Below are 259,468 nucleotides of genomic sequence, written 5' to 3' on the forward strand. Positions count from 1 at the left end.
AAACTAACTTCACTCCAACAGAAACTAACTTCTCTCCAACGATCAAGACGACACACACCGAGCGTAACTATATATATATTGATTGCAATTGTTCCCGAATGAGTGAACGTTCATGTGTAAGGATTAGCATGTCAATTGTTATAATTATGGACTCTGTAGTGAATTCTTAGTCGAACGCAATTTTCCCTTTGTCTAACAAGCCGATATGCCGGTTCAGCCCACTAGGGCATATTTCTCCCATCATTTCATGTAACTATTTTTAGGTTTATGTTTATTTGTTTATGCATTTCTGTGAATTAATTAGTTAGTAATAAATAAATGATTTAAGACAATTGATGTATGGATGACTCATAGTGAAGACTGGGTTCGTGCAGATAATCAACAATTTACGACGTTTGGAATGAGACTAACGTGAGGTAAAGTAAATAAATCATTAATCAGAAGACTATTGATCAGATATGAAAATATCTGAAAGGTTATATTGGGAAATTATAACTTTGTAATCTAATAACTTTCCCTGATGCCCTCGAATTCATAGTTAATTAGTTACGTTATTACTCAAGTGATCGCGTAATCCCTAATTACAGGGATCTTTGATAAAAACTATAAGTCTTCAATTTAACGATAGCAAAGACACGACATATATGGTGCCCCGTGTGAGGAATCTAAGATAGAATTAGACTCTGCTGTGTAATTCTATATACCAATTGTGAAAACAGAAATTGTACAAACAGACTACTTTCTATAAAAATTGGTTGCGTGTGTGTATTCCTATTTGAAGAGGCTACATATCGCCTCCGGTAGCGGTCTTTTAGCGTCAGAGCAGTGAGTGATACATTCCAGATTTAGTCCGTTAGGCCAAACGGTACTATTTCTGTCGGTCAATATTAACTTCTAGAGCCAATAAGGTTAGAAATTAGAAGATATTCGTTCGGTGACCGAGCCGGAGTAATTTGTCGGCCTACCACACTAAACCAGTGTGGACTGACTACAGGCATAGTTGTATTTATGTACCGTGTCGCTCCGGTCAACATAACGCTAGCAAAGTATGCCGAAGGGTTTAATGTGAGACGTCACTAGTAAACCTACTCTCTCCATGGTGAGAGGAACCCTTTTGTGCGTGATATTTCTGAACAACATAGGAGAAGCTAGCACGAGGTGGGAAATTCACGAGATGCAAGCTAACATAGAGGGATTTTTTTTTTCACTTTCTGTGTGCTGTTTAAATTCCTCCACCTCGCGCGACGGAAGTCCCGCCCTTTGTACTTCCGTTTGATTTCAGCATTTCGCATCCTGGTGGTAAAGAACGGCAAGTACATCCCTTAAAAGAGGTGGCGAAATCCAAACGTGGATCACGTTTAAATAATCCAGCAATCTCAATTGCCGGACACACCTTTCTAGGTTCTTCCAATTAAATGAGACAACTTTAAGCTTTGCAATAATAAACTAGATGAACCAACTTCCCAGGTAAATTTAAAGTTTAATTCCCAGATAGCCTATACAGGTTTGAATATTCATTAAATTTGATAAATCCGTAAAATTTGCTTCTGCAAAGAATAATCAATCAGTCCCGCCTCCAGCGGGAATCCCATATGGCTATGGCCTGAGGGGAAAGTGTACCATAGTTGTAAATGTACCTAACATTACCTTTATGATAATCCAGCAATCTCAATTGCTTGGGTATTATTGTCTCATTCAATTTATTTATTTAAATTGTCAGACATACCTTTCTAGGTTCTTCCAATTAAATGAGACATCTTAAACTTTGCAATTGTAACCTAGATGAACCAACTTCCCAGGTTAATTTAAGGTTTAATTCCCGGATAGCCTATCCAGGTATGATTAATCATGATCATTGATTAATTCAATTTGCTTTTGCAAATTCATTCACGTCCAACTTCCACAGTACTGTCCAGTACTGATAGATCATTAACGTCTATAAATAGATAAAAATCGTCTTTGCAGCTCCCAATATATTCCAAAACCAAATTTAGGAAAATTAGGAAAAACATTTTTCCTTTCAAAATGTTCTAATAATGTGCAAGCAATCAGAGGGGGTAATCCCCACCCGCCCGCTAATTAGTGAACCTCCACCCGCAAATGGATTGATCTCTGACCTCAGCAGAGATACCAACACTAATTATGCCCTTAGTGGAAAAGCAGACAACAACACTTTCCAAAATCAACCATCAGGCGCAGGCCTCGTAAAGGTTCTCTCCAGTCTAGCCCTGATGTCTTGCCACCCGAGATTGGCATCTGTCCAATACCGCAGTGCACAGCTGAAGCACGAGCAGGTGATGGTAGACATGGAGGGACAGGTGGAGAGAACCGGGAAACTAATGACAAATGCAGAAAATTGAAAAATTCTGCTAGCTATGGAGCTGCGCTTGAAAACTGAACAATTAAATAAAATTGCAAAAACGTATGACGATGAACAAGCACAAGCTCTTCAACAAAATCGTTTTCTACAGGAACAAAATCAAATGCTACTGGAACAACTCGATTTATACAAAACTAAATACGATGATGTCCACACCAAACTAGATAAATCTGAAGAGTTATCTACAAACAGGAGCGCTCAACTTGATAACATGCATGCAGTTATGTTGAACGTTACTCAAAATAACACGGTTCTACTCAAAACGCTGCAGACCAAAGACGATCAGTTAATGAACATAATGACAAAGTTGGATGACAAATCAGCAGAACTCATTGAAGTCGCTGACAAAATGAATGATGAGAGAACTCAGGTGATGAAGATGGAAATATTGATTTCTAAGCAAGCAGCGGAAATCTCATCCCTGAATCTCTCGCTCCGTACTCGAGACCTCTATTTGCAAACCATGACAGATAAGTTTGAGACCGAAAGGAGCAAGTGTGACACTCACGTGTCCAAAATCAGTACTCTAAGCGCTCAAGTGGACTCTGCAATGCAGTAGAATACCACCCTTAGGTACCATCTGGATGAAGTCCAGAATGGTCACGCTCTACAGCGCGACTACCAATCCAAGCAACCGGAGCCCTGTACTCACAGGAGTAAAGACGATAGGTTTCAGACCTTGCCTCCCTCATGTGTCCCTCAGTCTTCTCCTCTTGGCCATTCGGCACTGAGTAATATTGCACCTCTTGGCCAACAACAACAAGGCTTGGCTTCTTCTCTTGGCCTTTCGGCCCCAATCTCTCCACAGGATGAAGCCAACCCTCTCCGCCCGCTTGGCGCGGAATACCTTGACAAACTCGTCAAGTATTTCCCCACCTTTGACCCCGTTCCAGGTCAGCCAAACGATACTGAGACATTCCTAACTGACATAGAGGACGCGTTGGATGGCTACCCGAACGCTACAGGTTCTGACAGGGTTTACCTGTTGAAGCGAACGTCAAATAGACACGTGACAAGGTTCATTCGTCTACAACAGCAACACGTGCTAAATGACTACGCTAAACTTGCCACAGCTTTGAAAGTAGAATTCAGTGGTTCTGCGACTCGCAAACACAATAGCTCACTGGCTAACACCGTCAAACAAGCTCGGAACGAACACCCACAAGCTTACTATCATAGGCTTCGTTCAGCTTACTTTGGCCTACTCACTGAAACAGGCATGGAAGACCTGTTACCTTTTAAACAAATGTTCCTGTCGAACATGTATCCTACCTTCATTACCTACTTGGGCCCTGCCGCCCACGTTGGCTTGCCTATCTTACAACTCAGAGAGCTTGCAAGCACAGCTTTTGAGGCATCAAAAGTTCACAACGCTATGAGCCCTGACCACTCGGTTTTGAAGTTTGACCAGGAGCACTCACTCCAGCTAGAGGGTGCATTATCAGGTATTGGAGCGTTGAGAGATGACGCACAACAACAGTTTCTACCACGAAACCATGATTCCAATAACCTCCGCGGTCGAAATAACTGTAAAGTACGTCGCAATCAACATGACTACCGCTACAATCGACCTGTTCGCTACGTTCCTGCACCCAACCCACAAAAAGTGTCAGAGCACAAGGGTAACAAAGAGTTAAAGGACAATCAAAACGTAGACCAATGTTCTCCAGAAGTTCCACTACGGGAAGAACTAAAGCGAGAACAATTTGAGAAAAGGGTAAAAGATAAGTCACAAGGACTAGACGGGGAATTACCGGACACCAGGTCCGCAGGAATTAACACCCATAGCAAGGACGTTAAAGTTCAAATTTCTCCCGCTCTCATTCAAGACCCTATCCAGGGCCCGCTTGATCAAGAAACAAGCCCCCGGGCTTTGTCTATAGACTCTGATACAAAGGTTGCGAAGAAAAAGGTCAAACGCTTCGTTAAAGCCAAGCCCACTCAAAATCTGAAAAGTCGATCTGCTTCCACCTTGAACAGAATTGACACTTCACGTTGTTGCGAACAATCACTCCACTTTGTGGGGAATATGTCCACTAACCACGAATCTAAACGCCCGTACCTGGAAACAGTCCTGGAGGACTGCTTAACTTGTCATGCCCTAATTGATTCGGGTGAGACAATATCACTCATCTCTCAAACATTGTTTGATGATCTAAAAAGGGCTTTGAAGCCAACTAAACGTTGGTTAAAAGTGGAACGATGCAACACTACACTTCGAGGGGTCACTCAGACTACCTCGGCTCTCACATTGAGAGTCATGCTGAAACTACACTTCAAGGACGTATCGCTCATTCACCCTGTGTATGGTACCAGCCTCGAAACTGTACCCCTGCTACTTGGAGCAGACTTGATGGATCGGTTACTCCCATTGATGGATTGGAAAACAAACCAGGTATGGTCACAGGCCACAGTGCCTTCTCCACTGACCACACTGTCTTCCCCTAACGCTAGCTGCAACGCAGTCAGTCATGAGGGATATCTGTCAAAAGCACCCCTTGGGAAAAAGAGGTTTAAAAACCTCTTGGGGCAGAATCCGATCCAAGGAGATATTACGATACCTCGACACATTCCATCAGCCAACCTGATTGACCATTCTTTTCATGATTTCGAGCCAGCTGTCTCTGTTAATAAGCAACTTCCCTCCTCTGTGCAGTCGTGCAATACGGTAGTTGAGATGAACTCCTCTTGCCCTTCAGACATTTCCGCAAGCACTGCGGCCGTCTCAGCAAGAAAAACATTGATGCGCAGAGTATACTCTGCTTCCGATGATACACCATCCGCTTTGTTGGGGACTGTCAACCCTTACAATGACACTAATGGCGTCAGTCCAGCAACTGACCCGATGATTCCCACTGGTGAAACACTTTGCGATACCACAGACCGATATCCTCGTCTCAGTTCGCAGGTACTGAAGAGGTTGCCACACGCGGACGCGGTGGTGACTGACATGCCTCGACAGCCACTGAGTGTTTTGAAGCACAAACACCAGGAGATTTGGTTGAAAGGTTACAGCCATTCTCATAACGCGGCCGCTGACAACTCGTACATAGGGTCCGATCTTTTCATTTGCGCCCACTGGTGGGGGGGTCCCGAGACACAAAGGGGGGGAATAGTAGCCCAGACCCATGATGAGCCTCATCGAGGCCGGTGGGGGGGTCAAGACTACGGACAACACCGTACGAGGCCGCCAGAGCATAAATCAAATCTAGTTGTAAACTCCCCTATGAGAACATTGAGAAGCAGACAGGCCCCTAGACGGGGATTATCTTAGAACACATCTAAAATAGTACTAAGGTGTACCACATTGGTCGTAAAGGAAGTCCAGTGGACTTGTCCACCTCCAAAACAAATGGCAACAATAATCATTCCTTGCCATGTGTAGGTTCAACTACAATACAACTAGTAAAATGCTCCAATCATGTGTTCCGGTAGTATAATATTTCAGAATAAATCGGTAGGATAACTGGTCCCTTTGAGCACCAGCACCAATACCAGCAACAGTCAGTCTAGCTACAATCAGTAAGAAGGTTAGAGACCTAACCAATCAAATTACCCTTGACAATAGCGACATAGGAGTCACTCAGAGTGCAACACAGGGAAGGGAATCTCCAGTGCACTCTTCCAATGGTTAACACACATGCCACTAATAAATAGAATCCTTCATTCAGGAGGAAAATTATTAGAATCATTAACCATGATCACACCACGTACGACTGGTCCAATACTTATAGTACTTCAGTCGTGAGGTTAGCTCCTCCGTGGACAACATAGCTATGAAGTAGACTTCATACCTATCACCACTACAATAGTGGAAGACACAGTGACTTAGAAAAAACTACTACAGACTCCCTCGACAACAATTCTGACTGACCTCCAGGCATTGACCTGAAAATTACCTGACTACGTCAGACTCATTCTGAACAAGTTGTAATCTGCCAGGATACTTGGTTTTCTTCCCTTGACATGCACACTTGTTTAAGCATAAACGCACATGCACAACGGAACATCCAATTAGGATTTATGCTAGGATCACTTAAGGGTCCAAGCAAAATACCAGCCTTAGTAAAGTTGAACATTTACTTCTAGGCCTTTGTCTCTACAGCACTCACCAGTTTTCTTCCCAGAAATCCATAGGTCATCCCTGTAGACTGCCCAAAACTAGTGCCTTACAGCTGTAAAGTTATCATATAGTTATCAACTTAGGATAGTGCCTAAGCAACACACCAAGTAGGAAAACCCTAGATATGGCATTAGAGACAATGCCAGGATAGTCATTTTGCCAGAACATTGGACGTATATAGAATACAGTCCAATTAGATGATTTTTGTGTGAGAACTATATTTTGTATCTTTTTTTGTTTATGCTTTCATTCCTTTTCGGTTCAGTTCCTTTGAGATTTAGGAAGTGATAGAGCCATAAACAACTTCCCCATACAACATTCACTTAGTGCCACAACGCCGCTCATTGGGGAATGAATGTAATTATATATATATTTCATGAGTGTGTGTGCGTTGTTAACATCTGCCTAAGTTACTGCTCAGATCTTCCAGTCTGGACGACAACCAGACGACGGGTCCGGAACGGCGACCCCAAATCCGGACACCCACGGCCCATCCTTGTGGCGGCATGCCCGCTGTCAGAGAGCCTACCAAGGTAAACCACCAAGGGGGGGACCGCAACTGCGATCACCAACCAGGACATCCCCTGGCCCTCCCTGGGGTACTTTGCAGCTTCCAGGGAACCTACCAAGGTACATCAAAAGAAGGGACCGCAACGGCGATCACCAACCGGACATCAACTGCCAACCTTGTGGTGGACTGCTCCGCTTTCAGAGAAGCCTACCAAGTTCAACCACCAGAGGGGACTGCAACGATGATCTACAAACAGGACACCACGTGTTCATGATTTTATGTTGATTTTTAACTTGCAGGACAAACAAGATCCAAACCACCAGGGGGGGTATGTCATGACGTCGCCTGCTTGGGTATTGCAAACCCCATCCCCCTCTCCCTGCCTTTCCCTTTCCTTCTTCAACCCATGCTGTGATCACAGAGAGACGTCGTAAATTCCTGAGAATCTCCTCATGGCCAAACAGTATTAAGAGAGAGGGTAAACTTTCAGGACAAAGGAATTTTCTCCCACCTCACAGAACTTGAGGTACGAACATATTTCATGTTCCTGCAAAAGTATAAAAGATCGGTGGAGAGTCCAGCTATTAACATGCCCATTGGCCACTACGTGGGAAACTCATGAGAGACTGTGGGACTACATTACCATACCGCTGTTTATATAATAACCTCAGATATGAGGTTTACATCTGTTTGTTGTATAAAATGAATGAGTGAGTATGATACTGTTTGTATAATTGTGTAATATGATTTTGGACTGTTTAATTAAGAAAAATACAAATCCCTTTTTGATTTGAACTAAACCTCGAGGACCCGCTCCTGAGCCAGTTGGGTCAGACATCCAAGGACAGCCCCTTCCTGCTATCTGAATAAAAGCCAACTATGAGAAATTACCATTAGACCATGTTTTCTCTCCATGGGGAGAACGAAGGTTAAGGTAACATTGCTGAATCTTTAACCATACCACGTGGTTAAACTCTTATACGAATAAGAACAAGTTTTGATATTGACTACTAGTCTGCAGCTAGGAATTCGGTATCATTGAACGCGAAGAAAGACAACCGCCGAAACATCCATTCTATAACGAATGTCACTCTGAACTATCCACAATAACCGAGACAGAAGGAACTCCAACAGAAACTAACTTCACTCCAACAGAAACTAACTTCTCTCCAACGATCAAGACGACACACACCGAGCGTAACTATATATATATTGATTGCAATTGTTCCCGAATGAGTGAGCGTTCATGTGTAAGGATTAGCATGTCAATTGTTATAATTATGGACTCTGTAGTGAATTCTTAGTCGAACGCAATTTTCCCTTTGTCTAACAAGCCGATATGCCGGTTCAGCCCACTAGGGCATATTTCTCCCATCATTTCATGTAACTATTTTTAGGTTTATGTTTATTTGTTTATGCATTTCTGTGAATTAATTAGTTAGTAATAAATAAATGATTTAAGACAATTGATGTATGGATGACTCATAGTGAAGACTGGGTTCGTGCAGATAATCAACAATTTACGACGTTTGGAATGAGACTAACGTGAGGTAAAGTAAATAAATCATTAATCAGAAGACTATTGATCAGATATGAAAATATCTGAAAGATTATATTGGGAAATTATAACTTTGTAATCTAATAACTTTCCCTGGTGCGCTCAAATTCATAGTTAATTAGTTACGTTATTACTCAAGTGATCGCGTAATCCCTAATTACAGGGATCTTTGATAAAAACTATAAGTCTTCAATTTAATGATAGCAAAGACACGACACCAGTCCACCTGGCCGTGCTGCTGCTCCAGTTTCAACTGTTCTGCCTGCGGCTATGGAACCCTGACCTGTTCACCGGACGTGCTACCTGTCCCAGACCTGCTGTTTTCAACTGTCTAGAGACAGCAGGAGCGGTAGAGATACTCTCAATGATCGGCTATGAAAAGCCAACTGACATTTACTCCTGAGGTGCTGACTTGTTGCCTCATGACACTCACCTGGACTCCATCATCTCCTTGATTTTCTTCCCTATATCTGTCACTCCCCGTCGTTCTTTCCTCAGGAGTTATTGACTCTGTTTTCATGTTGGTGCGTTGTTTGTGTTTCGTGTTCATTGTTTCTTTTATTTATTAAAACTCTCACTCCCTGAACTTGCTTCCCGACTCTCAGCCCACTCGTTACACTCATTACAAAATCATGGGCATTAATATCTTCCAATCTTCTGGGAAGGCTTTCTACTAGATGTTGGAACATTGATGCGGGGACTTGCTTCCATTCAGCCACAAGAGCATTAGTGAGGTCGGGCACTGATGTTGGGTGATTAGGCCTGGCTCGCAGTCGGCATTCCAATTCATTCCAAAGGTATTCTATGGGGTTGAGGTCAGGGCTCTGTGCAGGCGAGTCTAGTTCTTCCACCCCGATCTTGACAAACCATTTCTGTATGGACCTCACTTTGTGCACAGGGGCATTGTCATGCTGAAACAGGAAAGGGCCTTCCCCAAACTGTTGCCACAAAGTTGGAAGCACAGAATTGTCTAGAATGTGGACCAAGCACACTCCCATTCTCATCGACAGGGCTGCAGTGGAGCAGGTTGAGAGCTTCAAGTTACTTGGTGTCCACATCACCAACAAACTAACATGGTCCAAGCACACCAAGACAGTTGTGAAGAGGGCACGACAAAACCTATTCCCCCTCAGGAGACTGAAAAGATTTGGCATGGGTCCTCAGATCCTCAAAATATTCTACAGCTGCACCATCGAGAGCATCCTGACTGGTTGCGTCACTGCCTGTATGGCAACTGCTCGGCCTCCGACCGCAAGGCACTACAGAGGGTAGTGCAAACGGGGCCAAGCTTCCTGCCATCCAGGACCTCTATACCAGGCGGTGTCAGAGGAAGACCCTAAAAATTGTCAAAGACACCAGACCATTATACCTCCTCCACCAGATGGTGAAGCGTAATTCATCTCTCCAGAGAACGGGTTTCTGCTGCTCCAGAGTCCAATGGCGACGAGCTTCACACCACTCCAGCCGATGGCTTGGCATTGCACATGGTGATCTTAGGCTTGTGTGCGGCTTCTCGTCCATGGAAACCCATTTCATGAAGCTGCTTCCAGAGGCAGATTGGAACTCCGTAGTGAGTGTTGCAACTGAGAACAGACAAGTTTTACGCGCCATGTGCTTCAGCTCTCTGTCGGTCCCGTTTTGTGAGATTGTGAGGCCTACCACTTTGCGGCTGAGCCTTTGTTGCTCCTAGACTTTTCCACTTCATAATAACAGCACTTACAGTTGACCGGGCAGCTCTAGTGGGGCAGCTCTAGCAGGGCAAAAATTTGACGAACTGACTTGTTGGCAAGGTGGCATCCTATGATGGTGCCACGTTGAAAGTCACTGAGCTGTTCAGTGCAGGCCATTCTACTGCCAATGTTTGTCTATGGAGGTTGAATGGCTGTGTGCATGATTTTATACAACTGTCAGCAACGGGTGTGGCTGAAATAGTCTAATCCACTCATTTGAACGGTTGCCCACATACTTTTAGCCATGTAGTATAGTTCAGCTCTCAGTTCAAATGGAAAAAGGTTAAATAAAGCCTTTTGTTCCTGGATATTTATGCTCTTGAGTGACATGTTTCTGAATTGGTCATCTTTGGTAAAATCATTCTAGGAAAAAAGAATACAGCCCATGCAGTGATATGTTTACTTGCCTTTTATGGTGCATACTATAATTCTAGTATCAACACATGGCACAGACATATAAAAGAGGTATAACCATGTTAGGATATATTGCTAATTAGTATTTATAGTAATTGATTGAAATTACTTTTCATTAGATAACAAGTTGTATGTTTTAATGGAGGTAATTGATTTTGTGTCACGTATTTAATGTTTTGTCTTAATACACTTAGCAAATTAAAGGTGTCATTTTGACCTACAGTTTGGGGCTGCGTGTTAATTGTTTAGAAAATAGTGAATTCCGTTTGAACAAATGTGCTCAAGCAATCGAGAAAAACTGTAAATAACACACAACAAGGTAACAGCACATCGAGATGCTTGTGGCATAAGCTAGCAGAGCTAGCTTGAAGTATCAGGCAGAGAGATCTAGCTGGTGGCATTGGCTACTACCATTAGGTCATCCTTTATGCTCGTAAACATTAGCTTTAGTGTGTTGGAGGCATGGCCACTGTATTGCAAGAGGCTTGGATGCAACCCACATATGAACTCGGCAAAAAAGGAAACGTACTCTCACTGTCAACTGCGTTTATTTTCAGCAAACTTAGCATGTGTAAATATTTGTATGAACATAACAAGATTCAACAAACTGAGACATAAACTGAACAAGTTCCACAGACATGTGACTAACAGAAATTGAATAATGTGTCCCTGAACAAAGGGGGGGGGTCAAAATCAAAAGTAACAGTCAGTATCTGGTGTGGCCACCAGCTGCATTAAGTACTGCAGTGCATCTCCTCCTCATGGACAGCACCAGATTTGCCAGTTCTTGCTGTGAGATGTTACCCCACTCTTCCACCAAGGCACCCGCAAGTTCCCGGGCATTTCTGGGGGGAATGGCCCTAGCCCTCACCCTCTGATCCAACAGGTCCCAGATGTGCTCAATGGGATTGAGATCCAGGCTCTTCCCTGGCCATGGCAGAACACTGACATTCCTGTTTTGCAGGAAATCACGCACAGAATGAGCAGTATGGCTGGAGGGTCATGTCAGGATGAGCCTGCAGGAAGAGCACCACATGAGGGAGGAGGTTGTCTTCCTTGTAACGCACAGCTTTGAGATTGCCTGCAATGACAATAAGCTCAGTCCGATGATGCTGTGACACACCACCCCAGACCATGACGGACCCTCCACCTCCAAATCGATCCCGCTCCAGAGTACAGGCCTCGGTGTAACGTTCATTCCTTCGTCCATGACAAGGCCCCTGCTCACCCCCGGTGAGACAAAACCGCGACTCGTCAGTGAAGAGCACCTTTTGCCAGTCCTGTCTGGTCCAGCGACGGTGGGTTTGTGCCCATAGGCGACGTTGTTGCCGGTGATGCCTGGTGAGGACCTGCCTTACAACAATCCTACAATCCCTCAGTCCAGCCTCTCTCAGCCTATTGCGGACAGTCTGAGCACTGATGGAGGGATTGTGCGTTCCTGGTGTAACTCGGGCAGTTGTTGTTGCCATCCTGTACCTGTCCCGCAGGTGTGATGTTCGGATTTACCAATCCTGTGCAAGTGTTGTTACACGTGGTCTGCTATTGCAAGGACGATCAGCTGTCTGTCCTGTCTCCCTGTAGCGCTGTCTCAGGCGTCTCACAATACGGCACATGCAATTTATTGCCTTGGCCACATCTGCAGTCCTCATGCCTCCTTGCAGCATGCCTAAGGCACGTTCACGCAGATGAGCAGGGACCCTAGGAATCTTTCTTTTGGTGTTTTTCAGAGTCAGTATAAAGGCCTCTTTAGTGTTCTAAGTGTTCATAACTGTGACCTTAATTGCCTACCATCTGTAAGCTGTTAGTGTCTTAACGACCGTTCCACAGGTGCATGTTCATGAATTGTTTATGGTTCATTGAACAAGCATGGGAAACAGTGTTTAAACCCTTTACAATGAAGATCTGTGAAGTTACTTGGATTTTTACAAATTATCTTTGAAAGACAGGGTCCTGAAAAAGGGGCGTTTCTTTTTCTGCTGAGTTTAGGTAGTTACATGGCTCCCAGTTCGGGTCTCCACATTGCTACGCTTAAGTGTAATGGCCCTGACCTTCAGCCGTACAGATACCAGTGAGCATCGGACAGAAACATAGCACCGTAACGTCGGCCCAAATCGTAACCAGTACAATATACAGGCGTGTGCATGTAGCATATACCCCTACTATATACCGTAGTCTAGGCCCGTAAAACATACCACTGCAGATGTCATCACTGTCATCGTCATACAAACCCTTCTGTTTGTGCCCCCTGAGGGTCGAGCTCGTGGGTGAATACGTGTAATATCTGAGACCTCTTAATACCATTTTGTGGAACGCCTCAGAGCAGCCAGATCCACCCAAAGCCAAGCAACAGAAAATACATACTTGAGCATAACCACCACACAGAGACGAGATTGCCACTCCCCCATTCTTAACAGAACAGTCTCACACCCACTGTTACAATGCATCTGAGCAGAGGAAGGTGGGGGGATGGAGAGGATTATGGCCAGATGACGCTGCCTGGCAGGCAGGTGAGCTCAGCGTGATTCGGTGGACGGCAGGAGGGGACCAGGCCAGGCCAACCACAGGGAAGGGTGCCCTCCTCGACCCCCGGCTCCGCCAGAGGGCCCACTGTGAGCGGCCGGAGGCGTCACCTCTTCCCACTGCCCTGTGGATCGCTGCCCAGAGCCCGCTGTCCTTGCCAATTCTACCTAGCAGACATGAGAGGCATTCAGAGCAGCAACAAAGAAGTCCCAGGTTCAGGGGCCCTGGCATCTGATTCACAGGGGGGGGGGGGGGGGACCAGCGTGGGGTGAGAGAGGGAGGCAGCAGTGGAAGAGCAGATGCTGAGAGCACATCTGGAGAAGTGATCTGTCTGTCCCCCACCTACCAGACCACCACAGACAACATTAAAACACACAGACACACACAATATGGTGGATCAAAGCCTCAGATGAGGACCCCATATCCATTATCAAGCTTGAAATCCATTCCAACCAAAATGTTATCATATATAGCCTATTAGTTTACATTTAGTCTAGCTGTTATGCTGTACATAACTGTCAATGTGTCATAGGCCTAAAGAAAGAGACAGAGATTCTGATAGAACGGCTCGAGTCAGTTTGTTCAAATTGTACTGCCTCAGGGCTGGAGGACTACTGTGGCGGTAAGTCTAGTCTACACATCACAGTGACAGTCTCATTTCATGTCCAGCCCTTGAACACGGACATGAAGGAACGGGACCGGGAATTTTATAAAGGGACATTTACTCCTGAAAAGAACACAGGGTTTGAGCGGGTTTGAGCACAAAAGGGCTGAAGAGCAAGTGCCCTGCAATAAAATAAAGTAAGGTCAGCAGACTTCCCATGTGACAGCACACTGCCTTGGATTAGGTGGTGTAAGCCTATTAATGTGGTTTGGACTAGGTGGACCACCCTGTCTCCCCACCCTGCCTGGCCAGCCAAAGATTAGCCTGTTAAACGCACTTCCCGCCTGCATAAAATGCAAACTCTACTCCTCATCCAATAGCAACAATTCAGATAGGAACCTGTCTGCCCACCCGTAACTTGTTACCTTCTCTACCATTCAAATACACATGGGATTTGTTTCCCTTCAAAAGAGCAGTTCTCTCTTATCATCCATATTGTATTCATTTGTTTTTTTATCTTTATTAGGGCAATGCCATGAGTAAAGGAGAATGTCAAACTTCTCAGCCAGGCATGTGGCAATGTTTTACACTCCAATTACAATCAAAGCACTTTTGAGAGAAAGGTGGACATGTTTTATTGTGGACATTGGTGAATCATGCAAGGAATTTTAGTAGGCCTAGCTACACAATTTAAAATAGTCCTGTCATTCCTGAAATATTAATAATTTGGCTCGGATAACTGGTTAGGCCGCTGAGCAGAGCAGGTAGCCTAATGAAATTCAGTCAGCGACCTTTATCATTATGCAATTTCCTTGCATAGCATTCTGGCAGTGGAACAAATGAAAGAGTAAGGTTTGACACCGTGCCATTTCACCGACAAAACACAATCTACCACTAAGTTTTTTTTCTACAGAGACTGGGGATTAACATTTCTGAGCTCGGGCCACAGATTAGGTGCGCGGGGGTCTAGAATTTCATCATCTTTCAGAGGCACAATGGCTCATTCTTACCGTTTCCTCATCTATTCTCCGACGGTGGGGGTCATTGGTGCGTGCCTCTGCTCCTGTATTTGTTTTACGTTTTCAGTATACCCTTGGTTTTTTAAACATATTTAAGAAGCACAGAGCAAAACAAACTTAGTATTTACCCAGTCGAAAACGAAGCTTTTCAGAGACACTTCCTAGCACGCGCTGCCACCTTGTGGGAAAAGCACAACATCGCGTAATAGCGCTGTGACATCGGTATTTTTATTTAAGGTCCGTTTTCTGTGGCCTTTTCCCCTCAAGTAAATCCATTGTATTTTGAGGCATAATGCCAAAACAGCAGATATGCCTGCATATAAAACAAAGAAGCCTACTTTGTTATAGAAATTGTACTTTCCCATTTCAATATTTAAAAAAATCTTTTTTTTAATATATATTCAATGTAGAGCCAAGTTAACATTTATTTAATTGAAGTTACTCTGTTAAATATACTATATACAATGATCCAAAGAATATATCAAGTAGCACATCAAAACTACACACAAAGACAATGTAATACAAAAAGTAATAACAGTCAAGATATTTCATCAAAATAGAGAAAAGGCAAAGATAAACAGAAAAATAATGAACTTAGGAAACAGTGAAGTCAACCTGCCCAGAACGGGGTCTCAATGCTCTCATTGCACATTCAGGACAACCACAGAGCAATCTTCTCTTCAAAGCTTGACACCCTCCCCTGGCTCCATGTACCCATCAAGAGGCAGCAGGGGGCTGAAGCGCAGCAGGGGCAGGTCCACCGAGGGGCAGCAGTCCTTGGGGTGAGCCCAGCCTTCCTTAGGGCGAGCCCAGCCCTCCTTAGGGCGCCGTATGGGTGGGAGCGGAGGGGGCAGCTCCGAGTTGGTGCGGATGGAAGTGTTGTCGTTGCCGTCGTTTTTGTAGTCAGGAGGGGGGATGGGGGGGACGCTCCCGTGGCTGCTGCTCCGACAGTGGACCAGGAAGGCCCCCCGGTGGTGGCGGTGATACAGCACGCCCACGGTACCGAGGAGCAGCAGGATGAGGAAGCTGAGCAGGAAGCACACCACGTAGATGCCTTTGACCATCCCGCTGGACCACACTGAAGTACAGCCTAAGGTCAAAGGTTAGGCAAGGATTAGATGTACACAATTTACCTAGTCCAGTCACCTTCATAACCATGCACCTTTGTCTAACATTCTGTTAGGGTTACACATTCTGTTACCTAACGAACCCATTTTCAGGGGTTAAATCGGGAATATTAGGGTGGTGGTCTAACTTATCAACTTCAGTGCCACTGATTTTTAACTAACCAATGTCATACTGTATGTTTTCCTTGTACTTCAGAGAACAATAATTCTACCAAAATCTATGGAGTACCAGTGTTACGCTGCTGCTGCTCAGGACTATGCTGATCCACCGTAATCGTCGACTCGTTGTGCCGGTCCGTATCAGCGGCCTTGGTGTCCACGCAAATGGTTCCACCTGAGCCCAGCCTAGACATATCCTTGAACCCGGAGTGGCATCGGCATGAGTAGGAACCAAAGCGGTTCACACACTCAGCGTTGATGTCACACAGCACCAGCTGAGTCACACACTCATTCACATCTGAGAGACAAAGGGTGCATAAGTAACGTTGATTAATGGAGTTATTAAATATGAAAACAAATCACTTCAAATCAAATGATTTAAAGTCAAACAAATACATTTCTCACCTCATTGAGCCCCAAGACACCTAGTTGCAAGCTATACTATATCTATACAACACAATATCTTAAACATCTGCAGTAACCTTTAGTGCCATTTGTAAAGATCAGAGTACAGTGCAAAATAAGCTACAGATTTATATTTGTTTGTAGGAAACTTTGAGACCTACCAGCGGTGGATACAGAGACGATGACACCCTGTGTTGAGCTGTCCCTGGGGCTAACCACCATCTCCAACAGCTCCTGCAGGGCCGGGTGCAGGGTCCTGTGAATCTTCACCCCTTCTGGCCCACCCCCAATATGCAGCCAGAGGATATAAAGCACTCCTGCACTCAACCTGTTGATACAACAAAGCAAAAAAACTGTTAAAAAAGGCATTCAATCCATCAGTTGTATTTCAGCAAAATTCAGCAAAAGTTTTTCGTATTTTTATCAATCAACTGCCAACAACCCATTTTTATGCAGTAAAAATACAAGTATTTGTTTGCAGTCAAGAAAGGCATTTGGAGCTCTTGGTTACAAAATGTAGTAAACCAACCTTTTTATTCTTTTGGAGGATAGGGTTTTGGGTTTGTGGACAATTTCCAACTGCTCATTAACCTGAAAAACAAATTAATAATTGCACCAGTCCAGTCACAGTAAATATTGACCAAAAGCCATATACAGTCTTTACACATTTTGATTTGTTAAAGCCTTAGCTTAAAATGGATTCAATTTAGACTTTTTTGTCATCACTGGCCTACACACAATAACCCATAATGTCAAAGTGGAATGGGTTTGTTTTTCACAAAGAACAGCACCTACAAATAAAATAAAAAGTAATATCCCTTTGAGCATGGAGAAGTGACTAAATTACACTTTGGATGGTGTAACAATACAGTCACTAGAAAGACACAGGAGTCCTTCCTAACTCAGTGGCCGGAGAGGAAGTTAACCATTCAGGGATTTCACCATGAGGCCAATGTGACGTTAAAACCGTTAGACTTTAATGGCTGTAATAGGAGAAAACAGGATGGATCAACATTGTATACTGACCAAAAAATATAAAAACGCAACAATTTCAAAGATTTTACTGAGTTAATTCATATGGAAATCAGTCAGATGAAATAAATTCATTAGGCCCTTCTACATGGACTGGGAATACAGATATGCATCTGTTGGTCACAGATACCTTAAAAAGGTAGGGGAGTGGATTAGAAAACCAGTCAGTATCTGGTGTGACCATTTGCCTCGTGCAGCGAGACATCTCATTCGCGTAGAGTTGATCAGGCTGTTGATTGTGACCTGTGGAATGTGTCCCGCTCTTCCAATGGCTGTGCAAAGTCGCTAGGGGAACTGGAACACGCTGTCGTACACGTCGATCCAGAGCATCCCAAACATGCTCAACGGGTGACACGTCTGGTGAGTATGCAGGCCATGGAAGACCTGGGCAATTTTCAGCTTCCAGGAATTCTGTACAGATACTTGTGACATGGGGCTGTGCATTATGCTGAAACGTGATGGCCGCAGATGAATGGCACGACAATGGGCATCAAGATCTCGTCACGGTATCTCTGCGCATTCAAATTGTCATCGATAAAAAGCAGTTGCGTTTGTTGTCCGTAGCAAACCACTCCCCGACACCATACACTCTCTGCCATCTGCCCAGTACAGTTCAAAACTGGGATTCACCTGTGAAGAGCACACTTCTTCAGCATGTCAATGGACATTGAAGGTGAGCATTTACCTACTGAAGCCACTTATGACGCCAAATTGCAGTCAGGTCAAGACTCTGGTGAGGAAACGAGCATGCTGCTGAGCTTCCCCCACAACAAATATTGGTTGTGCAAACCCAGTTTCATTCACTGTCCAGATGACTGGTCTCAGAAAATCCCGCAGGTGAAGAAGCCGGATGTGGAGGTCCTGGACTGGAATGGTTACACGTGGTCTGCGGTTGTGAGGCCTGTTGGGGTTACTGCCAAATTCTCTAAAATGACATTGTATGGTAAAAGAAATTAACATTCAATTCTCAGGCAACAGCTCTGGTGGACACTCTCCTTCAAAACTTGAGACCTCTGTGGTATTGTGTGACAACTGCACATTTTAGAGTGGCCTTTTATTGTCCCCAGCACAAGGTGCAACTGTGTAATGATCATGCTGTTTAAATCAGCTTCTTGATAATCCATCCACCTGACAGGTGTGGTGTATCTTGGCAAAGGAAAAATGCTCACCAACAGGGATGTAAACAAATTTGTGCACAACATTTGAGAGAAATAAGCTTTTTGTGCATATGGAACTCTTCAGCTTTATTTCAGCTCATGAAACCAACACTTTACATGTTGCGTTTATATTTTTGTTCAGTATAGTTACTACACAATACTAACAGAGTGAAAAGGAAGCCTGCACAGAATAAAACAATACTTCCTATTTGCAACAAGGCACTAAAGTAATAGTGCAAAAAAGCATTCAACTTTTTGTCCTGAATTCAAAGTTGTGTGTTTGGGGCAAATTCCATACAACACAGTACCACTCCATATTTTCAAGCATAGTGGTGGCTGCATAATGTTATAGGAATTATTGTGATCGTTAAGGGGAGTTTTTCCAGGATAAAAATCCTAGTTCAGTCTTTCCCACCAGACACTGGGAGAAGAATTCACCTTCCAGCAGGACAATAACCCAAAAAGGGCAAATCTACATGAGTTGTTTACCAAAAAGACAGTGAATGTTCCTGAGTGGCTGCATTAGTTGACTAAAATTTGAACTTTCCTACTTGAAAATCTATGGCAAGACCTGAAAATAATGTTGTGTTTTTAAATGGTGTGGAAAGCTCTTAGAGACTTACCCAGAAAGACTGAGCTGTAATTGCAGCCAAAGGTGCTTCTACAAAGTCTCCAGTCATGTGTGGGAATACTCATGTACAGTTAAAGTTGGAAGTTTACATACACTTAGGTTGGAGTCATTCAAACTAGTTTTTCAACCACTTCACAAATTTCTTGTTAACAAACTAGTTTTGGCAAGTCGGTTAGGACATCTACTTTGTGCATGACGCAAGTACATTTTCTAACAATTGTTTACAGACAGATTATTTCACTGTATCACAATTCCAGTTGGTCAGAAGTTTACATACACTAGGTTGACTGTGCCTTTAAACAGCTTGGAAAATTCCAGAAAATTATGTCATGCTGTAGAAGCTTCTGATAGGCTAATTGACATAATTTGAGTCAATTGGAGGTGTACCTGTGGATGTATTTCAAGGCCTACCTTCAAACTCAGTGCCTCTTTGCTTGACATCATGGGAAAATCTAAAGAAAATGCAAGTATAAACACCATGGAACCACACAGCCGTCATACCGCTCAGGAAGGAGAAGCATTCTGTCTCCTAGAGATGAACGTACCTTGGTGCGAAATGTGAAAATCAATCCCAGAACAGCAAAGGACCTTGTGAAAATGCTGGAGGAAACAGGTACAAAAGTATCTCTAACCACAGTAAAACGAGTCCTATATCGACAACCTGAAAGGCCTCTCAGCAAGGAAGAAGCCACTGCTATAAAACCACCACAAAAATGCCAGACTACGGTTTGCAACTGCACACTGGGACAAAGATCGTACTTTTTGGAGAAATATCCTCTGGTCTGACGAAACAAAAATATAACTGTTTGGCAATAATGACCATCGTTATGTTTGGAGTAAAAAGGGGGAGGCTTGCATGCCGAAGAACACCATCCCAACCATGAAGCACGGGGGTGGCAGCATCATGTTGTGGGGGTGCTTTGCTGCAGGAGGGACTGGTGCACTTCACAAAATAGATGGCATCATGAGGTAGGAAAATTGTGTGGATATATTGAAGCAACATCTCAAGACATCAGTCAGGAAGTTAAAGCTTGGTTGCAAATGGGTTTTCCAAATGGACAATGACCACAAGCATACTTCCAAAGTCAAAGTATTGGAGTGGCCATCACAAAGCCCTGACCTCAATCCTATAGAAAATGTGTGGGCAGAACTGAAAAAGCGTGTGCGAGCAAGGCGGCCTACAAACCTGACTCAGTTACACCAGCTCTGTCAGGAGGAATGTGCCAAAATTCAGAAGCTTGTGGAAGGCTACCCGAAACATTTGACCCAAGTTAAACAATTTAAAGGCAATGCTACCAAATACTAATTGAGTATATGTAAACTTCTGACCCACTGGGAACATGATGAAAAGAATAAAACATTCTATTATTCAGACTTTTCCGATTCTTAAAATAAAGTGGTGATCCTAACTGACCTAAGACATGGAATTGTTAACTAGGATTAAATGTCAGGATTGTGAAAAACTGAGTTTAAATGTATTTAGCTAAGGTGTATGTAAACTTATGACTTCAACTGTAAATTAGATATTTTCACTTTGTCATTACGGGGTAGTGTGTAGATGGGTGAGGGAAAAATGTATATTTAATCAATTTTGAATTCAGGCTGTAACAAAATGGTGAAAAGGTCAAGGGGTATGAATACCTTCTGAACGCACTGTAAGATGACATTCATTTATGAAGAAAGTTAGAGAACCACAGCCGGTCATAAATCCCATAAAGCCTAGAGGTCAAACAGGGAAATGTTTCCAAATGTTTCCCCATCATTAATTTCCCCCACAGGGGCCTTTAGGCTTACCCTGGCGTGGCGTTTTGATAACCGTGTAAATCTCTCTAGGACAAGGTGACTTAGGACAGTGCCTTTGGAAAGTATTCAGACCCCTTGACATTTTGTTACAATCCAGCCTTATTCTAAAATTGAATAAATAAAAATTCTCAGCAATCTACACAATAACAAAGAGAACAGATTTATGAACATTTGCAAATTTCTAAAAAAAATAACAAATACCTTATTTACATAAGTATTCAGACCCTTTGCTATGAGACTCGAAATTAAGCACAGGTGCATCCTGTTTTACATTGATCATCCTTGAGTTGTTTTTACAACTTAAATTGGAGTCCACCTGTGGTAAATTCAATTGATTGGACATGATTTGGAAAAGCACACACACACACCTGACTATATAAGGTCCTACAGTTTACAGTGCATGTCAGAGCAAAAAAACAAGCCATGAGGTCTAAGGAATTGTCCGTAGAGCTCTGAGACAGGATAGTGTCGAGGCACTGATCTGGGGAAGGGTACCAAAACATGTCTGCAGCAATGAAGGTCCCCAAGAACACACTGGACTCCATCATTCTAAAATGGAAGAAGTTTGGAACCACCAAGACCCTTTCTAGAGCTAGCCGCCCGGCCAAACTGAGCAATCGGGGGGGCCTTGGTCAGGGAGGTGACCAAGAACCTGATGGTCACTCAGAAAGCTCCTCTGTGGCAATGGAAAAACCATCCAGAAGGACAACCATAATCTGCAGCCCTCCACCAAGCAGGCCTAAATGATAGAGTGGCCAGACAGAAGCCACTCCTCATTAAAAGGCACATCACAGCCCGCTTGGAGCTTGCCAAAAGGCACCTAAAGGACTCTCAAACCATGAGAAACAAGATTCTCTGGTCTGATGAAACCAAGATTCAACCTTGTGGCCTGAATGCCAAGCATCACGTCTGGAGGAAACCTGGCACCATCCCTACAGTGAAGCATGGTGGTGGCAGCATCATGCTGTGGGGGTGTTTTTCAGCGGCAGTGACTAGGAGACTAGTCAGGATCGAGGCAAAGATGAACGGTGCAAAGTACAGAGAGATCCTTGATGAAAACCTGCTCCAGAACGCTCAGGACCTGACTGGGGGGAAGGTTCACCTTCCAACAGGACATTAACCCTAAGCACATAGCCAAGGCAACGCAGGAGTGGCTTCGGGATAAGTCTTCATGTCCTTGAGTGGCCCAGCCAGAGCCCGGACTTGAACCAGATCAAACATCTCTGGAGAGACCTGGAAAGAGCTGAGCAGCAACACTCCCCATACAACCTGACAAAGCTTGAGAGCATGGGAGAAACTCCCCAAATACAGGTGTGCCAAGCTTGTAGCGTCATACCCAAGAAGACTCAAGGCTGTAATTGCTGCCAAAGGTGCTTCAACAAAGTACTGAGTAAAGGGTCTGAATACTTATGTAAATGTGATGTTTAACAAATTACAAAATAGCAAACATTTCTAAAAACATGTTTTTTCTTTGTCATTATGGGGTAGTGTGTAGATTGATGAGAATTTTAGAATAAGGCTGTAACCTAACATGTGGAAAAAGTCAAGGGGTCTGAACACTTTCCAAAGGCACTGTATTCGCCTGTATTTACCCCCCAAAAAAACTGAAATACTAATTGGCTACTAATGTGGCCATCATAAAGAACAAATGCCATGATCTGGATGAGACTGTCGAATCGAGGCAAAGGTAAGAATCTCTGTATTACCTCTCATGTTGGCTACATTTCTTTAAAATAGACAGTTTTGGGAACCGTCTTGTGCAAGTTTTAAATTGATACAATACCTGTTAGCAAAGGTGTCAGCTAGAGATGACGTGCAGGAGCTTACAGGGATTTGTAGTTTTGCATGATGTCTACTTTGATGCTTATTAGAATTTTTTAATCTGAGTGTAAATAGAGCCGAATATCTCACCTTGTCTAAGAGAGATTTACATGGATATCAAAATGTCACGCCAAGGTAAGACAAAACGACAGTCCTTATTTTAAGTGTTTCTAAAATCTCCTATGGGAAAAATTCATGGTGGAAAAACAATTGGACCCATTTCCTTGTTTGACTGCTAGGTTTTATGGGTATTATGACACCTCCACTGTCGGGCTCTATTGTACATGAGATAACTCACCAGAGACTTCACAGAGATCAACAGTGATCTCACAAGATGGTCCCAATTCTCCTCTGGCGTCACAAGGAAGTTGACTTCAACAGCCACTTCAAATAGGTAGTCTGAGAAATACAAAAAGGTAGGCATCTACTTTAATACTCATACACAGCTCTATAACTATTGTACAAAGGCTAGTGACTTAACTTTTGTTATAGCCTTGGAATTATATTAAAAATACCTTTTTGAAAAGAAAAAAGAAATCACCTTCTGGTAAGTGTGATACTTCGGTGTGATTTCTGGCTTTCTCTGCAAAGTAAACATGCAAGACAGTTTTCATAAACCAGACAACAAAGTATGCAAATTAAATTGCTGACTACCTACCATAATCTCTGCTGTCGAAAAACGGTTCAACCATGTTTGGGAGATGGTTGAAGGGATCCTGGGTATCAGTGGGTGTATGAGTGTCACTGGATGCTGTAGACCCACCCAGAGTCATTTTCAGCAATTCCTCATTGCCAGACTCCTCACCTTGGTCATCCACCTCTGTTGTGTGTGACACAATGTTAAACTCTGTAGGAGGAATGGAATCTGTAGTTTGAGCATCCACGTTCCTTCGCATAGCAGACGGAGTGCGTGGCGAGGATTTGGGATTCAAAACAAGGGGCTGGTGTGTGGAGGCGTCACTTCCAAGGTGTGCTGTGTGGGTCTGAGTGGCATCCCTCCCTGACGTCCCATGACGAGTGACCACCATGTGGGGAGTGGGAGTCAAGGGCAGATGGGACTCACGGTCCACCACATCTCCACTCAAGTTACCCACTTTCCAGTCTTCCTTTGTCAGGTGGCTCTCGTCTGCTTTAGTCCCCTCTGAGATTCCTCTGTTCCAATCTTCCTCCTCTCTCTGAACAGGAGAAGACTTGAAGAGCCCCTCTCTGACCATTTGCTCCTCTGCATCCCATGGTGGAAGCTCATTGGACACAGAAGAGGAAGTGAGTTGGTCAAAATAGTCAAACACCACCTCCGGGTTGGTCTGAGCTGGCGGGGTGGGGCTCTCCAGTAAAATGGCCTCCATAGGTTCACCCCTCTTCATGGGAAGAAACTTGGTGAAACTTCCCAGAGAGGGAAAGGGTTCCAGTTCTATCAGTTTTGGTTCAGTCATCAGCTTCCAGTCTTCTTCGGTGGTATCACCATAAGCATTGTACGTGACTGGCGGTACGAACGCCTCGTATCGCCCATAGAAGCCCCTGTGGGGTGGACTGGGTTTTCCTCTGATCAGCTGAACCACGTGGAGGATGTTGGAGAGGGATGTGTACTTGGCCTCACGCCAACACTTCTCCAGGATCCTGTGACCCCCCGCGACCCCCAGGGGCTCGTCCAGGTGGATCTGGTCCAGCTTCCCGCTGCATGCGTCTGACTGGGTGAAGTCCTCTAGGTGGAGGAGCACACGTTTACCAGGGTCTACCTGGATGGTCCAGTTGCACCAGAGAGGTGGGTTGGAGCACAGGTAGTCTGGGGAGAAGAACTCGCCGCTCTTGCCGCGCATCACCTGGTGGCAGCTTCGCAGCGCGAAGAAGGCGTTGCCCACATTACCATGACTGTCATCTGAGAAGTTGTGGACAGAGAGTGTAGAGGACAATCCAGTAATGTCCAAATGTCAGTCATAGGCATAACACCCCCAACACACACACACTTGAGAATTAAACAAAGACCATAGTACAGGGCCCAAAGGCTACATAATAAATATTTGTCTTACCGGGAGGGTTGTAAGCGTCATTCCTAAAGTTATTTATCTAAGGACGTAATAAAAACGTTGAGGTAGCATTAAACCAAGAATGTTAGTCAACAACTTGAAATCTACCTACAATCTCCAGCGAAATGTAGGGAAAATGCTTATAGAAGTCAGTCATCTACTTACCCAGGACAGGTCGCAGTTTGCGGTAAATAAACCATTGGCAAGTAGTAGTGAACGTACAAATATGAACTTTGAATGATTTCGTGACATTTTTGTGTCACGTTGTGTTTACTTTTTCCACTATTTAGCAAGCAGGTCGGCTTCCTACACTGTCCCAGCTATTGTCAATTATTTCCTGCGATGTTTCTTTTCGTTTCCGCTAAAAGTGGACGTAAACAGGTGAAATATATTGCCATTTAGCTAATTAGCACGCCTTGATATTCGGATGCTTCTGGTCTATATGGGGTGTATCCACTAGGTGTCACTGCTACACTGTTGTAGGTAAGATAACTTGACTTCTGCAGCTGTACATCTCAGAAGCAACAAGTATTATGTTGTACTTTTATCTTACCAAGTACTTTATAAATACAAATCTATTTTACAAGAACGACAATTCCATCAATTATTAATGATCTAATGGTAAAGATGTTTATTCTAAACGTTTGATGTTTTGTATACAGTAGTGAACAGATACTTATTTTGGGACACTTTAAGTAGCCTAATGCTGCTGATTGATGATAAAGGTAGAGCAATAGTTTAGCAAAGCTTATCAAGGTATGGCATCTTTAGTGAGTGCTTTATGATTCAGATCAACTTTGAAGCACAAGAGTGATTCCAAGGTTTGATGTTTGAATAGTTTTTTTAATTCACTGTCATAAAAAATGAAAATACTCCAGGTATCCATCACATAAGACACTTTCTGAAAACATAAAAACAAAACAAACATAGGGCAGAAAATGGAGTTGGAAGTACAGACTCAGTTAATTCCATTATAGGCTTGTGGGTCACAGGAGGTTGGTGGCACCTTAATTGGGGAGGACGGGCTCCTGGTAATGGCTGGAGTGGAATCAGTGGAATGGTATCAAACACATGGTTTGATGCCACCCCATTTGCTCCATTCCAGCAATTATTATTGAGCTGTCCTCCCCTCAGCAGCCTCCTCTGTTGTGAGTATACAGAAAGAGCATGAATTTAAAGCTGAGATCTACACAAAGGTGCCACTGGTCGCCCCAGGCACATTTGTTATAGTTTTTGTTTTGTTTATGAAATGGAGAAGAGGAGCTCAATAAGTGTGGTAAAACATTTTTACATACGCCGAGTGTACAAAACATTAAGGATGCATACTCTTTCCATGACACAGACTGACCAGGAGAAAGCTATGATCCCGTTAAATCCACTTCAATCAGTATAGATGGGGAGGGGACGAGACAGGTTAATGAAGGATTTTTAAGCCTTGAGACATGGATTGTTTGTGTCCCATTCAGAGGGCGAATGGGCAAAACAAAAGATTGAAGTGCCTTTGAACTGGGTATGGTAGTAAGTGCCAGGCACACCCGTTTGTGTCTAGAACTGCAACGCTGCTGGGTTTTTCACGCTCAACAGTTTCCTATGTGTATCAAGAATGTTCCACCACCCAAAGGACATCCAGCCAACTTGACACAACTGTGGGAAGCATTGGCGTCAACATGGGCCAGCATCCCTGTGGAACACTTTAAACACCTCGTAGAGTCCATCCCCCGGCGAATTGAAGCTGTTCTGAGGGCAAAAGGTGGTCCAACTCAATATTAGGAAGGTGTCCTTAATGTTTTGTACACTCAGTATACTCTGCTGTCCTATCGTGTGTGTAATGATGTTCAATGATGTTCAAAAAAACAATGTTTGTTGTTTTAAGTAAATTCTTTGTTGTTATAATATCGCACAAACGGGCGTGGTAGATTCACCGCTACGGTTTCCAGCTTTTAAGAGTTATAATAAACCAGCAATCTTTCAAATAACATAAATAGTTTGTTTCTAGAATCAAGTGCAAAGGAACGTCAGATCCATTGATGGTGTAACCATCTGGAAAAACAGGTTAAGCAGTAGAGAACTTTCTTGTGATATGGACCCCCCCCCCCCCCCCCAAATCGTAGGTGATTTTCACATGACTGTTATTGTGACAAATTATATTTCTTGCAAATGAAGGACCTCGCATGCAATAGTGCCTGTATAGTACATACAGTAGTAGTACATTTATATTAATGATACTACATTTGCCGAACACTGTCTTGGAAAGTGTACATGAATGGTTGTTCATGTAAAAAATACTTTGGAATGCTTGGGATATATCAGCTGATTCTATTGAAGCTGGAACACACTGACTTGTGACGTGCTTGTCGGAACTAGGAAACTCAAAAATGTTCGACTTGTTAACTGGTTGAACGCGGCATGTGTATAACTACAACTAGTTAGCAAGTCAGACTAGCACGTGAACGCAACATTGCTACCGAACCTCGAGGATTTCCCTTAGAACACATCAAACAAATTTCTCAAAGACCCATTGGATGCATGCCAAATGGCACCCCTATTCCCTATATAGTACACTACTTTAGACCAGGGTGCATAGGTCTCTGGTCAAAAATAGTGCCCTGTGTAGGGAATAGGGTGGAATATGGGATGATGTAGATGTCTCACTGACAGTCCAATTCCGGATCGCTGAGCCAGGCCCAGATTTTGATCATCTCCTGCGGTGTCCTGCTGTGCACGAGCATTAAGCTCTTATACGCGCACGGGTTGCCCCTGTATTTCTCGTCAATGTCAAACGTCCTGAAGCCCTTGTGCTTCTCCGGGACCAAGCCCAGCTTCTGGAGACACATTCCTGTGTAGACATCATCAATAGGATACAGTGCCACCTGCTGGGAGATGTTGTGCAACTGCAGTGCCAGTTCCCCAGAGTACAGGAACCCTCCTCCCCCGGCGTAAGGCGGGTATGGCCCCATAAATACACTCTCTGGGATGAAGTACTTGAGCTTCTTGTCCCGGTGCGGGCCGGCGTTGGTGATTACGTCCCCTATGAACAGATCCCTGGCCCTGATCTCTGGAAGATTGTGGAGGAAGTCTAAGATCCTCCAGGTGTTGACGAAGACGTCGTCATCCCCCTTGAAGACAAAGCGGGCGTCGGGGCAACGCTGGCTGAACCAGTCCAGGAATAGCACCTCTTTGAGGGTGAGGTTGAAGAAGGAGTCTCGGTAGTCCCACTGGAGGAGGTCCCCGTAAAGTCTGGCCTCATGACTGAGCATCCCAAACAGGTTGGGGAAGTGGTCGACTGCCGAGGCATTGCCAAGGAGGAAGACCGTGGCTACAGTCCGATTGGCCAGAACGCCCACCCGCCCCCACGACTCCCGGATGGCCTGCCGCCGGTCGAAGTGAGGCGCCAGGGACTTGACAGCCAACAGGAGGTAGGGTTTGCTCTCGCACACGCGTGGTTGGTCCATGATCATCGGATACGAGCGGCAGCGCATGTGCAGCAGGAAGTCCTGGAAGCGGGGTGGCAGGGAGTTGTAGTCCTTCACCTGGGTGGTGACGCTGTAGTCCGGTTTGCAGGGGTCCGGGGACCTGGTGTCGTTGAGCCAATCAGGTAGCTCCAGGAGGGAGTCATTGGTCAAACCCGGCATGAGGATGGGGTTGTAGATGTAGTCCAGCCTCTGCTGCTCCTTATTCCAAAAGATCTCGCTGGTCATCTGCTTCCTCCAGAACCTCTTGGAGGGAATGCGCAGCTTCCGCTGGTCCCCCTTGTCCTGGCCCAGGTTCCGAGACACGCCCACGAGGATGAAGACGAAGACGTTGAGCATCATCATCACACACAGCACCCTGGTTTTCTTCCGGCAGCCGTGCATCTTGGCTCTCTGCAGTCTCCGGACCTGGACAGGAAGTGATAGAGACAAACAGGAAGTAAGAGACCAAACCCAGAAGTTACAGACTTACAACGTACAGAGTATGAAGCGACCATAACGAGATCGGCAGACTTACAACAAACCTAGACGGCATGGGCCCATTCAGAAACATAGTGAAAGGTAGTTGTGGGCCACAGCTGGTGGCCTACGGTTTTGAGGCAGTAGACTTAAGGAGAAATGTTTGAAGGTAAAGCAGGTTAGAGGGCCTTCTTGTTCAGTGTGTTGTTTGTGTCCGAGCCGGACCCAGCAGCAGCCGCATACCAGCCCGCTTTTCATCCCCTAATCCTCGAGGAATGAGTTGTGCACACTTTTCTTTATCCCTTCTTTATTTCCTTCTCTTCCTCCCTCTCTTTTTACAATGCCCAGACTAGCATCATCATGCTCAACTCTCCTCATGACACCAATTACAGGTGTCAGTGTGTCAGTGTAATCTCAGGCTAAACTGGCCTCCCCACACAAAAGGGCACTGGCATGTAAGGAATCTCTATGGTTGTGCAATGTTAACCGAGTGTAAAATTTGCTACATGGGGTCAAACTGTTCTAAGAAAACAAACAGAGCCTCGGATAGAAGCAGCAAATGCTGTGATTAATCATAAAAAATCTCTACAACATTCGCAGAGTACGACCCTGCCTCACGCAGGAAGCGGCGCAGGTCCTAATCCAGGCACTTGTCATCTCCCGTCTGGATTACTGCAACTCGCTGTTGGCTGGGCTCCCTGCCTGTGCCATTAAACCCCTACAACTCATCCAGAATGCCGCAGCCCGTCTGGTGTTCAACTTTCCCAAGTTCTCTCACGTCACCCCGCTCCTCCGCTCTCTCCACTGGCTTCCAGTTGAAGCTCGCATCCGTTACAAGACCATGGTGCTTGCCTACGGAGCTGTGAGGGGAACGGCACCTCCGTACCTTCAGGCTCTGATCAGGCCCTACACCCAAACAAGGGCACTGCGTTCATCCACCTCTGGCCTGCTCGCCTCCCTACCTCTGAGGAAGTACAGTTCCCGCTCAGCCCAGTCAAAACTGTTCGCTGCTCTGGCACCCCAATGGTGGAACAAACTCCCTCACGACGCCAGGTCAGCGGAGTCAATCACCACCTTCCGGAGACACCTGAAACCCCACCTCTTTAAGGAATACCTAGGATAGGATAAAGTAATCCTTCTAACCCCCCCCCCCTTAAAAGAGTTAGATGCACTATTGTAAAGTGGTTGTTCCACTGGATATCATAAGGTGAATGCACCAATTTGTAAGTCGCTCTGGATAAGAGCGTCTGCTAAATGACTTAAATGTAAATGTAAATAAAAAGTACAACAATGGTAATTACTTCATTTAACACGTCTCCTTATATATTTCCAATTTGAAAGTGAGAGTGAACATACAGCTTTGTGTTTCAAGCATCATGATCCAACCCACTGAGACATTGTAACCACTGTTAGTTCCTCCCGCTGTATCACATGATATCTAGCATATTACCTGTGAGTAGCAGGAAATTACTGGTCAGGCTGTTCCTGTGGTCCCGACCCAGACCTTCTTAGCCCATGTGGGTCTCCTGCATGGGAGAAGGGCCCAGAAAGGGGAACTGGAACAGGACTGGTGTTCCTGCAGCAGCCACCTGGATACAAACAACAAAAAACACACAAGCCCACAACATGTCAACAACACTGCTGTTTTTCCTCAGGAAAGGCAGGCTTTTTCTCAAGGGGTTATTATAGGGCAGTAGACATGCTTATACACTCCCTACTTTAGCTAAGCCCTACACACAAGTAACTACAAATCCCAACAAAGAACCTGGTTACAACCAAGGTGGTGTTGTAGTTCCTAGAGGTATTGTTGTCGTCAACAACTATCTGGGTGTCACTATTTCTGTTTGCTGTCGATCGTCTACTCGAACCGTCACTGTAGATCATCTACTGAAAGCAATGGAATCCTGTACCTTTGACCTCAAGAGGTTCTTACTTGTGAAAGTAGACGGAGGAATCTTTAGCCTTTTAGGAAATGACGGTTTGCTGATCGGCATGGCACCTCTTTAACAAAACTAGACAGAGAGGTAGGCTACGGTAATTCAAAACATTGCTCTGCTGTGTGCGTGTGTGTGTGTCTGCGTGTGTGTTCGGCAGCAGCATGATACTCACAAGCTGTCAAATCTAAGCAGAGAAGTTGAGCCTTGAATGCCGAGCCACGAACATGACTCCCCCACTCACTTGCAGTAGCAGACTAGTGTGCGTCCCAAACGCCAGCCTATTCCATATATAATGTACTACTTTGACCAGAGCTCTATGGGGCCTGGTCAAAAGTTGTGGACCATATAGGGAACAGGGTGCCATTTGGAATGCAGCTTAGCAGTACAGAGTGCGGCAAGTTCCACTTTTCCTCTGCGCAATCCAACTACGCAAACACTCACATCGGTAGTATATGCAAGCCATGGATAGAGTTTGTCACTGTTGAACACGGTTGGTGAGAGTAGCAGGCCTATACTGTAGATGTGGGAACACTGACATTTCATTCACTGACTGACTGCAGCCATTTTATATTTGATATATATATATATATTTTATATGTGTAACTGTCATTAAGTAGTGATATTGGACTCAATGAAGTAAACTGATGAAGTCAATCCTATTTAACATAAAATAATAAACGATCCCATCATAGTCTACTAAATAGTTACATAGTCTATCATTAGTTTACTTCATATGGTCAGTCATTAAGCTTTAAGTAATAGTTGAGGGAGACACATGCCGGAGAGGCCACACAGACAGACACATAAAGTTCTGTATTTGAGTGGGGGCCCATAATTAAACATCAGACAAACGTGTTTGCTGAAGCACAGGTGCCTCAACAGTGTGGTATCAATAGGACTTAAGAGGCCACTGAGAAGAAAGTGAGAAGTGATAACTTGAAGGACATTAGGGTAGAAATACATACACCCCCTAAGTATTTATTTGGACAGTGAAGTAAAACATTTTCTTGGGATCTATACTGTAGCATTTTGGAATTGAGATATTTTAAATGAGGCAACATTACAGGATGTCACCTTTTGTTTGAGGATATATTTTATACATACAGTGGGGAGAACAAGTATTTGATACACTGCCGATTTTGCAGGTTTTCCTACTTACAAAGCATGTAGAGGTCTGTAATTTTTATCATAGGTACACTTCAACTGTGAGAGACGGAATCTAAAACAAAAATCCAGAAAATCACATTGTATGATTTTTAAGTAATTCATTTGCATTTTATTGCATGACATAAGTATTTGATACATCAGAAAAGCAGAACTTAATATTTGGTACAGAAACCTTTGTTTGCAATTACAGAGATCATACGTTTCCTGTAGTTCTTGACCAGGTTTGCATACACTGCAGCAGGGATTTTGGCCCACTCCTCCATACAGACCTTCTCCAGATCCTTCAGGTTTCGGGGGTGTCGCTGGGCAATACGGACTTTCAGCTCCCTCCAAAAATGTTCTATTGGGTTCAGGTCTGGAGACTGGCTAGGCCACTCCAGGACCTTGAGATGCTTCTTACGGAGCCACTCCTTAGTTGCCTTGGCTGTGTGTTTCGGTCGTTGTACAGACCTCTACATGCTTTGTAAGTAGGAAAACCTGCAAAATCGGCAGTGTATCAAATACTTGTTCTCCCCACTGTATCTGTTAAACCGTTTAGAAATGAATGCACTTTATGTATCTAGTCCACACATTTTAAGGTGTCAAGTATTTGGACAAATTCACTTATAGTGTATAACATTTAGTCAAAAGGTTAGTATTTTGGACCAATATTCCTAAGAGTTGAGGAAAGACTGACTACGTCACTTGTTGTTTTTATAAGAAACATGAATGTGTTGGAAATTGGAAATTCCAAATTGTTTGCACAGTCAACTTACACACAGCACTGACACACACGTACCCCACCACACATGCCACCAGGGGTCTTTTCACAGTCCCCAGGTCCAGAACAAATTCAAGGAAACGTACAGTATTTCAGAGTCAGAGTGCATGGAACTCCCTTCCATCTTATACTGCGCAAGTGAACAACAAACCTGTTTCAAAAAACAAATAAAGCAACACCTCACGGCACAACGACTCTCCACCATGTGACCTACTTGTTGTGTGTATGTACTGACATTTATGTGTAACTGATAGATGCACACACACACACGACATGTTAATGTTTTTAAATGTACAGTGTACAGTGGTGTCCTTTGACAGCTCTTTGGTCTTGGCCATAGTGGAGTTTGGAGTGTGACTGTTTGAGGTTGTGGACAGGTGTCTTTTATACTGATAACAAGTTCAAACAGGTGCCATTAATACAGGTAATGAGTGGAGGACAGAGGGGCCTCTTAAAGAAGAAGTTACAGGTCTGTGAGAGCCAGAGATCTTGCTTGTTTGTAGGTGACCAAATACTTATTTTCCACCATAATTTGCAAATAAATTCATTAAAAATCCTACAATGTGATTTTCTGGATTTTTTCTTCTCATTTTGTCTGTCATAGTTGAAGTGTACCTATGAGGAAAATTACAGGCCTCTCTCATCTTTTTAAGTGGGAGAACTTGCACAATTGGTGGCTGACTAAATACTTTTTTGCCCCACTGTATGTAAATTGTAAAGTCTTTTGTCTGTAATGTCTTTTGTGTTATATGTTGGACCCCAGTAAGACTAGCTGTCGCCATTGGTGTCGGCTAGTGGGAATCCTAATAAATCAAATCAAAATCCTACCACACTACATCAAGCTTGTGACTCTACAAACGTGTTGGATATATTTTCCAGGTTTTTTGTGTGTTTCAGATGATGTTGTGACCAATAGAAATAAATGGTAAATAATGTATTGTGTCATTTTGGAGTCACTTTAATTCTAAATAAGAATAGAATATGTTTCTGAACACTTCTACATTAATGTAGATGCTACCATGATGACGGATTATCGCGTATCGTGAATAATGATGAGAGAGAAAGTTACAGAAGCACAAAGGTCATGCCCCCAAAACATGCTAACCTCTTACCATCAACAAGTTTGTAGAGTCACATGCTTGATGTAGTGTGGTAGTAGTATTTATGTAGTTATTTCCTGCTATGAATAGGGGAGCAAATACTAAACATTTGACTAAATCCAATACACTATAAGTGAATTTGTCCAAATACTTCTGATACATTCCCAATGGGGGGCCTGATACATAAAGTGCTTTAATTTCTAAACGGTAAAACAGATAAAAGGTGATGTTCTGTACTGTCGCCTCATTTAGAACATTTGATTTCAAATCCAAAATGCTGGAGTATAGAGCCACATTTTAAGTTCAGCACTTTAAGTTTAGCTTCACTGTCCAAATAAATACGTTGGGGGAGTTTACATGTGAATTATATACATTTCAAAGGTTACTATGTACCTCTAGTGATGTAAGCCAATGATGTAAAAGTGACAACAAGTGAATGGGGAAAGGGGCATGCTAACTGTTAACTCGAGGGACATTAGGCATGACAGGGGAGAAATATACATAGCAACCAAAGAAATATACATGTGTTTTCATGGTTATTATGGAGCGCTAGCCTGGTTGAAGACACCCACAAGGAGTCTCTTTTGTGGGCTCTGGGGTGTTATAAATGGAGATAATGGAGAATAGAGTGCCTCTCAATGTTCCCTCAGTGAATACAAAGGAAAACATTGATTTACTAATAGGCATAGGCCTACATATGGAGCAACAGGTTTGAGATGGATGGAGTGTACAGTTGGAGTGTACAGTGTGTGTGTGTGGCCTCCTCAGCACATGTCCACACGTCTCCCTCTGAACCATTACTTACCCTGTCAGTGAAGAATACGCAACAGACAAAGGATTTTGACAGTATCCCTTCATAACCATTTGGTTGCTATGGTGAATTTCCCCCTGGGATCCATTAGGCCCCAAAACCTGTTTAAGTCAGTGGTTCTGCCTAGTGTTCCATATCTCCAGAAATGACTGCCTCTCTCTCCCCGTCCTCCTAATGCTATTAGATGAGCAACCGCTAGGAATCAGGTACTCAATGAAAACACAGACTGAGACCCTATTATGTAGACTATACTGGTCACACACTGAGTGTACAAAACATTAGGAACACCTTCCTAATATTGAGTTGCACCCCCTTTTGCCCTCAGAACAGCTCGACAAGGTGTTGAAAGCATTCCACAGGGACGCTTGCCCATGTTGACTCCAATGCTTCCCACAGTTGTGTCAAGTTGGCTAGATGTCCTTAGGTGGTGGACCATTCTTGATACACACAGGAAACTGTTGAGTGTGAAACCCCCAGGAGTGTTCCAGTTCTCGACACAAACGGGTGCGCCTGACACCCACTACCATACCCTCTTCAAAGGCACTTAAATCTTTTGTCTTGCCCATTCACCCCCTGAATGGTACACATACACAATCCATGTCTCAATTGTCTCTAGGCTTAAAAATCCTTCTTTAACCTGTTTTTCCCCTTCATCTCCAGTGCATTTGATACATTACAGCCTTGTTCTAAAATTGATTACATTTTTTTTTGCAATCTACACACAATACCCCATAATGACAAAGAAAAAACAGGTTTTTATACGTTTTTGCAAATTCATTCAAAATAAAAAACGGAAATAACACATTTACATAAGTATTCAGACCCTTTACTCAGTACTTTGTTGAAGCACCTTTGGCGGCGATTACAGCCTTGAGTCTTCTTGGGTATGACGCTACAAGCTGGGCACACCTGTATTTGGGAAGTTTCTCCCATTCTTCTCTGCACATCCTCTTAAGCTCTATCAGGTCGAATGGGGAGCATCGCTGCACAGCTATTTTCAGGTCTCTCCAGAGATATTTTATCTGGTTCAAGTCTGGGCTCTGGCTGGGCCACTCAAGGACATTCAGAGACTTATCCCGAAGCCACTGCTGCATTGTCTGGGCTGTGTGCTTAGGGTCGTCGTCCTGTTGGAAGGTGAAACTTCGCCCCACTCTTAACCTGCTCCAGAGTGCTCAGGACTTTTCATCAAGGATCTCTCTGTACTTTGCTCCATTCAGCTTCCCTCGATCCCGACTAGTCTCCCAGTCCCTGCCGCTGAAAAACATCCCCACAAGATGATCCTGCCACCACCATGCTTCACCCTAGGGATGGTGCGAGGTTTCCTCCAGACGTGACGCTTGGCATTCAGGCCAAAGAGTTCAATCTTGGTTTCATCACACCAGATAATCTTCTTTCTCATGGTCTGAGAGTCTTTAGGTGCCTTTTGGTCAACTCCAAGCGGGTTGTTTTGTGCCTTTTACTGAGGAGTGGCTCCCGTCTGGCCACTCTACCATAAAGGCCTGATTGCAAAGATGGTTGTTCTTCTGGAAGGTTCTCCCATCTCCACAGAGGAACTTTGGAGCTCTGTCTGAGTGACCAGTCACCTCCCTGACCAAGGCCCTTCTCCCCCGATTGCTCAGTTTGGCCGGCTGGCTAGCTCTAGGAAGGGTCTTGGTGGTTCCAAACGTATTCCATTTTAGAATGATGGAGTCCAGTGTGTTCTTGGGGACCTTCAATTTTTCAGTACCCCTCCCCAGATCTGTGCCTCGACACAATCCTGTCTCGGAGCTCTACGGACAATTCCTTCAACCTCATGGCTTGGTTTTTGCTCTGCACTGTCAACTGTGGGACGTTATACACAGGTATGTGCCTTTCCAAATCATGTCCAATCAATTGAATTTACCACAGGTGGACTCCAATCAAGTTGTATGCACCTGAGCTCAATTTCGAGCCTCATAGCAAAGGGTCTGAATACATATGTAAATAAGTCATTTCTGTTTTTTATTTTCGCTTTGTCATTATGGGGTATTGTTTGTAGATTGATGAGGAAACATTTTTATTGAATCAATTTTCAAATAAGGCTGTAACGTAACAAAACGTGGGAAAAGTACTTTATAGATACTTTCCGAATGCACTGTACACTGACTGAAGTGGATTTAAAAAGTGACATCAATAAGTGACCATATCTTTCTTCCACCTGGATTCACCTGGTCAGTCTACGTCATGGAAAGAGCAGGTGTTCGCAATGTTATGTACACTTTAAAGGCTTAGATGTCTTAATTGAAATGTATATGTACTGTACGTGCCTCATGTTATTGTTTTAACAGCTCTCTAATTGGCTTTTACAGTTTCAATAGCGTATGTGGTTAGATTTGGGTCGTACCACCACAAAAAGGAAGTGGATTTCGACACCATCCAGGGGAATAGTCAAAAGCCACCCTCGGACCCCCACACCCCACACCAATCCCACCGCAACAACGACTATATAGTATCTGTTCTATGTGTCTGACAATTATTATGGTGATGTTTCTTTCCCTGTACTGATAAATTAGTCATTGAAGTTGTTTATGTCCCATCCTACATCCTGATATTACCAGGTTCTGACCACTAGATGGTGCTGTTCTTGCTATTAGGTGAACAAAGTTTGAAGAACCCCCCCCCCCGCAATGTTAAAGGGATAATTCGCACTGAGCTAAAGGCTAGAGCTGCCACTTTCAAGGAGCGGGACTCTAACCCGGAAGCTTATAAGAAATCCCGCTTTGCCCTCCGACGAACCATCAAAAAGGCTAAGCGTCAATACAAGACTAAGATCGAATCGTACTACACCAGCTCCGACACTCGTCGGATGTGGCAGCACTTGCAAACCATTACAGACTACAAAGGGAAGCACAGCCGAGAGCTTCCCAGTGACACGAGCCCCCCAGACGAGCTAAACTACTTCTATGCTTGCTTCGAGGAAAATAACACTGAAACATGCATAAGAGCACCAGCTGTTCCAGAAGACTGTGTGATCACGCTCTCCATAGCCGATGTAAGTAAGACCTTTAAATAGGTCAACATTCACAAGGCCGCAGGGCCAGACGGATTACCAGGACGTGTACTGCAAGCATGCGCTGACCAACTGGCAAGTGTCTTCACTGATATTTTCAACCTCTCCGAGTCTGTAATACCAACATGTTTCAAGCAGACCACCATAGTGCCTGTGCTCAAGAACACTAAGGTAACCTGCCTAAATGACTACCGACCCGTAGCACTCACGTCTATAGCCATGAAGTGCTTTGAAAGGCTGGTCATGGCTCACATCAACACCATTATCCCAGAAACCCTAGACCCACTCCAATTTGCATACTGCACCAACAGATCCACAGATGATGCAATCTCTATTGCACTCCACACTGCCCTTTCCCACCTGGACAAAAGGAACACCTATGTGAGAATGCTATTCATTGACTACAGCTCAGCATTCAACACCATAGTGCCCTCAAAGCTCATCAATAATCTAAGGACCGTGGGACTAAACACCTCCCACTGCAACTGGATCCTGGACTTCCTGACAGGCCACCCCCAGGTGGTAAGGGTAGGTAACAACACATCCGCCACACTGATCCTCAACACAGGGGCCCCTCAGGGGTGCATTCTCAGTCCTCTCCTGTACTCCCTGTTCACTCATGACTGCACGGCCAGGCACGACTCCAACACCATCATTAAGTTTGCAGATGACACAACAGTGGTAGGCCTGATCACCGACAACAACGAGACAGCCTATAGGGGCGGCAGGTAGCCTAGTGGTTAGAGCGTTGGGCCAGTAACCGAAAGGTTGCTAGATCGAATCCCGAGCTGACAATGTTAAAAATATGTAATTCTGCCCCTGAACAAGGCAGTTAACCTACTTTTCCTAGGCCGTCATTGTAAATAATAATTTGTTCTTGCCCCCGCAAGTCTTATCTGACTTGCCTAGTTAAATAAAGGTTAGATAAAATAAAAAATAGGGAGGAGTGTGGTGCCAGGACAACAACCTCTCCCTCAACGTGATCAAGACAATGTAGATGATTGTGGACTACAGGAAAAAGAGGACCGAGCACGCCCCCATTCTCATCGACAGGGCTGCAGTGGAGCAGGTTGAGAGCTTCAAGTTCCTTGGTGTCCACATCACCAACAAACTAACATTGTCCAAGCACACCAAGACAGTCGTGAAGAGGGCACGACAAAACCTATTCCCCCTCAGGAGACTGAAAAGATTTGGCATGGGTCCTCAGATCCTCAACATGTTCTACAGCTGCACCATCGAGAGCATCCTGACTGGTTGCATCACTGCCTGGTATGGCAACTGCTCAGCCTCTGACGGCAAGGCACTACAGAGGGTAGTGCGAATGGTCCAGTACATCACTGGGGCCAAGCTTCCTGCCATCCAGGACCTCTATACCAGGCGGTGTCAGAGGAAGGCCCTAAAAATTGTCAAAGACTCCAGCCACCCTAGTACGCAGTACACGTCCTGTTCTCTCTGCTACCGCACGGCAAGGTTCAAGAGGCTTCTAAACAGCTTCTACCCCCAAGCCATAAGACTCCTGAACACCTAATCAAATGGCTACCCAGACTATTTGCATTTCCCCCCCTCTTTTACATCGCTGCTACTCTCTGTTGTTATCATCTATGCATAGTCACTTTAATAACTCTACCTACATGTACATATACGTACATATACCTACATGTACCTCAACTAACCAGTGCCCCTGCACATTGACTCTGTACCGGTACTCCCCTGTATATAGTCTCGCTATTGTTTTTTCACTGCTGCTCTTTAATTACTTGTTACTTTTATTTCTTATTCTTATCCATATTTTTTTTAACTGCATTGTTGGTTAGGGGCTCGTAAGTAAGCATTTCACTGTAAGGTCTACACCTGTTGTATTCGGCGCATGTGACTAATAAAACTTGGTTTGGAATTTACCCAATTTACAAAAGGACATTGATTTCCTTACCCAGTAAACAGTCTGTTGACAAGGTATGACAGCAACCAATGCTTTGTTTTTGTTGACCACTGTTTCAAATACTAACTGTTTTCAAATGTAAGCTATTATAATTTCGAATATTATATGAATCCCATGAATTAAAAGGGCCCATTTGGGTTCAATTAATTAGCTTAATTTCTCAGAGATCAAACTATATTTCAAGAAAATAATGTTGCAGGAATCTTATCTGTTTCTAACTACAGAAACAATTTGAGATAGTGGATGTCATGGCTTGATGAAATGACATGGAACGACCCATTATGAAGTTATTATCAACAGTTACTATGTTCATTACAGGTGATTAACTAAGTCACTGTCATATTTTCCTCTAGAAACAGTGTTTTATTCATGGTTAAAGTAATGATGATTCATTATTATATAATCTAACATTGATCAAATACTAGTATTTATTGGAGCAAAAGTGATGGAAGCAAAATTAATAACATTCATATGTTTTTCTATCTGGCATACGTAGCTATGGTGGCGTTGCAATGTTAGAATATAATATAATTTCTGCTATAGCCCCAGGACTCAAACGCAATGAATGGTCTTCTAAGTTATAATGTGCTAACCAAAATGGTAAACAGCATGTATTCTCTAAACCTGGTTGCTATACTTTACCTGAATAGCAAAGTTTCCATTCAAAGGAGTCCACCACATCTTGGCGCAAAGCCTATAGTGTAGCCTACAAAACGAGTCTATATGAATATGATCCTTTTTCCGCAAATAGTTACAAGAAGCGTAACTTTAGAGTGAGGCGCCTATGCTCACTATAAGCAATCCATGTTAGTTTAATAATATTTCATAGATCATAGTAGAAGTCCTGTGCAAGGTGAAAGTCAATGCCTTGCCAAAAAGAGAGAGAAAGAATACGCCTTAGTAACGCTCTGTGTCTGTGTTCCTCTCTGATCTTGACTTCTACTCACACCTTCCGCATTTTCAGGAAGAGGAACATTTCAGCCGGCGTTCAGATCATTGGGAGAAAAAATAATATTCGTATTTTTTTCTGGGTAACGTTTGAGGGGCACGACTCCTCCTTGAATTATGTGATGTAGGCCTTTGATATTAACTTAGGGGATATACTTTACTGAATATTTTGGGAGACCATGTGATTAGACATCTCATATTATAAAACCAAGGTAGAGAACTTTCATTTTCCTCCCTATACAAGTGTACAGAGACAGAATTAAATGAGCGAATTCAGCTGAATGCATAGGATACCTGGCTTCACATATGTTTTCACTTAATGTTGTTTGTAATTGAGGTTTACTGACAATGACATCTTCATATCACCCTCCCCCAGTCAACTCAGTTATTACAGTGTTTCTGTCGAAGGTTGGCATTTATTGTCACGAATCTTGCCCTGGGGGCAGCTCTGCAGAGTGGTTACTATAGCTGTCACAGCCACAAAATCATACAATTGGATTTTTAACCTAACCTTAACCACACCGATAACCCTAATGCAGTGTTATTCAAACTTTTTCAGCGAGGACACCATTTTTTCCACCAGAATTTCTAGGGATTACATTTTTTACAATAATTTCTCTTGACCCCACCCCAATTTTCACATCAACAAATAACCTTCAATTCATTAAATTTTCAACACTTATCAAAATGAAAAGAAACCAATAAATACATTTCCTCAACATTTTATTTTTCTAATTATCTTTCTCAAAAACGTGTGTATGTTGTGCCATACAATAATCTGCACTCTTAATTTTTTTCTCCATTTAAAAAAAAGATATTGCAAAAAATATTAATTGGCGAACCCACTTATCCAATTTGTACTTTGCAGCTGGTAGAATTCGTTCAGTTCTGCCTCCAGAGCAAGATTCATGACAATAAACGTCAACCTTCGTTTCTGTCTTGCCTTTACAGAACCAAAAGCTCTACTGTGATTACCATCTATTTTATGAGCTTGCGGTCCCAAGTTCATATGTGGACTCCATAATTATGTGTGTTGTTTGTATCTTGATATGGGTAGATAGAGAGTATATACAGTGTACAAAACATTAAGAACACATTAAGAAGGTATCGAAAGTGTTCCAGAGGGATGCTGGCCCATGTTGACTCCAATGCTTCCCACAGTTGTGTAAAGCTGGCTGGATATCCTTTGGGTGTTGGATCATTCTTGATACATATAGGAAACTTGAGCATGAAAACCCCAGCAGCATTGCAGTTCTTGACACACTCAAACCGGTGTGCCTGGTACCTACTACCATAACCTGTTCAAAGGCACATAAATATTTTGTTTTGCCCAGTCACCCTATGAGTGGCACACATACAAATCAATCAAATCAAATTTATTTATATAGCCCTTCTTACATCAGCTGATATCTCAAAGTGCTGTACAGAAACCCAGCCTAAAACCCCAAACAGCAAGCAATGCAGGTGTAGAAGCACGGTGGCTAGGAAAAACTCCCTAGAAAGGCCAAAATCTAGGAAGAAACCTAGAGAGGAACCAGGCTATGAGGGGTGGCCAGTCCTCTTCTGGCTGTGCCGGGTGGAGATTATAACAGAACATGGCCAAGATGTTCAAATGTTCATAAATGACCAGCATGGTCAAATAATAATAATCACAGTAGTTGTCGAGGGTGCAGCAAGTCAGCACCTCAGGAGTAAATGTCAGTTGGCTTTTCATAGCCGATCATTAAGAGTATCTCTACCGCTCCTGCTGTCTCTAGAGAGTTGAAAACAGCAGGTCTGGGACAGGTAGCACGTCCGGTGAACAGGTCAGGGTTCCATAGCCGCAAGCAGAACAGTTGAAACTGGAGCAGATACACAATCCATGTCTCAAGGCTTAAACATCCTTCTTTAAATCCGTCTCCTCCCCGTCATCTTCACCGATTGAAGTGACATCAATAAAGGATCATAGCTTTAACCTGGATTCACCTGGTCAGTCGGTCATGGAAAGAGCAGGTGTTCTTAATGTTTTGTATACTGTAAGCGATAGGCTTTCATATACACAATTCAATGCTCTATACAGTAAGACATAGTTTTCAAATGAATGACTAAACAAAACTGGCTGCAGACTTCAATGAAGTATAGTAGGATGTAATATTGGATGAAATGTTTTAGAAAGTAAATCCTCTTATGTATAGGTTTTGGCCGGTGATTCAGGACTACAGGTGTTTCCGGTACACTATCTCTGCCTCACACATCTGAACTTTGTCTTTACAGTAATCTTATAGTAAGTCCTCTTAACATAACTTTTTCAGCAGTGTCCCTCTGGCAGTTTCACCCTTCAGGGAAGAGGGAAGTTGAGGTGGTGTGAGCTTTTTCTTTACTTGAGAATGGCAAAAGCCCTGTGTTCTCCAATGAACCTAACACCATTTAGACTCTCTGAAAGGAAGTGACACCGCAATTAAATTCATTTCAAGCCTCTCACAGTTCCTGATTTCCCAGTTCAATAGTCAACTCCGGTTTCTGTACACACACACACACACACACACACACACACACACACACACACACAGTCTTGCTCATTTACATATTAACTAGATTAAACTTTGAGTGTCACCGCCCCACCTGTATTTGGCAGGACTGTAGTACAGTTGTCATGCTCGTTCATAACTGGTATTGTGTGGTATTAAGCACTCAAATGAAGAGTGACAACCGTATTTAGCAATAGTACAGGGCCTTGTGTATTCGTGCAAAATTATCTCTATCAGGAGATCATGTCAAATTGAAAAAGCATCCTCATCTTGTCCACTCCTGGGCCTGTCCAAGGAAATCATTAGTGCTTAGGTGCCAGCTGCATCGAGATGTTTGGGTTATCCATGTTGTTCAGGTGCCAAAAAGATGCATAAGATTTAACGCTGTCACATTTTGCATACTAATCGGAGTTGGACAGACCGGAAGCCGTATGAGATTGGTGAGCTCTGAGTAACCACAACAACCACCGTTACCATGGTGTCCTCCACTATCTGCTAATGCAGTGGACCCCATCTAACATACACTAACACGATGAAAAGACGAGGAACGCGCATGGGAGGTAGAACCCTTGCTGCTTGCCTCTAAATACAAGGCAGACTCAAAACACAAAAGAATGACTACAGGCTGGTAAAATTGGGTTAGCTGGAAAGTCAATTTCTTTAAATCGCCTGTCGTAAACATGGACCGATGCCATAATTACTAGAACTCAGTCTGACTTATTTATAACTGCTAATTGAATGTGTTTGAGTCCCAAATGGCACCCTATTCCCTACACAGTGCACTACGTTTGACCAGAGCCCTATGGGCCTAGTCAAATGTAGTGCACTATATTTTAAATAGGATGTCATTTGGGAGGCACCCAGGGATTTAAGCGGGGAGTCTGAAGTCATGGTTTCGTCAGCAAGCACTTTCAAGCCTAAACCATCACACGCCCCTGCACTAGTCCTTAGTCAAAGCCCACTCATTATTAAAGTGTTACAAAACAAATCCATTTTGAACTCTGGTGAACGTCCAAATAAAACCAACGTTGAGTTCTAGATTGTTACAGTATGACCTGTAGCTGTCTGTTGTCTAATCCACATCCAGTTTAATGCAATTGTCAAATGGAACCTCCAGGTCACATGTAAGGCTGACACCTCCAGACTGAGGCGTTTGGCTAGGGTGCTGGGTTTCTCTTCGGGTTACGGAGTTGACGATGACTGGATTTCAAATCCGACTTTGGTTACTTAGTTGACGACGAGAGGGTGTGAATGTACACCAGAAGACTAGTGGGTTATAGGGACTACAGATCAGCTCAGCTCACGGCAGATGAGTAAACCACAAAATCTTCCCGACCTGTTGGTCTCATCACCGTCCCTTGTGACCACAATCATCATGTCAACACAACCGCATTAAAGTTGCTCCAAGATAAGGCCTGAAATCGTCCTATCACTTTACAAGGAGGGTGTGTCCTTATGTACGTGGGTGTATCTGTCCTCTCAGACCCAGTCAGCTCCCTGTCAATGGTGCTGTCACGCAAAGGGTGTGTATGAATCAACTTCCCCCACTTCATCAAAGCCTCGAGTGTCATTCTCTTCCCTGCCAGGAAGCCAGCCACCCCTCCTCACTTCAGAGGCAAAAGTGCCAGTCCGTGCAAGTCGACTTGGTTGTCAAACAGTAATGCTATAGCTACCGTACAGATTTTGAACAGGAAGAATCGAGGAGGAAAAGATACTGAGGAGACCTATGGTTCTTGGAATGCGGACGACACAGAAAGAAGTGTGGGGGTCCTTTAACTTTGGTTTATTCATTACAAAGACAACATGAAAAGCAGGCTTTGATACATTTTGTTACAGTTTAATGAAACATTTTAACACCTGATCCAAAGTGTGGGTTGATATCCCATTCTGCAAATGGGGGTAACAAGATGACATGGACCTTTCATTAGAGCTGGGCGATATGGACAAATCACGATAAATTGACTGAATTATCACGATAATGACAAACTGAACAATGAATTGATAACATGAATGTGCACCAGTTACTTATTTTGTATTACCCTTAAAAACTACTACTTTGAATGTTGTAGCTATCAATTATCCAGTTAGAAATAGCGTATATTAGCAGACTTACTGATTTTTTTAAACTACGCATTCCTCTAGTAAAGGCTACTTATCGTTATTATCAATATCAGTAAAATGTTGGAGATAAATATCGTTTCGGTCAGTATCAACCATTTTTAGTTTATCGTCCCAGATCTAACCTTTATTGTACAAATTCATCTTTATGACATCACTATGGATGAATAAATGTTCGTTTTCTCTTTTATGATCACTGACAGTTCAAAGGACCAGATACTCTCCATCATTTTGCTTTTCAACAATCAAAAGTCTTTCCAATCAATACAAAATAAGTGAGACAAGAAAATAAGGATATTTAAGACATTGGGCCAATTGAGACAGCATGTGGGCCTGTCCAGGAGGGTGCAACCATACAACATAATCAGATCATTATTTTGCATGTACAACAGATAGGCTTGTCTATCATGTAGAATAGCAAATCTTGTCAGTTCTATTTCTACTTGCAATATTGTGAATGTCTCACCTCACTGAACAGCCTACACCCCTGGTCTGTGCCCAGTACAGAAAGTTCAGGCCAGGTCAGGCAGCCGGAATGTTGAGGGGCTAGAAATAGTGTGGAAAGAAGCAGCTCCTTTGGGAACAACGATATCGTACAAGTTGTCTGCCCAACATTAAGCAAGGGGATGTTAGGTTTACTAGCCTTAAACTGAAAATATCAATGTGTCACTGTCTGGAATGGCAACAGGTATGTACAAAATGGACATTGGACTAATTGTAAATCAAGCATAACAGTACTGTATGTTCTGTACGTGAAAATAAGTCTTCCAGCCACAAAACAGCAAGTTTTCTCTAGCAGTGATAGAACAATATCCCCTTTGTTAGACTCAACAGATAGGACTTACTGTAAGAAATGAGCTAGCCAGTGTGTACAGTAAATAAGGTATAAAGATACATCTATAATGCATAGTTTTCCTGTCTGCTACATGGCAGGCTAATGTTTTCTGTCCAAGTTAAAGAATGAAAAGAAATTACAGGAAACCACTTATTGTTTTTACAGAACAGGGACGTTTCTCTCCTATTTCACACAGAAATTTAGACCCTAGCTGCGGTGTACGATGGCGTCGACGCTCTCCTGGATGTCTGCCATCTTCTTCAACACCTGGTTCACCTTCGCCTCGTCAAACTCCAGACACACAAAGTCTGAGTCCTGGAAGGAAAATGAGAACGGAGAAGAGGGAAAGGAAGGAGGGAAATAAGGCAAAGGGAAAATAGGGAGAGTATATTAAGACCAAGACAACAGGCAGTAGAGCCTACTTCATGGATGATGGGTTGAGGGATGTAGCTCAACTGACGTGACATCAGAAACATTGTGATAACAGGAACCTTTACCCACATCAAGTCCTATTTTAAGGTCCAAGCTCTCAGCCACATAAAGCGGGAGCAAAGGTCAGATTAGGAAACTCCTATAAAACATCCACTGTATGACATCATAGAGCTGTAAGAACGAGACTTTGTTATGCAGTGGTGCTAAAGATGGGACCTGAGATCTAAGCCAGTTTGACATCCGTCGAGCCTTTTAAAAGCATATTTCAACACTGTGCTACAGGAAGAGGTGTGTTTGAAAATGGGTTCAGAAAGTTAACAGAAAAGAGGAGCCTAGAACCAGGATGTGGTCCAGACACATTCAGTTAGGACCAAACACTTGTTCTTTCGCTTTCCAACAGACAACAAACTAAAAAGGACTAATGGAAATAAAAACTGTTAATTATTATTTATTTTTTTATAAAGGTTTATAAAGGATGCTTATTCAAGAAAGTAATTTTTTATGTGTTACCAAGAAACTAATACAGTGGACAACAATTTCAGAAGACTGTTGTAAGTGGTGCGTGCGGTAGATGACCTAGAGGTACAGCTAGTATTAATTACTGACACAAATAAAAAGGCAACAGTTGGCCTAAATATAGCGACACTTTGCCTGTAGCACAGTCATTTGAGTTTTCCCCATTTATAGCAGGGTCCCTAGAAACTCACTTTCATTCTCTCATGCCTCTGAGGCATTTCAAAAATAGCCTCCAATATCACTAGTGAGAATGTGACCTTTAACCAGCATGCCATCAAAAGAGAGATGACGACGGGAACAGGGGATGAAGGACAAATGAGGGAAAAGGAGGAGAAGACCTCAAAAAAAAAAAAAAAACAGCTGACTGTCCAAGGACATCCATACCCCTTGAAGAGCTACTTTTGAGTCCTAACATGTTTTGTGGCATCATGTTTAACTCATAATGGTCACAGATATGATTAGAATATGGAAGCTGATCCCAGAACAGTGAAGGAAAGCCAGGAGAGCAACTATAGCACCTGCCTTTAAAGGAAAAATCCACCCCAAAAACTACATTTTGGTATGTTTCACTAGCCCATGGTTGATATAGTCCCAAAATGGGTTGTATTTCAGCAATCAAGTTATAAAATTATAACATGCATCATAACGGCTGTATTTCAGTATTTTGAAAGTTAAACATCTTGAAAAGCTGATTGCTGGCATGCAAAACATTTTTGGCATACTTGAGTCGGAGTATATTTTCAAATGAGTCGCAGCCTACACAGACCATGTGCAGATCGTGTCATTGGCCGATCTACTCAATTTCTATGATATGTAGCGTCTTCATTACATGCCACTGAAAAATGAATGAATGTCCCTGGGTAGCCACAATAGGACACAAGACCTTCCATCTGTCCATGTCTTTGTTAGTCCGTTTGTTCCCGAGAGTGGACATCACTACACAAGGGCCCCATCACCTCTCAAAGAATGGTTGCCTGGTTACCGCTGCCTTATTTCTTTCCGCCGTCATTTGTTTGTTTGAAGCACAGGGTTTGAAGCGTGTCTGTTGCCCGGGACGATTCAGTGTTCATTTCGGTTGGCGAGAGAGAGGACCCTCTTGAAGCTGTCCGTCCACCTCGTATAACTCAGCTTAATGGAATGCCACACGCATTGTTCAACTGTCACTCAACTCTATAAAACAAACATTGTTGCTTAGTGAGTAGTACTTGATAGATCAAGTTAAGATAGATACAGTTACTCTGTGTAATCTCCTTGCATAGACAAAGGACACAAAGCCCTGAACACCTATAATCATTTACTTTTATTAGGCTGCAAAACAGTTACTGTATAAGTGCTCCTCATTAGCCTTAATACAGACTCCCGAGTGGTGCAGTGGTCTAAGGCACTGCATCTCAGTGCTAGAGGCATCACTACAGTCCCTGGTTTGAATCCAGGCTGAATCACCCCATGGGGTGGCGCACAATTGTCCCAGCATCGTCCGGGTTTGGCCTGGGTAGGCCGTCATTGTAAATAAGAATTTGTTCTTAACTGACTTGCCTAGTTAAATAAAAGGTTGAATAAAATAAATAAAAATATGGTCATTAATTGACTGTTTAGCCAACTTGTTTAGCCTACTAAATTGTCAACTAAGTACCATATGAGGCACACCTCAATCCTAATTTTCCTCTGCTGACACTGAGGGGCAGTGTTTTTACAGCTAATGCCGGTTTGCCTGAGGCTGATGCCGTGCAGGTGTTCGTACACATGCATATACACACACTCATTCAAATAAACACATTCAAGAACACACACACATACATGGAATAGTGCCAGGCATGCACACAAACATATACAGTTGGCATTACTGTTATGATTTTAGTTGTCCTTGATGTCCTTTGTTTTTTTTTGTTTTTTTGCATTGTTGTTTGCTGTTTTCTTCTGTCTTTTTCCTCTTTAGTTCATTTTCTTGGTTGTTGGTGCATTGGGGGTTCTTGGGGGTGGGGAATGAAATGAATTGGGGGGGGTCTCGAATGGTTCAGGGACAGCTGTTGGTGAACTGTGGGGGGGATCTTGGAGGGTTCGCGTTCATGTTTTTTTTGGCCTGGTGTGAGATCGGTCAACGTGCCCTTGAGCAGGGCATTGACCCTGGATGTGTGTGTCACTGAATGGGAGTCTGGTGGATGACTGGTGTGGTGTAGTTGTTGAGCGGCTTCACTGCAAGTATATTGTATGTTTCGGGATATTCAATAAAAAAAATAAAACCTTACTCTACTTTCAGGTGAAAAAAGGTAGTAATTTCACCATAGTGACAGCAACTTAAATGATTAATAACTCCTTTCATACAACAGCACTGTAGAGACCTCAACTAAGTGGTGTCTTGTCTTCAAGGGCGTGCTGCTCTGCTAGCCTCATTCTCAGTACCAGGGGAGTGGCAGACTAAGAGATCTGAGGGAAATGGGAGCCCCAGCAGCAGGGGCGCCGTATGGGGAGGATGGGGGGGGATAGTGGCGCCTGTGACTGAAAATTAGAACATAGGTTAATCTTTTTTTTTAACATATCATTAATATAATATTTTTTTTACAATGTACTAATAAAACGGTTTATTTTTCTTTTCGGCGAAAAGTAAACATCCAGAGAGCCTCCGTATTGCACAACCCCCCCCCCCCCCCCCCCCCCATATATTTACATCTAATGGTTCGGTCCTGCCCCCAAACCAGGCGCGAACGTTACTTGCTCGAGTGAGGAGTGCCGGTGGAGCATCAGGTCTCAGTTTCCTAAAGAAAAATCAGGCTTCCAAAAACGAAAGGAAAGAAAGGGCGACAGTATGTCACCCAACTTTTCACAAAGGAAGGTGGGTGTAGTCCGTGAGTGGTGGGAATTAACCTGCTAGCTTAGTCCATAGCCTACCTTTTGCTCCCCTAACATTAGTTACTTAATATCTAAACAGAAAATTCAGAGTGTTTACATTTCGCTCCTCTTTCAGTCGACATTTAATCAATGCAGGCAAACTTTTAGCAAGCTATTCATACTAAATCAGTTGTCCCAGCCCCTGCCTGGTGCCAGGCTCAACAGATGCAGCATCATGCTCAACAGGCCTGTCAAACCCATCCCCCCCAAACCAGCCCTACTCCCAACTGAAGAAGGAGGTGAGCAGCATTGTGTTGAATGACAATGTCAGTTGGCATAATTGCAGGTAATGCTAGGCATTGAGGACAGGAATGTGATTCTCCAGTCAGGAAAAATCTCACTTGACATAGAGGCAGCCAAAATCAGAGCCTTAAAAAGGAAGAGATCCAGGCTCTAACATATATATTTATATATTTTATTTAACTAGGCAAGTCAGTTAAGAACAAATTCTTATTTACAAGTCAGTTAAGAACACATTTTTATTTACAATGAGGGCAGAACGACAGATTTTTACCTTGTCAGCTCAGGGATTCGATCTAGCAACCTTTCGGTTACTGGCCCAACGCTCTAGGCTACCTGCCGTCCCTAAAGACGATGGGAGTTTCTCCTGTCTAAGGCAACAGTGATTGCTACGCAAATGGATGTTGCACCTCAATTTAGCAAGAAACACAGCCGCCAGAGGAAAAGGAAGAGATTCCATGATGAGACCTCTCAAGAAGAGACAGCTCAGGACAGTGCAGCAATGGTGTTTCAGAACACATCGTTTTTTTACTGCCATGGACGTCATCATAAGTGACTTAGACACTGGGTTCCACACCACTGCAAAAATTGTAGAATAATTTTCTGCTGTTCTGAAGGTTGGGCAGATTAGTGAGGATAAAGTCCCTTCTGTGTGCCAACCACTGATCATGAAGTATTCTAGAGATCTTACACCTGAGTTTCAAAATGAAGTAAGACACCTGAACGCTGTATATGCTGCCACTTTCCCCCCTAACTTGTCCCGTCTTGGTCTCTTGAATGCAATTTGTAAGATGCAGCTGCAAAGCATTTTTGGAGAAGTGTGCATTGCTTTATGTATATTTTGCACACTGCCTGTGACTGTTGCTGGTGGCAAGAGAGCTTTCAGTAAGCTAAAACTGATTTTTATTTGAACTATTTGAGGTCCACTATGTCCCAGGACAGGCTTTGCAGTCTTGCCATGCTGTCCATTGAAAGTCTGTTAGCTAGAAAGCTGGACTTCAAAGACTTGATCAGTGACTTTGCTAGCAAGAAGGCTCGGCGCTGGGCTCTTGGTGAGTAAGGCTGAGCAAGGGCCAGTGATAACTGTTAAATGGCATGGCTATGGATATTGGATCACTACACACATAATGCCCACAGGCTGAGAACAAGATATCTCAAAGTAATGGCTGGATTGCCATAAAATTTGTCGTGCACAATCAAGACCCCAAGTGGAAGAAACCTATTGATTTGGTGACCATGACCTTTCCTCTAGCACCACCATCAGGCCTTTTCATTTCCATTTTGTTTTCCATTTCCACTTTTACAGCTGCTTATTTTCTAGTTGGTATGTATACTCAAAAATCTGCTGCTGATTTTATTATTTTGTTTGTTATATCATTCTATAGATAATGTTAATTTAATTGAAGAGGTTAATGTATATTTAAGTTATATTTATTTTAAGTCATTCATTAATGTTAAAATAATTTTCCATTCAATAATCGTACCATTAAAATTACATTTAGACTGTAAAAGATGGCCTTCAGCACATTTCTTATAGAGGGTATCAGTCTTGCATCAAATAGTGAATTCCACTGTATGCAGAATGTTGCATGCATGTCTGCACAGTGTTATATTTTCACAGCTCACTGTCGGTAAATATTGGACTACAAGAGAGTTGCAAGGCTGCAAAGGTAGAATTATTTAAATCTTTGAGTGGGTTGATTGGGTTCTGGAGGTGTGTGGTTACAGCAGGGTTGGTGTGGCCTGTGGTGGTGGGGCCCAATGTGATATATTTTCATGGGGCCCAAAAGCCCTGCCCAGCAGTGCCATTGGCAATGAAGCAGGCCAGCCCCAACTGCCTCAGACACCGGAACGACTGCTGACACCAGTTGCACCGGCAACCGATCACCTGTACACGTTCTCAATGGGCTTGACCCCACAGTGACCCACATCCACACAGTGCCACATGCCCGTTCGGGCTGGACATGACAAAACACAGGTAACCAGGGGTGTATATTCATTAGTGCACAACGTAGCAAACGTTTTGCAACAAAAACAAGCATTTCTTATTGGAAAAATTCAGGTAGGTCCTGTTTGGTAACTAGTGAAGATATTACTCATACTGTATGTTGAATGATAAGTGTTTATCCTGTTTGGTTAAGTAAACTACCGTTCAAAAGTTTGGGGTCACTTAGAAATGTTCTTGTTTATGAAAGAAAAGCAACAAAAAAAAGTCCATTAAAATAACATTACATTTACATTTAAGTCATTTAGCAGACGCTCTTATCCAGAGCGACTTACAAATTGGAAAGTTCATACATATTCATCCTGGTCCCCCCGTGGGGAATGAACCCACAACCCTGGCGTTGCAAGCGCCATGCTCTACCAACTGAGCCACACGGGACCACATTGTAATTATTTTGCCTCTATTTATTTCCTTACCCCCTACTACATTTGCAACTCTCTTGTAGTCCAACATCAAATTGATCAGAAATACAGTGTAGACATTTATTGTTGTAAATGACTATTGTAGCTGGAAATGGCAGATTTTTTAAATGGAATATCTACATAGGCATACAGAGGCCCATTATCAGCAACCATCACTCCTGTGTTCCAATGGCACGTTGTGTTAGCTAATCCAAGTTTATAATTTTAAAAAGGCTAATTGATCATTAGAAAACCCTTTTGCAATTATGTTAGCACAGCTGAAAATGGTTGTGCTGATTAAAGAAACAAAACTGTCCTTTAGACTAGTTGAGTATCTGGAGCATCAGCATTTGTGGGTTCGATTACAGGCTCAAAATGGCTAGAAACAAGAACTTTCTTCTGAAACTTGTCAGTCTATTCTTGTTCTGAGAAATAAAGGCTAGTCCATGCGAGGCCCCGGTGCACAACTGAGCAAGAGGACAAGTACATTAGAGTGTCTAGTTTGAAAAACAGACACATGACAAGTCCTCACCTGGCAGCTTCATTAAATAGTACCCGCAAAACACCAGTCTCAACGTCAACCGTGAAGAGGCGACTCCGGGATGCTGGCCTTCTAGGTAGAGTTCCTCTGTCCAGTGTCTGTTATTTTGCCCATCTTAATCTTTTCTTTTTATTGGCCAGTCAGATATGGCTTTTTCTTTGCAACTCCGCCTAGAAGGCCAGCATCCCGGAGTCGCATCTTCACGTTTTTTTAATTTCACCTTTATTTAACCAGGTAGGCAGTTGAGAACAAGTTCTCATTTACAACTGCGACCTGGCCAAGATAAAGCAAAGCAGTGCGACAAAAACAGATTTACAAACAAACGTACAGTCAATAACACAATAGAAAAATATATGTACAGTGTGTGCAAATGTAGAATAGTAGGGGGTAAGGAAATAAATAGAGGCAAAATAATTACAATTTAGCATTAACACTGGAGTGATAGATGTGCAGATGATGTGCAAGTAGAGATACTGGGGTGCAAAAAAGCAAGAGGATACATAACAATATGGGGATGAGGTAGTTGGGTGTGCTATTTACAGATTGGCTGTGTACAGGTACAGTGATCGGTAAGCTGCTCTGACAGCTGATGCTTGAAGTTAGTGAGGGAGATATAAGACTCCAGCTCTAGTGATTTTTGCAATTCATTCCAGTCATTGGCAGCAGAGAACTGGAAGGAAAGGCAGCCAAAGTAAGTGTTGGCTTTGGGGATGACCAGTGAAATATACCTGCTGGAGCGCATGCTAAGGGTGGGTGTTGCTATGGTGACCAGTGAGCTGAGATAAGGCGGGGCTTTACATATCAAAGACTTATAGATGACCTGGAGCCAGTGGGTTTGGTGACGAATATGTAGTGAGGGCCAGCCAACGAGAGCATACAGATCGCAGTGGTGGGTAGTATATGGGGTTTTGGTGACAAAACGGATGGCACTGTGATAGACTACATCCAGTTTGCTGAGTAAAGTGTTGGGGGCTATTTTGTAAAATGACGTCGCCGAAGTCAAGGATCAGTAGGATAGTCAGTTTTACGAGCGTATGTTTGGCAGCATGAGTGAAGGATGCTTTGTTGCGAAATAGGAGGCCGATTCGATTTTGGATTGGAGATGCTTAATGTGAGTCTGGAAGGAGAGTTTACAGTCTAACCAGACACCTAGGTATTTGTAGTTGTCCACATATTCTAAGTCAGAACTGTCCAGAGTAGTGATGCTAGTCGTGCGGGCGGGTGCGGGAAACAAATCGGTTGAAGAGCACGCATTTAGTTTTACTAGCATTTAAAAGCAGTTGGAGGCCACAGAAGGAGTGTTGTAAGGCATTGAAGCGTGTTTGGAGGTTTGTTAACACAGTGTCCAAAGAAGGGCCAGATGTATACAGAATGGTGTCGTCTGCGTAGAGGTGGATCAGAGAATCACCAGCAGCAAGAGCAACATCATTGATATATACAGAGAAAAGAGTCGGCCCGAGAATTGAACCCTGTGGCACCCCCATAGAGACTGCCAGAGGTCTGGACAACAGGGCCTTCGATTTGAGACACTGAACTCTGAGAAGTAGTTGGTCAACCAGGCGAGGCAGTCATTTGAGAAACCAAGGCTATTGAGTCTGCCGATAAGAATGCGTGATTGACAGAGTCGAAAGCCTTGGCCAGGTCGATGAAGACGGCTGCACAGTACGGTCTTTTATCAATGGCAGTTATGATATCGTTTAGGACCTTGATCGTGGCTGAGGTGTGCCCATGACCAGCTCGGAAACCAGATTGCATAGTGGAGAAGGTACGGTGGGATTCGAAATGGTCGGTGATCTGTTTGTTAACTTGGCTTTTGAATATTTAAGAAAGGCAGGGCAGGATGGATAAAGGTCTATAACAGTTTGGGTCTAGAGTGTCTCCCCCTTTGAAGAGGGGGATGACCACGACAGCTTTCCAATCTTTGGGGATCTCAGACGATACGAAAGAGAGGTTGAACAGGCTAGTAATAGGGGTTCCAACAATTTCGGTGGATAATTTTAGAAAGAGAGGGTCCAGATTGTCTAGCCCAGCTGATTTGTAGGGATCCAGATTTTGCACCTCTTTCAGAATATCAGCTGTCTGGATTTGGATGAAGGAGAAGCAGGGGGGGCTTGGGCAAGTTGCTGCAGGGGGTTGTGAGCTGTTGGCCGGGGTAGGTTCTTATTGAAATGATCGATTATCATAGATTATCGGTGGTGACAGTGTTTCCTAGCCTCAGTGCAGTGGGCAGCTGGGAGGAGGTGCTCTTATTCTCCATGGACTTTACAGTGTCCCAAAACTTTTTGGAATTAGTGGTACAGGATGCAAATTTCTGTTTGAAAAAGCTAGCCTTAGCTTTCCTAACTGACTGAGTATATTGGTTCCTGACAAGTTGCATATTGCGGGGGCTATTCGATGCTAATGCAGAACGCCACAGGATGTTTTTGTGCTGGTCAAGGGCAGTCAAGTCTGGGGTGAACCAAGGGCTGTATCTGTTCTTAGTTCTACTTAGTTCTGAGGTCAATATCCTTCCAGGATACCCAGGCCAGGTCGATTAGAAAGTACTGCTCACTGAAGTGTTTTAGGGAGCGTGTGACAGTTATGAGGGGTGGTCATTTGACCGCGGAAATGGTTGAAGACAGCAGAGGTGCATTTAGAGGGCAAGTTGGTCAGGATGATGTCTAAGAGGGTGCCCATGGTTACAGATTTAGGGTTGTACCTGGTAGGTTCCTTAATAATTTGTGTGAGATTGAGGGCATCTAGCTTAGATCCCAGTTTAGGTCATGTAACAGTACGAACTGAAGATATGTGAATTGATTTCTGGGCGCGGAAGAATAGTTTCAACGCATAATGTACAGACAAGGGTATGATAGGATGTGAGTACAGTGGAGGTAAACCTAGGCATTGAGTGACGATGAGAGGTTTTGTCTCTAGAGGCACCAGTTAAGCCAGGTGAAGTCACTGCATGTGTGGGGGGGTTGAACAAAAGGGCTATCTAAGGCATATTGGGCAGGGCTAGGGGCTCTACAGTGAAATAAGACAATCACTAACCAAAACAGCAATAGACAAGGCATATTGACATTAGGGAGTGGTATGTGTAGCCAAGTGATCATAGGGTCCAATGAGTAGCACTAGATGAGTCAGGGAGCCAATTCCGTAGTCGCTGCTACGCTAGGCGAGCTGGAGACACGGGGCTAGCAGATGGGCTTCCTGCAAAGTCGCAACGGAAAAGCCTTTTGAAACCACCTCGGACGGTTACGTCGGCAGACCAGCCGTGATGGATCGGCGGGGCTCCGTGACGGCAGTTAAGGGTCCAAGCTAATTGGCAAAAGCGGTATTGTAGCCCAAGAATTGGCTGGTGGACCTCTTTGGCTAGCCAGGAGATGGGCCTAGCTCGAGGCTAGCTCCAGGCTAACTCGTGCTTGCTTCGGGACAGAGACGTTAGCCAGGAGTAGCCAGTCATTTACAACATGAACAATGTCTACACTGTATTTCTGATCAATTGGATGTTATTTCAATGGACAAAAATGTGCTCATCTTGCAAAAACAAGGACATTTCTAAGTAACTCCAAACTTTTGAACGATAGTGTATGTGCTGTTATGCTAGCCATGTGCGGAGGGAAAATGCATTGAGAATGAACTACGTTGCAGACCATCGATGCACTCAGTGTTTTTAATTTCTCTTTGAGGGAGCATTAACAGTATGCATGTGTTTATGTTTTGCCTACACACTGTTAACAGCACAAACTGAATGATATGCTTTATAGGCCTACACAGCATACCTGGCACAATTAACCGAGACAATGGTTTGCTAAACACTGACAGGCAACCGTAAAATCTGTAATACAAAAGGACTCATAGAAGACACTGAATACAAACTGTAATTTTAGACACACTACAGGTCAACCGGCAGACAACTGTAGTCCTATCCAATCTATCTTCCATCCCCATTGTGTGCATAACCAATAACCACCAACCACTCCTTAGGTCTGAATACAGTAGTTTCACAAGTTGGGCTGCGTCTCAAGGTCATGGCAATCTATTCTCTATATAGTGCACTATTTTTGAGGGCCATAGGCTCTGATCAAAAGTAGTGCACTATTTAGGGAATATAGGGCCATTTGGGATGCACACAGAGTTAGAATGCTGACTCACTGTTGCTACACCCATTCCTCTCTTCAGTATTGGAGACACCTATGAGTCTACCGGATCCGTCATCATATATTAGAGAACTTATTTAATACACTCAAAGGGCCACGCTCAGGATCGTGCGGCACGCTAATGCATTTGTTTACTGGAAGAAATATAAAGATATGAGATAATAAGAGTGCTAGCCAAAACAGAGTGAGATATGATACCCCAACCTGGTCTCAGAGCATTTCTTATTATTCTGTATGTAAATCTGAGACACTCCATTTGGTATGATATGTTACGTATTCATTTGTGCGTGTCCATTACCCATTTCGTATGATATGTTACAAATTACAATTCGTATTGTTACAAATTTGCAAAACATATGACATGTTACGAATTCTAGAAAGGTGGCTAACATTAGCTAGCTGGCTCACGTTAGCTAGGCTAGGGTTAAGTTTAGGAGTTGGGTTAAAGGGTAGGGTAAGGGTTAATGTTAGGTTTAGGGGAAGGGTTAGCTAACATGCTAAGTAGTTGCAAAGTATCAAGTAGTTGAAAAGTTGCTAATTAGCTAAAATTGTCCACGATGAGATTCGAACTTACAACCTTTGACTTGCTAGACGTTCACATTCTACGCCCATCCTACTTTCGTTTTTGCCTTCAGGAACCTTCGGTCTTATGTATCCATACTAATTTGAGTGGGACGGATTTACATTTACTATGTTACGTCTAGTCTATGAGACCAGGCTGGATACCCTGGGAATACAAGTGTGCTCCCGTTACTGTTATTGAGACAACAACATGGAAGAATGATGGGAAAGAAAACAAGCGGCAATGTTTTTATTTAAGATTTCACTGTGCAGTCCTCTGAGAAATCACCTGTGTGGAGAGAATAATTGGTCATGCCTTCTATGTTCGCCAATGATTGACATGTAGGTAAACACATTGACATGTAGGAACAGTTATAAGCCAGCATCCTGAGAAAATAGGACAGGGAGACGATGTGTAATAAGCAATCATCCTCCTCTACTTTCCATGTCTTGACTCTCCACCCTCCAATTAAAAGACACCTAATGTTACATGCCAGCTCTCATCTATAGTCAGGAATTGGTATGCCTCATACCTATCATATTTCTTCACTTGGCACACACCTTCCCTTTTGACAAAAACAATTTGGGTCATAGGGATTCAGTCAACATTCTTTCTGCCTGACGGCTGATATTGTTAGTGCATTATGTCTTTGACTTCACAAGGTAATGGAGGTTGGGTTCAGTCGCTGCTGGTAAAAGCTTGTCTTGTAAATCAAACATCAACTGGGAGCTCCTCTCTCGATTCCACGGATCACTGGTGCAAAACACAGTCTGTCAAATGTAATGCACTTACAGTAGGAGAACTAAGGCTTAGGCTGTCATCCGGATGAAAAGTCAAGACCAACACCTGGATGAGCTTAGTTAATGGTGTTCAGTAGGACAAAACGTTTTACAACGGGAGAAACAAATGTGTGTTCTTATTGGACAAGATCCTGTAGCACCTCCATTTTGAAATGTTTCATAACGTTTCGTGCCTACAGAACAGGAACATGTGCTATAAGAAATGTAAAGATGTGGAAACTACACCCTCATAAAGCACAAAGAGACGGTTTAGTACTGGAGCTCTGAGAATTCAATAGAATGTACAGCATGTACTGTGGTCATCCTCAAAGGGGAGAGCACAGCCATCAGTGGTGCTATTTACTTAGCTTCCCTCAGCTAAGTAAATAGATCCATTGAACAACTACTTTAGGGGATTTCCCCCAAAATCAACAGAATTAGCTTACTATTTCACAGCACCTGATAAACTGTCAGTTGCAGAGAATAGTATGTGTAGGTAGGATATAGGCTTTTTTTTTTACCACAATTACTGGGCAAATGATAAAGGGAAAGGGGGATACCTAGTCAGTTGTACAACAATGCGTCTTCCGCATTTAACCCAACCCCTCTGAATCAGAGATGTCCGGAGGGCTGCCTATCGACATCCATGTCTTCGGCACCCGGGGAACAGTGGGTTGACTGCTTTGCTCAAGGGCAGGATGACAGATTTTTACCCTGTCAGCTCAGGGATTCGACCCAGCAATCTTTTGGTTACTGACCCAATTACAAACTGTTACAGAACCAAATTGGCCTCCTTATCAGAAAACCTATACTGCATAATTCAGACTCGTGCTACTGTTAGTTTTATAGGTGAGGGGCGACTAACCTGTAGAAAAATTGCATGTGACCTTGTTAATCTTACTCTACACAGACTACCAATGGTCTGTCGGCCTCTAGTTTGCATGCTGTAAATGTTACAACTGTGCTACTAGGTTACAAAGTGAAATTATTGATTTATCACGTTATTGTAAGAAGTACACGCACTGGAATTCTTGGTTAAAGTTCTCGCGAATGAAAAAGAGTCTCCCTCTGCCAAATCAAAATCTCAACAGACCACTTCTGTTCACCCTAGTAAGAATTGTTTTCATCGGCTTTGAATCTGCTTTAGTATCCATGAAAAGGCTCAATGGTTGTGGTTACAGCAAGGAAGTGATTGGGTCAGATTGGAACATGTTTTTGATCCCAGATAAAAGCTGAAGCTCCATTGGGAACGGAGCAGACTCCACCCAGCCCATTATTAGGCTATTCCAAGTTTATTTAAATAAGTGGGAGCGGATGCTATGCTCCATTTTAGCTCAAGTCTACAGGGAGCTACCGTTTCAGAGTAAATAGGCCTGTGTGTTGAATGAAAGTGGGCCACTCCGGTCTATTAGAAGATGAGACATGCAAAAGAAACAGGAAGCCATTTGAAATGTTGTCTTGATTGTATTCTGTATGGTTCATATACATTTTCCTGTTAAATTAGGTCATTTCTGTGCAATATTTCTGGGGGATCCCTTTTGGCTCTAGAGCACCCTCAGAAGCAAAAGTTCTGTATAGCCATTTCAAGCAGTTGACTCTGGAGCAGGGGTGGGCAATTCCAGTCCCTGAGGGCCTGATTAGTGACACAGTTTTGCCCCAGCTAACACACCTGACTCCAATAATCACCTAATCAGGATATTCAGTTTAAAATGCAATTTGATTAATCAGCTGTGTTTGCTAGGGATGGAGAAAAAGTGACAGCAATCAGGCACTCGAGGACTGGAGTTGCCCACCCCGCTCTAGAGAATCAAGGCTATAGAAGCATTAGTGGGACAAACTAGCCCACCAATCAACCAACCATAGAATGGATGTAGCTCAGTCATGTAGATAAGATGTCGTCCTATAGCTGGAATAGACTGTTTGGTGCTTTGGCAGTTGGTGATTAAGATGAGGAAAGGGGCGGGGCAAGCTGATCCCAGACCTGTAACCTCCGTGGTGGTTGCTTTAGCTGGGGTCTGTCAGTTGACTTGGAGTGTGTCCCAAATGGCACCCTATTCCCTTTGGTCAAAAGTAATGCCCTATAGGGAAAAGGATGCCATTTGGGCCGCCCACCTCAAAATACTTTCCCCCTCTCAGACACTCTACGGAATATCTACGTGGACATCTGGGCCGCGGCGTCCATAGCGACTTTACAAACCAAACAAGGGAAAATATTTTTCCATCTGATCTATGACCAAACCAAAGCCAATCAACATTTAGCATCATTCTATATATAGCTTATAGATACATAGGTTATAGATGGGATAAAGAAATAGGCCTAAGTCATTTAAACCCTTCAAGTCATAGAGATTAAATTAAATGAAAGCCCACAGCATCCTAACCTGAAGCATTTAGAATGATCTTGATATGGGAGTATGAGCCTATTGGCCAGTTACATTTACTGGCTAGAAAAGGACGTTTATTGGTAGGGATGATGCAGATTATCATACTTGTTTATAATGCACTGTGTTGTAATCAATCATGGATATAATAATAATAATCAACTAAATATAGCTAGTGTGGTGGTTGGAAAACAAATCTGTAGTAGGAGCAGAAAAAGCTCTAAAAACCTATTGTACTTTTCTTTTACGAATTGATACAATAATCATATTCCCTGGGACTGATGTGCCTACACTGCAATGTAGTCTCACTTACTATAGTACTAGGCCCCCTCGTTTTCACATTCTAACGGTGTTTACCTTACATTGGGGCAATTCCACTGTAACAGAGTGATGCTGAGACTCATTTTTCACACACAAACTGTCATTCTTTATGGTTTGTTTAACTTTGCAATCATTGGTTTTTGTTTGACATACATTTTAAAGTGAAAAATCAGATTCTCAGCATCACTGTTACCAGGGAATTGCCCATTGTCTTCTGGCAGGGGACCTCACTCCTACACAACGCTCGTCTGTCAACCGAACAGCAAGCAATATTGTTGCATTGTCCATCTGGCGTAAGACAATGCTTTTGGCACCTATAAGTGTGAAACTTTTTGTTTCCTGGAACTCTCCCTGCTACTAATACCAAGACGAGAAGATACTAGTGTCATCAGCTAATTCCAGACTAAAAGGATTGAAGCTAGAGCTCTCCACAACAATACTGGCCAATAACATGATAGAGGCAGGGGAAAAACTTTTTAAAAAGGCACACACAGGGCCAGGCTTTTGGGATGACCAAAATGAACACCACTTTTGCAACAAAAAAAATATAGCGTGCCATTAAAAAGTCATACCAGCATTCTTAGATGTATTGGGAGATATGGGGTTACAGTGATACTATCGAAATTCCAGTATAGTCCCAACCCTCAACTATAGATGCATCCCAAATGGCACTCCATTTCCTATATAGTGCACTACTTTCGACCAGGGCTCATAGGGCCAAAAGTAGTGTGCTAAATAGGGAATAGGGTGTCATTTGGGACACACCAATATGTTAGGTTGAGGACTAACAGGTGAGAGGCAGACTAGTACTGTATATGTAGCGCTGGTATATCAGACACAACAATTTGGAACTATGACCATGTAATAAATATACTGCTAAAGCAGGAAAGAGGAAGGTGAGTACAAAGTCACTGATGTGTTCTGAATGACATGTGCTCTTCAGCTTCCTCAGTTTGCATATTCCTACATTATATTGACATTACATTTCTTAGAGGTTCAACTATGCATGACCCGGTGGCCCGGGCGGGTGGCAATTTCACTTTAAGACTAATTAGATGGTTTAAAATCAAAATGTGCAAACTCCGCCCACCTGGGGCACATTATGGAACAAGTCCAGATGAGAAAGCCTGTTGATTTCCATAATGTACTATGTCTGAAAGCACAACATAACATTGGTCTAATTGTAGGCAGCCATGTAATGTGTTTGGACAGTCAGTGTGACTGGTATTTTAAAGAGTGGGTTTCTTGCGCCCCGCTCCCTCCCTCTTCCCACTCCCCTTTCCCCTCTCACCTCTCCAGTCCTGCCCAGTTCCAGCTCCACCAGGGCCACGGGAATGTTAGCGGCCCCCCCTCTGCTGTCTGAGGTCTGGAGGTCCACCCTCCAGGTGAGGCCCTTCAGGCCAGGCTCCCAGCGGCTCTGGCCCAGCAGGCTCTCCCTCACCCGGGCCCGGTGGCTCTTCCAGAACCGGGAGAGGGCGGCCGCCTGCTCGGCGCTCACACCCCCCGTGCCCTGCTTCCTGGTCTGGGCAGTCAGGAAGGCTTCCAGCTGGGCCTGATCCATGTTAGCAGTGGCGATAGACTGAGAGGGGGAGAAGAAAATAAGCAAAGATTTGTTAGTCTAACAAAGAGGTTGACGTTTTTGTAGTTGTATTATCTTGGCCTGGACAAGATAGAAATGTAGACAACGTCATCTCCACATCAAGGACATTGAAGGGAAACTTGACATGTGTTTACACAGGTGTTCTAGTGCTGCCATCTAGTGACAGGTAAATCTCAGCCTGTAGGGCAGACAAACTGATCTATCATTGAAAACCACTGTTGTCAACATGAATGAATCCACACACCCTATCCTAGCAACTTATTTACAAGGCCATTTGTACAGTATAGTACAAAATGAATTAACTGATTGAGCTGAAAGCTTTGTTTTGGTAAGATTGTACAGACAGCTAAAGAAAGACAATAGAGAAACTGGTTTCAAGCATATGGGCTGCCGGACGAGGTTGAGCATTTGAAACATGTATCTATTTGCTACCTATAGCCTATCCCGATAATAATGTCGCTTGTCAATCAACACGCGAGGAATCAGGTGAGAATGGTCTCAAAATGCAGAAGTTGACAGTACCTTTAAAAGACCTTTCATCTTTTCATGCATCGCGCGAAACTCCTCCTCCGTTAAGTCTGGATAAAGTTCATTTTTCAAAAGTTCCTCTGTTATTTCAGCATTATTATAATACACTATTTGTGCTATTCCATTCAGTAAACCGTTCAAAGATTTCGACGTTTCAACATCCGCCATGTTGCAGCCCCACATGTCACGTGACTCCTGTTGTGTGTATGCACGCTCATTAGTTGTTTTTCTTACCATACTCACGCACATCAATCGCTGATTAGCCTACATATCCAAGAAAACGCATACACACACACCAATCATCGTTGAAAGCTACTTGAGGTTGATAAAATGTAGTCCTATATAATGAAAATTCAAAATATAGTATGGCCTTTGTAAACCTTTGACAAACTAAGTAGAACATGAAAAGTATGTTAATTTTTGTACAGTTTCTAAATCAGTCTTTAATGTTGACATGCAAAAAATGTGGTACTTTCGGTTTCATTTCCTAAATTCCAGCCTCCCAGCCCAAGCCCTACCCGGATAATACCTGTAAAACACTCACTAGGACACAGCATACGCACAGAAAGAAAGCAGCAAGAACAGATCTACTTCATAAATAACCAGCAAGAAAGCCGCAAGAACAGATCTACTTCATAAATAAGGTACAGGGCAAGTGTGTGTGTGTGAGTGTGAGAGATAGAGAGCGCACGGTACGTGCCCGTGCGCGTGTGTGTGTGTTCATGGCAACATAGTAAAGGGTATCCCAGGTTGTTTTCTCCATTTGGCATCGTATCTGTAACATCAAACACCTATTATTGTATAGTTTGTAAATTACAGTATCAGCCAGTACTAATAATATTTTTTTTAATTGACAAAATATTTTTGAGTGTTTAAATATTAACAAGGTTCACAAGTTACTGACCTCAACTTCCTCAACTCAGATCATATACTATGAAGTTTGAGAGCAGCATTACATGCAGAATGAGGTTAGAATAGGTTGAGGTTAGAATAGGTTGAGCTTTGTGGCTCAGAGAATGAGGATGGTAGAGTTAGGTTGTGGCAGGATCAGGAAACAAAGGTATTTGGCTTCAGTCCACTCAATCCAGTAGGGCACAACGTTGTGGAACTCTCACATAGAAATACATACAAAAGTATAGGACACCCCTTCAAATTAGTCGATTTGCCTATTTCAGCCAAACCCGCTGCTGACAAGTGTATACAATCGAGCACACCGCCATGCATTCTCCATAGACAAACATTGGCAGTAGAATGGCCTTACTGAAGAGCTCAGTGACGTTCAACGTGGCACCGTCATATGATGCCACCTTTCCAACAAGTCAGTTCGTCAACTTTCTTCCCTGCTAGAGCTGCCCCGGTCAACTGTAAGTGCTGTTATTGTGAAGTGGAAACTTCTAGGACCAAAAATGGCTCAGCTGAGAAGTGGTAGGCCACACAAGCTCACAGATCGGGACCACCGAGTGCTGAAGCGCGTAAAAATCATCTGTCCTCGGTTGCAACACTCACTACCGAGTTCCAAACTGCATCTGGAAATAACATCAGTACAATAAGGGTGGGACCTACTCCATATTTAATACCCATGAAATTGGAATGAGATGTTCGACGAGCAGGTGTCCACATACTTTTTGTCATGTAGTGTAGCTATATTGTGTATGACAGGCATGTCATGTAGTTGTAGGGTAAACATTTTGTTTTCCTCTCTCCTCTCTCTCTTTCCTCCAATCTCTTCAGGTGTAACGATGGCTAACATTAAAACATTAAATGAAATTGGACACCTCAACTCGTCTGGCTTTGGTAGGCCTTGGCCCAGGCATGGGCTTTACCTGCTCCACTGGTTCTCCCATAACTACGTCATATTCGACAACAATGGTGACCTGCTGGCGCTGTACAACCCCAAAAGGAAGGAGTTCGGCTTCCATCACTTCGATAACCGACTCGAGTGTGACGGTAACTGTTATCAACTGCTCCCCAACCAGAACTTTCCGTACTATGAGGTGGGCAACCTGAATACCCCAGGGGCAGGTGACCTGCCACCGTACGTTAGGCAGAACTACAAAGGACACCATGATGACAGCAATATGGACCGTATCATCATCAGTCTTCACCCCAGATTGGTGTTGGAAAAAGTCTATGTGACCCAACACGAGGATGTGAGTACCTTTGATCGCCAGAACACCTATCGGATCAGTAGGGGTTTGGTCAGGCTCATCCGTAATCTGGAACTGGAGGAGCTGCTAAAGCAAGCTGGGTACCCCATAACCATTATGTTAGTCAAATCAGTCAAGCGGCAAGAGACTCCAGCTCGAAGCCACACCACCGTTTGTCAACCAGCTGTCAGCCAACCTGACTGGGTCAACATCAAGAGGCCCTCTGCTGTGAGTCCCAGGCCAACACCATCAAGGGAGTCTGTGATTGACATGCCACATGATTTAATGCTTCGTGAGAGCAAAATAAATAATGTGTCTCGGCGGGAGAGGCGATGCTGTGTCATTCTGTAGACTGGGCCAAAGAGAGTCAAAAGGGTTCATCTTACAGGACGAATGGGGGGAAAAACGTGGACAAAATGTATTACAGTGCTCCTGTAAGTAGGTCTACAGTGCAACACTATTATAATTACTCAGTCACTTTTAACCCTAAGTCACTTTTTAAACAATTATTTAGAATAAAGTCATTTTTTAATTAAAAATAATTTATTTCAACATACAATCACTTCTTAATATGTGTAGATTTCTTATAGATTATAATCAACCTCTATACTTCTAGAGAAAACTACAATACAGCCCAATGGCAGCCCAGTTACCTGGTTTGGAACAGAATACAGAACCTGTTCCAGGTTTGGAACAGAATACAGAACCTGTTCCAGGTTTGGAACAGAATACAGAACCTGTTCCAGGTTTGGAACAGAATACAGAACCTGGTCCAGGTTTGGAACAGAATACAGAACTGCAGATTGCCCTTTAATAATCGTAATTCTCTTTCACTAATGCAACTGTACATAATGGATTTTCTGTAAAAACCAAGGCCAATAGTTTATCATTTCACAGTGTTGTAACAGCTCTGTTCTAATTGGTTAAACAGCTTCTTGTTTAGATTCAACTGACTACGGGCTCTATTCAATTCGTATTGTGGATGTTCAGCGTTACAGCGTGATAGAAATATTCCGGCAAATTTCAGTGGCGACTGTGCAGTCACGGTAAACGCTGCATATGTCGTCTCAATGGGAAATTACCTTTACATTTCTGTCTCGCAATCTGTAACGCTTCAGCGACACAGTTTGAATAAAGCCCTACAGTAAATTGTTTCCGATAAAAAGTGGGAAAAAGTACGACCATCTTTAACCACAAACCGATACCACACCTTATAGTTAAAACGTTTGTGAAATTAGAAAGAGATGAGTAAAGTGGTTTTACAAGCGGGTAACTGGTATAAACTGGTATAAACTGTCAAAGTAGACTCATTATGAAGCGTTCATTCAGAATGTGAATTTGTTATAAATCATAAACTGTTGATAAAAGGGAATAAGTCAACATTTGTGCATTAGCGATCAAAGAAAGCATACATTAAATCAACCCATCTATTTCCCACTCTTTATTCTCTATTTGCTTTAAGATTGCACTGAGATTGACCAATCAGAATATACTGTAGTTCATTGATTATGCTTGTGTTATAGTTCCCAGGTGTGGGACGCTATTGGCAGATATGTACCCCTAGAACAGGATTAATGAAGAGAAAGAGAGAATTAGCTTCTTTAACTTGGTTTCTGTTCCAATGTATTTATTAAAGTTTCTCATATTCAAAATGTATGTTTTATTCAAAATCATCTCATTACAATGTATATTGTAGAAAATGACCCGTTCACATTCATTTAAATAGATTCACACATTTATTCTCATATCAATTGAAATCCCTTTTTCTCAAGCAGTAGTTTATAACTACTGTGTATCTTTGTGTGTGTCACACCAGCTGTGATTTAGGTCAAAGTTCACTGATTACAGTCAAAGATGGTCTATTTATAGACGGTTTACACTATACACTCTGTTACAGTGTCATAAAGGTGGTCAGTCTCGATTTCTCAAATCACATTGTTTCATAATAACCTCATCTCCCACTCAGTTTTTATTGAATATATAGTTTAATGTCACCACAAACGGGACTAGAAACGTGTACAGTAACAGCCAACTGGCCATTTCATCTGAGGTGAGGGTATTAAAGCATTATTTCCCTGCAGCATACATATGTTTTTATTGAATTGAAATGCACTAGATATTTTACGAGACAGACATACAGTTCAACCTCAGCTCAAATCCTAGGTATGGGTCTGACCATTATCTCAATATCGGTAAGCTTAGTGATAAGGCTGAGGTGTGTTTGACAGGCAATGTACCAGTTACAGGAAGTCTTCATTGGCACACCATGTTACCATGGAGCTGTCAAGCTTGGGAGTCCATTCTGGATAAACTTTCATCCAGATCAATTTATATGATTTTTGGCATTGATATGTTGGTGGCGGGAAGGCTGAAACCACACTCATTGAACCTCTTAAGGATCCGCCCCTTTTTTTCAATTTTCGCCTAAAATGACATGACCAAATCGAACTGCCTGTAGCTCAGGTCCTGAAGCAAGGATATGCATATTCTTGGTACCATTTGAAAGGAAACACTGAAGTTTGGGGAAATGTGAAAGGAATGTAGGAGAATAACACAATAGATCTGGTAAAAAATACAAAGAAAAAAACAACCGTTCTTTTGTATTTTTTTTGTACCATCATCTTTGAAATTCAAGAGAAAGGTCATAATGTATTATTCCAGCCCAGGCGCAATTTAGATTTTGGCCACAAGATGGCAGCAGCGTATGTGCAACGTTTTAGACTGATCAAATGAACCATTGAATATGTTTAACATATTGTATCAAGACTGCCCAAATGTGCCTAATTTGTTTATTAATCATTTTTCATGTTCAAAATTGTGCACTCTCATCAAACAATAGCATGGTATTCTTTCACTGTAATAGCTAAGCTTTCTGCCAATATCAGATATGTTTATGTCCTGGGAAATGTTATTGTTACTTACAACCTCATGCTAATCGCATTAGCCTACGTTAGCTCAACCGTCCTGTGGACGGGACACCGATCCCGAAGAAGTTTAAAACTATAAAGCACTCCCTTTCCTCTTACAAGGAAATGAAACTTAGACTTCATACTATAACGTAGTGCCCTACCGATGTAGGATCTTAATTTGATCACTCTTTTGTTGCTGATAATTATCCTGCACAGCAGGGAATGCAAACTTGAAGTGTCTTTGGCTTCTAAAGTTTGTCATTTGGACATTGATTTCAGGATTTATTTGCCCTGACGAAAAATGTATCAACCCCTAAAAAAAATCCCTTAATTATAATCCACATCATAATTCAACTTTCCTGATGCTGTAGGATTATTTTCCTGCTGTAGCAAATTGGCTCAAATTAAGATTCTACATCTGTATGTGGCTGTTACAATGAATGCGCAACACATTCCATGGTGTTGTCAGTGCCCCTTGGACCTGTTTATATCCCTGTAGTCAGGCAGTAACACTTAATGGCAAGTCATAAATACATTGTAGGGTAAATAAAGTGTGGCCATTTCAATATTCCCTTTATTCAGGAAATCCGTCGGTCAAGCAGGTGCTGTGGACGGTACTGTAGCGCTGGGTAGAAAAGTAGGGACAATCACCATCCAATATGGGGGCTATACGTTTTATGTGGATGTTACTCCTCTCAGGCTCTCTATGTGTTCATGTTGTCATGGGCATCCCCATCAGTGAGTAAAGTTTGTTTTTGGCTACATTTTGAAGATTGGTATGACATCAATACGGTACATGGTTTGGGGAATACTGTATACAGTAGATTAATAGAAAACGGTTAAGATCAATTAGAAATGTTAAATCGGTAATTGATTTGCCTTTGTATTTTGCTAAATGTATGCTCTTATATTATTTTACACATAAGCTATTTATTAGATCATTATTATTATGTATTTTTGACACTTAATTTAGACGTTAGTAAACAGAGGGGGAGACAGGCAAGTTGGAGTAACAGTAGGAAGGGTAAATGCGGGGAATGAACCGGTAGGGAGCGGCTTATATGTGTCTGGATCCGGGAGCGTTCCCATTAGACCATGACGCATAGATTTTTGTTACCTAATTACAGTGGCGATTTTAGCATGTCAATCTTGGTAGGGCAGCGTCCCCCCCCCCACGACACAACACTAAACAATTTTGTCCTCAAACTTTGTCATCAAAGTCTGGCATTCTCTGGATTTATGGTGCTTTCAAGACAACTGGGAACTCGGGAAAAAACAAGGTTGAATCATGACGTCAGTGATCTTCAGGTTGGATTTTTAGAAAGAGGCCTGAGTTCCCGACATGGAATTCCGAATTGAATGACCGTTAAAAACGTATTTTCCCAGTAGGAGCTCGTTTTGTCCCAAGGTCCCAGTTGTCTTGAACTCACTGAAGTCTGAGATTTCCGAGTTTCCAGTTGTTTTGAACATGGCAGAGGTCATGCTGGATTGACAGCATAGACACTGTTTTCAACCTTTTCTGGCCCATGGTGTTGAATGTTTATCCTTTTAAGCTTGGAAAAGAGACCCTTAAACCCAGACTTGGACCACACACCCACTCCACTGAATAGCAGGCTAGTGATTGCTTTACAACGCTTGCAGTTCGCTACTGATTTCTTCCAAACCACTCATTGTTGAATTTGCGATTTCCAACTTGTTGTGTAATGTTTATGTCCAATGGCCGATGAGCACCGATACATTTTATCTATAATTTCTCTTCATATGACAAGGATTGAAAAGGATTTGCCAGTAGATTGTCGACGTGATTCATGATGACTGCTTGTCTAGTTTGCTAGCTAAGATTTTGAAAGTATGATGTTGACATGATCAGTCCCATCAAATCTATGGTAGATATAATGTGATTTTATCTGTGGCCAATGACCTTGAGACTTCTTGGATGGGCACTTCTAATGTAACTCTATGGCAGCACCCAAGGCGGTTGAATTTTTGAGCTCTCCCCGTAGATTTTGCAGGGATATAGTGTCCCCATGAGTGACAGAACACCGAGCCAATCACGGCGTAACTAGAGAACATTACCAACCCCTACGATTCGTATTTTCAGCTGGCTGCTCCATCACCACAGAAAGCACTGGGCTAGGCTGAAACACTTGCAATAAGGAGCTGCCTTATTCAAGGAAAGCAAAAAAGAGACCGTGTTTGTATGCGGCTCAATGATTTTAAAATATTTTTTTAACATTGTTTGCAAACTGATATGTGACACGTACTAATGGCAAAATAGCATGCAAAACAGGCAATACAGGAGATATTGACACAACTCAAATAGAATTCACCAGAATTCTGATTAGAGATTGTCATTTGCTATTCCATGATGCTAAAGATCCACATAAACAATACCATTTCCCTAATGTTTATTTCTAGGTACATCAGTGAACTGTGCTGAAGGGTCAGACCTGACACTGGGAACTGTGGATGAGGACTATGAGGGTAATCAATGCAGTCATTCATTACAGTCATCCATGCCATATCCATTCAAGTATTATATTTGTTCATGAGTCACCAAACCAATTTGTCTTACAGGTATTTCTGTTAATAAACGATTACACAGGAAAAGAGAGATTGCTGGATGAGGGGAGAAAATTAGATTTATAGAATGGGTTCAGTCTTTTTTGTAACAACCTTTGTTACAATATATTGACTGTAACAGGTGGAAACATTCAACAACATTCAATAGAAATTGCTGGTACTATACATCACCAAAATGAATATTTGCCTCCCCCTGATGCTACAACAGGGGAAGTGGAAGTCCTCAACGGGATCCCCGTGGGTAATACCGTGATGCTTGTGGCGTATGCCTTTCCAGAACACATCAATTTTCTCGAGTTAGTTTACACTCCTGGGAGTACAACTGCAACAGTCCGTACCAAGATGGCGCTGGATGCAGATCTGTTACCACAGGTGAGATGGTTATGGTGGCTCTACAACGTCTAGCTCTGGTCCAGGGTGTTGGTGCGCGTGCCTCTGCTAAACTCCTACAGTAGAGGAATGCGCAGTAGCGCTCTGGATCAGAGCTATACAACGTCATTCATGGTCTAGTATGGTTCACTTTAGGTTTTAGCTTTTTTTATTGACAAAATGGGCGAAAGCTAATTCCTGATGATCATGCTGCAAAGGGTTTTGAACTTTACAATTATCCCCCCCCCCCCTCTCTCTTGTAGGTTGGCGGGCAACTTTGGTATTCTGTTATGTGTGTGAATGGTGCGGTAAGTAAAATTGAAAGATTCTAAACTACAATGGGTAGTATGTATGCTGTATATGATGGATTGTAACAATATATTGTAATGTATGAGAAGTGCATTTTGTTGACATAAGAAACTGTTATTACCTCTTCAGCTAGAAAATAAACGAAAACTTATCGTCACCGACCTAAATGACAACGCTCCAATATTTGAGCAAAAGGTGTACACGAAAACGATATCTGAGGTAAAGGCTACATCAGTCAACAGAAGATGAGTTGGCAAAAACATAATACTCCTGTCTTACACCTTGCAATACAATGGAGAGTATGAGCCCCTACGGGTTGTTTACGTGGTTAACCACCATGTGTTTTGTCTCTCCAGATTCAGGCAGTGAATACTGAGGTGATCAGAGTGAAAGCAGTGGATGCCGATATCAGCATAAACAACAACAGAATTACATACCGCATATTGGTGAGTCACACATGGGCCTGTATTCACCAAGAGTCTCAGAGCAGGAGTGCTGATATAGGATCAGTTAAGTCTTTTAGATAATAATAAATAAGAAGGGAGACCTGATCCTAGATCAGCAGTCCTACTCTGAGACGCCTGATACATTCAGGTCCTGGTCTATACTTTTTATAAGTGTAACAGCAGTGGTTCTATGACCACACTTGAGCTACATTAGCTCCCTTAGCTTAGAGGGACGGACAGGAGACCCGGGTTCGAATCCTTTCGGTCACAAGTTAGTCACAGCGAAGTGATCAATATGTCACATTCACCAAAGTAAACAGCTAGTCTAAACTGTACATACAACTGTCTTACAAAAATATATACAGCTACAATGTAGGTCTATAATCTATAACAGATATTGGATAACCCAATGGAAATTATGACTGAATAGATTTCTGATTCTTCCTCTGATACTGTTCCACAATGATTTGGTCTTCCACCTTATTTAAGGACCCAGCACCCGCTGAATTTGAGGTCCGCAACGATGGGGCTGTACTGCTGAAGAGACCTCTGAACTACAACCTCGCCAAAAACTACAAATTCACAGTTGAGGCGCGGGTAGGTTATCTCACCATATCACACCCAACCACATTGGTCCATAAATGGATATCCATGTTAATCTATTAATAACGCTTCTGGGATCCTTCCTTTTAGGATAATGGTGATCTCTTCGACACAGCAGACGTTCATCTTGAGATTACGGACTTTGATAATCTGAATCCCCATTTCAATCACAGCCTTTACCAGGCTACCATACAAGAAGACCAAGTGAGTGTCATCATACCCATCAGACTACAAAATGTCATATAAGTATCCTTAAAGCTACTGTGTTGCTATGGTTGTGATGTCTATTTAATACATCATCTCCTCTTTAGACAGGGCCTTTCCTCACCATCCAGCCAGAGGGCATAAAAGCACAAGATGGAGACACTGGCATTAATGTGGCTATAGTCTACAGCATCAGTTCAGGTAATCTACTTGAGGCTTTTACCACAGGCTTGGACTACAACTCCCATCAGTCTTAGGGGGAAAAAATGATATGAAACAAGTACACTATATATACAAAAGTATGTGGACACCCATTCAAATTAGTCGATTCGCCTATTTCAGCCATACCCGTCGCTGACAGGTGTATAAACTCAATCACACAGCCATGCAATCTCCACAGACAAACATTGCCAGTAGAATGGCCTCACTGAAGAGCTCAGTGACTTACAACGTGGCACCCTCATAGGATGCCACCTTTCCAACAAGACAGTTCGTCCAGTTTCTGCCCTGCTACTGTAGAGCTGCCCCAGTCAACTGTAAGTGCTGTTATTGTGAAGTGGAAACATCTAGGAGCAACAACGGCTCAGGCGCAAAGTGGTAGGCCACACAAGCTCACAGAGCGGGATTGCCGAGTACTGAAGCACGTAAAAATCATCTGTCGGTTTCAACACTCCCTACCGAGTTCCAAACTGCCTCTGAAAGCAACGTCAGCACAAGAACTGTTCGTTGGGAGCTTCATGAAATGGGTTTCCATGGCCAAGCAGCCGCACACAAGCCTAAGATCACCATGCACAATGCCAAGCGTCGGCTGGAGTGGTGTAATGCTCCCCTCCATTGCATTCTGGAGCAGTGGAAACTCGTTCTCTGTGTAATGAATCACGCTTCACCATCGGGCAAATTGGACAAATCTGGGTTTGGCGGATGCCAGGACAACGCTACCTGCCTCAATGCATAGTGCCAACTGTAAAGTTTGGTGGAGAAGAAATAAATGGTCTGAGGCGGTTTGGGCTAGGCCCCTTAGTTCCAGTGAAGGGAAACGCTACAGCATACAATTACATTTTAGACGATTCTGTGCTTCCAACTTTGTGGCAACAATTTGGGGAAGGCCCTTTCCTGTTTCAGCATGACAATGCTCCCGTGCACAAAGTGAGGTGCATACAGAAATGGTTTGTCGATATCGGTGTGGAAGAACTTGACTGGTCTGCACAGAGCCCTGACTTCAACCCCATTGAACACTTTTGGGTTGAATTGAAAACGCAGACTGCGAGCCAGGCCCAACCTCACTAATGCTCTTGCGGCTGAATGGAAGCATGTCCCCGCAGCAATGTTCCAACATCTAGTGGAAAGCCTTCCCAGAAGAGGCTTTCCACCCAGAAGGTGGTTATATTAATGCCCATTATTTTGTAATGAGATGTTCGACGAGCAAGTGTCCACATACATTTGGTCATGGAGTGCATCTTTGCATATGGAAACCATCAGAATATCATATTTGCATGAAAACGTATGTATGAGGCAATTGTTTTGGTTCTGTTCACATTGTGGTGGAATGTTGTTGTGTGACTTTACCTCAGTATCGCCAAGCAAGTATCGCAGTAACTTCAACATCGACACAAACAGTGGAGTCATCTCTGTGGTGACTGGGCTGGACAGAGAGGAGATACCTACAGTCACTGTCAATATCAAGGTATTGGGAATTGTAGCTATAGCATTCTAGCGTTTTACGACTACTCTAAATAAGTAAAACCGTACTTCTCTCAGTTCATTCTCACTGTAGATTTATTCACAATCACAAGTGCATTAAGACAGTTAAGATGGTATGGGCATTAGGAGGGCTGGTTACCGTTGTATACATCCCAAGTTATGGATGTCAAATATCAACATCTATCACTTCCTTCCAGGCATCTCAGCAGGATGACAGCCTAAAGACCGCTGACGCGTTGGTGTCTGTTACAATCGAGGACGTCAATGACAACGCTCCAGAGTTTGACAAAGCTAGCTACTCTGTCGCAATATTGGAGAACTCTCAAAAAGACACAGTTGTTTTCAGAGTCACAATCACTGACCTGGACAAGGTAGGTACAGTGGCTTAGAGGTTCATTGCACATAAAACAAATGGGTGATGGATTTACACAAAAAGAGATGTATTTCACTACTCGAGCAAGGATGCGATGTCAATAAGTGCATATATCAAAACAGTTTACACGTTTGTATCTTGAGTTGTCTGTTTCGACAGGAGCCAAATCATTTGTCACGCAAAAACTTAATTTCCCCCCCCAATTGGACATTAAACTATTTTGTCTTTGTCCCAGGGTGGATTTGTGGGAACGTTGCAGATCCTTCCGGAGTCTGTACCTTTCTCTATACTCTTGGATGGAACTGTCATAGTGAAGAGTTCAGCTGACCTGGACAGGGAGACTGTTGGAAACTTCATCTTTCAGGTCAGACACTCTGAAACATAACAGTACTCAGACCTACAACTTTGATACATTTAGCAGCAGACATAATCACAATAGTTAAAACATCAGCAAGATACCTGTAAATATGTCTAAAAAGGTGCAAACTCCAGGTCTGATGGCACTTGGCAGTGCCCTGTACCATCTAATAAAACATGTCTTATCAAGAAGTCTGTCACAATGGGAAGTGCACACGTCAGTTGGTATGCTGTTGAACACCTTTCCATGTCTTCCCTACATCCAATATGAAGATTGAAGCACGGGAAAACGACCCGCCTAACCACGTTGTGTTGGCTGATGTGAACGTCACCCTTCTAGATGAGAATGACAACAGTCCTCAATTTAAGAGCTCCAGGTACGAGGGCAAGGTCTTCAAGAACCAAACGGTGGGGATGTTGGTTACCCAGGTGAGATGGTGTCTAACCTTGAACCTCAATTCGTCACTGTGTTTGTTAAAGTGTTTCGTCAGAGCCATTTACAATGTGGGAGACGCATGATAGCCATAGTAACACGATTGTAAAAAGAAAACGATGGCTTTGTCACCACACCGTGTGATTGGTAGGTTGAAGCAGCGGACCTGGATGCGGGTGCTAATGGACAGGTCAAGTACTCAATAGAGTTTGGGAACCTGGAAGGATATTTCTCCATCGATGAAAACACAGGCGAGATAAAGCTGGAAAAGAACATTCCTCTGGAGGAGAACACGGTCCTTCGGTTCCCTCTCTATGTGGCAGCAAGAGACGGTGAGTCTAGGTACAATCTCTGTATAGAGAACTTGAAGCTAGTGTCATGTAAACAATTTTGTCGAGCGCATTGTAGCGCGGAATTAATCTGAACGTAAAGTTGAGGAGGTATGTGAAAGAACACAAGCAACTCGAGCAAACATACCATAGACTAGTAACCATATATATACACTGTAGACTAAAGTAATATGAGAGGAATAGTGTATATCTACAGGAGGCTAGTCAATCAACAGCTGGAGATTTTATTTATTTATTTATATTGGTATCCAATTGCTAGTAATTACTATCTTGTCTCATCGCTACAACTCCCGTATGGGTTCGGGAGAGACGAAGGTCGAAAGCCATGCTTCCTCCGAAACACAACCAAGCCGCACTGCTTCTTAACACAGCGCGCCTCCAACCCGGAAGCCAGCCGCACCAATGTGTCGGAGGAAACACTGTGCACCTGGCTCCCTTGGTTAGCGCGCACTGCGCCCGGCCCGCCACAGGAGTCGCTGGTGCGCAATGAGACAAGGATATCCCTACCGGCCAAACCCTCCCTAACCCGGACGACGCTAGGCCAATTGTGCGTCGCCCCACGGACCTCCCGGTCGCGGCCGGCTGCGACAGAGCCTGGGCGCGAACCCAGAGTCTCTGGTGGCGCAGCTAGCGCTGCGATGCGATGCAGTGCCCTAGACCACTGCGCCACCCGGGAGGCCCTCAACAGCTGGAGATTTGGTTATGCAAATTGCAGCACAAAGTGACTGTTCTCCTCCTGTCCTGTAGGTGGCGTAATATCTCGTTCCTCCTCGGTGCTAGTGGAGATCCAGGCACCTGGAGATTCCAAACCCCAGTTCCTCTTGAACACTTACCGTGGGAGGATAGAGGAAGAGACAGATCCAGGGACGGTGATTGTCAAGGTGAACTTCCCCAGAACCACTAAATTCTACATCATCTGAAAAAAACAACCAGATCGATCCTATAACATTTTTGTCACCCCCTATATAGGTGACATTCCTAGCAGTAACAACAGTAGATCCCGTGACGCTTCAGGTCCTGACAGACGCCGACAAGTTCGCCGTTGACTCCAAAGGCGTTTTCACCTCTAAGGTCAAACTGGACTATGAGACCCAAAATAACTACTCAGTCCAGATCTCAATCTCGGATGGCACCAGTAGCGATGAGGCAACCGTTGTGGTGGAAGTGATTGACATCAACGACAACAGCCCCGTGTTTGGCGCCAGCTCTGTGACACAACTGGTCCCGGAGGATACGGAGGTAGGGGCCAACCTCACTGCCATGACCGCCACGGACAAGGACAACGGCTTCAACAGGGAGCTCCGCTATGCCCTCCGGGGAGGCGGGGGAAAGTTCGCTATCGATCCCAAAATAGGGATGGTGTCCCTGGCTGGGGCGCTGGACAGAGAGACCAAAGCAGAGTTCAGCCTGGAGGTGGTGGCTCAGGACCAAGGTCGTCCAGCTCTCTCCGCAACCGCCACCCTGCTCATTCAAGTATCTGACATCAACGACAATGTTCCAAGTTTCTCCAAGACGGAATATGAGGTTGAGGTCTTGGAAACAGAGTCTGTGGGAACGACACTGGTCACCCTAGAAGCGGTGGATCTTGACGAAGGCACAAACGGTACAGTGACCTATAGTATATTTCAGCAAGACCCTCCCTCGACCGTGGCGTTCTTCCAGTTGGACTCTTCCACTGGGGAACTGCGGCTGGCTCAGGCCTTGGACTATGGAGCAGTGAAGGTGTACAACCTAATGGTACAGGCCGCAGATGGGGGGACCCCGTCCCTCGTTGGGAATGGATCAGTGGTGGTGAGGGTGAAAGATGTGAACAACAACCCGCCTCAGTTCAGCGCAGAGCGCTACGATGTCGCCGTCTCTGAGAACCTGGCCAGCGGAGCGGCTATCGTGACCCTGGAGGTCACCGACGAGGATGAGGTCAGAGAAATGAGACTGTCATTATCATCATGAGATCGATTATATTTCGTTATGATATAAACAATATCTATAACATTACCATCTACATTGAGATCAGTGATGTATCTGCACGAAATGAAAAATATTGACTACGGTATATCGATTACGGTATAACAATGACGATATATCAACTACTATATATATATATATATATATATCAATGACAATATATACAGTACAAGTCAAAATTTTGGACACACCTGCTTATTCAAGGGTTTACTTACTTACTGACTTTATTGTCACATGGGGAAATTTTGTTGCAGTGTCATGCACACATTGAAAGTGGCATTTAAATACAAAACAAAATGGACAATACAACTTTCATACCAATAAAACATTTAAAAAATAAAACATTTTTAAAATAAAATAAGAATACTGAGTCGATAGGGACATTAGCCCGAGCTATTTAGGAGGGATATCACACCTGGCACAAATGATTGTCTGGTTCTGTTTTTCCTGCTGAGGGGTGCCCTATACCTGCGCCCAGAGGGGAGTATTTCAAAGTCCGGGTACAGGGGTTGGCTTGGGTCTAAAATGATTTTCTGAGGCTTGCGGAGTACCCTGTTTTTCTTAATTTTATTATTTTCTGCATTGTATAATAATAGTGAAGACATAAAAACTATGAAATGACACATATGGAATCATGTAGGAACCAAAAAAGTGTTAAACAAATCAAAATATATTTTATATTTGAGATTCTTCAAAGTAGCCACCCTTTGCCTTGATGACAGCTTTGCACATTCTTGGCATTCTCTCAACCAGCTTCATCTGGAATGCTTTTCCAACAGTCTTGAAGGAGTTCCCACATGTGCTGAGCACTTGTTGGCTGCTTTTCCTTCAATCTGTGGTCCTACTCATCCCAAGCCATCTCATGGGGTGGCAGGTAGCCTAGTGGTTAGAGCATTGGACTAGAAACCGAAAGGTTGCAAGATCGAATCCCCGAGCTGACAAGGTAAAAATCTGTTGTTCTGCCCACTGTTCCTAGGCCGTCATTGTAAACAATAATTTGTTCTTAACTGACTTGCCTAGTTAAATAAAGGTTAAATTTTAAAAATTGGGTTGAGGTCGGGTGATTGTGGAGGCCAGGTTCTGATGAGGCACTCCATCACTGTCCTTCTTGGTCAAATAGTCCGTACACAGCCTGGAGGTGTGTTGGGTCATTGTCCTGTTGAAAAACAAATAATAATCCCACTAAGCACAAACCAGATGTTTATAATCGCTACAGAATGCTGTGGTAGCCATACTAGTTATTAAGTGTGCCTTGAATTCTAAATAAATCACAGACACTGTCAGCAGGAAAGCACCATCACACCTCCTCCTCCATGCTCCACAGTGGGATCCACACATGCAGAGATCATCCTTTCCCCTCCTCTGCATCTCACAAAGACACGGTGGTTGGAACCAAAAATCTCAAATTTGGACTCATCTGACCAAATGACAGATTTCCACCGGTCTAATGTCCATTGCTCATGTTTCTTGGACCATTGGTGTCCTTTAGTAGTGGTTTCTTTGCAGCAATTCGACAATGAAGGCCTGATACACGCAGTCTCCTCTGAACAGTTGAGATGTGTCTGTTACTTGAACTCTGTGAAGCATTTATTTGGGCTGCAATCTGAGGTGCAGTTAACTCTAATGAACTTATCCTCTGCAGCAGAGGTAACTCTGGGTCTTCCATTCCTGTGGCGGTCCTCATGAGAGCCAGTTTCATCATAGCATTTGATGTTTTTTGAGACTGCACTTGAAGAAACTTTAAAAGTTCTTGAAATTTTCCAGATTGACTGACCGTCATGTCTTAAAGTAATGATAGCTTGTCATTTCTCTTTGCTTATTTGAGCTGTTCTTGCCATAATATGGACCTGGTCTTTTACCAAATAGGGCTATCTGCTGTATACCACCCCTACCTTGTCACAACACAACTGATTGCCTCAAACGCATTAGGAAGGAAATAAATTCCACAAATGAACTTTTAACAAGGCACACCTGTTAATTGAAATGCATTCCAGGTGACTACCTCATGAAGCTGGTTGACAGAATGCCAAGAGTGTGCAAAACTGTCATCAAGGCAAAGGGTGGATACTTTGAAGAATCTCAAATATATTTAGATTTGTTTAAAAATGTTTTGCTTACTACATGAGGTGTTATTTCATAGTTTGTCTTAACTATTATTCTTCAATGTAGAAAATAGTAAAAATACCGAAAAACCCTGGAATGAGAAGGTGTGTCCAAACTTTTGACTGGTACTGTATATCGATGACAATATATAATGGTGTATTTCATGACGATATCAACAATCTGAAAATATTTCAATACATCCATCCCACGAATACATTTATGACTGACGTTGGAATGATAAACTGACGCCATTATCTCTATGTTTTCCTTTTAGGGTGGATTCTCGAAAGGTCACTTCATATTTACCAGTGATATCTTCAACATAAACAAACAAGGTGTTGTGTCCCTGAAGAATGATGTCACCTTGGACAGAGAGACAAAGGACAACTACATTTTACAGGTATACTACGTCATGTCAATCTACATGTGCTTTCGCTGCATTTCTCATAAGGTCTACACCCAAATATAGGCCCCAATAGCAGTTGGGTGTACTTCCATAAATGTAATCTATGTAGAGGGGGGAAACTTTTTCATATCTTAACGATGGGCAAGGACGCAACTGGAGAACAATCTATCTCTTCCTATCACCCGGACCTCAACCCCACCGAGACACCAAAGTGAACATTGTCTTTGCTCGTGTTGTTAAGTCATATAGGTGATAAAAATGTACGATGTGGATAGGCAAATGCAGGCTGATAATTTCACATAAGACGCTCAGCGAGACCATGACGGTCAACAATGTCAACAAAGTCACATGTTAAGGTCTGTCAACTACGTCACGTGTTAAGGTCTGTCAACTACGTCACGTGTTAAGATCTTAACCCTCTCACTGTGTTCAGGTGGTGGCGGTGGACGAAGATGGCCTGAACGCCACAGCCCAGCTCAACATCACCGTTCTGGACTACAATGACAACACACCCCAGTTCCCTACTCTTCCAGACCCCATCCCTTTCCCTGAGGGGGAGTACTCTGAAAAGTCTCCAGGAGAGGTGTACCATATCCTTGCCACAGACTCAGATCTCGGCTCCAACGGAGAAGTCACCATCTCCATCTCCTCATCTGCCACGCTATTTCGCTTCAGAGAGGTGAGTCCGACCAAATAATGAAGCTTCTGGTGAACCTTCTTTACATAATACATTTTGTTAGATGTGAATTTGGATCTAGGGTACCAGGTTCGTTTACTGAGGTGTCGATCATTTTGATTAAGAAATGACAAAACACCACAAAAAAAGCAGACGCTTTTGATGACCTCATCATTGGCAAACCATGTTTCTTCTCAGGACATTTCATCTCAGCATACTCGCTTAATCATGAGCAATATTGTTAGGGTAACACTGTGTATTTACACTAGTGTGTCTTGTGCTGAAGGATGGGATGCTACTGGTTGTGGGTCCTCTGGATCGGGAGACCAAGGACATCTATGAGCTGGTCATTGTGGCCACTGACAAGGGGACACCACAGAGACAGGTACTATATACAAAACACAGTGGCCAAATTTATAGAGTCCCTTCACCCTGAAATCAGTACGACGTTACCATAGCAGTACCATATCATAACACAACACTATACACCACAATACCATAACACAAAATATCAAAGTTCTGTGCAGCCTACCTTCTTACACAAAGTTGGTTTCAACGATTCCAACCCCGCTTCGCCAGAACATGACCAGCATCAGAGTGAGCGTGACGGATGTTAATGACAACACGCCGGTGTTCAGTGCCAGTACGTACACTAAGAGCATCCTGGTGAAGGACGCCAAGGTGGGGGACGCGCTGTTGACCCTCTCTGCCACAGACAAGGACATGGGCCTGAACGCACTCATCACCTACAGGTTAGCCATGCACTGCTGTCAAAACTTACACACACACACACCTCTTTTGTGCTTTCTACTCCCAGTCGTAGAGCCGATACTGTAGAGATGAGTTTCAAGTCCAAAGTCCAAATTAAGGAATAAAATCAGCCTAAATGGATCCTTAACGATATTGAAGAAATGTGTCTGTTTCTACACCGGGTTATGCGTCAAATGCTCCTCCTCTGGCTATCTAGTTTCTCCTCAGGCGCCTCCCCTCGCTTGGCGCTGAATGGTAGCACAGGAGAGGTGACTGTGGCCTCTGACCTTTCTGATGTCACGGAGGACACACTGCTTGAACTCACTGCAATGGCAAAGGACAGCGGGATGCCTCCTCTGAACTCCACAGGTCAGGGATTGAGCATCGCAAGTGGACTTGTGTTTGTCTGTGTGTTTTTGTAACGTTGAGTTCGAGTGTATTATTTCGTATGTTAGTCTGAATAATGATGGATACTAAATATGTGTGTGTTTTCTCTCTTTTCCCCTCATAGTCAATGTCCAGGTCTTCCTGATGACTGTCAGCCTTGGAGTGGACGTGGCCTTTGAGAGCTCCTCCTACAACTTCAGCGTTCCGGAGAACGAACCAAAAGGGAGACTCGTGGGGACAGTGAAGGCATCACCAGGGAGCCCCGTGTTTGTGGTTACTTATGTCCTGACCACGCACATGGACCTGTTCTCAGTCGATGCCCTGGGAGCCCTCACCACCAAAGAGCCGCTGGACAAAGAGACTGAGGAGTGGTACATCCTGGAGGTGGAGGCAGTGGACTCCAGGACTCCCGCTACTTCTGCCGTCGCAATGGTATGACCCATCCTGGTACCTGGCGACCAGATTTAGAGGAAGTTCTAGAGGTGTTGCTTAGCTGAAAATATCTCATCATATGGGGGAACAGATTTCGAATCACAAGTAGTCTTTCGTCCCTCACTCTTTTCCCTCACTCTTCCTCTCAGGTCAGGGTACAGGTGGAAGATGTGAACGAGGCCCCAGAGTTCAAGGAAGAGACTTATGAAGCCAAGATCTTCAGCATTGCCCCATACAAATACCCTGTGGTCCAAGTTCAGGTAAGGGATGCAAAAGTGAACAGCGGGATAACCCCTACCTCAAGTTCTCATCCAGCTCCTCCATCCTGACCCCCCACTCTTCGCCCCTCTCCCCAGGCCACAGACCCAGACAGTGGTGACAGCGGGCGTCTGGACTACAGTCTGACGGAGTCCAGCTCGTCTTTCGACGTGGACCGTTCCACGGGCCAGGTGTACGTGGTGTCAGCGGTGGGATTAGAAGGAAAGACGACCGCCATCCTGGTGAAGGCCACAGATCCTAAAGGACTCCATGCTACAACCAGGGTGCAGGTGAGTGGTGACAACAGTGTACTGTACATATGGTAACACACATGACTTAACTCACTTGCAACAGTAGTTACAGTATGCTGCTCTATTCTGCCCCCAGGTGGACGTGCAGGGAAGTGCCAGTAATGATGTCGTAGTCATCTCCCTCAACCAGGCCACCAATGTTGTGGAGAAGAAGGTCCCAGAGATGGAAGAGTAAGATATTAGAACTGATGTTTTGTACCACACAAAAGTGTGGGGCTGTTAGACGGGGTCCTTTTGCCCACTTTCAATACTCTATCGCTCTTCCTCCGTCTTTCTCATATGTCTCTCGCTCTTAGGTCTTTAGGGCGAGTTCTGGGCTGGACCGTGAAGGTGATAGAGATTTCCAGCACCAGCAGAGGAGCTGTTGCGTCCCGGGAATCTGGGGGCGCCGCCAAGACGTACGTCAGCATCATTGCCATGGGAAGCGGGGAAGTCATCCCTGCCAAAGACGTCAAAAAGTAAGACCAATGTGTTGTCGAAAATCACTTCATCCACAACAAAGTAGGCCATCCTATAATGAGAAAATCAAAGCCATTGTTGATTAAAGGGTGGTGGGTCTGGGGTTGGTCTCATTAAGGGATTTTTTGTGGAACATTCTTTAGTAGTTGACATAGACATACAATGACTGGACGCAACATTGCCTCCACAATTTTCTATTCGGCACGATGAACATCCATGTCTGTTCTACACGATACAAATATATCTGAAAAATCTGTAATGTGACGTTGCATTCTCGAGAATAAGCCCCTAACGGCCGTTCTCTGATGTCACCCACAGCAAGCTGCAGAGCGAGGCGGGCACGGTGAAGGCAGAGCTCGAGAAGGTGTTTGGGGCGGGGCTGGAGCATGTGGTGGAGGAGGAGTCAGCCGACCCTGCCTCTGACCAGGTCATAGTAATCGTCCTGGGCGTCCTGTTCGGCCTGAGCCTGCTGGGATTGGTGGCGATGGTGACGTTCACCGTTATCAAGTGAGTAGCTTATTCATGTTTGCTTAGTGTTTGTTATTAACATTAAGTTAAGACACCATGACTTATGATAATGAATCTAGCCCTTGCCACTAGCCATATTTGCAATTATGACCCCCTTATCCCCAAAATTACTCTGATACAAATTATTCTAGGCTAACCATTGTTTCAACATCTCCATTTATTTTCAGGTTCAGAAGGATGAAAGAACCCATAGAGGACTCCTATAGGGAAAGCTTTGACATTGATAGGCAAAATGAAGCTTACGCGTAAAGTACTGTTGTTTGAATATGCAATACATATGACGTCTTAACTTTTGATTCATTTGAGACTGATTAAATGATGATGGGATGCAATTGAACGAGTAATATTTCAAATCAATAGTTTCTCATTTTTTAAACAGCTACTATGCGAGTTCTTTCTCATCCGCCTTTTCTTCTGCTTTAGAAATAACGATATGAAGGCATCCGCAACAGGCTCAGAACAGGTAAGAACCCAGGCCAACCACAGGCCGTTCAAATATACAGTGCGATTGTTGGTCAAGGGCGATGATCCATGCTGTTGTTTTTTAGGGGCAAAGGTCATGGAGAAAGAGTAAGACTTCCCAGGAGGCAGACCCGGAGTGTGACAGACAAGATGGTGACAGCCACAACTCTTCTCTTTGAGTCCCACTGACAACTAAACACAAATAAAGCACACACAATGAATGTGCACCAGAGCAGTGAGACGGATGGAGCAACACTGCAATGAAGGAATGATTCGTTTGCTCTGACTTATTGGTTGGCTATTGCACTAATGCTTTGACCGTCAATTGCTGGCTACAGTCTATGCTGCACTCATATTAGGAGCATTTCTCTGTAAAACAAACAAAGACCTTTGGCCAATAAATGTAAAAAATAAATAAAAATAAAATAAAAGGCTATGATATGAATATGAACATTTTAGCACTAAGAATAGCACTTACTATGAATTATTTTATATGCTAATATATTGTTTCTGAGTGCTAATGATGGTATGTATTTCCTCTGTCACCAAACATACCTGAACCAACTTTTCACTGCATTTAGGTTTAACTAATAAAAAAGACATACCCTGGATAGAAAGTGTCTTATTTTTACTAACATTTCGCTATGCTAATGCTTAGACTCAAACCTTTAGAAATGGCTCGAGCTTGAGACAACAGACTCATGTTCATTATGCACCAAACGGAAGAAAACAGATTGAAACGGGACTACCTGGACTTGTCCAATAAGACTCATTTTAGTTTTTTGTTGGATGCTCTAATGAACACTACCCAGATGTCAGCAAAAGGATCAGGACGATTAATGGATCAATATATTATTTTGTAGCCCCTAAATCTGTGCTATTGTACCATTACTATTGTAGGTCTGATGGATAGTGGGGTGTTTCCAAATACTTGTCCTGAAGGCAAGGGCGTAACTTTTTGTTGGAAATTGGAGGGGGTCAGGGTCAACACCCATCTAGGGGGGGTCCGGGGACATGCCCACCCAAAGGATTGTTTTTAAAAAATGGCTGTGAAATGATTGTTTCTGGTCAATATTTAAGGGAAAATACATAAACTGCCCTGATAATTTCTTCAATATACCCCAATCACAACTGACACACCAATATTTTTCTATATTACTTTAAACTGTCTTCTTACTCTTAACAGTAAATCACCACCACACCACTTCTTTAACTACATTTAAATGTAAAATCTATTCTATTTGTGTTCCCTTCACCACGCTTGGCTAGTACTTGAATAATTTCTTATACCCAGTGCTTAACTTGGACTGAAATAGGTGCCGGTACTCATTTTTTCAAGCTAATATTCTATAAGAGGAACAGGAGCTCAAGCAGTGTAAGGTGTGTGAGGTGCCGGTACTCAGCTCCGGTGAGATCCTGCCCAAGTCAAGCACTACTTATAGCCAATTAATTTACAAGAAGTCGAGGCAGTCTGTCCACAAACTGAAATGCTCGCCCGATGACCTGCTTGTCCTCTCCCTGCCTTAACATGAACGGTGAGCGCTCCACCGTTCTCTCTCTATTGGCCATCTTTAAACCCTGCACTTCTCTCCTCTTTGGCATTGGCACCTCCATTAAGGGCACTGGCTACTTGTTCACTAGGGTGAATATGAATGCTGCCCATCTGAAACTGCAGTAGAAAAGGGGAGGAGCCTGATATTGTGCTAGCTAGCTAACGTTATAACAATTACACAACATCTCATCACCAATAGTTCCCTAGTTACACAACAATATAGGAATACATTTATGAAATGTTAATTCGTTTTTACTCATTTTAAAATTTCAAAACATTTATACATTGGAGCGCTCATGCATATTGCCGCATTCACGTGCTAGTTGGAACTAGGAAACTTGCTAACTGGTTGTAGTTTACCGGGCATATACAGTACCAGTCAAAAGTTGACACCTACTCATTCAAGGGTTTTTCTTTATTTTGACTATTTTCTACATAGTAGAATAATAGTGAAGACATCAAAACTATGAAATAACACATGGAATCATGTTGTAATTAAAAAAATCTAAATCAATTTGATATTGTCACGTATACTCCCTTTCCGGTGCTTGAGGTCGTCAGGCTACTCATTATTAGGCACACCTGTCACTATCGTTACGGGCGTCAGCGCCTCACTCACCTGGACTCAATCGCCTGCTTACTTTCCCTATATATGTCACGCCCTTTGGTTTTTTCCCTAGGCGTTATTGACTCTGTTCCTGTGTCCCATGTCTGTACTCTACTCATGTTTCTTGTTTTGTTCTATGTTAATTTATTTATTAAATGCCCTCCCTGTACTTGCTTCCCGACTCCCAGTGTATACTTTACATATCTTTTTGGTTCCTCAAAGTAGCCACCCTTTGCCTTGACAGCTTTGCACACTCTTGGCATTCTCTCAACCAGCTTCACCTGGAATGCTTTTCCAACAGTCTTGAAGGAGTACCCACATATGCTGAGCACTTGTTGACTGCTTTTCCTTCACTCTGTGGTCCCACTCATCCCAAACCATCTCAATTGGTTTGAGGTCGGGTGATTGTGGAGGCCAGGTCATCTGATGCAACACTTCATCACTCTCCCTCTTGATCAAATAGCCCTTACACAGCCTGGAGGTGTGTTGGGTCATTGTCCTGTTGAAAAACAAATGATAGTCCCACTAAACGCAAACCAGATGGGATGGCGTATCGCTGCAGAATGCTGTGGTAGCCATGCTGGTTAAGTGCGCCTTGAATTCTAAACATATCACAGACACTGTCAGCAGGAAAGCACCATCACACCTCCTCCTCCATGCTCCACGGTGGGAACCACACATGCGGAGATCATCCGTTCACCTACTCTGCGTCTCACAAAGACACAGCGGTTGGAACCAAAAATCTCAAATTTGGACTCATCAGATCAACTGGACAGATTTCCACCGGTCTAATGTCCATTGCTCATGTTTCTTGGCCTTTAGTAGTGGTTTCTTTGAAGCAATTTGACCATGAAGGCCTGAGTCACGCAGTCTCCTCTGAACAGCTGATGTTGAGATGTGTCTGTTACTTGAACTCTGTGAAGCATTTATTTGGGCTGCAATTTCTGAGTCTGGTAACTCTAATGAACTTATCCTCTGCAGCGGAGGTAACTCTGGGTCTCCCTTTCCTATGGCGGTCCTCATGAGAGCCAGTTTCATCATAGCATTTGATGGTTTTTGAGACTGCACTTGAACTTAACATTTTTGACATTTTCCGGATTGACTGACCTTCATGTCTTAAAGTAATGATGGACTGTCGTTTCTCTATTCTTATTTGAGCTGTTCTTGCCATAATATGGACTTGGTCTTTTACCAAATAGGGCTATCTTCTGTATACCACCCCTACCTTGTCACAACACAACCGATTGGCTCAAATGCATTAAGGAAAGAAATTCCACAAGTTAACAAGGCACACCTGTTAATTGAAACGCATTCCAGGTGGCTACGTCATGAAGCTGGTTGAGAGAATGCCAACTGTGCAAAGTTGTCATCAAGGCAAAGGGTGGCTACTTTGAAGAATCTCAAATATAAAATATATTTTGATTTGTTTAACACTTTTTTGGTTACTACATGATTCCATGTGTTATTTCATAGTTTTGATGTCTTCACTATCATTCTACAATGTAGAAAATAGTCAAAATAAAGAAAAACCCTTGAATGAGGTGTGTCCAAACTTTTGATTGGTACTGTAGTTATCCAGGTCTCAACTTTGTTAAAAATCAGAATCCTCCTGAAGTGCAATTTCAACCGTCGCAAACTGAAGATGTACCATCCCAAAATAAAATACCTTGTTAATTTTTATGTTTTGATATGCCAACAAGAGCAGTGGTGTAAAGTACTTAAGTATTTTTTATTTGTCATTTAAAAAATTCTGTACTTTCCTATTTATATTTTGAACAACTTTAACTTCACTACATTCATAAAGAAAATAACGTACTTTTTACTCCATACATTTTCCATGACACCCAAAATAACTAGTTACATTTTTAATGCTTAGCAGGACAGGAAAATGGTCCAATTCATACACTTAAAGAGAACATCCCTTGTCATCCCTACTGCCTCTGATCTGGCAGTCTCACTAAACACAAATACTTAATTTGTAAATTATGTCTGAGTGTTGGATTGTGCCTGCCCCTGGCTTTCCATAAATAAGAAAACAATTGTGCCTTCTCATTTGCTTAATATAACAAATGTGAAATGATTTATACTTTTACATTTGATACTTAAGTATGTTTTAGCAATTCAATTTACTTTTGATACTTAATTATATGGTAAAACAAATACTTTTATTCAAGTAGTATTTTACTGGGTGACTTTCACTTAAGTCATTTTCTAATAAGGTGCAGTTGAAGTCGGAAGTTTACATACACCTTAGCCAAATACATTTAAACTCAGTTTCACAATTCCTGACATTTAAACCTAGTAAAAATTACCTGTTTTAGGTCAGTTAGGATCACCACTTTATTTTAAGAATCTGAAAAGTCAGAATAATAGTAGAGAGAATTCTTTATTTCAGCTTTTATTTCTTTCCTCACATTCCCAGCGGGTCAGAAGTTTATGTAAAAGTTTAACTTTAGTCCGTCCCCTCGCCCCGACCCGGGCGCGAACCAGGGACCCTCTGCACACATCAACAACAGTCACCCACGAAGCATCGTTACCCATCGCTCCACAACAGCCGCGGCCCTTGCAGAGCAAGGGCAACCACTACTTCAAGGTCTCAGAGCAAGTGACGTCACCGATTGAAAGGCTATTAGCGCGCACCACCGCTAACTAGCTAGCCATTTCACATCGGTTACATATACATACACTCAATTAGTATTTGGTAGCATTGACTTTAAATTGTTTAACTTGGGTCAAACATTCCGGGTAGCCTTCCACAAGCTTCCCACAATAAGTTGGGTGAATTTTGGCCCATTCCTCCTGACAGAGCTGGTGTAACTGAGTCAGGTTTGTAGGCCTCCTTGCTCACACACACTTTAAGTTCTGCCCACACATGTTCTATAGGATTGAGGTCAGGGCTTTGTGATGGTCACTCCAATACCTTGACTTTGTTGTCCTTAAGCCATTTTGCCAAAACTTTGGAAGTATGCTTGGGGTCATTGTCCATTTGGAAGACCCATTTGTGACCAAGCTTTAACTTCCTTACTGATGTCTTGAGATGTTGCTTCAACATATCCACATATTTTTCCTGCCTCATGATGCCACCTATTTTGTGAAGTGCACCAGTCCCTCCGGCAGCAAAGCACCCCCACAACATGATGCTGCCACCCCCGTGATTCACGGTTGGGATGGTGTTCTTCGGCTTGCAAGCCTCCCCCTTTTTTCTCCAAACATAACGATGGCCATTATATGGCCTAACAGTTCTATTTTTGTTTCGTCAGACCAGAGGACATTTCTCCAAAAAGTACAATCTTTGTCTTCATGTGCAGTTGCAAACCGTAGTCTGACTTTTTTATGGCGGTTTTGGAGCAGTGGCTTCTTCCTTGCTGAGCGGCCTTTCAGGTTGTGTCAATATAGGACTCGTATTACTGTGGATATAGATACTTCTGCACCTGTGTCCTCAAGCATATTCACAAGGTCCTTTGCTGTTGTTCTGGAATTTATTTTCACTTTTCGCACCAAAGTACATTCATCTCTAGGAGACAGAATGCATCTCCTTCCTGAGCGGTATGATGGCTGCATGGTCCCATGGCATTTATACTTGCGTACTATTGTTTGTATAGATGCACATGGTACCTTCAGGTATTTGGAAATTGCTCCCAAAGATCAACCAGACCTGTGGAGGTCTAGAATTCTTTTTTCTGAGGTCTTGGTTGATTTCTTTTGATTTTCCCATGATGTCAAGCAAAGAGGCACTGAGTTTGAAGGTAGGCCTTGAAATGCATCCACAGGTACACCTTCAATTGACTCAAATGATGTCAATTAGCCTATCAGCAGCTTCTAAAGCCATGACATTTTCTGGAATTTTTCAAAGCCGTTTAAAGGCACAGTCAACTTAGTGCATGTAAACTTCTGACCCACTGGAATTGTGATACAGTGAATTATAAGTGAAATAATCTGTCTGTAAACAATTGTTGGAAAAATTACTTGTGTCATGCACAAAGTGGATGTCCTAACCGACTTGCCAAAACTTAATTTGTTAACAAGAAATTTGTGGACTGGTTAAAAAACGAGTTTTAATGACTCCAACCTAAGTGTATCTAAACTTCCGACTTCAAATGTACAGACTTGGAATCATTGGCCACTTTAATAATGGAACACTAGTCACCATGTTTAAATAATGCCTACAGTATATGTAACGGATGTGAAATGGCTAGCTAGTTAGCGGGTACGCGCTAGTAGCGTTTCAATCAGTTACGTCACTTGCTCTGAAACCTAGATGTAGTGTTGCCCCTTGCTCTGCAAGAGCCGTGGCTTTTGTGGAGCGATGGGTAACGATGCTTCGTGGGCGACCGTTGTTGATGTGTGCAGAAGGTCCCTGGTTCGCGCCCGGGTCGGGGCGAGGGGACGGTTTAAAGTTATACTGTTACATTGATGCTGTTGACCCGGATCACTGGTTGCTGCGGAAAAGGAGGAGGTTGAAAGGGGGGGGTGAGTGTAACGGATGTGAAATGGCTAGCTAGTTAGCGGGTACGCGCTAGTAGCGTTTCAATCAGTTACGTCACTTGCTCTGAAACCTAGATGTAGTGTTGCCCCTTGCTCTGCAAGGGCCGCGGCTTTTGTGGAGCGATGGGTAACGACGCTTCGTGGGTGTCAGTTGTTGATGTGTGCAGAGGGTCCCTGGTTCGCGCCCGTGTCGGGGCGAGGGGACGCCGTAAAGTTATACTGTTACATATATACTGTATTCTATTCTACTGTGTTTTAGTCAATGCCACTCCAACATTGTGAATTGTTAAGATACTACTGTTAGAGCTTGGAACACAAGCATTTCGCTACACCCGCAATAACAATGCTAAATATGTGTACGTGACCAATAATATTGATTTGTGTGCCTTTCCAAATCATGCATTTACCCCAGGTGGACCAATCAAGTTGTAGAAACATCAAGGATGATCAATGGAAACAGGACACACCCGAGCTCAATTTCGAGTCTCATAGCAAAGGGTCTGAATACTTGAAAATAATGTTTATTATTTTTTTTATTGTCCCCCGCCCCAAAACAAATGTGTTTTGTCATTATCTGTATTGTGTGTAGAATGAAGAGGATTTAAAACATGTATTTAATCAATTTTAGAATAAGGTTGTAACGGCCTCCTGAGTGGCGCAGCGGTCTAAGAGCGGTTTGGCGGGGAGGGAATTTTACTTGGCTCATCGCGCTCTAGCGATTCCTTGGAGGACCGGGCGCATGCAAGCTGTACTCGGTCGTCAGTTGAACGGTGTTTCCTCCAACATATTGGTGCGGCTGGCTTCCGGGTTAAGCGAGCGGGTGTTAAGAAGCGCTGCTTGGCGGGTCATGTTTTGGAGGACGCATGACTCCATCTTCGCCGAGCCCGTTGGGGAGTGCAGCGATCAGACAAGATCGAAATTGGGGAGAGAAAAAATAAAAATTACAAAAAATCTATTAAAAATGCCGAATGCACTGTATGCCTGGACGCATTGAAGCGGTCGTGGTGGATGTATATAGTTAGCCAACATCTCAAAGTACAGCCTCGGTGATTTGTCCACACTGACGCTGAAATGGAGGCGTCAGAAAATATAGACAAACTTTTAATTACATAAATAGGCTTAAAGGCAGTCATGTTTGACAAATATAATGTAAGATAATTAACTGTTGACATACTCAAGGCACGGTTCGTTCAGAACAAAATGGTCACAAGAGCTGCGAGACAGGCCAGTGCCTGATGCGCACCACAACATCAACCACAACCACCGTGAAATCTGAACGGAGGCAATCAGCATTTTAAAACAATTTAACCATAAACGTAATTGTTTAAAACCTGGAGGTTGTATGTCATTTTGAGGTCTTACCTTGTTCCAAAGTAGCCTAGCAAAAAAATCAGACCATAAAATATTGAGGGAATGATTTTATAAACAGATCCTTATGCCACGGAAACCAGCATTTCTAGCATGTTCTATTGGGATTCTATCAACTTTAATTCATAGTCCAGCAGCCCAAGACAATCCTAGTCATATTAGCAACCCATGCTAGCTGTTGCATCTTTAGATCTCCCCTCTTTCTAAATGCTCATCTCGGTCACATAAAACCACTGACATACGGTGCGCTTTTTAGAACGGCTCCCGCCAATTGCATTTTGGAACATTTGAGTGTAGCCTATATTGCATTGTGCGCATTTCTACGCTTACAATGGGCCGGCGCCCCTTGGACCGGGCGCAGCCAAAAGCATATTTGGCAGTGGGGAGATACGATCATAAAACGAGGAACTGATTCTGTGGTGCAAAGCAAGAAAGCATGTAGCTGCTTGGCGCTTTACAGTAGGAAATCAAACTAAACATGGCATATTATTGGGGGGTTCAAATTGACCCGTTGCGCCGCAAGTTACACACCTGCCCGAAGGGTCCCTGTGTAAACTGGTCTTCAGTACCCTGTAACAAATCAACACAAATTTAACAGAGGATGGTTATGATTTAAAAAAACATCACACACACACAGGTCTCTCAAGACCAGGATTGGGAAACGTAAAGTAACCACATGTCATCTCCTCAAGGACAGTTTCAAGACTGTATCCGTTTCAAAACACTGATCTAGCATTGGGGTGTGCAGGACTTACACCATCACAACATAGGACTTACACCATCACAACATACGACCCAGTCAGACAGATTGTTAAGGTGTTAAGTAAAACCAGACGGAGTAAAAAAAACAAGAGCAGAGCTAATAATAGCGGCCATTTTGTGTCGCAGTTTCCCCAAATACCTCTCTCAAAACTGCTGCAGTCTAAGGACCAGGTTTCTCTTGAAAACATACTCCATCTAAATGGGATACATTTGATTTGATAAAGACAAGGTTCAATTAAAATGATTGTGGTTCTTCAGCAGTGTAACGCATAGCGGAATATGTCTGGAAACATTCTAGTAAACCTTACAACCACGGTGAAGGCTTGGGGAGGCAGGTAGCCTAGTGGTTAGAGCGTTGGGCCAGTAACTGAAAGGTTACTAGATCGAATCACCAAGCTGACGAGGTAAATATCTGCCGTTCTTCCCCTGAACAAGGCAGTTAACCCACTGTTCCTATGCCGTCATTGTAAATAAGAATGTTCTTAACTGACTTGCCTAATTAAATAAAGGTTAAAGAAAAAAACATTTTTTTTTTTAAATTAAAAGGATGTATGGGGGATCCTTAAAACAATAAGTCAATCACATTGCTAAATCAATCTGATTTACTCCAGGATGTTTGAGGATGCTATAGAAAAACGTATCATAGCTCATTGTAGTTTTCAGTTCATAATTATTCATATTACAATTTATTCTATATTGAAAGAAAAAAATGAATAAATCCAGAAGCTAAAAGGACAATATGGAATGTATTTTCAGTAAATAAAATAAAGCTCCAACTGTCACACCAAGTCTGCTTTATTTCACCCACAGATATCGTGTCAAATAAAGCACCATTATATATATATATAAAGTTTTATATATATATATATATATATATATCGTTTTCATATACACCGCCAGGCAACAACTAGAGAAGATTCTTTACAGAATCAAGTTTCTTGTGGTTCTTTTTTAATGTACAGGTAAACTTAGTTTGGATATTAACCACAGAAAAAAGCAAGGCAACTTTTGCCTCTTTCATAAAGTACAAAACTGGCACAGAGGACACCATTTTATACAGAGTAAAAATGCAATAAAATTAAATTGCATACAGAAGAGACTAAAATTTCTGTAAACCTTTCCCCGTTACAGCAACCTCAAACAAATAAATCACTTCAAAAAGAACTCTGAAATCAGTTTAAAAAAAACGTTCTTTTTGCCCTTAGAAAAAATGTGCTATAGTTTTTTTTATAACTTGATCTTTTCGTCCAATGGATCGGCGGCTGAGCATGTTTATAGTCATTTGGGAGCATGCCGTCTAGCGCCATCTGTCATTGAAGCCGGAGAGGAGAGATCACGTGACATACCAGAGCACAAGAGCCAATCGATAGAAGAACATCAGCAGAGGCCAACGCAACACACACAGAAAAGGGAAACGACAAACAAAAGGATGAAAACAGAGAAAGAAAAGTGTTAAACGAAAGAGCATAATTCATTTAGAGAAAAGAAATAACAGACAAAAAAAGATATTAAAAGGGCTCATGGTGCTGACAGCAATAATGGTGATGTCACGAGGAGGCGGAGCAGGGCCCTTTCCCAGATAGTTTTGTAACCACGGCGATAGTGGCCTCCACTGTCCTGTAGAGCATTTCCAGCGTGTCCGGAGGCGGGGCCGAGTTTGTCAGAGCCTGCGAGGTGGCGTGGCTACTGCACCCTGGGACCTCTGGCCCCTCTCCTGCTAGCCCCAGGGCAGATGGGAAGGCCAGGTCCTCCGAGGCCAGGGCGGCCGAGCCTCCGCAAGTCTTAGAGCCCGTCTCCCTCTCCTCCTTTGTCTCATCCATTGCCGCCGTTGCTTCCCTCCTCTCTTCCTCCTCCGCTCCTGCCATGGCTGCCTGCTGAGTCTGAGACGACTGCGGCTCCTCCCCTCCCTGTCCGCTGCCGCCGTACGACAACTCTCCCGTCTCCGGGAGGGAGGAAGAGGATGATGATGAGGACGACGAGGAAGAGGAAGCCTCCATCTTCTCCTCCTTGGGGGAGGCGTCCCCTGGGGGTTGGCTGCAACTGGTGGCAGCGGTAGGATCCGGTGAGGGCGGGTCGTGCTCGGTTCCCGGGTCGATGAGGGATGAGGAGTCCCTCGTCTCTGTGTCCGAGGTGCTGGTGGGAGTCAGTGCCTCCTGGTGCTCCGGCTTCAGCTCGACACATGGGGGGAGGGAGGAGGAGGTGGAGGCGGCGCAGGTGGGTCCGGAAACAGTCACACCCCCGGTGCTGGTGCCGGCGCTGGTGCCCTCCCCAGGGCCGTCGTCGCTACTCATCCGCCGGCGCTTCACTGGGGTGGCGCCCTCTTCCTCCGCTGAGAGAGAAGAAACTCCGGTGATTAACCTTCACATCTGTGTACAGGTACTACCATCATTAGCATTTTCAACTTCAATTCAACATTTCCCAACGAGTTTAAATGATACAGAGTCCAACCCTGTTATCTGCTTACACTATTATGTGACAATAGGCTGAAAGGGACACCACACTTGACTACCATCAAAGCGTTTAAATGTTTCATGTTTGTGACAATATACTGTATGCATGAGTGTGTGTCGTACCTTTGGCCTTGCGGTCCTTGGCCTCCTGTTCGAGCGCGCTGCGTTGCTGCACACAGGCGCTACACTTGGACAGCAACTCCTGCAGGGCCGGACCCAGAGCTGGGTCCATCGCCTGGGGGGTGTGTATGGACAACATCAACGCCAACGCTCGCAGGTCCTGAAGAGAGGGAGGGAGAGGGACAAAAGAACAGTGATTATTTAGTAGAGAATAGCATTTGAACAGGGAATGACAATCTAGTAAAGGATGACCATGGAATTAACGATTACAGCATGAATAAGGCCTGAATAGTGCATTAACAGAAAGTGAATAAGACGTAAATAGTGCATTAACAGAAAGTGAATAAGACATAAATAGTGCATTATCAGAATGTGAATAAGGCACGAATAGTGTATGATCAGAATGTGAATAATGCACGAACAGTGCATGAATAAGGGGTACTGACAGCGTTGAGGAGGCCGCTGGTCTTGCTCAGCTCCAGGCGGTGCGAGGCCAGCTCAGGCTGTAGGCTGTGGTACTCGTTCAGCAGGTTGGTCACCAGCAGACTGATCAGGTTGGCGCAGCTGGGGCCTGACAGCACCTGGCTCTGGACCTGAGAGATGACACACACACACACACACACACTTACGGGCATGCACTCGCAAGGCACATCAACTTGGTATTTAAAGTAGCAAGGGGTTAGCCTGAGTCCTGTGGAAGTGAATGGATACAGGCTGGTAAAAACAGGAAACTAAAGCAAGGCCATAAGTGCATAGAATAGCTGGACACACCGAGGTCAGAGGGACTTACAAAAGAGGGGGCCAGCCAAATGACCAACAGATGAACTATAGGCATAATACATATTTATATTAGGACACTGAGAAGGTCCTGGCACCATTGTAATCTAATCAAGAGCGGATACTGGCGTTATTGGGCACGAACAAGCAGGAAGCCTGAAAATGAAAGACAATGGTAACATATGACGTATGAGAAGTAACTTAATGTGCGTATGTAATGGACTGATATACTGTATGTGTATAAAAACAGAGCCAGGGCTTAGGAAAGGTGGTCTTTCCGCAGACTGACACGGCTTGTGATACATTGTATTAAAAGTCTATTTGAATTTACAAGTTCTTGTAAGTGTTATGTTTTGAACCGATTATCCACGACAGTCCCAGATCAGATTATGCAGTCTTGCCACCATCATTGGGGTCATTTGAAGTTGACAAGATGGCAAAACAGATCTGGGACTCAGGCTACGCATGAAACCTTGGTAAAGGGTGCACTTCATCATTGGATGCATAAATGAAATGACAGGCTATAAAACGGGCTAAAGCAGAGGCTGTCAGCGTTGAAATAAACGGAGGGTAGCGATGGCTCCAAGATGGCTACCTTGTGCAGGAAGCAGGTGAGGAAGGAGTAGGCCATGTTGTTGTTGAGGAAGGTCCTCTCATCCATTAGGATGCACTTGATGTACTCGCCGAACGCCGGGTCCTCGCACAGAAGCTTCACACACGTCTTAGCCAGGGCTGACTACAGAACAGCATAGGAGAGGTCAGTGACAATGTACAATTAGTGTGTTTGTAGATTTTGATGCGTGTTAAGTGTGTTTGTAGATTTTGATGCGTGTTAAGTGTGTTTGTAGATTAAGATGTGTGTTAAGTGTGTTTGTAGATTGATGCGTGTTAAGTGTGTCAGTAGATTTTGATGTGTGTTAAGTGTGTTTGCAAGTGAGAGAAATAGTGTGAGTGACTGTATTTGAGTGAGTGCTTGTGTTAAAGTGTGTGCGCGCGCGTATGTGTAAGTGTCTGTTATTTACCTGAGACTGGCAAAGCTCCGTCCACAGCTTGGGGAAGAGGGCCAAGTGCAGAGGCAAGCCCTCATACGCTATCAGGACACCTGGAGTCAGAGAGATATGGTCATATTGATACACAACCATACACCCTCTTAGGTCATTAGATATAGAAACATTAGAAATGCATCCACACACAAACCCCCACTTACTCAGTTTGACAAGGGTCTCCGTGAACTTCTCGCAGTTGATGGCGACTCGACACAGCAGGTGGATGAACTGGTGGTAGGACAGAAAATAGTCTTGGAGCATCCGGTCATACACCTCATCTTTACCCTGAGAGAGAGAAGAGAGAGAGAGGAGAGAGGAGAGAGAGGAGAGAGGAGAGAGGAGAGAGGAGAGAGAGAGAGAGGAGAGAGAGAGAGAGAGAGAGAGAGAGAGAGAGAGAGAGAGAGAGAGAAAGAGGAGAGAAAGAGGAGAGAGAGAGAAGAGAGAGAGAGGAGAGAGAGAGAAGAGAGGAGAGAGGAGAGAGAGAGAGGAGAGAGAGAGAGAGAGGAGAGAGAGATGGAAGTTGATGATCCTTCTCAACGACAGCAAGAAGACCACACCAGCGCAAACATACACACGGAATGAACAGACCTTGAACTGCGAAGAAACACGTATACATAAACCACTTCATTTCCCCCAGAGGAAACTTCAGTTGTGGCACTATCGGGCACCGTTTCCACTTACCCAACCATTCATTTAACCAGGTAGGACCGATTTCACTTAAGACAAGACACCAGGTAAGCTATAGAGAACAATCTACCCAGAAACAAAGATCCTCTTCGGCATTAAGACCACTGGTCTGTCAACTACCATCAATACTTAAGATGAGCTTCGTGCCAAAGACGGTCTTCATGTTAAGAAACTGACGAACCGGCCAAGAGACACAAAGCAGTGGTACTATTCAGAGAGACACACCTTGCTGGTCTCCACCATGGAAGGCAGGAGGCACATGTTGAGTTCAGGTCTGGGAGGCCGGATGTTGTTCTTGCCTCCCATCAGCTTGATGTTCTCTCTGCAGGGCAGGTAAGGCCCAAAGGACACTGCACAAAGAGACAGTCACATTCAGACGAATCACAGAGGGACAAATCCTACCTGGTCTTTACGCAAATCTACAGCAACATTTACGTCAACGGGAGATTTGGACAACAAAAAAAAGAAGGCATGTTTATTTTCTTTCTCGATATCTGTAGGACATTTGAGAGACTGCCTCGGGCACGGAGAGGCCAGAACAGTCAGACTCGCTGGTACTCTGGTTCTCCTAGTGCATGCCAGAGGTTACAGACAGAGCCAGGGTCCTTAGGATAGCATGCTGCTACATATAATATGTGAACTGTGTAGTATTATTAAATCATCATTATTATTTTCATGATTGCTTGTGTTGGTCCTCATGATCAAATCAAAGTTTATTTGTCACGTGCGCCGAATACAACAGGTGTAGACCTTACAGTGAAATGCTTACTTACAGGCTCTAACCAATAGTGCGAAAAAAAGGTGTGTGTGGGTAAGTAAAGAAATAAAACAGCAGTAAAAAGACATTTGAAAATAAGAGTAGCAAGGCTATATACAGACACCGGTTAGTCAGGCTGATTGAGGTAGTATGTACACGTTGGTATGGTTAAAGTGACTATGCATATATGGTGAACAGAGAGTAGTAGTAGCGTAAAAAGAGGATTAGCCAATGTGCGGGAGCACTGGTTGGTCGGCCCAATTGAGGTGCATAAGTTGTTAGTGTAGCAGTTGGAGGGGGACTCACTAGGGATGTTGCTGTGGTGGTAGGTGCAGTGGTTGTGCTGCAGGAAGGGCACCAGCGTGTGCAGGAAGTCATGGGGACTCAACAGGACCAGCTCCTTCAGAACATCTGGACGGGGGAACAGACATACACAGGAACTACTAGTGATATCACATCGAGCGATTGGAATTGTTCCAAAGGTCTATTGTATATACGCTGTGGAATAGTTTAGAGGGGAAATGTAGTCAAATATTATCCAAACGGTGTGTGTGTGTTCGTACCCAGGCAGGCGTTGCGGAGCTCCGGGGGGCTGTAGGAGTTGAGGAGGGTGAGCAGCTTGTGGGCAAAGTCGATCCTCTCCTGCCACTGGATAAGAGCCTGCTTCACGTCTACAGGAGAACAACAGAGGTTATACAGAGACTTTACATCAGGGTCCTTAAATAAAAGGCAAGTCATTGAGCTCTAGTTAACAAAAAGGCAAGGACACAGGGCTTATTCACAAGGGGGTGAATCCTAACGTTCACTTCAGTCAAATGTTCTCTAAGTCATTAGTCATGCATTGATGTCAATGGGAGACAGAACATTTGACTTGGAAATTAGGTTTTGCTACAAGGTAGGTGGTCAGTATAGAATAAATATCTTCAAAGTAATGACTCGGGACGTCGGTTGTGGCATGAAAGCTTATTTTTAGTAATAATACTTGTTCACATTTGACCACTTTAGATTCTACAAAACAATAAAAGAAAGTTCCTAGCAAAAGCCAGGATACTTGTCACATAACTGGCATGTTCTCTTTTTTTTTACTACTTCCTTTCGCAAGGCATTCTGGTACTTGCAGTCAATAGCGTAATCCAATACTAATTTATACAACAGAAACATATACATAGTTCTCTCAATCTCCATCACATGAATTCTAATACAATTTTACTCTTACATATGTAACTGAAAAATAAAAACAACTAAAATAAAATATCTTGAGATAGAGCACAATGAATGAACTGTAAACATGAACTCTGTAACCCATTAAAGTTACAACATCCAGAGAGGAGGGGGAGGGTAGCTTTCGCTGACCTTTGCGCTGCAGATATGGCCGCGTGGCCTTGAGTACCGACAGGAAGATGGACAGCAGCTCCACCAGGTCCCCCGTCACATGACACGCTGTGGCCTCATGGTACATCATGTGCAGGGTGTTGAACGACTGCAGGAAGTGGGGGGGGGGGGGAAGAGAGAGAGCGAGAGCGAGTGAGAGAGCGAGAGTGAGAGAGAGGGGCACGTCAAATGACAGGCAACGGTTTATGTTTGAAATTAAACCTACATTGACACTTAACTTTCCTACATTTTAGGATACAGTTCACAATGAAGAAACTATCACAAACTACTAACATCATTTGCAGGGTGTTGAATGACTGCAGGATGGAGAGAGAGGGAGGGAGGGGCATGTCAAGTGACAGGTCAGGATTTATGTAACAGCTGATGTCATGATGAACCTCTATGGACACCCTTTACTTTGAGAAACTTTAAAGAATATATATAAAATCTCTTATATTGGACATGAACTACATTAAACGCTCATATTATTTACATTTTGAACCCGTTAACACCAACCAAAACTTGATTTCCGCTAGCCGAGTGATGAACGAGACTTGGAAATGTGACGAGTCTACCCCCAACCCCACTTTCCTAAAACTCTAAATTATAATATACAAACCAGTGAAATGACGCAATGTATAAATGGTTCAATATTAGCCTAATGACCATAATTAGTAAATGTGTGCAGAATGTCTCGTCGTACCTCTGTCATGAGGATGAGTCCTCTGTTGAAGACCACCAGCAGTCGGTCCTCATCGTTCTCCAATAACACACGGAAGGCACTGGGAGGGAGGACACAAAACACCAGATACATTATATCATAGACATATACTGGAGTTCACATAGCTTTCATTTCAAATGAAAGGCAGCGCCCATATGATTCTCTAAAAATGCATCAGACATTTCCCTGGTTAAGTTGCTGTGTGTTCATATTTTAAAACTCTGCAGATGCTTTGTATCTGGGCCGTGTTCATTAGGGCATGCAATGGAAAATGTTTTAAAACGTTTTGCAACAAATGATTGTGTCCTATTGGACAATTCCAGGTAGTCCCCGTTTCATTCCTTTTTCTTCCATGTGGTGCCTTATGAACATGACCCTGGTGGCAAGTGTGAGTGAGCGCATTCCCCCTTTCGCTCCTCGTGTGTGCGTTTTCCTCTCTCTCTCTGTGTCTGCGCGCGAGATCTCCCCCCTCTCTCTCTGTCTGTGTGCGCGCGAGATCTCCCCCCTCTCTCTCTGTCTGTGTGCGCGCGAGATCTCCCCCCTCTCTCTCTGTCTGTGTGCGCGCAAGATCTCCCCCCCCTCTCTCTCTGTGCGCGCGAGATCTCCCCCCTCTCGCTCTGTCTGTGTGCGCGCGAGATCTCCCCCCTCTCTCTCTGTCTGTGTGCGCGCGAGATCTCCCCCCCTCTCTCTCTGTGTGTGCGCGCGAGATCTCCCCCCCCTCTATCTCTCTGTGTGTGCGCGCGAGATCTCCCCCCCCTCTCTCTGTGTGTGTGCGCGCGCGAGATCTCCCCCCCTATCTCTGTGCGCGCGCGAGATCTCCCCCCCCCCCTATCTCTGTGTGTGCGCGCGCGAGATCTCCCCCCTATCTCTGTGTGTGCGCACGCGCGCAACCCCCCCCCCCCCCCCCCCCCGTGTGTGCGCGCGCGAGATCTCCCCCTCTCTCTGCGCGCGCGAGATCTCCCCCCCTCTCTCTGCGCTCGCGAGATCTCCCCCCCTCTCTCTGCGCGCGCATGCGAGATCTCCCCCCTCTCTGCGCACGCATGCGAGATCTCCCCCCGCTCTGCGCGCGCGAGATCTCCCCCTCTCTCTGCGCTCGCGAGATCTCCCCCCCTCTCTGCGCGCGCATGCGAGATCTCCCCCCCTCTCTGCGCGCGCATGCGAGATCCCCCCCCCCCCCCTTTGCACGCGCATGCGAGATCCTCCCCACCCTCTGCGCGCGCGAGATCCCCCCGCCCTCTCTCTGCGCGCGCATGCGAGATCTCCCCCCTCTCTGCGCGCGCGCATGCGAGATCTCCCCCCGCCCTCTCTCTGCACGCGCGCACATGCGAGATCTCCCCCCGCCCTCTCTCTGCGCGCGCGCACATGCGAGATCTCCCCCCCGCCCTCTCTCTGCGCGCGCGCGCATGCGAGATCTCCCCCCCGCCCTCTCTCTGCGCGCGCGCATGCGAGATCTCCCCCCGCCCTCTCTCTGCGCGCGCGCGCGCGCATGCGAGATCTCCCCCCGCCCTCTCTCTGCGCGCGCGCGAGATCTCCCCCCGCCCTCTCTCTGCGCGCGCATGCGAGATCTCCCCCCGCCCTCTCTCTGCGCGCGCGCATGCGAGATCACCCCCCCCCTTTCTCTGCGCGCGCATGCGAGATCTCTCCCCCCCCTCTCTCTGCGCACGCGCGAGACCCCCCCCTCTCTGCGCGCGCATGCGAGATCTCCCCCCTCTCTGCGCGCGCATGCGAGATCTCCCCCCCTCTCTGCGCACGCATGCGAGATCTCCCCCCCTCTCTGCGCGCGCATGCGAGATCTCCCCCCCTCTCTGCGCGCGTGAGATCTCCCCCCCCCCCCTCTACGCGCGCGAGATCCCCCCTCTCTCTGTGTGTGTGTGTGTGCGCACGCGCAACCCACCCCCCCCCCCCCCCCCTGTGTGTGCGCGCGAGATCTCCCCCCCTCTGCACGCGCCAGATTCCCCCCCCTCTCTGTGTGCGCCCGCGAGATCTCTCTCTCTCTCTCTCTCTCTCTCTCTCTCTCTCGCGCGCGAGAGATCTCCTCTCTCTCTCTCTCTCTGCGCGCGAGATCTCCTCTCTCTCTCTCTCTGCGCGCGAGATCTCCTCTCTCTCTCTCTCTGCGCGCGAGATCTCCTCTCTGCGCGCGAGATCTCCTCTCTGCGCGCGAGATCTCCTCTCTGCGCGCGAGATCTCCTCTCTGCGCGCGAGATCTCCTCTCTGCGCGCGAGATCTCCTCTCTGCGCGCGAGATCTCCTCTCTGCGCGCGAGATCTCCTCTCTGCGCGCGAGATCTCCTCTCTGCGCGCGAGATCTCCTCTCTGCGCGCGAGATCTCCTCTCTGCGCGCGAGATCTCCTCTCTGCGCGCGAGATCTCCTCTCTCTCTGTCTGCGCGCGAGATCTCCTCTCTCTCTGTCTGCGCGCGAGATCTCCTCTCTCTCTGTCTGCGCGCGAGATCTCCTCTCTCTGTCTGCGCGCGAGATCTCCTCTCTCTGTCTGCGCGCGAGATCTCCTCTCTCTGTCTGCGCGCGAGATCTCCTCTCTCTCTGTCTGCGCGCGAGATCTCCTCTCTCTCTGTGTGCGCGAGATCTCCTCTCTGCGCGCGAGATCTCCTCTCTGCGCGCGAGATCTCCTCTCTGCGCGCGAGATCTCCTCTCTGCGCGCGAGATCTCCTCTCTGCGCGCGAGATCTCCTCTCTGCGCGCGAGATCTCCTCTCTGCGCGCGAGATCTCCTCTCTGCGCGCGAGATCTCCTCTCTCTATCTGCGCGCGAGATCTCCTCTCTCTATCTGCGCGCGAGATCTCCTCTCTCTATCTGCGCGCGAGATCTCCTCTCTCTGTCTGCGCGCGAGATCTCCTCTCTCTCTGTCTGCGCGCGAGATCTCCTCTCTCTCTGTCTGCGCGCGAGATCTCCTCTCTCTCTGTCTGCGCGCGAGATCTCCTCTCTCTGTCTGCGCGCGAGATCTCCTCTCTCTGTCTGCGCGCGAGATCTCCTCTCTCTGTCTGCGCGCGAGATCTCCTCTCTCTCTGTCTGCGCGCGAGATCTCCTCTCTCTGTGTGCGCGAGATCTCCTCTCTGTGCGCGCGAGATCTCCTCTCTGCGCGCGAGATCTCCTCTCTGCGCGCGAGATCTCCTCTCTGCGCGCGAGATCTCCTCTCTGCGCGCGAGATCTCCTCTCTGCGCGCGAGATCTCCTCTCTGCGCGCGAGATCTCCTCTCTCTATCTGCGCGCGAGATCTCCTCTCTCTATCTGCGCGCGAGATCTCCTCTCTCTATCTGCGCGCGAGATCTCCTCTCTCTGTCTGCGCGCGAGATCTCCTCTCTCTCTGTCTGCGCGCGAGATCTCCTCTCTCTCTGTGTGCGCGAGATCTCCTCTCTGCGCGCGAGATCTCCTCTCTGCGCGCGAGATCTCCTCTCTGCGCGCGAGATCTCCTCTCTGCGCGCGAGATCTCCTCTCTGCGCGCGAGATCTCCTCTCTGCGCGCGAGATCTCCTCTCTGCGCGCGAGATCTCCTCTCTGCGCGCGAGATCTCCTCTCTCTATCTGCGCGCGAGATCTCCTCTCTCTATCTGCGCGCGAGATCTCCTCTATCTGCGCGCGAGATCTCCTCTCTATCTGCGCGCGAGATCTCTCTGTCTGCGCGCGAGATCTACTCTCTCTCTGTCTGCGCGCGAGATCTCCTCTCTCTGTCTGCGCGCGAGATCTCCTCTCTCTGTCTGCGCGCGAGATCTCCTCTCTCTGTCTGCGCGCGAGATCTCCTCTCTCTCTGTCTGCGCGCGAGATCTCCTCTCTCTCTGTCTGCGCGCGAGATCTCCTCTCTCTGTCTGCGCGCGAGATCTCCTCTCTCTCTGTCTGCGCGCGAGATCTCCTCTCTCTCTGTCTGCGCGCGAGATCTCCTCTCTCTGTCTGCGCGCGAGATCTCCTCTCTCTCTGTCTGCGCGCGAGATCTCCTCTCTCTCTGTCTGCGCGCGAGATCTCCTCTCTCTCTGTCTGCGCGCGAGATCTCCTCTCTCTCTGTCTGCGCGCGAGATCTCCTCTCTCTCTGTCTGCGCGCGAGATCTCCTCTCTCTCTGTCTGCGCGCGAGATCTCCTCTCTCTCTGTCTGCGCGCGAGATCTCCTCTCTCTCTGTCTGCGCGCGAGATCTCCTCTCTGTGCGCGAGATCTCCTCTCTGTGCGCGAGATCTCCTCTCTGTCTCTGCGCGCCAGATCTCCTCTCTCTGTCTGCGCGCGAGATCTCCTCTCTCTATCTGCGCGCGAGATCTCTCTATCTGCGCGCGAGATCTCCTCTCTCTCTGTCTGCGCGCGAGAACCCCTCTCTCTCTGTGTGCGCGCGAGATCCCCTCTCTCTCTGTGTGTGCGAGATCTCCTCTCTGTGTGTGCGAGATCTCCTCTCTGTGTGTCTCCTCTCTGTGTGTGCGAGATCTCCTCTCTGTGTGTGCGAGATCTCCTCTCTGTGTGTGCGAGATCTCCTCTCTGTGTGTGCGAGATCTCCTCTCTGTGTGTGCGAGATCTCCTCTCTGTGTGTGCGAGATCTCCTCTCTGTGTGTGCGAGATCTCCTCTCTGTGTGTGCGAGATCTCCTCTCTGTGTGTGCGAGATCTCCTCTCTGTGTGTGCGAGATCTCCTCTCTGTGTGTTACCTGATGAGTGTGGTCCAGCAGGAGCGGCCGTCCAGACAGCGGAGGTAGCAGCTGATGGTGGTCTTCTTAAACTGCTTGACGTCCTCCAGCTCCTCCTCCCTCATGTCCGACCGCTGGGCCACAAACAGCTGCATCAGGTTGAACAGCTCCTCCACCGCCTGCAGGGGGACAAACACACACCAGACAGTGGTCAGAGATTCAACAGAGACAAACGCAAATCAACCTCATACAGGAGTCAGAGAGCCCATCTAGAAACATCTCAGAGGCCTAGCCCCCACTATTAGCCATCTGATCTCTTCATGATGTGCCTAGGGGATGTTTCTGGACAGGGCACATGCCTGGGGGGGTCATAGACATAGGCAGTATAACAGAGGGGTAGATAGTCGCTTGAGGCAGTAAGAGAGAAAACAGATAGCCTGACAGTCACACGGATAGACAACACACACCAGCACCCAGTCAAATCAGGGAATCTTCCCATTATACACAAAGGGACAGAGTCAGTCAGACCACCCACCCCTGGGTACTGGCTGGCGTGCGGCGTCAGGTTCTTGAAGGCCCACTGGATGTTCTGGTGCGAGGCCAGCTGGCGGGTGAAGGCGGGCGACTGCTCGCAGCACATCCTCAGGATGCCGTAGTACGCCGGCAGCATGCCCCGGTTGAACAGCACCACCTGTTGGGAAAGCAGGCTTTCAGACTCGCCTCTAGCGACTGGCCCACCTTTCTTTGACTGTTGTGTTCCTGCTAGTAACATTTTTACATTTACAACTTGTTCCTGGGATAAACAGCGAAGATAAAGTTGTGTTTTAGAGACTGCCGCTCTACGCCAGTCGAAGGCGCTTCTTTGCACCGAAGGTTAAAACTACTGAACTGTTGGACGTAGGGGCAGGGAATTTGGTAAACATTAAGTTGGAATGGACAGTAGTCTGTGGCAGTAGCGTGGTAGCTGTTGTGGCAAACATGCACTACACAACTCATCACCTATTGGAGGTAGAATCATGCTTCAGATGGGTATCGCCTTTGCCCATTTTAGTGTCATGCTTCCCAACGGTTGACCAAGTGGTACTGTTTCTATTGCTAGGACCTCGTTGCCTCTGCTCACAGCTAGATTTATTATTATTTCTTTTTTAATAATTAGGGTATCTCTGCAGCTATATCTATTATTTCTACCTCCTGGTCGTCGTGGTCGGCCAGGATGTAGTTGAAGGCGATGTTCTTAGTGACCACGGGGTTCTGGACGACCAGCCGGACGTTCTCGGGACACTCCATACACACGTTGTGCCAGAAGGAGAGCAGGGCCTGCTTGTTGTGGTTAGTGGCGATGGCTGGTTCAGACAGCTTGGGCTGAGAGAGGGGGGGGTTAACATGGAGAAAGATCAGAGAAGTGTTCTTACTGCAGCTCACTTATTTCATTACCATCACTCGCGTTATTCTTCAGTAAGGTGTGTATAGGTGAACACACCACAGAGGAAGAGAAAAAGGAAGCACACAAATCTAAAAGTAGTTAATATGCTTCATTTTTTTATTTGAAGTGTACGCCTTGAGGTGTACTAAATACCTGTATTTATTCTAGTGTAGTGCAGTGAATGCACAAAACAGACTTCTAATGACTTCTATGAATAATATGCAAATATAATGCTAGTCTAATTTATCACACTCAACTCTTCCCAAAGCAAACAAAGCCCCCCCCTCTCACCTGGAAGAGGTTCCACAGGTCCATGAAGTAACCGGAGAACATGAGCTTCTCCGTCTTGGAGATGAGACAGTAGGTCATGAAGCTGAAGTACTGCACCAGCTTGGTGGTCCCATGCACCGCCGCGTCCACGTACAGCTTGGCCCGGCCCAGCAGGCCCAGAAGCAGGTTGTACACCTGGTACAGGAGCCAAGGGAAAGATTGGAGCTATTACTCTGTATTTTTCAACTTCCATACAAAATAAACATAACGGCTCCTATGAAACACAGACACTTCAATCTAAATCGTTGTACATGAACAATACAATTTCTTTAAAAGATACAGTAAGTCTCCTTTATGGGTTGTAAATTAAATCCACTAATCCCAGTATCAATAAAATATCAGTCCTTGAAGTCTTCGAAATAGAAGATATCATCCAAAGTCTGAGAAGGTGATCAGAAAATACCAGTAAATGGTTATTATTGCCGAGACCTGATTGGTCGAAACGTTGTCACTAATGATGGACACCGTTTGTGACCTGAGCCCATTTAAAATGGTATAATTAGCTCATTAGTGGTAGTAATCTTGTTATGGGTTAGATTGTTGGAGCTTGTGTGTTATTGTAGCGGCAAGGGGAAGTACAAAGTGTCGGTCTCAGGTCACTCTGTGAGTGCTGTATATTAACATTCTAAGGAAGTAGGAAAGAGAGCAACAGTCGGGTTGATGTTAAGCCAAGTTAGTTTCTGAGGTGGAACTCAACATCAATGTGAGGACAAGAGTTGAAGAGGGAGGAAACATCTGTGGGGGACCAGAGGGGCCCCAACGACACTAACTACAGCGCGCTCTCTCACACAAACACAAAAGGGTCTGGACACCAACAAAGAGGCACAGACCTAGTTTCCGCCCAGCAACAGAGATTGTTTATCTTAGGAAATCTGCCTAGTCGCGGTATAAATATATACGCTTGTGTAACTTGCACGCAAGGTCGGTCTTTGCCTTTCTGCCGCACTAGGCGAGACAAAAAAAAAGTCCAAAAGACGTCGGCTCAAGCTTTTATTTTACCGTTATTTTACCAGGTAAGTTGACTGAGAACACATTCTCATTTACAGCAACGACCTGGGGAATAGTTACAGGGGATGAATGAGCCAATTGTAAACTGGGGATGATTAGGTGGACATGATGGTATGAGGGCCAGATTGGGAATTTAGCCAGAACACCGGGGTTAACACCCCTACTCTAACAATAAGTGCCATGGGATCTTTAGTGACCACAGTCACAACACCCGTTTAATGTCCCATCCAAAAGACGGCACCTTACACAGGGCAGGGTCCCTGCTATTATTTTTTAGACCTGAGGAAAGAGTGCCTCCTACTGGCCCTCCGACACCACTTCCAGCAGCATCTGGTCTCCCATCCAGGAACCAACCCTGCTTAGCTTCAGAAGCAAGCCATCAGTGGGATGCAGGGTGGTATGCTGCTGGCTTACTGGGGTGCAGCCTACCATGTCGGCCAGCCATGGAATTTTATGAATACCCATACACGTGGTAGACCCACCATTTGTAAAACAGGCCGTTGCATTGGCTTTATTAGTCCCGATTCCTGTGACTAATCAATTTGGCTATTTAAGCTCCGAATAACAGCCACCCAACTTTATCAGGAGTTATCGTGAGCCTATTTGCAATGTGTTTGCACAACAGGAAATATTTGAATTTTTCGCTATGATCAACTTGTCAAAAATGTACAGATACACTGACACTGATCATGACAATAGGGTGAAACTAACAGTTGTGATAGTAGATTCTATACTGTCCATTTTACTTTGACCTGTCCTGTTTAGGACATATTGTTTGTTAACGTGACAGAGTATTTCTTGTTTGATTGGGTGCAATGTAGTTTGATCAGAAAAACCTGCATGATGTAAAAAGTGTCCAAATTTTATCTGCAGCCTGTAGACTACAGAAAAGGCCACGTACTCATTCTACCATACGCTTTATCGGCTACATGATTTGCGTTAGATTTTATTTTTGACCGAACGTTGATGGAGGGCCGCATCTCTGCAATAGCACCCTGGAGAAGCAAAATATTTCACGCCCCCCGTCTTTGACAAAGTGGGCACTGCTTATCACAGGGCGGCATCACCTAAAAAGAACATATGCCACTGGCCGAGAGAAATCGTCATTGTTTTAGGGCAGAATTGTGTGAGGTTTGATGTGTTTTTGTTGGTGCCAGTTTAGCTCAGAAAATGCCGCCCTCATCAATCTGCAGCCAATAGGAGGACGTCTAACCCTGCTCGCCGGCCCCGTTGGCCCTGTTGCATGTTGCGCTATCTAGCTGACGCATCCAGTTGGGTGAATAAATCTGCTCTGAGCTTCTCGTGTCCGTCTGTACCTTGAGTAGAACCCAACACTATTAAAACACAGGGAGACAGGATCGCAGTGAGTAACCGTACCTGGTGGAGCACCACGGTGGTGTCGGGGGACAGGGGCAGGTCCCGCGTGGGGATGTGGAGGGAACGCGTGGAGCGGAACATCTGCCGGAACGAGTTGCTGGGAATCAGGGAGACCAGGAGGTAGGCTGCCGCTAGAGGGACAGAGGGAGAACTCAAAGAGTTAGAGCAGCGTTTTGCCTAAATGTCTGTCCATTTTTATATTTCCAGGCTAACTACACACAATCGTTCTTTTGCTAGAGCGAGAAGAGAATGATGGGGGATGAGTGCAGTGGTACCTAGCTCTCGGTTGGTTCTCTGTGAGAGGTGGGGATGGAAGCGAGAGAGGGAGTAACAAATCACACAAGATGAAAGGGCACTTTTGTAACCTGTTTTCGGGCATAGTTTTATGGAGAGCTTTTGTAACCAACACTGTATATCTAAAAGTATGTGGACACGCTGCTGACAGCTGTATAAAACCATTTCATCTCCATAGACAAGCATTGGCAGCAGAATGGCCTTACTGAACAGCTCAGTGACTTTAAACGTTGGACGGGCCAACAAGTCAGCTGGTCAAATTTCTTCCCTGATAGAGCTGCCACGGTCAACTGTAAGATCAGATAGATGTAGGCAAGACTGGCCAGGGGGTCGAAGCACCACATACCTGTGGCATTGTGTTGTAGTGAAATCTTTATTTAATACGTTTGCTTTATGGACTTCTTTCAAAGACGTCGTTGCAGCGCCATCTACTTGTTGTATTTATTTACTTGTTTATTTGTGAGGGCAACTCCTCTACTCAAATGAACTTTGTTATTGTTGACGGCAAAGTTATTATTCTGAAACCCCTGCTTTTGTACTATACTCTTGTTTTATTCCGTTGAATGAAAGGTTGAGAGACCACAGGTCAATTTAGACTGCAACTATGTAACAATTGTCTTAAGAGGCTGCACCATTCATCTCAGAAGTACGTGTTCAGCAAGTGGAAATGTGTCTGATAAGCAGTAACAAGTTTGTTGATGGGCATTTATACTGAGTTTAAGTTTGAATAAATTTAAGATGTACTTGGTCATCACTGCTACACACAATACCTGGCTTGTGGCGGCCGAGAGTTCAATAGCGACGTCGCTTTGTGATCCTTCGAGGTCGGCTCTTCCCATCATTCTGAAGCCAAATTCACCAAGCGTTGGATTGTTCACCCACTTATAGAAACCTTCCATTGATCTCACTGTGCAATCATTACATAAGGACTGTGAGGAGAATGTGTATGCAGAAGATTCCAGAAGAAAGAAAGAAAACACTTATTTTTCTTAACTCCCTGTATCCGGTGGCAACCTGACCCGACAGGAAGGAGGAGAAAGCCCCTCTTGCACAGCACCACTTTTTAATAAGAACGTTGTTACTATGGAAAATAGAATGATGAACAAAAAGCACCCTATTTTGAAGTGGAAACGTCTAGGAGCAACAACGGCTTAACCGCAAAGTGGTAGGCCACACAAGCTCACAGAACAGGACCACCGAGTGCCCTTAGGGCGCAAAAAACGTCTGTCCTCTGTTTCAACACTCACTACACAGTTCCAAACTCCCTCTGGAAGCAACGTCAGCACAATAACTGTTTTTATGGAAATTCATAAAATGGGTTTCCATGGCCGAGCAACCACACACAAGACTAAGATCACCATGCACAATGCCAAGCAACGGCTGGAGTGGTGTAAAGCTCGTCGCCATTGGACTCTGGAGCAGCGGAAACACGTTCTCTGGAATGATGAAACACGATTCACCATCTGGCAGTCCGACGGACTAATCTGGATTTGGCAGATGCCAGGACAACGCTACCTGCCCCAATGCATAGTGCCAACTGTAAAGTTTGGTGGATGAGGAATAATGGTCTGGGGCTGTATTTCATGGTTCGGCTAGGCCCCTTAGTTCCAGTGAAGGGAAATCTTAATGTTACAGCATAAAAGTACATTCTAGACGATTCCGTACTTCCGACTTTGTGGCAACAGTTTGGAAATGGTTTGTCAAGATCGGTGTGGAAGAACTTGACTGGCCTGCACAGAGCCCCGACCTCAACCCCATAGAACACTTTTGGGATGAATTGGAACGCTGCGAGCCAGGCCTAATCTCCCAACATCAATGGCCGACATCACTAATGCTCGTGGCTGAATGGAAGCAAGTCTCCGCAGCAATGTTCCAACATCTAGTGGAAAGCGTTCCCAGAAGAGTAGAGGCTGTTTTTGCAGCAAAGGGGAGACCTACTCCATATTAATGGCCATGATTTTGGAATGACATGTACGACGAGCAGGTGTCCATATACTTTTGCAGTGTAGTTAGTAAGAACTTCCAGACAGAGAAAGACGTCACAAGTGTTCTTACAGGTGCGGACACGGGGGTAGTTGTGGGCCAGTAGGAAGCGCTCCACCCAGTTTTCCATGTTCTGCAGCACCCAGCTGTGAGCCAGCTTGTTCCTGGGGGTCTGCACCGCCAACCAGTCCAGACACTGGCTAGGGTTGTACTCTATCACCTGGGAGAGAACACACACAACAAATATTTTTGGCAACGGCATCAAGATCAACTGAAATAACTTGATAATGTGGATTAAGGACAAATAGATGGATAAATTGATGTTTAACTGAAGTACCTTGATAAAGAACAATGAATCAGATGAACCTATGTGCCCCTCAAAGACCATCACTAAGCTAAGGACCCTGGGACTGAACACCTCCCTTTGCAACTGGATCCTGGACTACCTGTCGGGCCGCTCCCAGGTGGTGAGGGTAGGCAACAAGACATGCGCTCCACTGACCATCAACAATGGGGCCCCTCAGGGGCGCGTGCTTAGTCCCCTCCTATAATCCCTGTTCACACACGACTGCGTGGCAACGCCTAACTCCAACACCATCATTAAGTTCGCTGACGACACGACGGTGGTAGCTCCTGATCACTGACGACAAGACAGCCTATAGGGGGGTTAGTGACCTGGCAGTGTCAGCAAGACAAACGGAGCTGATCAGGGACTACAGGAAACGGAGAGCCGAGCACGCCCCCATCCACGGGCTGTAGTGGCGTGGGTCGAGAGCTTCAAGTTCCTCACTAAGGAATTAACATGGTCCACACACACCAGCACAGTCGTGAAGGCGACAAAACGCCTCTTGCCCCTCAGGAGGCTGAAACGATTTGGCATGGGCCCTCAGATGCTCAACAAAGTTCTACAGCTGCACCATTGAGAGAATCTTGACTGGCTGAGTCACCGCTTGGTACGGAAACTGCTAGATGGCTACCCGGACTATCTGCATTGACCCTTTTTGCACCGACTCATCACATAGGCTGCTGCTACTGTTTATTATCTATCCTGTTGCCGAGTCAGTCGACCCCTACCTATATGTACATATCTACCTCAATGGCCTTGTACCCCTGCACATCGACTTGGCTATATACACGGGGTAACAGCACCAAGATATCGTTATTTAGTCCTTCTATTATTATAATTGTTCTATCTAAACCGTTGGGAAGGGCCCGTAAGGATCACTGTTAGTCTACACCTGCTGTTTACGAAGTATGTGACCAATAACATTGGATTTTATCTTGAGTGTGTGTGACCGTACCTCCCAGATCCTCTGTAGTATGTATGAGGCGAAGGAAGGCATGCCCGGAGGACCACCTGACAGCTCCATCAGCATGGTGAGCAGCTTGAAGAAAGGGTTTGCCGCCTAAAAGAGGAATGCAGAGAGAGAAAGAGAAAGAGAGAGAGAGAAGGGGACGGCGAGAAAGAGAGAGAGTTGGGGACGGCGAGAAAGAGAGAGAGAGTTGGGGACGGCGAGAAAGAGAGAGAGAGTTGGGGACGGCGAGAAAGAGAGAGAGAGTTGGGGACGGCGAGAAAGAGAGAGAGAGTTGGGGACGGCGAGAAAGAGAGAGAGAGTTGGGGACGGCGAGAAAGAGAGAGAGAGTTGGGGACGGCGAGAAAGAGAGAAGGGGACGGCGAGAAAGAGAGAAGGGGACGGCGAGAAAGAGAGAAGGGGACGGCGAGAAAGAGAGAAGGGGACGGCGAGAAGGGGACGGCGAGAAAGAGAGAAGGGGACGGCGAGAAAGAGAGAAGGGGATGGCGAGAGAGAGAGAGAGAAGGGGACGGCGAGAGAGAGAGAGAGAAGGGGACGGCGAGAGAGAAGGGGACGGCGAGAGAGAAGGGGACGGCGAGAGAGAGAGAGAAGGGGACGGCGAGAGAGAGAGAGAAGGGGACGGCGAGAGAGAGAGAAAGAGAGAGAAGGGGACGGCGAGAGAGAGAGAAGGGGACGGCGAGAGAGAGAGAAAGAGAGAGAAGGGGACGGCGAGAGAGAGAGAAGGGGACGGCGAGAGAGAGAGAAAGAGAGAGAAGGGGACGGCGAGAGAGAAGAGAGAAAGTAGAGAACATTTAAGGGATAAATTGAGATTTGTACAAACTAATAATTGAGTTGGATAATAGATTGAGAGCATTATGTATTAAAAGTATAGGTTCTCACATCAGTGCTTACCTCAGGCGTCAGTTTAGCGATAGAGGTGAAGAGCATGGATACAATCTGGAATAGAACACAGGAGAAATGATGTCTCTGTGTGTATGTAATAATAATAATAATTTGGTGGGTGCTTATATTTGTCCTATTTCAAACATGTAAAAGTGTGTATTAATACAAATTGGAAATGTGCTTTTTGCAAATTCCAACTCTCTCCCCGAGACACCCTCGGAGAGTGGGGTCACGTCCAGGGTCTGCCATTAACAGCGGTGACGTGTTTGTTTGTGGGTGCGTCGGTGTGTGCGTGTTAAACGTACGTGCTCGGCCAGGCGGTTGTTGTAGCGACACAGGCTGAAGATGAGGTTGCAGGTCTGCCTGATGTTGATGCCGTCTCGGATGTGCTGGAAGAGGAAGGGGAAGCCTTTCCCCCCGGTCAGGGCTGCCATGTCACTCTGGGACAGAGTCAGGTGTCTGGAGAGAGACGGATGGAGAAAAGGAGATTAGAATGAAGGTGAAAATAAGCATACGAAGAAGGAGGATTTGATAGTGACAACAGCGAATAAATTGGGTGCTGTATGTGGTAGTATTTATAGCTAACTTTAGGGCTGTATTACCAACACTGTTGTCCTGCGCCAAAGCTATGACCCAGCAAATGTACAATACCAAATTGTCTAGTCACAACAATTTTCTAGTTCTGGGTGATACACAACTTGTCCTGTAACATTGACTAATCTCACTTTGCTAGTAGCAGGTCAAATCCCTGTGCCATATATGGCTTTCCTGTGTCCCAAATGGTGCCGTGGCCGTCTCTGCCCGGCAGTGCCCTACCTCTCAGAGCGGGACTGTTCCACCAGCAGGGCGATGAGAGCTACCATCTTCTCCAAGGCGGCCGGGCGGTACTTCTCTTCCGCCAGGGACAAGATGTCCTCCTCCTCATCCTCCTCTTCTCCCTCCTCCTCAGACAGCACCTCCACCTGGGGCTGGGGTGACCGGGTCATTACACACACCATCACAGAAACACACACACACACACACAAACTAGCGTATACTTACGTTCTCAGGCCCCTTGGTGCCCATGTAGAAGTGCACCATGATGGAAATGGCTTGTAGGGACAGAAGGAACTGACTCTGGAGGAATGAGAAAAGAGGAAAACAGACTGTTAGCAAAAACCTTGTTCTCTAAAAACACTTTTAGCCATGTATCTTGGTGAGGTAATACTCAGGTCATGGGGTTCAAGCCCTGCAGGAATCACAGAAAACATACTGAAAATGTATGTACTCAGAGAGCGGGCTCTGGTCAAATGTAGTACACTCTGTCGGTAATAGGGTGTAATTTGGAACTCGTTTTTACACAGTTAAGTCCTTTGGGATAAAAGTGTCAAGAGTATATTCCTATTAAATGACTATTGTTATCAACGACCCACCTCCTCCTCTCCCATCTTGGCGAACTCGTAGAGGAAGGCGAAGTACTCGGTCAGGTGTTTGCTGTGGGGCTTGACGCCATGCTCCATGATGGACAGCAGCGTCTTGACGAAGCGCGTCACGCACGAGCGGCTGCCGATGTCCTCCACCGGCCCGTCCATGTCGTCAGACCTGGAGGCCGCACACAGGAAGTGACATCAGACAACTTCTCAGGTCATGTTCATTCGGTACCAAACAAATGAAAATGGACTGAAACAGAAAGGGACTACCTAGACTTGTCCAATGACAACTCCCATTTTCGTTTTCTGTTGCAAAGCATTTTGAAACGTTCTCTGTTGAGTACCTTAATGAACATGACCCAGGTGATACAGTGGAATTAAACTTGGGAGTTTTCCCTGAGTTTGTCCAGAACATTATTGATCTAAACTTCTTTAGTTAGTGACCATTTCCCTCCATGTTGTGCCACAAAACTCCCAGTGCCCACAGTGCTAGGACAACTTGGTGACACGTGGCACCTTTCTCTCAGCCAGCTAATGACACAGACACAACACGGTGATGTCACGCTGCATCGCCTCTAGCGGCAGCAAAACATGATCAGCCCAAGAGCCACGTTATAGACGACTCATGGGATATCAGAAGCTAGTTTAATGTGGGAAAAATTCTCCCCCAAAAACTCCGCTTAAGCCATCAATTGTTTACGCTATAAAGCTTACAAATGAACTTGTTTCTCAGTTGTGATTGATTGGCTGGTTGATTTCTACATAAGCAATCATTCCTACCCGTCCTCCATGCCAGGTTGTAGGTAGAGGTGGGCGTGGACTGGCCGTAGCCTCTGGATGACGTGGATACACAGCCTCTGAAACATCTGATGGGGGACAACAGGGCAGAGAGTGTGAGAGTGCGTGCGTGAGTGTGGTGTGTGTGAGTGCCGAACAATCTGATTGGGGCTCTCACCTGTCGAACAATCTGATTGGGGCACTTGATGAGGATCTGCATGGGCCACCAGTTGTCATCAGCCATGCGGTCCAAAAACCACTGAAAGACCATGACCACATGAAAACAGGAAGTTAGCAATTACCCTGATAATGACTGAAAACCATTCAGCACAATACGTGGTCCCCGATTTGTGCTTCAACAGTCAATTTACCTCGCAGGCCGCCTGGCTGTTGTTGAATTGTTTGGTCAGTAGCTCGATCCACTGCAACATGGTGGGCTGAAAACACAGACGAAATTTAGACAAACCTTTGCTAGAAGTTACAGACCATCTTCCACGCGGTATAACAGAGGACAAAAAAAATCTAAACCGCTGAAAAATAACCAGACTGCAATCTAGCCACTAGAGGGAGCCATCCACTGACAGTAAGGAAGGACAACTCACCTTTTCCTTAGAGTGAATGAACGTCTCCAGGACAAATGACGTGCTAAGCTGTAACCAAGGAGAAGTGTGAGAGTGGAAAGCATATTCAAAGTGTCAAGGTAAAGCCATAAATAAATCTGCGAAAAGTTCAAGGGTTTTTCAAATTAAGTTCTATGGTTGAGAATAAGGCTTTAGTGGAGTGCGGTCGTACCTTGGCAGTCATGAGGGAGATGGCTTTGGGGTCTGGTAAAGTGCTAGGGATGCTGCTGCAAAGCTGCCACATGAACCTGGAGGTAAGAGTACAGAGAGAGTCACAACACTGATCTCAGACCAGTTTATCCACCAAGGCAACACTTCATCCTACATAATTTACACCATGTTAATAGATCAAGACCATATTCATATTTGAATGGATATGAGCTTTAATTGAGACAGTACTTCGTAAGTAAAATCGATTTAGTTATATATTTCAGGGTCAAGTCACGGGCACACAAGCAAAGTACTCTTAACATAAGTTCTCAAGAACATCACATCTGCAGTCTAGCTTCAGAAAACGTAGTCATGATGGCTAGTACAAAAAATTTGTCACTTACCCAAAGTATGTGTGCTCGAAAATGTTCTTGTCCTGGAGAAACTGCATGTTGTCTTGCCAAATCCACTGAGTAGAGAAAAGAAAAGAAATACAGAATAAGTATTTCAAAGTTGGGAGAGAATAAAGAATGTGAGAAAGGAGCGCGCCATGAGATTGTAACCAGCCGGGTACCTCGAGTAGATCTGGAGAAACGTCGAAGTTGAAGTCTTTGCCATTTTCCTCCTCGAGCTCCACTCTCTTGTAGAAAAGCATGTAGGCACTGTGGGTCTGGAGGGAGAGACACGGGACAAACTGTCAACTTTAAAACCCATCATTTCATTCAACGAAATGTCACATCAGAAAACGATTTACAGGGAAACTGACCTTCTCAAAGGAGAAGTCCATGAACTTGTCGGTGACAGAGTCGTAAGTTTTTGTCTGAAAGACACATGTTGGTGAGACGAAACATTTCAATATTGAAAAGTATAAATGAACAGGAAAACACTGGAGCTTTGTCTTTATTTTAGGATTTACCGTCATCTCTCCACCGAAGCACTCGGAGGCTAGCTGGGCTGAATCAAAGGGCTTCACCTCGGCATCGTTGAACAGGTACCTGAGAAAAGCAAACTAAGTTAATGACAGTCGATTATATTCCCGAAAATTCTAAAGCACTCAGATGTAGCACAGTGTATCGTAAAGCCATAACATGAGACCTCTTTTTTTTTTTTTTTTTTCCCCACTGATCTGATTTCAATAAGAGCCAGAGATATTCTTCACCATTTGTTATTCTTGTAGGCGTGCGGGTTGACGATGTCTCGGATGAAACTGTAGTAATGGCCGCCGTCCGCCGTGCCTGTGTGCACCGTGACGCCGATTAGGTCGTACTCGTAGCTCTCCGCCACCTTAGCCCCACCCTCCTCCCGGAAACCTGTAGTAGGGTATAGTGGACCACGTCACTGACCAATCCATTCCTCCAATTATTGGTTGAAGGTATGCTGGTTGCTCCACCTAGCTTGCCCTCTGATAGGCTAGGTGGACCTGACGAAGATACCAAGAGGTTCAAAACTTCTCATATAATCGGCGATAAATCACTGGGGAGCATTACAGACACAACATTGTTTTCAAATATTCTTTTTTCTATCCACCACCTGCCACATGTCTTTTTTTTTTTTTTTACAGACTATGAAAAGGTAATTCTCCTCCTATTGCTATTCAACCCGATTTCAAATACACCGAATAGACAGTATAGTGACACCAAGTGAATGTAGTACAGGGCCTATGGAGAACCAATCAGGTGGTTGGGGGTCTGTCGGGAACAGGAAGTGACGCGTACCCTCTTTCCTGTCGCCCTTGGCCATGAGGAAGTCCTCGGTGTAGGGGGTCATGTCGAGGCGCAGGGGGAATGAGAAGTGCGTGTTGACCTTCTCCTTCATCATGGTGACCATGTTGAAGGTGTAGCGCATGGTGTTGAAGCTCAGGATGCGAGGCAGCTTCTTGAAGCAGGCCCTGGAACGGAGCAGGATGGAGAAAGGGAAGGGAGATCAATATAAGCACAGGTCTTGGACAAAAAACAAAAATAGAGAAACTAGAGATGTCATTAAGTTATTTCTTCAAATCGTAAACCAACATCAACTGGTGGAAAACCAGCTAACCATTCCAAAAATGTCTGGTATACAACTACCACCTCCAATGTATTATGTTTAGCTTATTTTCAGGGGAGAAAGTACAACGCATTTGGACCAGCAGGGTCCTCTTCGGGAGGTTCGAGTCGACTCACCTCTTCTCGGCGCGTACTTTCTTGCCACACTGGGAGCAGGTGTACATGTTGTCCCCCTCCAGAGTGTCCTTGATGGTCACCTCGTCCAGAGATTCCTGAGGAAACACGAAGACCAACGTCTCTAGCAACACGCCAAGCAGCACTGTATGCCCACAAGAACTAGGAGCATAGAAAATACACCAGACTAACAGAACACAACATAGGATGACATGAGGAAAAGTTGCCATTTGCCAGAGTAAATATAGAAGGCATCGGTAGAATAGAAGGCATCGGTGTGATACTACAGTGCTATGAGATTTGAGAATTGTGACTGGAAGGTAAACCCCAGTCTATAACACTTGGTTGCACTTCTAAACAAAGTCAACGATGTTGATGGCGACGTGCTTACGTAGATGTTCTTCATGTCGGCCACCTGGCACCGGACTGTGTAGAACTCTTCGGCTGTCTGACTCACGTGGTCACAGTCCTGTTGGACAGAGAAAATTAGTTGGATGAGGATGGCTTCACACACGCACACACACTCCAACACGAACGCAATAAACACACATAGGGCGACATTTTGTAGTGAATTCTTGTAGCGCAAAGGAATTGTGCACAGCACAAAAAAGACGGTAAATCTCGTTATCTCGCAGTGTTGTTTAATGCGGTTTATAACGAGTTTTGCACTTTACACAATTCTTTTGCACTATGGAAATGTTGCCGGTAAACATTTAAAGGAGTACAGTGATTCTTACCAGCGAGACCACATTGTTGGTGATGACGCCGCCAAAGAGAGTCTTCACTGTGTTCTTCAGGTCCTGGGACATCTCCTCGATCTTGGTGATGAGGTCGGTGAAGAACTCGGTCATGTCCTTCTGCTCGCCCGTGTTCAGGGGCTGCTTGTCCATGGTGTAGGTCTTACAGAACGGACGGGGGTTGTACGCTTTCCTCTCGCTCTCCTGGAACCAGGGATGGAGAGGGGAGGAAAATTAGGCAATGGAAGAAAGGTGGAGTGGAGAAAAATTGAAGTAGCCGTGTCTCTACGGGGACAATGTCTGTTTGTCCTGGTCAACGGACTGAGGGGATAGAGAGGGGTGTGAAAGAGGGCTGAAGGAGAGAGACCGGCTGCGTACCATGAGATAGGTGAACATCTTCTGGAGCTCCAGTAAGGTGGTCTTGTGCTTAATTTCCTCTGCGTACTGGAAAAAACGCACAACTCTCATTAACAAACAATAGTCACATCCTCAACATCAAAGCATTCTTCAGGTGGCAGAGGGAGTGAAATAGCATGTGTGGGATGAGCATTCTAGCGCAAAATGGCTGCCGCGTATCATCCAGATAAGTGCTATATACACACACACAAGCGTGGATGAGGTGAAATTGCCCCATTACAACCTACAGCACTGTGAAAAAGGAACCATTGTAATATTATCCATTACAATCACACACACAGAGAGAGCGAGAGAGCGCGAGAGAGAGAGAGAGCGAAAGCGAGAGAGAGAACAAGACAGGAAAAAAACAGAAAGAGAATGAAAGAGAGCTTTAAGAAAAACAAGAGGGCGAGCAAGAGAGGTAATGATAGGACAAAGAGAGAGAAAGAGGAGCACAGTATTTAGAGGACTGACCTTAGCAGTGAAGACGGCCTGGCGTGCCTCAGGGATCATGTAGAGCTGTTGGATAGTGGAGGCCAGGTAGCAGGTGGCCCCCAGGTTAGTGAGGCCCACGAAGCGACACTCGGCACGCACGTCATCGTGGGGCCAGTAGTCCCACTTGTACGGGGCATGAGAGGCTGGGTGGGGGGGGTAGAAATGTCAATTGAATTAACTAAACACAAATCTTCATATCTTTCAGGAGCCTAATAGAATATACTGGATAAAAGATTATGTTTGGTGATGCTCAAACATGTACATTGGATCCTAATCATATCATTTACAATGGGACCTTGAACTTTAATAAACCAACTTGCTCCGCTCATTTGATCCAATCATGGAAATCCATGGAGCAGACATTACCAACAGGAAGGCCTGACTTCAACGGGATGCTATTTGGATGTTTGTTGAAAACCAGCGTATAGTATTTCTACCCCCCCCAAAAAACAGCTAAGCACAGTTTAGGGACAAAAACTATTTTCAGTTCGGTCAGCCAGCACAATGTCAAATTCAATACCCATTGTATTCCCTTGGGCCCTCCCGCCGACACATTACTCTCACTGACAAATATTACTAGCAGCATTTAACGGTTCCTGAAGGTTCCTCTCACTCTGCATGTGCTGGGACATGACCCAGTTGTGAAGCAGCCTGTAGTTCTCCACCGAGCCCTTCACCGTCTCCACCAGGAGGTCGTAGGCGGCGGCGCGGGCCGCATGCGACTTGCACTTGGGCTGGGCGCGGTCGGCCAGGCTGGGAAGGAGGAAGAGCAGGTTGTGGACGTCGCGCAGAAACTCCTGGCCCTCGCGGGAGAACTTGAAGGGGGGCTTGTGTTTGAGGACGCTGGTGGCGAGGCGCAGGAGGCCAGTGAGACCGTCGTCCTCGATTGCGCCGTCCTGCTGGTCCAGGATCTCACGGCTGGGGAGCGGGAGACAGGTCAATGTTTGATCAAGCAAACGTCATTGTAGAAGTGGTTTAAAAACAGTCTTGTCTTGTGTATTTGAACTGAGCTGGCCTTCATGCTCCAGCAAGAATGTGGACAACGCAAGCAATCACACATAAAATATCTAATTCAAGAGAGACCTGGGTTGATCCTATTTCCAATGTAGTGCACTACTTTTGACCCGAGCCGACGGTCCATCAAAGGTAGTGCACTAAATAGGCAATAGGATGCCGTTTCAGACGCCGAACTGGACTTTGGATTCATCTTGGACTCACCTCCGGATGCAGTCGGCCAGATGTCTGGCTAAAGCATCCAGGTCCAACAGAGTGGTTTGGCTGGCGTCTTTGACGTGGATGTTGTCGATGAGCTTGCACAGCAGCCAGAAGTACTCCTTACAGCCCGTCCTCAGCACGGGCTCCTCTTCATAGTCCTCCACCTGAACACATGACCACATCAGCTACAGAGCCCCTTCACTTATATTAGGCATCTGTAACTTGACCTAGGAATTGAATAACCCACACTGAACACATTTGTTTTAGTCAGTATACAGTACAACAAAATTGTGCTTGTGTGTGTGTATGTTTCTGTGAGTGCGTGTGTATATATGCGTGTGTCTATACGGGCAAGTGTGTGTGTGTGCTCTACCCACCCGCAGTGGTTTGAGGGCCTGTGCGTCGGGGAGGAACTTGAGCAGCGTGGAGGCGGCCAGTAGCAGGAAGGACCTGTTGATGGACTCTCCTCCGTCCAGACCAGACAGGGACAGCCTGTACAGGCCGTTACACGCCTCGTGACGCACCGCCGTCTGAGGACGACGAGAGACACGCTCACGTTAAAACGCAATACATTCCTCTATTTGCATTTCTATTGATCCGTGTGACCTTGGTAACAACATCAAATAGAGGAATGTGCCGTGTCAACGCGAGTGTCTTTTGTTACCAAAGTCACACGGATCAATTGGGTCACAGATTCGTTAGTATTTCAGTGGCATCAAAATAGGATAGTGAAAAAAATCAACAAATCGCGGTATAGCTAGATTCTTCCAGAGACTATATTTTTGGATGGAAATACCCACAAATGTTACACTGAAACAAATAAAAGTCATGTTTTTAGGTTGATGGAAGAAAAGCAAGATGGAGACAATACTAGATAGCAGTTGTTCATCATTTCCCGGGGGGGGGGGGTCAACGTCTCATGATATTCTCCCCCAAATCTCACCTCCGGCACCAGCAGGGTGAGCTTCTTGAGCCAGTCGTGGAGGTGGTCGCTGTCGGCCAGACTGGACTTGACCGTAGAGCAGCAGTGGGCCCAGCTCACCAGCAGCCACATGGAGTAGTGGGTCACTGGAACATAGGAATAACCCATTAGACATGTGAAACTACTAGGAACAACGTGCTTAAGCACAAACAGAACGGACAGGTGGCTATGAAAGTCATCCTTTCAGTGCAAAACGTGTGTGTGAACAAAAATATATATCTGTGGGGCTTTTCATGTAGATGAACATTATTTAAGCCTACGTAACATTTTGCTCACCTTCATGACGGGACCGGTGATCTGACTGGGCCTTCAAAACTCTGCAGGTGAGACAGGAAGTAAACATAGTCAAGATAGGTTGAGGGAAACCTTCAGTACAAAAACATTTCTCACCGATATCCATGTCCATACAACAATAAAAACTTACAACACATTCCTTCAAATCCAATCATTTGTTATCCTTCAAATTCAAAAGCCTTTATTGGCATGGAGAGTGTGACCACATACATTGCGCCACACCAAACATACTAAGTAGTTAAGTACTACATACTAGTGCGTAGTGTGACTATTGAAACATAGGCCTCGTCTTGGGTGTTCGCTCACCTGTGTGCTAGGTTGTCGTAGGTGTAGGCCACGTTGATCAAGCGCTGGATCAGGTTGGTGCCTTGGACAAGGCCTAGGAAGACCTGACAAGAAAAAAAAGGATGGTGTATCAAGTGTTTAAGATATAAATAATTAACCATGGGGATAGTTCTGAAGTTCGTGTAGAGGCCAAGGCACCACAGGGAGGGAAGTACAGAGAAACAAAAACAGCTGCGAGCAATAGAACACTGCTTCAGAGGGAGAGAAGAGGAAACAGAAGACTGCTTCAGAGGGAGAGAAGAGGAAACAGAAGACTGCTTCAGAGGGAGAGAAGAGGAAACAGAAGACTGCTTCAGAGGGAGAGAAGAGGAAACAGAAGACTGCTTCAGAGGGAGAGAAGAGGAAACAGAAGACTGCTTCAGAGGGAGAGAAGAGGAAACAGAAGACTGCTTCAGAGGGAGAGAAGAGGAAACAGAAGACTGCTTCAGAGGGAGAGAAGAGGAAACAGAAGACTGCTTCAGAGGGAGAGAAGAGGAAACAGAAGACTGCTTCAGAGGGAGAGAAGAGGAAACAGAAGACTGCTTCAGAGGGAGAGAAGAGGAAACAGAAGACTGCTTCAGAGGGAGAGAAGAGGAAACAGAAGACTGCTTCAGAGGGAGAGAAGAGGAAACAGAAGACTGCTTCAGAGGGAGAGAAGAGGAAACAGAAGACTGCTTCAGAGGGAGAGAAGAGGAAACAGAAGACTGCTTCAGAGGGAGAGAAGAGGACACAGAAGACTGCTTCAGAGGGAGAGAAGAGGAAACAGAAGACTGCTTCAGAGGGAGAGAAGAGGAAACAGAAGACTGCTTCAGAGGGAGAGTAGAGGAAACAGAAGACTGCTTCAGAGGGAGAGTAGAGGAAACAGAAGACTGCTTCAGAGGGAGAGAAGAGGAAACAGAAGACTGCTTCAGAGAAAGAGAAGAGGAAACACAAGACTGCTTCAGAAGGAAAGGAAATACAAGACTGCTTCAGAAGGAAAGGAGGAGAGGAAATAGAAAACTGCTCAGAAGGAAAGAAGGAGAGGAAATAGATGGGAGAGAAAGAGAGGCTGCAGGACATTCTACTTTCTCCAGAAATGTATCCTTTACTACAGAAATTAAGTAAAAATGAATAAAATGTTTGATTTATCTTTTATTACTAGTTGCTTAATCTGGGGTTATTATACGTTTTGTATTTCCTGTATCCTGCACATAAAGAGTTAAGGATGGCAACTCCCCACCCAGCTGCTAGCATTTAGCTGAGGACCAGCGTACCTCTGTGAGGCGGGGGATATGCAGTCCCTTGCCATGGTCGCCGGTGGACTTGCGGGACTTGCCAGGCCAGGCCCTTTTGCGCTGGCTGTCGGTGAGGCCCGACCAGGAGAAGACGTCAGGGTAGGCTAGGTCCAGGTCGGCCGGGTCCACCGCAAACTGGCAGATGAGCTTAAGCAGGCAAGCCAGGCAGTCCAACAACCACTGGAGGAAAGAGAGAGATATGACCTATGTTAAACCTCAATACTAACTACAGAACATTGTCTTAAAAACAATTCTTTACTTAGTTTTATATCTGTCCTGTTCATTCCCCCCATGTTTTTATATATTATTTATGATTGTCCACTTTGAAATTGGATAAAATCGGCAACTCAGAAAGCAGTTTTCAATGTGTGAATAACTCTTTAACAGAATCATTACCACTCATCATATGACTAATGTACTGAAACTTGATTTAATCTATACAACCCATTCTATTCCATTTCCTCCATGTATTATAATGCGGTTCTGATCCACCCACCACTGTCCAAGACTCCTGGTCCTTGGGCTCCAGAATGGCAGAGTTGAAGATCTCCAACAGCAACTGAAGCCCCCCAGACGACACAAACTGTAAAAAGAGAGCGAAAAACAGGAAATGGAGTTGACTTGATTGATTAGTGGTTTGCATAAGGGTGTACAGAATGGGAGTTGGACAGTTTAAAAAAGAGGCGTACCTTGCAGCTCCAGGAGTTCTTACTGTTCTCTATCTGGTCCTCGCTGGAGTCGTCAGAGTCCGGGTACAGGTCACTGTAGCTCCCCTGGACACAGACGGACAACACAGGGGTCATTTGTACGCGTGTTTGAATCAGTGAGCAGAGCGAGGGTGTGCATACGACTGTGTATGTATGTATGTATGTATGTCCCAGTAGTACCGTGGATTCCCGGTGGATGCGTCGGTTGGGCTTGCCCAGAGCCTCGATGATCTCCAGGGCGTACAGCAGCTTGTGGGGGCTCTTGATCCTCAGCAGGTCCTTCCAGCACAGACCCTCGCCTCCCTACGGACAGACAGAGAACACACACATGAGACAGGACGCATATCTTTACGCTGTCATTCATGTCCATGTGTTTGATTGGTGTGCAAAGTGGGTCAGAACAAGCACGCCTCATTGAACAACTCAACTAATCGGCAAGCCATTGATATGTTGAATGAGGTGTGTACGTGATGGGCTGGAACAAAAATGTACACTCCTGGGGCCCTGGGAATGTTTAAGAAATACTAGTAGAAACGAATGAGCAAGATGCAAAGGGATAAGCAGGCCCGGTGGCAGGTGCACAACAGTATTGGGGAAGTGTGTCAGTGGTAGTGTGTAGGGGAGTGCGACAGTGTGTAGGGGAGTGCGTGTGAGAATAGGTGACATACCGTGTCATCGGCGATGTTCTGGAAGGCCAGCAGCATGTTGGGGCAGGTGGGCAGCAGCATGAGCAGCTCCCAGACGCGCCTCGACAGGTTCTCAGCATGGAGGTGCAGCTCCTCACATCTTAGGTTCTGGAGAGTACAATAAAAGACTGTATTTAGAGATCTGAACAGAAATGCGTTATTTTCTGCTGTCACAGTGACAGAACCCACACACAGCTGCCCTGGAGCAGTCCTATAAACAGTGGTGTAAAGTACTTCAGAAAAAATACTTTAAAGTACTACTTAAGTCGTTTTTTGGGGTATCTGTACCTCTATTTTTTTGGGACAACTTTTAATTTACTACATAAAAAATAATGTAATTTTACTAATTTTCCCCTGACACCCAAAAGTACTTGTTACATTTTGAATGCTTAGCAAAACAGGAAAATGGTCCAATTCACTCACCTATCAAGACAACAATGACATATTTACCTGGTTTATTTGAAATTAATGGTTAACAATTAATATTTGACTAATCAGACATTTCTGTCCTGTTAGTGTCTGTGTTTATGGGCTCCACTCTATTTCCCTGCAGATAATCTGGGCGTATGATCACTGGAGATGGCTTGAGCTGACAAATGAGTTAAAGACTACATTACAGAGACAAGAATGTGTTTTACTAGAAATAGCTTAGGAGTAGAACAATCCCTCATTGTCTCAAAATCATTCTTGTATCTGGGAAACTAAGCCAGAATGGGGTTAAGACAACAGCCCACGTGTGGATAACGACAGGATGTGTGGGGGGGGGTTCGACCAGCCTCATTATTGCTATAATTAAATAAAGATGATTGTTTGAAGAAATGACCAAGTCTCTCTCAGTACTGAACTTCCACGACACATCCCTTCTGCATCTGATCTGGCGGACTCACTAAACCCAAACGCATCGTTTGTAGATGATGTCTGAGTGTTGGTGTGTGCCCCTGGCTATCCATACATTTTAAAAACAAAAAAAACGGGTCCGCCTGCTTTGCTTAATAGGAATTTGAAATGATTTATACTTTTACTTTTGATACTTAAGTATATTTAGAACTAAATTATTTGGGACTTTTACTCATGTAGTATATTACTGGGTGACTTTTACTTGAGTAACTTTCCATTGGGGTATTTATATTTTCACTCAAGTATGACAATTGGGTACTTTTCCACCACTGCCTATAAACACATCCGAAGGCAGGCACACACTCATAGTCAATAGCTCATTTTGACTCAAGTAATTGCTTTAACGTTCTGGTCAGATCAGGTGAGTGTTAGATGTGAGGAAGTGAAGAGGGGGAATAGAGAGGGGGAGAGGGATAAATGCATGCAAAAGAGACAGAGTGAGAGACAAACAAACAGCACACTAGATAACCCCTCTCTGAGTCCCTGTGAAGGGAGAGACTATAAAAAGCGCTGACCGCTGGATGACTTAGCATTTCAAAACGAGACGGCTCCCGCCGCTGTGACTAAAATACACACGTTGACAGATGAGCGCCTTACATCCTACGCACAACACCTTCCAGGGCTGAGTCCCAAATGGCACCCATTCCCTACATAGTGCACTACTTTTGCATCTATTCTATATATGGTGCACTACTAATCAACCAGAACATATAAACCCTGGTCAAAAATAGTGCACTATAAAGGGAATATGGATGGCATTTGGGACACAGCCCTGCAGTACGTTTTACTGGACTATCAGACGACTGCCAGAAGACAATTGGACAGTCGTGATGCATTATGCATGATGCACCTGGAAGGAAGAACCTAATTTATATTCTGGAAGGGATATTTGTTCAAAGTCTATTTGACATTTAATCGGATGGAGAGTGTTTCGAGTCTGGTTTCTATGTAGCCGTTTCCAAGCTGCTTTTTCAAAAGCTCTGTTGCTTTCTGATTTCCTTAGCTAGATTATTCAGGGCGTCTAATAGACTAAACATTTTACAATTATACAATGAAATCCATCCCCAAACATACACACACACATTGATGGAGATGCGAAAGGGATTCACCCACTCTTCCCCCAACATACAACCCCCTCACACACACACACCGATTTGCCAACCCCACTTTGTTCCCCCCCGCACACACCATGGGACTGTCCAGGGCCCCATCTCCCAGAGCTCTGGGGAGCTTAAAGCAGGCTGGCATCTCATACACCCTCGACATCCCCTCACACACAGCCCTAACCCATGCCCTCACACACACACTCTCCATGACCCACCTCGGGGCTGTCTCCCAGGGCACTGGGGGGTTTGAAGCAAGCCAGCATCTCCAGCAGGTCGAACAGGGTGGTGAGGTGGGGCTCCTGGAGCAGCAGTAGCATGGGGATGTGCTCCTTCTGGGGCGGGGGGAGACACGAGGCCGGGAGCTGCACCCCCTCGCCCTTACGCTCCCGCCGTGGGGCGCCCAGCGAGACAAACACCATCTGTAAATAAGGGGAGGGAGAGGCATGAGTACAATAGATAGGGGGCCAATCACAGCTTATAGGCACTGCGGCTTTTAAAGGCAATGGGCCCGCTTCGGCAGAGAACTCCTTCGCGTAAACGCTGCATATGTCGGCTCAATCCGAAATGGCCTTTAAAAGCCGTAAATGCATAATAACCCGCGATGGGATTGAATCCCGGCTCGAGCGTGTGAATGTGTACACCTAAGTGCAGACTGCCAAGTAGTTACCTGCATGTCTTTGAAGCCCAGCTCATGCAGGGTCTTCTCATCGTAGTCCGTGGTGAGCTCATGGCCAGAGGAGATCATTCTGACCGGACCCATCAAACCACCTGAAGGAAACACGCGCGTTAGAAACAGAGTGTCCAAACACCCAACACGAAAAGCAGATTCTGATCCATTAACTTGGTCCTTTCCCTTAGTGAATAACCATGACTCAAATCTGAAAGGACTGCATAGAAACAGTGTACGCCTTCCTTCTGAGTGGAGTACTTCAATAAACCACCAAAGGAAGCGTGCATTTCTAATGAGGCGGTAAGGAAACCATTTACTGCATGGTTTCACAAAGATCTAATTGAATTAAAATCAATTCAAGACTACTGAGACTGGCCCTAAAATACTGCTACAAAATACACTGTGCGATCAGTGATTACTTCAAAACGGAAGGATGCAACAGCCTTCGGGAGAATCTCAATCGCATTTCCTTCATTCCATCCAATCGCATACTCCTCCCATCCTTCTCATCCAATTGGTTTTCAGAAGGCGAGGAGAGGATGCGAGGAATCAAGGAAAAGCAACCGAGACTCTCCATTAGTATTGGCGCTACACTGGATCAGGGGTCAAAGGTGAGAGACCTGGGAAGTCCCCCTGGCGGCTGCTCTGTCCAAACTCCTGCAGCTGGGCCTGCTGGTTCATCTGCTCCTTCTGCAGGTTCTCATACCAGTGGGTCACCTCAGCCCGCAGGTCTGCCACCTGGTCACTGGGGTACATCTCGATGGTCATCTGGTACCACACACACACAGAGAGACAAAGGCAAGTGGCCAAACAGACACACAGGCGCACAAACAGGCACACACACACACACACACACACACACAGAGAAAAAGTGTGTTAGAAAAACATACTTACAAACATCTAGAATGAGAACACAGCATTCACAATAGTATCAAAACAGACATATTTCTATTCCATAAAAGTATGAAATTAGCTTGCACCAATCGTTTCCATTCATTTTGACATCGTGGCCTGTAGATTTTTCCTAACACCACAGAACACAACAGCAACAAAAACATTTGAGTGTGCCAATCTACCAAGGGTTAATAATTAAGTACCAAGATGCTGGGTACTTTCTTGGGTACCTTGTCGGGCAGGCCGGCGGGCTGGCACACGATCCTCAGTGGCAGAGACTGCTTGTCGCTCAGCGCCTTCAGGTGGCTGCTGATGCCCGTGCCCTCGATCTGCCACTGACGCAGGTGGTACGCAAACCTGGAGAGGGGGCAGGAGACAAAGAGAGTGTTGGGGGGTAGGGAGAAAGTGAGAGAGCGCCATAAAGACACACGGTTCTTAGCGCTGGTTGAAATTAGCGCGGGAGTTGAGGGGGCTCTCCAGGTCCAGGGATGATCTCTACTAGGTGAGTCTAATATTAGTTGAGGATAGGCAGTGTTCTGGTTAACTTTAGAGGTTCGGGGCTTAATGTACACAGGTTGAGCGGATGGAGACAAGGAGCGGGAGTGTTTCTCTGTGTGTGAGTTTCTGTGCATCGTTTCTGTGAGTGTGTGTACTCCCTACCTGCGTCGGAAGGCCTCCAGGTGGGTCTTGAGCATGAGCAGGCCCCTCTCGATGACGGTGAGGCTGGAGTGGGCGTCCTTCTCCAGGTTGGCCGAGGTCATCATCAGGCTCTCCATGCACTTACTGATGAACTCCTGCTCCTTCTCCAGGCCCGTCTTACCAGCTGAGGGACGGAGACGGACACGCAAACAGAAAGGCAGGCACACACACACAGAATCGATATCGGTCAAACTCGGAAATCAGTAGGTCATCATGGGCATGTTGAAATAAGCCTCAACACAAACATCTAAAACCGCTCGTTCAATATAATGACTATAAACTAGGATGTTTTGGATCCAACCCCTGGATCTAGATGTACTGCTGTGGACAGAGTTTCACTTAAGTTTTTCGCAATATAAAACAAGGATGAAATGGTAGAGAAATACTACTACTAGTCTTCAACCATGTACCAGCTATCAAAGGAGGTCCACTGACCGTTGATGTAGTAGGAGTTGATGTACTGGATGGCAGCGCGGCTGATGTCTGCGGACTGGGCCCTGAGGGCGATACCCCACAGCTGGTCCATGCCACACAGCTACAGAGAGATAGAGGGGTTTATTTCGTTGTGTCGCAAATCACACTTCATTAGAGGTCGACCGATTAATCGGCCCAGCCGATTAGCTGCTGGCAAACGCAGTAGAGAGTCTACAGATGAGACACAAAAAAGTACAGTCGAGTGCTCAAAACAAACCCACCAGCTCAGATGTTGCAAGAGGCTTTTGCCCGCGGCACTCCATATTGCAAAGAATCAAGAAGATGGAAGGAGATTACAGATGTAAATTGTAACGGCAGCTGTTAAGACATGGCCCCAATTTACACAGTAGAGAAACGGGGGTTTTGTGAGTTGGTGCTAAAACTAAACCCAAGGTACCAAATGCAAATTGATGACATGTATTAATGCCAAAATAAGATGCAAAACAGGCAAGCAACTAAAAATATAATATATTTTAGGCCTACAGTTGAAGTCGGAAGTTTACATACACCTTTTTCACAATTCCTGACATTTAATCCTAGGAAACTGTCTTAGGTCAGTTAGAATCAGCACTTAAATTTAAGAATGTGAAATGTCAGAATAATAGTAAAGAGAATGATTTATTTCAGCTTTTATTTCTTTCATCACATTCCCAGTGGGTCAGAAGTTTACAAACACTCAATAAATATTTTGTAGCATTGCCTTTCGGTCAAACGTTTTGGGTAGCCTTCCCACAATAAGTTAGGAGGAATGGGCCAAAATTCACCTGACAGAGCTGGTGTAACTGAGTCAGGTTTGTAGACCACCTTGCTCGCACACGCTTTTTCAGTTCTGCCCACAAATATTCTATGGGATTGAGGTCAGGGCTTTGTGATGGCCACTCCAATACCTTGACTTTGTTGTCCTTAAGCCATTTTGCCACAACTTTGGAAGTATGCTTGGGGTCATTGTCCATTTGGAAGACCCATTTACGACCAAGCTTTAACTTCCTGACTGATGTCTTGAGATGTTTCTTCAATATATCCACATCATTTCCATTCCTCATGATGCCATCTATTTTGTGAAGTGCACCAGTCCCTCCGGCAGCAAAGCACCCCCACAACATGATGGCTGCCACCACCGTGCTTCACGGTTGGGATGGTGTTCTTCGGCTTGCAAGCCTCCCCCTTTCTCCGCCAAACATAACAATGGTTATTATGGCCAAACAGTTCTATTTTTGTTTCATCAGACCAGAGGACATTTCTCCAAAAAGTACGATCTTCGTCCTCATGTGCAGTTGCAAACCATAGTCTGGCTTGATTATGGCAGTTTTGGAGCAGTGGCTTCTTCCTTGCTGAGCGGCCTTTCAGGTTATGTTGATATAGGACTCGTTTTACTGTGGATATAGATACTTTTGTACCCGTTTCCTCCAGCATCTTCACAAGGTCCTTTGCTGTTGTTCTGGGATTGATTCTCTAGCGGTCATACCTGAGCGGTATGACGGCTGCATGGTCCCATGGTGTTTATACTTGCGTAGTCTTGTTTGTACAGATGAACGTGGTACCTTCAGGCGTTTGGAAATTGCTCCCAAGAATGAACCAGACTTGGAGGTCTACAATTTATTTTCTGAGGTCTTGGCTGATTTCTTTTGATTTTCCCATGATGTCAAGCAAAGAGGCACTGAGTTTGAAGGTAAGCCTTGAAATACATCCACAGGTACACCTCCAATTGACTCAAATTATGTCAATTAGCCTATCAGAAGCTTCTAAAGCCATGACATAATTTTCTGGAATTTTCCAAGCTGTTTAAATGCACAGTCAACTTAGTGTATGTAAACTTCTGACCAACTAAAATTGTGATAGTGAAAAAATCTGTCTGTAAACAATTGTTGGAAAAATTACTTGTGTCATGCACTTTCCAAAACTATAGTTTGTTAACAATAAATTTGTGGAGTGGTTGAAAACTACTTTTAATGACTCCAACCTAAGTGTATGTAAACTTCCGACTTCAACTATAGTTGCAAACAAAATAAATATACAGTTGAAGTGTTTTCTATTTACCTTATTAGATATTATACATGCATATTTTATATTTTGTTACATGCTTAATTGAACATTTGCACAAAGGTTCTAAATAAAAAGAGAAAATCAAATATGAGTAAGTTACCTTTTATTTACTGAGTTTAATTCGAAATGTAATAAGAAATAGGCCTTTATTTACATGTGGTCATTTTATATATACTATTTATTAATTGAATTTACAGAAAATGTGCTATATCGTGATATGTATCGTTATCGGGATATGAGATTTTGGCCATATCGCCCAGCCCTAGTGACAACATGGTTCAGTGAGAGGTATGACGGGCCTGGAAGTTAGCAAACTCAGACGACAAACTGGGTGTGTTTGTGTGAATAAAAGTGTGTGTGTGTGTGTGTGTGTGTGTATGAGCAACTGTACTCGGGTGTGTGTGTCCCTATGTGTGTGTGTCTTAGTCTGGTGTGTGTGTGTTGGTGCTTGAATCCTTCTCTGTAATGTGATTTGTGGATTCAAATATTTGAAGTGTGTGTGTACCTCGCAGTTGGAGCCACTGTCGTAGGCGCTGGTAGCTAGACGGGCCAGGTTACAGAGATGCTGGAAGAGGTTGAGGCCCGTCATGCTGATGGTCTCCGGCTTCAGCTGGGGCATCTGAGGAAACGCATGAGGTATTAAGGGCAAAAGGTATTACAATGGTAAACTTTTGTGACTTTAAGGGCAAGGCTTTTCAACGATTTGGGCAACTTTACCAATTTGTATCCCCCGGCTACTCTATCACTTTTCCATTACCTTTCACAATGACTTCCCAACTTTGAGACTTTTTACAAGTTAAGTTGTTTTTCTATATTTATTTGTTTTACAGATTCTAGCTATCAATTTGTGGAGTGTTTTTTTAGTTGTTGCTGAGATTCCCTATCTATCAACAGACCATGCTGGAAAGACCCTTGTCATAGACACCCCTCCCCACGAAGACCAGATGGTCCAGTCCGGTCGTACCTTTTCCAGGAAGAGGTGTTTGTAGGTCTCCATGCCCATGGCGTGCTGGTCTTTGCTGCGGACCTGGTTGAGGAACCAGTGGAGCGCGTCGTCGTAACACTCTCCGTCCTCCACCAGGCAGTGCCACAGGATGTCCACCTGCTCTAGACTCAGTCCTGAGGGAGAGGAGGGGCTGCTAGAGTGTGTGTTCATGTACAAATACCCCGCTGCTATATACACACACACACACACATATTCACTGCTGAGGAGCTTAACTGGTGTCTGACTGTTGGTACACAAACACACACTTCAGACTGTAAAGGGGAAGATGAGGGTATCACTCCCACACGGGATCCACAATGGACACACAACCAGATAAACACGTACACCGCATTCACGTAAACACAATACAAATGGTTGCCAGAGAAAATTGGCTGCACTATCACGTTACGTTATTTATTTTGTATCACGGAGAATGGCAGTCTGTACATCCTGGTCGGGAGCCACCGGGGCAGGGAGTCCCCCAGTCTACCTCTAAATCCCAAACATTAGCTCCTCTTCAAACAGAGACAAAAGTCTGCAAACGCACACATGCACATGCTCACACACAAACAGGCATACACAAAAGTCACACACACGGCTATGAACAGAGTGAGTTAGCTAGCTAGGTAGATCCGGTCACCCCTCTCTAGAGGCTCCAGAGGACAAAGACGTCTCTGTTGTAGGAGAGAGAGAGGCTCATCAAGTTGCACTTCTCTAGGGCCAATTCCACCCCCAGGGTGCAGCCAGCCAGCCAGCCATAGAGGCACAGACGCAGACAATGATAGGGAATGTTTCTGTTGAGTTGTATGTGAAGACTGGGTAATGTAACGGAAAGTTGGAATGAGTTTCTTATTGGACTTCTTATTAGGTTGTTCAGTTTCAGTCTGTTTTGTTCCATTTGGTGCCTAATGAACGCGACCGTGTTGACTTACTGAAGTGGTCTGGGGAGCCAAGTGTGGAGAAGACACAGGTCAGGAACTGCAAGCGTACTTGGACTTCTGCACTGTGGCCATACCTGTGATCGCATAGTAATCAAAGAACATAATTCATAATGAACTATTCCGTTTACTTTTGAATTGCAACAATCACTATAAAAAGACCATTTCAATGCGTTTCACATTTCAAATAAGGAGATCAAAAGACTAGCTACACCCTCTGTAGTTCTGTCAGGACAAAACATTCGTGTGTCATTTTGTCTCAGCGGTCCCTTAAAAGCAGCCAGCACCTCCCAGCTGGCCACATACACAACCACAGAGTCACTGTCTGCAGCCATTGCACACCAGAACCGCACTGCAGCGAGACTGGGCAGCTTAATAAGCTGTGGTTACATCGGTATACCTACAATACATGCTGTGCTACCAAATATGTTGTCCATATTCCACAGTAATAAAACTGTTGCCGTTGTATAGTTACAAGGCAAAGTCAATAATGTCAATGGGGGGGGGGGGGGGGGGGTACTGTAGTGGAGAGAATGAGTGGGTTACTCACAGGGCAAACTTGTGCCTCTGCTCTCGGACTTCATGGATGTAGTGCAGCAGGTTCTCAAAGAACAGCTTCATCATATGCAGCTCCTTCTCCGCCCACCTGAAAGACATGACACAGGACATCAAAGGGTGCGTTTGTAAATTCACTACCTCCTCCGATTTCAGAGCACTTTTTTCAGAGTGTGCCAGAGCGCAGAATAATTGATGAATTTAAGAATGCGCAACAGCCGTTGAATGTGACCGGTGTCAGTAAACTTCGGCCCCCCAAAAATAATTGAATTGTTGCCAGCAGCACAGCTACAGTTACCAACGCTCTGGATAACATGAAAACAGCCTAACCAGCTCTGCTAGGGTGAGGAAAATGGTCAGAGTGAGGTGTTCTCTCATCTGCGTCTGGAAGTAGCTAGTAAGTTAGCCAACTTTAGCCAGTTAGCGTGACTGCCGTGTGAGAACGCTCGGATCAACCCTACTCCTCGGCCGGACGTCCAGTGTGCACTCTGAACGCGTCGAGAGTGAAACGCTCCGAATTTACAAACGCCCTGACCGCACTCTGGCACTCCAAAGTGAATTTACATATCGTTTTTGCAATATGTGCAAAGCTGTTGCATTGTCAATGTTATTCTGTGATGCCATGTAATGGACAACATTTGTCTGTTCTAATCATGTGGACGGTGCGATGCTTACATGGTGATCCAGTGGGTGTCGTAGCTGGAGCCGAACTGCTGAAAAGTGCCGAAAAGTTTGGGAAGGAGGCGCAGAGAGACGACCACGGATCTGAGAGAGAGAAAAGCATGGCGTCACAAAACAAGTTTCATATAATAGCTAGCCAACGAAGGGATCTTATTACAAAATAATTTGACGTCAATTAACTTGAGAGCTACGTTGTTCACACAGACATACGCGCTCATATATGCACGCGTACACACACACCTGTGGTGGGCTAGGTTCTCCAGGCAGCCCTCGATGAAGCGCATGCGGATCTGGCGGTCGGTGAACCAGCACACCAGAGAGCAAAGCAGCTTCTCCGCCTCGTTGATCAGGCCCTCCGACAGGTGGATCTGATGGAACAGGGAAGAACAGAGTAAGGTCACTCGCATCTTTTTCAGACTTCAGAACATCACGGAGATCCTAAACAGACCGAATACAGTGTAGCTATTCCCTCCGCAAGGCAATCAAACAAGCTAAGCGTCAGTATAGAGACAAAGTAGTCGCAATTCAACGGCTCAGACACGAGAGGTATGTGACAGGGTCGACAGTCAATCACGGACTACAAAAAGAAAACTAGCCCCGTCGCGGACCACGATGTCCTGCTCCCAGACAAATTAAACAACTTCTTTGCTCGCTTTGAGGACAATACGACACGCCCCGCTCCCGAAACCTGCGGGCTCTCCTTCACCGCAGCCAACGTGAGTAAAGCATTTAAACGTGTTAACCCTCGCAAGGCTGCCGGCCCAGACGGCATCCCTAGGAGCGTCCTCACAGCATGCGCAGACCAGCAGGCTGGTGTGTTTACGGACATATTCAATCAATCCTTATCCCAGTCTGCTGTTCCCACATGCTTCAAGAGGGCCACCATTGTTCCAGTTCCCAAGAAAGCTAAGGTAACTGAGCTAACGACTATCGCCCCGTAGCACTCACCTCCGTCACCTCAGGAGGCTGAAGAAATTTTTCTCCTCACCAAAAACACTCAAACTTTTACAGACGCACAATCAAGAGAATCCTGTCGGGCTGTATCACCGCCTGGTACAGCAACTGCTCCACCCATAACCATAAGGCTCTCCAGAGGGTAGTGAAGTCTGCACAACGCATCACCGGGGGCAAACTACCTGCTCTCCAGGACACCTACACAACCCGATGTCACAGGAAGGCCAAAAAGATCATCAAGGACAACAACCACCCGAGCCACTGCCTGTTCACCCCGCTATCATCCAGAAGGCGAGGTCAGTACAGGTGCATCAAAGCAGGGACCGAGAGACTGAAAAACTGCTTCTATCTCAAGGCCATCAGACTGTTAAACAGCCATCACTAACATTGAGTGGCTGCTGCCAACATACTGACTCAATCTCTAGCCAATTTAATAATTAAAAATTGGATGTAATAAATGTGTCACTTTAAACTATGCCACCTTATATATGTTTACATACCCTACACTACTCATTTCATATGTATATACTGTACTCTATACCATCCACTGCATCTTGCCTATGCCGTTCGGCCATCGCTCATCCATATATATTTTTATGTACATATTCTTATTCATTCCTTTACACTTGTGTGTATAAGGTAGTTGTTGTGAAATTGTTAGATTACTTGTTAGATATTACTGCATGGTCAGAACTAGAAGCACAAGCATTTCACTACACTCGCATTAACATCTGCTAACCATGTGTATGTGACAAATAAAATTTGAACTAATGGCGATTACTAACTTTAATAATAAATGAGCTGTTCCTTGAAACCTGAAGGAAGAAGTGATGCACTTTCCTAATACGTTGAGTATTTAGTAGCTGACAAAGCTTGTTTCAAACACAGTAAACAGGTTTCCATCCAACCATTTCATGACAGGCTTGATGCAAACTGTTAAATTGTCGGTAAATTCCCTAAATGTCAACAAAAACTAAATACGCTAGACAAGGGTAGATACTTTTTTTAGTCGCTGATTAGAATATGCAACAAATTGCAGTGCATATTGCACAATTTTTGATAGAATAACCATGATGTTGAGATATATTGGCAGTCATGCGATGCTGTGTGTGGTCTTGTCATGCACAGTTTATTAAGCTCCAGATGAAATCATTTATGATGAACTTCACAGAGTGGTGAAAGTTCACTGTAATGAGCTTGATGCTCCTTCCCAATAAATATCAGGGGTCTTCATTTGTATGCTGGTGACATGATGATCGGTGACTGGCTGCCAATAAACAAATTAAAATTCTCGCATTGTATCCATGTTGGCTATAGCCCACGTGCTAAGACCAGAGTGGGCACATTTGCTAGTTATCATAGACCTTACGTGCCAAAACCATCAACAGAGTTAATTAGGGATCGGACGCCCCCCCCCCCCTCGCCTAAAATGACATACCCAAATCTAACTGCCTGTAGCTCAGGACCTGAAGCAAGGATATGCATATTCTTGGTACCATTTGAAAGGAAACACTTTGAAGTTTGTGGAAATGTGAAATTAATGTAGGAGAATATAACACATTAGATCTGGTAAAAGATAATACAAACCCCCAAAAATATGCATATTTTTGGGGGGATCCATCATCTTTGAAATGCAAGATAAAGGCCATAATATACTAATCACAGTTTAGGCGCAATTTAGATGTGTGTATGCAAAGTTTCAGATTAAAAATAGGATGGAAAAGCATAAACTGTTTTTTGTATTCAGTGAACGAACATTTAGACAACAAAATGTGTCGCTTGTTTTATGGGAACTCAAACTCCGCGTCTATGCCGCTCGGCTTCAAGGCTGTCTGACTACTAGCATGCTACATGCTATCACTCAGCAAAAAGGTCGCTTTCTTAGAACACGGTGTAATCCAGTGTCATGGTTCATACCGCGTCCTCATCCTGCACAAGGTCCCAAAGCAGCGTGTTGCCCTTCTTGCACACGTTGTCCAGGTTGATGTCAGTCACGGCGTGGCCAGAGTACTGGTGCTTGTGGACCTGCGGCCCTGCAGAGGAATAAAACATAGCCGCTGGTGAAAAAGAGAGCCATAACAAAAAAAGGTTCAGTACATATTTACTGAACTGCTAAAATGTCATGCTAAAACGTTGCAAGGATAACAACTGAAATCGAGTGACACTAAGAATGGCAATAAGAACGCAGCCATATGGAACGTCGTACTGTCACGTTTACAGGTAGAAGTTGTTTTATTTTGTCCTTTAGCAGACGCTATTATCCAGCGCGATTTACAGTAGTGAGTGCATACATTTTCATACTGGTCCACCGCGGGAATCGAACCCACAACCCTGGCGTTGCAAGCACCATGCTCTACCAACTGAGCTACACGGGATTAACTGACGGTGAAAGATTTGACTGGATTGACCCATCCAGATGATTAGTAGAACCAGAACTACATGATTCTTGCTGCTGTAAACGGAGGCCTGTTATCGGTGTGCAATGAGTGGGTAAACCGTTCCGTGAGTGTGGTATTCCGTGAATTTTCCAACCACGATTTCTGGGAAACTTGGGAATTTGGGGTAAATGTAAGTAAATTCACAACCTTAGGTGCACCGTGCAGTGCAGCCTACCTTGCACCATGTGCTCGTGGTAGATAGAGGCCAGGTTGGGCAGGTGCTGCTGCAAGTGGGAGCTGAGCTCGGCGTGCGAGTTGATCTGCACCAGCTCCTCCTCACAGCCAGACTCCTCACCGTCAAAGTCGGCCATGTTCTTCTCCGACTTGGCGCTGATCTGGGAGCTGCTGCAGGACACGTCGTCTGCGCTCAGCATGTCGTCCACCATGTGCCTGGTGGATGATTCAACGTTAGAAGGGCGATGCATGTTTTCGTCACTTGAATAAGCACAAGATTCATGTCGCAAGGAACAGTGTTACATTTACACTGAGTGAACCAAACAGTTCTCTTTCCATGACAGACTGACCAGGTGAATCCGGGTGAAAACTATGATCAATTACTGATGTCACTTGTTAAATCCACTTCAAATCGGTGTAAATGAAAGGGAGGAGACGTGTTAAAGAAGGATTTTGAAGCCTAGAGACAATTGAGACATGGATTGTGTATGTGCCATTCAGAGGGTTAATGTGCAAGACAAAACATTTAAGTGCCTTTGAATGGGGTATGGTAGGTGCTAGGCACACCATGTTGAGTGTGTCAAGAACTGCAACGCTGCTGGGTTTTTCACGCTCAACAGTTGCCCATGTGCATCAATGGTCCACCACCCAAAGGACATCCAGTCAACTTGAAACAACTGTGGGAAGCATTGGAGTCAACATGGGCCAGCATCCCCGTGGAACGCTTTCGACACCTTGTAGAGTCCATGCCCCGACGAATTGAGGCTGTTCTGAGGGCAAAAGGGAGTGAAACTCAATATTAGGAAAGTGTTCCTATTGTTTTCTACACTAATGTATGTCTAGTTTCTCATGACAAATGTAGAAAATATTGACTGGACACTTCTACACATCTATGCAACTATAGCCATCTCAACCGTCTATGGATGGTGTCACGACTCATTTGGACGCCGACATAAATGCTCGTAGATGGTCCTGATTCAACCTGTACAATCGGCCATGGACAGTTTGTCTTAGTTGGGGTCTGTAGTTGGATAGAAGCCTTAAAAAGAACCTCATCTCCCTAGGCAAATTTGCCAAACATAGAACACTGTGAAGGAGGAGATACAGAGAAGACACAGATTAGAGTAAAGAAAGCAAAGAGATGGTAACAGTCTTACCCTTCATGGTGGTGGTGGTGATGGTGGTGGGGCCCGATGAAGTGTCGGCAGTTGAACAGCTCGTTGCCCATGGCGTCCCCCAGGAAGTCCCCGGGGCAGGGCAGGCAGGTCTGCTCCTGGGGTCCAGGGGCCATTTGGGATGAGGGGCCTCCCATCTCTGAATGTTGTTGTTCGGGCCCCTCAGGCCGGGCCGAGCAGGCGTCCAGCATCCTCATGTGGCCCTCCATCGACGCCGTAGCCGTTACCATGCCGACGGCTGCCTCGGGGTTAAAGGGCAAACCTTTGGGTTTTGGTCCGTCTCCTGCCCCTCCTCTTTCGGCTCTGTCGCCCTGCTCCTCCATCAGTGCCTCGCCTGCTTTCCGCTTCCTGACCTCCGGCTGGTCCCGGGGTTCCTTCTGCGGGCTGCCCTCGGCCGCTACACCCCGGTTGTTCCCCTCTTCGTCATCTTCATCGTCATCATCTTCGTCATCATCTTCGTCATCTTCCTCCTCATCCTCTTCCTCCTTGAGGATCTCGCTGTCGGCCATGTCGTCAGAGTGCAGCTCGCTGCCGGGGCTTCCCGCCGACTGGCTGGCACGGCTGGAGCCCGCCTCGTTGCTGGAGCCCTCGCTGTGGCCACTGCTGCTGCCCGGCCCACTGCTGCCCTCCTCCATGCTGTTGGCCGTCTCGTCCGAGCTGCCCTGCATCGACTCCTGGACGGGGAGGAGAGAGGAGACCGAATCAGTTCCAGGTAAACCAGCCATACAGCAGAACCACAAAAGTTTTTGATATTTTTTACATGAAACCAGAAAAATGCTAATATCGGGGATAATGACTTGGATTTGCTGTTTGATAAAAATGCTAAAAAGTTAACAGTTGGAGACAGTGGCTAGGCAAACAAAAAAAACAAGGCATGGATTGCTGAACAGTGCTGGAAATTAACAGTTCGCTACTAACAGCAATTCCTATTAAATGTATTGAGAAAGTGCATCACTTGTTTCTCCAGCTAGAGAGTGCGAAAAGGGTACTAGAGTGCTGGTAACCTCTGTGTCAGAGAGTCTCTGCTGGCCCCGCTTGCTGCTGCCCATCATCTGCTCGTCCATCTCCATGTCGCTACCGCCGCTGTGGTGGGTGTCGCTGTTGTCACTGCTGTCCGGGCTGGCCGCTGGAGAGCCTGGGTAGAGACGAGAAGCAGAGGCTTAAAGCATCAGATACCGCATCTCACAAAACACTTCAGAATTCATAACGTAGTCTATATAAACAGCAGAGATGTTTAAGATCCTATGTATCTAAGCAAGTGGTAAACCCTGGTTATTAGGTTTTAAAGGGTGTTCAAGCCTTTTGTTCCATCCCAGCACTAAAACACCTGATTCAACACCTTCATCACCTTGATTAGTGCTGGACCAAAAACCAGCATACCACTGCAACTCCACAGCACCGGAGTTGTCTACCACAAAGATAAAGAACATATATCCCCTTGAAATACACAGACAAACACAACAATCGTACCTTTCTTGTTGCCCATGGGGACGTTGGTGTTGAGCAGCGAGGCAAAGGAACTCTGCTTGGAGAGCTGGGCCTTAGCGGACAGGGCGTTGTTCCACAGAGCCTTGATCAGCATGGAGGCCAGGTACAGGGTCTGAGGAGGGAGGGTGGGTGGGCAGCATAGAATTACATACAGAATCACAATTATAGGATATTTATGGTGGGCAGGTGACCAAGACAAAGAGCAGCTCTGTTAGTTAAGGCTGGGTGTATGTGACTATAAAGCACCCTAAAGTAATCTGGTGATATCTAGATTAAATCACACTGAACATTTGATTGTCCACTCCTTGCCATGGCCTAAAGTAACTCTAATCTGAGGTAATAACAGGCCCAGGATGATACCAGTCTCGTAATATTTTTTTCCATGGCAAAAATGCAAAACACAAAGCAGACCAAACTCTTTGGTCCTTTAAAAATCTGCTTTATGTAAAATAGGGTGTGCTATAGCTTGGAAAATCAATCACTCAGACTCCAGATGACACTCGGTTTCTAAAGAAGTTATATTACCTTCGTGTTGTGTTTCCTTGCCACAATACCTAAGAGAATCGCGATACTGGCATCGTCCCGGACCTAGGTAATTCGTAGTCCTCATGTTCCATTGGGCGCTCATGATGTGTGGCGTGTGTGGGTACCTGTTCGGTGTGCGCGCTGGGGTGCAGGCCGGACACCAGGTTGAGGACGTGGCGCAGCGGCACCGGGTCCAGGTTCTTGATGAGCGAGGGGAACAGGTCGTGGATGTAACGGCTACAGTGCTTCAGCTACATAATAATAGATAGAGAGACAGGGTCAAGGAGAACATCAGTGAAAAATGACACACAAGACAACTTTGGATTTCAATTAAATGAAATGATAGCAAAAACTATTTGGTAGAATATAGTAAAGAAAAGTGTAACATATGCATACAAATTCAGAGTATGAGCACTGCTCTAAGATTAGGTCCCTCAACTTGATTGAAGAGGCAAAAGTTATCCTAAAATCAGCATTTCTACTCTGAGAAGCTTTCTATATGCTTTCTGGGCCCTGGTGTTTAGGGCCTAGTTACCTGAGCTGCGGCCCAGATGCAGTCCACATGCTGGGTGCTGAGCCTGCCCTCTGCGGCAAGGAAGTTCAGGATCACTTGGCACTGTTTAATTATCTGGAACGACAACAAAGAGGCACAAAGACAACCTCCTCATTAACAGGGAAGTTCAAACACAGATTACCCACAAAAATGTATTGACTTACTGTAATAACGACTTGGAATGGGAAAACTCACCTCAATATGCAAATTTGGTCCAAATATATGCTCCACCACATTGTTGTTGATTAGCCAGTCAGCTAGTTCCTTTGCTATTGACCTGGGGGGACAGTTTGAGGTTGAGGTACGCAGCTTTAACGGTCCGTGATGCATTGCTAACTCAAATCAATTGACTTACGTTTCATTGTAAAATCAACTCAATTGACTTACGTTTCGGTGTCGGACACCAGAGACTCATTATTACAGACGTCGTTGAAGGTGTGGAGCTGATTCTGTGGGAGAAAACGAGAATAAACATTTCATGAATTATGTATGCATGCACACACCGGTGTACTTCATCCCATTATCGAGTCATTGACCCTAGAGTAAAAGTCTCAGTTACAGTAAACTGAAAGTCCTAGTGGAGCTTTAGTAAAGTATACAAGTCAAAGTGTCTCTGTGTCAAAAACAAAACAGTTGTCACAATGTGCTTCACAGTAACCCGGGCCGAGACTCCCAAAGAGCAAGCAACACAGCAGTGTGTGAGAGTGGGCGTGCGCGTCTCTGGGTGCACGTGTGAGTCTCACCGTGATTTGGCTGAGGCCGGCCAGCCTCATGGTGAGCGTGGGGGACATGAAGTACTTGAAGGCCAGGTCCAGACTCTCCTTGTCGAAGCACAGTGCGCTGTCCAGCGGCTCCTTCACCGTGCTCCACATCAGGTCGGCCATGTTGCGTGCCGCGCTCTGACGCAGCTCCTGGTCCGACAGCTTGCACAGGTACCTGGGGAGGGACACATTTGGAAATAAGTTATTTGTGAATTGAGATAAAACTTTATTTAAACCAGGAAGTCCCTTTGTTAGGAAATATATTTATTTGTTCTGATTAATTTTAAAGTTAAAGTCCCTTGGTCAGGTGCTCTCAAGTGTGTTTCTGGAGAAGACACGGTAGACAGGTTGGACATAATGACTGGACAAACTAAACAGTAAAGACTAAGTGTGTGGCATCTATCGAGGCTGGCTGAAACACTCAGATGAGAAGCACTTTGATAAGCTACTGAGAAAAACCATGACAATAGTTGGCTTCAATGAGAATCTACGGTCTCTGCGATCAATAAGATACAGTATGTATCTTTTTAATAACTTCTGAGAAAACAAACATTCTGCTCAATTCAGGAGGAAGGATTGATACGCTGTAAGGTGGAATGGCACTGGAGCCAAGAAGTCACATTTCATCCTTCTTCTTAGACAAAGGACCAAAATGAGTAAGGAATGTTCCATTTGGACATCAGGACCAGTTAATCCAGCCCACCCAGGTCACATGACAGAGGTGCGGCGAGGCCTGCGAGCTGTCTGGCTGCTCCAAGGTCATGTGAGGAGACGCTGACTGGAGCATTGGCCACTGTTACCATGGCGAGGGAAGCTCTTCCTAGCAACACCAGTTGGTGGCACGGCAAGAGTGAAGCACACTACACCGACTGAGGGCTCTCAGCTGAAATTGCTTTCCACCCAGAAAAAAATATATACAGTCAAGTATCTGATTGAATTTTAGAAATTCAACTCAAATACAACAAAAATATACTTCGTAAGAGCATCCACTAAATTCAACCTTGATTTATGCTGATCGACTGCCAATATGCTGGATTACCCTTTTTGCATAACGTCCTCCCTAATACTACATCCAATATTCAGGGGAGAATCTCTATCAAGTGCGTTTGATTGTGTGTTGGAAAGTGGTGGGCGAGTCGAACAACACAGCACTGTGTATCCGAATACAATATGCATTTCAAACAGCCCCTTGGGCCATTTCTGACGAGAGGAGCTCCGACTGCAACAGCAACTCCCCTCTCTCTGCCCCATTTTCTTATCCTCTTAGAATGACTGCAGGAAAAAAAGCACTAAACAGCAGTACGGGATGCCATATTGTTGAGAGCTGTATTTGATATGGGGAAAACGTCATGACTAACAACCATTTTATTCAATAAATGATTGGTGATTCAATCTGTATTGATACATGCCTAATTAGGGATTTCGAGGCACTAGTGAATGAAGACTTAATTATCCTCACTCTGAAGTCAATACAGAGACTTCGCCACGGAGTTTCATTGATATGGAGAGTGTGAACTTACCGTATTACATACGTGCGGAACGGTATGATGTGCTGCATGACGGCGGGAATGTGCAACCATATTCGGATCTGTGTGTGGAGAGAACAAACGGATTTGGAATCAGACTGACATCCCTTGAGATGTGTGAGAAGCAGTGGAAAACCTAAAAACAGATGCCACTTCAACAGAGCTGGCTGACAACTGATTATTCACTGCGATTACTGACGGAGAGAGCATTCACAAACGAAACAGCTGTGCTATAACATAGAAACTGCATCAAGAACATCTGCATACATGTGGCTCTGGAGATGGAGCTGAAACAGCATCTGGAGGTAGTGGTAAATGCATCCAGGATTGAGTGGATATATAAACATATATAAATTATGAGCGGTTGGGCTGGGTTGCAGTGTTGGGTGGCTGGATTAACTCCTACTCACATTGGAGACGATGGTGATGAAGGCGTGGGCGATGGGGAAGGGCAGGCTCTCTGGCGTGCCTGACTCAAAGCAGTCCTTCATGAGCGACAGACCGTGCTTGCCACAGAACAGGCACACGTAGCGCAGCAAGTGCAAGGGGACCTCCACATCCTGGTCACAGGGAAAAACAAGGTCAACACAACTTTATTGTCCACACGGATATGGAAAATTAACTTTGGCTTCATAACACACATCATAGTGGAAGAGACTAGCATGATTGGTGCACCTCAATGGTTTCATACCCTCATCTCCTTTTGGTTTATAAGAACTATAGGTGAGGGCAATACGGTGGATGGATGTATACTGGGAATTTGCTTTCACTTCTCTAGTTCTTTCACACCATCTCAGATGTAGGAGAAGAGATGATGACTTTTTTGCAGACTATTTTTTGCAGACTATACTATGAAGACCAGAGCTGGATTCATAGTGAACTCAGCAAAAAAAGAAACATCCCTTTTTCAGGACCCTGTCTTTCAAAGATAATTTGTAAAAATCCAAATACCTTCACAGATCTTCATTGTAAAGGCTTTAAACACTGTTTCACATGCTTGTTCAATGAACCATAAACAATTCATGAACATGCACCTGTGGAACGGTCGTTAAGACACTAACAGCTTACAGGAAATTAAGGGCACAGTTATGAAAACTTAGGACAATAAAGAGACCTTTCTACTGACTCTGAAAAACACCAAAAGAAAGATGTCCAGGGTCCCTGCTCATCTGCGTGAACGTGCCTTAGGCATGCTGCAAGGAGGCATGAGGACTGCAGATGTGGCCAGGGATATAAATTGCAATGTCCATACTGTGAGTCGCCTAAGACAGCGCTACAGGGAGACAGGACGGACAGCTGATCGTCCTCGCAGTGGCAGACCACGTGTAACAACACCAGCATAGGATCGGTACATCCGAACATCACACCTGCGGGACAGGTACAAGACGGCAACAACAACTGCCCGAGTTACACCAGGAATGCACAATCCATCCATCAGTGCTCAGACTGTCCGCAATAAGCTGAACTGAGGGATTGTAGGCATGTTGTAAGGCAGGTCCTCACCAGACATCACCGGAAACAACGTCACCTATGGGCACAACCCCACCATCGCTGGACCAGACAGGACTGGCAAAAAGTGCTCTTCACTGACGAGTCGCAGTTTTGTCTCACCGGTGGTGATGGTCGGATTCACGTTTATTGTTGAAGGAATGAGCGTTACACCGAGGCCTGTACTCTGGAGTGGAATCGGTTTGGAGGTGGAGGGTCCGTCATTGTCTGGGGCGTTGTGTTACAGCATCGTCGGACTGAGCTTGTTGTCATTGCAGGCAATCTCAACGCTGTGCATAACAGTGAAGACAACCACCTCCCTCATGTGGTACCCTTCCTGCAGGCTCATCCTGACATGACCCTCCAGCATGACAATGCCACTAGCCATACTGCTCGTTCTGTGCGTGATTTCCTGCAAGACAGGAATATCAGTGTTCTGCCATGGCCAGTGAAGAGCCTAGATCTCAATCCCATTGAGCATGTCTGGGACCTGTTGGATCAGAGGGTGAGGGCTAGGGCCATTCTGCCCAGAAATGTCTGGGAACTTGCAGGTGCCTTGGTGGAAGAGTTGGGTAACATCTCTCAGCAAGAACTGTCAAATCTGGTGCAGTCCATGAGGAGGAGATGCACTGCAGTACTTAATGCAGCTGGTGGCCACACCAGATACTGACTGTTACTTTTGATTTTGACACCCCCTTTGTTCAGGGACACATTATTCAATTTCTGTTAGTCACATGTCTGTGGAAGTTCTTCAGTTTATGTCTCAGTTGCTGAATCTTGTTATGTTCATATAAATATTTACACATGTTAGGTTTGCTGAAAATAAACGCAGTTGACAGTGAGATGACGTTTCTTTTTTTGCTGATTTTATATGAAATCTTTGAGCATTTGCTTTAGCCTGCCTGGTGTGCCAAATGAGTAGGGAGCTTCATCAATAAGAGCATCGATGATGTCATTCCCACAGTGGCCGTACGTACATACTCCAACCAAAAGCCATGGATTACAGGCAACATTACAGGCAACACTGAGCTTAAGGGTAGAGCTGCTGCTTTCAAGGAGTGGGACTTACCCGGACGCTTATAAAAAATCTCGCTATGCCCTCCGACGAACCATCAAACAGGCAATGCGTCAATACAGGACTAAGATTGAATCCTACTACACTGGCGCCGGCGCTCGTCAGATGTGGCAGGGCTTGCAAACTCTTACGGACTACAAAAGCTGCCCAGTGACACGAGCCTATCAGACCAGGTAAATTACTTCTATGCACGCTTCAAGGCAAGCAACACTGAAGCATGATTGAGAGCACCAGCTATTCCAAACAAATGTGTGATCACGCTCTGCGTAGCCGATGTGAGTGAGACCTTTAAAGAGATCAACATTCACAAGGCTGCAGAGCCAGACGGATTACCAGGATGTGTACTCAAAGCATGCGCTGACCAACTGGCAAGTGTCTTCAATGACATTTTCAACCTCTCCCTGTCTGAGTCTGTAATATCAACATGTTTCAAGCAGACCACCATAGTCCCTGTGCCCAAGAACACCAAGCTAACCTGCCTAAATGAATACCAACCTGCATCACTCACGTCTGCAGTGCTTAAAAGGTGGGTCATGGCTCATATCCAACACCATTATCCCAGAAACCCTAGACCCACTTCAAATTGCATACCGCCGCAACAGATCCACAGATGACGCAATCTCTATTGCACTCCCCACTGCCCTTGTCCACCTGGACAAAAGGAACACCTACGTGAGAATGCTATTCATTGACAACACCTCAGCATTCAAATCCATAGTGGCCACAAAGCTCATCACTAAGCTAAGGACCCTGGGACTAAACACCTCCCACTGCAACTGGATCCTGGACTTCCTGACGTGCCACCCCCAGGTGGTATGGGTAGGTAACAACATATCTGTCACGCTGATCCTCAATACAGGGGCCCCTCAGGGATGCGTGTTCAGTCCCCTCCTGTACTCCCTGTTCACCCATGACTGCATGGTCAAGCATGACTCCAAACCCATCAAGTTTGCCGACAACACAAGTGATAGGCCTGATCACCAACAACGATGAGAATCTATAGGGAGGAGGTCAGAGACGTGGCAGTGTGGTGCCAGGATAACAACCTCTCCCTCAATGTGATCAAGATATAGGAGATGATCGTGGACTACAGGAAAAGGAGGGCCAAGCATGCCCCCATTCTCATTGACGGGGCTGCAGTGGAGCAGGTTGAGAGCTTCAAGTTCCTTGGTGTCCACATCACCAAAAAACTAACATGGTAAAACACACCAAGACAGTCGTGAAGATGGCATGAAAACACCTATTCCCCCTCAGGAGACTGAAAAAAAAACTTGTCATGAGTGCTCAGATCCTCAAAAAGTTCTACAACTGCACCATCGAGAGCATCCTGCCTGGTTGCGTCACCGCCTGGTACGGCAACTGCTCGGACTCCGACCGCAAGACACTACAGAGGGTAGTGCGTACGGCCCAGTTCATCACTGGGACCACGCTTCCAGCCATTCAGGACCTCTATATCAGGCGATGCATGGCTACCACAGCATTCTGCAGCGATACGCCATCCCATCTGGTTTGGGCTTAGTGGGACTAACATTTGTTTTTCAACAGGACAATGACCGAACACACCTCCAGGCTGTGTAAGGGCTATTTGACCAAGAGGGAGAGGGATGGAGTGCTGCATCAGATGACCTGGCCTCCACAATCACACGACCTCTACCCAATTGAGATGGTTTGGGAAGAGTTGGACTGCAGATTGAAGGAAAAGCAGCCAACAAGTGCTCAGCATATGTGGGTACTCCTTCTAGAAAAGCATTCCTCATGAAGCTGGTTGAGAGAATGCCAAGAGTGGGCAAAGCTGTCATCAATGCAAAGGGCTACCTTGAAGAATCTCAAATATATTTTGATTTGTTTACAACATGATTCGATGTGTGTTATTTCATAGTGTTGATGTCTTTTCCAGGGTTTTTCTTTATTTTTTACTATTTAGAAAATAGAAAATAGTCAAAAATAAAGAAAAACCCTGGAATGAGTAGGTGTGTCCAAACTTTTGACTGGTACTGTACATATTACCTCAGCTAACCTGTGCTGCCGCACATTGACTCTGTACCCGTACCCCATGTTTATAGCCTGTTATTTTATTGTGTCACTTTAATTATTTGTTATTTTTCTATAATTTTTTAAACTTCAGTTTATTTGAGTAAATACTTTAAAACTGCATTGTTGGTTAAGGGCTTGTAAGTAAGCATTTCACTGTAAAGTCTACATTGTTGTATTCGGCGCATGTGACAAATACAACTTGATTTGAGTATTCCATTGGTTTTATTCCAGCTAGGCAAGGTCAATTAAGCACAGAACACTATCTGAACTCCGGTCTGATGCAGACTATGAACTTTGTCCACTAAAAATATCCATTAAAAGCACATAAATGTTTAATACGGTGGAAAGGTATAAGCTGGAGAGTTATTAAATTAGCCCGAAACCGATTATTGTACTCTGGGGAAAGATCGACAGCACTTGGAGGTGGAAATGAGCCTCAATTTAATAAAAACCCAAACTACACTGCAGACACATTTCACACCTCATGTGTATGTTGGCCTGAAAAGCCACAAGAGGGACTGGTACTGTACATGTTTAGAGAGCCTTCTCCCTCTGTCTCCCCTGGTCCTAAAGGAAACATTTGTAATTGGACCCCTGAGGGAGAACTGTTCTAGGACCTATTGTTAACCAAATCTACACCAAACCTCCTCGAGTGAAAACCCATTACAAAAACCAGGGAAGAGTGTTCAGAGTCCTGCCTCCCTACTCTCCCAGTCCTAAATGGGACACAGCTGTTGGGCCCTGGGCATGCCACTTTTCAAGCAGCTTCCCAATAAAATATAAATAGACCCAAGATGTCATGAATCACTGATATGAGTAACATGACCACAGGAAAGAGGAGAGGAGACTAGGAGGAGATTGGTCAAACAGGCAGACCACACATTAAGACATGGGCCTTTGCTTCAAAGGACTGGATGACGTAGGATGCATACCAAATGGCACCCTATTCCCTATACAGTGCAGTACTTTTGACCAGAGCCATACGGGCCCGGGTCAAAAGTAGTGCACTCCAAAAAGGGAATAGGGTGCCATTTGAGAGACGTAGATGTCGCCGTAAACAGTTGGACCCGACACAAAGCGACATTCCGGCGGATCGAGTATTGTGTTTTTGGACGAAACAGTGGAGTCGTAAAAACAAAGAGAGGGCGGAGGAGTCCTTACGTTCATGTCGCAGAAGGAGCCGAGGATATTGCTTTCATGAGCAGAGATGTCCTGGAAAAAGGAAACAAAGAAAGTATGACGAGTATATTGTATACTGAGAAATGTTCGAACATTTTAGAACAGGAGGACACCAATGTCATTGTCAAGTATTAAGTACACCATGGAGATAAATGCTGATATACTGAATCCATAATTGAGTTGTGTGTATGGGTCCATGTTACGCTTTTACCTCTATGGTGCAGTGTGCGGCACATATTATAACATTACTGCTTTGGTGGGATGGGTGTTGTGTCGGGGGAAACATGTTATTCTATTACCTCTACAGTGGGGTTTGATTATGTATTGTGTTGTATCAGGGTGTGTCATTCCATTACCTCTATGGTGGGGTGGGTGTTGTGTTTGTAAGCCGTATACAGGGGAAACTGAATCTGGAAGATCTTGGCGGCGCAGAGCAGCAGCTTCTCCCGGTCCTCGGTGCTCCACGAGTCAAACATGTCCTCGTGGGCCTGGCAGTCCGTACTGCTGCTAGCTACAGCCTCGGACGCCCCAATACCACTACCCCCTGGCTTGGGGGCCTCCTGCTGGGCCTGGCTCGTCCCCTGGACTGGGTTCTGGTTGTTGTTATTCTGGTTCTGCTCCGGTGCGTCCCCGGTGCCGTCCTCCTCTGCCGAGTCCCTCTCCACGTTCAGCGGCTCGTCCTCAACAGGCGATGTGGGCGGTTGCTGGGGGTGTGGCCCTGCTCCAGTTATTCCACCCCCTCCCTCCCCACGCCATTCTGTCCCTGGCCCCTCCTCGCCACCTGCGGCCTCGTCGTCGGTGACGCCCCGTTGGCTGGTGGCGCTACAGAGGCGGTCTCTCAGGCTGGTGACCTGAGCGATGACCAGGTTGATGAGGGCATAGACCAGCTGGTTGAACACCTCCAGGTGCTTGTACTCCTTGAAGCAGCATAGACATTGCCTGTGGAGGGGAAGGAGGAGTGGCGAGAGGGATTGAGTGAACTGCGAATCACAAAGACCCACCAGTGAGTCGCAGTCAACTCCTACTGGGGTCGCAGTTCGAGGCTGACTCATTCCATTTGGATGGTCGAGGAACCAAAACGTTTGGGAACCATAAAAAGGCAATGCACGGTCCACACAACAGTCAACTGTAGCTTCTGCCTGTGTTGGCCTCAACAACCAGCCATCTTTAGAGACTCCTCTATTGGCTCAATTCAATCAAACTTGCATTGAAGCGAATAAAGCATAGAAACATACTTTACTCCCCATATATTCAAATAACATAGCAAGAGAAGCCTAGTTTAAGGTACTTGCAACAGAAAATATTCAGTTCTCTCGCTTTCTGAATAAGACATGCAAGTGGGCTTTAGCTGTATGAACAAATACACAGAATATGCATTGTTGTGGAGGATTTAATTTAATGCAGCCCTTGGATCTATTTTGAGCTCTGTTTGTTCTCATGAATTCGGGTTCTTGTGACAATAACATTATGTAAAACGGCTGTGACTATATTACTGACCATCCTATTTTAGACATTCTTCCCCCCCACCATGTATTTTGATAAGACAGCAACCAATTAACACACATGAAGGATCCCACTAATCAGAAACACAAAGAGAAGAATGCAAAACTAGAATCAACTTTCCCTGATCAGTCAAGCACTTTTGCCTGATCTCACAGGGAGTGGTAGAACAACTATGAAAGGTCAAAAATTCCTCAAGGCTCTTCTCCGTGCAGGCACGAAAAACACAAAGTTGTTAAACAACAATAACAACCACCACTAAGCGAGCCGAAAAACCTATTATTTATGACCCACTTGTCCTCTAGTGACCATAGCTAGCCTACATGCTAAGCTACACCTAAAACACATTGGTTAGCCGTTAGCGCAAGTAATAAACGATGAATTAATGGCTGATAATGACTTCAGATAGACCTAGAGCTATCCAGGAGCGTACATCTTCCCCTTTTAAATATGAATGAATAATGGTCTACGTTCCAAATGAAACCCGTTCCACTACATAGTGGTCAAAAGAAGTGCACCTGGTCAAAAGTAGTGCACTAAATAGGGCTCCATTTGGGACGAATCCACGGAGGAATAATGAATGCGGGGAACAGAGGAGAGCGGGAGACTGACCTCTGGGTCCATGAGCTGATGTAGCTGAAGACTCGTAAAGCATGCTCCTTCTTCAGCTGTAGGCCCTCAGTGCTGTCTGCATCCGATACTGGAGGGGAGAGAGAGCAGACAAGGTGGTGAGTACAGTTCAATGTACATGGAAAAGGCAAGTGTGGGACATGACCCTTGACCCACACTGCTTGTTCAAAGGCTACTAGGCTATATGGTGGCCACGAGCTAGAAAATAGCACACAATGGAAGCTGAAATTGCAATTCAAATATTTTAGGCATTATCAAAGACAGTTGAAGATTACAGTGTTTGACAGACACTTTGCTACAACATCATAAAATATATATCTGGGAGGCGCAATGCGAACGGTCCTTTGGTCAACAGGAGAACAGAGATGATCCTCTACTCTGGATGGGAGACTGACCCATGGAAGTCTCTGGTGAGAAACGTGCCTCGGCACCACATTAGCACGGGGACAGGCAAGGCTCCCCATTACCGACAACTGACAGGTACTCCACACCAACAGGCATTCCAACTACAGGCTAAAGTCAGCTACTGTATTATGTGTCGGTGACTAGGGATGAGGGTAGAAATCATTTCATTATTTGAATAGTATCATACATTTTTGTCTGTATCTGGATATTTGAAATAAACGTACGTTTTTAACCTGAGCACTGTTGCGCGAAATTGAGGCTGGCGCTCTATTGCTGCTTGGAGATGCTGGTGAGGTGGTAGGGAGCAGACAGGCAGAGGTTGTGTCTACACTTGGCACTTACATGTGACTACTGCTATCAGAACACGAAGATCGCATTGAAAAGTCACTTTGTGGTCTGATTGTGTTCAGATCTGACTGACCACTTCAGGAGTTGGTCAGGGATGCATTGTGTTTAGATTTCTCCTAAGTCCGGATGTAAACAGGCTACCGAAATCGCATAGAGTGGGCGATGTTATCAGAAAGCACTCCTCCCACAAGTCTCCAGAAAATGTGAGGGGCACCTCGGTTAGCTGGCTAGTTTGCTACACTAGTTAGCTGGCTAGTTTGCTACACTAGTTAGCTGGCTAGTTTGCTACACTAGTTAGCTACTGCCATCAGTTGTTGCTGTGTTATCATATGTTTCCTATTCCACAGTTTTTAGAATGCATAATGGCATTTGAATAAAGCGCGGGAAAGGGGATTTCGGACACACTGTGGACACATTTAAATCTAGGTGTAGACGAATGACATGGGGCACGTCACAACATAATTGAAAAGTTGATTTTATTCAATTAATCATTTGAAATGTCACGGAACTTATTTGTAACAATGTCACATGGATATTTTAATTTAGAAAATGCCTGTATTTTAAAATAGGCCTATACATTTTCTTGCTGCAAAAATGAATACACCCAAGTACTCTAATACTAACGTCCTTTAGGATATTCGTATAACCATGCACATCCCTTTTGGTGACACACAAGCATACACACACACAGTCTCAAAACAAAATGTAAGCAACGTGTGGGGCAAGGTGTGTCCAATGGAAGGTTATTGCTGTGTAAAAGTTCAGCTCTAACTTTTCTGTGGAAAGTGCGGCATTGCCTATATTATTCAGCAACCCCAAAGCACTTGTGTCTTTCACAAAGTCGATGGTGTAAATGAAAGATGTGGGACTCTGGGAAGGCTGCGTTTGCACCCACCCCTCAACCACAGATCTTTGTTGTTGTACCAGCACCCTATTTTCTGCTCTCAGAACAAAAAGACAAAACTGACCATATTGCCGCCTCACATTGACCTACATGCCAAGACTACCAACAAGAAAAGCAAAAGGACACCGTGATGAAAGCATTAGCCGATACACAAAATGACTTAGCCCACATATTAAAGGCTTTTTAACTTACAAACCCACACGAATGCTTTAAGCTAGATTTTTTTTTTATGCCACTACGGACATATTTGTGTTATCATTTTTTATTTGGCTTTTCTAGTACTATTCCTCGACGAGAGCACCTGTGGTTGTTTTGGAATACTTTAAGTGTTACTGCTACCTCTCTTTCTTCACTGCCAATTAAAAGTTGGACTTAAGATAAATTGCTAATGTTGGAGGGAGAAGTGTCATTTAAAAAAGGTGCAGCCTACATTCAAACTTTGTGACAAGAGACCCATTCCTATCAACAATTTCCATACCTGACTGACCTAGGCCCAAATGTCACATTCTTATCATGAATAGGGCCTAATAATAACCACTGTGACAATTGGAGTTGTGCCAAAACACTACCAAGAGAACCAGAAAACAAAGTGGAACTTGTGTCTAGGTAAGTGGGTCTGTTCCTGAGATGAACAACAAACCAGCGTTCTAAAGTTCACCTTGCCCTGACCCTGACCTAACTGTGTGTGTCTGCCTTAATTCCCTTTTTAACCACCTTTAAAAAAAAAATTTTTTTATCTTGGACTGGACTTTGCCAAAATTCCCAGCTCCCTTCATAAAACAATCCATGACATTGTGTTCGGTGGCCTGGACCAAAAACATTGCGATCATTCTCAGATAAGAGGATCTGGAAATCTCAGCCATTGTTCTGACAGCAAAGCTTTGAGCTTGTAACAAAAACATTAGAGAATAAAATAGACACCTACAACTCAGCAGGGGCTCTGCTGAGCTCAACTTCCTGTGTTGGTGGAAGCAACAGTTGGCTTTAGGTGCTGATCTAGGATCAGTTTGGCTTTTTACATCAATGGATTAGTGTTAGGCTAGGGGTGGGCAGGTAAACTGGTCCCAGATCTATGCTCAAGGGCAACCTCTGCCTTGCTTGCCACAGTGCCAGACAGCATCTTAAAGCAGGGTATGTGGGGATTGACAATGGCAGCCACATGTTACATTTACATTTTAGTAATTTAGCAGAGCGACTTAAAGGAGCAATTCGCGGTAAGTGTCTTCTTCGAGGGGCCATCGAGATTTTTCACCTAGCTGGCACGGGATTTGAACCAGTGACCTTTCGGTTACTGGCCCAACGCTCTTAACAGCTAGACTACCTGCCACCCTGCAGGCTTACTTGCACAGCATATTCAATAGCGGGTTGAATCCCTTCATTCCCTCAGTAAGTCCCTCACTTCCCTTGCATGCATGCAGCCACACAGACACACACAAAACATTCCTGGCTTCATGCAAAAGCTACAGCAAATTCAGGGTGAGGGGTCACCTGGTGAAAGCACACATGGGGCTGCCAGTCTCGCACACATGGGGCTGCCAGTCTCGCACCCTGGCGCTCCAGACAAGCCTGTCACAGGAAACAAGCCCCTCACACCTTCACTGGCGGGAGCCTGGTGCCGACAAACACACACACACAGGGGTGTACTCTGTTTTGCTAAACAGAGGGATGACCCGTCACAGGTAAAACAGTACTGAAAACGTACTACTGTGTAGCCTACTAGCCATTTCCAAAACCGTTGTTGATAGACATACAAGTGGGCCAGAGAGAGGGGGTTTGCGCAAAGACAAAAATAAGGCCCTTTTAGAACACTAGTGACATAGGCCTAATCCTCCACACACTTTAATAATACACTGATTATAGGCCAAAATAAATGCATGGAACATTTAAGTATGGCTACATTTATCTTTCCGTAATTTGCCTACAAACCACCAACAACCATGTTAATCTGAGCACCTAAAGTGCCATACTCATTGCTCATTTGAATAACAGATTTGGGGGGAGGGATATCTTATATTCCATTAATCTAGTTTATTTTAAATGTGTATTGACAGGATGAAAGACCCTTTGAGCTGCGCCCTCATGATCCCCCTTTCAAATGGGTCCTACAATAAGCAACCCACAACCGCTTTACCATGTGGGCTTGGATATCCGCCCAAGACATGGAGACCATTTTAAACAAGATTACCCCCCTTGCCCAAATCAAACGTTTAGACACTAATATCAGACTGAAAATAGGTGTAAGACATAAGACATCCAAAACTAGCAAACAAGCATATTAAGATTTCAAATGCAAAAACCCCATGTTATTGATGGCAAACAACTCATATGGCATGAAACAGGCAGGTAGTGGTTAGAGCGTTGGACTAGTAACCGAAAGGTTGCACGATCGAATCCCCGAGTAAAAATCTGTCGTTCTGCCCCTGAACAAGGCAGTTAACCCACTGTTCCTAGGCCGTCATTGAAAATAAGAATTTGTTCTTAAACTGACTTGCCTAGTTAAATAAAGGTAAAATAAATAAAAAAGCACAGTATACCAGGCCATGAAGCAGTGTATTTTTGCTACCATCACCAATGCCTTCCCATGCGCACTCCACATACACAAACCATTGCAATTTCATATATCTATAACTGCAATGGAGGAAACAATTGATGTAGCCCTAAAAAAATGGGCCTTTGTTTATTCGCTCCAACATCCCGTCGTGAAAGCAATATGGCCTAGTTAGCTAACGTTACCTCGTAGCTAGCAAATCATCTGTTCAAACGTTACTACTGTCAATTTTAATCGGAACTAGGAAATACATCCAATGGCATTCGTAGGCACATTTATTTTGATTAAGAACAAGCTTATAGTTAGTTAGCTAACAAAAACTCTAATAGTCAGTTAGCATTGGTTACATCCCTAGTTTGCTAGATGGCTTAATGTTGTTACGTACAGAAACTAGTGTTATATTACTTAGCTAACAATGCTAAACATTTGCTTCGAATCTGGCAAAAGTATATTATTACAGCGCGTGTGGAAACCCAAATATGAAAACGAATCAGTCCGTTTTGATGCCAGTTGACCACAGCTAACGGGCTAGTCAGTGAGCTAACGTTAGTTAACTTTGGACAACTCGTTACTCAACGTGAAACTGACAAACATATCAACCAGACAGGTTAGCTAGCAAGAGCGAACACGCCTGCACAACATGCACCACTTCCACAACCACCGCTCTCGCCTCGGACAAAAAAGGGACATGCAATGTGTAGCAAACATTTTATGGCCAAATACATATCAAACCACATTTCTACAGGCAGTTAACCAACGTTAAGTTTGATAGCTAACCAAGTTACCATGCAATGGCATCAGCCCAATCTAATTAGTTAGCTAACAAAGTTCATGATGTTCAGAATCTCGTCAGGTTAGCTAGCTAGTTAACTCTACTCATGCATCTCCTTCATTATGCAGCGATTTGACAGAGACAGGCCTCAAAGTTGCAGAAAAGGTTCCATTTACATTCAGATCATTAATTCAAGACAAGGCCTTACATTGGCAGCTGTCTGGCTAGTGGAGAACAACCAAGCACGACAGGGTTACGATAGCTAGCTGTCCAGCTTCCCTCAGGTAGCCTGATTTAGCTAACGTTAGCTAGCATTAGGGGACCACTACGGCACTAAAACATTTAATAAAAATTGTTTACTTACTTTCATTTAAAACCTCCACCAGCTCGGCGCAGTTTTCACACATTGTTCATTAAAAAAATAACAAAGGAAAAGTGTAGTCAAACCATTGGAAATTGTTGATGGATACGAATTGTTGGCACCTGGTTGTTTTGGGGAAAAGGCCCGATGTAGTTGTTAGTGAAGGTTTGCTAATGCATTAAATTAAATAAGGGAGAGTAATTGATTCAGATTGCATTTGATACTAAATATCGTTGATAAAGTCAAAAAGTAAAAGGCATTAAGATACAGAGTCGAGTCAATCTCCAATCGGAGCGTTACTGTAGAGTAGATACGGCAGCCATATTGAAAAGGGGTGGGGGCACAGCATGTTCATAATTCGTAACTTTCCGTTGTCTCCTTCGCCTTGTTCGACTTTTTCCGCTTGTCTCGCGGTTACTCCATCAGCAAGAAACGTTTACAAATGGCGTTTCATTCACATACAGCAGACAAGAGCACCAGCCAGTAGCCACTGATCGTATTCGATTATCTGGCCCGGATTATCCCGATGAGGTAAGTATGCACCGGGTTAAAAGTGATTTCATTCGTTTTGGAGCCGGGCTACCTCCAGCGCGTGAGCCAGGTGGCCCGTTCAGTAATGACAAGGATTCTGTTTTCACATGAAAGTGATTGCTTTTTATTTTAAAAACTTTATCGGCTTTCCCATTGATAACTATTTTGAAATGTTTAACATATTTGCTAAAAAATAGATGTTTGTTTCTGGACGATGCACAATACTGCCTTGTTGACATTACAGCGCGGCGCAGATTACGGTTCGATTTGAGTGGGTACACCTCCCTCACCGCTTGTGCCCATTCACGTCACTGGTCATGGACCGGTGCGCTGCGACTCAGGTTAATAGATTGCCCTCATTGGCACCAGCATACCTTTTATTCATTTTGGGATTTTGTATTATACCATGACATCGTTTTTTGTTTGTTACTCCAAAGTATTTCCTTAAGTATTTTGACCTTAAAGTTCAAAATGCAGACCTGACTGCTCAGTGGTTTCAAATCCTAATTCCAGAAATTGGATTTAATAACCTTCAACGACTGAAGGAAACAAACACACAAAAGGTATAGGACATAGTTTTGTAAAAATAACCAACTTTATGTTCCCATAGTACTAAGACAGCTTTACAAACAAGATGATATGCACATAACCTTCCTTTGATCTAACATTCTCGTCCAAATGTCAGAGCGGTCAGTTTTGGGTGCAAACAGAATCCGACACATACAAACTGCTGCCAAAACAGAAACAAATGAAGCAGTGTCATTTACCACCCTTGACCTTCACATTCATCTGCAGGCCATGCGGCTCCTCCGAAAAACACACAAAGCTCTTTATTGGAGCACTTCCTGACGCTACAGCACTTTTTAAAGTAACCTTTTTGCATGGGCTTTTAACATATCTTACATATAAACAAATAGAAGGATCGTTGGTGGGGGGGGGGGGGGGTGAAGGGAAATGAAGGGTTAAAAATAATTATTTAATTCTTTCAACTTCATGCACGGCTAAACGGAGAGGATGACCAAAAACATAAAAGCTTGAATTAGCGAGGGAAAAGGAGCAATACCGTATTATTACACAAATGACTCTGTATAAAATGCGTCCGTATGCAAAAAAGGTGAGTGCCGAATCCGAGGCGCAATTCTCATTTACATATTGGCATTGATTTGGTCGACAAAGCACCTCTCAATCTCTTGCTCTCACACACACACATAATTGACAAGAGCTCCCAGCTTCTCTTGGCTTTCTTTTTTCCCAAAAACTGTACATGTTTGCTGTTGTGTTCATTCCTATGTGGCGGCACTTAGTCGCACATCTCCTCGGGGAGCTCATGGGGGTTGAGGATGCCGGGAACGGACATCTGTAGCTTGTGTTTCTCCTCCTGGGCCTGCCGCAGCGACGTCTCCCGCTCCTCCAGGAACAGGTCTGTGGTGTCCTCGCCAGCAAACTCCTGGACAGGGAGTAAAGAGAGGAAGTTGAGAGTTGAGTGTGAGGGACAAATATGTCCATCTACCATGCTCCAGTGGTTTGACACCTCAGACTGATTGTAACTCTGGCACTTGTGTGTCTAAGTGTTTGCACCCGTGTGTGTGGCTACAAAACCAGAGTGACTCACCTTGATCTGCACCAGGAAGTCCCTCAGGTGCTCCTTGAAAGCAGGGATGTCCTGGTTCAAGCTGAACAGACCTGTTACAAACACCTTCACCTGGGCACTGGAATGGAGAGGAGAGTCAGGATCACAACACATTCACCTACCTACATAGCAACTACCTACAATAAGTAGATCACTTTAGATCAACTAGTTATTGTCTGTAGTACAAATGTATCCCCAACACCAATATAAGAGAGATGAGGCCCATGAACTACAGGTTCAATGTGGCAGCCATTTTGGCCAGTGCGGTCCATTGTAAAGGAAGCACAGAATTTGACAAGGCTGCAAACTAACACATCACTATCTTAGTGTTCAGAGTGGAGTACAACAAAACATTTCATTTTAATTGACTTGACAGGGGCCCTCTGATAGGCAGGCTGACAGACACTTACTCTTGTAGATGGGGGAAGGCCGTCTTGAGCAGGTTGGCCACGTACTCCTGAACGTAGCCCTGGTTGTGCTGGCTGGCTGGGTTGAGGGTGGTGCTGATTTTACCCTCTTCCACTAGGTTGAACATGTACGCCAGGATGGACGCGTGCATGGTTAGCCCTGCAGAAAGTCAAGCATAACATCAATTGTACCCACACTTGTCTTGCACTCACCAGTGACACTTAAGCACGTTGTTGTGTCCATCTGACATGTCTGCTTTTGACTCTGCTGCGATGTGACACCAAAGTGAAATATCCCCTTCAAGAATCAAACCATCTAGTGTATAACATGGCCTCTGATTCCTCGTCTGTACCCAACACTTATTACAGTACCAGATGTTTCCGGTGATATTTAACGTCAGCCGCCGACCCCACCACCCTCTCACCTGCTGTGTGTGAGGTATCTGTGACGACGGAGAAGATGTGCTGGAGGATGTCACAGAAGTAGGTCTGGTAGAAGCTCTGTGCGGCAGCCTCCTCCTGGGCCACGTTCTGCAGCAGGGTGTAAAGAATCTGCAGACCTGGAGAACGCAGGGATGAGTGGCTTGATGACAGTAATTCCACAATGTACCGTAAGGACTATTTTCCCCAGACTCTGATTAAGCCTAGTCCTGGACAATAAAGCATTTGTAGACTGAAAAAAGCTTTAGTCCAGGATTAGAGTTAATCTGTGTCTGAAACACCCATAATATTTGAAATAGAGTTAAGTGACCTGCATTTCACCTCAGATGAGTCAGACAACCTCATTCGTCAACACACAGTTCCAATCTCGTGAAAGGCATAGTATTTATGAACAGGTAGTTAAGGCCAAAGCATATGGAGGGTCTTACCAGTGTCTGCAACGTTCCTCATGGTGTGTTTGAAGGCCCAGATAATGGAGTCCAGAACCAGTTTAAACTGGGCCGGGGGAATGGAGAGGAAGGCTGGGAAGCACTGCGAGTTCACCGCTTGGAGGAGGTAGAAGAAATGGGTCCTATGCTCTGGGTACTCCTCAAAATCCTGGAGAGGAGAAAAAAAATTGAAAATTAAAGTTGGACAATGTCAGTGGAATTACTTTCTATAAGGAATAAAGACTAGGACTCCGTCATATAAAGTACTTTTTCTTTTTCCACGCATATAATAACAAAAGTGTCCTGTGTTCAACAATCCTTCAGTTTACAACCTTGCATTGGATAGACTTCACCAATTGTCTGTAGCACAAATTTATCCCCTACACCCATGCAAAAGTGATGTGGGGCCCATGAACTACAGGTTCACTGTGGCAGCCATTTTGGCCAGTGCGGTCCATTGTGGAGGAAGCACCGAATTTGACATGGCTGCAAACTAACACTAACATCTGTGTCTTTCTGTTAATGTTCCTTTGACATCATGTGCAGTCTATAAGGGCCACTCAGGCCAGTTAAGAATATTAACTAATTAATAGATTACACCATTCTAGTATAGTGCTATAATAGTAGAGGAAACATCTATGAAACATACTTTATTGATCATGTTCAAAGTGCACTCGAAGACTGCGTCGAAGATCTTCGGGATCTCCCCGGTGATGTGTCCGCCCAGCTTGTTGACGATGGTCGCCATGGTGCTGAGCACCTCGGGCTCTCTGGCGGCGGGGACGTTGCGCTGGTAGTCGATGAGTACAGCCTCCAGCAGGGGCGGGACAAAGTTCTCCCCCACCTGTAAGAACCACGGAACATGGTAGAACGTAACCAGTTAATACAGAGACATTCAGTCTAACGTTAAAGCAAACTGTCAGATAACTGAGGGCTTGGGGCTACCACCGAGGGTAGCGGTGGTTCAAGTCATCAGCGCCATAGTTATTTTAGAGGAGGAACTGGAATATCTTGGTCTGTGATTCTCTGCCTTTTCAACCTATAAGTGGATGAAATAGTTTCAATGGGCATGATGCCTCTGGATAAGGTTGGTGTCCAAGGACCTATAAGGGCTGTGTGGAGTTTAAGCTAGTCCAGACAGCCAGTTAGATCTTTCTGGTTGTCTTTCTGCCTCCGTTTCTCTATGGTGTGGTTTAGACAGGCCATCTATAGCCTGAGAGATGCCCGCTCTGATCCCACCATTACATTTAGATTCATTTTCTTCTTTATTTAACTAAGCAAGTCAGTTAAGAACAAATTCATATTTTCAATTAAAGCCTTCTAAGAGGATCTATAGGAGAACCACTGGTCTACAGCATTCCCTATAGGCTGCGACTCTAGATTTGATTAAGACAGGACAGACTCACCATTTGTGGGTCGTTGGAGCGGCTGACCCAACCTGAGATAAGCTTGAGCGTTTCTCTCTTCACCGTCCTCATGCTCCGGATCAGGGGCTGCTTGGTCACCATCTCTCCTAGCAGGACAATAGAGAGTTAGTTAGCTAGCATAGGGTTTAGCATGGAGTTAGCATAGGAGAGCTCAGTGACGCTTTAGAAACGTACAAAACAACTGAGAACTCGGATATCTCCAACTTCAGTGCGTTCAAGACAACTGGGAACTCATGAGAAAAATAAATAAGAGCCCAGACTGAGAAAAATCGCTGTGAACGGTCATTCAACACAGAATTTGGGCCTCTTTCTAGAACACTGACTTTCCGACCTGAAGATCACTGACGGCATGATATCACCTCGCATTTTTCAGAGTTCCCAATTGTCTTGAATGCACCGTTAGAATGGGCTTGTAGTTCTGTGACTGATGCCGCAGCTGCAGACAGACAGTTAAGCACATTCACACTTTGAATGCACCTCAGGCATACAAGAGTCTGACAGACCCACACACACACCAAGACAAACAAGTACCTCAGGCACACAGATCAGATAGACTAGGCACACACGTCTCACCGTTGGTCTGGATGGCAGAGGAGATGTTCTCACTCAGACACTTGTAGACATTGAGCATGTCCAGGTAGATGCGTCCCAGCTGCACCACAAAAGGGTGTCCCACGGCCTTGCAGGCCCGCACGTTGGTCTTCAGGATGCTGCCCAGCTGACGCACCGTCTCTGCATCCTTCAGGATGTCCACATTCTGGAGGGGAAAGAGAGACAAGTCAGTTAAAATGCTTTCACCGCATCTTGGGACAACATGTTGTAAGTCGCTCTGGATAGCTTTTTACTGAAGTGCAAAAAGACGAGGCATTGCCAGTTGCAACAATTGGGAGAAAAAGCACCGGTAATGATGACAAATGTTGCTGGTAAAACTACAAGGGCCTCTAAGACAGTGGGTGTTTCTCTTAATTTCTCCATGGCACAGCAGTACAAAGTGGGGGAGACTTGTGTTGTTTGGGTTGTGCTGCATGCATACAATGTAAAATGCTTTGAAACCAAGGTTTACAAACACCCCATAGTGGAGTGTGACTTACCTTGGTGGCCTGTTGGATGATGCTGTCCCACACCTGGTTGGGTAGCAGCATGTACTTCTCGATGAGGTGCTCCTGCACGGCCTGGTCCGTCTGGGCCCCGATCATGTAGCCCACCGCCTCGTAGAACGTGTGCACCTGAGGGAAAGAGAGATGAGGTGGATTACGGTCATATGAACATCTGCTGCTTCATATCCAACTCCAGCCATTTCACACGACAACTGGAAACAGGGTGATCCCTGAACTTGGCCAATGGAAACTCAAAACCAGCGTTGCCATTTGAAAATGTTTTTCAACTACTACTGTATTTTACTCTTAGTTTTGGCTGTTTTCAGGGGCCTGTAGCTCAACTGTGTTACGGCTAATCTTGGTGCATCTGTGTACCTGTTGGGGCTGGAGGTCACAGATGATGGTGTTGATGTTGTTGAGGATCTCATCGATGAAGGGCATCACCTCGCCCACCTGCACCTGGACAAAGTGCCGCCGGCACTTCTGGGCGATCTTGATGAAGGTGTCGCACGCCATGTCCTGCACGCCGTCGTGAGTCTCTGCCGGGAACAATTACGTTCAAATAAAATGTTCAATAAAAGAAACAATGTTGGGGCGTGTTCCTTTGGACACACCGTAGCAATTTTTTTTTTTTTTAACGCTTTGAATTGTAAACCGCAAAGGAGCGTTTCTTATTGGACTAGTCCAGGTAGTCCCTTCCTGTTTCAGTTGGTTTTCTGTCCAGTGCCAAATTAACACAGCCATGGTATTTTGCAAGGATGCAAAATCACACCAAGGAAATCAATTTTCACACGACACTGAAAACAGTATCCTGTATCTTTTTAAGATATGCAAGTGGTGGCCTGAACAAAGTTGCTTACCGTGCATGAACTCAAAGAGCTTGTTGACGACAGTCTTGAGGAACTTCCAGTGGGCTCGGAGGAAGCGTGGGTACTGGCCCACAATGTACATGATGTTTGAGGCGATGATGGCCTTGTTGTCCTTCCCCCTCTTCTGCTCACAAAGGCCCAGCAGGTCCTGGAGACATGATGAGGAAACGACAGTCGGTCAATAACACAGAAACGCAGCTCAGTACATCCTGACAGTCACTCTACAGCAGCATTTACATGTTAAGTCTTGTCAGGTGAGTGGACATGGAATTTCTCCAAAAGAGTGTTATTAAAAATATTTTTTTTCTGCCAAATGTCAGTTCTATCAATTGCTCCAAGTACCCACTGTTCTGAGTCCTCTGCGTAGACACAGCCCTGTTACTCTGCGCCACTCATGACACAGGCTCAACACGCACAGTCGAACTGCAACGTCTCAAGGGGCAGGCCATTCAATTTCTGAACAGTAAAGGGAACACTTCTGGTCTAACAGAGCACAGAATTGATGACTAAGACCAGCAACTACTTCATGTGTGTATTATCGCCTTTAAAGACCAGCTACCTGTGAAGGTGCAGTGTGTGTATGCGCGTCTGTGTGTGGTTGTGAGCGCTGTGTCCATTACACAGACTACTACAGACCTTGATGACGGTGACCAGGAACCTCTTCTCGTCCTCCTCGTGCATGGCCCCGCTGATGGAGCCGATGGCCCAGCACAGCGTGTTCAGGTTCCTCCAGGACCACTCTGTCCCGTTGACCTGGTTGTGCAGCTTCTCTGTCATGATGCGCTCTGTGTCCGCATAGTCCAAATGGGTCAGGTAGACTAGGGAGGGGGGGCAGAGAGACGGAGGTATGCTAGTCAGAGAGAGAGGGAGTATGTGGATCGTGCCCTACCTTATCAACAGTGAACAAAAGTGTGAAGGAGAGATGTGTCACTGATAGAGCGATCAATTGTGGAAAGTACATTTGACAAAGGAAAAGATTGAGGGGCAACTGTGCTTGACATCACAGACTAGAGAGAGGACGTGTGTGTGTGAGATGCTCAGATTGTCCTGGGCCAGGCACTCACCCAGTGTCTCTCTCATGTTCTTATAGAGGTTGATTGAGTCTGTGTCCTTCATGAACTCTCGGACCACCTCTCCCTGGTCATTCTCCACCACCAGCACCTCCTCTGGCTTGGCCATTCGGCTCACCATCAGCGTACGCACCTGTGTTACCGGGCAGACAACATGCCAGTGACTAATAGGGGACAATCTAAATAGAGACACCATGGTGAGGCAGGGACTGTCAATAGGAAACACAGTAGAACGTCAAGGTTGTGTTCAGTAGGGAGAAAACGGTTTGAAGTGGTGGGAACTATATGAACTTGTCCGATTGTCACATTTTTGTTGTCTTTTGTAGATTGCTTTGCTACGGTGTGCCCTATGCCACGACCCTGAAGGACATTGGTTTGGTGGAAGGTCAAGAGTGTGTGTGTACCCGTCCGTCTCTGTGTACGTTTCTTCTCACCTTCGAGAGCACGGGCAGGTAGAGGTGCCGGCGTGGGGGCACGTCAAAGTGCTGGCTCCCAGAGAGCAGGGGGGAGGTGGAGGTAGAGAAGGGACTCTCCCTGTAGAGCTCGGCCGCCAAGTGGTTCCAGTACTCCAGACAAATCTTAAAGATCTCCGTCTCCTCCACCTCAGACACTAGCAGCATGTAGTGGAGAGCCTGGAGGGGAGAGGGGGTGTGTGATTAGAACAGACGGTAAGGAGAATGTTGAAGATTGGGGGTCTAGCTCCATTTCAATGGTTTGTGACTTGAGGATAAAAACAAGGGAGAATTGGTACATATATATATTTTTTTTTATAATAATAGAACTTGAGGTCAAAGGTAATATTGTTCTGGCTGCAGTACAGGTTAGGTTGGCGGGGAACAAGGGTGTATGTGAAATGTTAATACGTGACTTTTATCAATGAATGCGATTGAAGAATGTGTTTCCCCCCCAAAAAAACATTGTAAGAACAGTATCTCTGCTGTTATTGTCCAGTATTCATGGCGTTAACGTCACCTCCACGAGTGTCTCCCTAAGGTTGGGCCTCTTCTCGATGAGCTGTCCGTGCTCTTTCAGGAAGGTGCAGAGGAACAGGCTGAGGTTCTGGATGAAGTTCTGCTCATCGTCCTTGCCGTTGGAATATGCCAGGCGGATATTGGTGTTCAGGGGGAGCATCTAACACAGAGAGACAGGGGAAAATACAGCCTCTTTGATGCGTCAATTAGTGTTAATTCATACATTAAATTTATGTAAAGACTTATGCTAACTAATTAATAGTTCTTATGATGCCTGCAATATGATCGTTGTTGAAACATAGGGTCTGCAGTATCCGGTTTCAAAAATATATCTAACCCATCGGTTTGTCCTGGTCCATCATTTGGGTACCACTACTCTAACAGTTTTGACAGTAGGCTTAACTGGCCAGCAGATGGAGCTATGCGTACCAGTTTGAGCTGACATGGAGTGTACCTGTTTGAGCTGACATGGAGTGTACCTGTTTGAGCTGACATGGAGTGTACCTGTTTGAGCTGACATGGAGTGTACCTGTTTGAGCTGACATGGAGTGTACCTGTTTGAGCTGACATGGAGTGTACCTGTTTGAGCTGACATGGAGTGTACCTGTTTGAACTGACATGGAGTGTACCTGTTTGAGCTGACATGGAGTGTACCTGTTTGAGCTGACACATGGTGAGCGTGAAGAGGTTGACAAACTGCTCCTCGTACTGGTTGACGCTCACGCCGGCGATCTCCGTCAGACACTTCAGCGTCACGTTGCGGAACATGGGCACGTTCAAGAACTGGGAACGGATGAGAGGAAGAAGAGGTTAGTCAACAGGGTCGTATTCACTAGACACCAATCAGTAGAAAACTGACTGAAACAGGGAGGGACTACTTGAGCTTGTCCAATAAGAAAAAGTGTTGGACCGAAGTGGAGTACACAACAGTTCACCAGACAAAACTGAATCCAAACATTACACTTGATTTTATGTGCATTTTACACTCTGTACTTTGACACATTTGCTGATAACGAAATCTGAAAATACTCTGGATACATTCAGTAATATAAAAATATTCCTGGAAAATGTGGGGTAGGTGCAACATAAGACAAACAAATGACAAGGGTTTGAGTGAGAGGACTAACTGGTGTCTCCAAGTGGCCACACACACCTCTCAAAGAAGTCTTCAACTATAAGCTTATTTTTTGCTCTCCTATCTGTGCTGTTAAGGAACTAGAGGAAGCACACTTGTAGTTTAGTCTTGAACTCTAGTTCCTCCATCGCACAATTACCATTTTGGTTTACGCAATCCAATAACATCCTATTATAAAACGCAATCTGGACCAAGTGGGTATGATTTGAAAGCTTGTTCTATTGCCAACATGACTAGCTGTTAAAAAATATGATATTACAGTGTTCACAAGGCAATTCAGAGAAACAGATCATCATTTTAGTGCACATAGAAAGGAGTCATCAGTGCATTCAGGTGTGTGTGCTGCTGCAAATATCCTTCACAATTAACATAGGCTCATTCTGTTCAGGACAACCCAGGGTATGACGCCATGTCATCTTGTAACTGTGTACATCAAACATAGTGATGATAAATGTTGACACTGTATATGACAAGAGTTTTTGATTTGGAAATGTGAAGTGCACATTTGGACGAGTGTTTGGCTTACATGTATGACATCAAAGCGGTATTTACTATAATCCTCATGTTTCATCTTTCAAAATAGATAGTACTCTTAATTTACAGCATTTCCCTCAGCCAGACAACAACAAAAAATCTAAAGTTCCCAACTACCGGGAGGGATAGGGGCAGCTTCTTTTCGCACGCGGTGCTCAAGTTCAGAATAGAGTGCTGTGAAGTGCAGAGCCAGAGCTCTGACATGTATAACATGTTACTGTACAGACCCTACGTTCAAATTTAGGCACTTATTAGTGGCCAAAGCTGCCATTTTCAGCCCGTATACAGACACAAGTGTATGACTGTTTGCAGCAGACCAAGTCACCGAAGCAACAAGGTGCAAATGCCTCAACTTTCACTATATTGTTCCTCCGGTTCTTACGCACTTGCAAGCAAAACCAATGCAAGTGCGCCTTCTGCTGTTTCGAGTTTCCACAAGCTGGTATTGCTGAATCACAACAAAAACAACACTAAATTGCCTAGGGAGATGTTTCAATGTAACCGAGAAGTAGTAATAAGCCAATACTTAGTCATTTAATTTTCAGTATGGGGACCGGTGCAAGTGAGTCATCAGGAGTTGAGTTACCTTGTACACCAGAGTGCTGATCAATTTGGTCTCAAATATGTACCCCAGGGGGATCCAGTTCAGGAAGCGCAGGAGAGTCTCGAGTGTGGCTTGGACCAGAGGGGCATTCTGAGAGTTTTCCTGCAGAAAATGTTGGCATTTAACATGTTGGGTATTCAACATGTCAATTTCATATCAAGACAGTTTAGAATCCCTGAGCCATTTGCTTACCATGACAAACTGGCAGAGCTGGAATATTTGCGAGAATTCATTGCACATGCTGAAACAAAAACAAAAAGAAAATCATTACTAAATAGCATGTCAGTGTACACTTCCATCTTATCTACCCATGCTTTCAAATAATATGATGATAAAAATATTATAATTCAGTTGCCATGAAGAGACCGATAATGATATCAACCACTAATACTTAGGAAACAGACTCTTTGCCATATACAGTACATCTCCAAGAAGCCAAAGCATTTACTGTATAAATAAGCATTTAATTGTACCGTGTACACTACATTGTATCCTGTGCATATGACAAATGTTAAAGTTATTAGGTAGCTGGATAGGAGACGTTATGTACCTGTCCTTCAGGTGCTTGGCCTTGACCTGGGTCATCTGTCCACTGGAGAAGTCAAAGACTTCCTCACTGAGCAGCTTGAGGATGATCATGTTGTTCTGACACAGGCTCTCGCTGGTGCGGCTGGCACCCACAATGTCACTGATGAAGGTGGGCCAATGTTTGGGCCACTCCTGCTTCAGGATCTACACAAGCAGAGGAGACACGTTGAGTTTGTTTGTTTCGGTTTTAACCATTTGTAATGACAGGCCAGATGTGTTTAAGTTTTTTTTTTTTTTTTACCTGTACGAGGATCATGTTGAGTTTAGCAATGTACACTCCATCTTTCTGAAACACACAGATGAAAAATGCAGATGAAATTTGGGAACGAGCACAGAATTTCAACATGGAAAACAATGCAGTGAGAACAGTCAAACACAGGAAAGACTCTTTACCTCAACATTTGCGGCGTCAGATGAGGTCTTGATAATCAGACCAACGACATACTTCTTTATTCCTGAAAACATTGCAGAAATGTTTATGACTCAACATTGTCAAAGATCAAATGTTTGTGTCCGCATAACACGGCACATTAGCGATATAGTCTAGCCACGTTTTCCCTTATCTTAGTGTCACTGTTCATTCCCCAGGCTCGTATCTCACGCATGGCCCTAATATAGTTGTGTTATTCCAAACAGTCTATGCAGCAGGTGTTACCTTCACATTGATTTCTTGGAAGAATCTTCCAGCGTGTTTTGATCACAGTCTCCAGAATTTGCAGTGCATAGTACTGGAATGGAGAGGAGGGAGAGGCTTAGACCATCAGGAAAAACATATCACTCACAACTGCATCTCATTTCCACTAAGAAGACAGATCTTTTATCTACAAATTACATCAAAAGCTAACAAATGTAATAAACCAAATCTATGCATTCTATGGATCCAACTGGACTGCCTATGCCTGGCTGTAATGATATGCTTTTCAATGTTGAGATGGATAGATATATATATGCATGCCCTGGTTAGAGGATGTAAACCGATCACAAGGAATGCATCACTGGAACACATACTTTAGTCTTCATGTTCTGAGAAAACTCCAGGATGGTGTCGACTCGTGTCCATGCGTCCGGGTGATCCTTCAGGTTGGTCAGCACCTCCTGTGCCATGCGTTGCTGTGGAAGAGAGGAGAGACAAACTATTGAGATCTGTGTGGCTTTAACTTCTTTGGGATAGGGGGCAGCATTTTCACTTTTGGATGAATAGCATACCCAGAGTAAACTGCCTCCTACTCAGTCCCAGATGCTAATATATGCATATTATTATTAGTATTGGATAGAAAACACTCTGAAGTTTCTAAAACTGTTTGAATGATGTCTGTGAGTATAACATAGCTCATATGGCAGGCAAAAACCTGAGAAAAAATCCAAACAGGAAGTGGGAAATATTTGTCGTTTTTTAACTCAGCCCCTATCGATCTCACAGTGGGATATGGGTTATTTTTCACTTCCTAAGGCTTCCACTAGATGTCAACCGTCTTTATAACGTTGTTTCAGGCTTCTCATGTGAAGGGGTGCCGGATGAGAGCTGTTTGACTAACGGGTCTGGCAGCAGCCTCGTTCTCAGTCACGCATTTCACATGAGAGGTATCTCTCATTGCTTTTCTACAGACAATGGAATTCTCCGGTTGGAAAATTATTGAACATTGATGATAAAAACATCCTAAAGATTGATTCTATACTTAGTTTGACAAGTTTCGTCGACCTGTAATATAACTTTTTGAACGTTTCGTCCGACTGGACCTGAACGCGCTTTTGGATTTGTTTACCAAACGCCTTAACAAAAGAAGCTATTTGGACATAAATGGACATTATCGAACAAAACAAACATTTATTGTGGAACTGCGATCCCTGGGAGTGCATTCTGATGAAGATGATCAAAGGTAAGTGATTATTTATAATGCTATTCATGACTAATGTTGACTGCGCAACATGGCGGATATTTATTTTGGCTGGTTTGTGCTCTGAGCGCCGTACTCAGATTATGATTTTTCCGTAAAGTTTTTGTGAAATCTGACAACGGTTGCATTAAGGAGAAGTGTATCTAAAGTTCAATGCATAACACTTGAATTTATCAACATTTATAATGAGTATTTCTGTGAATTCATGTGGCTCTCTGCAAAATCATAGCATGTTTTTGAACTACTGAACATCACACCAATGTAAAATGAGATTTATGGATATAAATATGCACTTTATCGAACAAAACATACATTTATTGTGTAACATCAAGTCCTATGAGTGTCATCTGATGAAGATCAAAGGTTAGTGATTAATTTTCTCTATTTGTGCTTTTTGTGACTCCTCCCTTTGGCGGGAAAAATGGCCGGGTTTTTCTGTGACTTGGTGGTGACCTAACATAATTGTTTGTGGAGCTTTCACTGCAAAGCATTTTTGAAATCAGACACTGTGGCTGGATTAACGATAATTGTATCTTTAAAATGGTGCCTAATACTTGTATGTTTGAGAAATGTGATTTATGAGATTTCTGTTGATTTGTATTTGGCGCCCTGCAATTTCATTGGCGAGCCTAGACAGGTTAAAAGTCTAATCCATAGTTGAAATAACCCGGCCGTTGTTTTTGTTAAAAGCGAAGGGATGAAGAAATGTAAACACACAAATTCATAGAGAGAGCAATGGATGCAAGGACTGTTCAGACTATACAGTGTTTGTTTATGTTTTCAAACATGGTAGTAAATTAAGTTTATATTTTGAGTTATAACGGGGTACAATTGTCTGGCTACCCAAACTCCTTGCTCCGGCCAAATCCTATGTCACGCCCACTGACTTTAGTTTCTTTTTCGCAATGATTCTGGATCTGCGTACCTCCCAACAATTTATAAAATGGAAAGCTATTGTAGACTGTAGGATTGGTCCCATAAACCAAAGGGTTGGGCGAGAGCCAGAACACATGTGGGTAAAGCAACTTAAAATTCAGCATTGGTTTTGATACTCAGTCAATTAGAGATGATCCAATCACTGATTACATTGTTGTACAAAACCCCTGATTTTCAGACTGAAGTATGTAGCGAAAGATAAGAGCATTAGGGCAAAGAGCAGCTCTCACCTGTGATCCAATGTCATAGTACATAGAATTGACTACATTGTCCAGCAGATTGATGTCCAGCTTTTGACTGAAGTCTAGCAGCTGTCTTGCTGCATGATCCGCCAACATTGTCATGTTTGCTGGCATAGAGCTCTAGGAATGGAGGGGTGAAGGGAAACATGAGAACAAATTACAGAATTTAACTACAGACAACTGTAAATAAAACTTAACCAAAAGCCCAAAACAAATCGCTGATGAAATATATGCCACTGTCCCAATATATTATTTCCACTCCCTATATTGCTACCCTCACCCACATGTAACAACGGCGAAATACTGAGCGTGAGTAAAATTGCGACATCACTCGCAAGCCTGTAAACTTTAATAGATTGGCAATTGCGACACCATTGACCACAAATGGCATTTACGGCGCGTTCACGTGCTAATCCAAACTATGAAAATCGAAAATGTCCGATTTGTAATCTGGTTTTAGTTATACACGTGCCGGGTTCAACCAGTTAGCAAATTAGAAATTTCAGAGTTTTCTAGTTCCGACAAGCACGTAAACGCCGCAATACAGCAACCCCTCCCTCCATCCAGCAATCCAAGAGTGCTACTACGGCTAGTTGATCATGTTAGCTTGTTAGCTAACGTTACTGTTTAATTTATGGCTAACTTAGCGTTTACTATTGTTAGCTAACGTTAACTCTATTGTGTATACCACATAGTTACGTATACATTAACTGACCTCAAAGTTGACACAGGTCTAACTAGGTTATCGCATAAACTAACGTCTGGCTAATGTATCCATGTTAACTCTAAGATAACCAATTAAGAGACTTCATTCACTCGTGTTAACAAAATATTAAGTAATATTCACAATTATAGCTAGCACGCTAGTTTGCTATAAAAACAGCCAGCTAGCTAAAGCTAGTTAGCATTAGCTAACGTTCGCTACATCACCACTCAAACTCGAGATTCAACCAATTTGAGCTACACAGCTAGCTACAAAACTCACCTTATTTCTTTAGTCTTTCCGTTGTAGTGAAAAAAATAAGACTTTGGCTCTGATTTTAAAACTCTCGTCTGGCTGGATGTCAGGCTATCTCATGGCACACGTTCCAGTGTGTTTGACATTCGCTAGCTAGCTTCCTGGCTAATCAGCTAGTTAGCCAAATGATTTATGTCCTGATAGCACGCCGTTAGCTGTATGTCCTGCCACTGAAGCGAAGTTTCAGTATGATAATTTACATTTAGCAATTTACCATATGGCAAATAAATGTAACAGACTAGTCTAGAAGTATCTTAGCAATGATTAAGTCGTTGCGGACGGCGAGAAATGTTATCAAGTTAGCCTGCTGTTGCTCAAGCCAATGGTGACTTAGCTTCCCTTGGCTGGCTAGCTAACAATTTACGGAGTCACACGTATTGCGTTATTCCGGTTCATAATCACAAAGTAAAATAATCTTGAGTTTATTATTGGTTCTATTCGTATATAATATTTGATAGCAGGGCTGTGTAAACTAGCTCTTCATCTCATGCTTCCAACCCAAGACCGGTTGAAACCGGTTAAGACTGGGATATTCCATCTAGGTTTTTCGGCCCATGGCGCCGCGTAAAATTTGGACTATGTGCACGCCCTTGAGGGATCCGATTGGTTTGTCATAAAATTGTACAAGGGCTGTCCTGTTATTTTACAGGCCAACGATGCTCTCAATCAAAATGAACATCCTTCTTTCAGTACCCATGCGGCTGTGTTTTCCGTTGGTCTGGGGGGTCGACACACCCCAAAACATTTATAATAATGTACTGTACATAGACTTGAAATCACTGGCCACTTTAATAACAGAACACTAGTAACTTTAATAATGTTTAAATGTTTACATACTGCTCTACTCATCTCATATGTATATACTGTATTTTAGTCTATGCCACTCCGACATTGCGCCTCCTAATATTTATCTATTCCTTCATTACATTCTTTTACTTTTAAGTTTGTGTGTTTCAAATAAAATTGTATTTGTCACATGCGCCGAATACAAAAGGGGTAGACCTTACAGTGAAATTCTTACTTACAAGCCCTTAACCAACAATGCAGTTTTGAGAAAAATAAGTAAAAAAAAAAAAAAATACAAATAAAAACAACAAATATTTAAAATAGCGAGGCTATATACAATGGGTACCGGTACAGAGTCAATGTGCGGGGGCACAGGTTAGTCGAGGTAATTGAGGTAATATGTACATGTAGGTAGAGTTAAAGTGACTATGCATAGATAATAAACAGAGAGTAGCAGCAGCGTAAAAGAGGGGGTGACGGGGACAATGCAAATAGTCTTGGTAGCCATTTGATTAGCTGTTCAGGAGTCTTATGGCTTGGGGGTAGAAGCTGTTAAGAAGCCTTTTGGACCTAGACTTGGCGCTCCGGTACCACTTGCCGTACAGTAGCAGAGAGAACAGTCTATGACTTGGGTGGCTGGAGTCTTTGGCAATTTTTAAATCCTTCCTCTGACACCGCCTGGTATAGGGGTCCTGGATGGCAGGAAGCTTGACCCCAGTGATGTACTGGGCAATACGCACCACCAGCCATACCAGCCAGTGATGCAACCAGTCAGGATGCTCTCGGTGGTGCAGCTGTAAAACTTTTTGAGGATCGGAGGACCCATGCCAAATCTTTTCAGTCTCCTGAGGGGGATTAGGCTTTGTCGTGCCCTCTTCACAAATGTCTTGGTGTGTCTGGACCATGATAGTTTGTTGGTGATGTGGACACCAAGGAACTTGAAGCTCTCAACCTGCTCCACTACAGCCCCGTCGATGAGAATGGGGGCGTGCTCGGTCCTCCTTTTCCTGTAGTCCACAATCATCTCCTTTGTCTTGATCACATTGAGGGAGAGGTTGTTATCCAGGCACCACACGGCCAGGACTCTGACCTCACTATAGGCTGTCTCATTTCATCGTTTAATTTTTATTTACATCGTTGTGTGTATTGTTGTGAATTGTTAGATATTACTGCACTGTTGGAGCTAGAAACACAAGCATTTCGCTACACCCACAATAACATCTGCTAAACATGTGTATGTGACCAATAAAATGTGATTTGATGATTTATTGCCAAATTGTTTTATGACAACTAAACTCAGCAAAAAAAGAAAAGTCCCTTTTTCAGGACCCTGTCTTTCAAAGATAATTTGTAAAAATCCAAATAACTTCACAGATTTTCATTATAAAGGGTTTAAACACTGTTTCCCATGCTTGTTCAATGAACCATAAACAATTAATGAACATGCACCTGTGGAACGGTCGTTAAGACACTAACAGCTTACAGACGGTAGGCAATTAAGGCCACAGTTATGAAAACTTAGGACACTAATGAGGCCTTTCTACTGACTCTGAAAAACACCAAAAGAAAGATGTCCAGGGTCCCTGCTCATCTGCGTGAACGTGCCTTAGGCATGCTGCAAGGAGGCATGAGGACTGCAGATGTGGCCAGGGCAATAAATTGCAACTTCCATACTGTGAGACGCCTAAGACAGCGCTACAGGGACAGGACGGACAGCTGATCGTCCTCGCAGTGGCAGACCACGTGTAACAACACCAGCATAGGATCGGTACATCCGAACATCACACCTGCGGGACAGGTACAAGACGGCAACAACAACTGCTCGAGTTACACCAGGAACGCACAATCCCTCCATCAGTGCTCAGACTGTCCACAATAGGCTGAGAGAGGCTAGACCGAAGGCTTGCAGGCCTGTTGTAAGGCAGGTCCTCACCAGACATCACCGGCAACAACGTCGCCTGGACCAGACAGGACTGGCAAAAAGTGCTCTTCACTGACGAGTCGCGGTTTTGTCTCACCAGGGGTGATGGTCGGATTCGCGTTTATCATCGAAGTAATGAGCGTTACACCGAGGCCTGTACTCTGGAGCGAGATCGATTTGGAGGTAGAGGGTGGTCCGTCATGGTCTGGGGTGGTGTGTCACAGCGTCATCGGACTGAGCATGTTGTCATTGCAGGCAATCTCAGCGCTGTGCGTTACAGGGAAGACATCCCTCATGTGGTACCCTTCCTGCTGGCTCATCCTGACATGACCCTCCAGCATGACCCTCCAGCATGACAATGCCACCAGACATACTGCTCGTTCTGTGTGTGATTTCCTGCAAGACAGGAATGTCAGTGTTCTGCCATGGCCAGCGAAGAGCCCGGATCTCAATCCCATTGAGCACGTCTGGGACCTGTAGGATCGGAGGGTGAGGGCTAGGGCCATTCCCCCCAGAAATGTCTGGGAACTTGCAGGTGCCTTGGTGGAAGAGTGGGATAACATCTCACAGCAAGAACGGGCAAATCTGTTGCAGTCCATGAGGAGATTAACTGCAGTACTTAATGCAGCTGGTGGCCACACCAGATACTGACTGTTACTTTTGATTTTGACCCCCCCTTTGTTCAGGGACGCATTATTCAATTTCTGTTAGTCACATGTCTGTGGAACTTGTTCAGTTTATGTCTCAGTTGTTGAATCTTATGTTCATATAAATATTTACACATGTTAAGTTTGCTGAAAATAAACGCAGTTGACAGTGAGAGGACGTCTTTACTGAGTTTAGTACAGAAATATAAATATCCCATAATGTACATGAAATACATAACACCTTTATGTTCCCAAATGTGATGTGTATATACACAACGATTGAAAAAAAGTATGATCCTGAAATATATAGCAAATGTTAGGCTACATATATTTAGTCACAAAACATTAGACAAATAATTGTCGAAAGAAACTATCACAAGCATCCAAAAGTAAGTGGTCATCGTATTGTATTTCCTGCAAAGTAGGATATCACAAGACAAAGAGTACCCTAAACTGTTCAATGTGATCATTTTTATAACCATAGCCTAGTACTACAATTGACTCTGGTCTGTCTCACACTAAATTGTATTTGCAACAAAATAATGTAATAAACATGAAATTCCCCATTATTACTGTATGTATACAGACATCCTTTTTTATAATAGAAGCATCTCTACCACTGTGTGTCAGTGTTGTAGACGTTTGCCTCAATGTAGCCCTGCCTACCTGTCAGAAAATGCACCCCTTTGACTTTTCAGTCATCCTCATCACTTTTCTTGTCCGCTATTGCTGTGTTTCCCCTATCCCTCTCTGACTTCTGACTGTTTCGGCTGTGCTGGCCGCTTCTATAGCTTGGGCTGCTCTGGGTACTCTCGTGCCTTTTGAGGATGTCAATCCCTTTATTCTTTTCATCGTCCAGGGGCAAGTAATGCTCACTGGCATCTGAGTAATGGTCATCGGCATCTGAGTAATCGCCATCATCTGAATAACGCCCAATATCCACCCTCCCCCGCCCTGCTTCGCCATGGCCTTCATCCTCATCTTCTTTTTTGGACTTTAATTCATCTTTCTCAGCCTCCTGCTCTCCTTCCCGTTCTTGGTCAGCAAAGCTGTCTTCATAATCGTCTGGGTAGTCATCATGGAAGACCGTGTTGTAAATAGCCGGTGTATCTGTCTCGTCCTTGTCACTGAGAAAACAAAATGAATACACACTTAACACAAAAAAATATAAACTCTTATACCATGGCATTGTTGAATACTCGTTTCTGATTGGCTTGAAGGGCATTCTAGAGCATGCATTATTTCAACACGGTAGAATTCAATAGCTTTAGTTCATTCTTACATTTAAGTCATTTAGCAGACGCTCTTATCCAGAGCGACTTACAAATTGGTGCATTCACCTTATGATATCCAGTGGAACAACCACTTTACAATAGTGCATCTAACTCTTTTAAGGGGGGGGGGGGGTTAGAAGGATTACTTTATCCTATCCTAGGTATTCCTTAAAGAGGTGGGGTTTCAGGTGTCTCCGGAAGGTGGTGATTGACTCCGCTGACCTGGCGTCGTGAGGGAGTTTGTTCCACCATTGGGGTGCCAGAGCAGCGAACAGTTTTGACTGGGCTGAGCGGGAACTGTACTTCCTCAGAGGTAGGGAGGCGAGCAGGCCAGAGGTGGATGAACGCAGTGCCCTTGTTTGGGTGTAGGGCCTGATCAGAGCCTGAAGGTACGGAGGTGCCGTTCCCCTCACAGCTCCGTAGGCAAGCACCATGGTCTTGTAACGGATGCGAGCTTCAACTGGAAGCCAGTGGAGAGAGCGGAGGAGCGGGGTGACGTGAGAGAACTTGGGAAAGTTGAACACCAGACGGGCTGCGGCGTTCTGGATGAGTTGTAGGGGTTTAATGGCACAGGCAGGGAGCCCAGCCAACAGCGAGTTGCAGTAATCCAGACGGGAGATGACAAGTGCCTGGATTAGGACCTGCGCCGCTTCCTGCGTGAGGCAGGGTCGTACTCTGCGAATGTTGTAGAGCATGAACCTACAGGAACGGGTCACCGCCTTGATGCTAGTTGAGAACGACAGGGTGTTGTCCAGGATCACGCCAAGGTTCTTAGCACTCTGGGAGGAGGACACAATGGAGTTGTCAACCGTGATGGCGAGATCATGGAACGGGCAGTCCTTCCCCGGGAGGAAGAGCAGCTCCGTCTTGCCGAGGTTCAGCTTGAGGTGGTGATCCGTCATCCACACTGATATGTCTGCCAGACATGCAGAGATGCGATTCACCACCAGGTTATCAGAGGGGGGAAAGGAGAAGATTAATTGTGTGTCGTCTGCATAGCAATGATAGGAGAGACCATGTGAGGATATGACAGAGCCAAGTGACTTGGTGTATAGCGAGAATAGGAGAGGGCCTAGAACAGAGCCCTGGGGGACACCAGTGGTGAGAGCACGTGGTGCGGAGACAGATTCTCGCCACGCCACCTGGTAGGAGCGACCTGTCAGGTAGGACGCAATCCAAGCGTGGGCCGCGCCGGAGATGCCCAGCTCGGAGAGGGTGGAGAGGAGGATCTGATGGTTCACAGTATCAAAGGCAGCCGATAGGTCTAGAAGGATGAGAGCAGAGGAGAGAGAGTTAGCTTTAGCAGTGCGGAGCGCCTCCGTGACACAGAGAAGAGCAGTCTCAGTTGAATGACTAGTCTTGAAACCTGACTGATTTGGATCAAGAAGGTCATTCTGAGAGAGATAGCAGGAGAGCTGGCCAAGGACGGCACGTTCAAGAGTTTTGGAGAGAAAAGAAAGAAGGGATACTGGTCTGTAGTTGTTGACATCGGAGGGATCGAGTGTAGGTTTTTTCAGAAGGGGTGCAACTCTCGCTCTCTTGAAGACGGAAGGGACGTAGCCAGCGGTCAAGGATGAGTTGATGAGCGAGGTGAGGTAAGGGAGAAGGTCTCCGGAAATGGTCTGGAGAAGAGAGGAGGGGATAGGGTCAAGCGGGCAGGTTGTTGGGCGGCCGGCCGTCACAAGACGCGAGATTTCATCTGGAGAGAGAGGGGAGAAAGAGGTCAAAGCACAGGGTAGGGCAGTGTGAGCAGAACCAGCGGTGTCGTTTGACTTAGCAAACGAGGATCGGATGTCGTCGACCTTCTTTTCAAAATGGTTGACGAAGTCATCAGCAGAGAGGGAGGAGGGGGGAGGAGGGGGAGGAGGATTCAGGAGGGAGGAGAAGGTGGCAAAGAGCTTCCTAGGGTTAGAGGCAGATGCTTGGAATTTAGAGTGGTAGAAATTGGCTTTAGCAGCAGAGACAGAAGAGGAGAATGTAGAGAGGAGGGAGTGAAAGGATGCCAGGTCCGCAGGGAGGCGAGTTTTCCTCCATTTCCGCTCGGCTGCCCGGAGCCCTGTTCTGTGAGCTCGCAATGAGTCGTCGAGCCACGGAGCAGGAGGGGAGGACCGAGCCGGCCTGGAGGATAGGGGACATAGAGAGTCAAAGGATGCAGAAAGGGAGGAGAGGAGGGTTGAGGAGGCAGAATCAGGAGATAGGTTGGAGAAGGTTTGAGCAGAGGGAAGAGATGATAGGATGGAAGAGGAGAGAGTAGCGGGGGAGAGAGAGCGAAGGTTGGGACGGCGCGATACCATCCGAGTAGGGGCAGTGTGGGAAGTGTTGGATGAGAGCGAGAGGGAAAAGGATACAAGGTAGTGGTCGGAGACTTGGAGGGGAGTTGCAATGAGATTAGTGGAAGAACAGCATCTAGTAAAGATGAGGTCAAGCGTATTGCCTGCCTTGTGAGTAGGGGGGGAAGGTGAGAGGGTGAGGTCAAAAGAGGAGAGGAGTGGAAAGAAGGAGGCAGAGAGGAATGAGTCAAAGGTAGACGTGGGGAGGTTAAAGTCACCCAGAACTGTGAGAGGTGAGCCATCCTCAGGAAAGGAACTTATCAGGGCGTCAAGCTCATTGATGAACTCTCCAAGGGAACCTGGAGGGCGATAAATGATAAGGATGTTAAGCTTGAAAGGGCTGGTAACTGACAGCATGGAATTCAAAGGAGGCGATAGACAGATGGGTCAGGGGAGAAAGAGAGAATGTCCACTTGGGAGAGATGAGGATCCCAGTGCCACCACCCCGCTGACCAGAAGCTCTCGGGGTGTGCGAGAACACGTGGGCAGACGAGGAGAGAGCAGTAGGAGTAGCAGTGTTATCAGTGGTAATCCATGTTTCCGTCAGTGCCAAGAAGTCGAGGGACTGGAGGGAAGCATAGGCTGAGATGAACTCTGCCTTGTTGGCCGCAGATCGGCAGTTCCAGAGGCTGCCTGAGACCTGGAACTCCACGTGGGTCGTGCGCGCTGGGACCACCAGGTCCATTACATGTTCTATGTATGAGCTGCTTTTGAAAGCAAAAGTGAAACTGAAAACATTATTGGCATTGTTGAATTTGATTTTTATAATAGCAAGCTAATGGTGTGTTCGTAAATTCAGAGCGTTTCGCTCTCGGAGCGCACACTGGACGCTCTGGCCAAGCCTTGATCCAAGCGTTCTGACCTCACCGCAGTCAAGCACCCAAGCTAACTGGCTAACGTTGGCTAGCTTGCTAGCTACTTCCAGACACAAATGAGAGAACACCTCACTCTGACCATTTTCCTCACCCTAGCAGAGCTGGTTAGGCTGTTTTCATGTTATCCAGTTCGTTGGTGACTGTAACTGTACTGCTGGCAACAATTTAATTAAGAATTTTTTTACTGACACCGGGTCCATATTCAACGGGTATTGAACGATCGCAAATTCATCAGTTATTCTGCGCTAAGACTGATGGTTTGGCTAGCTAAACTAGCAAGTATGTTTGACTAATGATTAATGAATAATGAAGTATGTTTACAAAGTGTATAATTCACTGTCATTGAGCCAGAAGTCTACCTTTGTTTTGGATCACTGGAGGAGGTGGTCCAGCATGCAGATTCTTGGCCACCTGGCTGCTGGGGCACCTTGCCACTGACAAAGTCCTCACTCACTCCACAGCCTCGCAGGGTGTCTGTGTAGCGCTTCTCTGCAGCGTGTTTGGCATTCATCTGTCAACAGACAGAAGTGAAAAATAGCATACATCATGACCAGTGACGGGAAAATAGTCAGTCATACATTTATTATTCATGCAATATACACTACCGTTCAAACGTTTGGGGTCACTTAGAAATGTCCTTGTTTTTTAAATACATTTTTTTGTCCATTAAAATAACATCAAATTGACTGGTGTTTTGCGGTTACTATTTAATGAAGCTGCCAGTTGAGGACTTCAGACGTCAGTGTGTCTAGTTTGAGAAACAAATGTACTTGTCCTCTTGCTCAGTTGTACACCGGGGCCTCCCACTCCTCTTTCTAGTTTTATTGCTTCTTTAATCAGGACAACAGTTTTCAGCTGTGCTAACATAATTGCAAAAGGGTTTTCTAATGATCAATTAGCCTTTTAAAATTATAAACTTGGATTAGCTAACACAACGTGGCATTGGAACACAGGAGTGATGGTTGCTGATAATGGGCCTCTGTACGCCTATGTAGATATTCCATTTTTTTTTTTTAAATCTGCCGTTTCCAGCTACAATAGTCATTTACAAAATTAACAATGTCTACACTATTTCTGATCAATTTGATGTTATTTTAATGGACAAAAAAATGCTTTTCTTTCAAAATCAAGGACATTTCTAAGTGACCCCAAACTTTTGAAAGGTAGTGTATATTTATTGTGTGAATGAGTGGTGTGAGGAGATGTGGAAAGGATGCCACTTAACTACTGAAATGCAACCCATGTCATGTCACTCCACAACTCACACGCGTGTGTATGTGTGTGTGTGTGTGGGCCGTTCAAGCCTCACCTGTGCGACCTGCTCCAACAGCAGAGGCCTCCCCTTCACTCTCTCCTGGATCTCCCTCATCTCCTCCTCGTACTCCTTCCTCCGCTGAAAGTCCTGCTTTCTGTTTGAAACACACAGACAACCTTTCACCCCTGTGATCCCACAAGCCTCAGCCCTGAAATAACCCTCAACGCTGACCTATTCAACAAAAACATCACTTTTACAACCGCAGCTTACTGTTATTGATATGGAAATCATAGTCACAATTGAGACTATTGAGGCAATGTTCAGTTCAGTCTTTAGGTTTGCATTTCCACTCATCCTTTTCATATGAAAAGACCCAGACACAACAGATTGATAAACTGTTTGGGGAGGGGGGGGGCTGTGGAGTGGGTGTTCGTACTGGTCTCAGGTGGGGTGAGTTTCTTGGTTGCTACAAGTATAATTATAATGTTATGGATTTCTATATGGGTACCTGAACTGCTTGAGCTTGGACTGGTTGGTCTGGGAGAGGGGCACGTGGGCATCATTGGCTTGGGCACACTTCGAGACCACCTTTGCAAGCTTCTTCTCTCTCTGCTTCTGTCTCTCACTCCATCTCTCCTCCTCTTCCTCCGCCTTCTTTCTCTGCTCAAGCACCTTTCTACTCAAGGAGACAAGGCAGTCATCGATGACAGGAAGGCATTGGTGGGGGAAGGACTTTGTCAAAAGGGAAAATGAAGGCCAAGGGCACTAGAAGTAGGACTAGGGGGGGTAATGTCAGAGGTTGGGCATTTTGTTGTTTTGGAGCTGGGAGTGTATAGGAAGTCCACAGGATTCAACAGACAAGGGTTTCAACTTTCAGGCCATAACTATTCCTAAAAAGAGCAACTAAAAGGTCTTCTGAAGCTCTGACTAGCTTGTCTAAAAAGGAGACGCCCCTTGCTATTCTATGTGAGTAGTACCTTACGGCCTCTTGGCGTTTTTTGCTGGCATCGGTGACTTTGGCAGGCAGCTGTTCCAGACTGCCTGAGAGGGAGGAGTAGAGGCTAGAGTTGTGTGAGCGGACGAGCCCAGCTGTGCTGACGTAAGGCCAGCGCTTGGCCCGGGGACTCATCTGCTCCTTCTCGATCTCGGCCAAGATGCGTTCGCGGTGCGAGGGGATCTGTGACGTCCGGAGCTGGAACGGCTCGCACGTCGTCAAAGGCTTCACGTCGCGCCGGCTCTCTAGCTGCTTCTTGAACCTCCTGTAGCTGGCGTCGAAGTCGGGCACCTCCGGGTTTATCTTAGGCCTGTAAGGGGCCCTGTTGTCATCCTCGGATCCAGCGGTGTCCCCCCTGGCTCCATCCTTAGCATGCTCCCTTTTGCTAAGGTGGCGTGCCAGCATGCTGGGTGGCATGGAGGCGCTGTGGAGCAGCTCCTGGGCCCTCACTTGCATCTTGATGGCACGGTACAGCTGCTCCTCCTTCAGTTGCTTGCCCGTAGCCGCCTCGTACACCGCCTTGGGCACGGGCTTGGCCCTGAATGGTCGGACTCTCTCCTGGCTGATTGGCTGGAGGTTGCGGAGCTGCTCCTCTCTCTGCTCCCTCTTGAGACATTCGCGCTCCAGGAAACTGAAGGGCTGCTGGGTGGAGCACAGACGCTGCTGCTCCCGCTCACGCATGGCCCGCCGCGCCTCGTCGCGTTCCTGGAGCTCCTCATAGAAGGGCATGTGGACGTGGAAGGGCACGGAGCTGGCACGGAATTTGTGCTGGCACTCTGTCAGCTCCTCCAGCTGCTTCCGCAAGGCCGCGTTCTCCAGCTCGATCTCTGACCGCGTCTTCACACCTTTCTGAGGCTTCTGGTTCTCCCGCAGCGTCATGTGGAATGGCTTGGGGACGGTCACTCTGGGTTTCCAAGGCTCGTGTTTGACATCTTTGCGCCCTTGCTTCCTGTCCTTACCCTTGATGCCTTTCTTGTGGCCCCCAATGAGGCTCCGGAGGGAGGATGTGTACGGGTGGCGCTGGCGAGGCGACAGCTTGAAGTCCTGCCACATGTTCTTGATGTGCTCTTTGGGGGAGGACTGCAGACCCTTCTCCACGTTGTCGTCTACAGCACCTTCCTCGTCAGATGTGTCCGACAGCCCAGAGCCCCTCCTCAGCTCCAGAGCCGAGTGGGCCTTCCTCAGACGCCTCACGGGCATGGGGCTGATCTTCAAGTAAGATCTGGTGATCGAACAAAGATTCTACACCATTAGAATATGAATTGACTGAGTACAGTACACCCTCCAGGAGCAGAATAATGTACCCTACCAACTTCAGCGTATTATCTTGGTGGTTAATCAAGAAAAACAACAAATTAAAGCAAGAGGAACAACATACCTGTGCGCCTGGGCCCCCTGCACGTTTTCCGAGGGTGGTGCGCCTTTGGGCTCCAGCTTCTTACGGTACATGCCCTCTAGCTCGGCCATGGTGCGGAGGTGGGCCCGCTTCAGCTCCTCCAGCTCGCGGTAGTACTCCTCGTTGGAGAAGTATAACTCACGCAGGTCGATGTGGTCCCCCGTCACTCGGTAGTCTTTGATCATCAGGGGTCTGCCCTTCCCGGGGGCCTCCCCATCGCCGTAGTCAGACCCCGAGTCGGCATACTGCAGCTGGAAAGTCAAAGAACGTCATGTGGAAAATGAAGCAATAAAAAACATTTACGTTGTGCACGGACTGTAGAAAATGGGTCTGTGGAATCCATTCCATACAAATAATAAATGTAGCCTACAAAGGACATTATTGGTCAAATGCAAAATCGACTTTGTCTCGGGCTGTAACAACACCCGTGCCAACATATCCTCCAAACACCAGCTTCTCTGACATTATCACTTAAGTAAGCTATTGGAAGCAAAGGGTATCTTGGATAGGATTGTGGCTGCAGGAAGAAAAAGCCTTTCAACTGTATTTCTATGACTTTAAGATACATCTTAAAGGGGAAGCCCCATATGTGTTAATATGCCAAATGTATGGAAGTGTATTATCATGTAAGAGTAGTACTGACGACTGGACATATTGTAGATGGTTAAAGCATAAGGCCTAATATGAATTGTGTAGAGTAGAGCATAATATGAGATGGCTACTTGATGCGTAAGCTCATTATCCCCAGCTCTGTGGGTTTGGATGACTTATCCATATGGTCACGCACAGAAGGTGGATGATAATGTTAGGAGCGTGTGTTCAACTGTCACACTAGCTGTTCTGCCTCCAACCATCGAAATCTTTTCTTCTTTTTTTCAGGTGATGAATGGATGAGATCCAATCATACATTTACAAATATTAAGAAAATAAGTTTAAAGCTTGGACAAGCAATTCTAACGAGTATCCTACTGATTACGGTACAAGCCAGATCAAAATTAATGTACTTTCTAAATAAAAAAACTATTTGGAGATGTCCAGATGTAGGGCAAATCCTTGTCCAGCGAGGAAAATAAAATGGGATTTGAAATAATGTTGTCCTAAGGAAATTAAGCATTTAGAATTACTGGCACTGTGACCAGTGTAATCTAGCAAAGGAGGGAAGCCAAAAATAGGCCAGTAACAAATTATGCAGGTCAAATCCTCTCCCACACAGGCAGGTTGACCTGAACAGTCAAATCTCTGTAGTAACATTTGAGAACAACATACATTTTATGAGAATCCACTGACATAAGTAAATGCTTGACCTGAATTTCCCAATCTTCAACATGAGTCTGACATGAAAGATAATTCAAGGCATATCCACTTCATTTACATCACTATCCAGTGTCATAGGCTTGTATAGGCTATACACGATGCCTAGTTACATCAACTTAGATGTTTGGTAGCAATGTATGATCAATATGTTGTATGACTAAGCCATCTAGCAGATCAATGAGGGAGGACCCAATAATTAGCCTATTATGGAATGAAGAACCATGAATAATAAAATAAAACACGCAGGCTTCCTATGTGCAACTGGTGTTCTATTTGTCTTCAGATCAACATAATGAATGAGGGTATAACGTTGATGGATTAGTTAGTCGGATGAATGGCATCTCGGCAAGTGTCGAATGGTGCTCCAGTCCTCTTTCCACCAGTATGATGGATTTCATCCAATCATTGAAGAATATTTATGGATGCTCAGCTTTCAAATACAAAACTCATCTGCCGATATCTTACCTCTTTTTCGGAGTCTCGATTGTCAATATGACCAGCTACTGACGAATATGGAAGGGTTCGCTGCCTTTCATACAACGCCAACGGAGCCTTGGTGTGTGGGTCTACCGGCGTTTTCAAACAGGAGGTAACCAGGACGTTGGCGCGATGGGCATTCGCCATTGTTTTCCCTGTTCTTGCTTTCTTTGTCAAAGTTTAATCTAATAGAGACGCTGCAACTACTTGGCAAAAGCACAGCAGATGCTCTCCAGAGCACCAGCATCGTGTGGTTGTAAAGGAAATGACTAGCTGTTTCAGGAAGTCAATCGCTTTTTTTCTTATTTTTCTTAAACTGTTAATCGCACATTTATTTGCATTTAGATCCTAACAGCTTTTTTGTTGGCATAGTATTTCATTGTCTTAAAATATAGTTAATTATATATATATATAATATAGTATACTATAGTATATATAATATATATATATATTATATAGTTTATTTTTGCAATATGTGCAATTTGTGAATATGACATTTGGCCAAAAGAATAAGGAAATTAATTACATAAAATTGTTTAAACTTATTTCTATCGTAAGTAAAGAATCCAAGCAGTACATCTCTCCATAATAGTGCAAAATCTTCATAAATGTGTTCAATTATAAATCTACTGTTCTCTTGCCACAGATTCTTTACATGAATACAATGCCAAAAAAAGATGCAACACGTTTCTGGGTGGTCATTACAAAAGGTAACGTTACAATTAGATTTTTTTAAACTTCCTCATATTTAGAAGTTGGCAGGATAATATTTATGAATAATTTAAATAGAAACTTCCTTCATTTTGTTAATAAGTAGGTGTGTGTGTGGCAACATTCAAACTTTTTTTTCCAGTGGTGGAAAAAGTACCCAATTGTCATACTTGAGTAAAAGTAAAGATACCTTAATAGAAAATGACTCAAGTAAAAATGAAAGTCACCCAGTAAAATCTTACTTGAGTAAAAGTCTTAAAGTATTTGGTTTTTAATATACTAAGTGTCAAAAGTAAAATAATAAATCATTTCAAATTCCTTGTATTACAGACAGCCAGGGCACGCGCCAACATTTAGGCATAATTTACAAATGAAGCATGTGTTTAGTGAGTCCGCCAGATCAGAGGCAGTAGGAATGACCAGGGATGTTCTCTTGATAAGTGTGTGAATTATACCATTTTCCTGTCCTGCTAAGCATTTCAAATGTAACGAGTACTTTTGGGTGTCAGGGAAAATGTATTGAGTAAAAAATACATATTTTCTTTAAGAATGTAGTGACATAAAGTAAAAGTTGTGAAAAATATAAATAGTAGAGTAAAGTACAGATACCCCAAAAAGTAATTTTAAGTGCTTTACACCACTGCTTTTTTCCAACTGATATTATCAATAAAACCATTCCAATAAGGCATGACATAAGATACAACATCCTGTTGAAACAAGGCTCGTATAGCTTTATTGTTGTTTAATGCACAAAAAGAAAAACATATCTTTCCTACTGATGAGTCAATTAATTCATTGTAGGTATGTTCTGAGGGTCAGGTCTTGACACGTTCCTGAATAATAAAGCAACACCTGAGGGAATGGCATCTAAAACAATTGAAAAATCTTTAGGTGTTACAGGGATCTTGTAAAGTGATAAGAATTCCTTATAAATACGTAAAAGACCCTCTGCATTTACAAGTTGTCTCACCAATAGGATATTATTTCTGAACCAATATTCTAAAAACAAATATGTATTTTTATTCAATATGTCCCAATTATTCCAGATATAATATCTATGTGGAGAAAAATTATGCTTATAAATTAAGGACCATGACAAGAAAACCTGCAGATGAAAGCAGAGTTTCACTGTAACTTTGTCAATATTATAATTGAAAACCAACATGAAGTTAAGGCCACCAAAAAGTAGAGAAGACATGATGAGGAATAAAGTTCCACAAAGAAGTGCGTCTTCTTAGGAACTATTTTATCCAATTGATCTTAAAAGTATTATTTAAGTTAGTAAAGTCCAGAAAACTCAGACCACCATGTTCATTACAACAGTTTTCCTAATGTAACGGGTTCGGTTCCTCCAAAGAAAGTTGAAAAGCGTCTGGTCTATCCCTTTGCTTATTTTACCATCAAGATCTAAAGATAGAGTAGCATATGTTAGTCTAGAGATACCTTCAGCCTTGGTTATTAGGACTCTTCCTTTTAAAGATAAGTCACTCTGTAGCCATTGACTTAGCTTCTTCTGGGTTTTTTTTAATAACAAGGTTCAATTTTAGTAAGCCTTTAGATTTCTGATCCTTAGTAATGGTTATGCCTAAATATGAAAGTTCTTATTTCACTGGAATACCCTAATATGAGGTTGCCACACAATATTTGACAACCATGAGTTCACATTTATTCATGTTTAGACATAGACCAGAGTCTTTGGAAAAGGATTCTATCACATTGATCGATATGGGAATCTGACTAGCATCTTTCAGAAAAGGTGTAGTATCGTCAGACAGCTGGCTTATAATCATTTCTTTACCAGCTATGGAAATACCATGTATAGGACTATTATTTAAAACATTTGTAAGAAGTTTGGTGATTAATAAAAACAGATACGGTGAGATAGGACAACCTTTAACTCAAATCTAGGTGAGGTGCTATGTTTCAGTTTGATAAAGCTGTTACCATTCCTATAGAGTCTTAATACCCTTACAGAAAAAATCCCCAATAACAAATTTCCCAAGGGAGTGGAAGAGTAACCGATGCTCCACTGTGTCAAAAGCTTTATAAAAATCTAAAATAACATGAAGCTATCCTCGGTTATTAGGTCTGAGTAGTCAAGTATGTCTAATACTAGTCTGATATTGTTAGAAATATGTCTGTTCCTCATAAAGCCAGACTGTGTTTCATCAATGATTCCATCCAGGACCTATTTCATAATTTTTTCAAGTAGTAATGCTAATATCATAGTCATTCCAGTTCTCTGCTGCCAATGACTGGAACGAACTACAAAAATCTCTGAAACTGGAAACACTTATCTCCCTCACTAGCTTTAAGCACCAGCTGTTAGAGCAGCTCACAGATTACTGCACCTGTACATAGCCCATCTATAATTTAGCCCAAACAACTACCTCTTCCCCTACTGTATTTATTTACACCTGCATTACTAGCTGTTTGGGGTTTTAGGCTGGGTGTCTGTACAGCACTTCGAGATATTAGCTGATGTACGAAGGGCTATATAAAATAAAATTGAATTTAGCCCCTTTGCACCCCATTATTTCTATTTCTACTTTGCACATTCTTCCACTGCAAATCTACCATTCCAGTGTTTTACTTGCTATATTGTATTTACTTCGCCACCATGGCCTTTTTTTGCCTTTACCTCCCTTATCTCACATTGTATATAGACTTATTTTTCCAATGTATTATTGACTATATGTTTGTTTTACTCCATGTGTAACTCTGTGTTGTTGTGTGTCGAACTGCTTTGCTTTATCTTGGCCAGGTCGCAATTGTAAATGAGAACTTGTTCTCAACTTGCCTACCTGGTTAAATAAAGGTGAAATAAATAAATATTAAGAAGACAAATTGGACGCCAGTTATCGACGAGCAGCACTTTTTTAATAACCACTGAGTCATTGTAGGAGGGAGAACATTGTTTTTAATACTCTAAAAAGCTACTTGTTCAGAAAATAACTTGTACAATTCTGCCGTAATTTCATCAATACCTGGGGATTTATTGTTCTTTAGATGTTTGATACACTCGATAATCTCTTCAACTATGATGGGTTCATCACACTGTTTAGATTCTGTATCACTGAGTGAAAATTATTCAGGGCTAAAAAAAACATCTGTGATTCCTGACAGTACGTAGAGCTGAACAATTCCCTGTAAATTACCTTCAACAGTGTTCTCTTGTGATCGTGCCATCAATGTTTTGTGATTATTGGTGTCGTAAAAATGTTAGCTAACGGGTCATAAATTAGCATGTTTGACATTTCAGTGGAAATACTAATCAGCTTTTTGATAAACGGCTTAGCAAAAACAATAGGTCCCGTATTATCGGCATACGGTCCCCAGTTATCAGGCACCTTAGTATTTTCCGAAGCGTTGACTAGATAGTTGACTAGTTGGCTAGCCTCCCTTTTAAAAAAAATACTTGCATGTCAACTTTTCATTGCGTAGCCCGGTGCGCCCTCCCGTGGACTCTTTAAAAAATGGTTCTTCACCAACATATTCAGTGTTGTAACCAAATAAGGGTCTCATAATTTGTTTTACAGATTAATCTTATGTTTTGAGAAAGTAGACAACAGTTTAATACTAAAATATAAATGAGTTTAAATAAATACACCTTTAGTTTCAGTCATGTGCATTGACAAACAATTAAAACACTGTTGGAGTTTGTGTTGCAGAGATGCACTTGGAAAGCAAAGGAAGAAATACACAGGATGGGTTGAATAAATATATATTATATTTTAGACATGTATTTTTTTTTTACAAATAAATAATTTCATATGAAAACAAACAATTAAATCTCGACCTCCATCCCTATATTGCCACAAGAACCACAATAAAAAAATCCAGCTCCAACGCCACCTCTAGATCCCACTGCACACACCTGCACTAGAACCAGTGCTGGCAGAAGTCACAGCACACACCTGCAGTAGAACCAGTGCTGGCAGAAGTCACAGCACACCCATGGCACCTCGGACCTACACTCCTGCGGGAGCATGCAGGTGGATCACGCTTCCCGCAGTGAGCACAGCAGGTGGTGTCTTCTTTAATTTGGAAAATTTTTATAAAAAAACACATTAAATTGATAAACATGGTTTTGCAAAATGTAGAAGTACTACAGCAACAAATGTAATTGATACAACAGAGAGAAAAACAAAGATTATGATGTACCTGAGAGTGCTGCCATGGGTAGCGTGACAGAGGTGGCTGGTGGAGCTTTTCTCTTAATTTTCTGTGCTGCAGTTAAGAGAACAAGTAGTGTTAGACAGAGCATGTTTCATGAAAACCCTTGTCAAATGTTTTACAACAATACCTCTGGAGGAAGCTGCCGAAGTCTTGGAGGAGGTGGACATGCCTTGAGGGCTGGTGCTATGGACTGTAGATATGTAAAGAAAGGGAAAAAAAGTTAACATTGCAGTTTTATAAAACACATGTCATTTAACATGTGTTCACCTGTGGAGGTGGCTGTATTCAAATTGCAGGGGGCAGGGACACCATACGAAGCTGCTATGGTGGTGTGACCAGGGGAGACGGAGGAGGCAGTTGGTCCAGAGGAGGCCGCGTTGGTGGTGACAGATGGGGGGTGCATCATGGTGGTCGTGGACGAAACTGCCGACGATGGTTTGAAGGCTGGTGTTTGTATTGGTGTGGCCGGGAGAGTAGGCACGTTGCCTTTTTTCTGGCCTATTATCTGCAGCTGGGGGCTCCGGCGGCTCCTACAGGTGTTGGGCATGGAGGCACTGGCGATGCAGCTGTCAGGAATGGTTCCAGCGGGAGGTCCAGCAGAGGTGATGGAGTCAATGGTCTCATCCATGGCAGCCCTCTCCTGTGCCCTCTGTGTTCTGAGGGCTGCCCGACGCTCTTTCTCCTCTGCCTCGGCCCTCTCCTTCTAACCCCTCTCCTGCCACTGGTGCGTGTATTCCTCCCCGGTGAGGCATGTGGCGACCATAGGGAGTCTTCTGTATCAGTCTAGTTGATACTTCAGGACAGTAAGGATGCGCCCCAGGTCCTTCGCTATCAGCCCCCCCCCCCCCTCTATTAGGGGCTGCTCTTCTAGGGCTGGGACTGGAGCAGGGACTGGGACTGGAGCAGGGACTGGAGCAGGGACTGGGACTGGAACAGGGACTGGAGCAGGGACTGAGGGTCCTCCTGTGGTCGCTGGGGAGGAGGTGCTGATGGACGGCACAGTGCTGCTGGTTCCAGGAGAGGAGGTAGTGGGACCCCGTAGGGACCGAGATGGCATTAAACCGGACCCTTCAATGGCTGAAGGGTAAAAATGGAAGATGCCATACTTCTTAAACCCTTCCACCACGTAGTACATGTTCTTGAAGTGCTGGTACGGGTAGCGGAATACTCTGGCAAATTCTGATTTGTTTACAATGTAGGAGTAGTCAAAATGGCTGAGGTCTCCAGCTACCTTGGAGAACTCAGCCTTTAAAGGGCCAAAGTATGCCACGTCCAGCAGCTGCAGGACATGGGTGCAGTGTGGTGGAAGACCTTTTTCTTTGCAACTCTGCCTAGAAGGCCAGCATCCCGGAGTCGCCTCTTCATGGTTGACGTTGAGACTGGTGTTTTGCGAGTACTTTTTAATGAAGCTGCCAGTTCAGGACTTGAGTCATTTACAACATTAACAATGTCTACACTGTATTTCTGATTAATTTGATGTTATTTTAATAGATTTCTTTTGTGCTTTTCTTTCAAAATCAAGGACATTTCTTTGTGACCTCAAATTTTTGAACGGTAGTGTATATACAAATAACTATAAAACATTTATGGGTACCTACTATTTTAAATATATATGAAAATAAACAGTACACATAAATACAGTGGGGCAAAAAAGTATTTAGTCAGCCACCAATTGTGCAAGTTCTCCCACTTAAGATGAGGCCTGTAATTTTCATCATAGGTACACTTCAACTATGACAGACAAAATGAGAAGAAAAAAAATCCTGAAAATCACATTGTAGGATTTTTTATGAATTTATTTGCAAATTATGGTAGAAAATAAGTATTTGGTCACCTACAAACAAGCAAGATTTCTGGCTCTCACAGACCTGTAACTTCTTCTTTAAGAGGCTCCTCTGTCCTCCACTCATTACCTGTATTAATGGCACCTGTTTGAACTTGTTATCAGTATAAAAGACACCTGTCCACAACCTCAAACAGTCACACTCCAAACTCCACTATGGCCAAGACCAAAGAGCTGTCAAAGGACACCAGAAACAAAATTGTAGACCTGCACCAGGCTGGGAAGACTGAATCTGCAATAGGTAAGCAGCTTGGTTTGAAGAAATCAACTGTGGGAGCAATTATTAGGAAATGGAAGACATACAAGACCACTGATAATCTCCCTCGATCTGGGCTCCACGCAAGATCTCACCCCGTGGGGTCAAAATGATCACAAGAACGGTGAGCAAAAATCCCAGAACCACACGGGGGGGACCTAGTGAATGACCTGCAGAGAGCTGGGACCAAAGTAACAAAGCCTACCATCAGCAAGGGCATTGAAGATGAAACGTGGCTGGGTCTTTCAGCATGACAATGATCCCAAACACACCGCCCGGGCAATGAAGGAGTGGCTTCGTAAGAAGCATTTCAAGGTCCTGGAGTGGCCTAGCCAGTCTCCAGATCTCAACCCCATAGAAAATCTTTGGAGGGAGTTGAAAGTCCGTGTTGCCCAGCAACAGCCCCAAAACATCACTGCTCTAGCGGAGATCTGCATGGAGGAATGGGCCAAAATACCAGCAACAGTGTGTGAAGACTTACAGAAAACGTTTTACCTCTGTCATTGCCAACAAAGGGTATATAACAAAGTATTGAGATAAACTTTTGTTATTGACCAAATACTTATTTTCCACCATAATTTGCAAATAAATTCATTAAAAATCCTACAATGTGATTTTCTGGATATTTTTTCTCATTTTGTCTGTCATAGTTGAAGTGTACCTATGATGAAAATTACAGGCCTCTCTCCTTTAAGTGGGAGAACTTGCACAATTGGTGGCTGACTAAATACATTTTTGCCCCACTGTATATACAGTGGGGAGAACAAGTATTTGACACACTGCCGATTTTGCAGTTTTCCTACTTACAACGCATGTAGAGGTCTGTAATTTTTATCATAGGTACACTTCAACTATGACAGACAAAATGAGAAAAAATATCCAGAAAATCACATTGTAGGATTTTTAAGTAATTCATTTGCATTTTATTGCATGACATAAGTATTTGATACATCAAAAAAGCAGAACTTAATATTTGGTACAGAAACCTTTGTTTGCAATTACAGAGATCATACGTTTCCTGTAGTTCTTGACCAGGTTTGCACACACTGCAGCAGGGATTTTGGCCCACTCCTCCATACAGACCTTCTCCAGATCCTTCAGGTTTCGGGGCTGTCGCTGGGCAATACGGACTTTCAGCTCCCTCCAAAGATTTTCTATTGGGTTCAGGTCTGGAGACTGGCTAGGCCACTCCAGGACCTTGAGATGCGTCTTACGGAGCCACTCCTTAGTTGCCCTGGCTGTGTGTTTTGGGTCGTTGTCATGCTGGAAGACCCAGCCACGACCCATCTTCAATGCTCTTACTGAGGGAAGGAGGTTGTTGGCCAAGATCTCGCGATACATGGCCCCACCCATCCTCCCCTCAATACGGTGCAGTCGTCCTGTCCCCTTTGCAGAAAAGCATCCCCAAAGAATGATGTTTCCACCTCCATGCTTCCCAGTTGGGAGGGTGTTCTTGGGGTTGTACTCATCCTTCTTCTTCCTCCAAACACGGCGAGTGGAGTTTAGACCAAAAAGCTATATTTTTGTCTCATCAGACCACATGACCTTCTCCCATTCCTCCTCTGGATCATCCAGATGGTCATTGGCAAACTTCAGACGGGCCGGGACATGCGCTGGCTTGAGCAGGGGGACCTTGCGTGCGCTGCAGGATTTTAATCCATGACGGCGTAGTGTGTTACTAATGGTTTTCTTTGAGACTGTGGTCCCAGCTCTCTTCAGGTCATTGACCAGGTCCTGCCGTGTAGTTCTGGGCTGATCCCTCACCTTCCTCATGATCAATGATGCCCCACGAGGTGAGATCTTGCATGGAGCCCCAGACCGAGGGTGATTGACCATCATCTTGAACTTCTTCCATTTTCTAATACTTGCGCCAACAGTTGTTGCCTTCTCACCAAGCTGCTTGCCTATTGTCCTGTAGCCCATCCCAGCCTTGTGCAGGTCTACAATTTTATCCCTGATGTCCTTACACAGCTCTCTGGTCTTGGCCATTGTGGAGAGGTTGGAGTCTGTTTGAGTGTGTGGACAGGTGTCTTTTATACAGGTAACGAGTTCAAACAGGTGCAGTTAATACAGGTAATGAGTGGAGAACAGGAGGGCTTCTTAAAGAAGAACTAACAGGTCTGTGAGAGCCGGAATTCTTACTGGTTGGTAGGTGATCAAATACTTATGTCATGCAATAAAATGCAAATTAATTACTTAAAAATCATACAATGTGAATTTCTGGGTTTTTGTTTTAGATTCCGTCTCTCACAGTTGAAGTGTACCTATGATAAAAATGACAGACCTCTACATGCTTTGTAAGTAGGAAAACCTGCAAAATCGGCAGTGTATCAAATACTTGTTCTCCCCACTGTATATACAGTGCAAATCAAAAGTAACACATATAGAATCATGTAGTAACCAAAAAAGTGTTCAACAAATCAAAATATATTTTAGATTCTTCAAAGTAGCCACCCTTTGCCTTGATGACAGCTTTGCACACTTGGCATTCTCTCAACCAGTTTCACCTGGAAAGCTTTTCCACAGTCTTGAAGGAGTTCACACATATGCTGAGCACTTGTTGGCTTCTTTTCCTTCACTCTGATTATCTATGATTATCTATTGTGGCCACTAGTCTAAAGTAATGGTTCAAGCCACTGCCTGTACTGTACATGTCAATGTTGTTCATCTCAATGACCAAGACATTACAATTCTGCATTGAAACATTGTAGAGAGCATTGGATCTTACTTACTGTAAACTTGATGCTACGGCCTGCCTTCAAAATGATAGATAGTTGGTCCATGCCATAGTGGGAGGGCTTTTTCAACTATCCCAGCTGGTATGCCCTCTACTTCAATGACCACCTTCTTGGCAGCAACAGCCATATATGGAACTCGGTTGTCCATGTCCACCTTCCATGTCCACCTGCTTCATCTAAACAGAAACAGAATTAAGGCTTTAGTGAAGGAAGATCAAGTATACACATTATTCTAAGCTTCTACCAGTGATCCAGAATTCTGCTTACTTGAATATGAACAATGTAAACGAACAAGGCACAGCTACCACATGTTTGTATAAATCAAATGTCAGCCCTTGTATCCAGAACTCTGCCTGTGAATTTTCGTGGTTACATTTTTTAGCTTGCTTAAAAGCAGAGCAGGACCGTTATTTAATTGTTGAATCACAGATATACAGCACATTTTAATAGTTACTTCAAATAAAATGCTACATACTATACTTCTGGTTGAGTAAGGCTTGTTCTCCTTGCACCTTAGCCTTGTCAAACCCTTAAACTTTGACTGTGAAGCTGCAGGTTTGCCTAGATGTAACAATAAAAGAGGAACAGTACTGTATGACTGTGTTTAAAGGCATTATAGATGTATAGATGTAGGATCTTAATTTGAGTCAGTTTGCTACAGCAGGAAAATAATCCTGCAGTAACAGGAAATGTGAATTGTTATGTGGATTATAATACATTTACATTTTTGTCGGGGTTTGATATATTTTTCACAAGGGAAAATCAAATCTGGTCAAGCCTTTTCAAACCTCAAATACACCAAAAGTAAAAAAAGGCCTGCATTGCAGAAAAGTTGTCCTGCAAAAGGGTGATCAAATTAAGATCCTACATCTGTATGCTTGAGGTTAAGTGTTAGCAAAGTTATTTTTTAAAATATGTGTACCAGAAAAGTGTACAGAAAACTTGGCGATCAGATCCTGGCCCTCAACAAAATTCCTTTCCCCTCTCAGAATATGTTATTGTGGGTGTAGCGAAATGCTTGTGTTCCTAGATCCAACAGTGCAGTAGTATATAACAATTCACAACAATACACACATATCTAAAAGTAAAAGAATGTATTTAAGAAATATATAAATATTAGCATGAGCAATGTCGGAGTGGCATTGACTAGAATACAGTATATACATATGAAATGAGTAAAACAGTATGTAAACATTATTAAAGTGACCAGTGTTACATTATTAAAGTGACCAGTGATTCCATGTCTATGTACATAGGGCAGCAGCCTCTAAGTTGCAGGGTTGAGTAACCGGGTGGTAGCCGGCTAGTGAAAATGACTAATTTCAGGGCAGGGTACTGGGCTAGTGATGGCTATTTAACAGTCTGATGGCCTTGAGATAGAAAAAGCTTCTAAGTCTCTCAGTCCCAGCTTTGATGCACCTGTACTGACCTCACCCTCTGGTTGATAGCGGAGTGAACAGGCCGTGGCTCGGGTGGTTGATGTCCTTGATCTTTTTGGCCTTCCTGTGACATTGGGTGCTGTAGGTGTCCTGGAGGGCAGGCAGTGTGCCCCCGGTGATGCGTTTGGCAGACCGCACCACCCTCTGGAGAGCCCTGCGGTTATGGGCAGTGCAGTTGCTGTACCAGGCGGTGATACAGCCCGACAGGATGCTCTCAATGGTGCATCTGTAAAAGTTTGTGAGGGTCTTAATTTCTTCAGGCTCCTGAGGTTGAAGAGGCACTGTTGCGCCTTCACCACGTTGTCTGTGTGGGTGGACCATTTCAGATTGTCAGTGATGTGTACGCCGAGGAATTTGAAGCTTTAAACCTTCACCACTGCGGTCCCGTGGATGGGGGCATGCTCCCTCTGCTGTCTCCTGAAGTCCACGATCAGCTCTTTTGTTTTGTTGACTTTGAGGAAGAGGTTATTTTCCTGGCACAGCTGTATAATGTCATTTAAAAAAAAATGTATTTTTGCTGTTCTATATTGTTTTGTCTCTTGAAATTCAAGAGTCAACGTAATTCACCCTGTGCCTTAAAATGTTCTACTTGTCTACTAATAAATTGAAACTAAAACCTTGAGAGTTTTTGCCTTTCGTGCTGTACCAAAAGCAATTACCACCAACTCTGATTGTGTGGCAAAAAAAGAGTCTTACTGCGACCAGTGTAACAGACCAATCTAAAGACACTACACACAGATGAAATGGGAGACCACGACCAGTCCGTCACATCATTCCTTTTGATCTTTCCCATGAGCAGTCTTTCTGAATTCATAAAGTAGAATCTCGGTCGGCCATCGGTCAACGACCAATGTGGGATACTGCGCTCTACACAAAAACAAAAATTATAGAAGTGCAAATGAGCCGTTGTGGGGCAGTGTGCCCACAAAAACCTGGGACTTGGTTGGAGGCAGTACAGGGTCATATTCAATAGGCATCAAACAGAATGAAAATGGACTGAAACTGCAAGGGACTTCCTGAACTTGTCCTGCAAGAAACACTTGTTTTTAGTTCTCCTTTGCAAAGGGAATTCTGCTACGGTCTGCACCAATAAATATGACCTAGTACTTACATAGGTTACAACAGAGCTACCTAACCCTCTTCCTGGAGATCTACCATCCTGTGGGTATTCAGTCCAACCCTAACCTAACATACTTGATTCAGCTAGTTGAGGGTCATGTTCCAGGCCCTGACCAAATTGCAGATAATGCATGGCATCAACCAATAATTGCATAGCACGTCATTTCCATGCCACGTCATCGACTGCGCAGTCGGGCATTAGATTGCTATACCGCTATATCATATGGGTGGCATTCCTGCCTGACTACATTGCAGACGCCTGCCAGATCTCGCAATGCTTGGATAAGTGTTTAACATATCAGCTCACCACATCTTATGATATAGCAATGTAATGCCCGACAGTCGATGACGTGGCGCACAACCATTGGTTGATGCAATGCAACTTCTTCAACGTAATCAGGCAGGAACACCACCAGCATGTGGTTAGCTGATATGTTCAACACTAGCCTCGTGTGGCTATCCATCCAAATCGTATCTCGTTGAATCGTGTTGGAAGTCTGGAGAAAATCCAGTATAGGATTCTGGGTTTGAATGGGAGTGTAGGTTATTGTTCAAACCTTTATTTAGCGCACATAACTAACTGGTTGATAAGCTGAATCACATGACTTACTACTGGGTTTGGAGTGAAAACCTACAGGATGGTAGCTCTCCGGGAACAGAGTTGGTAAACCCTGCACTAGTGATTTGGGATTTGTAAAAAAATAAAAGTAGAGGCCAATAAAGCATCAAATAATCTGAACCAATTATGCTAATCTGTTATGTTAACTATCCATTGTAATACAACCATAAATTAAGAAGAAATGAAGTCCACCTGGAACGAACCCGTGTCGACCTGGAACGCGACCACGGTCTAGCAATGTCAGTCAAACTAGCCAGCTGGGCCACGAGTTGCCGGAGCTCGTTCAGAGGTGTCGTTTAAAACTAGGTTTTAAAAACTTTTATTAATTTAGGAGCTGCAAATGCAAAGATCACTTTTTATTTATTAATTCCCATTTTGCTTCCTATGGCGGGCGAGGTCTTGTCGGCCATGCTGGAAATGTTAGTGTGTCATTGTCAATACAGTATCTACACCACGATATGTAACGTTGATTTGAACCTTCTGGCCAACTAGTGGGTCAGGCGTCGCCCCACTGTTTGATTCATATTGTGTGATTTCTGATGATAGTTCTCGATTATATCGACTGATTGCAATTTTAAGGGGTGGCCTACTAGCTAGTGGAAGTGCCGGTGGTGATGCTGAACAAGGCAGTTAACCCACTGTTCCTAAGCCGTCATTGAAAATAAGAATTTGTTAAATAAAATAAATAAAAATGCTGAACTGACGGGATAAGCACTACTGTTTGCTAAGGCATCTCCATCAGGAACAGTTTGCTTCTCACTCCTCTCATCCGGCACCAGGGCCGGCCATCCCATTAGGCAAGATTAGGGGTGCCTTGCCCCAGCCACCAGCAGTTCCCGCCCCCACCCCATTCCTGCTTCTCCCGAAATTCACTCCCACTATCCTTGGTAGCTATGGTGATATGTGTGTGTTTTTACAGGATTATCCAACTGTAAAACATTAATAAAAATGAATCTGCCAATTAAAATATTGTATTGTTTTTTAATGTTGGTGTGTGATGAAGAGGATTAGTGATTAAGGCTTAACCTAGCCCGATAACATTAGCTAGCTACTAGTGAAATCATTTCACCTGAAAGTAAGCTACAGAGATTCTAAGAGACAAATATATATTTAAAAAACTAATGAGAAAAGAGGGACAATCTCTAAGCCAAAGAGATTCGCTGATGAACTTTATCAGCTTGCAGCAATGTCCATCAGCCAGTGAGGAGAACAACAAGCCTCCAAGGACAGGCCGTTCATTCGCAGAGACGGACTAGCCCCTGTTGGCTGGTTCTAGCAGCGAAGAGGGCGAACTGGAGGAGTCCTAGCCTTCCACTTCCACCGATGATGACAGCTCTCTGGGTGGACAAGAACAGGTGGTCACATCTAACAATGCCGGGGGAGACCCTAATATCTGAGACCCGGACTCCCAGACAAAAAATATGAACAAAAAACAAAATATATAAATGGATCTTTACGGGATATGTAATGGCAGACTGGGCCACATCGGGATAAGGAGATGAGAAGAAGCTCATAGCCCTGATACGCGTAACGGCCACCCAGAATATTGCGCTACGTGGGACCACCGACAGGCTGAACGAGCCAAATAATGGGAACTTTCTGAAGTTTGTGGAAATGCTGGGTATCTTTGATTTTATTTCAGGACCATGGACAGCTACAAATATAAACCATCGCTGACTGCAATACAGCACCACAGCAGAGGAAAGAGGCCAATATAGGTGGGCCACGAAATGAAGAAATGATGTAAATTAACAAAATTCGTTAAAGCTGGGTCATTGACAGAAAGCTTATTTTACACTGCTCCAGCGAAACGAGGCCCGTCATACATTAATGAAAGCACTTGTTTCCAAAGCTCAAATGATCTCAATATTTTTACTGTTCTACAGGAATATTAAATTATGCTAAATGTTTAAAAAAAGTGTTATTTTTATTGTAACAATTGTGGGGTTGTGCCATGTGTGATAACAGGTGTCATGTTATTAGTAAGAAACTCTGATCCTACTAAAGGCAGCATAATGATTGCAACATTAAAGTAAAATGAAAGCAAAATAATTTTCTGCCCAGTAAGGGACCTCATTTATACGTGCACACCAACAATTTTTATTGGCCTAATCATAGAATGACATATTATTGGACCCTATTTCATCCTATTCAAAAACGTGGTAGGCCTACTTGTTTGACAAACACAATTAGACTATCCATAGTTGTCGGTATAGCCAAATCCTACGATACTGTCCCATGCACTCGGTAAATACCTCCGTTCTGGGAAGGGCTTGGTGTGTTTGGGCTCAAATTGAGTGAGAGTATCCCATACCCTTTGTTAAAGAAAATGGCAAAAAGGATACATATTGTTAGCTTTATATTTAGAAATAAATACATAAGTATCCATATTATATAAAGCGTTCTATAACAGTGCTTAACTCTGATGCCTTGTGGTAGAAACAAGCTTTAAAATGCCTGCGAAAGACGTGACTTTGCTGCTCTGTCCCTATTAATTGAGCTTTTCACTTACTGAAAGGAGATGTTTGTTTAAACCCAGGCAGCTTTCAGGGAAGCACTTCTGTTCTGTGTTTTGCAATGGATGAGTAGCCAACAGTTTAAACTTACATTTTTCTGCATCAGTAGAGTGTCTGGGTGGAGATGTAACTTTTGAAAGTGCCATGCTTAAATTCATAAGGATGTCCAAGATTAAATTATTTGCAAACAGCATTGCTGTAACGGATTTCCTCTTCGTCTGAGGAGGAGTAGCAAGGATCGGACCAATGTGCAGCGTGGTAAGTGTCCATAATGAGATATTAATAAATCACCTGAACAAAATAACAAAAGTACAAACAAACAGTCCCGTATGTTGCAAACACTGAAATGGAAAATAACCACCCACAACACACAATGGAAAACAGGTTACCTAAATATGGCTCCCAATCAGAGACAACGTTAAACAGCTGCCTCTGATTGGGAACCACACCAGGCCAAACACATAGAAAACAAACAACCTAGAAAAAAGAACATAGACTGCCCACCCCAACTCACGCCCTGACCAACCTAACACAAAGACATAAAAAATAAACTAAGGTCAGAACGTGACAATTGCATACAGACACTTTGGTTTGAAGTTGGCGAAATATGGCAAGAATGTCTATTTCTCTGTCCATTCTTCCCTGGCATTTCTATTTTCATTATCCTCCTTTTGAGACTTTTTCAACATTTTATTTTAATTCTCCAATCAACACACACAAAAATAAAAATAAACACATTTAATAGACATTGATTTTATCAATGTAATCATATTGAACATATTAGGCTATGTTATTGACATTTAACTGATTATATAGGCTACCAACCAGATGTGCTAAAAAAAAAAAATTGTAGTGTAGGCCAAACCTATTGCTGACCCCTGCTGTACATAGTTTAGCAGGGATAGGAGGGGAGGGGGGCGGCAGATTTGTCTCGCCTAGGGCAGCAGAACGTCCAGGGCCGGGCCTGTCCAGCACTGACAGTTCTCTGGCTCATTTTGGGTTCCATTCACCATATTTTAAGATTTTTTTTACTTCAAAAACGTTATCAAAGTTGATTGCCTTTTCTTATTCATTTTCGATTTTGTGTTCCCATTAGTTTCAAATTCAGTAGGGAGACGACTAGCCTTGGCTACGTGACGTGATTACGCAGGGACCTCTTCACTAGCTGACCACCACCGCCAAGACCTGTTTCAAGATCAGTTACCTCGCCGGCCGGCCCGCCCCCATAACCTATGTACAAATAAGAGAGCAGGTCTGAAATCAGTGTGGAAGGATTAGAATGATTGCACAGAAGGATCACGGCGCTTATACATGATGGTTTTTCTCAGAGGCGGGATAAATAACCAGGAGGCAACTTGCTTTAACTCTGATCGCTTTTATTTTTACAGTGCAAACTGAACAAATTATATAAATAATTCCGGAGCCGGGCAAATAGGTGCCAGAACAAACAAGGTAAAATCTGAGAGATGCCGGGATCCGGCTCAAATTAAGCACTGGACTATGGGCAGGCATAAACTACAAACATAATTGCATTTTATTGACGGCAATTTGAATGCGCAGATTCCGTGAGGAGATCCTGAGGCATATTGTCGTACCATTCATCCACCACGGAAATTCTTTCAAGTCTTCCACGGCCTGCATACGCAGACATGTCACCCATTGAGCATGTTTGGGATGCTCTGGATCAACAGCGTTTTCCAGTTCCCGCCAATATCCAGCAACTTCACATTCCAGAGCCTGATCAACTCCATGCATTGCACTACATGAGGGAATTGGTAATACCAGATACTAACTGGTTTTCCTGACCTACTTTTTATTTGAGTCATGTGCCCAACAGCTGCATATCTGTATTCCCAATCCTGTAAAATCCACAGATTAGGGCCTAATACATTTTTCAAGTGACCAATTTCCTTAAATGAACTGTAACTCAGTGAAATCTTAAATACAATTGATATTTTTGTTCATTGTACATGCAAAGTACATGGGGAAAGTTGCAATGACAACATTTAGCCCTTGAAATATGACACCTTTCAAATTCAAAGTTTTAGCAGCGGCTTTAAAATGCTCCCGTCATTTCTCGCCCAGATTATTCATGCCAAAAACATAGCATTTAAATAAAATATATTCAACACTATTCCATTTCTAAATTGATAACTTTCCATCTAAACTTTTTATAGGCATAAAATACATCATGACCCACAGATTGATTTATGTATTAAAGTGTAAAATGGTGATAACTACCAAAACCAGGGTTGACAGTTGACTGCCAATGCCACCTGTCGTTAACACCATGCCGTTGGTGACACTAGCCTGAGATTTAAAGATGAACTGCTCATCAGTGGGGTCAGTCACCGAGGGAGCCCAAGGAAGAAGTACACAAAAAAACACAAAGACAAGACATGGCGTGTCAAAAAAAACAGTTTAATTAAATTACAGAATGCATCAACTACAGAGGACTTCTGGACATACAGGTCTTTGCAAACAGCCAGTCCTATGATTCCTTGTGGCACAAGCATGTGCAGTAACACACTGGTAACACACTGCTACATTGACAAATCTTCTCGTAACTTCTTATCGGGTGTTCACCTGCAAGACAAGGGGAAAATATTATTACCTTATAAAAGGACAATTTAAGTGAAAGTGGGGGGCTTTCAATTATTAGAGCAATGTGTATTTTTTCTGCTGTTCTGTTCCATACTAAAAAAAGGCATACAAGATTTAATGCAGGTTGAATGAGATAGCCCTCCACTAGTGTCACCAGAGGGTGGTCTGGCCTCTTACCACGTCATCAATTTTAAGGATGCTGCGGACCGTCTCGGTGGCGAGGGTCAGAGCGCTGACAGACACCAGCAGAGGCTGCACCACCAGCTCCTCCAGAATGTTGGAGATACCGCCCTGAGAGAGGAATTGGGAGATCGTTACCCCAGGGGTGTTTAACCATATGTGAAACATTTCAAACGATGCAGAGATGTAATTAGAGGAGATGAGTCAATTCCCTATTCTACATGATAAACAATCACATATCTGGTATGCAACTGCAGTAATGTAAATCTGAACGACACTCAAATGGAGGTTCTGTATCGAGCTGGTGAAAGGCTGGGCCACAAGAGACCAGTCAATGAATAGGCAAATAAGTTTACTGCGAGCACACCAGGACAATGAGGTGTTGTCAAGGCGTGACTCTAGCCTCAAGAGACAGTCACATTTGTTCTAAATCTGAAGGTTCTCAGGATGCAACGTTGAACAAACTATGGCAGGGTGAAAATAAGCATAAAACAAAACAGAATCCAGGAGAAGGTGGCAGGGCCGTACCTTGCGGACATTGATCCCGGCAGTCTTCTCGCCTTGGGCGTGCCTATTGCGGAGCTCTGTGACAGTGGAGATGGGGTTGAGGCCAGCGTTCTCGGCCAGTGTGGACGGCACCACTTCCAGAGCGTCTGCGTAGGCCCTCACGCAGTACGCCTCCATGCCTGGCAGCGTGCGGGAGTACTCAGCCAGACGCAGGGCCAGCTCGATCTCAGGGGCGCCGCCACCGGCGATCAGAGCCCTGGGAGGGAGAGATGGCGAGAAAGTCAAGGTATAGAGATTAAACAAAAGTGCCCCCCCATTCTGATAAACTGGTGAAAGCAAATAGGCTGTAGTAGAGTGGGGCGATATGGACAAAAATCCATACTGCAATAAATTAACTTTATTAATATATGTTAACTATAAATTTACAACATTGTGAACCACTGTTTGCATTACCCCTTTAAAACCAATAGTTTAAATGTTGCAGATGTCAATAGACCTATTAACAGCCAACCATATTAGCAAACTTACTTTATGCCAAAATTCACATCTCCAGTATCGGCTACCTACGGTAAGGAACTGCAAAATGCCCACGATAAGTGGTTGGTATAGTCGGAGTCGATCGTTTTTGGTTTATCGTCCAAGCTCGAGGCTATAGCGCTAACATATACTACATTTTCAGATCAGATTGAGTGAAGGATACGGGGATGGAGATGGAGATGAACCCCACCAATATACATAAGTTAACCAAACAAGGAATTTAATGAATGCAAAGAAAATGGTTATTAGAAAATGACTACGCTGGTAGATACTTTGGGGCCCACTTCTCCCCCCCCTCTCTTCTGTAATAAAAAGAGGGTGTTTTAGATCCTACAAAACTGGATGATATCAAAACAGAAATATCTATGGTTGGTTTCAAGATCTATTGGGATCGATCACAAGATCGGTTAAGCTCTTTAAAAAGGGTGCACATCCTTCACAGCCATTTTAGGCGTAGTCGCAGTCTTTCAGAGGAGTATGTTCCTCTCAACAGGTCCAGAGCCAGGGGTGAAGCCACTGACCCAGGTTGAAGAGAGGGTTCTCTCTGTCCCCCGGAAATGGCCACTTGTGACACGGACAGCCACGAGTGGGCAAAGCTTAGAGGGACTGGTGCTTCATTTTCTATGTAATAATTCCACATACGTCACTGCATGCATCTACAGAGGCAAGTGTTGTTTAGACAGCAGACCAGAGCGGCTACAGTAACGCACCTCTTCTTCACCAGGCAGCGGATGACACACAGAGCGTCGTGGATGGAGCGCTCCGCCTCCTCGATCACCAGCTTGTTGGAGCCGCGCACCACGATGCTCACCGTCTTACCGGGGTTGGTGCAGCCTGTGATCTATGGAGTGGAACAGGCCAGAGAGAAACAGCATGAATTCACTTTCAATTGGAAGTTGAAACCAGACGCATGCCAAAGTTATTATGCAACATGCTGACCAGACCAGGACACGCAGGTTGAAATATCAAAACAAACTCTGAACCAACTACATTCATTTGGGGACAGGTCAAAAAGCATTAAACATTATGCCAATTTAGCTAGCTAGCTTGCTAATGCTAGCTAATTTGTCCTGGGATACACATTGGGTTATTTTATCTGAAATGCCCAAGGTCCTCTATTCCGACAATTAATCCACAGATAAAAGGGTCAGAGTTGGTTTCTAGTAATCTCTCCTCCTTCAGGCTTCTTATTTGGACTTTGTGGCAGTTGGCAACCAACTTTAAGCTGCATTACCACTACTAACTGGACTGGAGTGTGGTCCTCAGTTCATCTTTGTCACCCACGTGGGTATATTCTCCTAAAAACCAATGAGGAGATAGGAGAGGTGGGACTTGCAGGGTCTCAAATAGAAAATAGTTATATTTTAGCGCGAGCATTGTGAGTGCAATGACTGAATAGCATGTGCGTGAGCGTTGCAAAATACATTTACAGGTGATGCGAGGGGTGTGGTCAGCATGTTAGAATAAGCTTTTCTGAAACATTCAATCGTTTTTACATTGAACATTTAAAGCAAATAATTGACATTTTCATTCAAGGAGGTTGGAATACACGTAGTGACCATTTTAAGGATTGCATGTAGCCTGTTTGATGACCATTTAACAAGTTCCAAGGGTATTATCATTAGGATAAAACGTGGGTATTTTGACACGAGTCCTTCTTCCACATGCATAGTTGTGATGGCAGCCTGAAAGCAGTCCCGTATCCAAGCCTTGGAGATTACTTGAGCCAAATTGCGATTAGTTTAAGTGAATTAGCATACCTTGACTAGCTTGCCAGAGCCATCCAGGCTGACCTCCTCTGCCAGCTCGGCGGTGCCCATCATCTCAGGAAGGAACTGATCAATGTGGGCGATGGGCTTGGTGCCGATAGTCTGTAGGTGTGCAAGGTGGGGGGGCAAGGTTAGCTCAGCATCAGTCAGCCAGCATTTGGCTGTTACAGAACATGACCTACAAAGTAAAGGCCAATCGAACATTATTTTGTTTTACCTTGCAGATGAACTCAATGTCCTCCCTCTCGATCTCCTTGATCACCATGATCTTCATCTTGTTCAGGAAGTGGAGGGCCAGATCGCTCAGAGCATCTCTGAAACAAGTAGGGTCTACTTTTTAACCATGTCTACATCCGCACGTCATCCAGTGATCGAGATAGCATCAGAGACGCAGACAGAAGTCCACCTATGGGAAGAGTCTAATATAGAGTGGAACACCTAGCAATTATGCTAATGCTTGCCCTTCTATTGAATACATTTCTAGATATTGTGAGTGGTTGGACAAAGTGAATTGATTACATTACAGTGACGTGAAATAATGCCTTCACAGTGATGTGACAGTAATGCATCAGGTGTTACCTGAGGATGGACTTCTGGATGAGCAGGACGTTGCAGCCCGCCTTCTTGATCTGTTTGACGAGGTTGAGGATGTAGGCGCGCTCCTCGCGCAGCACGCGGTCCATCTGGGCATAGTCTGACACTACTATCTGGTTGTCCATCTGGATATGACAAAAAAAGAACATTGAGATGGAACAAAACAATTGTAAGAAAATTAGAAGATTGAGTGGTAATAAAAAGGTAACAGATAAAATACTAGTCATAGTCCATAACATCAAGGACATTGACTGACAAACATGGAAGCCAATTTCAACGAGACAAGTCAGTAATTGTGATGACTTACGTCGGTTTTGGGTGGGGACAAGCAGAACTGGATGAGCGCGATCTTGGCCTTCTCCACACGGGATATGCCGGAGTTGACCACCTTCTGGGTCAACACTAAGCCATCCACCAGCTCACAGTCATCAATTGTCCCACTGCAGAGAAACACCCAGGACATTATTATGGGTAGAACATCTGCCTAAGGGCAGTAGTGTCTACCTCACTGATTCCAAACAAAGGCAAAGTAATTAACAAAAAAGCATGAGGAAATAATTTGCGTTGTCGATTGAGATCAGTGGATTGTGTGTCTATTCATGCACAAGCCATTGATAAACACATAAGTAGGACATCAGTGTGGTTGTGTTGCTGATTACACAACTATGTTTTTGATGGGAGATTGTCAGAAGGTGACTGGCAGGGAAAGCAAAGTTGAGCCATTCTGCTAATTGACCGCCTGAGATTGATCTGGCACATCAGACATGTCCACGTCCCCACAGAGAGAGAACTGGGGAGTGAAAATGTGCCTAGTCAAACTGAAATGTAACTGTTGGAAGCTGTCAGAAGCTTCAGGGAAGGGATGGTAACGCTATGACACTGATAATACATTAGTAACCCATGGTATACTGCTGGATCATGTTTTCATTAGGCACTAAACGGCAGAAAAGGAACTGCAAAAGGGGAGGGACTACCTGGACTTTTCCAATAAGAAAAACGAATTTTCCATTGCTAAACATTTTAACATTTCCTGTTGCGTGCCCTAATGAACATGACCCAGAAGTCAATCCTGTAAACAACCCTGTTGGTAATCCTAACTAAACATTTACATTTTAGTCATTTAGCAGACGCTCTTATTCAGAACTATTTATAGTAGTGAGTGCATAATCTGGAGCCACCACCCTTCCGCTCCCTCCTCACCCCAGCTTCTTGACAATGTGGATATCGTGCAGGTCCACGCCGGTGGCGGTGGCCGGGTCGATGACGCGCATCACGGCGTCCACGCTCATGGGCGCAAGCAGGCTGGAGTACTGCGACACCACCTTGGAGCACAGGGAGGTGGTGGCGCTGTTCAGCAGTGTCTCGCGGTCGCTCAGGAGCACCGGCTGGCTCATGCCCGTCAGCACCTCCACGCCCTTATCCACCGCCTTCTGGAACGACTCAGAGATTGTGGTGGGATGGATTCCTGGTGGAGAAGGAGAGGACAGGCAGTTTGTATTAAAGCTTTCGGATGCAGGGACTCCGTTAGATTAGAACTGATTCTGGTCTAGGAGTTTATAGTGTAAACCAGTTGTCACCAAGCCTGGTCCTGGGAGAGCTTCAAGGCTGCTGTTCAGGCTTTTGCCGCAGTCTGGCATAAGCACTTTTTTTTAACGAAGTTTGCCAGACAGGTGGGGTTTGCCCTTTTGATAACTATTCCATTGGTTCCTCATCATTTACCCTTCTGAAGCAACTTGGCGCATGCGTCAAGCAGGGCACCAGCAATCACGACCACCGAAGTTGTGCCGTCGCCAGCCTCAATATCCTGGGCTTTGGACAGCTCCACCATCTGAAAGACAAACATAGCTTCAGACTCCTGATATTGTTGATCTTTCAAAAGGACAGACGCTAGAGAGGAAAGTTCCCCAAAGATGCCTTTAAGAAATAACCTTTAAGAAAATGTGAATTATCGCCGAAAAAATGACAGTGCCTTGCCAGATGTCAGAGCAGTAATTTACCATTTCAACAAAAAAAGGCCACAACAATTGTAGATGACAGTGCAGAAACTTGGGAACATATCCCCAGCTCCCTTATCTTGAACCTTACCATCTTGGCTGCAGGGTGCAGCACCTGCATCTGTTTCAGGATGGTGGCCCCGTCATTGGTGATGGTCACATCACCCTTCCCATCCTGAATCTGAAATAATCAATTCCTCTTTAAGTTACAAACAAATGACCAAACCTTGAGAGATGGTGAAGAGAAGTCAAGAGTACTGATGTAAATAACTACATTTAATTACCATTTTGTCCATGCCCTTAGGGCCAAGGCTGGTTCTGATGCATTCAGCGACAGCTGTCAAACAAAACAAATCTGTTACTTCCACAAAGAGAACACACATTCTATGGACAATATTTACTGCTTGACTACTGAGGGGGACAAGAAGACTCCAAGATACTCCATTGGTTAAAGAGTACATAAATGGATGCTCATGACATCAGGACAGTTCATTTAGTCAATTGTTGGTCCTAACAAAGCTAGGGTACAATAAAGATTATTATCTGGTCACGGTTGCTAGATTGTACACTAATGCCAATGTTCTTTAGAACCTTCATGCATCCTTCATGATTTACTCTGTAACAGATTCTAGCTTGCTAACTGGGTACCACCTTGTGGCTAACGGTTGCCCTGCCCAGATTGAGCCAGCAGTAGCATCCATTCATTCATTCGCAAAGGGAGTGTCGCAGCAGCTGTCTGAGGCAAACACAAGCGTCAGGGGTAGGTATTTATTCGTCCAACAATGAAATACGAATACTGTATTTGTAGTTTACCCTTTCCTGCGGAGATGTTACTGAACCGAATCTGTGCTGGCTTGTCACGGTCCACATATGCCCCTCGTCCTTTGTTTCTCATCCCACCACTTGGCATCTTCGGTCCAGCCATTGCTTCAAGCATCCTTACTTATTTTCGTCGGAATATGTTGCTAAAATACTTTTGATGGGGACAGATGTAACCAAAAACACAGAAAGAGCTGCTTGACTTCAGATGGGTCCAGATTCGAATTTATCTCTCGCTCTTTCCAGAACCTTCCAGAGCCACCGATTACGACTCTAGTAGAAAAAAGACCCTCCTGTCAACTTCGAAGGCGCTTTGATATGACGTATTTAGCTGTCTGACAATTTGCCATGCGGGTTTATATGTGGGGTGAGACTAGGCTAGTAGAGCACTGTGCGCATCAAACTAGTTTGTTGTACAGTTTAACGAATTAATATGTATATACAGTCATGTAAAGGTACTGGTAGGGATATTGTATACAATTAAGGGACCTGTGGTGTTGATCAAAATTATGAAATCCAACCTCATCAACAGATGAATCTATCTAATTCGACCTGTTGTGTCTACCTCTGATGCGGTCTTGTTCCTGTAACGTTAGCTGCATGCTGAGAAACCAAATGACTGAACCACAGAGTTTCTAAACTGTCTTTGACTGAACTCTGTTCTCGCTCTACATAAACATTTGATTGTCTTACAAAGTCTGTAGTTCATTTGCCATTCAAGGTAGGTTTATGACTTGTTGTTTTTGCTTTGCAAGCGTGTGCTTATTTGTATTCTCAGATAAAGCTATAGCTATTTTCGAAACTACAGTAGCGAGCTAGCTGTATTGGCTAGCTGCACATTATAACATGAAATGCATCAACATCCACACAGGGCTGCGGGTGTGACCTAGTGCTAGCAATGTGTCTCAGAGCAAGCAGCCTTGTCCAGTATTGTACAGTAGTACACATTACATTTTACTTCTGGGTTAACAGAGATTATAGCCCCCATAACTATATTTGTAGTGCAAAGTGTGCTTGCAAGCTTAGCTTCAGCTACCAATGATTGTAACCTCACCCTACAGTGTGTGATATGTTATGAGCATGGTGATGTGCATATGATATTACTCTTAGATAACTTACAGTAGTACTGATTCTACTGTCAGCTAACTTGTAGTGGGTTTGCCGGACATAACTGTACATTCAACTTTCTTACTGATCTCATTAATCTATGATCTCTGTCCATTTTACAGCAGTATTATGTTGCCCTTGAAGGAGAAAGATAGACCAATAGTGAAGAAGCTGCTGGAAGCAGGATGCTGCGCCCGCTGTGTCCTGAGGTTCTGCTGCTTGGGTGTGCAGTCGGCCTACCGCCAGTCTTATGAGGCCAGTGCTCTTGCTGCATTGTATTGTCTTTGCACTTAAAGCAGGGACAGACATACAGACATTTCAGAGATACAAGTGCAAAGACAATTAAGTAGCTCCAACGTTCTTCTTTGTAGGTAGCCTCGGCTTCACGCTTCGCGTGAAAGCCTGTGGCAGACGCTACTTTGTAGGTAACCTAGGTGTGCTCCTTTAGAAGAATTGTGCCCATGATCCAACTTGCTGTCATATTGTCAGTGAACTGAATTGCTGGGAGACATTTTAATATATTTTTTTGTTGCTGAATAATGTTTTTCTTTTCGTCATGCTCAGGATACAGCAAGGGAACTTTGTGCTTTCGTCAGTGATCCAGAGAATAACGGATCCCAAGATGCAGCCGTGCTGGAGCAGCACACAGAAGACCCCCCTAGTAAAAAAATCAAGATGGATGCCGCAGAGACGGACGTCCAATCAGAAGGCGACTCTGCTGTGGTTCCCACGGTGATGGAGGAAGGCGACGCCGAGCCAGCGGACTCGGACGTGTGTGTGGTGTGCCTGGGAGTTCTACAGCAGTTCTGTGATGAAGCCTATGCCATAAAGGTGTGTTTGGTCACTATTAATCCTATTGCATTAGGAGCCACTATTGTTTTACATGATACCTATGACTATGTACGTCTTTAGGTGTGTCCCAAATGACACCCTGGTCAAAAGTAGTGCACTATATAGATAATAGGGTACCATTTTAGGACACAACCTTGAAGATTAAAATGAAATGAAAGACCTTAGTACCTGCCTAGTGATCAAATACCCCATCATCAATCAATGCTCCAGTCTACCAGAATATGCCTCAAATACCACAGCTTGAGGACAGAACCAACACTGGAATTTGGGGGGGGGGGGGATTCATGATACTGTTTTTGTGTGTGTGTGCAGATATCGGAGGTGGTGAAGGCCAAAAACTACCAGTTTGACACGATGGTACTGTCCGTCTCCCTACCGGCCCAGCTGTCTGTCAGAGAGGTGAGTGGTTACATTGTAGGCCTTGGCTGATAACTGATGTCACACAATTGTCTACCTATCAGCTTACAGTATATCCAAATGGTTTGTCTCAAAACAATTTCCATTCAATAGAAACGTATGATTATTTAAACCTCAGTTGATTCTGTCATAGCCACTCAGTCAGTCTAGCCTGGACACCAGTCGTTCTATACAGGGTGATGTGTGGCAGTGCAAGACTTTGATACAGTCAATAATGCAGTATCATGTCCCTGGGTTGGCCATTAGAGAGCATAGTTACCTCATAGTTAGTGGTACTGCGTCTATCTACTCCAGAGTAGACTGAAGTGCAATCGCAAGAGCCATTGTTTCTACAGATGTGGCACTCCCATTAGGGTGTGCATGACGGATGCTTGTAAACAGACAAGGGGTTACTCATTTCTGAACATGTACCCTCCTCTCTCTCTGCCACACTCCTACAGCACTCTTGTTGGCTGCATGTAAAGAAGGAAGTGAGGTAAGTTCGCTACACCAGAGTGGCGTCCATCTATCTAGCCTAATTTCTCTCCGTTAAAGAAATCATTCTAATCTGAAAGTATCATCACATTGAAATATTACAGTGTTCTATACTATATTATGACCACACATTTTATAACGTCATGTCATGTCTTAACCCATAACAGTCTAAGTCAGGGGAGGGTGGGGTTCTAATAAGCTATATGGAATTGTTTTAAGAAGGTCATACCAAGGATCATTTAGCTATTTGATTTTGAATTGTAAGACCCCTGGAAGTATCCCAAAAATATATAAAAAAAAAAATTTAATGAAAAATGCTATCTGGCCTTACTGCTATTAGCCCATACAAACGCATTGAATAACAGATTCACTACATGGAACAACAGATAGTCCCCCCCCAAAAAAAATCTAAAGGAAGTTTGTTCTGAAGTGTCTGTCCAATATCTGAGAGATATAAGAAAGATCAAGAAACATTTGTTGTTATTTTTGGCACTAAACAGTCTCCATATATACTTCCATTCATTTTTTCAACTTGTACGGGGGGGACCATCAGACAAGTCTTGTGAGGCCTCTGGACGTCCTAGAGCAAAACACCCGACATGTACGTGTTCCTGAGAGTCTCGCCCATATTATTTTGGCCTGGACCCTTTATTTCCGACACGGAGCCCCGCCGATCCATCACGACTGGTCTGCCGACGTAATCGTCCGATGTGGTTTCAACAGGCTTTTCCGTTGCGATGTCACCAAAGACCCATCTGCTAGCCCCGGCCCGCTAGCTTTCTGAATCGCCGTGTCTCCAGCTCGCCTAGCGTAGTAGCGACTACCAAACGGCTCCCTGACTCACCTATTGCTGCTCATTGGACCCTATGATCACTCGGCTACACATGCCTCTCTCTAATGTCAATATGCCTTGTCTTCTGCTGTTTTGGTTAGTTATTGTTTAGGAAGCCGATATGGAAGCCGATATGCAACTTTTCAGGGAAGTCAGGAACCAATATTCAGTTAGGAAAGCTAAGGCTAGATTTTTCAAACAGAAATGTGTATCCTGTAGCACTAATTCCAAAAAGTTTTGGGACACTGTAAAGTCCAACGGAGAATAAGAGCTCCTCCCAGCTGCCCACTGTACTGAGACTAGGAAACACTGTCACCACCGATAAATCACGTACGATAATCGAGAATTTCAATAAGCATTTTTCTACGGCTGGCCATGCTTTCCACCTGGCTACCCCTACCCCGACCAACAGCTCTGTACCCCCCGCAGCAACTTGCCCAAGCCCCCCCCCCCCCGCTTCTCCTTCACCCAAATCCAGATAGCTGATGTTCTGAAAGAGCTGCAAAATCTGGATCCCTACAAATCAGCTGGGTTAGACAATCTGGACCCTCTCTTTGTAAAATTATCCGCCGAAATTGTTGCAACCCCTATTACTAGCCTGTAGACCCAAACTGTTATAGACCTATATCCATCCTGCCCTGCCTTTCTAAAGTCTTCGAAAGGCAAGTTAACAAACAGATCACCGACCATTTCGAATCCCACCATTCCTTCTCCACTATGCAATCTGGTTTCCGAGCTGGTCATGGGTGCACCTCAGCCACGCTCAAGGTCCTAAACGATATCATAATCGCCATCGATAAGAGACATTACTGTGCAGCCGTTTTCAACGACCTGGCCAAGGCTTTCGACTCTGTCAATCACCGCATTCCTATCGGCAGACTCAATAGCCTTGGTTTCTCAAATGACTGCCTCGCCTGGTTCACCAACTACTTCTCAGATAGAGTTCAGTGTGTCAATTCGGAGGGCCTGTTGTCTGGACCTCTGGCAGTCTCTATGGGGGTGCCACAGTTTTCAATTCTCGGGCCGACTCGTTTCTCTGTATACATCAATGATGTCGCTCTTGCTGCTGGTGATTCTCTGATTCACCTCTACGCAGGCGACACCATTCTGTATACATCTGGCCCTTCCTTGGACACTGTGTTAACAAACCTCCAAACGAGATTCAATGCCATACAACACTCCTTCCGTGGCCAACAACTGCTCTTAAATGCAAGTAAAACTAAATGCATGCTCTTCAACCGATTGCTGCCCGCACCTGCCCGCCCGCCTAGCATCACTACTCTGGACTGGTCTGACTTAGAATATGTGGACAACTACAAATACCTAGGTGTCTGGTTAGACTGTAAACTCTCCTTCCAGACTCACATTAAGCATCTCCTATCCAAAATTAAATCTAGAATCGGCTTCCTATTTCGCAACAAAGCCTCCTTCACTCATCCTGCCAAACATACCCTCGTAAAACTGACTATCCTACCGATCCTTGACTTCGGCGATATCATTTACAAAATAGCCTCCAACACTCTACTCAGCAAATTGGATGTAGTCTATCACAGTGCCATCTGATTTGTCACCAAAGCCCCATATAGTACCCACCACTGCGACCTGTATGCTCTCGTTGGCTGGCCCGTGCTACATATTTGTCGCCAAACCCACTGGCTCCAGGTCATCTATAAGTCTTTGCTAGGTAAAGCCCGGCCTTATCTCGGCTCACTGGTCACCATAGCAACACCCACCCGTAGCACGTGCTCCAGCAGGTATATTTCACTGGTCATCCCCAAAGCCAAAACCTACTTTGGCCGCCTTTCTTTCCAGTTCTCTGCTACCAATGACTGGAACGAATTGCAAAAATCACTGAAGCTGGAGACTTATTTCTCCCTCTCTAACTTTAAGCATCAGCTGTCAGAGCAGCTTACCGATCACTGTACCTGTACACAGCCCATCTGTAAATAGCACACCCAACTACCTCATCCCCATATTATTTATTTTTTGCTCTTTTGCACCCCAGTATCTTTACTTGCACATCATCATCTGCACATCTATCACTCCAGTGATAATGCTAAATTGTCATTATTTCGCCTCTATGGCCTATTTATTGCCCTGCCTCCCTACTCTTCTACATTTGCACACACTGTACATACATTTTTCTATTGTGTTATTGACTGTACCTTTGTTTATCCCATGTGTAACTCTGTGTTGTTATTTTTGTCACACTGCTTTGCTTTATCTTGGCCCCAGGTTGCAGTGGTAAATGAGAACTTGTTCTCAACTGGCTTAACTGGTTAAATAAAGGTAAAATAAAATAAAAAATTAATAAAATTAGTGTGTAGCCCAAACTGTTCGGACGCTACAGACATAAGTTGGAAGATCTGCTGTACCGACTTCAGACGAGTCTCAAGACGCTTGTGGGGGTCGTAGAGTAAAACGGAGAACACCATTGTGTTCGTGAGAGTCTCATCTTTCCATAGAGTAATAAACCGTTCAGACACTACAGACAATTTTGTGAGTAGACCGAAGTCTCATGGTCTGACAAACACTGCTCTAGTTCTGTCACCTTTCACCTCCGATGCGGAAGTGATGGATCAAGGTGCATCCAATGCAAAAAAAACAGTATCTCTAGATTAAACTGACAGATTTTTATGGGGATGTTTGTATTATGTTAATTCGATTTCCGCAGGGGCGCGGACATCGACCTTAGGGGTTTTTAATACTTTCATTAATTATGTTGAATTTGTTACCAAACAGGGAGAAGTCTATGTGCCTCGATATGGATGATGTCATCCAGGTGAAGGAGGCCTTCAAGTGGACCATGCAGGGTCTGGTGTCCAAAGAGCTGGGGGGCATACCTGTGGTGACCAAGGTCAGTGACCCATGACCCGGAAGTAGCCATACAGTAGCTTCACATGCTGATGGGTCAGACACCGCTGTTGAAAAAGATTTGTCATACAGTTACGGTATAATGCACTACTTGTATCTATAGCAATAACCTGTAATGAGCTAGCATGGTCCCAGATCTGTTTGTGGCCTTGTCAAGTCAATTGCTATCATTGACAAGAAAAACATGACCGGGAGTTGACATGGCGGAACAAACCGACTTGCACTGTGATAAGTGTTCTCTCAGTAAACTTACCCTGGTAAAATAAAGGCAAATCAAATCAAATGTAAGTGACAAAATTATATGAATTCCTGAAAGGAATTTATTTTTATTCTGGATTTTTTTGTTCTATTTTTATTACATTTTATTTTCCTCTTCATCCTACAGATCAGTCGACAAACTGAACAGTTTGAGGTGGGCGTGGGGTTTACACACCCAGAGACAGACTCAGACTGCCACTTCCTGTAAGTCCTCCAATCACACTACTCCTCAGGGAATAGATAAGATGAATAGATTGACTAGACAACTAGATGGATGGCGGGAGGGATGGATGGACGGACGTGCGGAAGGACTGATTGACTGACTGATTGATAGCAAAATAAATGTAATATTGAATGTAATGTAGGATTTTTATGAAACTACTTTCTACTTCTCTGCTTTATTCTTGCAATCAGGGCTGTCATCTGTTCAGAGTGCTTCAGACCAACTAAGAACAAACAGGTGAGTGAAAAAGCCAATTGGAGCCATGTCACGTGACATTTGAGCAAAATGGGTCGTTGGTATAAATGGTTTTGATAAGTTCTGTGAATGTTTTCGTCCAATTGCTTTTTTGTTACCAATGGCGACATACTGCTCATTCTTTGTCATTCCATATCTCTCTGTGTTACTGTCTTTTCTCTGATCTCTAGTTTATTGTCTCACAACAGAATGTCTTCACTAGAATGGCCGTGGTCAAAGCCCTCGAGAAGGTTTCCGATGAGAAGTTTCTGAAGTAAGTAATCAAGTTATTCTTGCTTATTTATACATTTTTTTTACTGTTTCTCTGTCTTCACTCTTTTGAGAAAACTCACAATCTAACTGCATGTATTGCTTAATGATATTTATTTTCTCTCACTAGAAAGTTCCCCTGTCCCCCTACAAGGCCAGCGAGCAAATGCATCGCTCAAGACGTCCAGTGTCTTCACGTTTCTGTATTTGTGGCGGGTAAGGTTGTTTATTACATCCCTTTTGGATGATTTGAACCAAAGGAGGGCTTTGAGATTATCAAGAGTGGTGTCCGTTCACTTTACACTTCAGTAATGTATTCAGTTGGGGGCGAATCCTAACATCCACTTAGGTAAGTCAAATGTTCCCTTAGTCCCCCATTGACATCAATGCAGGGCTAAGTAAGGAAAAGTTAGGATTAACCCTTCATGCCTTGGGATTTTACGGTTATTTACAATCCAATACTGAAGAGTTGTTTTTAAGGGTTTGAATTGACTCCTTTATGTTTGTCCCTGTGTTTTTAGGGAGGTACAACAAGTTCTCCCGCACCCTGCCCCAGACCCCCTGGGTGATTGACGGAGAGAGGAGGATGGAGTCCTCGGTGGAGGAGCTAATCGCTGCCCCCCTCCTCTCCTCTTTCCGGGCCGAGGGTGAGCGTATACTGGGTGGTGTTCAGAAGGCCACACTGTAGCAAAATGTTTTGCAACAGGAAACAAAAATCTGTGTTCTTATTGGATGAGTTCAGGTAGAACCTCCTTGTTTCGCTCTGTTTCTAAACGTTTTCTCCTTACTGAACCTGGTAGGCTCTACAAAGTATTACCTTGGGATAGACAGACCATAGAGATAGATAGAGGGCCCAAAAGCCTTTTTTAGCATGGGCTGCGCCATTGAGAACTTTCACCATTTTGAAGTAGTCAACTGGTGGGACTTCCTATGGTTTAATGAAGAATCACATGATTCCACCAAGGTCATCAGGAGGGATTAGCCAATGAATTATACTCGTGAGCAAACGTGCCATAGCTGCAGGTGGCAGTCAATCAGCAACCATGGCTTCATACCTGTTCAAACACACTACAGGTAGCAGTATGCACCCTTTCAGTTCTTTTGCCAATTCATAGAAGTAGTAGAAGAAGAAAATTGACTAATTCAAAAGAGATGGCCTAAATGGCGCTGCCCATGCTCTCACTGATGCCATAATGGGACAGATGCAATGATCCAATGTCTATCTAAGTCAATGAGAAAGACAGATCCAAAAGAATACACTGGTGAATGAATCTGGTATTTCAAGTAATGTCTTTCTCCTCTTGTCCTTCTGGTCTTCGCAGGGTTTAATTTCTCCTCCTCAGGAAGGGAGGACGTGGATGTGCGGACACTTGGAAATGGTCAGACACACAACATACATGTATGTTTACACATCCGCAGTCCTTGTTTCCGTCAATGTGAGGTGTAACGGAGGTGTCTCCCCCTTCGCAGGTCGTCCGTTTGCACTGGAGCTGCTAAATCCTCACAGAGCCAGGTTCAATAAGGCAGAGGTCCGACAGCTGCAGGAGGTACACACACAGTGTCTCTGCAGGGTCACACACACACAGCGTCTCTGCAGGGTCACACACACACAGCATCTCTGCAGGGTCACACACACACAGCGTCTCTGCAGAGTCACACACACAAAGCGTCTCTGCAGGGTCACACACACACAGCGTCTCTGCAGGGTCACACACACACACAGCGTCTCTGCAGGGTCACACACACACAGCATCTCTGCAGGGTCACACACACACAGCGTCTCTGCAGGGTCACACACACAAAGCGTCTCTGCAGGGTCACACACACACACAGCGTCTCTGCAGGGTCACACACACACAGCGTCTCTGCAGGGTCACACACACACACAGCGTCTCTGCAGGGTCACACACACACACAGCGTCTCTGCAGGGTCACACACACACACAGCGTCTCTGCAGGGTCACACACACACACAGCGTCTCTGCAGAGTCACACACACACAGCGTCTCTGCAGAGTCACACACACAAAGCGTCTCTGCAGGGTCACACACACAAAGCGTCTCTGCAGGGTCACACACACACAGCGTCTCTGCAGGGTCACACACACACAGCGTCTCTGCAGGGTCACACACACACAGCGTCTCTGCAGGGTCACACACACACAGCGTCTCTGCAGGGTCACACACACACAGCGTCTCTGCAGGGTCACACACACACAGCGTCTCTGCAGGGTCACACACACACACAGCGTCTCTGCAGGGTCACACACACACAGCGTCTCTGCAGAGTCACACACACACAGCGTCTCTGCAGAGTCACACACACAAAGCGTCTCTGCAGGGTCACACACACACAGCGTCTCTGCAGGGTCACACACACACAGCGTCTCTGCAGGGTCACACACACACAGCGTCTCTGCAGGGTCACACACACACAGCGTCTCTGCAGGGTCACACACACACAGCGTCTCTGCAGGGTCACACACACAAAGTGTCTCTGCAGGGTCACACACACAGGACTTGACCACAGCCCTATCTTTTCTTCTCACAGACCATCAACCAGTCCTCTGACAAAATCCGAGTACGAGATCTACAGATCGTAAGCAGGTGAGCGACGCAGTAGAAAAATGGGTCTCACTTCTGTCCAGAAACCTACGAATGATGCTGACAGGTCATACTGTTTGTGTGTGTGTGTGTGTGTGGTGTGTGTGTGTGTGTAGAGATGCTATGGGTCACATGAAGGAGGGTGAGGAGGACAAGACCAAGTCGTACACCGCCCTCATATGCACCCAGAAAGCCATCAACAAAGACGACATCACGTTCTTGGAGGAAACCAAAGTGAGTGTTGAATGCTATTTTTAAATGACATTATATTTGCATATACAATCACACTGGTAAACATCTTGGTTGTAGTTTATTTTATGGTATGTGTTCTATAAACTTTGGTTTGCTCATTCAGTGTAAACAGTACCTTAAAATAAAGTTCTGCCTACCTACGGTATGTGTTGATATTCTTTGGCTTGGTCATATAGGAGTTGAAGCTAGCTCAGAAGACGCCACTAAGAGTGTTGCATCGCAGGCCGCTGGCCGTCAGAGAGCGCGTCATTCACACCATGAGTACATGCTTCCTGGACGCGCATCACTTCCACCTGAAGCTGCGCACGCAGGCAGGGACGTATCCTTTACACAGAACGAAGCAAAACAGTGCGATACACCAATAGTCATACACAAACCCACACGTACACACAAAGGGAGGTGTTAAGGTTGAGAGACATTCACAGTTATATACTTACACACACAATAACACATACATTTTTTTTTATCATGAACAACTCACCCAATGTCTTTACCTTAGCTGTTCCCAGTTACATCAAGGAGTTTGTCCACGGAGACTTTGGTCGCACCAAGCCCAATCTGTGTGATCTGCTGAAGACTGAGACTGATATCCTAGAGCTGGACGTTGAGGTGGGTATTTTAGAAAGTTGACAATAAATGTATCTAGCTTTTTGTGGGATATTAAAATAAGACACAGTGCACAGGGATTATTGTATTAAAAATAGCGAGACACAGTTGAAGTTAATTAATCATTGAAAGGGATGAAGCGATTTTACTTATTTCGATATTGGTTTCCTTACCTTGAAAGCAGTCTGTGCTTTCAAGCTAAGAATAGAAACTTGCCGAACTATGATTGAACATGCAGGTGACTCAAAAGGATTCTTCTGAGTTTAGTCTTTCTCTCTCTGTGCGTTCCTCAGTCTGTAGATGTGGACTGGCCACCCTCCATCCCGGAGTGAACCTCGTCTCACTGATGCTGTTGGGGATGCCAAAAGGAACCCTAGTTCTGATGGGCCATACCTTCACCTATTGGACCCCCACCACCACCAACTCTGTTTAGCTCAGTTCCACTGATCTCTAGATGATATGGATAGTGTCAATATATTTTTTTGTTTTTCTTGAGGTCAATACAGATGATTTTGAAATGACTGAATCTGTGCAGCACGTGCGCTGAGCTGAGCTGAGGCCTTGAACTGATCTTAGATATAAATGTCTTTGAGAGCCGTAGCAGGGACTGGGTGTGAATGGCACTGCTGATGGAAAGAACTACAATCCAAGTGAATTGCACCCTGGTGTCCCAAGTCTGAATTAGTCCCTTATTAGCAGAGGATGAAAAGCAAAGTGTTTCGGCCCTCCAGGACAGACATTGAACAACCCTTTTATAGAGCATATGGTCAGTATTTTGTGTGTATTTTCCTCAGTTGATTTACAGAGGTTTTTGTTCAGCCTTAAAATTGTTTACCAATGGATTGTCCCATAGGCAAAAGGAGAGCAATGCTGTACTTTTTTTTTGTATGAAAAATATTTGATTGTGATGTCTCCCATCAGCATAATGTTCCCCATTGTACATCCCATCCAAATAAAGGCCTGGGTTATGTTTTGTGCACACAATGGAAAACTTTTTGCTTCATATTGAACAAGTCCACACCAGTGTGTCGCCAGTGTTTTATGTTAAAGGGAAACTTCAGCATCTACTGCCCCGGAATCACAGGAACTCGTGGATATTATTTTTATTTCTCTTTATCCCATTTGAAGGGAGTTGCTAACTAGCGTTAGCGCAATGACTGGAAGTGTATGGGTAGCAGATAGTTTTCCAGTCATTGCGCTATGGCTAACGCTAGTTAGTATTGGCTCGTGAAACTACTTCTTGCTTCCTTCATACTGGACAGAGAAAAAATGGTATCAATGAGTTCATGTGATTCTGGGAAAGTAGATAAAGGGCCTCATTGCCAAAATCCCGAAGTATCCCTTTAATGTAAGCTCTCTGTCTCCATCAGGAGAGTGACACTAAAGACTTGTGGTGAGCAGACTCACAGACCTCAGACTCACAGCATCGTTCAAGACTGGTGCTTTTTGAGGTGATAAAGTTCAGTTTGCCATTGTTATGTAAATGCAGGCTAAAAAAGTACCCGGGGCCCAGTGAGACACTGGTACCGGCCCGTGTAGATGGAAAAAGAAAAGGCTGAGCCTTTGGGGTAAAACATTAGGGTAAATCTGTCAGTGGAAATGCCAGTAGTTTCTTCCTCCCGGTTTGTTTTATTTTGTTTGGTTCCTAATGAACATGACCCTGGATGAGACCCTTGAACATTGTTTAGGGAATTGCTTTCCAAAGGGAACACACTCACTGAAATATCAGAAGGGGGAAAAGAAAAAGATTTACACCATGAAAAACCCTGAAATGTATTCTTTAATTTAATTCAAAATAAATACTACCACGGCAATGCAAGTCCACTATTGGTTTCTTGCACTAATGTTTTGGTAAGAAAACAAACAGGCAAACAATCAAAAAACAATTGGATAAAAAAGACTTTAGTAATGCATCCAACAATATCATCCTTCAGCGACTTAGAGTGCCTTTTTGACTCTGAACAAGACTGGGTAACACTGCCTAGAATGACAAACATAAATAAAACTAGTACTATGGTACAAAAAAAAGGGGGGGAATGGTAACAACCTGATGTAACCATATATCACTGCAGAATTGACCATGGTCCCATTTGAAAGGGAAAAATAAAACATTACAGTGGGTGTCAATCCATTCGACCAACAGCGAAAAAGGGTCTCATCTCCATGGAAACCTCTTCTGGACAGACAGGTCGAGGCGACGATGACAGCCACAAAATGGGAGCGTCCAGTCAGTCTTTAACGTTGTAGTTTACGTTGTTTTAACCCAAAACGTAGTTCTGTCTTTCTTTTCCTCCGGTCTTGGTTCTCGTCAGCAAGCTTGAAGTACAGTCACACACATAAGTTCATGTCTGGCCAAGACACCACTAAGAACAAAAAAAGGCATTGCATATTTACATCACAAAAGGTGGGGGGGGAACTGCTTTCCTTTTCTCTCTCCATTCTCACCCTATCATCATACACAAGTATATTCATGGCTCAGTTTCACGTGATCTGTGGCCCAACATGGTTAGTGATTATTGATGCCTTCCGCCCACCTTGTCGATTTGGGAAGAAAACCAAGGGTATGTGTGTGTGTGATTGATGGGGAGATGTTTTTTTTTTTTTACAGATACAGATTTCATAGTCTGTCACAAGCCATATCAGCAGAGCTCAGAGCTGGCTCTGATGTTAGTGTGTGTGTGTGAGCGTGTGTGTGTGTTATGACAGCACAAGGTGGACCTGTATAAGCCACATTCCTTGTGTAAACATCCATACCACTATTTTTTCTATAGCTATGAAAATAAGTTATTAATCAAATGACTGTGGAAAAAGATGCAAAAAAGGCTTGTATATTCATAGTAGCTTTTCCCTGATGGGTGTGTAAAGCTAAACTGGTAGCTGAGTTGAATGCGGTTGTGCTCTGTGTTGCCTGAGTGAACCGTGCAGTATCTGGCAGTTTAGTGTTTCTGTTAAACAATAACCAAGTAGAAATCTCTGGCTGAAAATTAAAGGTCAAAAAGGATGAAAAGAAATAACACTGTGACAATGAAATTGGAATGAAAGAAACTCCGTCAGTTCTGTCTTTTTTGTTGTTTTTAGTAGACAGTGATTCTCGTTGCCATGGGATTGGAGAATATGCGCCACCATGGCATTGTATATGAGAAAAGTAATAGTTTGAATGAACCACGAGCCCCCCGACCCAAACCCTGTCTGTATGATACGAAACATCTGCACACGTAAGGCAACATTTTTGGTTTTGTTCCCTAGAACGGCTCTTCCAAACCAAGTGCAAAAAAGTTGAAAATAAAATAAAAAACAAACAAAGAACGTAACAGGTCGACAACCTAATACTGACGGATAAAAATACATAACAAAAACATTGCCTTCTGCAGTATATAGCGTTGAAAATGTAAGATACTTTTTTTTGTGTGGAGAGACCAGCTTGAGTCTATCCCACTGTGCAAAACCCCTTTTATAGTCCCTAAAAAGACGACTTCTCCCAGTCTGCACTCGAATACAGAGAAGGAGAAAAGAGGGGAGACTTTTCCTAAAATGGCTACGTGTTTTCCTCGAAACGGCCGTGCGGCGGGGGGGCGATACTGGCTGACTGGCAATGGCCTTCACTCCCGTCCGCTGGCCGAATACGAGAATTGTGGGAAATGAGGCCTCCGTTCACTGTCACCCTCGCCCATTCCGTCTTCATCGTCTGCAGAAAGAGAAATGGGAGAAGAACAGGTAAGTCTGGGCTAAATAACAAAGTTAATTAAGGGTGTTATAACCTGCGATTAAGTTTCATTACTTAGGGGCACTTGAGTAACAGTGTTATCTTAGAATAATCACTAAATAAAGGCCAGTACCAAGCACAACACACACCAATTCAACAGACTAATCATCCTTTCAAATAGTAATTGTTGTGTATCATAGGGTAATATGCTACGATTGGACCTGTCCGTTTGCGGTGGAGTCCATGGCAGAAAACCCCTATTCAAAAAAAGTGGGCCGACCCGTGCTGAGGGATCCGACGGACACTTACATTTTTCCGGGGGAGTGATGGTGATCGTCTGTGCCGTGAATTCCTCATCGAAATACCGGGTGTCCGTCTCTGAGGAGACCTGGGGCATGAAGGGGGGGACCAACTAGGGGAGAGGGAGGGGACACCGTTGTCACATGTAATATATAATTCATATGCCATTTAGCAGCCGCTTTTACCCAAAGCCACGTACATTAGTGCGTGCATTCATTTTCGTATCGGTGGCATTAGCAGGAATCAAACCAAAGATCTTGACATCATGCTTAATCAACTGAGCCACACAGGGCCACAGTGACATGTGACACACTGATGTCCCTGCCTCGTGTGTGACATGTCAATATTTGCATATTTGACTGGAAAAACGCTAGTCATTTTGACCTGCATGGAATACTCCGAATTTGTTCAAAAGTTGGTGGGAGGACACAGAACTGGTTTAGTGAAATCGTACACGTAAGAGGTCAAGTGAAGAAGACTCACCTTTTTGTCGTAGACGTCTTGCCAGTCTACCGCCACAAAGAAACTGTGGCGCATGATCTCCTTTGCGTCGTCTGGACCGCCCCCGAGTCTGTCGGAAATAAAGAAATGTACAAATGTGAACACTTTCTAGAAAGCCCGTCGTGAAACAAGACAAAAACATGAGCTAGGTGCAAATCCTGGAATAGCATCATGTGGTGAATGAGAGAATGTTCTCCCTTGGGTTTTCCACTAACCTAGCTGCCTCAAGCTTTTGAGTGACAAACGGCTTTGTAGAAGAGCGATAAACAAATGAAAACAAATTGCGGTGAGGTAGTATTTCATAAAGCAGGACCAGTGTGAGCCAGTAACTCCTGTACAAAAAAAGACTAAATTATGGGAAGTTAGTTGAGGGCTGGTTAGCTGATTAGCATGAGTCATGAGTCAATAACCCATTTCAAGTTGATCTGTTATGAAGTAGGAAATGTGTTGTGTCAAAATTATTTGGCAGAGTTTGTTGGCTGATCACTGACCCAGCTTCGTATAATCCCCCACTGGAGCCTTGGTGTGTGTGTTCGTCTGTGTACCTGTGCCTCTGTGTGTACAGTCGTGGCCAAAAGTTTTGAGAATGACACAAATATGAATTTTCCACAAAGGCTGCTGCCTCAGTTTGTATGATGGCAATTTGCATATACTCCAGAATGTTATGAAGAGCGATCAGATGAATTGCAATTAATTGCAGTCCCTCTTTGCCATGCAAATGAACTGAATCCCCAAAGAAACATTTCCACTGCATTTCAGCCCTGCCACAAAAGGACCAGCTGACATCATGTCAGTGATTCTCTCGTTAACACAGGTGTGAGTGTTGACGAGGACAAGGCTGGAGATCACTCTGTCATGCTGATTGAGTTCGAATAACAGACTGGAAGCATTAAAAGGAGGGCGGTGCTTGGAATCATTGTTCTTCCTCTGTCAACCATGGTTACCTGCAAGGAAACACATGCTGTCATCATTGCTTTGCACAAAAAGGGCTTCACAGGCAAGGATATTGCTGCCAGTAGGATTGCACCTAAATCAACCATTTATCGGATCATCAAGAACTTCAAGGAGAGTGGTTCAATTGTTGTGAAGAAGGCTACAGGGCGCCCAAGAAAGTCCAGCAAGCGCCAGGGCCGTCTCCTAAAGTTGATTCAGCTGCGGGATCAGGGCACCACCAGTACAGAGCTTGCTCATGAATTGCAGCAGGCAGGTGTGAGTGCATCTGCACGCACAGCGAGGCGAAGACTTTTGTAGGATTGGCCTGGTGTCAAGAAGGGCAGAAAGGAAGCCACTTCTCTTCAGGAAAAACATCACGGACAGACTGATATTCTGCAAAGGCGGGTGGACAAACAAAAACCCACAAATTCAGACAAACTCCAAGCATTGATTATGCAAGAATGGGCTGCCATCAGTCAGGATGTGGCCCAGAAGTTAATTGAAAGCATGCCAGGGCAGATTGCAGAGGTCTTGAAAAAGAAGGGTCAACACTGCAAATATTGACTCTTTGCATCAACTTCATGTAATTGTCAATAAAAGCCTTTGACACTTATGAAATGCTTGTAATTATACTTCAGTATTCCATAGTAACATCTGACAAAAATATCTAAAGACACTGAAGCAGCAAACTTTGTGGAAATTAATATTTGTGTCATTCTCAAAACTTTTGGCCACGACTGTACATCTCTCTTGCTTCAGTGCATGCATGCAACTGTCTGTGTGTGTGTGTGTGTGTCCTCCGAGCATCTGTTTCTATCTCTCTGTGTGTGTGTCTGTACCGTTTGTTGGGGTCCTTGATGAGCAGGCCGGAGAGCAGAGACTTAGAGTCGGAGGAGAGCGTGCGCGGAAACTTGATCTCCTCCATGAGGATCAGCTCAAACAGCTTCTCGTGGTCCTGGTTGTAGAAGGGCAGCCGGCCGCACATCATCTCATACATGACCACGCCCAGACCCCACCAGTCCACCGCCCGGCCGTAGTCATTGTCCTCCAGCACCTAGCATAGGGACATCATGATATAATAAAGTAAGTTTTACCCACTTCATATGTATATACTGTACTCTAGTCAAGGCTCATCCTATATAACTACTGCATATATATTGTCAATAATGTCTATACACACCACCATATACATATATTTCAGACTGACATTGATCGTTCTGATATTTTCTCTTTTTATTTGGGGGATTTCTGTGTATTGTTAGGTATTACTACACAGATGGAGCTAGGAACACAAGCATTTCGCTGCACCTGTGATAACGTGAATAATAGGTGTACGTGACCAATAACATTAGATTTTATTAGTATGTGACCTCGGGAGCATAGGGTGTCCACCATCGGGGCCCCCCTTGGGAGCATAGGGCGTCCACCATTGGGGCTAGGGTGTACACCATTGGGGGCCCCCTTGGGAGCATAGGGCGTCCACCATCGGGGCCCCCCTTGGGAGCATAGGGCGTCCACCATTGGGGCCCCCCTTGGGAGCATACAGCATTCATACCGTTCTTTTCTCCACCTCACTCTTTTCCGTGCAGGGGCTTTTGACTCTTGCCAGTCGATTCCTGCTTTACTCAGTATTAGTATATATTAGACACCTAGAATATTTCCTCCCATAAGAAAACCTGGATATATCTCACAACATGCCATTTTGGGTAGTGTAGTGTACATCAATGTGAGCTCTGACCTCTGGAGCCAGGTACTCCGGCGTGCCGCAGAAGGTCTTCATGGTGGCCGCGTCTGTGATGCCCTCTTTGCAGAGGCCAAAGTCTGTGATCTTGACGTGCCCGTCTTTATCCAGCATCAAGTTCTCCAGCTGCCAATGAGCATAAATACCATATCATATGTTGAATATACACCCCAATAATATATCCATCCTCAACAGCATGCTCTTTTTATATGTTTTAAGTCAAATCTTCACTTAGTCTCCCATTGGACTTAGTTAGGATTGGAAGTAAGGACTTGCTTCTTAGAGAAGTCTACACATGGTGTTATGATAGATATAGAGATGACTGTCCATTTGAATGCATGTACCTTCAGATCGCGGTACACTATCTTGGCAGAGTGAAGGTAGTCTAAAGCGGAGACGATCTCAGCTCCGTAGAATCGCGTGCGGTCCTCAGAGAACACTCGCTCTCTTGACAAATGGAAAAACAGCTGCGGGGAAAATCGGGAAAGGAATAAATGGTAAAAACACGTAACAAAATGTAAAATGATTTAAAGTTATGTTAAATTCAAATATATATTTACACATCTGCATATAAAGGTATAGTTCCATTCACTAATGGCTCTCTAAAAAAGATGTCCTGGGCCAGTATTCACATATCGTCTCAGAGTAGGAGTGATGATATAAGATCAGTTTTGCCTTTTAAATCAGAATGAATAGGAGGGGGACTTGATCCTAGATCAGCATTCCTAATCTGAGACGGTCCATGGAAATAATTCTACATTGTGGAAGAGGAAGGTGCAACTGTCTCAGGGAATCCTCATCAACACACCTACAGTGTCTGGGGAAAAAAGTGCTCATCTTTCCCCAGGTATCTCAGGTAGCACAGGCATCTCTTACCTCTCCTCCGTTTACATACTCCATGACGAAGCACAACCGGTCCTTGGTCTGAAAGGAGTACTTCAGAGACTGGAGAAAAATAAGAGTTGCACCATCGCTGTTGTTTTGTTTCTTTACATCCACACAAACAGATGTTAATTTATCCCATGAATACATATCTAATGACACGTGCAACAGTAGAACAGCTTAAACGTTTATTCTATCAGACTTGGCTTTTGACTGAGTATGTGGATGCATCCCAAGTGGCACCCTATTCCCTATATAGTGCACTACTTTTGACCAGAGCCCTATGGGTGTCATTTGAGACATGGCCTCCAAGTGAATAATACAGGCTTACAGTATAAAGTTTGCCTTTAAGTCTCTGCTAAACAATACTCACGGTTAGGAATGGATGCCGGGTGTTTTTTAACACTCTGCTTTCTGTGAGGGTGTGAGCAACTTCGTCCTGCGTTACAAGGAAAGAGAGGAAAATCCAGAAACGGGGGTAGAGAGAGAGAGGGAAAGAGAGCGATAGAGAACGGGAGAGAAAGACAGAATGTTAGGATGTAGAAGGTGAAAAGACGCCAAATGGCGATATCTGCATCCATTCCAACAGGGCTCAGTTCTTTCAACCAGTGTTTATTGACCTCCAGTCTGTGAGATGGTCACAGACACTCATTTAGTCAGTTCTATAGCGTGAGTTTAAATGTACTTCCAAGCAGGAAAAAAACACAAAGCTTGCAGATGTACATGTACAGATTACCTCAATTACCTCGACTGAATAATCTGTGCCCCCGCATATTGACTCTGTACCGATACCTCCTGTATATACCCTCGATACTGTTATTTTACTGCTGCTCTAATTATTTGTTACTTTTATTTTTTACTTAACATGCATTTCTCTTAAAACTGCATTGTTGGTTAAGGGCTTGTAAGTAAGCATTTCACTGTAAGGTCTACACATGTAGTATTCGGCGCATGTGACAAATAAAATTAGATTTGATCCCTAGTATAAAAAAGGTTGAGAGAAACTGCTTTACACCAGCCAGTACCTTGGCGATGATGACTTCCTTCTTCAGGATCTTCATGGCGTAATACGTTCCGCTCGCCTTCTCCTTCACCAGAATGACTTTCCCAAAAGTGCCTTTGCCCAGTAGTTTCAGATAGTCAAAGTCATTCATTGTCTGTCAGAGAGGAGAGAAGATGAAAGTAGAGGAGAAAAGAGAAGAGGAGAAGCCTTCATTGAGATGAGAGAGACAATCTTGGTTGGTGTTTACGTGCCTATCTACCAATGTATGACCTGTGCTCAGTCCCCAGGGCGGCTCACCTTCCGTTTGTGTTGGCTGGTGGAGGTGTCCATCTCCTCCTCGTTGACCTCGTTCTCGATCTGCGACGTGGGGCTGCACAGGCTCCCCTCCTCCTCCTGCTTGGCCAGAGAGTCAGCCACCATCTGGATGGCCTCGGCCCACTCATCCCTGGAACCAAACAACAGCAGCTCACTTTAATACACTGCTATACCGTGTGTGTGAGAGAGAGAGAGAAAGAGAGATGTATATATATATATGCTGAGGAAAGCACACATTTAGAAAAGTGCAGGGTACAAAACAAATGCCATGGAGAAATCTAGAGACATACCCCCATTCTGTCTGGATGCTCCCGTGGTTTGCTAAAACTAGTTACGTCAAAACATGCAACTGCTGCTGTGGAAGTTTTATGTTTAGATTAACACGTTTTAGCAGCATCTAAACAGTGTTTAGGTATTTCACTTCATTTTTCAATGGCGGTTTCCCTAAAAGCGAAATATGAGGAGGCAAGGCTGTAGTAGAGGAAGAGGAGAGAGAGGTGGGAGGGAGAGAGAGTGACCCACCTCTCATCAGGCGTGTCCACGTGGAATGTCCTCTCAATAACCGTGGTCCACTGCAAACAGCGGATGATGAACGTGTTGGGCTTGGGCCGCTCCGTCTTCATCAGCTGACATTCTGAAGAGGGAGAAAGAGGAAGGGGGAGAGAGAGAGAGAGGGGGAAGAAAGAGGGTGTCGAGAAGGAGAGAGGGAAGAAAGAGGGAGAGAGAGAGGTGGGAGAGAGAGATAAAAGGTCAAAATAAAATGACAAAGCATCACAAGGACCACAGAATAAACATTTGTAACTCACTACTGTTTCAGGAGGTAACAGTGTTGTACTATATTCAAGTAGCACTACTTTAGCTCTGAACGTTTGACAGGGACACATTGGCTCCAGGGAGTGCACACGGCCTAACATGGGAACCTTAATTGATATTTTAAATTATGAAAAATGTCAAATGTTGTACAGTGCCTTTGGAAAGTATTCAGACCCCTTGACTTTTTCCACATTTTGTTACATTACAGCCTTTTATAAAAATTTATTAAAAAGTTTTCCCCCCTCATCAATCGACACACAATACCCCATAATGACAAAGAAAAAACAGGTTAATATACATTTTTGCTAATTTATAAAAAATACAAACTGAAATATCACATTTACATAAGTATTCAGACCATTTTTGACAGCAATTACAGCCTCGAGTCTTCTTGGGTATACAAGCTTGGCACACCTGTATTTGGGAATTTTATCCCATTCTTCTCTGCAGATGCTCTCAAGCTCTGTCAGGTTGGATGGGGAGCGTTGCTGCACAGCTATTTTCAGGTCTCTCCAGAGATGTTTGATCGGGTTCAAGTCTGGCTGGGCCACTCAAGGACATTCAGAGACTTGTCCCGAAGTCACTCCTGCATTGTCTTGGCTGTGTGCTTAGGGTTGTTGTCCTGTTGCAAGTTGAACCTTTGCCCCAGTCTGAGGTCCTGAGCAGGTTCATCAAGGATCTATCTGTACTTTGCTCCGTTCATCTTTCCTTCGATCCTGATTCCTGACTAATCTCCCAGTCCCTGCCGCTGAAAAACAACCCCACAGCATGATGCTGCCACCATCATGCTTCACCGTAGGGATGGTGCCAGGTTTCCTCCAGATGTGATGCTTGGCATTCAGGCCAAAGAGTTCAATCTTGGTTTCATCAGACCAGAGAATCTTGTTTCTCATGGACAGAGTCTTTATGTGCCTTTTGGAAAACTCCAAGCGGGCTGTCGTGTGCCTTTTACTGAGGAGTGGCTTCGGTCTGGCCACTCTACCATAAAGGCCTGATTGGTGGAGTGCTGCAGAAATGGGAGAACCTTCCAGAAGGACAACCATCTCCAGAGAGGAACTCGCGCTCTGTCAGAGTGACCGTCAAGTTCTTGGTCACATCCCTGACCAAGGCACTTCTCCCCCGATCGATCAGTTTGGCTGGGCGGTCAGCTCTAGGAAAAGTCTTGGTGGTTCCAAACTTCTTCCATTTAAGAATGATGGGAGTGCACTGTGTTCTTGGGGACCTTCAATGCTGCAGAAATGCGTTGGTACCCTTCCCAGATCGGTGCCTCGACAATCCCGTCTCGGAGCACTGCAGACAATTCCTTCGACCTCATGGCCTGGTTTTTGCTCTGACATGCACTGTCAACTGTGGGACCTATTTTTAATTTTTAATACATTTGCAAAAAATTAGAACAACCTATTTCGCTTTGTCATTATGGGGTATTGTGTGTAGGATTTATTTATTTAATCAATTTTAGAATAAAATGTGGAAAAAGTCAAGGGGTCTGAATACTTTCCAAAGGCACTGTATATTGTAATACAATACACCCAACACACCAAGGGGCGGTTTCCCGGGACAGATTAAACCTAGTCCTGGACTCAATAATTTTCTATGGAGATTCTCCATTGAGCTTGCTTTTTAGTCCAGGACTAGGTTTAATCTGTGTCTGAGAAACCGCCCCCAAATGGTCTAAAATGGAGACTGACGAAGGCGAGGAGGACCTACTTGCTACAGAGAAGTTATTGAGGGGATAGGCCAGGTCTGCGTCCTGGGGCTTGTCTTTGTAGCCGATGAAGGATCCGTCGGTCTTCAGCAGGAAGTAGCGCGGCCTCCAGTTCTTTATGTACTCACCTGCAACAAGTCCAGCAGGGATTGGTTCATACTGGAAACTTAGCTTATCAGTTTTTCTAGTTACTTACTAACTGACTGGCTGCAGCAGTGGTCAGACCCTCGCTGCATCCTAAATGGCAATATTTCATTTACAGTGCCAGGGCTATGGGCCCTGGACAAAAGTAGTGTATTATAAAGGGAATGTGATGCCATCTGGGATGTACCTCTATGTACGGCTTTAAGTAAGTGCATTTTCATTTAATAGTATGGCACGATTCATTATGGTTCAAGCAGGTTAATACATAATTAATTAATACACGAGGGTCCATGCTGGTGTTTTCTTGCAAGATGTCCATGTGGACACTGTTGTAGAAGAGCTCCATCTTGCTAATAGGCTATATGGTATCATTGATTTTTATTTTATTTTTAACCACAAGTGACAGTGTGCAAAAATACAAGTATAAAACTGATTGTTTGCTACTAGTTTAACTCTAAACCACTAGCTACCCTTCAGTGTTTAGAAGACTGTAACTGGATTTTGTACAAGCTCAAAAGTGCCTGAAACAATTCAGTGGCTCCTGGGCTCTGAAAGGAAGGAACTGGGGAGTTAAGCCATCCTCCAAGAGTTGAAATTTGTCTGTGGCAGTGTCACAGCCTGAGGCTAAACAATATATAGACACACACACACTGCACGCACACCCAATCCATGTGTTCAACCAGTCAACACAGCTTAAAATCCTCCATACCACACGCTGAGCATACTAGCTATAAGTCAGGGGTTGGAACCGGTTCAGGGAACAGAACCGAAAAATAACTAAATTAAACTAAAGTGATCTAAACTGTTCCGGAACAGAACCGTTATATTAAAATCATGGGAATCAGTTAATAATGTTATTTTACGTTCCGGGCATTTTTTTCTGGTCCCATAAAAATGCCAACAAACCGCCTATGCAAAGCCCTTACTCCGTCACTCAGAAACGTATTCCCGTGTCTACCTGCCTGCTGGAAATCTTTGCCAGTGTGTGTAGGCTACCTGCCCCTCCGAAGCATAGGCTACTGATGGCATTACAAGTGATTCAGAAATTAGGGAGAAATGTTTAATTAGAGAAGAATGGATTAACTTTTTCAATGCTAGTTAAGGATACTATAGTTATCACGTTTCACATTGGATTAATTAACTACAACAAAGTTAAGACGTGTTTTTAATTCTAGTGCAGCTCTGCACACACAAGTTTGTTAGCTTAGCTAGCTAACGTTAGCTCTAGTCCAACATTAAGCCAACTCTCGGAAGTTCAAAAACATTCAAAGTTCCTTGACAGGAGCCGCTTCTCCGTAGGTATAATTTTGTGGGCCTAATTCAGATAATGCATGTCATAACAAGATGCCCTGCGCTTCAAGACAAGCCGCCTCCTCCATTTTCTCTCACCTGCAAAATTTCAGTCGCATCTCGAGCCCTGCTCTATCCACACTGATTGGTGAAGTAATTTAATGTTGAACTAAATGTTTTTTTTATTTTTTTTATATGTTTTCAGAGGTTTAAAAAGGAACGATATAAACAGTACTTTTTTGTTTCAAACTGGTTCAGAACTTTATTTTGCTGTTCGGAACAGTGGAACGGAACGAAAAAAATAAATAATGGTTCTGTTCAGAACGAAACGATTGGAAAATGATTTTGGTTCCAACCCCTGGTTATAATACAATATTCAATTTATTCCCTTCCCTGTTTGTTTCCATATTTATGTATATACAGGTATGTGGGGACCGGGGGTGTTTGTTTTCTTGATGTGAACTGTGAAAAAATATATATATTTTCAAAGACCGTAAACATCACCGATCATCAAATCAATCAATCGACTCACCTCTCTTCTGAACCCAGCCTTCCTTGACAACATTTTGGTCGCTCATAGTGGCTTCGCCTTGACCGTCAGCACAGTGCTCAGACCCAGGGGGGTGGGGGGGTCAGCAGTCCTGACCTTGCTGTCTCTTCCTCAGACACACACCCACTCTCCTCTCCTCACTCTGTGTGTGTGTTGTCTCTCTCTGTCTTTTCCCCAACTCCCTTGGCTCTCTTTTTCTTCTCCCTTCTTCTCACTACCTCCTCTCTACTCCGGTTTTCCTCTCACTCTTTGTCTTTACTCCCCTAATCGTCTCTCTCACACTGCCTCTCTTTCACTCTTGTTCTCCACGTCTTCCTTCACTCTCTCAAGGCACTCCAGCGGTGACTCAGCCTGGAAGGAAGCAGGGGAGAGAGAAAGGGGGGGGGGAAAGGTCCATGGATCGCTCTCCACACACACACACACTACATCCCCGCCCCCGTCCCGTTCCTTTACAAACACTTATGTGAGAACTGGAGTCATTGTTAAGACCCAGAATGTGCTTCCCGTCCCGTCCCCTCCCTGCCCACCGGCAGATTTGTCCCCTTTCCTCTTTCCCTGCTCTTTGGCGGGCCTAAAACTGCTTATGCAGCGCCATTGATCAGATTTTCTTAAAAGGTACACATCCTTTACGGCCACCTTGTGTCTACTCTGGTTCCGATGGATTATTCTAAATTGTCTGTTAGGATATACACAAACAACATCAGAGGCAAGGTCAGAGCCACGTATAAGGTCCACGCAAGGCTTTGCCGCTTTTGAACTTAGATGTTTTGAGTATCTACTACACTGTTAGATAATGTGTGCCTTGAGGACTCTACATAGACTTTGTTTGATTGAGCGACATGCACTTTGACAGCAATGAAAGAACCAAATAGCCTCGATCTAGCAGCAGCATACCACCCTGCATCCCACTGCTGGCGTACCTCTGATGCTAGGCACGTTTGGTCCCTGGATGGGAGACCAGATGCTGCTGGAAGTGGTGTTGGAGGGCCAAGTAGGAGGAACCTTTCCTCTGGTCTAAAAAAACCAAATCACAATCACCCGACCTCAACCCAATTGAGATGGTTTGGGATGAGTTGGACAGCAGAGTGAAGGAAAATGTGGGAACTCCTTCAAGAGTGTTGGAAAAGCATTCCTCATGAAGCTGGTTGAGAGAATGCCAAGAGTGTGCAAAGCTGTCATCAGGGCAAAGGGTGGCTATTTGAAGAATTTCAAATATAAAATATATTCTGATTTTTTTAACACTTTTTGGGTTACTACATGATTCCATATGTGTTATTTCATAGTTTTGATGTCTACACTATTTTTCTACAATGTATAAAATAGTAAAAATAAAGAAAAACCCTGAAATGAGTAGGTGTGTCCAAACTTTTGACTGGTACTGTATATAACTTCAATCCCAACCTAGCCAGTCTGATGTCTCTAAAAGCATTTATCTTCAGTTACTTTTCACTGCGTATATTTAGATGTGACTAAGTATGATGGCTATTGGCTACAACGATGACAACATTAGCACGGACCTCAGTCAATCACTCTAAATCCCAATAGGTGATCAATGGGAAAAGCAGCCAGCATGTCAAAAGCATTATGTAGGCTTAGTCTACAAAAGGATTTCATTCTGGGTACACAATCATATTCAAGTTCAGAAACCGCTTCTGTGGTCCAATTCATGTCCTTTGTGGAGAGTAACCAGTGATACAAGGTGCCAAAATAGAGGCCAAATTGCCTGTGACAACCCATGAGTTTATTTTTGTTCAAAGTGAAGCACTACTACTGTACTAGGAGAAAACTGCACAGTGTTTTGTTGTCAGGGATTGGATACCTGTCAAAAGCAGCCGACTGATGTGAAAGACCTGGCTCTGGGATGGAAAATAAATGATATCAATCCAATGACAACAAAAACAATGGCTGACATGACCAGACTTTCCATTTTAGAAGCCATTACAAGTCACATGTGCAAACCTTTTCCGCAATAATCGTCTCTGCCATCAATGTACAAGACATGGATAGCCCTTGCACCACATAGAAATAAGCAAATATTGAAACAACAGCTTTTGTTTCAAGGGCGTGTGGTGCCATTTGCTCTTACATAATAACATCCGCCTGCCATAACGTTACACACTTAATTATACAACAATAATAAGAGGCACAAAATCATTACTGGGTAACGGGTGATTTTTAAACAATGTTCACGTGCCCATCAAACGGATAAAATGTCAAGTGTTTGGGGGAAGAATTTGAAAACCGAGCTAGCTAGCCACTGAACGAGGCTAACGAACGTAGCAAATGTTAGCTAGCAGCTAACTGACAGTCTCCTCTTGACGTTTTGCCTTTTTTACAACTTCCTACATTTATTCCTAGGTCGTTAGCGTTTTAAAAAATATATATATTGGCCATAGAAAGATGTGGCTTTATGTTTTAATAAAGACAATTTGTTTAGGGCGCAAAAACTGGGCCGAAGCCAGACAGTAACACCACCCCATCATTGTAGCTCGCGCTTGAGAATGCCCAAGCCCTCCCGTTGCAGCATCCCAGCAGCATCACATCCCAAACTTGCAAATGACGTGCATTCATGCTAGCTAGCCCGCTACAGGCTAACGGTTGTTCCCACCCATTTTACGTTGAAAATATGCTTCAACAGGCCCCAAAATAATGAACCCCAAACCCAGGGCTTCTTAAACCCGTTCTGCTTTAATTTTTATAATGAGTATTTATTACATTGACATATTTTACCTGGCAGTCGAATAATGATAGCTAGGGACACCCCCCTTCGAGCGCTTGCGTGCTTCCAACGCAGCAAAATATTTGGAAAGAACAGTCAGTCAGTGATAAAAATAGAAGGAGGACAGTGATCTATCCATTGCTGCTGATGCTGCGGCCAATTATAATGCCCGAAAATAATACTCTGTAGACAGAAATTGCGGCGATAGTCCTCCCCGGCTCTGCGACTAGCTTCAGCAGCTGCCGCTTGTTCTAAGGAAATCTCGTGACGTCACATGTAGCCAGATTTCGGACGACTTCCCTCTCCTCACGGCATCCATTCGCTTTTGTTGGTCCCCGGCTTTTGTTGGTCCCTCTCCCCCTTGGCTTGTATGTTTGCATGATTAGAGATGCAATCCAGTATAGGTTTACACTTGGTCATGACAATGGTAAGGCATTTAGACATTCGACAGTGTTCAAACCGAGATGAATTTGTGATTATTGTTGATAAAACATTAGGGATTTGTTATTTCCAATGAATTAATTTGGAATCCTATTATTCAAGTCATATCTTTCACTATCTGAATGGGGGCTTTGTTTAAAGATTCTCATACCAGTCTAGCCTACTTCATGGGAGCATGACAAGGAACACACATGCAGCTCCTGGTACAGCAAGATCACAAGAACCTGCAACACATCCATTCAAATAGGTTGTTGTATTTGGGGACAATTTGAACTATAAAAATATATATATATCCATCTCATGTTTGGAAAATAATATGCCATTGTCTGATCATATCTGATGTAGGGTAGCAGTGATGTTGGACTATGGGTGTGTTTTCATTCTACCAACATTTTAAGATAAGATCAACTTTTTTATTTGGCATGAGTGATAGCACTTAGGGTGTGGTGCCTCCACCCAAATAAAAAGGATACAGTATTGACTTTAGCGAGTCGGCTACTTGTACAGAGCAGACAGAGGTGATGTTTCGAGAGAAACACCACCCTCTAGTGTTATTAAAGGAAAACTGAAGGAATCCAACACGAGAGAACCCTCTCACCCCCAACTGAGCACCCCATAGCCTACTAACTACACTACCCTAATCATAACGCGTTTAATTCTGAAGGCATGGTTAATCCTGCTTAAATTAGTGCAGGTTGTCATGGTCACCCTGAACAACTTGATTAATTTGCTCAATGTGGCCATTCAGATTGTCAACCATACAACTTTTTGATGCAACACAGCTGCCAAATGTCTGTCTGTAAAGGCATCCTATTCCCATACGGTACACACATTTTGACCAGAACCCATAATCCCTATACAGTCATATAATAATATATATATTTTTTTTTTTTCATATAGCGCTTTTCATTACAAGTAGAATTTTAAAGTTGCTTTCATTTGATGCAAAACGCATCATCATGATGATGTGGCAAGTGACACTGCTTCTTGAAAGTCCAATATCTTGACAATTTGACAGCCGACATGCAAAACATTTGGGGTCTGTATTAACAGTGGACTATAATGAATAAAATACAGAAAGATAGTTTTATATAGCACTACAGTATATAGGGAATTGGGTGCCAGTTTGGACGCAGACCAGCCTAGATTCGTTTTCATCCAAATACTTGTAGGTTACGAGTTGTACTGGTTTCCCTGAAACCTCTTGATTAAAGTGGTGAATGAGTTGACCCTTTCTCCCAGTGTCAGTTCGCTGAGTTCCATTGGTTTGCTGTAGAGATGGAAGGGTTGGGTTTCTCTCTCCTGGTAACTAAAGCAGGATGTGTGTCCCCTGCCGAGTCATTAGCTAGTATGTATGGGTTGCATCCCAATGGCACCCTATTCCCTATAAAGCACACTACTAAGCACACTACTTTTGACCAGAGCCCTATGGACCTTGGTCAAAAGCACTTTATAGGGAATAGGATGCCATTTGGGACATAGTCATTGCCATATGGAGAGAGAGGACCGAGGGCTCTGATGTGAACACAACAGAGTGAGCAGCACATCTCCTCTCTCTCTGAACCCTAACGCCACAGGTAAGACTGATACTGTTTAATAGGAGGGAATTCAAATGAATATAGGCCTAACCGGTATTAAACATAACCAGTTGATAGAGACCTAACCTGTATTGAACATATACATTTAGATTAATTCGGATTATGTTAAAACATTTGTGGGAAAAAATGAATATTTGTTTTCCGGTCAATATAGAAGACCTTGTTTTTTTCTCCATTTTGACCATCTACTTCTTACTGTTGGTTTCAAAATTCCATTGACTGTGTTTAGAATTGTATTGATTCAAGAGTTGTAGCCAACGTTCTAAAATGCCTAGTATCTGATTTTAGTGAACACAATCAATCGCTATAGCTACTGTCCTTATGCTGAAACAACATCTCTTAGATAGCAGGGTTGAGGGTGGTAGACAGGCAACACAATGTAGCATATTTTCTGCAGCCGACGCCTCCAGGATGGCCGGATCCGGGGCGGCTCTGAGACTGCATGAGTTCAAGGAGTACCAGGAAAGACGGGACTCTGGCTCATTTAAAAGACAACCCGAAGCAACACTGAGGTGAGAGAAAGACAGACAGGTTTTACTGTTTTTCAACAAGACATTGTACAACTGGTAGCAATAAGCTGAATTGCTTTGAGATGTAGAAACAATACAGCCCCAAATTGTATAGAAAAACATTTATATTCATTTGAATTTACATTCAATATTTGATACAACTTCTAACAAGTAGGCTTTTTTAAAAAGCTGTTCATAAGGGTACCTGCATGGAAGTGTGTGAAGGAAGTAGTAACTAACTCTCACTATGATACTGTAGTTATGAGGAAGTTATGTCCACTTGAAAACACCTACTGTGTGCTGATGCTGCTAGCTACCGCACTGTATTTAGTTCAGAGGTTTCTTCCCTGTTGAGTCATGAGCTGAATATCTGGCGTTGTGTGCATATGCACATGTTGACATTGACCTTAACTTGCTACCTTACATGCAATATGTAGGCCTATGCATCCAATTTGCATGTATAAATATGGTCTTTGACCTTAACTCTGCTCTTAGTAATTCTTACTTTTACTCTTACTCTGAAATAAACTCTAGTCATTGTAATTGCAGAGTACCACGTCAGGGGAAGGATGTGCGAGGTCTGTACCCTGGTCAGCTGGGTAGAATCCACGTTGTTCACTCGCAGGATCACAGGTAGAATCATGCAGTCAACTCATGCAGTCAATTAAAATCACACTGCGGTATTTACGTAGTAGCTCTTTCAGTAGCTCTTTTACCCATGGTCACATAGATTGTGGTCCCTACATAGTGCACTACTTTTGACCAGGGCCCAATAAGGGAAAGGGTGCCATTTGGGACAGGACTATTAACGCAGACTGTTAGTGGGTAGTGGTACTCTATGGACATCTACAACTAGCCTACTACCAGGTAGACTCTCCTCGCAGATATGCGTTCATCACTTTTCAGAATAACAAGTGTGTGGGCTCGGGGGTTAGGTTTATAAACAAAGACACTGTAAAGATTTCCGTTAAATATTTGATTGAAATCCAGACACGGTATCATTTGGGACTGAAGGGCTCTATCGTGTTAATTTGTCTGTTCATATGTTTTGATTTGTTCTCGACTGTGTAGCTACATAATAAACTGTACAAGTAATGTGTCCTACTACATACAGTATATAGAAGGAACTTGAATGTATAGGATCTACAGTGCCTTCAGAAAGTATTCATACCCTTTGACTTATTCCACATTTTATTGTGTTGCAGCCTTAATTCAAAATGGATTACAGATATATATTTTTCTCACCCATCTACACACAATGACAAAGTGAAAACACTGTGTGTTTTAAATACTGAAACATCTCATTTACATAAGTAGAATCACCTTTGACAGCGGTTACAGCTGTGAGTCTTTCTGGGTATGTCTCTAAGAGTTTTACACACCTCGATTGTACCATACTTTTTACATTATTATTTTTTAAATCCTTCAAGCTCTGTCAAGTTGGTTGTTGATCATTGCTAGACAGCCATTTTCAAGTCTTGCCATAGATTTTAAAGCCGATTTATGTCAAAACTGTAACTAGACACTCAGGAATATTCAATGTCGTCTTGGTAAGCAACTCCAGTGTATATCTGGCCTTGTGTTTTAGGTTATTGTCCTGCTGAAAGGTGAATGTGTCTCCCAGTGTCTGTTGGAAAGCAGACTGAACCAGGTTTTCCTCAAGGATCTTGCCTGTGCTTAGCTCTATTCCATTTCTTTTTATCCTAAAATACTCCCAAGTCCTTGCTGATGACAAGCATACACATAACATGATGCAGCCACCACCATGGTTGAAAATATGAAGAGTGGTTCTCAGTGATGTGCTGTGTTGGATTTGCCCCAAACATAACACTTTGTATTCAGGACAAAAAGTGAATTTCTTTGCCAATGTTTTTTCAATTTTATAGTGCCTTATTGCAAACAGGATGCATGTTTTTGAATATTTGTATTCTGTACAGGCTTCCTTCTTTTCACTCTGTCATTTAGGTTAGTATTGTGGAGTAACTGCAATGCTGTTGATCCATCCTCAGTTCTTCTTTCTTCTATCACAGCCATTAAACTCTAACTGTTTTAAAGTCACCATTGGCCTCATGGTGAAATCCCTGAGCGGTTTCCTTCCGCTCCGGCAACTGAGATAGGAAGGATGCCTGTATAGTTGTAGTGACTGGGTGTATTGATACACCATCTGAAGCGTAATTAATAACCTCACCATGCTCAGAGGGATATTTAATGTCTGCTTTTTTAAATTTTACCCATCTACCAACAGGTTCCCTTCTTTGCGAGGCATTGGAAAACATCATTGGTCTTTGTCGTTTAATCTGTGTTTGAAATTCATTGCTCGACTGAGGGGACTTCACAGATAATTGTATGTTTGGGGTACAGAGATGAGGTAGTCATTAAAAAATATATGTTAAACACTATTATTGCACACAGAGTGAGTCCATGCAGCATATTATGTAACTTGTTAATCACATTTTTACTCCTGAACTTATTTAGGCTTGCCATATCAAATGGGTTGAATACTTGACTCAAGACTTTTCAGTTTTTTATTAATTTGTAAAACTGGAAAAACAATTTCACCTTGATATTATGGGGTATTGTGTGTAGGCCAGTGACACAAGCGGTGCGTTCGTAAATTCACTCTGGCTATCTATTCCGATTTCAGAGGACTCTTGTCTAAGTGTACCAGAGTGCAGAATAACTGATCAATTTACGAACGCTCAACACCCGCTGAATATGGCCTGTGTTAGTAAACGTCGGCAAAAAAAAAGTCTAATTAAGTTGTTGCCAGCAGCACAGTTACAGTCACCAATGCTCTGGATAAAATGAAAACAGCCTAACCAGCTCTGCTAGGGCGAGTAAAATGGTCAGAGTGAGGTGTTCTCTCACTTGTGTCTGGAAGTAGCTACCAAGGTAGCCAACGTTAGAAAGTTAGCTTGGGTGCTTGACTGCCGTTGTGTGGTCGGAACGCTCGGACCAACCCTACTCCTCCGTTAGACCGTTCACTGTGCGCTCTGAACGCTCCGAGAGCGAAACGCTCTGAATTTACAAACACACCCAAAATATAAATTTAATCCATTTTAAATTCAGGCTGTAACATTTGTTTGTGTGAATACTTTCTGAAGGCACTGTATATGGTTGTGTGTAAAGCAACTAAAGAGATGTCTTATTCAAGACACTGTTGAACTATGTTACTCTATTCCATTCTGTAACATCTGTTTTTACCTCGCAGAGTGAGGTTCGCATCCTTGGATTACTCTCCGGGGCCTTACCGTGAACACTATGAAGACTACCCGAGGAGTTTTGACCTCCAGACATTCCATGCCCTAGACGTTCTACGCCAGAGCACCAGCGCCTCTCAATGTGCCCCCGAGACGGCTTACCAAGAGGAGTTTGGCCTGCAGTCCCACCTCTACCGTCAGTGCTGCTTCATTCCTAGCTCTGGTCCAGAGTGTTACTTGCGGTTTGCTGATGATTGAGGAAAGGTCAGAATCAGCAAGCCACATGTAACGCCATGGACTAGAGCTACTTCACTACCATCTCTCTTTTCATCTATTGATCTGCTCCTTTAATACATCTGAAGACTGTAACGCAGGGGTAGGCAACACTGTTCCTGGATTTTGTTCCAACTAGGCACCACACCGGACCAACTGAGCTAATTGATCAGTTCAGTGATTGCCTAAATTCAACACACATGGTCTTCCAGGTCGGTTAAATCAAATATCCCTGGGCAAAAAAAATAAACGATTTGGGGAATTTTCACGAAATGTTGACATATATTTGACATTTGTATCTAAAAGCATAATTGAGAAATAATGAATAGCCTACCAGGCCTCCTTACGACTCCATAATGTTTCATCTGTGAGCTACAAAGCAAATATTGGTGTCATATGACGCTTTACCGCTTGCTCTGTATTATGAGTAGTATTTGGATTTCAATAAAACATGTTTTACGTTCATTTATGACTATTGACAAATGTAAACATGAATATTGAAAACATTTTTTTTTTTTTTAATATATACTTTTTTCTATATATTGTTGAACGTAATATACTCTACGGCCATAGCAAAGTTCCAGAGTGGGATCTCTGCTACTTTTGGAGTTATGATTCAATTTGTAAGCATTTACCAACAGACTGAATGTGAAAATGCTTTTCAAAATGGTCGCCCCCTGCTGGTGATTTGCAGGATGTGCAATGATACAAGTTAAAGTAGGGCTGTGATTGGTTACATTGCCTGCTACGCCAATTTCTCTGTATAAAATGGGCCATTATTTAAAACTAGCAGAGATGCCACTCAGGAACTTTGATATGCCCGTAGAGTATATTATGTTCAAATTTGCAGAACAAGCGATAAAGCTTCATATGTCACCAATGTTTGCTTTGTAGCACATACAAACATAATGGAGTCTTAAAGGAGGCCTGGGTAAGGTCAAAATGTCATAAAGATGCCAACTTTTATTCATTATTTCTCAATTGGGCTTTTAGATACAAATGTCAAATATACACTGAGTGTACAAAATATTATTGTCACTTGTTAAATCCACTTCAATCAGTGTAGATGATTCGCAGGACACAATTTAAATAAGGATTTCTAAGCCTCGAGACAATTGAGACATGGATTGTGTATGTGTGCCATTCAGAGGGTGAATGGGCAAGACAAATGATTTAAGTGCCTTCGAACGGGATATGGTAGTTGGTGCCAGGCGCACCGGTTTGGGTCAAGAACTGCAATGCTGCTGGGGTTTTCACACTCAACAGTTTCACATGTGTATCAAGAATGGTCCACCACCCAAAGGACATCCAGCCAACTTGACACAACTGTGGGAAGTCTTGGAGTCAACATGGGCCAGCATCCCTGTGGAACGCTTTCGACACCTTGTAGAGTCCATGCCACCACGAATTGAGGCTGTTCTGAGGGCAAAAGGGGGGAGGGTGCCACTCAATATTAGGAAGGTGTTCCTAATGTTTGGTAAACTCAGTGTATGTCAACAATCCTTCCTATAAAATACCATTCTATGGATACAATTTTGTGGAAATCCCCCAAATCGTGGTCTTTTCTTATCCTGGTTTAGTGAGGAATCACTTTGCTAACGTGTATGTCTAAAAAATGGAGTAAATCTACTAACTTTAAACTCTAATAATTTATAAAGGCCTAACACAGCATAAGAAGTATATGTTGTTACATGTGAAATGATGTGTTTAATATGTGTTATTTCAGCTCCGGATAACACTAAGTTTACCCTGTACTCTCACCCTGGGCCTATGCAGCGGTTGGAGACAGGGAGTGAAGAGGAACATTTCACAACATCATGGCAATCAAACTGAACTCCATCCATTAAAAGTAACCAATGAAAATGGTGCATTGCATGCATTTTTGTTTGAATGACTGGTTGTAAAATCTTGCATTGCAATCATATATACGACTGTAGAAGCATTTCATCTCAAATAATGCTAATATATAATGTGTTTATTATATATACAGTACCAGTCAAAGTTTGGACACATCCACTCATTCAAAGGTTTTTCTTTATTTTGACTATTTTCGACATTGTTGAATAATGGTGAAGACATCACAACACATATGGAATCATGTAGTAACTAAAAAAGCACCAAGAGTGTGCAAAGCTGTCATCAAGGCAAAGGGTGGCTACTTTGAAGAATCTAAAATCGAAAATATATTTTGATTTGTTTAACACTTTTTTGGCTACTACATGATTCCATATGTGTTATTTCAAACTTAACTGGTACTGTATATTTCTATGAAAGTCCATTGGCACAAAAAGTGTAATTAAATCCAAAAATCTCAGCAAATATTAATCAAATCAAATCAATCCTTATTTATTTATATAGCACATTTCAGACATGGAAGCAGCATAATGTGCTTCACAGGGAAAAAAAACATAAATTAAATAAATATAAATGCAAACAGAAATATTTACTAAACAACAAACAGAGGATAAAAAACTAAGGAATATCAATAAAAAACAAAAAGACTAAAAAGCACCTTAAGGAAAAGCAGAGCCAAAAAGATGTGTTTTAAGATCCATTTTAAATAGGTCCACAGTTTCGTTCCCTTCAGGTTCTCTGGCACGCTATTCCAGAGGCTGGGGGCAAAGTAACTAAAGTCTGCCTCTCCATGCCTCTTGGTCCTAGGCTTTGTGATAGTTAAAAGGCCAGTACCAGAGGACCCGAAGGACCTACTGAGTACATAGCTGGCATGTCTGGCATGTATTGGGTTGCACAATCGTGGATTGATTTCAAAACCAAAAGAATAATCTTAAAATTAATTATAAAAACTTACAGGCAGCCAGTGCAGAGACTTTAAACCAGGTGTAATGTGTGCTCTCTGTCTGGTCTTGGTCAGTACCCGCGCTGCACCATCCTGTATGTTTTGCAGTTGACCAATGGCTTTCTTGGGTAGACCAGACAGGAGAGCATTACAGTAGTCAAGCTTACTTGTGATAAAAGCATGGATGAGTCTCTCTGTATCAGCCTGAGAGAAACGGCCGTACCTTGGCAATGTTCATCAGGTGGTAAAAAGCTATTTTGGTCACATTCCTAATGTGTGATTCGAAATTGAGTTCAGAATCTAAAATGACACCTAGGGTTTTTACCTGGTGTTTTATCTTTATTGCCCGTGAATTAAAATGTGCAGCCAGAGTCTCTCTCTGTGCTTTGACTCCAACAGTAAGCACCCCGGTCTTGTCTTGATTTAGCTGGAGGAAGTTCTAGCCATCCAAGTATTTAAATCGCAAATACAGTCTAATAATTTATCCGTGGAGCTAACATTCTCTAGTGACATAGAAATGTAAAAATGTGTAGCAGTGAAAATCAATGCTGTGCTTTCTGATAACGCTGCCAAGGGGTAACATATATAAACTGAACAGTAATGGACCCAAAATCGAACCTTGAGGAACAACATCTACAATAGAGGATATGTCAGTAGAAAGCCCCTTGGTAATGACCAGGTCCTGAGTATGGCTCCGGTTATGGGTGGGCCCAGTAACATGTTGGATAAAGTCCAAAGAGCTTAAAAGATGAATAAAACCAATGGCTTTGGAATCAGTCTCTTTGTCAACATGAAAATGAAAATCGCCCAACACAATGATTTTATCATAGTTCTCAAGGACATTAGACAATAGTTCAGAGAAATCCGTAAAGAAAGTGGGGCAGTGCTTTGGTTGCCTACACAGGGTTATAGCCATTAAAACCTCTTAGATGTAAAGTCCCCTGTTTAGGGGACCTGCATGGTTCCGGTACCGGTTACGACCAACATTTTTGCTTATAGATCGATCTTTGTACGCCGTAGATTGAAATGGCTTGCCTCTCCATGCTTCTTCTGAGCCCGTGTGACGTAGGATGGGAAATCAAATCAAACTTTATTTGTCACATGCGCCGAATACAACAAGTGTAGATCTTACCGTGAAATGCTTACTTGCAAGCCCTTAATCAACAGTGCAGTTCAAGAAAGAGTTAAGAAAATATTTACCAAATAAACTAAAGTAAAACATAATAAAAAGTAACACAATAAAATAACAATAACGAGGCTATATACAGGGGGTACCGGTACCGAGTCAATGTGCGGGGGTACAGGTTAGTCGAGCTAATTTGTACATGTAGGCAGGGGTGAAGTGGGGGGGTGTCAATGTAAATAGTCCGGTGACCATTTTGATTAATTGTTCAGCAGTCTCATGGCTTGGGGGTAGCTGTTAAGGAGCCTTTTGGTCCTAGACTTGGCGATCCGGTTCCACTTGCTGTGCGGTAGCAGAGAAAACAGTCTATGACTTGGGTGACTGGGGTCTTTGACAATTTTTGGGGCTTTCTTCTGACACTGCCTAGTATATAGGTCCTGGATAGCAGGAAGCTTGGCCCCAGTGATGTACTGGGCCGTAATCACTACCCACTGTATTGCCTTACGGTCAGATGCCGAGCAGTTGCCATACCAGGCGGTGATGCAACCGGTCAGGATGCTCTCGATGGTGCAACTGTAGAACGTTTTGAGGATCTGAGGACCCATGCCAAATCTTTTCAGTCTCCTGAGGAGGAAAATATGTTGTTGTGCGCTCTTCACGACTGTCTTGGTGTGTTTGGACCATGATAGTTCGTTGGTGATGTGAACACCTGTAGTCCACGATCAGCTCCTATGTCTTGCTCACATTGAGGGAGAGGTTGTTGTCCTGGCACCACACTGCCAGGTCTCTGACCCACTCCCTATAGGCTGTCTCATCGTTGTCGGTGATCAGGCCTACCTACCACTGTTGTGTCGTCAGCAAACTTAATGATGGTGTTGGAGCCGTGTTTGGCCACGCAGTCGTGGGTGAACTGCGAGTACAGTAGGGGACTAAGTACACACCTCTCAGGGGCCCCAGTGTTGAGGATTAGCGTTCGCAGATGGGTTGTTGCCTACCCTTACCACCTGGGGGCGGCCCGTCCGGATGTCCAGGATCCAGTTGCAGAGAGAGGTGTTTAGTCTCAGGGTCCTTAGCTTAGTGATGAGCTTTGTGGGCACTATGGTGTTGAACGCTGAGCTGTAGTCAATGAACAGCATTCTCACATAGGTGTTCCTTTTGTCCAGGTAGGAAAGAGCAGTGTGGAGTGCGATTGAGATTGAGTCATCTGTGGATCTGTTGTGGCGGTATGCAAATTGGAGTGGGTCTAGTGTATCCGGGAGGATGCTGTTGATGTGAGCCATGACCAGCCTTTCAAAGCACTTCATGGCTACTGACGTGAGTGCCACGGGGTGGTAATCATTTAGGCAGGTTACTTTCGCTTCCTTGGGCACAGGGACTATGGTGGTCTGCTTGAAACATGTAGGTATTACAGACTCGGTCAGAGAGAGGTTGAAAATATCAGTGAAGACACTTGCCAGTTGGTCCGCTCATGCTTTGAGTACACGTCCTGGTAATCCGTCTGGCCCCGCGGCTTTGTGAATGTTGACCTGTTTAAAGGTCTTGCTCTAATCGGCTACCGAGAGCATTATCACAGAGTCATTCAGAACAGTTGTTGCTCTCATGCATGCTTCAGTGTTGCTTGCCTCGAAACGAGCATAAAAGGCATTTAGCTCGTCTGGTAGGCTCGCGTCACTGGCCAGCTCGTGTCTGGGTTTTACAGTTTTTAATGTCCAGTTGGTAGGATAATCTTGATCGTAGATCATTCTTTTTATTTTCCAATGATTGCACGTTGGCCAATAGAATGGATGGCAGTGGGGGTTACTCACTCACCTACGAATTCTCAGAAGGCAGCCCGACCTCCGCCCCCTTTTTCTCTGTCTTTTCTTCACGCAAATGACAGGGATTTGGGCCCTTTCCGAGAAGCAGAATATCCTTCACATCGTACTCGTTAAAGAAAATGTTTTCTTCCAGTTCGAGGTGAATAATCGCTGTTCTGATGTCCAGAAGTTCCTTTCGGTCACAAGAGAAGGTAGCAGCAACATTTTGTACAAAATAAGTTCAAAAATATGTTACAAACAACGCAAAAAAACTAAATAGCACAGTTGGTTTTGAGCACGTAAATGTCAGCCATCCCCTCCGGTGCCATTCCATTCGGAAACCACTTCTAATCTGAAACCACTTCTAATCTGAAACCACTTCTAATCTGAAACCACTTGAAGCTGGGATGTCCCTCCTACCATTTAATTCGCTCTTCTGACTGTCCACTGGCTGAACCCTACTGTATATCACAGCCACTGACAAAGCACATGCCTGCCATACTTACATCATAGCACAGCAGGAGAGCGTGGTTTAATCACTGTAGGACATTCAGAGATTCATTTATAGCCATAAATCTAAAACCCTTTCTGTTTGTCATAGATGGACAAGATTAATATGAGATGAAAGGTTCGTGAATCCAAGCTAGAGCTCTGTGAGACGTTCACAGTGATGGGGGCAGATGTTTTGATCAAGAGAGCTTTAGAAAATATGCACATTTTCTCTAACACTAAACATACAAATACGTATTTTACACTTTTAAGGAAGGTGGAATTTTATAGTTAATTATTTAAGAATTTGATTATACTGTATTTAGAAAGCATTTAAGTCATTTCATGCCTTATTCAGTTTTGTTGAATAGGAAATACATCATATAGGAAATACATCATATAGGAAATACATCATATAGGAAATACATCATATCAAATCTTTCAGATTTTATATTTGTATCATATTTGTACTGTGTATTTGAGCTTGTGTCCTCAAAGTGACTACACCTCAGCAATTAAATTATTTTTACCAGAAAAGTGAGATTTTAACCGTTGTTGGAGTATGCAGCATTACTAGTTATTGTTTATGGCCCTCTTATGATAAATAATTAATTTGCGGGATTATGTAGATTGCATTTTTTAAACAGTATAGCATGATACTCAAAAGACTCAAAGTCGCCAAAGAAATGTCCTTACAGCTGAGAACATTAGTAAAAATAGAGGCTGTCTCCCCACCCTTTTCCCCTTTTCTGATAGAGTATGAAAAGCTGTAGTCCGGGGGGAGGCTTCAATAATAGTGGCACTACAATCTGAAGACAAACATGTTTCAGTGGGAAACAGGCAATGAACTTTGCACTCAGTAATGAGGCCATTCACGAGAATGGTTTTCCAGTGATTGCTCTAACATTTAAAAGTGCCATATTCAATGTGTGGGCCACTCTGGGGCATCAGTCTCGAGGTAACCAATGGAATAACAAATACATGAATAATGTTACAACCACGTTTTCTGAAAGTCTCCAATCTATCAGAATGGTAGGAGATGACAGTTTTTATAAACTCAGTAGAAGGCGGATTTAGAGGAACATCATTTAGTTTACTCACAAAAACCATAGAGACATTTCTACGGGAGTTGATATGGTTTCCAAGTCCTCTGTTGCTTATTCTGCCAGGAAGGACTGGATCACTACCAGACCCTGTCTGTCAGTCTCCAAAACAGTTTACAATGTTGCCGGAAATACTCCTGGAACCCCTGCGGTTAGGGAAACATTCCTGTTGTTGCAAAGATTCTTCAGGTACTCGTTTAGGGCAACAATCATTATTTGGAGGGATGATTCTGGTGTGAAACAAGAGATCTAAACTATAAGGAAGTAGAATGTCATGGCCCTTGGGCCACTGAATGTTTGGGACTTTAAAAAACAAAAGAAGGAGTAAACTTATTAAAATGACACAGAACCTGTTCAACAAGCAAACATGACATACAGTTGAAGTCGGAAGTTTACATACACTTAGGTTGGAGTCATTAAAACTCGTTTTTCAACCACTCCATAAATGTCTTGTTAACAAACTATAGCTTTGGCAAGTCGGTTAGGACATCTACTTTGTGCATGACGCAGGTAATTTTTCTAACAATTGTTTACAGACAGATTATTTCACTTATAATTCACTGTATCACAATTCCAGTTGGTCAGAAGTTTACATACACTAAGTTGACTGTGCCTTTAAACAGCTTGGAAAATTCCCAAAAATTATGTCATGGCTTTAGAAGCTTCTGATGGGCTATTTGACATCATTTGAGTCAATTGGAAGTGTACCTGTGGATGTATTTCAAGGCCTACCTTCAAACTCAGTGCCTCTTTGCTTGACATCATGGGAAAATCAAAAGAAATCAGCCAAGACCTCAGTCTGGTTCATCCTTGGGAGCAATTTCCAAATGCCTGTATGACGTTCATCTGTACAAACAATTGTATGCAAGTATAAACACCATGGGACCACGCAGCCTTCATACCGCTCAGGAAGGAGACGCGTTCTGTCTCCTAGAGATGAACGTACTTTGGTGCGAAAAGTGCAAATCAATCCCAGAAGAACAGCAAAGGACCTTGTGAAGATGCTGGAGGAAACAGGTACAAAAGTATCTATATCCACAGTAAAACAAGTCATATATCAAAATAACCTGAAAGGCCGCTCAGCAAGGAAGAAGCCACTGCTCCAAAACCGCCATAAAAAAGCCAGACTACGGTTTGAAACTGCACATGGGGACAAAGATCGTACTTTTTGGAGAAATGTCCTCTGGTCTGATGAAACAAAAATAGAACTGTTTGGCCTTAATGACTATCGTTATGTTTGTAGGAAAAGGGGGAGGCTTGCAAGCCGAAGAACACCATCCCAACCGTGAAGCACGTGGCAGCATCATGTTGTGGGGGTGCTTTGCTGCAAGAGGGACTGGTGCACTTCACAAAATAGATGGCATCATGCAGAAGGAAAATTATGTGGATATATTGAAGCAACATCTCAAGACATCAGTCAGGAAGTTAAAGCTTGGTCGCAAATGGATCTTCCAAATGGACAATGACCCCAAGCATACTTCCAAAGTTGTGGCAAAATGGCTTAAAGACAACAAAGTCAAGGTATTGGAGTGGCCATCACAAAGCCCTGACCTCAATCCTATAGAAAATTTGTGGGCAGAACTGAAAAAGTGTGTGCGAGCAAGGAGATCTACAAACCTGACTCAGTTACACCAGCTCTGTCAGGAGGAATGGGCCAAAATTCACCCAACTTATTGTGGGAAGCTTGTGGAAGGCTACCTGAAACGTTTGACCCAAGTTAAACAATTTAAAGGCAATGCTACCAAATACTAATTGAGTGTATGTAAACTTCTGACCCACTGGGAATGTGATGAAATAAATTAAAGCTGAAATAAATCATTCTCTCTACTATTATTCTGACATTTCACATTCTTAAAATAAAGTGGTGATCCTAAATGACCTAAGACAGGGATTAAGTGTCAGGAATTGGGAAAGACTGAGTTTAAATGTAGTTGGCTAAGGTGTATGTAAACTTCCGACTGTATGTGCTTTTACCAAGCGACAGTACCCACATATTCTGAACAGCTCGGGACATTACGCAAACCCAGTGGACCTGATAGGAAGACATGAGCCTGGATTGTCTGATTAATAGGCAGTGTACACATAGATTGCACAACACATTTGAGACAGTACAACACATTTGTGATACAATGGAGAGTTTGTCTGCACAAAAATGTTGACACAACCGTTGTCTCAAGTGAGTTATACATCATTTGTACAACCTGAGTGTGTAGGGGGACATAGTGTTTGGTTATTGAATACAGAACCACATTTCTGAACGTTTTGTTCAGAAAACGCAAAGAAAGACAAAGAAAACATGATGGCATCTTAAGTTCTTGCTTGATTGGTTATGGTTTCCATTCAAGGTATTGTGAGTTAAATGGTAGGCAGGATGGGGCTCATATTACACATTGTTATAGCTTCAGTCTTGAGTTCTCATCTCGACACCCACAGTAATTGACATGATCAGGTGATCACAGTGACTAAGCAAAAATAAAAAATAAATGCCAGCTAACCTGTCAACCATGTATGCTTAGTGTGGTACACCTTGCAAACATGTGTTTTCATTGTGTTCATTGTGTTCAGTTGTATAATACACAGTAATATCATGGGATCATGTGTTTGTGGAATGTTTGATTTTGGGATGAAGTGAAGTCCATTTGAACAAGTCACAGTTGGTCTTGGATGGACCAAAGTGTTAGTAACCTGAACGACAAACACAGATGAAAGTGATGATAAAACGAGGAGTCAATTATGACTGCCACTGAGGTCCTTTAGATAAGAATCCTGTCAGGTGTAGCCCGTTACTGCTTGGCTGTAACAAAAAACTGCACCGACACCAGCCCTGACAGGTGACCAGATTGCCCAATCCTGGTTTAAAGTGATGGTTAGAGTTTGTGTCGTCTTTATATCATTGTTCTCATGCTACATTGTGCTAACGCAGACTTGCACTTTAACACCAAAGCTTCACTCCCACCTTTGCAATTAAGATCTACAGTGTCTGTGTACATACTGTACTTTCCATTACTTTGCTGACGTGATGGGTTATCACCCAATGGCCTGAGAACAAAATGTGAAGAATTGGCCCACCTGGCTACCCGCCCGGCTACCCATCCTTCCCGTATAAAAACCCTGATGTGTTGTCTGCCAGACACAGAGGAGTAGGTACAGCTCGATCAGCTGTGCTATTTTACACTGAACACTGTTCATCGCTTACCTGATCTGAACGACTGGTAAGGACATTTTTATTTAACGGACTCATTGTTTTGACCTGTGTTGAATTACTGTATGTTGAATGTTCAGTGAAAAGTCAATGTTATGGTCGTAGAGATACTTCTGAGAAATGTGATGTACTTGCATGTTTTGATAATTGAGGTCTCACAACATCACCGATTTGCTAGCTCAGAAATATACAAATGTAAATACATAAATGAATATACATTTTAGAATTGTATATATTTTTTATATTTAAATACAAGAATAAATAAAAAACTTGATGTTTATTCATCCCTCACGGTGATAGCTTTGAAATATATTGGTTATGGGGAATACACTATACGTACACTTGACAAAGCATTTTAAAACATACATGAGAGTGTTGGTTGAAAAATCCTTCAATTACCTGCTCAGGTTTCATCTTTTTTTGCCTACAACAATAATGTAAAGCCTCTCATGAACTTGAATTGAAGAGTTTCATTCCAAAAGGATATTCTTTAGGTACCTTCGTGTGTGTAAAATATTACTGTTCTCAGATTTTTAATTAATAGATTTTAGATGTGTATTAAAATGGGTTTTTGTTGCAAAATGCTATATATTGTTTAGCTGGAATGGAATGTTTGTATCCTGTATATTTGACTGTGATATGTGGTTGTCCCACCTAGTTATCTTAAGATGAACGCACTAACTGTAGTCAATCTGGATAAGGACGTCTGCTAAATGACTAAAATGTCAAAAGAAAATATTTTACATACAGATCTCATATCACTGTATTGATTAATTTGGTTTATATATTGACGTCACAAATGTATTATAAGTTCTTTATTAAAAATGTAGTTATTTATCACATTTGACTGTGTAAAACCCAGCAGTGCTACCTATTCCTCTGAGAGTGAGAATGATATATAGCGTTTTGCCACAAAACATGATTATTTGTCTCTCTGAAATTAAACCATCAAGTGATAGATTTCAAACAAATACACGTCTGTCATTGAACACCATGCCATGATTAGATGGTGAAAAACCCCATCCATCTCTTTCATAAGTTCTTTAAACAATAAAAGCTAATTTACCAACATTTCAGAAAATGGATATACTGTAAGCAGTAATTTCTGATGAAAAAAACAAATGTGAAGAATTGCTGTATGCAGTTCCTTCGGAAAGTATTCAGACCCCTTGACTTTGTTCACATTTTGTTACGTTACAGCCTTAGTTTAATGACAAAGCAAAAACAGGTTTATAGAAATTGTTGCAAATTTACATTTAAAAAACCCCTGAAATTTACATAAGTATTCAGACCATTTTACTCAGTACTTTGTTGAAGCACCTTTGGCAGCAATTACAGCCTTGAGTCTTCTTGGGTATGACGCTACAAGCTTGGCACACCTGTATTTGGGGGGGGGTTCCCCTTCTTCTCTGCATATCCTCTCAAGCTCTATCAGGCTGGATGGGGAGCGTCACTGCACAGCTATTTTCAGGTCTCTCCAGAGATGTTCAATCGGGTTCAAGTCCGGGCTCTGGCTGGGCCACTGAAGGACATTCAGAGACTTGTCCTGGAGCAACGTTGTCTTGGCTGTGTGCTTAGGGTCCTTGTCCTGTTGGAAGGTGAACCTTCACCCCAGTCTGAGGTCCTAAACGCTCTGGAGCAGGTTTTCATCAAGGATCTCTCTGTACTTTGCTCTGTTCATCTTTCCCTCGATCCTGACTGGTCCACCAGTCCCTGCTGCTGAAAAACATCCCCACAGCATGATGCTTCCAGCACGAGCTTCACCGTAGGGATGGTATTGGCCAGGTGATGACCGGTGCCTGGTTGCCTACAGACGTGCTGCTTGGCATTCAGGCTAAAAAGTTAAATCTTGGTTTCATCACACCAGATAATCTTGTTTCTCATGGTCTGAAAGTCCTTTAGGTGCCTTTTGGCAAACTTCAAGCGGGCTGTCATGTGCCTTTTACTGAG

At 44.2% G+C, this 259,468-nt stretch overlaps 12 protein-coding genes, 1 long non-coding RNA gene and 5 other non-coding genes across 25 annotated transcripts; 4 read left to right on the forward strand and 14 right to left on the reverse strand.

The window, feature by feature from the left end:
• Positions 1–15,223: 15,223 nt before the first annotated feature.
• LOC139544186 (uncharacterized) lies at positions 15,224–25,391 on the reverse strand. Its single transcript, XM_071351010.1, has 9 exons — positions 25,184–25,391; positions 25,022–25,058; positions 23,653–24,870; positions 23,536–23,577; positions 23,293–23,393; positions 17,080–17,141; positions 16,712–16,878; positions 16,216–16,443; positions 15,224–15,949 (listed from the first exon to the last, which is right to left on the reverse strand). The coding sequence occupies exons 1-9, from the start codon at positions 25,268–25,270 to the stop codon at positions 15,540–15,542; spliced, it is 2,352 nt and encodes a 783-aa protein (XP_071207111.1). The 5' UTR covers positions 25,271–25,391; the 3' UTR covers positions 15,224–15,539.
• A 449-nt stretch (positions 25,392–25,840) lies between these two features.
• LOC139567501 (N-acetyllactosaminide beta-1,3-N-acetylglucosaminyltransferase 2-like) lies at positions 25,841–40,632 on the reverse strand. 2 transcript variants are annotated; one of them, XM_071388820.1, is made up of 3 exons: positions 40,332–40,632; positions 30,398–30,536; positions 25,841–28,896 (listed from the first exon to the last, which is right to left on the reverse strand). In XM_071388820.1, the coding sequence occupies exon 3, from the start codon at positions 28,870–28,872 to the stop codon at positions 27,667–27,669; it is 1,206 nt and encodes a 401-aa protein (XP_071244921.1). In that variant the 5' UTR covers positions 28,873–28,896; positions 30,398–30,536; positions 40,332–40,632; the 3' UTR covers positions 25,841–27,666. The 2 variants fall into 2 exon arrangements, with proteins under 2 accessions (XP_071244921.1, XP_071244922.1); XM_071388821.1 differs by lacking the exon at positions 40,332–40,632 and adding an exon at positions 31,057–31,250.
• Positions 40,633–44,911: 4,279 nt separating this feature from the next.
• On the reverse strand, positions 44,912–63,666 carry LOC139567504 (COMM domain-containing protein 1-like). The gene is made up of 3 exons (XM_071388823.1): positions 63,423–63,666; positions 62,592–62,879; positions 44,912–46,412 (listed from the first exon to the last, which is right to left on the reverse strand). The coding sequence occupies exons 1-3, from the start codon at positions 63,663–63,665 to the stop codon at positions 46,305–46,307; spliced, it is 639 nt and encodes a 212-aa protein (XP_071244924.1). The 5' UTR covers position 63,666; the 3' UTR covers positions 44,912–46,304.
• A 268-nt stretch (positions 63,667–63,934) lies between these two features.
• Positions 63,935–66,127, forward strand: LOC139567503 (uncharacterized). Its single transcript, XM_071388822.1, has 2 exons — positions 63,935–64,072; positions 65,160–66,127. Exon 2 carries the CDS (start codon positions 65,168–65,170, stop codon positions 65,924–65,926), a length of 759 nt encoding a protein of 252 aa, XP_071244923.1. The 5' UTR covers positions 63,935–64,072; positions 65,160–65,167; the 3' UTR covers positions 65,927–66,127.
• A 3,079-nt stretch (positions 66,128–69,206) lies between these two features.
• LOC139541197 (protocadherin Fat 4) lies at positions 69,207–85,560 on the forward strand. The gene is made up of 30 exons (XM_071345587.1): positions 69,207–69,222; positions 70,903–70,968; positions 71,276–71,439; positions 71,700–71,744; positions 71,875–71,964; positions 72,102–72,191; positions 72,681–72,788; positions 72,885–72,998; positions 73,106–73,199; positions 74,570–74,682; positions 74,897–75,070; positions 75,308–75,436; positions 75,703–75,858; positions 76,014–76,194; positions 76,960–77,093; positions 77,182–78,129; positions 80,555–80,680; positions 81,120–81,365; positions 81,649–81,747; positions 81,942–82,114; positions 82,330–82,481; positions 82,624–82,931; positions 83,081–83,191; positions 83,288–83,479; positions 83,577–83,671; positions 83,797–83,958; positions 84,278–84,466; positions 84,655–84,732; positions 84,911–84,950; positions 85,036–85,560. The coding sequence occupies exons 1-30, from the start codon at positions 69,207–69,209 to the stop codon at positions 85,126–85,128; spliced, it is 4,686 nt and encodes a 1,561-aa protein (XP_071201688.1). The 3' UTR covers positions 85,129–85,560.
• Positions 85,561–92,996: 7,436 nt separating this feature from the next.
• On the reverse strand, positions 92,997–160,224 carry LOC139567505 (ubiquitin carboxyl-terminal hydrolase 34-like). 7 transcript variants are annotated; one of them, XM_071388830.1, is made up of 78 exons: positions 159,874–160,224; positions 154,515–154,602; positions 152,759–153,341; positions 152,385–152,435; positions 147,037–147,186; positions 146,621–146,688; positions 145,083–145,275; positions 144,727–144,788; positions 144,535–144,616; positions 144,322–144,414; positions 143,912–144,037; positions 143,244–143,373; positions 142,778–142,908; positions 141,756–142,447; positions 140,720–140,814; positions 139,904–140,019; positions 137,273–137,400; positions 137,027–137,116; positions 136,347–136,442; positions 135,791–135,873; positions 134,838–134,992; positions 134,379–134,492; positions 131,792–131,891; positions 131,318–131,480; positions 130,861–131,014; positions 130,384–130,531; positions 129,761–129,861; positions 129,309–129,512; positions 127,073–127,198; positions 126,585–126,707; positions 126,387–126,470; positions 126,194–126,280; positions 125,677–125,877; positions 124,406–124,488; positions 124,082–124,122; positions 123,767–123,891; positions 123,201–123,353; positions 122,827–122,987; positions 122,222–122,526; positions 121,588–121,751; positions 121,096–121,161; positions 120,718–120,921; positions 120,372–120,449; positions 119,984–120,078; positions 119,540–119,712; positions 118,984–119,134; positions 118,741–118,819; positions 118,591–118,644; positions 118,399–118,494; positions 118,229–118,293; positions 117,847–117,922; positions 117,657–117,704; positions 117,426–117,491; positions 117,233–117,313; positions 117,058–117,143; positions 116,281–116,449; positions 115,910–115,984; positions 115,685–115,836; positions 115,174–115,327; positions 114,866–114,922; positions 113,975–114,079; positions 112,746–112,893; positions 110,397–110,527; positions 107,973–108,146; positions 107,447–107,620; positions 106,794–106,949; positions 106,280–106,437; positions 101,635–101,713; positions 100,914–101,040; positions 100,124–100,231; positions 99,867–99,971; positions 99,029–99,153; positions 98,278–98,401; positions 98,093–98,172; positions 97,666–97,806; positions 96,740–96,886; positions 96,297–96,453; positions 92,997–96,052 (listed from the first exon to the last, which is right to left on the reverse strand). In XM_071388830.1, exons 1-78 carry the CDS (start codon positions 159,914–159,916, stop codon positions 95,271–95,273), a joined length of 10,938 nt encoding a protein of 3,645 aa, XP_071244931.1. In that variant the 5' UTR covers positions 159,917–160,224; the 3' UTR covers positions 92,997–95,270. The 7 variants fall into 7 exon arrangements, with proteins under 7 accessions (XP_071244931.1, XP_071244929.1, XP_071244927.1 ...); XM_071388828.1 differs by having other exon boundaries at positions 130,888–131,014; positions 140,600–140,814; XM_071388826.1 differs by having other exon boundaries at positions 140,600–140,814.
• On the reverse strand, positions 116,732–116,863 carry LOC139569015 (small nucleolar RNA SNORA17). Its single transcript, XR_011673851.1, has one exon. It is a non-coding gene; the product is annotated as a small nucleolar RNA SNORA17 (small nucleolar RNA).
• Positions 136,049–136,182, reverse strand: LOC139569001 (small nucleolar RNA SNORA70). Its single transcript, XR_011673838.1, has one exon. It is a non-coding gene; the product is annotated as a small nucleolar RNA SNORA70 (small nucleolar RNA).
• A 750-nt stretch (positions 160,225–160,974) lies between the features above and the next one.
• Positions 160,975–176,308, reverse strand: LOC139567506 (exportin-1-like). The gene is made up of 25 exons (XM_071388831.1): positions 175,661–176,308; positions 174,664–174,795; positions 172,611–172,712; positions 172,258–172,330; positions 171,996–172,057; positions 171,844–171,888; positions 171,565–171,746; positions 171,207–171,255; positions 170,997–171,116; positions 169,396–169,524; positions 168,743–168,901; positions 168,205–168,402; positions 167,765–167,903; positions 167,337–167,518; positions 166,692–166,848; positions 166,207–166,370; positions 165,826–165,960; positions 165,308–165,491; positions 164,714–164,820; positions 163,957–164,151; positions 163,308–163,476; positions 162,864–162,998; positions 162,442–162,598; positions 162,014–162,110; positions 160,975–161,848 (listed from the first exon to the last, which is right to left on the reverse strand). The coding sequence occupies exons 2-25, from the start codon at positions 174,787–174,789 to the stop codon at positions 161,702–161,704; spliced, it is 3,213 nt and encodes a 1,070-aa protein (XP_071244932.1). The 5' UTR covers positions 174,790–174,795; positions 175,661–176,308; the 3' UTR covers positions 160,975–161,701.
• Positions 162,202–162,336, reverse strand: LOC139569006 (small nucleolar RNA SNORA5). Its single transcript, XR_011673843.1, has one exon. It is a non-coding gene; the product is annotated as a small nucleolar RNA SNORA5 (small nucleolar RNA).
• On the reverse strand, positions 163,662–163,798 carry LOC139569004 (small nucleolar RNA SNORA5). The gene has a single exon (XR_011673841.1). It is a non-coding gene; the product is annotated as a small nucleolar RNA SNORA5 (small nucleolar RNA).
• On the reverse strand, positions 167,013–167,145 carry LOC139569017 (small nucleolar RNA SNORA17). Its single transcript, XR_011673853.1, has one exon. It is a non-coding gene; the product is annotated as a small nucleolar RNA SNORA17 (small nucleolar RNA).
• Positions 176,309–179,210: 2,902 nt separating the features above from the next.
• On the reverse strand, positions 179,211–189,245 carry LOC139567507 (protein FAM161A-like). The gene is made up of 7 exons (XM_071388832.1): positions 188,951–189,245; positions 187,154–187,422; positions 185,759–186,997; positions 185,290–185,457; positions 184,836–184,935; positions 183,886–184,037; positions 179,211–180,174 (listed from the first exon to the last, which is right to left on the reverse strand). The coding sequence occupies exons 1-7, from the start codon at positions 189,107–189,109 to the stop codon at positions 179,742–179,744; spliced, it is 2,520 nt and encodes an 839-aa protein (XP_071244933.1). The 5' UTR covers positions 189,110–189,245; the 3' UTR covers positions 179,211–179,741.
• Positions 189,246–193,192: 3,947 nt separating this feature from the next.
• LOC139551162 (uncharacterized) lies at positions 193,193–204,747 on the reverse strand. The gene is made up of 5 exons (XR_011670215.1): positions 204,474–204,747; positions 198,684–198,865; positions 193,980–194,042; positions 193,838–193,903; positions 193,193–193,710 (listed from the first exon to the last, which is right to left on the reverse strand). It is a non-coding gene; the product is annotated as an uncharacterized lncRNA (long non-coding RNA).
• Positions 204,748–206,784: 2,037 nt separating this feature from the next.
• Positions 206,785–213,719, reverse strand: LOC139567511 (T-complex protein 1 subunit delta-like). Its single transcript, XM_071388834.1, has 13 exons — positions 213,381–213,719; positions 212,852–212,904; positions 212,659–212,748; positions 212,293–212,401; positions 211,774–212,038; positions 210,881–211,013; positions 210,559–210,698; positions 210,197–210,293; positions 209,971–210,081; positions 208,921–209,051; positions 207,695–207,929; positions 207,164–207,277; positions 206,785–206,968 (listed from the first exon to the last, which is right to left on the reverse strand). Exons 1-13 carry the CDS (start codon positions 213,502–213,504, stop codon positions 206,954–206,956), a joined length of 1,617 nt encoding a protein of 538 aa, XP_071244935.1. The 5' UTR covers positions 213,505–213,719; the 3' UTR covers positions 206,785–206,953.
• A 245-nt stretch (positions 213,720–213,964) lies between these two features.
• LOC139567508 (tRNA pseudouridine synthase Pus10-like) lies at positions 213,965–225,372 on the forward strand. The gene is made up of 18 exons (XM_071388833.1): positions 213,965–214,107; positions 214,616–214,748; positions 215,058–215,324; positions 215,658–215,744; positions 216,203–216,237; positions 219,811–219,925; positions 220,328–220,404; positions 220,615–220,660; positions 220,867–220,931; positions 221,058–221,143; positions 221,449–221,574; positions 222,250–222,306; positions 222,398–222,474; positions 223,478–223,533; positions 223,647–223,764; positions 223,959–224,101; positions 224,292–224,391; positions 224,682–225,372. Exons 2-18 carry the CDS (start codon positions 214,623–214,625, stop codon positions 224,718–224,720), a joined length of 1,620 nt encoding a protein of 539 aa, XP_071244934.1. The 5' UTR covers positions 213,965–214,107; positions 214,616–214,622; the 3' UTR covers positions 224,721–225,372.
• Positions 225,373–226,964: 1,592 nt separating this feature from the next.
• On the reverse strand, positions 226,965–241,288 carry LOC139567512 (RAC-gamma serine/threonine-protein kinase-like). The gene is made up of 14 exons (XM_071388835.1): positions 240,999–241,288; positions 238,251–238,619; positions 236,287–236,412; positions 234,289–234,400; positions 233,749–233,896; positions 233,474–233,605; positions 232,822–232,887; positions 232,443–232,511; positions 231,911–232,033; positions 231,564–231,692; positions 230,665–230,879; positions 228,875–228,962; positions 228,401–228,503; positions 226,965–228,073 (listed from the first exon to the last, which is right to left on the reverse strand). The coding sequence occupies exons 2-14, from the start codon at positions 238,294–238,296 to the stop codon at positions 227,988–227,990; spliced, it is 1,443 nt and encodes a 480-aa protein (XP_071244936.1). The 5' UTR covers positions 238,297–238,619; positions 240,999–241,288; the 3' UTR covers positions 226,965–227,987.
• A 1,646-nt stretch (positions 241,289–242,934) lies between these two features.
• LOC139551168 (protein SPMIP3-like) lies at positions 242,935–248,876 on the forward strand. Its single transcript, XM_071362601.1, has 5 exons — positions 242,935–243,005; positions 243,424–243,538; positions 244,085–244,168; positions 246,747–246,931; positions 248,735–248,876. Exons 2-5 carry the CDS (start codon positions 243,438–243,440, stop codon positions 248,839–248,841), a joined length of 477 nt encoding a protein of 158 aa, XP_071218702.1. The 5' UTR covers positions 242,935–243,005; positions 243,424–243,437; the 3' UTR covers positions 248,842–248,876.
• Positions 248,877–259,468: the final 10,592 nt, after the last annotated feature.

Source organism: Salvelinus alpinus, chromosome 2 (assembly GCF_045679555.1).
Source record: "Salvelinus alpinus chromosome 2, SLU_Salpinus.1, whole genome shotgun sequence".
Classification (NCBI taxonomy): domain Eukaryota; kingdom Metazoa; phylum Chordata; class Actinopteri; order Salmoniformes; family Salmonidae; genus Salvelinus; species Salvelinus alpinus.

Bases quoted from the DNA above. Each gene is read 5' to 3' on its own strand.
- LOC139544186 (XM_071351010.1), bottom strand. From the start codon at position 25,270: ATGTCACGAAATCATTCAAAGTTCATATTTGTACGTTCACTACTACTT. The intron at 23,394-23,535 runs GTGATTTCTTTT...TGTATTTCTCAG, and splicing joins AGTATCACACTTACCAGAAG to ACTACCTATTTGAAGTGGCT. The intron at 17,142-23,292 runs GTGAGTTATCTC...TTTGTTTTTCAG, and splicing joins TGATCTCTGTGAAGTCTCTG to GTTAATGAGCAGTTGGAAAT.
- LOC139567501 (XM_071388820.1), bottom strand. From the start codon at position 28,872: ATGCACGGCTGCCGGAAGAAAACCAGGGTGCTGTGTGTGATGATGATG.
- LOC139567504 (XM_071388823.1), bottom strand. From the start codon at position 63,665: ATGGTAAGAAAAACAACTAATGAGCGTGCATACACACAACAGGAGTCA. The intron at 62,880-63,422 runs GTACTGTCAACT...TCCCCCTCTCAG, and splicing joins AGATGAAAGGTCTTTTAAAG to TCTATCGCCACTGCTAACAT. The intron at 46,413-62,591 runs GTGAGAGGGGAA...TTTTCCTTCCAG, and splicing joins AACTGGGCAGGACTGGAGAG to GACTCAGACTTTGTGTGTCT.
- LOC139567503 (XM_071388822.1), top strand. From the start codon at position 65,168: ATGGCTAACATTAAAACATTAAATGAAATTGGACACCTCAACTCGTCT.
- LOC139541197 (XM_071345587.1), top strand. The intron at 80,681-81,119 runs GTATACTACGTC...CACTGTGTTCAG, and splicing joins AGGACAACTACATTTTACAG to GTGGTGGCGGTGGACGAAGA. The intron at 82,932-83,080 runs GTATGACCCATC...TCTTCCTCTCAG, and splicing joins CTACTTCTGCCGTCGCAATG to GTCAGGGTACAGGTGGAAGA.
- LOC139567505 (XM_071388824.1), bottom strand. From the start codon at position 159,916: ATGTGTGAAAACTGCGCCGAGCTGGTGGAGGTTTTAAATGAAA. The intron at 142,448-142,777 runs GTTACCAGCACT...CTCCCCGTCCAG, and splicing joins AGAGACTCTCTGACACAGAG to GAGTCGATGCAGGGCAGCTC. The intron at 122,988-123,200 runs GTGGGTAGAGCA...TCATGTGTTCAG, and splicing joins AGGCCCTCAAACCACTGCGG to GTGGAGGACTATGAAGAGGA.
- LOC139567506 (XM_071388831.1), bottom strand. From the start codon at position 174,789: ATGCCAGCAAACATGACAATGTTGGCGGATCATGCAGCAAGACAGCTG. The intron at 169,525-170,996 runs GTAACTCAACTC...ATCCGTTCCCAG, and splicing joins TCAGCACTCTGGTGTACAAG to TTCTTGAACGTGCCCATGTT. The intron at 166,849-167,336 runs GTCTGTAGTAGT...TCATGTCTCCAG, and splicing joins TCCTGGTCACCGTCATCAAG to GACCTGCTGGGCCTTTGTGA.
- LOC139567507 (XM_071388832.1), bottom strand. From the start codon at position 189,109: ATGGCGAATGCCCATCGCGCCAACGTCCTGGTTACCTCCTGTTTGAAA. The intron at 185,458-185,758 runs GTACTACTCACA...CTCCTTGAGTAG, and splicing joins AAACGCCAAGAGGCCGTAAG to AAAGGTGCTTGAGCAGAGAA. The intron at 180,175-183,885 runs GTAGACTTCTGG...TTGTTTTCTCAG, and splicing joins TCCAGTGATCCAAAACAAAG to TGACAAGGACGAGACAGATA.
- LOC139567511 (XM_071388834.1), bottom strand. From the start codon at position 213,504: ATGCTTGAAGCAATGGCTGGACCGAAGATGCCAAGTGGTGGGATGAGA. The intron at 212,402-212,658 runs GTAAGGTTCAAG...TTTGTCTTTCAG, and splicing joins TGCACCCTGCAGCCAAGATG to ATGGTGGAGCTGTCCAAAGC. The intron at 211,014-211,773 runs GTGAGGAGGGAG...GTTTCTCTGCAG, and splicing joins CACATTGTCAAGAAGCTGGG to TGGGACAATTGATGACTGTG.
- LOC139567508 (XM_071388833.1), top strand. From the start codon at position 214,623: ATGTTGCCCTTGAAGGAGAAAGATAGACCAATAGTGAAGAAGCTGCTG. The intron at 214,749-215,057 runs GCCAGTGCTCTT...CGTCATGCTCAG, and splicing joins CCTACCGCCAGTCTTATGAG to GATACAGCAAGGGAACTTTG. The intron at 215,745-216,202 runs GTGAGTGGTTAC...ACACTCCTACAG, and splicing joins CCCAGCTGTCTGTCAGAGAG to CACTCTTGTTGGCTGCATGT.
- LOC139567512 (XM_071388835.1), bottom strand. From the start codon at position 238,296: ATGAGCGACCAAAATGTTGTCAAGGAAGGCTGGGTTCAGAAGAGAG. The intron at 234,401-236,286 runs GTAGGTCCTCCT...CTCCCTCTTCAG, and splicing joins CAATAACTTCTCTGTAGCAA to AATGTCAGCTGATGAAGACG. The intron at 232,888-233,473 runs GTACTGGCTGGT...CTTGTAACGCAG, and splicing joins AGGAAGTCATCATCGCCAAG to GACGAAGTTGCTCACACCCT.
- LOC139551168 (XM_071362601.1), top strand. From the start codon at position 243,438: ATGGCCGGATCCGGGGCGGCTCTGAGACTGCATGAGTTCAAGGAGTAC. The intron at 244,169-246,746 runs GTAGAATCATGC...TTTACCTCGCAG, and splicing joins GTTCACTCGCAGGATCACAG to AGTGAGGTTCGCATCCTTGG. The intron at 246,932-248,734 runs GTCAGTGCTGCT...GTGTTATTTCAG, and splicing joins CCTGCAGTCCCACCTCTACC to CTCCGGATAACACTAAGTTT.